Source organism: Lethenteron reissneri, chromosome 52, assembly GCF_015708825.2.
Source record: "Lethenteron reissneri isolate LAM-NWPU_2019-01 chromosome 52, ASM1570882v1, whole genome shotgun sequence".
Classification (NCBI taxonomy): Eukaryota; Metazoa; Chordata; class Hyperoartia; order Petromyzontiformes; family Petromyzontidae; genus Lethenteron; species Lethenteron reissneri.
Genome location: NC_083830.1, coordinates 11,416,611 through 11,702,106, shown reverse-complemented (window position 1 = coordinate 11,702,106; position 285,496 = coordinate 11,416,611). Strand labels below are relative to the sequence as shown.

The window sequence follows — 285,496 nt, the reverse complement described above, 5'->3', positions numbered from 1 at the left end:
ATCTAAACCAAAAGGATGGTTTTAATGTGCTCGAGGCAAGTGCTCTGGTTTCAAAGTTTTCCATGTACAAATTTGCTATAGCAGGAGATAAAGGAGAGCCCATTGCTGCTCCCTCCCTTTGTTTAAAGAATTCGCCTCTCCATAAGAAGTAAGTGTTATTTAAACAATGGTCTGCGAGTTTCGGAATATCTTTTGGTAAACCTGTATTCTTTACCAGTGTATCAAGTAATTTAAGCGACTCGCTCACTGGAACCTTAGTGAATAGCGAAATCACATCAAAACTCACCAAAATATCATTAGGGTTAAGTTTAATATCTTTGATCATATTCACAGGATGTTCTGAATTTCTTATGAATGATGATGTCCTACCGATGTAAGGCTGAATTTGTTTAGTTACATATTTTGCTAATTTATAGGTGGCAGAGCCAATTGTACTGACTATAGGTCATAAAGGGATGCCGACTTTATGGATCTTTGGTAGCCCATACAGTCTAGGTGGTTTTGAAGCCTTTGGCTTCATTAGGAATTGCTCATTTTTTGGGATTAATGAATTTGCAATGATTGCAGTAGTCTTACGTTCCAAAGTATTAGTTGGATCTCGTTTAATTTTAATGTAGGTACTATCCTCTAATAAATCTTTAATTTTATTATCATAATCGGCTCGTGACATCACTACTGTAGTGCGGCCCTTGTCAGCTGCTAGGATTTGAATATCTTTGTTTAGACGAAGCTCTCTTAAGGCTTTTGCCTCGTTCGAGCTAATATTTACTTTAGGTACTTTACTATTCTCAATAATTTTGGCAACCTCGTGTCTAGTCATCTCTGCCTCATTATGTGGAAGGAGTCTTACTGCTGATTCTACCTCAGCAATTATCTCATCCACTGGAATTGTGCGTGGGGTAACGGCAAAGTTAAGGCCTTTAGAAAGGACAGAAATCATGTCAGTGGTTAAATCAGTGTTAGTCAAGTTCATTACGGTTTTGTTTTTAAATTGTTCGTTTTTAATAGGGATTTGTTTATTGTAAAGTCTAGAAAATTTGTTAATTTGGTTAGCATTTGTTAGATTAAATACATTATCAGCCGATTGTTGTGTTATAGTATCGATTATATTCCAATCATGCATGGACACACTATTGCTTATATTTAAATGTAAATGCTTTAGCGATTCAGAAATGTTGGATAATTCACTCCTGTTGTGTTGTATTCTCTCTATTAATAATAATTCGCTAGCTTTGTGTAGTATTTTGTTAGCCTTAGAAGACTTTATGTGATGTGTTATTTTAACTGCGTTTGGTATTACCTTCGAATCTCTGCACCTTTTGAGGAACGCCAATGAAGATATCAATTTCATCTGCTTAATGCGGAGCTTCTCCAATTGTCTGGTTTTAAGAAAAGTATCCTCCCCATAGAGGTTAGTCAGTTTAACACGTAGGCTTTCGCGACCAATGTTATTCATAATCAACGTTTTTGGGTTTAGATCGCGTTTATTTATAAATGTGTCGTAACCCTCCACCACCCGACACGGCCAATCAGTAAAAATGTGTCACGTTGACAAAGACAAATAGTTCACTGCTTTAGCCCACCGGTGTGTTGAAGCCACAACATTTACAATTTGAGTACGACGTTTCGCTGGTAATTGCAACCAGCATCATCGGGCAATTCGCCAGAATGGTGAGGCTCTCCTGTGTCTCCCGTTCTTATATAGAGCAGCAGCAGGGTGACGTCATCATTAACTCATTAACTCATCAGGTGCCAAGATTCAAGGGGGGAGTGATTGTAATTATATACTAGATTAGTAATCAGGCTATTGTTACGATGCGAGTTGTAGATTAGTAATCATTTGGAATGTGTTTTATTGTGATTATGCTACATTAGTAATCAGTTAGTGGTTGTTTCCCTTATAAGCGAAACGTCGTACTCAAATTGTAAATGTTGTGGCTTCAACACACCGGTGGGCTAAAGCAGTGAACTATTTGTCTTTGTCAACGTGACACATTTTTACTGATTGGCCGTGTCGGGTGGTGGAGGGTTACGACACATTTATAAATAAACGCGATCTAAACCCAAAAACGTTGATTATGAATAACATTGGTCGCGAAAGCCTACGTGTTAAACTGACTAACCTCTATGGGGAGGATACTTTTCTTAAAACCAGACAATTGGAGAAGCTCCGCATTAAGCGGATGAAATTGATATCTTCATTGGCGTTCCTCAAAAGGTGCAGAGATTCGAAGGTAATACCAAACGCAGTTAAAATAACACATCACATAAAGTCTTCTAAGGCTAACAAAATACTACACAAAGCTAGCGAATTATTATTAATAGAGAGAATACAACACAACAGGAGTGAATTATCCAACATTTCTGAATCGCTAAAGCATTTACATTTAAATATAAGCAATAGTGTGTCCATGCATGATTGGAATATAATCGATACTATAACACAACAATCGGCTGATAATGTATTTAATCTAACAAATGCTAACCAAATTAACAAATTTTCTAGACTTTACAATAAACAAATCCCTATTAAAAACGAACAATTTAAAAACAAAACCGTAATGAACTTGACTAACACTGATTTAACCACTGACATGATTTCTGTCCTTTCTAAAGGCCTTAACTTTGCCGTTACCCCACGCACAATTCCAGTGGATGAGATAATTGCTGAGGTAGAATCAGCAGTAAGACTCCTTCCACATAATGAGGCAGAGATGACTAGACACGAGGTTGCCAAAATTATTGAGAATAGTAAAGTACCTAAAGTAAATATTAGCTCGAACGAGGCAAAAGCCTTAAGAGAGCTTCGTCTAAACAAAGATATTCAAATCCTAGCAGCTGACAAGGGCCGCACTACAGTAGTGATGTCACGAGCCGATTATGATAATAAAATTAAAGATTTATTAGAGGATAGTACCTACATTAAAATTAAACGAGATCCAACTAATACTTTGGAACGTAAGACTACTGCAATCATTGCAAATTCATTAATCCCAAAAAATGAGCAATTCCTAATGAAGCCAAAGGCTTCAAAACCACCTAGACTGTATGGGCTACCAAAGATCCATAAAGTCGGCATCCCTTTACGACCTATAGTCAGTACAATTGGCTCTGCCACCTATAAATTAGCAAAATATGTAACTAAACAAATTCAGCCTTACATCGGTAGGACATCATCATTCATAAGAAATTCAGAACATCCTGTGAATATGATCAAAGATATTAAACTTAACCCTAATGATATTTTGGTGAGTTTTGATGTGATTTCGCTATTCACTAAGGTTCCAGTGAGCGAGTCGCTTAAATTACTTGATACACTGGTAAAGAATACAGGTTTACCAAAAGATATTCCGAAACTCGCAGACCATTGTTTAAATAACACTTACTTCTTATGGAGAGGCGAATTCTTTAAACAAAGGGAGGGAGCAGCAATGGGCTCTCCTTTATCTCCTGCTATAGCAAATTTGTACATGGAAAACTTTGAAACCAGAGCACTTGCCTCGAGCACATTAAAACCATCCTTTTGGTTTAGATATGTGGATGACACTTTGGTTGTCTGGCCACATGGTAAAGATACACCTAACGATTTTCTAAATCATCTCAATGCACAAAACCCGGCCATTCAGTTCACCATGGAAATGGAGGTGAATAACACACTCCCGTTCCTGGATATTTTACTTGGGCATGGCCCAAACGGTAAAATAACACACAGCGTTTACAGAAAGCCAACGCACACTGATGCCTATCTGAATGCAGATTCGCATCATCACCCAGCTCAGAAATCCTCTCTTATCAAGACGCTCATACATCGGGCTAAAACAGTGTCAGATGGTGAAAGTCTAGTGAGAGAGATTAAACATGTTAAAGAAGCACTAAGACAGAATGGCTACAATAATGCTCAAATTAACAGAGCACTAAAAGCCAAATCACGACCGCAAAGCAACACTGCTGAAAGCGATCAGATTATTAAAACAATAAAAATACCATTTATCTCAGGAGTAACTGATAAATTAGCCCGTGTTTTGCAAAAGCAAAACATTACAGTAAGATTTGGTACAGTACACAAAATTCAACAACTAGTAACGTGCACTAAAGACGAATTACCTAAATTATCAACAGAAGGTGTATATCGGATTAATTGTGTATGTGGCAGATGCTATATTGGACAGACAGGGCGTAACGTTAGTGTAAGACTAAAAGAACACCAGAGAAATATTAAACTATCACAAACACAACTGTCGGCAGTAGCAGAACATGCATGCCAACAGGGACACTCAATTGATTTTGACAACGTGGAAGTGTTGTGTAAAACTAGTTACTACTGGCAAAGACTAATTAGAGAATCGATTGAAATTGAGAGAAACAGAAATAACTTTAATCGCTCAGACAGCTACAGGCTTAGTGCGGCCTGGAAGCGTATTATTAAATAAGATACATTACAATTACTTATAAGGGAAACAACCACTAACTGATTACTAATGTAGCATAATCACAATAAAACACATTCCAAATGATTACTAATCTACAACTCGCATCGTAACAATAGCCTGATTACTAATCTAGTATATAATTACAATCACTCCCCCCTTGAATCTTGGCACCTGATGAGTTAATGAGTTAATGATGACGTCACCTTGCTGCTGCTCTATATAAGAACGGGAGACACAGGAGAGCCTCACCATTCTGGCGAATTGCCCGATGATGCTGGTTGCAATTACCAGCGAAACGTCGTACTCAAATTGTAAATGTTGTGGCTTCAACACACCGGTGGGCTAAAGCAGTGAACTATTTGTCTTTGTCAACGTGACACATTTTTACTGATTGGCCGTGTCGGGTGGTGGAGGGTTACGACACATTTATAAATAAACGCGATCTAAACCCAAAAACGTTGATTATGAATATATAAATGTGTCATTACAACCCGCCACCACCCGACAGAGACAATTAGTAAGGTTTGTCATGTAAACAGAACATGCCAATTCGTTACTAGTACGACATTTTGCCAGAAAATTACAACGAGCTTCATCAGGTGACAGCTAGATTTGTGGAGAAATACTGTTTAGTTCCTTAAATAGTGTGGTAGATGAAAGGAACGAAACAGGACATTGAAAGAGAAATTATTTTTACCATGACAACAAAAGTTGGTCTTCACACAAAAGGTACCTGACTGGCTTCTGGTTACACATTGGTCCTGAGTACCAAGATGGCCTAGTGTATCTGTGGCTACGGCCTAGTGTATCTGTGTCTATGGCCTAGTGTATCTGTGTCTATGGCCTAGTGTATCTGTGTCTATGACCTAGTGTATCTGTGTCTATGACCTAGTGTATCTGTGTCTATGACCTAGTGTATCTGTGTCTATGGCCTAGTGTATCTGTGTCTATGGCCTAGTGTATCTGTGTCTATGGCCTAGTGTATCTGTGTCTATGGCCTAGTGTATCTGTGTCTATGGCCTAGTGTATCTGTGTCTATGACCTAGTGTATCTGTGTCTATGACCTAGTGTATCTGTGTCTATGGCCTAGTGTATCTGTGTCTATGGCCTAGTGTATCTGTGTCTATGGCCTAGTGTATCTGTGTCTATGGCCTGGTGTATGTGTCTACGGCCTAGTGTATCTGTGTCTACGGCCTAGTGTATGTGTCTATGGCCTAGTCTATCTGTGTCTATGGCCTGGTGTATCTGTGTCTACGGCCTAGTGTATCTGTGTCTACGGCCTAGTGTATCTGTGTCTACGGCCTAGTGTATCTGTGTCTACGGCCTAGTGTATCTGTGTCTACGGCCTAGTGTATCCGTGGCTATGGCCTAGTGTATCTGTGTCTATGGCCTAGTGTATCTGTGTCTACGGCCTAGTGTATCTGTGTCTATGGCCTAGTGTATCTGTGTCTACGGCCTAGTATATCTGTGGCTATGGCCTAGTGTATCTGTGTCTATGGCCTAGTGTATCTGTGTCTATGACCTAGTGTATCTGTGTCTACGGCCAAGTGTATCTGTGGCTATGGCCTAGTGTATCCGTGGCTATGGCCTAGTGTATCTGTGTCTATGGCCTAGTGTATCTGTGTCTACGGCCTAGTGTATCTGTGTCTATGGCCTAGTGTATCTGTGTCTACGGCCTAGTGTATCTGTGTCTATGGCCTAGTGTATCTGTGGCTATGGCCTAGTGTATCTGTGTCTACGGCCTAGTGTATCTGTGTCTATGGCCTAGTGTATCTGTGTCTACGGCCTAGTGTATCTGTGTCTATGGCCTAGTGTATCTGTGTCTATGGCCTAGTGTATCTGTGTCTACGGCCTAGTGTATCCGTGTCTATGGCCTAGTGTATCTGTGTCTATGGCCTAGTGTATCTGTGTCTATGGCCTAGTGTATCCGTGTCTATGGCCTAGTGTATCCGTGTCTATGGCCTAGTGTATCTGTGTCTATGGCCTAGTGTATCTGTGTCTATGGCCTAGTGTATCTGTGTCTACGGCCTGGTGTATCTGTGTCTATGGCCTAGTGTATCTGTGTCTACGGCCTAGTGTATCCGTGGCTATGGCCTAGTGTATCTGTGTCTATGGCCTAGTGTATCTGTGTCTATGGCCTAGTGTATCCGTGTCTATGGCCTAGTGTATCTGTGTCTATGGCCTAGTGTATCTGTGTCTATGGCCTAGTGTATCTGTGTCTATGGCCTAGTGTATCTGTGTCTATGGCCTAGTGTATCTGTGTCTACGGCCTAGTGTATCCGTGGCTACGGCCTAGTGTATCTGTGTCTACGGCCTAGTGTATCTGTGTCTATGGCCTAGTGTATCTGTGTCTATGGCCTTGTGTATCCGTGGCTACGGCCTAGTGTATCCGTGTCTATGGCCTAGTGTATCTGTGTCTACGGCCTAGTGTATCTGTGTCTATGGCCTAGTGTATCTGTGTCTACGGCCTAGTGTATCTGTGTCTATGGCCTAGTGTATCTGTGTCTACGGCCTAGTGTATCTGTGGCTATGGCCTAGTGTATCTGTGTCTATGGCCTAGTGTATCTGTGTCTATGGCCTAGTGTATCTGTCTCTACGGCCTAGTGTATCTGTGGCTATGGCCTTGTGTATCCATGGTTATGGCCTAGTGTATCCGTGGCTATGGCCTTGTGTATCCGTGGTTATGGCCTAGTGAATCCATAGCTACGGACCGAGTGGGCCAGGTGTACTGATTGGGTGTCTGTGGGCCCATTACCCTCGATGGCCAAAGCAGCCACCTGTGTGAGGAATGTGCGGGTGGTGAATGGCCCACACCGCTGCCTCAGGCTGAGGAAGATGGAGGTGGAGAAGAAGGTGGAGATCAGGGCCAGCTCAGAGGTTGGAAGCCATGACCTGAAACACAAACAAGGTGAAGGTCAAGGGCAGAGATTGAGGTTTATTCTGTGTGACTCAAGAGGCCACAATAGGAGCCTCATCTTCAACAGAGACTTGGGTTGTCACCAGAAAGGCTAAAGTCAAACAAACACACAAACCACATAATGAAAGGCACGGGGTGGCGGGTTCACAATGGCCAGTTCCGAAACATTAAGAAATTTTGGTTTGGGATTCAAGCCATGGGTTTGGGTCTGTGTGTGGGTCTATGTGGGTTCACAATGGCTGTGGCCAATTCACAATGGCCATGTCAGTTACTGTAGATTAGCACACTGCCAATGAACCCGGTGACCTGAGTTGCACTGGAGAGACAAAGGCGGTTAGGATAATGTGAACATATGGACAGAGGGACAGACAGACAGATAGATGGACAGACATATGGTTGGACGGATGGGCAGAGAGATATGAAGGGATAGAGAGATGGAGAGAGACAGAGAGATGGAGAGAGAGGCGGACGGACAGGGAGATGGAGCTACCTGTCAGTGAGCGGCAGGGAGAAGATGACGAAGAAGACGGCGAGGATGAAGTGGAGGTATGGCTCCAGGTGGGTCCAGCCGAACTCGCTCTCTGCCTCCTCTATGCTCAGGGCCGGCTCGAAGCGCCGCAGCAGCTCCGTCCATGTGCGGAAGTCGTCCCACGCTCGGCCGCTCTGAAACACCTGGGGGTTGTCACGGGGACATCACGGGGTCATGGTAGGTTTCACGGGATCATCACGAGGTCATGTTGGGGGATGCGGTGTAACGGCGAGGAGGGCCCGGGTCTAACTCTTTCTCTCTGCGTAAGTCTCTGCGTCTACGTGTCTCTAGGTGAGTCTCTCTGCATCTCTGTACGAGTCTCTCTGAGTCTCCGTGTGTCTAGGCGAGTCTCTCCACGTCTCTGTGCAAGTCTCTTTGCCTCTCCGTGTCTCGGCGTGAGTCCGTCCCCCTATGCGAGTCTCTCCGCGCGATAGCCACCTTGAGCGTGCACACGACCATTGTGGCGAACGCGAGTGCAAAGACGGCGAGCGGCACAGCGAGTGCGAAGAAGTCCAGGGTGAGGCGGCTGACGACGAGGAACACGAGCAGCGCATTGAGCTGCTGCGTGGGCAGCGCCGCCTGCAGCCAGTGCAGCCCCGCACGCGATGCCGCCTCCAGTGCTTGCTCCTTGGCGTCCAGCAGCGCGCCCAGCGGGTAGCGCAGCAGCTGCACACGCGCCAATGACGGGGGATGGCGTTAACTACCTCGCCTCGTATACAGGAGGGCGTGGGTTAGATCCCGACCCTGACGTCTGTACATTGGGAGTTTGCATGTTCTCCCCGTGGTTGTGTGGATTTTTCTCCGTGCCCTACGGTTTTTCCCTCCACATTTAGAAACATGTGTTTAGAGTCTTTGACTGCTATAAGTGTCCACACGATAAGCCACTTCGTTGAGCTCTCACTTGTGGCCAGGTCACTTCTGAAAAAAAGCTATGTAGCTCAGTGGGCCTTAACTGGTAAAATAAAAAATAGTTAGTCAGTAATGGGCAGTTTAGCACGTAGGCTTTTGCGACCAATATTATTCATAATATAAGTTTTTTGGGTCAGATTGCGCTATTTATAAATGTGTCGTAACCCTCCACCACTCGACACGGCCAAACAGTAAAAAATGTGTCACCTTTTTCAAAGGACAAAATAATTCAACAGCATTTTAAAATTTGAGTACGATGTTTCGCTGGTAATTACAATCAGCTTCATCGGGCAAGAATGGTGAAGCTCTCCTGTTGCTCCCGGTCTTAAATAGAGCAGCAGTAGGGCGACGTCATCATTTAATTCAATCTGGTGCAGTGATTCGAGGCAAAGAGGGTTAGGGTTCTTCCTCGACGCCCACCCATGGGGAAGGGAGATGGAACCGATGGAAAGTGGTGCACCTTGTCGCGCAGGGCCATGCCGGATGGCGCTGAGCGTCCACTACCGTGATTGCCGTCCGGGAGGACAGTGGAGGTGGCGGCCATGGCGGCGCGGCCTGCGGGGGGCAGGCCGCGAGCGTAGCCCCCCGTGAGCTGCAGGAAGTCGGCCTCCGAGAGGCTGTGCGAGGCTGCTGCCCAGGAGGGAGAGAACACATGCAGCTCAAACCCAGAAGGCCACCCTACAAGCAGACAGAATCAACTTGTCTCTATGTGAATCTATGGGTCTCTATAAACATCTATGGACCACTGTGTTAGTCTAAGGGTCTCTATGCAAGTCTGTGGGTCTCTATGTGAGTCTATCGGTCTTTATGTGAGTCTATGGATCTCTATGTGATTCTGTGGGTCTCTGTGTTAGACTATGGGTCTCTGTGTGAGTCTATGGGTGTCTGTAGCTGGCCATGCCACCCCACTTGCCCCCTCTGTCCCTGCCTGTTCAGACCCGCCCACCCCCGTGTCCCACCCCTGTGCCCCCCACCATTGGAGTTGAGCAGCCGCGTGACCACCTCGCTCTGCTGGCGCAGCAGCTTGGGCAGCGGAGTCCGGCTTGCAGCCTCTAAGGGTGGGGGTGGGAAGCAACGGGATAGTCACCCCAAGTCACGTGTTCGCTTTCTCGTCCTCACAGCCATGCAGCCGCTGACTGCGTGCATCGTTGTAAGTTTGAATCAATGTTGCCGAGCGCCTGCCCCCGAGGCCTGCTGGAGGCCCCAAGAGACCTCAGAGGCTCCTGGAAGCCACCTGGAGGCCCCTCGAGGCCCTGGAGGTCCCCTGGAGGCTCCCGGAGGCCCTGTGTGACGGCCTCCGGGGACGCGCATGGCCCACGGTGGTGGCGGTGGGGGTGGTGGCACCGTGGGCGTTGATGGAGGGGACGTTCTCCAGCAGCTCGCTGGGCGCCACGCGGGCCTTGCGCTGAGGATTGAGGCGCCAGTAGAGCAGCAGTGAAGCCCTGCGCACCGAGCGCTCAAACGCAGACTCCTGCGCCAGCTCCCGCACGCGCTCACGGTTCTCCTCCGTCAGCCCTGAGGGGCGGGGTGGAGAGAGTGGGGGGGCCATCAAATAAATGAAATAAGTATAACCCGTAAAAACAAAGTTTTTCACTATAAATCTTTTATATGCGTGGCAGCGAACTTAATATAAAGGATTTAAAAATATATTCGCCTGTGGAGGACGCGGGGATCGATCCCGCGACCTTTGGCATGGGAAGCGAGGGCGCTACCAACTGCACTACTCCGCCACGGCCTGTGGAGGGGTTACGCTCTGGGCTCTTATACTGTGACGTTCAGCCAAAGCCAAGAATTAGTTTCTATTTGAATATATGTAAAATAAATTTTTTTTGCCAAAAAAGTGTAAAATTTTGGGAATTTTTTTTCACGAACAATAATTGTCTGGTACAACGAGTCTGTGTGGAAAATGTCAGCTCGATTGGATCACGGGAAGTGGGGTAAAAAATGACCGAAAGATTTGCACGGTCGTAAGCAAGCAAGCACGCAAGCAAGCAAGTGAACTTAATATAAAGGATTTAAAAATAGTGGTCCTGTCGAGACACTGGGATCATGGCTTCCAACCCTGGGTCTGAGTCTCTCTCTCTCTTAGAAGGTTCATAATGGCCAGGTAGGAGACACTGAAATCCTGGGTTCAAGCCCTGGGTCTGAGTCTCACTCAGCTATTCTTCAGTGGAGATGTTGGATTGAGAAACTATAATGGTGGTGGTTGTTGTGGTGATCGTGTTGGCGGTGGTGGTTGTTGTGGTTGAGATGGTGGTGATTGCGATGGTAATTTTGGTTGCGGGGTTTGTGTTGGTGGTGGCGGTGGTTGTGTTGGTGGTGGCTGTGTTGGCCGTGGTGGTTGTGATGGTGGTTGTTGTGGTTGAGATGGTGGTGGTATTGGTGGTAGTTGTGGTCATGTTGGTGGTTGTTGTTGGTGGCCGTGGTGGCCGTGGTGGTGGTTGTTGTGGTTGAGATGGTGGTGGTATTGGTGGTAGTTGTGGTCATGTTGGTGGTTGTTGTTGGTGGCCGTGGTGGCTGTGGTGGCTGTGGTGGTGTGGGTCGCACCTCGCCCCTCGCGCTGGCACCTGCGCAGGAGGCGCGTGGCCAGCGCGTGGCCCTGGGCGGCAGCGCGCAGCAGCCAGCCCACCCCCTCCGTGCTGTGCAACTCCTCCTCCCCCTCCTCCCCCTCTTCTGCTTGCGCAAAGTAGTGCCTTGCCAGCTGCTCCACCACGGGGCATGGGAGGTGTGGAGGGGGCCACGGAGGGGGGTTGGTGGGGACGCAGGGGGGGGAGAGGGAGAGGGGGGTAGGGGAGAAGAGGGGGGGGTGACGCAGGGGGTGTGGGGGGCACGGGGGTGGGCACAGAGGAGTTGGGGGGGAGTGGGGCACGGGGGGGGGGGGGCCCGGGGTTGGTTTGGGGCCATGGGCACCGCACAGCGAGACGTGCCCTGGGTTCGACTCCCGACTCAGGTGCCACTCAGCGTGTACTTCATAATTAACTGTGTAACAAAACACTTTTTTTTTGTTCCTGGGTAGTAAGTGTTATTTCCTAATTGCTTATGCCTCAAAAGTACAGAAAATGGCTATTATTCCCCCCAAACTGTCCTTTTGTGACCAGGACAGTGATATTTAGAAATTTACCTATTTTCAATGAGAAAACGTGTGCATTTGTGTCTTTCCTAGGACATAAAGTCCTATGAAGGCCAACACCATAACTGGTCCTGGGCCTCCCCTAGGTCGACTTAGCCTCAAATTAGTACCTGGTGCGGTGTGTAAACATTGTCACTGGGGAGACAAAGGCGGTCGGGCGTGGTGCTGGCCACCCACCCCCTCGTGTACCGTTCCGGCCTTCATAGGTGCTCGCTAAGGCACTTGCCCCTACAGTCTGTTAAGGCTATATGGAGAATCTTTGTCTTTTTTGAATGACAGTGAGCGAGAGAGAAGTTTGAACGAGTTTCCCCTGGGTTCTCTAGTTTCCTCCTCCCATAGCTAAACCCACACCCACAGTGGAACTAACATCGACCCAACACCCCCGCTCCCGCCCCCCAATGCTGAACCCTTGCAGCAGTGAACTCCTCAACAGTAACCTCAAAACAGCCCGGCAGCACCCTCCTTGCAGGTGCCACGCAAACGCACTCGCCCCCATCACCTCTACCACCACCATGATCTTCACCACCATCACCATCATCTCCAACACTGTCACCTCCATCACTACCCCATCACCTCTAATAATAATACAATTTATATCGCACGCAATGTTGCGGACCGAAGACGCAATTATAAGGTGCGGAGCCGAGCAGTGTCAGATCGCGTCGCGTGGTTCCAGGGAGACGCGGTTAAATGTCGAGCTGAAGAGATGCACCTTTAGATTATTTTTTTATGAAGAAAATGATGGATCGTTACGGATGTTAATAAGAATGGCATTCCAGATGACGGGGGCTGCGATGGAGAAACAACAGTCCTTGTCCTGGGAGTTTCAATAAGGTTCTGTGATGCACTACGAAGGTTTCTACGATTAATTGAAGTGTAAGGCATCAGCAGAGAACTTAGGTACGTAGGTAACTGGATTTTAGGGCACGGTAGCAGAGGCAAGCGATCTTGAAGGTATATTCTGGTCGAAATAAGCAGCCAATAAAGGGCCCGAAGGATGGACAGGGAGTCAGGGCCAGGATTGCGGGGGCCATGGACAACTCGGGCAATGTGGTTTTGGAGGCGTTGTAGCTTATTTTGGTTGTCTGGAGAGGACTGAACGAGGACTGAGTTACAATAGTCGAGCTGCGACTCAACGATGCTGCAGGCAAGAGTATTTGCGATGTCAGAGGTGATGAGCGGATGTAGATGGCAGAGGGCCCTGAGATGGTAGTTGCAGGACTTGAGAACGAGATTGACAAGGGTGTCGAAGGAGAGAGTGGGATCCAGAGTGACGCGAGAAATGTCAGATGGTCGGAGAATGGAACAAAGGAACCAGCAATTGAGATTCCCGAGGGGAGTGGGAGTGAAACCAGTCTTTGCCGAGTGCCAATTAAGATGGTCTTGGATTTGGTCGGGTTTAGGGAGAGGTCATGATCTTGAAACCAGTGCTGTAATGCGGTCAGGCAAGCAAGTCAGAGCAGCCTCGAGAGTCTATAGTTAGATCAAGTTCTAGAGCTACCATCACCATCATCTCCATCACCTCCACCAGCATCACGTCCACTACCACCACTGTCAATCACCACCTACACCATCACCATAACCACCACCTCCACCATCACCACCACTCACCTCCACCTGGGCATCAGCAGATCCATCCCTCGCCCTCTGCTTGAGGTCGTTAAGGTCAGTGGCGGATGTTGTCCCCACATCGCCACTACTGCCACCACCGCCATCGCCACCTTCAAAACAACATCGCACTGCCATCAACACCTTCAAAATAAAATCGCACCACCATCACCACCTTCAAAACAACATTACCACAACCGTCACCAGCACCACCATCACCACCTTCAAAACAACATCGCTATCACCATCACCGCCATCACTATCACCACCATCAAAACATTGCTATCAACATCATCACCATCAAAACAATTACTCTCACCATCACCATCACCACCTTCACCACCATCACCACTGCATTCAAAAGCCATAGCAATCTCACCACCATCACTACCAATCAAAGACAAAGATCTCCCCCTGTCACCTCTTAACACATTGTTGGGGCAAGTGGTGTTAATGAATAGCACCTATGAAGGCCGGCACGGGGTAGGTAGGTAGCCAGCACCATGCCTGGTCGCCTTTATCTACCTAGTGGCGATGTTTATACACTGCACCAGGTACTCATTTAAGGCTGAGTCGACCTAGGGGATGACCAGGACCGGTTCAGATAATCGTCAATGGTGTTGACCATGAGCGGGAATCGAACCCAGGTTTCCGAATTCGTAGCACAGTGCGCTAGCCGCTACACTGCCACCATCATCACCCCTGCTTTCAAACCAGCATCTGCACTGAACTGTAACTGAGAGAGACCCAGACTCAGGGATTGAACCCAGGCTCTCGGTATTTCCCACACGGCCATAATGAAGCCCTAAGAGAGACAGAGAGGTTTAGATGTGAAACCCACCTTGGTGCAGATACCACATCACAGTCCCCTCTCCGTGCTGCTCCTCCATTCCCGCAAAGCCCTTGGAGCAACTCAACTAAAACCTCGTAACCAGGGATTTTCTAGAACCTCAAGTCTGGACCACGGTCTAGAGAGACAAAGGAGGAGAGAGGGACAGGGGAGATAGAAAGTGACCAGAGACAGAGGAGAGACAGATGAGACAGAGAGTAGCAGAGAAGACAGAGGAAAGAGACAGGAAATAGATAGAAGAGAGAGACAGAGGAGAGAAAGAGGAGACAGAGGAGAGAGGCACAGGGAAACAGGAGAGAGAGGGAAACAGGAAAGAGACAGAGGAAAGAGGCAGAGGGAGACAGGAGAGAGACAGAGGTAGACATGAGAGAGACGAGACTGAGTCGAGGTTGCAACATTGCGAGCCTGGGTTAGGGATAGGACAGAGGGCAAGTTCCATCGGGTGACAGGTTTAAAGTTCTAGAGTCCATGTCATGCAATTTTAGGAAGGTGAGGTTCTACATGGACAAGGTCTTGGAGAATCAACATAGACGTGGATTTCCAGTTGAGAAAAAGTTCTAGAGAGAGCAAGAGAGAAGAATGTATGGGTTGGTTCCAGAGAGAAGGAAAATCCGAATCTATAGTGACTCATGTCTTGAGATATGATATTCTATAGACTAGGATATAAAGATGTCATAATCTACAGACTGTGTTTAGAGATATTAGAATATAGACTAAACTAGGTGTTTGAGTCGATATATGGATCCGTTTCCAGAATCTATGGTCAGACCATGTTCCGGAGTCTATAGATATACTAGTTTCTGAAGTCTATAGACAGACCAGGTTATCAAGTGGAAAGTCATAGCAGGCTCTAGAGCCTATAGTTAAACCAAGTTCTAGAGCCTATAGTCAGATCGAGTTCTAGAGTCTATAGTTAGACCGAGTTCTAGTCTATAGTTATACCAAGCTCTAGAGTCTATAGTTAGACCAAGTTCTAGAGCCTATAGTTAGACCGAGTTCTAGAGTCTATAGTTAGACCGAGTTCTAGAGTCTATAGTTAGACCGAGTTCTAGAGTCTATAGTTAGACCAGGCTCTAGAGTCTATAGTCAGACCAAGTTCTAGAGCCTATAGTCAGATCGAGTTCTAGAGTCTATAGTTAGACCAGGCTCTAGAGTCTATAGTCAGACCACGCTCTAGAGTCTATAGTTAGACCGAGTTCTAGAGACTATAGTCAGACCAGGCTCTAGAGTCTATAGTCAGACCAAGTTCTAGAGTCTATAGTCAGACCAAGTTCTAGAGACTATAGTCAGACCAAGTTCTAGAGTCTATAGTCAGACCAAGTTCTAGAGTCTATAGTCAGACCAAGTTCTAGAGTCTATAGTCAGACCAAGTTCTAGAGACTATAGTCAGACCAGGCTCTAGAGTCTGTAGTCAGACCAAGTTCTATAGTCTATAGTCAGACCAAGCTCTAGAGTCGACAGTTAGACCAAGTTCTAGAGTCTATAGTCAGACCAAGTTCTAGAGACTATAGTCAGACCAGGCTCTAGAGTCTATAGTCCGACCAAGTTCTAGAGTCTATAGTCAGATCAAGTTCTAGAGTCTATAGTTATACCGAGTTCTAGAGTCTATAGTTAGACCGAGTTCTAGAGTCTATAGTCAGACCAAGTTCTAGAGACTATAGTCAGACCGAGTTCTAGAGTCTATAGGTAGACCAAGTTCTAGAGCCTATAGTTAGACCAAGTTCTAGAGCCTATAGTCAGGTCATAACAGGCTCTAAAGTCTATAGTTAGACCAAGCTCTAGAGACTATAGTTATACCAAGTTCTAGAGACTATAGTTAGACCGAGTTCTAGAGCCTATAGTCAGATAAAGTTCTAGAGCCTATAGCTAGACCAACTTCTAGAGACTATAGTTAGACCGAGTTCTAGAGTCTATACTTAGACCAAGTTCTAGAGTCTATAGTTAGACCGAGTTCTAGAGTCTATAGTTAGACCGAGTTCTAGAGTCTATAGTCAGACCGAGTTCTAGAGTCGATAGTCAGACCAGGCTCTAGAGTCTATAGTCAGACCGAGTTCTATAGAGCCTATAGTCAGACTGAGTTCTAGAGTTTATAGTTAGACCAAGTTCTAGAGCCTATAGTTAGACCAAGTTCTAGAGTCTATAGTTAGACCAAGTTCTATAGTCTATAGTCAGACCAAGTTCTATAGTCTATAGTCAGACCAAGTTCTAGAGTCTATAGTCAGACTGAGTTCTATAGTCTATAGTTAGACCAAGTTCTATAGTCTATAGTTAGACCAAGTTCTATAGTCTATAGTTAGACCAAGTTCTATAGTCTATAGTTAGACCAAGTTCTATAGTCTATAGTCAGACTGAGTTCTATAGTCTATAGTTAGACCAAGTTCTAGAGTCTATAGTTAGACCAAGTTCAAGAGCCTATAGTCAGACCAAGTTCTAGAGTCTATAGTTATACCAACTTCTAGAGACTATAGTCAGACCGAGTTCTAGAGTCTATACTTAGACCAAGTTCTAGAGCCTATAGTTAGACCAAGTTCTAGAGTCTATAGTTATACCAAGTTCTAGAGTCTATAGTTATACCAAGTTCTAGAGTCTATAATCAAACCGAGTTCTAGAGTCTATAGTTAGACCAAGTTCAAGAACCGATAGTTAGACCAAATTCTAGAGTCTATAGTTAGACCGAGTTCTAGCGCCGATAGTCAGATCAAGTTCTAGAGTCCATAGTTCACTCAGACCACCAAAGAGACAAACCAGGTCCCAGGATGTGGAGAGCGCAGCTCCTGACTCCTGTGGGGACGTGAACGCACGGCGCGTGAGCCCGTGTGCGGCACTATTAATACCCACGGTGAATACCGCATCAGCACCGCCGCAGTGCAACCTGCAGGCTGGCTCCCAGCCCACCCGCCATCCACACCACCACTACACTCACGGACGAACGATGTCCTTTACTTAGCCAGGCGAGAGCCCCCATTTAAATTCACCGTCTCAAGTGACTGACGTCCTTTATTTGACGAGGTGAGAGTCCCATTGATGTTTACCATTTCTTGTGATGTTCTTTATTAACCAGGCACCACCGCCACCACCAAAGACTGTTGGGCCAAGTACATTTAGCAAGCACCTATGAAGACTGGCACGGCACGAGGGGGTGGGTGGCCAACACCACACCCGACGGCCTGTCTCCCCAGTGGCGACGTTTTTGCACACCGCACCCGGTACTTATTTGAGGCTGAGTAGACCTAGGGGAGCCCCAGGACCGGTTAAGATAATCGCAATCACTGGTGTTGGCCGTGAATGGGAATTGAACTCGGGTCGCCGGGTTCGAAGCACATTGCACTACTGCTCCCATCACCACGACTACCACCAATGACACCTCCCGCATCATCACAAGTCGTCCCCAAACCCACAAATGAACCTTATGGCGGGACCCCGGGGTCCCGAATAAACGGAAGTCAAAATCGTAATTTATTCATTTATTTTTGCCGACTCCGTCCCACCGCGCACATAAACGCCGCGACCCGCCTGGCGCGGATCGTTCCGTTGTCGTGTCCAAGCGCAGCGGCGGCGAGGACGAATGCGCAGAAGAGCTGAACAAGCGAATGCTGCACTCCACGCTCGGGTACGGGCAGGATCATGAGTCTTGTCCAAAGCTGCTCAAACTGCCTACACCACTTAAGTCCTTTGTCATAACGGTTTGCATAATACAGTGAAACTGCTCTCTTATCTTCATTAGTATATGTGACCTACCAATGTTTGCAGCCAGGATCAATCGATGACAATCCTATTACCTGCAGATATTTAACAGATGAGATGCGTTGCACCGTAAATTCCTCCTGTTTGATACTTCTCTTGAACGTATATATGCATCTGTGCAGATAGTTTTTTTTTGCGGTGAAGCCATAGTCCCCAACGCTCGTATCAATGTGAATAAGAGGACATTGGTATAAACGCTTGTTACAATATGAACAGCGCATTGAAAACGTGTACTATTTTATGTACTGTTTACAGAATGTGTTCACAAATCCACACTGAGAACCCCGATGATTGAAAGAGGGGTGTACATTTTTTAGTGAATTTAAATAGAGGTACTGCAGGTAAGCAGTTTTCAGTTTTAAAGGCATAGTTTAAAAAGAGAACACTTGCCACCATCCTTCAAATCCATTGGTGAAAAAGAGCAAAGTTTTTGTTGACATATGTTTATGCGAGAGCCGGGGGCTTATGGGACCCCGGGGTCCCGCCATAAAAGGTCTAAATGTCAACAGCTGGAATGTCCTTGCAGGAACAGCGCCACCAGCCATGCGGAGAGCAGCAGCCGTGTGCGAGTCTGGAGGAGAGAGACTGGAGACCCCGGACAGCCTCCCCACGGGCGGCGCGAGCCGGCACCCCGTGTGGTCGCGAGGGAGCGACGCGACACGTGGCGGCGGTGGCGGCGGCGACGGGGCGAGTGGACGACTCCGGGTGCGAGCGAGCGAGCGCGGGGCAGGCAACACACGGAGCGCTCCAGGTGGACTTGGCACCCAGGTGGGGAGCTCCTGCCTGGCCACGTGGCAGAGCTCCGCACTGACACACGACGACCGTGTGGCTGAGAGGTGGCCATGCCACAGCGCTGCCTCTGGCAACACCACTCCCTCGTGTGCCTTGCCGACCTGGATAGGCGCCACCCGCTAACAGCACTTGCCGCAACAGCCGGTTAGAGGCGACTTGGGGGTCATTATCTGTGTCTGGTTGAAGTGGAGTTTCTGGGTGTGGTGAGCTGTTTATGGAAGTGATTGGTAGCAAAAGTCTACAGTTCCCTTTACTTAAACCAGCAGTGACGCCCAGTCACCCACCCTCGCCGTTATTCTGGCTCTGTGAGCCCCAGTGATTAACACCGGCCCCTCTGGGAGCCTTAGTCTGGCTCTGTGAGCCCCAGTGATTAACACCGGCCCCTCTGGGAGCCTTAGTCTGGCTCTGTGAGCCCCAGTGATTAACACCGGCCCCTATGGGAGCCTTAGTCTGGCTCTGTGAGCCCCAGTGATTAACACCGGCCCCTCTGGGAGCCTTAGTCTGGCTCTGTGAGCCCCAGTGATTAACACCGGCCCCTCTGGGAGCCTTAGTCTGGCTCTGTGAGCCCCAGTGATTAACACCGGCCCCTATGGGAGCCTTAGTCTGGCTCTATGAGCCCCAGTGATTAACACCGGCCCCTATGGGAGCCTTAGTCTGGCTCTGTGAGCCCCAGTGATTAACACCGGCCCCTCTGGGAGCCTTAGTCTGGCTCTGTGAGCCCCAGTGATTAACACCGGCCCCTATGGGAGCCTTAGTCTGGCTCTGTGAGCCCCAGTGATTAACACCGGCCCCTCTGGGAGCCTTAGTCTGGCTCTGTGAGCCCCGGTGATTAACACCGGCCCCTATGGGAGCCTTAGTCTGGCTCTGTGAGCCCCAGTGATTAACACCGGCCCCTCTGGGAGCCTTAGTCTGGCTCTGTGAGCCCCAGTGATTAACACCGGCCCCTCTGGGAGCCTTAGTCTGGCTCTGTGAGCCCCAGTGATTAACACCGGCCCCTATGGGAGCCTTAGTCTGGCTCTATGAGCCCCGGTGATTAACACCGGCCCCTACGGGAGCCTTAGTCTGGCTCTGTGAGCCCCAGTGATTAACACCGGCCCCTCTGGGAGCCTTAGTCTGGCTCTGTGAGCCCCAGTGATTAACACCGGCCCCTATGGGAGCCTTAGTCTGGCTCTGTGAGCCCCAGTGATTAACACCGGCCCCTATGGGAGCCTTAGTCTGGCTCTGTGAGCCCCAGTGATTAACACCGGCCCCTATGGGAGCCTTAGTCTGGCTCTGTGAGCCCCAGTGATTAACACCGGCCCCTATGGGAGCCTTAGTCTGGCTCTGTGAGCCCCAGTGATTAACACCGGCCCCTATGGGAGCCTTAGTCTGGCTCTGTGAGCCCCAGTGATTAACACCGGCCCCTATGGGAGCCTTAGTCTGGCTCTGTGAGCCCCAGTGATTAACACCGGCCCCTCTGGGAGCCTTAGTCTGGCTCTGTGAGCCCCAGTGATTAACACCGGCCCCTATGGGAGCCTTAGTCTGGCTCTGTGAGCCCCAGTGATTAACACCGGCCCCTATGGGAGCCTTAGTCTGGCTCTATGAGCCCCGGTGATTAACACCGGCCCCTATGGGAGCCTTAGTCTGGCTCTGTGAGCCCCAGTGATTAACACCGGCCCCTCTGGGAGCCTTAGTCTGGCTCTGTGAGCCCCAGTGATTAACACCGGCCCCTCTGGGAGCCTTAGTCTGGCTCTGTGAGCCCCAGTGATTAACACCGGCCCCTATGGGAGCCTTAGTCTGGCTCTGTGAGCACCAGTGATTAACACCGGCCCCTCTGGGAGCCTTAGTCTGGCTCTGTGAGCCCCAGTGATTAACACCGGCCCCTCTGGGAGCCTTAGTCTGGCTCTGTGAGCCCCAGTGATTAACACCGGCCCCTATGGGAGCCTTAGTCTGGCTCTATGAGCCCCAGTGATTAACACCGGCCCCTATGGGAGCCTTAGTCTGGCTCTGTGAGCCCCAGTGATTAACACCGGCCCCTCTGGGAGCCTTAGTCTGGCTCTGTGAGCCCCAGTGATTAACACCGGCCCCTATGGGAGCCTTAGTCTGGCTCTGTGAGCCCCAGTGATTAACACCGGCCCCTCTGGGAGCCTTAGTCTGGCTCTGTGAGCCCCGGTGATTAACACCGGCCCCTATGGGAGCCTTAGTCTGGCTCTGTGAGCCCCAGTGATTAACACCGGCCCCTCTGGGAGCCTTAGTCTGGCTCTGTGAGCCCCCGTGATTAACACCGGCCCCTCTGGGAGCCTTAGTCTGGCTCTGTGAGCCCCAGTGATTAACACCGGCCCCTATGGGAGCCTTAGTCTGGCTCTATGAGCCCCGGTGATTAACACCGGCCCCTACGGGAGCCTTAGTCTGGCTCTGTGAGCCCCAGTGATTAACACCGGCCCCTCTGGGAGCCTTAGTCTGGCTCTGTGAGCCCCAGTGATTAACACCGGCCCCTATGGGAGCCTTAGTCTGGCTCTGTGAGCCCCAGTGATTAACACCGGCCCCTATGGGAGCCTTAGTCTGGCTCTGTGAGCCCCAGTGATTAACACCGGCCCCTATGGGAGCCTTAGTCTGGCTCTGTGAGCCCCAGTGATTAACACCGGCCCCTATGGGAGCCTTAGTCTGGCTCTATGAGCCCCGGTGATTAACACCGGCCCCTATGGGAGCCTTAGTCTGGCTCTGTGAGCCCCAGTGATTAACACCGGCCCCTCTGGGAGCCTTAGTCTGGCTCTGTGAGCCCCAGTGATTAACACCGGCCCCTATAGGAGCCTTAGTCTGGCTCTGTGAGCCCCAGTGATTAACACCGGCCCCTATGGGAGCCTTAGTCTGGCTCTGTGAGCCCCAGTGATTAACACCGGCCCCTCTGGGAGCCTTAGTCTGGCTCTGTGAGCCCCAGTGATTAACACCGGCCCCTATGGGAGCCTTAGTCTGGCTCTATGAGCCCCAGTGATTAACACCGGCCCCTATGGGAGCCTTAGTCTGGCTCTGTGAGCCCCAGTGATTAACACCGGCCCCTCTGGGAGCCTTAGTCTGGCTCTGTGAGCCCCAGTGATTAACACCGGCCCCTATGGGAGCCTTAGTCTGGCTCTATGAGCCCCAGTGATTAACACCGGCCCCTCTGGGAGCCTTAGTCTGGCTCTATGAGCCCCAGTGATTAACACCGGCCCCTATGGGAGCCTTAGTCTGGCTCTATGAGCCCCAGTGATTAACACCGGCCCCTATGGGAGCCTTAGTCTGGCTCTGTGAGCCCCAGTGATTAACACCGGCCCCTCTGGGAGCCTTAGTCTGGCTCTATGAGCCCCGGTGATTAACACAGCGAACTGATGGTGGCAGGCTCGGGGCAGGAAGACAGAACAGAGCCAGGAGCTCTGGGTGGACCGGGATGACTGACAGATGCAACACCTGGAAACACAAAAAAAGTTCATCCGTATAGCGTGTAACACTGTTGGGGCAAGTGCTGTTAGCGAGAAGCAGCACCTGTGAAGGCCGGCACGGCACGCGAGGGGGTGGGGGCCCAGCCCCGCGCCCGGCCACCTTTGTCTCTCCAGTGCTGCCGCTTTACACACAGCCCACAAGGTGCCCACACGAGGCCGAGTCGACCTAGGCAACCCCCAGTACCGGCTCAGATACAGCACTCCCCATCACCGCTGTTGGTGGTGGCCGCGAACTCGATACGTCCAGGTTCGCACCGCGACGTGCTAACCGACTACGCTCACCTCTAGCCCACCGCTAGCCCACCCGCTCACTCACAGACTCACTCGCAGACTCACTCACAGACTCACTCACTCACAGACTCACTCGCGGCAGCTGCCACCCTCGCCCACCTTCACTGTCGGCTCGCTCCACGCTCGCCATGGGACTCCGCCGACTTCCCCCTCCCACCACCCCTTGCCAAGATGGCGGCGCGGTTGTTGCCGTCTCGTGCTTGAGACCTCACGCCTACAAGGAACAGCCCGTGCCAAGATGGCGGCGCGGTTGTTGCGGTCTCGTGCTTGAGACCTCACGCCTACAAGGAACAGCCCGTACCAAGATGGCGGCGCGGTTGTTGCGGTCTCGTGCTTGAGACCTCACGCCTACAAGGAACAGCCCGTACCAAGATGGCGACGCGGTTGTTGCGGTCTCGTGCTTGAGACCTCACGCCTACAAGGAACAGCCCGTGCCAAGATGGCGGCGCGATCCGCTGGTCGCTTGTGAGCAACGTCACAGGAAGTCAATAAAGCAAATTCAATCTATTTTCGAATTCACATTTAAAGTTCATTGTTGCCGCTACGTTGGCAGTGGTGCACAAAAAAAAGTCAACGCGATTCCGACGTTTCGGGAAATGACCCTTCTCAATTCATGTGCTCTGACAAAAGGCAATTTCTAAAACGTCGTCGCCTAAGTGTTGCCGAGGTCCGCGGTTCAATCCCGCGGCTGCCCTGGTTAATAACACTGCGGTGTTGGAGATCGGCAGCCAACCTGGTTCGTCTTGCGATATTGTATTACCACAACACCAAGATCCCCTTATAGCCTTATAATTTTGGGACAAGTGCTGTTAGCGAGGACCTATGAAGGCCTGCGCAGCTCATTAGGCGTGTGGCCAACACCACGCCCGGTCGCCTTTGTCTCCCTCGTGGCGATGTTTACACACCGCACCAGGTTCTCATTTGAGGCTGAGTCGACCTAGGGGAGGCCCAGAACCGGTTCAAATTATCGTCACTTTGTGTTGTCCATGAGCGGGAAAACTCGGGTCATCGTGTTTGTATGCCTCACACACACGATTATCCACAGCCTGCAGTACAACGGGGAGAATATAGACATTTCACCTAAAAAGGGAACCTGGGTTGGCAATCGAACCCAGGTCCTTTCGCGTTGTGAGGTACAAGTGGAACCACAGTGCTACGCGGCCACCCAAATTACATCTGACACTTAAAACAAAGAGAAGCGTGGAGTCTCATTGTCATTATTGATCAGACTCGACGAAGCGCGGCTTATTCTGTCACTGGCGCTCTGGTCACAGCACTAATTCGGCCGCTGTTACTTTTGTCCCATTTGCATTGAATTATAATGTGTAACAATTATTCTTTTTTTTGTTCCTGGGTAGTAAGTGTTATTTCCTAATTGCTTATGCCTCAAAAGTACAGAAAATGGCTATTAATCCCCACAAACTTTGCTTTTGTGACCAGGACAGTGATATTTTGAAATGTAACTATTTTCCAGAACATTCCAGATAGATTCAGTGCTGAGTAAACTTGGAGTAACTTCTAGAACACTATAGAACGTTCCAGTAATATACATTGCAGTGTAAATATTAATATTAAGTCCATCAGTTTAGTTCCAGCTGCCTAAGTGGATACATATCTGCATTTTTCTGAGATGGCATCAAGAGGCTGCAAGCATCCGGCAGACGCATTTTGCTTTGTCTGCAGCCAATTTATCAAGACAAGAGCAAAAACGCACTCTGTGGAAGCATCTGCTAAGATGTGTGAGGCCTACAAGGCATATTTCGGCATGCCCGTTAGGGATCAAGACAAACCTTGCGCACCTCATTTCATCTGCGAGCAATGCAAAAAAACTCTGGAAGGTAAGATGGCCAATTGTTGCTCGGAATTTTATGTTATTAAATTTGTAAAAATTTAACAATGTAATCATTGATGGTTAAAGGTACGGATCAATGAGGGGAACTTCCCTAGTGGGACTGTGGATAATTCCAAGCATGAGAGTTCGCATATTAGAGTGTTATGTTTTTGTTTAGAATTAAAATTGCTTAAAGAGTCTGAGTGGTTTTTTCCTGAGTTCATGCATAATAATCTTATTTATAAGAACTGTATCCTGCGTTGAGAGTTGAATTCGGAGACCTGACATAAACACACTAAGACATAATCAGTAAATGTTAAAGTGAGAATAATTGTATTATCCCGACTGATAACACTGGTCAACAAAAAAAACACATTTTTTTCTGGCCTGGACTTTTGCAGCTGTTTTAGACTAATTTCAGGGTGCTGATTCCAAATCTGATCTCAGATTTGCTCTATCACATCTATCGGCATACCCCATTTTCATTGATTTTACCCGAAATTAACTCTGTCACTTATGATTGCAAGTTGTTGCGAGTCAGTGACTGCTTTAGTGTTAAAATATGGTGCTGTATTTTTAGGATAGTGTGTTTATAATATAATTTTATGTAGATATCCACATTTATTAAATATTTTTCTTCTGCAGTTTTTATTGAAAATGCAATATTTGATATCTCAAAAACCTGATGTGATAGACAAAAACTGATGCCAGATTTGGAATGAGCACCCCCAAATTACCTTAAAGCCAGAAAAAGTGTGTTGACCAGTGTAATACAAACCTAGACAACGAAGCTAAGCCTAATTATCATAACTGCCCACATTTGCACAATCACATACATTAGCATACATTGAAACGACTATATCCATAATTAGCATAATTTAAGTACATAATTACATACATTTGCATAATCTCCGAAAATTTACGCATTTTTCCAATCTTCATTTAATTTCTATTTTTTAAAATTAATTTTTCAAGACCCGACATACAACAGTCTCCAAGGCGGTTTTACCACGTTTCCCTGCTATCTTTGCCTTTGGGACAGCGGGGACACCAAGGCGCACTTACCACAGGCGGGACTGGCCACAGTGGACCGAGTTTTCTGTGGGGAGGAACAAAGTCAAGCGGGAACCACTGGGGGACCTCCGGAAGGTGCTGATGCCCCCACTACACATCAAATTGGGCCTTATGAAACAATTTGTCAGATCTGTAGATGAGTCAGCAGCATTTAAGTACCTTCAAGACTTCTTCCCTAAGCTGTCTGAGGCAAAGGTCAAAGCCGGTGTCTTCGTCGGACCACAGATACTAAAAAGATCGTGGAGTGCAATGAATTCCCCAAGAAGCTCACAAGTAAGGAGAAAGCAGCTTGGAACAGCTTTGTCGCAGTGATTCGTGGCTTCCTGGGCATCCACAAGGTCGAAAACTACGTGGAGCTGGTTGAAACTGGTGAAGAACTACGGCACGATGGGCTGTAGGATGCCCCTCAAAGTCCATATCCTTGATGCTCATCTTGATATATTCAAGGAGAACATGGGAGTGTACTCGGAGGAGCAAGGCGAGCGCATCCACCAGGATATACTGGACTTTGAACGCTGCTACCAAGGACAGTATAACAAGAACATGATGGGAGACTACATTTGGGGGTCGATTTACAGTATGATCGTAAATCTCGAGAAACTACTCACTTATAAATCTTTTGTAGTTATTTTTTAATTACTTTAGTAGAAATACATATACATTTTGATTCATATGGTTTTTTGCTGACTTGTGAACGAAAAGACACAAATTCGCCCGTTTTCTCATTGAAAATAGGTAAATTTCAAAATATCACTGTCCTGGTCACCAAAGCAAAGTTTGTGGGGAATAATATCCATTTTCTATACTTTTTAGGCGTAAGCAATTACGAAATAACACTTTCTACCCAGGAAAAAAAATTGTGTTACATAGTGTTATCGGCGGTGATTTAGTCGGCGCTATAATTGCTCTGTGATTGTTGTGGGGGTCGAACACGAGCACCCCGACTCAGACACGAGGTGCTGAAGGGGATTAGATCTGGAGGTCAAGGCCAGGTTGTCCAGTGCCCGGGGCCACAAGACGATCACTTGTGTGGCAGTGCAGGTGGCAGAAAATTAATGCTGGCGAGTCTCTACAATAGCACACGCCGCACGTTATTCATATTATTATTGTCGGCCAGCATAATAACATGTTTATTTTATCAGGTAAAGTCCACTGACCTATATAGCTCTTTTCAGAAGCGACCTGGCTATCACAAATTATAGTTCAACGAAGTGGCTAGTCATCATGTGGAAATTGGTAGCAGATATATAATTAATCTAAACGCACGATGTTGATTCAATGTGGAGGGAAAAACCGGAGGACCCGGAGAAAAATCCAAGCGACCGCGGGGTGAACATGCAGACTCCAAATATACAGCAGCAGGCGTCAGGGTCGGGATCGAACCCACGACCTCCTGTATATCAGGCGAGGTAGTTAACATCTCACCACTACAGCAATTGGAGCTGGAGGTCAAGGCCAGGTCATCCAGTGCCCGGGGCCACAAGACGGCCACTCGTGTGGCAGTGGAGGGTGCAATCCAAAGGATTGCACTCTCATGCCTTTGGATTGCACCACTCTTCGATTTTCCATGAACATGCTAATCTCTCACATTAAAATAGCCACTTCTGTGCCCTCGTCGAGGAGGCTGCTCTCCGATCTTACATTTACATGCTATTTCTCACATTAACATAACTAGCCCCGCCCACTTCTTTATGACCCTTGGGCTACACCGATTTCAAACAATTTAAAACATTCTGCCTCAGCAGCAGATCAGGCTTCCCACCTGATGATGGACGCTTGAGTTGCGCCCGAAACGTCGTGATTTATTTTATTTTATACCTACGTGACTTTACTGAAAGAACCAAAGAGTATGGATTCCTGCAGTCACGAAAGCTTCAAATCAAGATTTATTGTACTAACATTGGCTATGCATCCTCAAGCTGACACTCTTCTGCAAATTACTCAATTTGGGGTTACACATAGCAACATCGTCCCTGCTGCCAAACTACTGCAGACTGTCTGTGACACATAACCCCTTACTTGGTGATGATAGTCTTGCGCAGAGCTGTATTTATTTGTCACAGTTCAGCTTTGGCTTGGACTGTAGCACTCAGTTGCTTTTACAAATGCATGAGTGGCTCAGCCATGGCTTGGCTCAGGCTCAGCTCTATTAAAATCCTGAGCATGGCTGTGGGACCGTGCTCAGAGCCGGCTCAAGTTAAGCATGGCTTTGAGCCGGCTCACTTGTGCCAGAGCCAAACCTAAGCCTAGCCCTCAACTTCGAATAGCCTAAGAATGTGTGACTACCAAAAGTACTGCGTTCACATTCACGGAGAGAGCAGAGCGAGACTCACTATGCCCGGTGGTGATGGCACACGTGACCTATAACCCAGTACTGTGGAGGCAGCGAGGGTTAGTGGATCACGTCGATGTCGGCAAACTGCATTCCCCTCTTCCTCAAGGTCTCCATGCCCTGGCTTGCCAGGAGAAGGCAGTCGGCGTGTGTATTCATCATCATCCGTTTTAACTGTACGGGGATGGAGTGTTGCCCGCCTCGTACCTTTGCGTTTTCTCTTGGTGCTCCAGTTTGGACCCACATGTGTAAAGGAGAGCCGACACAAGATTGCAGGGGTTTCGTCTTTTAATCCTTTTCTCCCATCCACACCTGTCCCCCGCCGTCCCAATTTCGTTCCCGCCAAAGGCCCCCTCTTCCCGCCCGTTCTCCCCTTATATCTCCTCGGTCACCCCTCCCACGAACCCTCCTGTTGGTGGGAATCCTTCCCCTGACACCCCTACATCACCCCCCCCCCCCCCCCCCGGAGGAAAAAAAACGTCCTCGGTTCTGCCTCCCCCATGGACCATTTAAGTCTTCCCATGCCTCCCACCACTGACAGTGACGACAGCCCTTAACCCCCCCACAACCATACAATGCAATATAACACAACAAAATCAATTGCGCGGCCTGCCCAGGTCTCCAGCCAGCGTCCCGGAACAGCCCGGACATCCACAGGCAGCAGATGACCGTGGCGGCCCCCTCCTTCGAAGGCCCTCTCGTCGCGGTCCCTGGTTCGGTGGTGCCGGTGTCGCCTTGCCTGGCGCCGCTGTCTCTCCGGCCCCCGCTCGTGCCGCCGCTCCGTCAGGCCTCACATGGGGTGCTGTAGGTGACAAGGGAACACAGGGCACCGAACCCCCTGCCGGTCGGCGCGTGGTGGTTGGCGACCTTGGCCTGGGTAGGGATGATGATGATGTTGGCAGTGATGTTGGTGGTGATGTTGGTGAAGATGACGGTGGAGAGATGTATGGCTTAAGGCGGGTGGGGTGTACAAACCATCGTCGCTTACCCAGTTGGACCTGGACGCACTGCGGTCGGAGTGCTTTAATGACCTCGACTGGCCCTTTCCAGGGTCGGTGCAGCTTTGGTGAGAGGCCAACCGGCACCTGAGGACAGTGTAGCCATGCCTGGTCCCCGACTTTAAAGGGCTTGGCTGTCACTGTCCTCTCCCGTATCCGTACATTACTCTCTTGGCTCGTGGCCGATGCGGCCTCGGCTGCTTGACAGGCCTCTCTCAAATAAATGAGGGAGGTCTTTAGTGCCTTCGGCCATGCGTCAGCTCTTGCGGGAATGTCCGTCAGCTGCACCTCAATAGGCGGAACGGGATCCCGTCCGTACATCAGGAAAAACGGCGAGAACCCCGTTTTTGCCTCGTGCGGGGCCACCCTGTACGCCGCTAAGACCGATGGAATGTGGAGGTCCCAGTCGGAATGGTTTTCGTCCACCACGTGGGACAGCATGGCCGCTATGGTGCGGTTAAGCCGCTCTACCATCCCATCGGTCTGGGGATGATACGGAGATGTTCGGACCTTTTTAGTGCCCAGGATAGAGCAGACGTCCTTCAATAGCCGTGAGGAGAAATTCCTGCCCTGATCCGTGAGCAACTGCTCCGGTGCCCCCTTATCAAGGACATAGCCCCCCACGAAGGCATCGGCGATAGTCTGTGCCGTTTGGTCCAGGAGGGCCCACACCATCGGCCACCTCGTGCAGTACTCGACTCCGACCAACAGGTATTTATTTCCCCGTGGCGTGACCGGCAGTGGTCCCAGGATGTCCAACGCAATCAATTTGTTGACCCTGGTCACCGTGATGGGCTGTAGGGGCGCCCGGCTTACCCGAGGTGGCGGCTTTCGCCGCGCACATTCGACGCAGGTAGCGACCCATCGATGCACGTCAGCGGTCATACCTGGCCAAAAGTACCGACGCTGTAATGTGTACAGTGTCTTCCGCCCCGCCAGGTGCAGCAGCTGGCGGCCGTGTACGTCCATAACCAATTGTTGACGCAGCGACTCCGGAACTACCAGGCATCGCCGGTGCCCTGTCGGGTCCCATCGCATGAGGAGGTCCTCCCATACGATGTACTCCTCCCCCCCTGCCTCTGCTGAGGCGCGTAGCGTTCGCAGTGGGGCTTCCTCCAGCTGTAGCCATCTCCAATCATCCAAGGTCAGCCCCAGGTCGTGGTCGGTCAGCTGGACCTCACCCTGTGCGCCCTCCGCCGTGCGTACGGGAGCGATGACCGTCCCCTCCGGCCTCGCCTCCTTGCAGCGTGCCCCGCCTGTGGTGCATGCACAAGGGCCCTGGGGCGCCAGTCGGGACAATGCGTCTGCGTTGGCGTGTCTGGTCCCTTTGCGATGCACCACTTGGTACCTGTACTCCTGCAGGCGCTCTATCCATCTGGCCAGCTGGCCCGAAGGCTGGTCGATGCGGAGCGAATACTGCAAGGCCGCGTGGTCAGTGCGGACCGTAAATTTGCGACCATACAGGTAGGGTCGGAATTGCTGCACGAAGTGAATGACTGCCAGGAGTTCCCTACGTGTGACGTAGTAGCGCTGCTCCGCTGATGAAAGCACGCGACTACCGTAGGCGATAACCACCTCCCGACCCTGAGGCACGTTTCCCATTGGAGGCCTGCTAAGGCCAACTCCATTATGCGTTGGAACGTCGCCGGCGCAGTCTGAAGGCCCATAGGCAGGCAGTTGAACTCAAACAGGCCCTGTGGTGTCCGGAACGCTCTTTTAGGCCGGGAGTCCGCGTCTAGTGGGACCTGCCAGAACCCGGACAATAAATTCAGCGTACTGAAAAATGTAGCTCCCGCCAGTGCATCCAATGAGTCGTCGATACGTGGTAGGGGATATGTGTCGGCCAGCGTGACGGCATTGAGGCGTCGGAATTCCACACAGAATCTCAGTGACCCGTCTGACTTCTTGACTAGGACCACCGGTGCCCCCCAGGGACTCGAGGATGGAGAAATTATGTCGGCCCGCAGCATCTCCTGCACCGCTTGTTGAATGTGCCCTTTTTCCATTGGGCTCATTCTATATGTGTTTTGGCGCAGGGGTGCGGCATCTCCCGTGTTGATGTGGTGCTGCGACAGATTTGTGCGCCCTAGGTCGAACGGTCCCCGGCTGAACACGTCCGAGAACTCATGCAATAACGAGTGCAGCTGGTGTTTCTGGTCGGGCGGCAATCCCGGCTCCGGCCCCGCCAGCTGGTCCATCCACGATTCGGCCCATCTGTCCTCGTACTGGCTGATGCTGCCTACAAGCTCGGGCTCCGTCCTGGGGGCTCCTAGTGACAAGGGACTAACGTGGGCCAGAACTGTTCCCTCCTGCACCGTTGCTGTTCTATCGGAGGTGTTCAGCACCTGAATGAACAGATGCTGGTTCCTCTGGACAATAGTTTCGGCTCCCACCAGCGCATGGCGATCCGTGGCAGATGACGCCGGAGACACCAGGATGGGTGAGTCCGGTCGGGCTGTCACGAGGGCGGACCGATATCGCAGCGGAATCAGCATCTGGGCTGCCGGGGGAATGGAGACAGACTTACTGACCAGAGCCTGCATGTAGGGTACACCCCGGCCGGCCCCCTGCGCCTTTAGGAAATGGAGATGCGTTCCCTGGACTTCCACTCGCCCATTGGCCAGATCGATTTTCATTGGCATCCGCCTCAGAAAGTCCGTCCCCAACAGGCAGGGTATGGGCAATGTTGCTGAGACAAGGATGGGTCCTGCTACCGAAATCTGCCCAATCTGTATCGGGGCTTCAACCTGGCCCAGGAAGCCCATGCTGCCTCCATTTGCTGCATTGAACCTCGTCTTGACGGGGACTAAAGGTCGGTTTTAATCCGGCAGCATCTCGTGCATGGTGCTCGAGATGATCGTGGCTGATGCCCCCGTGTCAACCAAGATACGTGCTGACACTCCCGCGATTTCACCGACCAGGACCGAGGTTCCTGACGTGGCCACTACCACCCGCCTTGCCAGCTTCCTCCATTGTGTGGCTGAGTCCGGCTACTGACCAGGTGGTGAGATGATGGGGGATGGATGTGAATGGACCAAAGATGGGGTTTCCCCCTTTGGAGTGCGTCGCAGCAGGGTGAACGCGCCCTTGTTACATAGTGTGGGCTTCCCCCTGGGTTGCGGGCTGGGCTCTTTATATGTGGTGCAAATTGCCCCCCCTTGGAGACGTAGGATGGGCCCCCCTTGTGGTGTGGGGGGGGGGGGGCCCATTGTAGGGGGCGGTGGGGATTGGGGGTTGGGCCTTTCCGTGAGCCCCTCCCTTCCTGGCAACTCGCCGGCGTCGCAGGTAACTGGTGACGACACTTCCGGTTGTGACGTCACGTTCGCCCGCGGAACCATGCCCGCCCCCGACGCCACACCCGGCCGCGACGTCACTCCAGCCCGCGACGTCACTCCCGCCCGCGACGTCACTCCCGCCCGCGACGTCACTCCCGCCCGCGACGTCACTCCCGCCCGCGACGTCACTCCCGCCCGCGACGTCACTCCCGCCCGCGACGTCACTCCCGCCCGCGACGTCACTCCCGCCCGCGACGTCACTCCCGCCCGCGACGTCACTCCCGCCCGCGACGTCACTCCCGCCCGCGACGTCACTCCCGCCCGCGACCTTACTTCCGCCCGTGACCTCACGCCCGCGACGCCACGTCCGGTCGCGCCGACACGTCCGGTCGCGACGTCCCTCTCGGCCTCGGCGCGATTCCCGGCGCGGTCCTCAGCCCCGGCGCAATTCTCGGCGCGATCCGCGACACCACTTTCGGCCGCGACGTCACTTCCGGATGCAACGTCACGTCCGTTCGCGACGCCACTTCTGGTTGCGACGCCACTTCTGGTCGCGACGCGATCACCGGCCCCGGCGCTATCCTCGGCGCGATCCCCTTCCCCCGACCAGGACAGTGGGGACCGGGGAACGACACCGATGGCGCCCACCCCGAGGAGACTCCTGGTGAGTTCGCGGCGTCGAGGTTGTAATTGCTCGGCCCGACCGAGAGGCCGGGCGGGACGGCGTCACTCGCCTGGATCCTGTCGGCGTTCGGCCCCGGCGGGTTCCAGGTGGCGTTGGCGGCCTCCGGCTCCATGCGGCACCCCCTCGCCACATGCCCCTCTCGACCACAACGGTGGCAAACCCACGGGGCGTTCCGTCGGGGTGGCTCGGCGCGATGTTGTAGAGGCGGCTGCCAGCGACGCGGCGGCTGGTCGCGCCCCTGGTCCCTCTGCTCCGCAAGTCCCCGGATCGCCGCGTACACCTCCCACAGCGATGGCTCCAGCTCAGACGTCAGGGGTCCGTTCCCAGCTGCCCCACAGGCAGCCTGTGGCGACGGTGCAGGTTCGGCGGTTGGTGTCGCTGGACCCAGTAGTGCCGCGGCAACGGCTCGGCTGTTCCCCCCCGCCGCGCCAGCCACCCGGCCCACGGGTGGCACCCAGCCCATGACCTACTCGTGGGCTTGGATGGTCCGGGCAGCCCACAGCGAGGTGCGTTCCTCCAGCGTCACCACGGGCATTATAACGCCGGCGCGGCAAGCGTAGGCGATGAGGTGCTCGACCACGAGGTCCTCGAGCGCTTCTTCAGCCAGGCGAGGGAAAGCCCTCCTCGCCAACACGAGCAGCGCACCCCTGTAGGCTAAAGGGGAAGGGAGATGTAAGAGGAGAATGCCTCTTCGCCCAGAACGGATGGCAAAGCTCGTAGTGCCTCTTCATCTGTCCACTCGAGAGCGTGGAAGGGAGCCTCGAATCGGCGGACAAACCCCTCCCAATCTTCTTCCTCGGCCACGAACTTGTCGACGGGCCCCAGCCGACGCGGCCGTCCTGCCACCTGCAGGTGTGACGAGGTTGGTTGCGGCTCCTGCCCGGCCGGCTGGTCGGCCTCCGGGTCCCGTGGCCTCTCCTCCCGTAGTACGCGTGGGGGTCCTGGTGCTGGCGGGCCCCCCATAGGGAGCCTCTGCAGTAACTCCTGGAGTGCCCTCTCCACGCGGGCCATGCGGTCCTCCATGGGGTCCTCCAGGCGATCCAGGCTCCCTGCTGCTGCTTCTGGTAGCAGGCCCCCTTGTTGCCCGGGATAGGAAGGATCCCCGGCCCCTGCTTCCTCTTCTCTTGGCTCTTTTCCGCGGGGATTCTTCTTCGTAGTCATTGTTCATCCCACCGCTGCCACCAGATGTAAAGGAGAGCCGACACAAGATTGCAGGGGTTTCGTCTTTTAATCCTTTTCTACCATCCACACCTGTCCCCCGCCGTCCCAATCTCGTTCCCGCCAATGGCCCCCTCTTCCCGCCCGTTCTCCCCTTATATCTCCTCGATCACCCCTCCCACTAACCCTCCTATTGGTGGGAATCCTTCCCCTGACACCCCTACACATGTATGAACACTTAATCATTGGCTGGAAACTTGGAGGACCACGGATATTAGGCAATTGTTTGCCCCGACTCAAGGCCCGGAATTTGCCTTCCCACTTGTCTGTGGTTACTCGTGCTTCTGCGTGTGAGTCTATAAGACTGTGAGTCTCTGTGTTTGTGTGTGTCTGGGGAACTGCGAGTCTGTGGGTCTCTGGCTTCACTACTTTCACACGCACGCGGCTGCACACACAAATACTCACTCTCAGCGCAAGGCTGACTGATTACATCTCACGGATGATTGCTCCACTGAACAAAATAGTTACGCGGTTGAGTTTCCAAGTGCGAGTTAAATTAAATAAATGTCAAAAATCTATCATATAAGTCGAGGACTGCATGTTTACGTGGTAATACAGCACCGAGTTATTGTTAGGGTTCCGCATTCGACTTAAAATTATTTTATCGATAGACAATTTTCAAGGATGTTGGTGATTTTTGGGGGTAAAAAAAGATGACGAGACGCTCCCGCTTTAATGTATGTCTGCGATACAGGGCGCGGTGACGTGATGCCTGCCCTCTTGTGGACACGGACTTCCACTGCGTTGATAAAAATGTAACCAGACTAAGCCGTCACTCCTTTTTTAACGTCGGCCCGTTGAACGTTGTTTTTCTACAAAGTCAGTGATGAACTACGACCCATCTCTGCACTTAACGTCGCGCGGTATCCGATCTATAACGTCGCTACGAACGGGCAGCTACTGTACTTTCCACTGCGGAGAGCGAGGCGGCTGTGCGGCACAGTGAGTGGCTCGGCAACGCCCCCGGATGACAGAGCGACGCACAGCGGGCCCAAAGCGAAACCCCTCCGCACAGTTTCAAAAGTGTTTAGGTCGTGTTGCGTTCTCTTGTTTAAATCCCTTGATATATTTATCAACATTTATCTCTCATCACCGTGATTCAAGAACGCCCATACAGTGTTAGTGCAGCTCATGCAAAATAAGAAAACTAATAAGATAACGTTGGAAACTAAATTAGGCGGGTTAAGTCGTTTTGATGAAGGGGAATGCGCAATAGGTTATTTGGCATCGCTCGAAGCCTCACGCCAACGACAGTGAGATTAAGAGCACCGCACCGACCGAGCGGGCAGTACATGTGGGGGGAGAGCTCCGCAACAGCAACGAGAGCAGCGGCCGGACGATCCACCACGTTCACTCTCTGACTCCACCGTTCACTCATGCATCGCATTCCACCAAGCTTCTGCATCATCTTCTTTGGGTCTTTCAGTAAAGCCACGGAGATATCTGCAGTCACGAAAGCTTTAAGTCAAGATTCCGTATCATCGTTAGCGAGTACAGAAAACTATTTTTTTCATGAAATGTCTTAAAACTCACTCTTCTATCAAATTGTGTGTTTAATATCTTTTTAAATGGTACTGCATTTGTAATGGTTTTCAGCTGGTGAATAAAATATCTCCCTGGAACCTGGTTTCGCTTGAAGTCGTTTAACTTCAAGTCGCCACAACATTAACCGAGCAAGTCTACTCTTACCACCATTACCATTCGTCCTGTTCGTGTGACTTGCTCTGTGGCCCCTTGGAAATCCTTCCTTATTCTCGAGCATCGCTCTTTGCAAGCAAACAGTTTGTTTTCTCTTGCCCTTGATACTTACTCTGGAATTAGTTTTTTGAGGTCCATTGTTTGAAACAAAAGCAACCTAGACTTTTGCGTAAGTTGTACATAGTTCCCGACTTATGAATACCCGCACTCGCGATAAAAACTGTAGCAGTCTTGTATGGAGACAGAGTCGTCGTAGGAGGCAACACGTTTTATTTATAACTATCACAGTAACACAACTAGATCCCTAACACGAAGGGGTAACGGCCCCTTCCACCCACGACCTAGGGAGGTACAGCCTCCGGGCTAATGTATCCTAGCCACCGGGCTAATGGCTCCTATGGCCCTCCGGCTAGCTGGACCTAGGGGAGGCTGACCCACCACTGGCTCGGTGGGTCCCCGACCACTGGCCCATCCAGACCCGGCCCTTAAAATGACGTCGGGCTGAGGGATCCTCAGGGTCCTAGCCTCCTGACCACTGGCACCGCACTGAGAAGGACGTCGGTGCTTGGGGTCCAGGGTCTTGTCTTCAGGCGGCTTCTTTGCTTTGGCTTGAGGCGAACTGCCCTCTGCTCTCAAGATCCCGCCTTTTATACCATTCCCCACCGAGGGGCGGGGTTCTGTGGGATCGTACGCATCCCCCAGCCCCCTCCCCTCGAAGGGGTTCTGGCCATGGGTAACCCAACCGGTCCGCACCGGTTTATACCGCTCCCCACCGAGAGGCGGGGTTCTGTGGGATCACACACACACCCCACAGCCCCCTCCCCTTGGCGGATTCCGGACGGGGGGTAACACAAGCACCCCGCACCAGTAAGTACTGTGGCTTGGCGCTCGCGTGTCCCAGCATGACCACCACACAACTTCCATGAAAACGCGAACTCTAGCTCGCATATTAAACCGCGGCACTATTTTGTTCAGCTGAGCGATTCTCCGCGAGATGTAACGAGTCGGCCTCGCGCTGGGAGTGAGTGTGGGCGTTTAAATTCAGTACATGAGCCCGTTTCGACTTACGAACAGTGCTACTTATGAGCGCGTCGCGGGAACGAATTATGTTCGTAGGTAGAGGACTGTGCTACTCTTATTTACTTGTGCTTTATATTAGACCGTGACCAATTCAGGAGGAGAGGTTGAGGCGACTAAATGTGGAGAACCCCAAGCTGGAGCGGACTCGTGGCTCGTGTTCAGTGGCAGCCGTGTGGCTCTCCGGGGTCACGGACATTCTTCAGAGGAGGTTCGAGTTTTTGGCAAAATCAGGAGTTTCTGCAATGTCGCGTTTGGGGGGCGATGATCCCGACCCTCACAGCACACGACACAGACTCGCGGGACAAGCAATCCAGGTCGCTTTTAATTTACAATTCAACAGAAGCCACCATTTGCTGGCTACATCATTTCCCAGCAAACGGTCCCACCCGCATCTAAGGCACCGTGCGCAGCCCTGGGCTGAGTGAGTCGCGATGATTCTGAAGTTTTTGGAAATGGACTTTCGCAAAAAAAAAGTCAAAGTGGTGTCCTGCTGCTCACGTGAATTGAGGCAGCGCTCATCTCCTATTCACAGCCCTGAGCCGTGGTGGAAATCCACATTCAGAGTCTCTCGTAGGACAATCATTGTTAACTTCCTTCCACACAAAGTGTGGCATCTCATTTTCTCGACCCTGGAAGGATTGTGGGCTGAGTCAACCCCCGCCCCCCCCAACCAACCGGATGTTTAATTCGCGACTTTCTGGCTGAGAGCTGCTTGCCCTGCCGCTGAGCCACTCGGCAGGGGTCACCCTCTCTCCGTTCTCCTGGAGCTTTGGAAACGGCCAAGCGGCAAGAGTGAGATCTCCAGAACAACTTTGCCAAAGTGGGGAGACGGAGCTGTCCGCATTTATGCATGCCTATTGTCTACTGTTTTGACCCATGCGTATCTCCTGGGGAGATAAGTGGTTTAAACATTCCAAATACGGCATATAACCTTTGTGTATTAAAAAAAACTTCACTATTTTGTACAAATGAATTCCATAAGCCACTTTGTGAAATTTCTTTAGGTTATGAAAAATGAACGCGTTTCATTTGAAACAAATGCAGTCATCCGAGCCATCAGCTGATGGAAATTGCACATTTGTTTGACGGGGATCCATATAATCACAGATATTAGAAATAAATTAACGTGAAAATATGTAATGGTGCAAAGCAACAACGTAAAGATTGCACTTTTGCTAATACTCCTGTCCATATCATCAACAAGTACAGCTACAGGCTGGTGTAAATGTATATGTGTGTGAGCAAAATCACCTGTTGTCCGTGTGTAAGCGTGTTAGCATGTGTGAAACAGTAGTTGCTTGAGATTTGCCAACTTTCTATTCGCCTGCATCAGGGGTGGGCAACCTGTGGCTCCGGAGCCGCGTGCGGCGGCTCTTTGAGGACTACTTCGTGGCTCTCGACACAATAATGCAAAGTAAAAACACCCTCCTAATTCTTTTCGATAAATGGTGAACGTCTAAAAGCCCAACAATTATTTGAAATGCGACAAGTTATTGTGCGTGTGCTGTTCTTAAAATAGTGATTAATAAAAAATACATGGTTTGACGTGATTCATTCAGGGCCGTCTTTGTATTCACATGCATTGCGGCTCTTTAAATATTGAGCTTGTTTTACCGACCCCTGGCCAGTATACATCACATTGTTCAAACGAATATCCAAAAACTCACAAAGACCAGAACTAACAGAGGACCCTTGCCCATAAACTGAATATGAAAAATCGGTCTAAATTTTGCTTGTGTTGAACCAATGCTGCTCAAATGATGGACTTCCATTGGATCGTGTGGCTGATGGGATGTGTACATTTTTTGTATTTTGTTACTTATAAACTCTCCAGCATTATGATTTTGTGTCATGTATTACATTAGCATCAGTTACCACTCATGACCTCCGATACAAGTGCATGTACGTATGCGGTGCGTGTGCATAAGGTGGACATGTTGATGCACATATGTATGCGTTCATGTGTACGGTTTGTAAATAGCATTCAGAATTGTTTGATTAAAAACCTTCACAGAAGGAAAACTTGAAACAAAAAATCAACCAAATTCAATAAAATAGCACGCAAAATATGACATCTATAGAATTCGGGGCATGCAAATCGACACAGCCACACGGCACGACACCAACAGGGAAACTCGCACACTGGCCCACAACAGGGACCCCACACTACCCCAGCGTTATCGTGATAAATAACTCCCCTTGACAATGTTGACGTGAACATCTGTATAACTATGCTTAAATAAGACACAACTCAAAAAAACACAAGCAGGACGCTTGTGGACACGCGGCCTCGCACGAGTTGTGAAACTCGGTAAACGAGAGAACAGGACCATGAGAACACTGTTTCTGTTAAAGATGCGCCTCTACAGGACACGCATGAAGCGTTGCCTCGAGTGGCCACGATGTTGGTGCCTAGAGCCACGTCCATTCCACGTTCTACAGGGTACTAAGTTCCGTGCACAGACGCACTCGTGATCCAGTGAACGATCTCACCAACACAAGCAAATCCTTCACCAGGGGGGATTTCTTTATACAACAATCATGATATGTTACCCAGGAAAGCCACTTGGTTCACAATTGGAAGATAAATTAATTCAATTTTGTCAATAACATTGTATCCTTATGATTCATGGAGAGGTGGCTACCTCGGTTTGACTGCCAGCCACGGCTAACATGTGATGAGTGATATCTGAAGCTGCCCTGGACTCCTATTTTCAATCTGCACTGACCACTGTGGTGATGTATGGTCAAACCACCCCTATGAGCAACACAGAGTGGGGAGCCTTCATCCAGCGGTGGATTGGCAAAAGGGCTGCAGCTGTAGTCTACTGACACGAGTGCTGCATGAGTGGGCTTATTATGAACACATCATGACCTGATCTTGAGATGCTTCGGAAAAGGGTTTATATTGCTTAGCTCTCCTATTTATTTGTTCGTTTGAGTCAAGACCACTTGAATAACAGTACTGTCTACTGCTATTTCAATCCACTGCTGTATGAAGCCCTCCCCATGGTGTCAGCCATGGAGCCTATTCAAGTACAATACAAGTCGTTCCTGGATGAACCAAGGACATCGTCATCATCAGTATTATTATTGACAACCACAGAAGGCGGTGTTTGTAGTTCGGCTCCCTGCCCAATCACATTTCATGCATAAACACAATTACAACACAATCACAGCAACACATTGGCACATACAATGAATAAAACACATATCAGGGCTGCAATGACAACAAATCCCAACTTGCTAAATAAGCAGAGCAAGAAACTGGGTTTCTGATAAAGGGGCTAGACCGGTGTTCTTCATTGCAAGGCCCGTGGGCCACTGGCGATCCCTGGTGGCCTTTAGTGCGGCCCCCAACAAGACACAACACGTGACAACACCCCCCGTCATCGTGCTGCTGGCAAACCCCCAATGGTTTCAAATGTGGCGGCCCTCTCACTGATGATGTCTTATTGGCAAAAGTGGCCCCCCCTCTGAAAACTAGTCGAAAACACTGGACTAGATGGTCACAGCCCAAACATTTTGAACTCGCAACCTTCTGACCCGAGCCGCTCGGTCGACCGCTGAGCTGCCATTGTTACACGACGACGAACTACGGTACGATGGTGCAGATACAGAAAATAACACGAAACCGGTCTGAACGAGCCAGCAGCCGCAACCCACACATCTTACGATTCGCCTCGAACACGGCAACACTTGCGGACGTGTTCTCGTGAACAGGGGAGTGTGCAGTCACCAACACCGCGTCGCGCACGCGGTCACCGCACACCGCAAGTGGTTTGAGTGGAGAGGGCTTGAAGGCCACTTTGACCAAGGCTGTCCAGGGATGTAACGGCAATGGTGACGTACGGGGATCCTGACCCATACGGCGCTTTGCTGCCATCGGTGTACAACATTCAAACACACGCAAATCATCGACAGCCTACTGGCTGTACCACCTTGCTCCTCTCACATGGAATTATATTGCATTTGTTTTACATTACAAAACACATTCTGACCCAGACATTGGATGCTGAAGAGACGTGAAGGCAGGCCCATGGGTCTCTGTGTAAGTCTATGAGGTCTCGCCAGTCTACAGGTTTCTTCTGAGTCTGTGGATATCTATGAAGTCTATCGGTATCTCTGTATGTCTATGTCTTTTTAATATCGGTAATATCAGATTTTCATCCCTCTTATGTATTGTAATTTTAATTAATCAATAATGTGTTTATATTATGTTACCACTGATGTTAGTCATAGTTGTAAATCGAACTGAATTTGCTAGGTCCATAGTGCAGTGAGCTAATCACTCTGCCACCAATCCATCTATGGTTATCTATGTAAGTTTTATGGGTCTCTATATAAATCTATGGGTCTATATGTCAATCTATGGGTCCGTGTAAATTTATGCAAGTTTCCGGGTCGTGATGCAAGTCCTCGGGTCTCGGTGAATCCGAGGCTTGCGTGATGCTACACAGGCCGTCCTCCACGCGACTCTTTGGCTGGAAGGCACAAGGAACGGAGAAGCCGCATGAGAGAGCCACATGGACACATACGCACCTCGGCTCCGGAGAGACAGACCCCTCCCGTTCACTGTTAATTATATAGTCTAGAGGGAAATTGCAAGATCCATGCGAAAGATGTGCTTGTTTCGATTTAAAACTTTCGTGACTGCAGGGATTCATCTTCTTGGTTCTTTCAGAGAACCTCTGTCTTGGAGAAGTCAATGTCATGTGAGCCCACTGAATTGTAATCCTGCATACTGCATAATGCACGGGCATAATATGACTTTGAAACCCCCCCCCACCCACCTCCTACACATTCCACAAGTAGTGACTAATCCCATATCTGCATTTCCCATAAATATGCTAAATTCCTCTTGATATGCAAATTCCTTTGTCAAGGCGCCCCTTCCCCCCTCCAACCCAGCTTAAATATACGTTGCCAAGCCTGGTGGTGCCCATTCAGACGCTGTCTTTCCGACAGACCTGTTCTTCACCTGAGGACGGCTGCTTGCGTTGTGGCCGAAACGTCGTGAGAATTATTTTATTTAGTTTTATTTTTATTATTTTATTATTTCCCTTCTACGTGACTTTACCGAAAAAACCAAGAAGATGTGCTTGTGTTGCTGATGAGAGCAAGGACCTGAGCAGATGGTTGTGTTAAGGGGTCAGGCTTCTGGGAAACACCGGCAATGTGGCTTGAGTCAGAGACCCCCTCTTCCCTTGCAGCTGAAATGACAAACGTGAACGAAGACAGTGTATAGGAGAGCATCAACGTACTTTTAAGTTTAAAAAATAAAAACAACAAAAAACATCGAACGAAAATGTAAAAGTGTGCAAAGAATCAAAATGGGGAGATTCGTGCTTGGAACTTACACCGAGAGACAGAGAGAGGAGCACGTGGATTAGAGAACGCAGGCAGGTTAGAGACATCGTCCCACCGAGGAGACCGGTCATGGCGAGAAGGTACGATGGCCGAACAATCCGGAATAGTAACAGAGGAGCCGCCAGGAGCTGAGCGCGCCCGAGAGGACACTTGCCGAGGAGATGGTGCTATGAAATCAGTTCATGTGCCGGTGTTGGGATGGATCGTTACATCGAAGTGTCGTGAAAGGTTGTAGCGGTTAGGGGAAGAGTTCATCCAACAGTGGATTGACCATGGCTGAGGTATTTTCTGGGTGTGTCCGAGTGTATTCTGGTGTACCCAGGTGTATCCGGGTACACTCAGGTGTACCCAGGTGTACCCAGGTGTATCTAGGTTTTACCCAGGTGTACCCAGTTGTCTCCAGGCATTACCCAAGTGGATCCAGGTGTTACCTGGGTGTCTCTTGGTGTTATACAGGTGTGTCAGGGTGTTACCAAAGTGTATCTAGGTGTGTCCACGTGTGCTCAGATGTACCCAAGTGTGTCCGGGTGTGCCCAGGCATAACCTGGGTGTGCCCAGGTATACCCATGTGTACCTAGGTGTTACTCAGGTGTGTCCGGGTGTTACCCGGGTGTCTCTGGGCAGGCACACCTGTTTGGTGAGGCGGCTGTGCAGGTTGCTCTTCAGAAGCCATTGGTGTTGCAAGGCCCCCTTGGCACTCAGCCGCCACCTGATAAAGAGAGTGGTAGTGCAGCAGTTAGCGCAAATAGTTCAATTCCTCATCACTTCCATCATCAGTGCCGATTGTTATCTTATGGTGATTAGGATGTCTAAACTCTTCCTACCTCTCTCGATTTTTAAGCTGAGAGCTGGCATGGTTTTGTGAATTTATGAAAAATCCAGATACATGTGTAGTGACATCGCGGGATGTCACTGTGCAGTGCCGGCCCTGGAGAGGCACGGCGTGCGGTGTAAGGACATCGTGGACACCACAATGGTGTGGGTGTAGTACCAGCCCTAGAGGAACCTGGTGAGCGCTGATTGATAGCGCTGGATGGCACCACGCTTGGCATGCAGTGCCAGCCCTACAGGACAGGGTGTGGGAGTGCTGGCCGTAAGAATGAGGTTACTAAAGGCCATGGCACTCTGGTTGACCCGAGAGGACACGTGACCAGTTAAGTCTACAAAGGGGCCCAAGTGGGGGCTAGGGGTGGTCACGTGGTTGGGACCCAGATTCTTCCCGAGGATTCTGGAAGGTGGTCGTGGCAAAGGGCGGAGGCAGACACACCGCAGAGAATAGAAGTCGGGTCCCCAGAGGGACAGGCATTGTTGTTCATCCTGAAAAAACCTTCGTCTACGTTCTCCGCTCAACGAGTCTCCAACACGTGGACCCGGACCCGAGCTGCGGTCTCGGTCCGTAGTAGCTAGTGATGTTGTAATTAGTGTAGTTAGCCTGGTGGTCACCACCATAGGTTGTTATTTTGTTAAGGGGAAGTTACCCCGTGTGTTGGAGTTAAATAAATGTGTTGCCTCCAAGTCTACGTCTGCGACTCAGTTGAACTCACTACACATGTAATGTGGTGGGTTAAACCACGAGGTTATATGGGCATGTATTGCACCACACACCAGCTGTCAGCGTTCACCTCTTGAATTCCTATGGCAGGCACGAGTCTATCCATAGAACAATCACTGGTGACTTATCCACAAAGCGGTTCCCCATTTAGAGTATTGACCCCAAAGTATAATGGCCTGAGTCAACCCCCTCGCTCAAGCACTAAGCCACCCGGCCGGACAACACTGCCTCAACTCAAACACACGCACACACACATGCCCACGACCATGCAGACGAGCACGCACACCCACGCACACGTGCACAGGCACACTCGATTGCACACGCTCATGCACGTATAAGCGCACAAGTGTGCATGCGCACACATGGACACGCATACAACGTGCACATACAGACACGCGTAAACGCACGGACATGCATACACGCACACACTCAAAACGCACATATGCACGCGAATACGTGCACAGGCACACTGGAACGCACACATGCATGCACGCATACGCCCACACGCCTGCACGCGCACACACGGACACATGGACACACACACGGACACGCATACATGCACACACTCAAACGCGCACATGCACGCACACACGTGCACACGAGCACGTGCACACTCACCCCTTCCCCTTGACAAGGAGGTTCGTAATGAAGTCCTTTGCGTCTTCAGACACCTCGCTAAACACCTCCCCATCAAACTCCCAGTTGGAGGTAACGATGTTGTTCAGTGTCTCACTCTCATCTTCGCCCAGGAATGGAGAGAGGCCACTGAGGCTGGGACACATGGAGACAAGGGGGAAGTGGAGACAGCAACGCAGGACATGGGAGTCATGGGCAACACGGGGACGTGGCGACACAGAAACAGTGATATGTAATTTTCAAATAATCTTTAAATTAAATCTTGACTTAAAGCTTTCGTGACTGCAGGAATTCATACTCTTTGGGTCTTTCGGTTCTGTTGTGATCGAAACGTCGCAGCTTTTTGTTATTTTCTTTGAACCATCTATGTGACTCTACCGAAAGACCTAAAGAATATCAATTCCTGCAGTCACGACAGCTTTAACTAAAGATTGATATTCTTAGGTTTTTTCGGTAAAGTCACGTAGGTAAAACATTTAAATTAATAAAAGTAAAATAAAACAAATTAAAAATTTTGTTTTGACAGACAACTATTACAGGTTATTGATAGACAGCCAGTTTGTTGTTTTACCAGTTTTAGTTTTTACTTGCTTTCTTTTTTCACACTTTTGTTATGTATGCTAGGTGTTAGTTACAAACCGCACCTCTCCATAACAAAGGCTCAGTCCTTTGTTATGCAGTCTACTCTTGGTCTTAAGCCTCACCTTACCATATTAATAAAAAAGTGTGCCGTTCCTGGCCCTTCCCCCCTCAACCATTATATATACGGGGTAGTATTTCTTGTGATCTCTCATTTACTTGATACAGCTGTCGTGGCTGTGACGGTTCCACCTGAAGACGGAGGCTTGTGTTGCTTCCGAAACGTCGTGAATTTTTTTATGTTTTATTTTACTTTTATTAATTTAAATGTTTTACCTACGTGACTTTACCGAAAAAACCTAAGAATATGAATATTTAACTAAAGATTTAACCGCCTCAACGTGGAGGGTTTTCACAAAACTATTAGACCTTTTAACAAACTTCGAGACAAGAAGGCTCATCTGATCGAGTCGCTCACATTTCTGAACAGATGCCGCGACACAAAGGTAATACCGATCGCCTTTACACTGACATCTGCTGCTATCACATCTCCTAATGCTAAACGGATCTTGTTCAGGGCCGGCTTAGCCCTGATCTCAGAGAGAATAAGATTGCTCCGATTTGAACTAGATATTTTAGACAAGACTCTCTTGAAATCACACTTAACATTGACAGAAAAAATGTCTACATCTGAATGGGAACATGTAGGTTACATGTTAGCCTCTTCAGCTGCCTCAATGTCAGCTAAATGCAAAGATAACCTGATTTACAAGTTCAACCTCATTTCCAAGAAGAAGCCAGATTCACACGTAAAGAAAATAGACATTGACAAGATTGATATCAACCAGAGTAACAGTCTAGTTTCTGGCAGCCTAAAATCGGTTCTAGCTAAAGGGTTGAATTTCGCAGCCATCCCAGTGGTTGATATCATTGCCCAGGTCGATGTAGCCCTTAAGGGTTTGGGACACATCACTGCAGACGTGGCCGGATCAGAAATCGCAGCAATCCTCAACAACGCTAAGACACCTATCAGCAACGTCAGTAACGAAGAACGCTTTGAGCTGTCTCAAATAAAAAAAGAGAGATGACATCGTCATCCTCTCAGCCGAAAAGGGCAATGCCACAGTTATCATGGACAAAGCCACACACAATAACAGCATTCAGGACCTACTTAATGATGGTAGCTATACAAAAATTAAAAGAGATACCACCAATAGCCTCGTTACGAATACCAACAATATCATCACCGATTCGACATTTAATCGAACCAACCACGCGGTTTTCCTTAAAACCTTCTGCTGTTAGACCACCCAGATTGTATGGCTTACCAAAAATCCATAAAGAAGGTACACCCCTTCGTCCTATCGTCTTCACCATTGACTCACCCACCTACAAACTGGCCTGATTTCTGTCTGAAACCTTACAACCATTCACTGGTAAGACCACCTCAGCTGTACTTACCTCAGCTCACTTGGTATCGTTAATTAAGGACATATCACTATCTCCAGGTAATTTGCTCGTGAGTTTCGATGTATTCTCTTTGTTTACCAAAGTTACTGTGCTTGACACCGTTGCAATCATTGAAGATTTGGTCCAACAAAGACTGAATGCTGATGTACCGACCCGGGTGAGACACTGCCTCACCAACACTTACTTCACCTGGAATGTAACATTCTACAAACAAGTTGAAGGTACCCCAATGGGTTCTCCCTTATATCCAGTTGTAGCCAATGTTTTCATGGAAAAGTTTGAGACAGGTGCCATCCAGGCATCCACTCTACGTCCGTCCTTGTGGAAGAGGTACATAGATGACACATTCGTCATCTGGCCACATGGCCGACCAGCTCTGAACCAATCCTCAACCACATCAATTCCATACACCCAGCCATCAAATTCACCATGGAAGTGGAAAAGGATGGTAAGCTACCATTCTTGGATGTTTTAATCGAAAAGAGACCAGATGGCTCAATGGGACACTCTGTCGACAGGAAAGCCACCCATATGGATGCCTACATAAAACCGGACTCCCACCACCATCCATCTCAGAAGAATTCCCTCATGAAATCTCTACACCATAGAGCTCGATGCATGTTCGACCATCATCACCTAGCCAGTGAGCTGGAGCACATACACCAAGCTCTCAAGATGAATGGATATTCAGACTACACAATCCGTAAAGCTATCACCCCAACTTATTGGGAAATAACCATATGAGGACCACATCAAAACCATCACCTTGCCATACATATCAGGGGTCACCAAAAAGATTTCCAAAATCATGAACAAACACAAGATCCAGGTTCAATTTAACACAGCACGTAAAATTCGTGATCTGATCCCATCTGTGAAGGATGTGATCCCTGATATGCAATACCCCGGCGTCTACAAATAAGCTGTGTCTGTGGCAGTAGTTACATTGGGGAAACTAAGCGACATGTATCAGACCGTGTTCGTGAACATAAGGCAGATCTGAAACACTGTAGGACCAATACCTTAGCCGTGGCTGATCATTGTTTTAATGCGGTGGGCTCACACGAAATTGATTTCTCTAAGACGAAGGTACTTTGCAAACCCACTGACTATCAACAAAGATTCGTTCATGAAGCCATCCATATGTAGTGACATCGCGGATGTCACTGTATGGTGCAGGCCGTGCTATGTACTCACATCGCAGACACCACATATGTAGTAGCATCGTGCATGTCACCAAGTAATGCCAGCTCTAGCAAGGCACGGCGTGGATGCACCGTCATCGCGGACACCCCATAGGTGGGTGTAGTACCAGCCCTAGTGAGGGCTTGGTGGCACCACGCATGGCGTGCAGTGCTGTCTCCCACCGGAGGGAGTGGGAGAGTGTCAGCCCAGGGACAGGGTTACACTGGGCCATGGCAATCTGGTTGACCCCAAAGGCACGTGACCGGTAAAGTCTACAGCGGGCCCCCAAGTGGGGACTAAGGGGTGGTCACGTGTCCGGGGAAAGTTGTCTCGAGAAGAGTCGAGAGAGAGCCAGAGCTCTCTCGAAGGTGGGCGGGGCCAAGGGCGGAGCCGGCCCCGGCCCGGGAGCATGTAAGCCGGGTCACCGCAGGGACCGGGGTTCGTTGCTGCTACCGTCATCTGAAGATCTACGTTCTACATCCAGAAGAGTCTCTAACACTTGGTCCGGAACCCGAGCCGGGGTCCGGTCCATTGTAGCTAACTCCCAGTGTGTTAGTGTAGTTAGCCAGGTGGTGCACCACCCTAGGCTGTTATCTGGTAAAGGGGCAGCTACCCCTTTGTGTATTCGTGTTGGTGTAATAAATGTGTTGACTCTAAGACGTACGTCTGCGACTCAGTTGGGCCCATTACACATAAATACAGACACAGACACAATTGAAACTTAGAAGGTGGGTTCAAACGTGGCAATAATTGGAAGGACGTTATCAGCTAGTTTAAGTCATAACTGGCTGTGATGTTCCCCGTGGCTTCGGCTCTCCAATTTCACATCAACAAGTTGAATTTCTTGCGCCAACGTGGCCACCTACGGACGCTGACCTCTATGTCGTGGTGGCTCTGCGATCTCACATTAACATGCTCATCTCTCCCATTAACATGCTAATCTCTCACATTAACATGCTCATCTCTCACATTAACATGCTCATCTCTCACATTAACATGCTAATCTCTCACATTAACATGCTGATCTCTCACATTAACATGCTAATCTCTCACATTAACATGCTAATCTCACATTAACATGCTCATCTCACATTAACATGCTAATCTCTCACATTAACACGCTAATCTCTCACATTAACATGCTCATCTCACATTAACATGCTAATCTCTCACATTAACACGCTAATCTCTCACATTAACATGCTCATCTCACATTAACATGCTAATCTCTCACATTAACATGCTAATCTCTCACATTAACATGCTATTTCTCACATTAACATCACTAGCCCCGCCCACTTTGTTTATGACCCGAGGACTACACCCTATAAAACAGTCAGGAGCTTTCCTTCCTCTGATGATAATCACCTGTGTTGTGATCGAAATGTTCTAGTTTAGTTTTTTCTTTGAGCCATCTACGTGACTGTATCGAAAGACCCAAAGAATAATAATCTTTAAATTCTGACGGTGATTCCGGCAAACAATGGCCTAGGTTATTGAACGGTCTTCAAATGACGTTACGGGATCTTTAACGTCCACTGTGAAGTGGACATCGAGGAGCATTTTGCGGTCGATATGCACCGCGGTATTGACCGTGGTGGCCGGCCAGCTTGAAATTGCAACCCTCTGTAACGAGCAGTGAGCGGGGTGACTGCTCGTGCTGCATCAACCAGGGCCGTGGTGTCACCACTGCACGTTTAAAAAGCGTCCTGCTCGAGTTTTGTTACACAGTCGCCGGAGCAAAATGGGCCTTAAGGAGTAAAACGTTAAGCGGCCAGCATCAAAGAGACTCACAAAGTTGTAATGGATAAAGAGTGGTGGAAGAGGTTTCTTGAAGTGAGCAAAGCCATTGGCAACCGAGAGAGCGGGAAGAGCTTTCGTGACTGCAGGAATTCATATTCTTTGGCTCTTTCGGTAAAGTCACGTAGATAGGTTGAAAGAAAAAACTATGACGTTTCGATCACAACACAAGCGATCATCATCAGGAGGAAAAAAGAGTAAAGCTGCTGAGGAAGACTATTTTAAAGGTTTAGAATGGGTGTAGCCCAAGGGTCATAAACAAAGTGGGCAGGGCTAGTGATGTTAATGTGAGAGATTAGCATGTTCATGTAAGATCGGAGGACGCCGTCCAAGACGGCACATAGGTGGCTATGTTAATGTGAGAGATGAGCAAACTACCTCAAGAAAGCCACCGTGGAAGGAATGGCCACAGCCAAGAACCACAAGATGGGCTGGTGGGAATGCAGTGGATCCAGCACCGGGGGTGAGATGAGAGCGTGCTCGAGAACGTTGTGGAAACGCCGCACAGCGGTCGCACACAAGAATGAGCTCTTATGCTTCAATAACCTTGCTCAACCCAGGACACGCATTCACTTATCCATTACAGCTCCGATAGTGCTGTGTGCTTGCTGGCCACTTGCGCTTGGTTATTTCGACAAACGGAGATGTTTTTTCTAGTTTGAAGCGAATGCTTGTGTAGCGTCATTGACAAGCATTATATATAGCGTCATCGTTAGGCATTGTATATACTCACCTGTAGTAGCAGACATGCGTCCATAGGGGGTGGTAACTCAGGATGGGTAGGATGAGTCGGGCCGTTGGGACACTAGGTTCTCCCAGCCCCAACAGAGGAGTTGGGGGATATTCCAGAGCCCCCTAAAGAGTTCCAGAAGGAGGGCCATGGCCAGGGGCGGAGAGACCCTGGCACGAGTATAAAAGCCGGACCTCTGGACGAGTCCGGCAGTCTTCGTCAAGCTGAAGAAAGAAGACCAGCTCGGCGAGGACCCTGGAAACCCCCAGACCCGACGTCCTTCTAAGGGCCGGGGCTGTAGTGGGCCAGTGGTCGGGACCCATGGACCTTGGCTGGGTCGGGTCAGATAGCCTCCCCTTAGGTCCCCTTAGCCGGAGAGTGGAGAGTACTAGCCCCAGTGACAGGACACGCTAGCCCGGAGGGTTGAGAGTACTAGCCCCAGTGACAGGACACGCTAGCCCGGAGGGTTGAGAGTACTAGCCCCAGTGACAGGACACGCTAGCCCGGAGAGTTGAGAGTACTAGCCCCAGTGACAGGACACGCTAGCCCGGAGGGTTGAGAGTACTAGCCCCAGTGACAGGACACACTAGCCCGGAGGGTTGAGAGTACTAGCCCCAGTGACAGGACACACTAGCCCGGAGGGTTGAGAGTACTAGCCCCAGTGACAGGACACACTAGCCCGGAGGTTGAGAGTACTAGCCCAGTGACAGACACTAGCCCGGAGGGTTGAGAGTACTAGCCCCAGTGACAGGACACGCTAGCCCGGAGAGTTGAGAGTACTAGACCCAGTGACAGGACACGCTAGCCCGGAGGGTTGAGAGTACTAGCCCCAGTGACAGGACACGCTAGCCCAGAGGGTTGAGAGTACTAGCCCCAGTGACAGGACACGCTAGCCCAGAGGGTTGAGAGTACTAGCCCCAGTGACAGGACACGCTAGCCCGGAGGGTTGAGAGTACTAGCCCCAGTGACAGGACACGCTGGCCCGGAGGGTTGAGAGTACTAGCCCCAGTGACAGGACACGCTAGCCCAGAGGGTTGAGAGTACTAGCCCCAGTGGTAGGACACGCTGGCCCGGAGGGTTGAGAGTACTAGCCCCAGTGATAGGACACGCTAGCCCAGAGGGTTGAGAGTACTAGCCCCAGTGACAGGACACGCTGGCCCGGAGGGTTGAGAGTACTAGCCCCAGTGACAGGACACGCTGGCCCGGAGGGTTGAGAGTACTAGCCCCAGTGGTAGGACACGCTGGCCCGGAGGGTTGAGAGTACTAGCCCCAGTGACAGGACACGCTAGCCCGGAGAGTTGAGAGTACTAGCCCCAGTGACAGGACACGCTAGCCCGGAGGGTTGAGAGTACTAGCCCCAGTGACAGGACACGCTGGCCCGGAGGGTTGAGAGTACTAGCCCCAGTGACAGGACACGCTAGCCCAGAGGGTTGAGAGTACTAGCCCCAGTGACAGGACACGCTAGCCCGGAGGGTTGAGAGTACTAGCCCCAGTGACAGGACACGCTAGCCCGGAGAGTTGAGAGTACTAGCCCCAGTGACAGGACACGCTAGCCCGGAGAGTTGAGAGTACTAGCCCCAGTGACAGGACACGCTAGCCCGGAGGGTTGAGAGTACTAGCCCCAGTGACAGGACACGCTAGCCCGGAGAGTTGAGAGTACTAGCCCCAGTGACAGGACACGCTAGCCCGGAGAGTTGAGAGTACTAGCCCCAGTGACAGGACACGCTAGCCCGGAGGGTTGAGAGTACTAGCCCCAGTGACAGGACACGCTGGCCCGGAGGGTTGAGAGTACTAGCCCCAGTGACAGGACACGCTAGCCCAGAGGGTTGAGAGTACTAGCCCCAGTGACAGGACACGCTAGCCCGGAGGGTTGAGAGTACTAGCCCCAGTGACAGGACACGCTGGCCCGGAGGGTTGAGAGTACTAGCCCCAGTGACAGGACACGCTAGCCCAGAGGGTTGAGAGTACTAGCCCCAGTGGTAGGACACGCTGGCCCGGAGGGTTGAGAGTACTAGCCCCAGTGATAGGACACGCTAGCCCAGAGGGTTGAGAGTACTAGCCCCAGTGACAGGACACGCTGGCCCGGAGGGTTGAGAGTACTAGCCCCAGTGACAGGACACGCTGGCCCGGAGGGTTGAGAGTACTAGCCCCAGTGGTAGGACACGCTGGCCCGGAGGGTTGAGAGTACTAGCCCCAGTGACAGGACACGCTGGCCCGGAGGGTTGAGAGTACTAGCCCCAGTGATAGGACACGCTGGCCCGGAGGGTTGAGAGTACTAGCCCCAGTGACAGGACACGCTGGCCCGGAGGGTTGAGAGTACTAGCCCCAGTGGTAGGACACGCTAGCCCGGAGGCTATACCTCCCCAGGTATCGGGTAGAGGGGCCACTACCCCTCTGTGTCAGGGACCCGTGTATCACGCAGTTGTATTAAATAAACGTGTTGCCTCAAGTGATCCGTCTCCAGTCTTCTTGGACCCACTACACTTGTATAAAGTATAATATAATAATAGCCTCTATTTGATACAAGTACCTCAAAGTGCTGTACGTAAAAATGTAACGACACTCTAAATCCCGAATGGACCAAAGAAGGGGATTCCACAATCGCGGAGAGTCTCTCTAAGCAGATAAAAGACTTCCACAGACAAGCACAAATCATCATAAATCATAAACCAATCCACTGTTTGTTTGTGTTGAGCCAATGCTGCTGAAATGATGCCTTCCCAGAAGAGATGCATATAGAATGGCTTGCCTTTGGCGATGTTACCCTCGCTGAGGGTCGGACGCTTAGCAGGAAGCGAATTGTCAAGAAAACGGCTTCAACATCACTGTTTAGAAACACGATCGTTGACAAGAAAGAATTTATAAAAACTGAAGAGTGCACAATTGGGGGAGGGAAATATGTGTGCTCAGAATGACATTGCGAGGTAGGAAGAGGAGCACACGAATCATAGAACACACTTAGGCTCAGGACTTCGTCAAAACGTCCGAGAAAAGTGAGCCGGCTTGGGCGGAACACGCCATGGGCTACAAGGTATTATGGCCGACACTGAATAATAATGGGGCAGTGGTGGCCAAGGACCTGCATTGCCAGGGGTTTTAATGCCAATTTCTGCTCTCACGCTCCCGCTTGTGCCACCTTTGTCCCCCGAGCTCTGCATGACGTGGCAATCATTCTCCAAAGCGCCCCACGTGATGCTCGTGTGCGCTCACAGCATGTAGGTGATGACTCCCACGCTCCACATGTCGGTCGGGAAAGACACAAACTCATAGTTGACGACTTCAGGTGCCAGGAATTCAGACGTCCCAAAGCTGACCTTCAGCTTCTCCCGTGGCTTGTACCTTTATACACGCGCATGCACGCACACACGTAGTCTTACAGTCTGATGGGGCAAACACTGGCACTGCACACATACGCATGCAACACAACTTCGAAGCCACTGTGAGCGAGAGAATGCGAGTTAGCGACCAAGAGGGTTCACGTGTCAAGAGGTTTCACATAATCGTGGATAAGTAATCGTGATTTAGTGATCACAAGCGATTGTCAGCAAGCAATCAAGGGTGGGGGGGGAGGGGATGGGCTGACTTACCTGCGTGCAAGTCCAAAGTCAATTATCTTAATCTGGTAGCCCCATCTACTCAAGCACAAGATGTTTTCTGGCTGGAAAAGACAGAGAAGATGGGTAATGGGTGTGAGAGTGTGTGGGGTGGCAAGGGGGGAAGTTGCACACCCTACTGCCCCCCCCCCCCCCCCCCCACACAATGTCTCTCCTGGGCTCCAAAGCTCTCAAGGTCCCCTTGGTTACTCCAGCCACAGGTCCAACCTTGGCTACCTTGCCTTTGTTCCTACGCACTTGAAGCATTCAGGATAAACGCGTGGGAATGAGGGGGCATCACTTGTATGATGGGGCTACTTAAGCACTCTGAACGTGCTGGGAAGGTAATGGAGAGGCAAGGTAAGTCATATCAGCCTCAGGAAGGCCTGAAAGATTAGGGATGGCCAGGGATGTCAAGAAAAGCCTTGGGAAAGCCAGAAAAACCCAGAAAATACCAGTATTTTGGAGATGGACAAACATGCCTGGCAAGATTCAATGAGCATCAGTGAAGGCCTGGGAAAGCCAAAAAGAGGTGAGAGATGTTTAAGAATTGCAAACAAGATGCAGGGAATGGCAGGGAACATGCCCCAAGATGATCTTGGAAGCTAGATACATACAAACATCGCAAGTAAGTTTACAGTTGGCAAGGGAAGGTCAGGGAAATTGCAAAAGGTCAGGAAGTCACAGAGAGGCCTAAAAGATGCCCATGAATGCCAGGGAAGAACCAGGAAAACTCATGGAAGGTTAAAACAGATCTCAAGATGGCCTGCGAGACAACAAAAAGGTCAGGGAATGCTAGGAAAGTACAGTGTAGGTCAAATACATCAAGACCGTACTGTGCCAGATTTCGATACAAAAACATCTTCTGCCACCCGGACACAGATCATGCCACTTCGCAGGACCGTCCAGGTCAAATGCGACACGAAAACAAAAACCAAACAAGGTGAGTGTCGTCCAGAGGAGGCCGCGGGAGGCCCGGCACCTTGAGGTCGAGGTGCAGGATATACTGCTGGTGCATGTAGTGCACTCCCTCGCAGATCTGCCGCACGAACAGCACGGTGTCGAGCTCGGAGAGCCCGCTCTGGTCGATGATGCGGTTGAAGAGCTCTCCGCCCTCCACACTGCACGAGAGCGAGCGCCGTCATGAGTACGACTGGTGAGCGATACCCTGGCTCGGCGGTAGCAGCTGTGTGGTTATGGTCGACTGCTCACATTTCAACATCAATCGACATTTTCTGATAAGGCGTAACAAAGACAATGGTCGGCAACCTGTGGCTCCGGAGCCACGTGTGGCTCTTTAAGGACTGCTTCGTGACGTTATTTTTTAAGGACCGCTATCTGGTATTCACATGCATTGCAACTCTTGAAATATTTCGTTTTTTTTACCGAACTTGAAAAAATATTATCTTGCTATTTTGGTTTCCGACCCCAGCACCATGCACGCCTGGCCACCTTTGTTTCCCCAGTGCTAACGTTGAACACACTGCATCGGGTGCTCAATTCAGTTAGAGTTAGTAGGTAGCCATCTTGGCCACTGCCAATGATGTCACCGATCCTGCCCATCACCTCCTTCCCTTTGCCAGAATCTGCAGACGTCGCGCAATGGACGCCTGACCTTTTATTTCATCAGAGTATTTCACCTGGACGATCCCTTGAGATGGGACCAGGGAGTGCAGAGTTTGAATGACACACAGGAAAACAAAGACAAAGATCCCCCCGTATAAGGTGAACATACGATTGGGGCAAGTGCTGCTCGCGAGCACCTATGAAGGCCGGCAAGGCACACGAGGGGGTTGGTGGCCGTCACCACGCCCGGCTGCCTTTGTCTCCACAATGGCGATATTTACACACCATACCAGGTATTCATTTTAGGCTGAGTCGACCTCGGGGAGGACACAGAACCGGTTTAGATAATCGTCACTGGTGGTGGCCGTGAGCGCGAATCGAATTCGGGTCGCCGGGTTTGTAGCACAGCGCACTAACCACTACACTACCGCTCTCCATACATCACAAATACGTAATGACATGCACACACACACATTTCATATATACTGTATACCCTGTTGTAACTCTACCCTCTTGTAGTCTCATGTAGCTACACGCCGACAGTGTCACCCAGAATGGCTCGGAAGTTCAGTTCACTCCTGGTACTCACTACTCCATGATGAGGGTGATGTCCGAGCGAGACTCGTAGGCATCGAAGAGCTGCACGAGGTTGACGTGGTTCAGTTGGTTCATGATGTTGATCTCATTCTTTACCTCCTCCTGCGGAAACACGCGGAGACAATGTGTATGTATGTTGAACTTATTTTGCTCCGCAAGCAGACGGCTGTACTGATTGGAGGTGCAACATCAAATCCACGTGTGAGCGTGCGCGGTGCGATAACGGGTTCTCGCTCACAGCACTCGCCCCAACGGTCGGGCGGCGAGCGCGAGGATGGGCGTGGTTCACGTTCCCCGCGAGGCTGCGAGTGGTACCTTCTCCTTGGGGCTTTTCACGCGGATGACCTTGGCTGCCAGCGTCAGTCCCGACGACTTCTCCTGGCACCTCATCACCCGGCCAAAGCGGCCTCTGCGCACACACACGGCAGTAGTTCTATGGATAGACCCGCCCTCGCCGTAGGAATGTGGATTTCCACCACTGGCTCAGAGCTGTAAATGAGAGATCAGCGCCATTACAATGCTCATTTGTGCAGGAAACCGCTTTGGTGCATTGTGAGGAATGGAGTTAGGAATAAGCTAGATAATATTATCTCGTCAAATAAAGAAGCCAACTCACCCTCCCAGGACGTCCGAGTGGCTGAGGGAGAAGTAGGTTCCCACGGTGATGGAACGGGGAGACACGATGCGGTGATCGAAGGGAGCAGGGGGGGGTGGAGAGTCTTCTGTGGAAGTCACAACATGTTGGCAAATCAGCCAATGATATGAACCTTAGAATATTTAGCAATTATCTTTCAATCAATGGTCTTCACCTTTCCCACAGAGCAAACCTGGTCATATTCTCAGTCAGCCTAGGTCTGTAAAACCTGTACAGTGTAATGCAGAATAGGTATCAGATATCGGCACAAATCAATCCCTGTCACGTGAACACAGATACTCGTTCCAAGACTGTCCAAATGGAATTTTTTTTTATTCAAAACTCTCACAGCAAACAGTGCAACAGCAGGTGTCAATGAATGGGCCCACAGTATGATGCTCCGGAACTAGTTTTGAAATCCCTTCAGATTGAACCCCAATACCCCCACTGAGCGTCGTGAAGTAACCGGTGACCGGAACGAAACCAACTCGCTACCAGTGGAGAACCCGGTTTGATTCCGGGCATCTATAGCCTGGATGCAGAACCTGGGAAACTCATCGACGCTGGTTCCATGGGCATTGCTGACACGGCCATTTTACGAGCTGCCCGATTCACATGGCTATTTTCACCACTGCTATTCGATTTCACGCGCAGGAACTCGGGGGTAATATTATTCGTCATTGAATCTCAGGTTCGGCCACACGTCGACCTGGCCACGTTTGTGTCATAAGACCCTCCTCCACCCCCCGACACAGCCAAACTAACTTCGTGGATTGTGATTCCGACTTCCTGCATCTCGTCCTGATGATGCTTGGTGCTGTTTCAAGCAAAACGTCGCCAATATGACCGCTGCTGAATCTCGCTGTGAGAATCCTAACCGTGAGGTAAAACAACATCGATTGGCACCTTGTTAAACACCTGTACACCGCTTGGCTATTTAATTATTTTGGTTGTGTCAGGTGGTGGACTGTCTCATGACACCAATTTTGGCAAATCATTAAGTAGCCAAACCCAAACATCTATTGTGAATAATGTTCACATCAATTACCGTAACCACTCACCGCAAAGAGGACATCACAAACTTACCGATGATGGCTGGTACAGGCGGCTCTGCTGGAACCTCCTCCTCATCCTCCTCTTCACCCCCTGCCGGTCCCTCTGCTCCCTCCTCCTCCTTCTCCACCCTCGCTTTCTTCGCCTCCACCTCCCTCCCCCCCACGGCACCGTGTTTCTTGCTGGCAGATCCCTGGATCTCTCCTCCACTCTCCTCCTCCATGTCCTCTTCGTTCAAAGCGCTCTCTCCTCCAGCACCCTCTTCATCTTCAGCTGCCACGGCAACCCCAATTTCTTCAGTTTCCGTGTTTACATCCATCTCCGCATTGCTCTCCTCGGCCGTCTTGCCATCCTCCGATGACCTAGTTACCTTGGTTACCTCTGTCACCTCCGTTTCCTCGGTTACTTCTGGCATTATCTTTGCTTCAGCAACCTCGGTCACCAGCTTAGCCATGGTTACGCCCGGTGCCTTGGTTACCTTATTTACTTCTAGAACATGGGTCACCTCGCCTTTTTTCACTTTAGTTACCTTCACTGCCACATTGACGGCTATTTGCTTAGTTACCTTGGAGACCAGAGCTGCATTATCCTTCGCCTCAGTTTTCACGATAACCTCAGTTGCCTCAGTTACCTCTATCACCTTGATGACCTTTGTTTCCAAAGTTACGCCACATGCCTCGCTTGCCTTGGCGACATTACCCTTCCGAGCAACCACAGCTGTCACGGTTACCCCCTCCGGCCTGGCGCTGTCAGATGAGGCATCCACCCTGGCGCTGTCACTGGAGGAATTCTCACGCTCATCGTCAGAGTCGTCGCCTTTCTCTGTCCCAGACTCCTCATCCACAGACCCTTCTCCCTCCTCATCCTCCTCTTCAGTCACTGCCTCTTCCTCATCATCTTCTTCTGTCACCGCCTCTTCACCATCGTCCTCCTCTTCTGTCACTACATCTTCATCCACCTCCTCTTCTTCCCCCTCCTCTTGCTCCTCACTCTCCGAGCTAGCAATGGTCACTCCCATCTCCTGGTCATGCTTTACCCAACCACTATTGTCACAACCACCACCATCGTCGTCACCATTGCTGCCTCTCTTCCCCATGTCTTCTGACACTGCCTCACCAGACACGCTCTTTGCTTGTCTTCTCTGTCCCGCCTCCTCCTCCTTCTTCTCCTCATCACTGCTTCCTTTCCTCCCGGTCTCTTCCTCCCCTGCTGTCGACTCTTCATCCTGCAGAATAAAGTCACACGAGCACCCCACTGCAGCGACTCTGAGCATCCTGTATCTCGGCTCACTCATCTCAGTCTAGTCAAGGGGTCCTCTTGCAGTGCAAGACGAGCGAAGGCCTCAAAGAAAAGACTAATTCGAGAGAATATTCAGAAGAGGGCTCTTGAGAAACGTACGTGTGGTGGTGCATTGCCGCATGCAGCCCCTACAGGATTATTGGCAGGCCGAGTGGTTATATTGGCAGTGTGTCGACCACTCACCTGCCCTCGCTCCATGGTGACACTTTTGTCCGTCGTTTTCCTCCCCATGCCTTGTGCAGGAGCAGGCTTCCACAAAGAAGCCTCGGATACATTAAAGCTGCCTTCTGCCAACACCACCTCCTCAATCCTGCCGCTGCTGATCCTGCTACTACTGCTGATGCTGGTAGAACTATTGGCAGCACTACTGATAACTTTGCTGGTACTGCTGGCAGTGCTACTAAGAACGTTGCTGGTGCTGCTGGTGCTACTGCCAGCGCTACTGGGAACTTTTCTGGTGCTGCTGGTGCTGGTAGTAGTACTGGCAGCACTAGTGAGACCATTGCTGGTGCTACTGGTGCTACTGGTAGCGCTACTGGGAACTTTTCTGGTGCTGCTGGCGCTAAGGGCAGTGCTATTGGGAACTTTGCTGGTGCCGTTGGTGCTACTTGCAGCGCTATTGGGAACTTTGCTGGTGCTGGCAGTAGTACTGGCAGTAGTACTGGCAGCGCTACTGAGAATCTTGCTGGTGCTGCTGGCGCTACTGGCAGCGCTATTAGGAACTTTGCTGGTGCTGTTAGTAGTAATGGCAGTACTATTGGGAACTTTGCTGGTGCTGCTGGCACTATTGGCAGCGCTATTAGGAACTTTGCTGGTGCTGGCAGTAGTACTGGCAGTAGTACTGGCAGCGCTACTGAGAACCTTGCTGGTGCTGCTGGCGCTACTGGCAGCGCTATTGGGAACTTTGCTGGTGCTGCTGGTGCTATTAGTAGTAATGGCAGTACTATTGGGAACTTTGCTGGTGTTGCTGGTGCTACTAGAAGCGCTACTTGGAACTTTGCCGGTGCTGCTGGTGCTACTGGCAGTGCTATTGGGAATTTTGCTGGTGCTACTGGAAGTGCTACCGGGAACTTTGCTGGTGCTGCTGGTGCTGCTGGTGCTACTGGTAGCGCTATTGGGAACTTTGCCGGTGCTGCTGGTGCTACTGGCAGTGCTATTGGGAATTTTGCTGGTTCTGCTGGTAGTAGCACTTGCAGCACTAGTGAGACCCTTGCTGGTGCTGCTGGTGCTACTGGCAGCACAACTGGGAACTATGCTGGTGCTGCTGGTGCTACTGGAAGCGCTACCAGGAACTTTGCTGGTGATGTTGGTGCTACTGGTAGTGCTACTGGGAACTTTGATGATGCTACTGGCAGCACTACCACCGTTAATGCCACCGGTGCCGGCTGTTGAGACCACGGCAGTCAGTGGTCCATCGTCGCGTCTAGGCCCCGCGATGGCCGGGTGAGCGGCCTCGCTGCATCTCTCCGGGGCTTTCCTGGCGAGGGAAAACCTCTCTGGGGGTTTCCTGCAGCCTGCACGGCACCACAGGTGGAGGGGGGGGGGGTGTCGAGAGGTGGGGGGTTCAGGTTGAAATTATGCGGCCCGAGTTTGAGACGCGGCGGCGGCGCGATTGTGGTTCGTGCCGGCCGAGCGTCGCTCTGCCATGCCGGCGGGGGGTCAGAGCGGTGGAGGGGGGGGGGGGGGCTCACCATCGGGGCTGAGGGTGCTGCGTCTCTGCAGGTCGGTCCCGTCACCCGGTCGGTACGCGTCGTTCCCGATGTCTCCAGTGCGGTTCGTCTGCAAGGGAGCGCAGACGAGGGTACGGGGCGTTAAGCGAGCGCTGCCTTAAGGCCGGATCGGCGGGACGCATGTGGCGGTGGTGGGCACCCCAGATGCGTTGCGCTCGTCTTTACTGCACCACCTGAAAGACGCATCTTAGTAGAATGTCTCTGCTGGAAGATCCCTGAGGTAGAGGCGTCTCGTGTGCAGAGTGTTCCAGGTGTCAAGTGACAAACGTAGCAAACACGTCGAGTATTTCTGTTTGGTGTTTTAACCTCTTAACGCCTCTTTTATTACCAGAAAGGGTCAAACCTATTCTTACACGTAGAGTGTTTGGCTGCTATAAATGTCTATGTAGTGATAGGCCACTTCGTTGAGCTATCATTTGTGATAGCCAGGTCGCTTCTGAATAAGAGTTGTATCGTAGCTCAGTGGTCCTTTACCTGGTCAATAAAAAAAAGTTGTATTATTCGTTGTAACGTACCAACACGTGTACAAAGACACCCACATACAGAGCAAATACGCGTGTACACTACTCACCCGTATACAAGTGTAGTGGATCCATATTCTTTGGTATGGATTCAACTGAGTCGCAGACGTACTTCTTGGAGGCAACACATTTATTTACACCAACATATTAACACAAAGGGGTTACTGCCCCTTTACCAGATAACCTATGGTGGTGGACCACCAGGCTAACTACGCTAGTTACTGGGAGTAGCTACAACGGACAGGACCCTGACTTGGGTCCTTGTACACGTGTTGGTGACTTATTCTCTTCTCTTGGACATAGAATGTAGATAGATCTTCAGATGACAACAGCAACGCAGCGCCCCAGTCCCTGTGGGGACCCGGTTTATATGCTCCTGGGACGTGGCTGGCCCCGCCCTTGGCCACAACCACCTTCGAGAAACCTCATGGAGTTTCTCGACCCTTCCCGTAGGATCTCACCCTGACACGTGACCACCCCCTAGCCCCCGCCGGGGGCCCTTGTGTAGATATTACTAGTCACGTGCCTTCCAGGGTCAACCAGAGTGCCATGGCCCAGGGTAACCTCATCCCATGGCTGACACTCTCACACTCCCGCCACGTGTGGTGCCACTGAGTGCTATCCCAGCGCACACCGAGCCCCCTCTAGGGCTGGTACTGCACCCACCCACGGGGTGTCTGCGATGACAATGCATCGCACGCCGTTCCTCGCTAGAGCCGGTATTATTCAGTGACATTCATGATGTCACTACATACCAGTGACGTGCGGTGAGGTCAATGGCTGGGGAGGCACTGGCTCGTGTCAGAGCCAGATTCACACACTAAGGGGGCGTGGCCTCACTGAGGGGGGCGTGTTAGACACGTCCCCCTCAGTGAGGCAGATGTGATAGCTGCCTCCCCTGGTGCTTTTTTATTGCAGTTTCATGACAAGACCAGCGAGCCTAAATATCTTTATACACATACGTGAAATAAGTTACCTGGAATATGGAAGGCGAGGACATTAAATGAAGGGGTCTACAAATATTACTTTGGAAACATACTGAGATAGTAACAGGCACGCGCTTATTGCCCGCGCTCCATCCAGTTACTGAGGGGTTGCGCAATCAGAGGGGAGGCTGAGCTCGTCGCTGCCTCACCTCTCGTCTCTTCATGTATTTGCAGCGGAGCTCCACAAATTCGGCGATTTTGACTATAAAAATTATTGGAATCGTACAGAAATGACATTTATAACACAGATCAGTGGAAAATCTTAATATTTATTTTATTTGATTATTCTTTTTTTTCTACTTTTCGTAACAGCTATTTTCATTGGAGTATGACAGGTGAGGCTCTGCCTCCTCTGCCTCACCTGACCGCACGTCCCTGCTACATAGGTGATGTCAGCGATGTGAGTACATCGCACGCCGTGCCTTTCTAGGGCCGGCACCACACAGTGACATCTGGGATGTCACTACACGTACACACACACTTTAATTAATTAATTACCATGTTCCTTTTAAATTGAATTGACCTCAGCAAATACGAAACCTTGTTTGTATTATTTACTTGTTTGTATTGTGCCCGGCTGACAGCTCAAATTAAGCCCGAGGTAGTGGGAGTGCTGATCTCCTGTTTACAGCCCCAAGCCAATGGTGGAAATTCCACATTGCTGTGATACGGATGAGTATATCCGGAACACAACCCCCACCCAGAAGTCGACCTCGCAACCTATGTTTCCACGGTGGCTAGGAGATGTTAACGATCTCGCCTGATATACAGGAGGTCGTGGGTTCGATCCCGACACTGACGCCTGCTGCTGTATAATTGGACTTTGTGTTTCTCTCTCTCCCCGTGGTCGCGCGGATTTTCATCAGGGTCCACCGGGTTTTCCCTTCACATTTAGAATGAACATCACGAGTTTAGAGCTATGTGGCTGCTATAAATGTCCACGCAAGAAGCTACTTCGTTGAGCTTTCATTTGTGGTGGCCGCGTCGCTTCTCAAAAAAAAATGTCCAGGTTTAGTTTGAAGCTTTCACCCGCGAGCCACTCTCCCTGACGCGTGGCGGCGACGAAAGCGCCGCGGGATTTTGGTGAGGCAACGCGAGGCCGAGCGGCGGGCAGCCCCCGCGTGTCTCTCGCTTCTCCCCGAGCCCCGAGGGCACAGACGCGGCTGGCACGGACGACGGCAGCCGTGGCAGGAGGCTGCCACCCAACCCGACCTTCTCGGGTGCCCGCTCCGTGTGCCGCCGCCGCCGCCGCCACGGGAGACGGCCGAGTGGACGGTGGCCGCTGCCCGCACCGCGAGTCCCCGCAGGCTGCGACCTGCCCGGCGATTCAATCGAGAAAACGTGAAGTGTGAATCCATAAACAGATGGGCAGAGGTCACCGTGGAGGCCACCACAAAGGCAAAGCTCTCCCGTGTAGCCTCAACAGACTGTTGTGGCATGTGTTGTTAGCGAGTAGCACCTGCCACGGCCGGCACAAAGTGGGTGGCCAACATCACGCCCGGCCGCCTTTGTCTCCCCAGTGGCGATATTTACACACCGCACCAGGTACTCATTTGAGGCCGAGTCGACCTAGCGGAGGCCCATGACTGGTACAGATAATCGTCATCGGTGTTGGCCGTGAGGGGTATCAAACTCCGGTCGCCGGGTCCGTAGTGCAGCGCGCGAACGGCTGCACCACCGCCACCACGGACCCCACGCCACCCGCATGTCGAGACCCGCGTGACCAGCGTGACATGTCGTTCACCGCTTTGCCGCACGCGCACAAATATCCCGAGCAAGAGACGTGGCACGGACCTGCAATCCAGAGATCGCCTGATCGATGCCATCTTCCCTGCATCATTTACCCTTCGGCCTGCCGCCGTGCCGTTTGTACTTAGGTTCGTTCGTGCGAGGCCAAGCATGGCATCCGCACTCACATTCCATCGGAGTCGATTGGGCGGTTCGTGATTTTTCGGGTCCAATAAATCGATTCTGAAAAGCGTTACCGAATAACAACTCCCCCAATGTCTATGCAACAAGAAGGCGATTCGCCTCCTTCATACGTCCGTCCGTCCACATACAAAGTCAAAACATGTTTTACCCATCCCATCATGGGACACGCTGGCCATCTGGGAGTGGCAATGGCTCAATCCAAGCAGACGTTGTTCTCCCGGTCTCTTCAACAGAGCCAGGTCTGCTCGGGGATCGACGCTTCACGGAACCCCGTGGACATCGCTTCGTTCGTGATATTTGCTTCGCGCTGGAGACTCGTAAAGGACGCCTTGGATCTCACGAAACCCCGCGGAGGGGCCCGCTCAGGTGGCAGGACGAGGCCCTGAACACCGAGCGGGGGAGTCTGGGTGGAGGGTCACCCACAGAATGTGAAACACCCCCACCCCCTCCCTCCCTCCCACCGCGATATCCCCGAGGTGTCCTGAGACGAGAAACAGAGATCCTGCCGTGGACTGGCTTGCCAGCACCTCGTGGCGGGGGGGGGGGGGCGAGTGCCGCGTGGGGTTTGCAATAGGTGGGGGGGGGGGGCGCAAATGACTTGCGGCGCGGTGATAATGGTGGTGATGGTGATCAAGATCGCTAGCAGTAGCGCCACCACCGCCATCACAATCACCACGACCATCAAATAATAATAGTACCTTGAGTGTAATGGGACAAACCAGAAAATGAATATCAACAAGACAGGCAGAACGGACGACACAAACGAGAGAGCAATTACAAAAGAGATGACACCACACAACAACAACACAAATACACAACAAGACTTGCTGAACGGATCCAAGACTGATCCACGAGCCGAATCATTAATCGCGCAGAGACAAATGCAGCTCTGGTCACACGGCGAGGAGAGAGACGTGAGGGGAGAGACGGGTGGCGATGTGTAAAGGAGAGAGACGCGAGGAGACACGAAGGCAGAGAGACGAGGGGAGATACACAAGAAGGATACGCGAGGGGAGCAGTGGGGAACATTCCTTCGTTGGAAACGCGACGCGGAATTGAGGTCAAAGGATTGCAATCACGAAAGCTTCATATCTAAAATTAAAGGATTTAAAGTTTATTTTTTCTGCAAACTCTGAGAGCAGCCACCACGACCGCGCCAGAGCCGCGTTCTCCAACTCCCAGCAACAACAACCACCACCACCACTCACCGCTGCTGCTGCACTCCAAGTGGAGCAGCAGCAGGCGGGGTGAATGCTCACCCAGCCTCACCGCTACTCAGTCGCCTCCCTGTCACTCTTCTGTCGCTACTACTGCCGTGGTCACCGTTCACGTGAACTTCACTCCGCTGGTTCCTCCTCCCGTGTTGAGGACTCGGTCCGTACGGACGTTGACCGAGTCGTTTCATCCATCATGCGGTATTCTACCACCACACTATAGGCCACAACAACTCACCCAACCATCCACCACTCACACCCACATACTCGCGCCCGTGAGTGAACCGGGTTCAAGCCTGGAGAGTTGATGGTCTCAGACCACCACCAATAATGATTCCATGTTCGTAAAGAGTTTCTGAGCACTAGCCCAAAACGTCAAGCGGTCCGCAACAATTCAGCAATCTCAAAGTTGTAAGAGATAAGTGTCAACACGTTTCCTAAAGAGAGCGTGGCTATTATTCTAAGAGCTTGGGGAATGAGACGATGGGAGGGAGTCCACGATGGAGCAGTCTCCTCCTCCTTCTGCTCGCGTCCGGATGGATTTTGAGTCACATGGCTGCTTGGGGTGCTGGTGCCATCGATACAGAGACGATGACGACACTGCAACATCGTTTGGTTGCCAATCTCCGCAGTCTCATCGTGGACAATCCGTCATCATCCGCTTGCCAATAAGCCATGGGGCACAGGGTCTGCTTGCGTCTCACGGACTCGATGCGAGGGTCGGTTCAACTCAATTGCTTCGAAAACAAAAACATGGAACTTACCACCTTGTCTGGGACTGCACGCCGGTGTCCTGTGTGCGGCAAGGTTAGTGCCCCCGCTGTGGCGGAGTTGGCGTGCGAGCTGTGCGGCTCGAGTTGCGAGGCCACCCACACCTTCCTCCTGCTGCTCCTGCTGCTCCTGCTGCTCCTCTCTGTGCGGGGCGGAGTGCAGCGGAGTCCCGAGAACTCGGCTGCATCGCCGGTGGCCACCAGGGGCTGGGCTGGCTGCGCTATGCGTGGGGGGTGCTGCTCCTGGCTGCGAAGTTCAGTCGATTTCGACGAAGCTGTTGCAGTTTCCTACCACTGGATCGACTTGAGCGTTTTATCCGTGTCTGCCCTCTGGAATTAGCGGCAAGAAAATATATTTGACGAGATCATTGGGATCTCGATAGCATTGTGATTTCAATCTCGGTATGCGTGACGCTTCATCCTGGGTTTAACCAGACTGGATTACAGTGCGAGGAGCTCACAGATCCTTGAAAAGATGCGGACACAGTCCCGTTATCAGTGAGCTGCGTTGGCTGGGTCATGTAGCCCGCAAGCCCAGCCACCGCATGCCCAAGCAGCTTCTGTTCGGCCGGATACAGGGGGCTAAGCGGGCGTGGCACGGGCCAGAGTGGAGATGGAGTGATGTGGTACAGGAGGATGTGGAGCTGAGTGGACTTGCCGATGACTGGTACCAGCGGTGTCAAGATCGGCCTCTGTGGAGGAGGCTCGTGAAGGACGCTGCTGAGCAGTTGGAGGCAGTCGCCCTCCAACAACAACAGAGGGCGGAGGAGCGACGCTCACAACAACGAGCGGAGCGCCGGGTGGCTAAAGCACAGCAAGTTAGCACGGGTGGTGCATCAGCCAGTCATCTCAGTCATCTCAGTTAGTCGACCCGTGGCTCCTGGGTCTGCCCCGTGACCTCCTGCCAGTGGGCGTTCGACACTTCACGTGGCCTCAAGGTGCACATGGCCTGGCACAAGCGTCGTGGTGACGTCACCGCTACTTAATGGCGAATGGCGGTTGTTGTGTGTGTGTGTATGTGTGTGTGTGTATATGTGTGTGTGTGTGTGTGCGCCCGGTGGGGAGCGGTAGTGTGGTGGCGGTTCGCGCGCTGCGCTACGAACCCGGCAGGCCGAACTTAATTCCCGTTTACAGACTCCATCACCATTCGTGACGATTATCTGAACCGGTCCTGGGCCTCCCCTATATAGACTCCGCCTCAGTTGAGTACCTGGTGCGATGCTGGTAACCCTCCCCTCGTGTGCCCTGCCGGCCTTCGTACTCGCTAACAGCACTTTCCCCAACAGTCTATTCCAAGCGACGCGGGGGATCTTTGTCTGTGTGCGTGTGTGCGCGAGTGTGACAGACAGCGACGCGTATCCGGTGTCTCCCTGGGATCACGGCACGCAATGTCCAAACGGAGCCCCAGGGGCCGGAACCCCCCGCGGCTCCTCTGAGCGCCGTCTCCCTCTCCGCCCTTCGCGGGACCTTGGCGTGGCGGGAGGGTTGTCGAACAGAGTCGCGAACACGAGGCAGGCAGGGACGCGCTCGCCGGTGTCGCGGAATCTCGTCTGCACGACGGTCGTCGTCTTATTGGTGAATCGTTGAGGACCATGACGATCATGAGTCGTCGATGATGGTCGCGATGATTTGACGACGACCACGGTGATTGATTTATCGCTGCCCTCTGACACTGGTCAGGCGGCTTGTCGGCAACGCGAGCGGCTCGCAATGGAAAGGTTACGAGTTCACATCGTGGTCGGGGAGAGATTGACTCTGCCCATCATCTCTCTGGGTTCGATAAAATGAGCACCACTTTGTGAGGAAGTTAACAGTGGTTGTTCTGTGGATAGACTCGCCCCCTGTCATAGGAATGTGGAACTCTCACCCAGTGGCTCAGGGCTGTAACAGGAGACTGGATTTGCAGGAGAACACCCGCGCACATCGTGAAATAACTCCAACAAAACCGTACATACAGGTCAGCAACCTACTTGCCCATATATGGAGTCCTACTTGGTGTACCATTCTACAAGCACGCGAGCGCCCTCTTTGTGTGATCTAACAACCCCCGTTCATCTTGGTCACTTACCATTCGAGCCACTCACGTGTTCGACTATCACCAGCACCATCGTCATCACCACACGATGACCGAATCACTGTGCATGAAAAACATCGAATGAAATATCCGAAGCTAAGCAGATAAAGCCAGGTTAGTACTTTTATGGGAGGCCTCCTGCGAATATCAGGCGCCACAGGCTTGGGCTGCGAGATGGCCACGAGATGGCAGATCACAAATTGATCACTGAATCCATCTGTACAGAGCTTTGAGTGTCACCTGCTCATATACAGCGCGGTGCTGGGTTTTCTCCGGACAGCATTCATCACCAAACATCCCAACGTAGCAGGGCCCTCGTGAAACCCAGCCTGGAGACTCAGTGGGGCTCTGTTGACCCGCCCATACTGTACATCTGTGAAAAATAGCTTTATAGCTCATCGGATTCCTCCAGTATAGATGAAGATTCTGATTCTGAATAGTTGCGACCGTACAAGGAAAGGGAAAAGGGCCATCTTGCCAACGTTCTTCATTTCTCTTTCAACCTTTTGAAAGAAATTACCAGCCGTCATCTTCCACCGCGCCGCGCTCGAAGCGGGGTGGGCGGGGCAAGCGGACGAGTGGGCGGGGACACCACCAACGTCTTACCGCAAAGCACGAATTGAAGATAGCAGGTGACTGGTGACTCAGTGGTCAGTGAGGGTGACCGTTAACCCAGTGATCAGTGAGGGTGACCGTTAACCCAGTGGTCAGTGAGGGTGACCGTTAACCCAGTGGTCAGTGAGGGTGACCGTTAACCCAGTGGTCAGTGAGGGTGACCGTTAACCCAGTGGTCAGTGAGGGTGACCGTTAACCCAGTGGTCAGTGAGGGTGACCGTTAACCCAGTGGTCAGTGAGGGTGACCGTTAACCCAGTGATCAGTGAGGGTGACCGTTAACCCAGTGGTCAGTGAGGGTGACCGTTAACCCAGTGGTCAGTGAGGGTGACCGTTAACCCAGTGGTCAGTGAGGGTGACCGTTAACCCAGTGGTCAGTGAGGGTGACCGTTAACCCAGTGGTCAGTGAGGGTGACCGTTAACCCAGTGGTCAGTGAGGGTGACCGTTAACCCAGTGGTCAGTGAGGGTGACCGTTAACCCAGTGGTCAGTGAGGGTGACCGTTAACCCAGTGGTCAGTGAGGGTGACCGTTAACCCAGTGGTCAGTGAGGGTGACCGTTAACCCAGTGGTCAGTGAGGGTGACCGTTAACCCAGTGGTCAGTGAGGGTGACCGTTAACCCAGTGGTCAGTGAGGGTGACCGTTAACCCAGTGGTCAGTGAGGGTGACCGTTAACCCAGTGGTCAGTGAGGGTGACCGTTAACCCAGTGGTCAGTGAGGGTGACCGTTAACCCAGTGGTCAGTGAGGGTGACCGTTAACCCAGTGGTCAGTGAGGGTGACCATTAACCCAGTGGTCAGTGAGGGTGACCATTAACCCAGTGGTCAGTGAGGGTGACCATTAACCCAGTGGTCAGTGAGGGTGACCATTAACCCAGTGGTCAGTGAGGGTGACCATTAACCCAGTGGTCAGTGAGGGTGACCATTAACCCAGCGGTCAGTGAGGGTGACCATTAACCCAGCGGTCAGTGAGGGTGACCATTAACCCAGCGGTCAGTGAGGGTGACCGGTGACCTAGTGGTCAGTGAGGGTGACCATTAACCCAGTGGTCAGTGAGAGTGACCGGTGACCCAGTGGTCAGTGAGGGTGACCATTAACCCAGTGGTCAGTGAGGGTGACCGTTAACCCAGTGGTCAGTGAGGGTGACCGTTAACCCAGTGGTCAGTGAGGGTGACCGTTAACCCAGTGGTCAGTGAGGGTGACCGTTAACCCAGTGGTCAGTGAGGGTGACCGTTAACCCAGTGGTCAGTGAGGGTGACCGTTAACCCAGTGGTCAGTGAGGGTGACCGTTAACCCAGTGGTCAGTGAGGGTGACCGTTAACCCAGTGGTCAGTGAGGGTGACCGTTAACCCAGTGGTCAGTGAGGGTGACCGTTAACCCAGTGGTCAGTGAGGGTGACCGTTAACCCAGTGGTCAGTGAGGGTGACCGTTAACCCAGTGGTCAGTGAGGGTGACCATTAACCCAGTGGTCAGTGAGGGTGACCATTAACCCAGTGGTCAGTGAGGGTGACCATTAACCCAGTGGTCAGTGAGGGTGACCATTAACCCAGTGGTCAGTGAGGGTGACCATTAACCCAGTGGTCAGTGAGGGTGACCATTAACCCAGCGGTCAGTGAGGGTGACCATTAACCCAGCGGTCAGTGAGGGTGACCATTAACCCAGCGGTCAGTGAGGGTGACCGGTGACCTAGTGGTCAGTGAGGGTGACCATTAACCCAGTGGTCAGTGAGAGTGACCGGTGACCCAGTGGTCAGTGAGGGTGACCATTAACCCAGTGGTCAGTGAGGGTGACCGTTAACCCAGTGGTCAGTAAGGGTGACCGGTGACTCAGTGGTCAGTGAGAGTGACCATTAACCCAGTGGTCAGTGAGGGTGACCGTTAACCCAGTGGTCAGTGAGGGTGACCGTTAACCCAGTGATCAGTGAGGGTGACCGTTAACCCAGTGGTCAGTGAGAGTGACCGGTGACTCAGTGGTCAGTGAGAGTGACCGGTGACCCAGTGGTCAGTGAGGGTGACCGTTAACCCAGTGGTCAATGAGGGTGACCGGTGACCCAGTGGTCAGTGAGGGTGACCGATGACCCAGTGGTCAGTGAGGGTGACCGGTGACCCAGTGGTCAGTGAGGGTGACCGGTGACCCAGTGGTCAGTGAGGGTGACCGTTAACCCAGCGGTCAGTGAGGGTGACCGTTAACCCAGCGGTCAGTGAGGGTGACCATTAACCCAGTGGTCAGTGAGGGTGACCGGTGACCCAGCGGTCAGTGAGGGTGACCGGTGACCCAGCGGTCAGTGAGGGTGACCGTTAACCCAGTGGTCAGTGAGGGTGACCGTTAACCCAGCGGTCAGTGAGGGTGACCGTTAACCCAGCGGTCAGTGAGGGTGACCGTTAACCCAGCGGTCAGTGAGGGTGACCGTTAACCCAGCGGTCAGTGAGGGTGACCATTAACCCAGTTGTCAGTGAGGGTGACCATTAACCCAGTGGTCAGTGAGGGTGACCGATGACCCAGTGGTCAGTGAGGGTGACCGTTAACCCACTGGTCAGTGAGGGTGACCGTTAACCCAGTGGTCAGTGAGGGTGACCGTTAACCCAGTGGTCAGTGAGGGTGACCGTTAACCCAGTGGTCAGTGAGGGTGACCGTTAACCCAGTGGTCAGTGAGGGTGACCGGTGACCCAGCGGTCAGTGAGGGTGACTGGTGACCCAGCGGTCAGTCGCCACCTTATAGCTCTCTATCACTACCGCTGCCCGTGGTTGCTGTTCCCGTGAACTTCACTCGTTATTTCTCGCACCCATCATGCTAAAGACTCGGTCCGCCAAACTGACTCCTCGGTCAAAACAAAACACGTCTACACTCAGCCAGCTCCCTCATAGCATGGACGAGTGTGCACACACTCCTCCTTTCGGCACGCACCTCACCATGTACACTTTTCATCTTAACATAAAGAAAAATCGCGACGTCGCTTTTACCCGATTAGAAGCGCCGCCCCCATCCGCGTCCCCTCCGCCGGGAAGGAAACCGTGCGTGATAAACTCCACCACCTTTGAGTTCTTGAAGGTGTCGCCCAAGAAGCCAATGATCTGCTGGAAGCCCACCATGGCTCTGTCGAGGGCCTCGATCTTCTTGCTCTGAGACTCGGCGCTCGAGACGAGTTTCTCCACCGCGCCGATCATCTGCTCTTGAAACTTCTTCGTCTCCCTGGCGGCGTCCTGGGCGACGTCGGGCGTGGGCAATTTAATTTCCTCCTTGTCCACCTTGAGCCCCTCCACCTCCCGCTCGAGGTCGCTCAGGTCGCGGGCGACCTCCTCCAGCTTGAGCAGCACCTTGTCCTGGCCGCTCACGAGCTTGTCCACGCGGCGACAGAGGCCCTCCAGCTTCACGTTCACCGTGTCGATGTTCTCCACAGAGTTCTGGCGGCTCATGGAGAAGACCTTGCGAGGGCCGTTCCCAACGGGCGTCGGCCGCGCGAGTTGCGCGTTCACCTCGAACACCCGCGCCAGGGAGTTCACCAGGCTGTCCCTGCGCGCCATGCCGCCTGCCGGTTGGACTTCTTTCGCACGGTACGCAGCCAAAAGTGATAGTCGGAGGTTCGGGTGGTGGGGGGAGGTCAATAAAACTCAACGCAAATAGGCAGTTCTACATTAAAATAACTTTGATTGTTATAATTATTACCTTGCAGTTATTAAACGGATACCGCTGATGGAACCCCTCGAGACGCTGGGGCTATCCTTGCCGCGCGAATTGCACCGCGCCAACTCCCGGCAGCCGGGCGAGGCGCGAGGCGGCTGAGCGGAGCTGCGGAAAGTCGCGCGGCTCGGAGCCCAGCGGAGCCCAGCGGAGCCGCGGGCGTCTCTGCTCCTCTCAGGGCGTCGGGCGCAACGGGCGGTCGTGACACCGCGGAGAGGGGGGGAGGCAGAGGGAGTCCGGTGCCGCCGTCCTTGGCCAGTGGACAAATTTAGACGCCGGGAGGCATCTTAATGCCGCCGTGCCCGCGTCCCCGAGAGCCGCGTCACGGGAAGTGGCATCGGAACAATGCGAGAATGTTTGTGCCAGCAGCCACTCAACGTCACGCCGCACTTAGCCGCGCCGCGGCACTACGAGCCCCCCCCCTCGCCCACCCCGCCCACTCTCCTCCCCACCCATCCACCCGCTCGCCCACTCGTCCATCCACCCACACATTCGCCCGATCACCCACTCGCTCGTCCATTCACTGCGCTCACCCATTCACTCACTCGCTCGCTCACCCATCCACCTACCTGCCTACCTACGCACCTATTCGTATGCATGTATGTTGAACTTCTTTCGCACCGTACGTTGCCAACCGTGCTAATTGGAGGTGCGATATTCACCCCACTGACCGACCCACCTGCTCACCCATCCACAAACCCACCAACTCACCTATCCACCCATCTGCTCACCCACCCACCATACTCACCTATCTTTTTGGTATGCTACAATGCATGAAAACTCATATGCGTCGTCACGAAGCATCATCAGTAACCATTAAAATATATGATGACAACCACCACCATAACCACCCCCCCCCCCCCACTGCCATCCTGTCGTGCCACAGTGACAAGCGAGACGATGGGAGGAACGAACCGCTGGCGTAGCTCGGCATGGACCCTTCGTATAGACGGCGGTGGTGACGCAGGTGAAAGTGTACACTGGGCTGGTGGTGCCACACGTCAGCCATAGACGATCTACTGCTCGATGAAGTCCTTCCCAAGTCGCCGCCACAGCTCACCGTCACGTGGTGAGACCAATCCGCCTCGTCCCACCGCTCCCTCCCTGCGGTAGTCGCCCTCTCGACTTCGTGCCACCTTTCCCTGCCACTGGTGTGCCACTGCCCTCCCTCTCGTGCCACCTTTCCCTGCCACCGGTGTGCCACTGCCCTCCCTCTCGTGCCACCTTTCCCTGCCACCGGTGTGCCACTGCCCTCCCTCTCGTGCCACATTTCCCTGCCACTGGTGTGCCACTGCCCTCTCTCTCGTGCCACCTTTCCCTGCCACCGGTGTGCCACTGCCCTCCCTCTCGTGCCACCTTTCCCTGCCACTGGTGTGCCACTGCCCTCTCTCTCGTGCCACCTTTCCCTGCCACTGGTGTGCCACTGCCCTCCCTCTCGTGCCACCTTTCCCTGCCACCGGTGTGCCACTGCCCTCCCTCTCGTGCCACCTTTCCCTGCCACTGGTGTGCCACTGCCCTCTCTCTCGTGCCACCTTTCCCTGCCACTGGTGTGCCACTGCCCTCCCTCTCGTGCCACCTTTCCCTGCCACCGGTGTGCCACTGCCCTCCCTCTCGTGCCACCTTTCCCTGCCACTGGTGTGCCACTGCCCTCCCTCTCGTGCCACCTTTCCCTGCCACTGGTGTGCCACTGCCCTCCCTCTCGTGCCACCTTTCCCTGCCACCGGTGTGCCACTGCCCTCCCTCTCGTGCCACCTTTCCCTGCCACTGGTGTGCCACAGTGGCCTCTCGAGCTCTCGCCTGGCGAAGCCATGACACCCGGCGCCCAGTAGCCAAGCGTGCTGCCCAAGCCCGCAGCGGTTCGTAAGAAGTTTCAAACTCGCGCGGGCCCTCCGACTCCCAAGGAAGTCATCGTGGAGTTGTTTACAGGAGAAGCGCCTTAGCTGGCACGCACGGCAACGCGTGGCATTGACGCGGCTGTCACTTCTCTACAAGACGACGGCGTGGGAGACGCTCATCCAGACGTGGATAGACCATGGCTGCTGCTGATGAAGATGATCCTACTGCTCCTGCTGCTGCTGATGGTTATTCTGCCCACGTGACAATACGAATAATCGATTCGCCTTCTTCCCACACCCATCTCTCTGCAACGGGCGGTATCTTTTGGGTTCTGCCTTCCGGCGGTGGGTGCCACAGGTCCCTCGTGGACTTCAATTCGCGGGTTCCGAAACCAAACCGCAGAGGGTCTCACGGGCGACGACAGCGGGAGGAGGTCGCAGAGCGCCGCCTCTGGCGCTTCGCGAGCGCGTGGAGTCGCACGGCGCTCTCAGTCCCCTCTTGCTCCCCGGGGGTTTGTTTTCACGGGGTCCCCTTACAGGGGCCCAGCCTCACGCGGTCACTCCGTGTACCTCGGGAGATTCCGTCGGCACATTTTCACCGGCGCTGGCGAAATTGGAGAGGTGAAACTTTTCATTTGCGCATTCCGGACACATTTACACGCGCCTTGGCAACAGCCGTCGTCTTTCCGTGCGTTTTACAACTTCGCAACTCGAGCCCGCGGGGGGGGGGGGGGGCTGTGACGGTGCCTCGCCAGCGCTCACGTTGAGATGTGGGGGGGAGTCTGGCCAGGAAGGGGTAAAGTTGCGTTTTTGTGTAAAACACAAACAGCTGAAATTCTCACTCACCCACTCACCCATGCACTCACCCACTCCCTCCCTCGGGATACTGCAGGTCACTCGACACGTCTCGTTGTGCTCCACGTTGCGATCGTCTCTCGCTCTCAAGCTCGCGCAGCAATCAATCGTCTCGCGCTCACGACTCGCGTCAATTGTCAGCACGGGGCCTGCGCTCGGGGACTGGCGTCATCGCACGGCCACGGCCCCACCCACCCCCACCCCCATCCCCGACTCACCTCGACGCACACAGCCACACCCACCCCCATCCCCGACTCACCTCGACGCACGCTCCACACCCACCCCCATCCCCGACTCACCTCGACGCACGCTCCACACCCACCCCCATCCCCGACTCACCTCGACGCACGCTCCACACCCACCCCCATCCCCGACTCACCTCGACGCACGCTCCACACCCACCCCCATCCCCGACTCACCTCGACGCACGCTCCACACCCACCCCCATCCCCGACTCACCTCGACGCACGCTCCACACCCACCCCCATCCCCGACTCACCTCGACGCACGCTCCACACCCACCCCCATCCCCGACTCACCTCGACGCACGCTCCACACCCACCCCCATCCCCGACTCACCTCGACGCACGCTCCACACCCACCCCCATCCCCGACTCACCTCGACGCACGCGTGCGCGGTGGCCCCGTGTCCGCGGCCCCCCGCGGAACGTCGAGTCCCGGGTTCCCGACCCCCCCGCAGACCGCGCTGTTGCCCCCAGCGCCAGCGGGCGGCCCCCAGCGCCACGACACAGCCAGCTGCCAACAACCACCACCACCACCATCCTGCTGCTGCTGCTCCCAGCGGCTCGAGCTGCGGCATCGCGAGGAGCCCCGCCCGGCGACAGCAGCGCGGCCTCCGTGCGCGCCGAGACGACGCGGGCAGCGGCGGTGGTGGTGCCAGCAGGTGGTGGTGGGTGGTAGTGGGAGGTAATTGTGGTGTAGAGTGGTGCTGGGAACTGGGTGGTGGTGTTTGGTGGTGCTGGGTGATAGTGGTGAGTGGTGCTGGGTGGTGCAGTGGCGGCGACGTGGTTTGGGTGGTGGTCGTAGACTTGGGGTCGTGGATGATGGGTTGTAGGAGATGGTGATAGTCGGGTTGGGTGATGGTGGTGATGGTCAGTTTAAACGTCGTGGATGGTGGTGGACTTGACAGGCGGGTAAATTGGGAGGCAGGGGTGCTGATGATGATGTTAACGATGATGGTCAAATAGTGGATGGGGTGATAATAGTCGTGATTGATAAGTGGGAGAGTGGTTGCGATGACTGGATGGTAATAAGTTACAACAGTAACAGTAGTGATGGTGGTAAGTGTAGTGATGTTAATAAACGGTGGTGATGGTGCTGGTCGTGATTTTGGCTATCCACGTGATGGTGGTCGTCACTGTTGACGATGGTGATGGCGATGATTGCGTAATGGCTACGCCTGGAATCAACTCCAAGTGGAGGAGATGCGGGATGATTGAGTTACGCGTGTTGGTGTTGTGTGTGTGTAAGTTTTCTGTGCGGTGTGTGGCTGTTGCGGAAGACGAATCGCGCAGCCTGTAGCTATGCGAATGATGGTGATGGTGCTGGGGAGTGATGGGTGTAGCGAGAGGTGATGGTGCTGGGTAGTGATGGGTGTAGCGAGAGAGGTGATGGTGCTGTGGAGTGATGGGTGTAGCGAGAGAGGTGATGGTGCTGGGTAGTGATGGGTGTAGCGAGAGAGGTGATGGGGAGTGATGGGTGTAGCGAGAGAGGTGATGGTGCTGTGGAGTGGTGGGTGTAGCGAGAGAGGTGATGGTGCTGTGGAGTGATGGGTGTAGCGAGAGAGGTGATGGTGCTGTGGAGTGATGGGTGTAGCGAGAGAGGTGATGGGTAGTGATGGGTGTAGCGAGAGAGGTGATGGTGCTGGGGAGTGATGGGTGTAGCGAGAGAGGTGATGGTGCTGGGGAGTGATGGGTGTAGCGAGAGAGGTGATGGGTAGTGATGGGTGTAGCGAGAGAGGTGATGGGTAGTGATGGGTGTAGCGAGAGAGGTGATGGTGCTGGGGAGTGATAGGTGTAGCGAGAGAGGTGATGGTGCTGGGTAGTGATGGGTGTAGCGAGAGAGGCGATGGGTAGTGATGGGTGTAGCGAGAGAGGTGATTGACGCAGGGAGAGAGGGGGGAGATTGCAGGGGTCAGCCAGCTCCCCGGGCTGGTGCTGGGGCAACATGAGCGGGACAAGAAGGGGGTTGGGGCTGGGATGCTCGAGGGGGGCTGTGATTGGGCCACGAGGCTCGGGCTGAATTAGGAAAGGCGCGTGGCCGACAGGGAACAGGTGGGGCCCCGTGCGTCACAGCCCCCCACTATCCCCCCTCCCGGCCTCTCTTGGTCCAGGGAACCCGAGAGAGTCCTTGGGCCAGCACTAACAGATTCACACGAGCATCAACATCAACAGAATTTCCACTCCTGCGATCGAGCAGCCATCGTCCATCCAAGAGAGCCACGCGGGACAGTCTGTAGAGTGCTTTTCAGGAGGGTCCTGCTATAGCATTGGAATGTCACGTACACTCACATGTGTAGACACACACTCACATGTGTAGACACACACTCACATGTGTAGACACACTCTCACATGTGTAGACACACTCTCACTTGTGTACACAGATCCGCCGTGTAGCCTTTATCAGACTGTTGGGCAAAGTGCTGTTAGCGACTTAAAACTTTCGTGATTGCAGGAATTCATATTCTTCGTTCTTTCGGTAAAGTCACGTAGATAGAAAATTAAATAAGAAAAAATTAAAAATAAAAGCGAAAAACCCACGACGTTTGTGTTGCGATCGAAACGTCGTGGGGTTTTCGATATTATTTTAAGTTTATTTTCTATCTACGTGACTTTACCAAAATAACCAAGGTTATGCTGTTAGCGAGTAGTACACCGATGAAAGCCAGCATGGCACACAAGGGGGTGAGTGACCAGCTGCCTTTGTCTCCCGAGTTCTGATGCTTACTACACACCAAGGCACCAGGTACTCGTTTTGAGGAGCAGTCGACCTCGGGGAGGCCCAGGACTGGGTCCAAGAGTCGTCACTGCTATTGGTCGTGAACGGGAATCCAACTCGGGTCGCCATGCAGTGCAACGACCACTACACTACGGCTCCACACGCATCACACACACATCCAGCAAGCCTCACACACATGTGAAGTGTTCTTGAAGACGCGTGGACAACGGGGTAAGGCACACGTATTTATTTGCACAATGTCTTACAATACTGGAGGGATGTATCGGCCCCCTCACCCGTACAACTGGGAATTCACCCCTAGCTAGCCTTCCTAGCCGAGTCCTCCGCTAACGGGCTAGGGGAGGCTGTCTGGCCCGACACTGGTCAGTCGGGCTACGGTACCCGGAATCCCAGAGGTCTGACTCTGGTTCCGGGACCACGCCACTGGCTCCAGCCTGTACTGCCCTTACAAGGGCGGCGTCCCAGGGGGAGTCCAGGGCCTATCTGGCCGGTCTTCTCTCTTCCCTTAACTACACTAAGACTGAGCCCCGAGCTCCCTGGCTCAACCCTTTTTATACCCCCCTAGAGGATCGAAACCCCCCTCACGCCGTCCAGTACGGACGTCGTTGCGGGCACCACCCCGTGTGCTCACGGAGTCCCCGCCCACTGTGTTTGTTATCCGTTAGCCCCTATGCAAACAGCCCTACACAAACAGCCCCTCTGTAACAGCCCTACATCACCCCCCCCTGTACAGCTCGCAGCCGTCCCGGCTGCAACAACTTTAATAAAGGCTATTTAACCCCTGGATACCCGCGTGTGCCTTAAAAAAACGTTTTTAACGCTAACATGAAGGAACCAACAGCAACAACGACAACAACAACAACAATGACAACAACAAAACCCACAACCCCGAAGGGAACAATCCGACGCACCCCCCCTGAATAAATACGAATACCGTAAGAGCGACGCATATATACAGGTTAAGCAGGGAACTCGCAGCACACATGCAACACAACACAAAAAAAATGTGTTAGGAGCTCCCCACCGACGCAGCACCACGCAACCGTACGTAAGAGAGAAGAAGAAAAAAATGTTCGTCCAATGCATTATAAGAGTCTGCGCATTTTTGCGCGTGTCCTTGCTGCAGGCCCGTCACACGGGGCAATCCCGGGTGGCGAACCCGCCGGTGGCGGTTGTTCGTTTTGTATAGAGTCCGCGTCTGACGTCGCGGGAACCTCGGCGTCCCTTGCAGCAGCAGGTGGGTGCGGGCTCGTCAGTCCCGATGCACCTGGAGGTGGCACGGCCGGCAAGGCATTAGGTGAGCGCGGTGGAGACGGAGCTAGTGAGTCGGTCGACCCCCCACACGTCTGGCCACGCATGTGTGAAGTGGGTTTGTGTACCGCGACGAAAGGTTTCAACCGAGAGGGGTGCACGAACCATCGCCGCTTCCCCCAACGAATGCGCACGCACTGTGGTCGCAAGACCTCGACCACTTCCACGGGGCCCCGCCACGGCCGCGCCAGCTTAGGGGAGGTGGCCAGGGGTACTTGGGGACAGTGCAACCATGCCCTGTCCCCCGGTTTCCACTGTATTACATGCGCCCGACCCAGCCTGAGGCGCTCGTTCGCCTTTTGACGGAGGTCCGAGTTCAACCTCGCAGCATCCCGCGCCTCTGTTAATTTAGCCAGATTAAATTTGACGTGGTCAGCCAATTTAGTTTTTCCTTGCGGGTCGGGGATCTGCAGCTGGGCGCGAACAGGCGGGTCGGGTTCGCGACCGTACATAAGGTAAAAGGGGGAAAATCCCGTAGCTGCATGGGGTGCCATCCGGTATGCCGCCAAGACCCCCTGAATATGCAGGTCCCAATCAGTCTGAGAATCTGAGACCTGCTGTGCCATCATTGACGAAATGGTGCGATGCAGGCGCTCGACCATTCCGTCTGTCTGTGGGTGATACGGGGAGGTCCGAATTTTCTTTGTGCCTAAGAGGTCACAAACTTGTTTAAGTAATTTGCTTGAAAAATTTTTACCCTGGTCGGTCAGCAGCCGTTCCGGAGCACCTTTGTCCAGGACGTATCCCTGAACAAAGGCGTCCACAATGGCTGCTGCCGACTGGTTGGCAAGGGGCCAGGCCATGGGCCAGCGCGTAAAATACTCGACTCCTGTCAGCAAATACCTATTGCCCCTGGGGGTGGCGGGAAATGGGCCCAAGATGTCCAGCGCGACAAGCTCATTTATTCTGGACACCTTGATTGATTGTAAAGGCGGGTTAGACTCCCGTGGCGGCGGTTTCCGTTGCGCACACCGCGGGCATGAATTCAAAAGATCCCCAACATCCTTTGTCATACCAGGCCAAAAAAAATCTAGTTGTATCAGTGCAAGGGTCTTTAGAGTCCCCAGATGTAACAGGCGCTCATGCGCGGCCCACACCACTTTGCCTCGCAACTCCGAAGGGACGACCAGCCGATGTCGCTGTAATTTTGCGTCCCAATGCATGAGCAGACCCTGTACCATTTCCCATGCACCCGAATCACCTTTCACCCGGCCAGCACCCCCGACGCGACGACGCCACCCGAGGAGGGAGGTATCCTCCATTTGGAGGCGCCCCCACTCAGTGACGGGCAACCCCAACAGGGAATCCCTTCCCTGTTGTTTGATCGAATTATCAGGCAGTGGTTCGTCGTCGTCGGTGGCTGCCAGGATCGGAACCGATGCATCCCCTGAAGGTCTGCAACGTCCCGACCCCAGGAGGCATGCACATTCCGAGGTGGTTGGCATGCGTGACAGAGCGTCCGCGTTGGTATGGCGAACGCCCTTACGGTAAGTGGTCTCAAAATCAAAATCCTGGAGAACCTCCAACCATCGAGACAACTGTCCCGATGGTTGTTGAACCCGCAGGGCATACTGTAGTGCCGCATGATCTGTGCGGACGGTGAAATGCCGACCGTACAGATATGGGCGATACTGTTGGATGAAAAAAACAATTGCCAACAGTTCTCTACGGGTGACACAATATCTCTGCTCCGCAGGAGACAACACCCGACTACCGTATGCGACCACCCGTTCAACGCCATCAACCACCTGGGAAAGCACACCCCCAATACCCGTGTTGCTCGCATCGGTGTCGAGCAAAAAGGGCTTCGAAAAATCAGGGTAGATCAAGGGAGGGGCTTTCACCAGGGCGTCCCGAAGGGAGCGGAACGCAGCCTCCTCCTCTTGACCCCAGTGGAACCGAACCCCTTTAGATGTTAAAGCGTGCAGGGGTTTAGCAATTGTCGCAAAATCAGCAACAAACCGTCGATAATACGACGCGAACCCAATGAAACTCCTGACCTCTCCCACCGAGGTGGGAGTCGGCCAGGAGCTGACACACTGCGTTTTGGCGGGATCGGTAGCAATACCTGAGCGTCCCACGATGTGCCCCAAATAACGCACCGAATCACGCAACAAATGGCATTTTTGGGGCTTGAATTTCAAATTAGCAGCCCGCATCTTTAGGAAAACCGCCCGCAACCTCTGGAGATGTTCATCAAAGGTTTTTCCAAAGACGATAACGTCATCCAAATAAATGAGGCACGACTCCCATTGCAGTCCAGCCAAAACCAATTCCATTAAACGCTGGAAAGTTGCCGGCGCTGAGTGTAAGCCCATCGGCAACCGGTTGAATTGAAACAAGCCGTGCGGTGTACGAAAAGCAGTTTTAGGCTTTGACTCATCATCCAGAGGAAGCTGCCAGAATCCCGAAAGTAAATCGAGTGTGGAAAAGAATCGCGCTCCCGCCAAGGCGTCAAGCGATTCATCCATCCGAGGGAGCGGGTATGCGTCGGCAACCGAAATTTTATTAAGACGCCGGAAGTCAACGCAAAACCGCAACGAACCGTCCTGCTTTTTAACCAGGACGATCGGCGCTCCCCAAGGGCTGGTGGAAGGAGAAATGATGTCCGCGGCCAACATGTCATCAACAGCCGATTTGACATGGTCCTTTTCGGCGGGACTCAACCGAAACGGATTTTGGCGAATAGGCGCGCTGTCACCCGTGTCAATATGGTGACGCAGCAAGTGAGTGCAACCCAAATCATATTTATTTCGACTAAAAACGTCGGAAAATTCTCGCAGTAATGTTTTAAGTTGTTGACGCTCTGAATCGGACAGGTCCGTCGATCCCGCACAAAGCGCCTCGAGCCACCCTTCATCGCTGTCCGAATGCGGTCGCGACGCAGGGACAGTGTTGACGCAATTTACGGCGGGTTCCTCACACGGCACCGGCGTTGCGTGAGCAAGCACGGTCCCCTGTGGGATCACCACCGTCCGCGAGCCCACATTTAGGACCGCGATGAAGGGTTCACCATCCCCTCTCACTATGGTCTGGGCCGGTAGTAAGTCAGGTCCACTAACCCCGGCCCTAGACGGTCCCAACAGTACCCCTTGTGCCCCAGCACCCTTAACGAGGGGCCGCCGAAGTTTCAAGGGTACCAGCATTTGCGTCCCCGGAGGAACGCGTACCGTTCTTTCCACGAGCGCCGGCACCGTCGCGAACGCCGTCCGAGTCGCAACCGGCGATGGCAGAAACGCCATGCGTCTGCCCGATGGAAGCTCTATGCACCCCTGGTCGATCAAAATTACAATCGGCATTTTGGCCAGGAAGTCCGTCCCCAGCAGGCACGGAACCGCCAGCGAGGAAGAAACAAAAATCGGCCCAGACAATTTTATTTCCCCGATACAAATTTGGGCACGAATTTGTCCGATGATGCCAAGTGAGCCCCCGTTAGCCGCATAGAATGGTATGTTAACTGGCATCAAGGGACGACTCCGGACGGGGAGAATATTATAAATTAATTCCGAAATAATAGTCGCCGATGCTCCCGTATCGACCAGGATGCGCACTTCAACCCCGTCGATATACCCCACAACGGCTGACGACCCCGACGATGCGGCAACCACACGATCGGCCAGCACGGACCACTGGCCGGGTTCGATATGGGTACCCGGAGTGGTGCGTGATGGTGCGATGGTGCGTGATACCGGCCCCCCTCTCGTCGCGGTGTTTGAGTGCGTGACGGGTGTGTGCGTGGGCCAAACGTGTGGGGTGCCGCGACTCGCCGGTTTTTGATGGTGGAGCTTGGGATGAGGCCCGTCGTCCCGGTGAGGTGTCGTCCCGCGCTGACGAGGAGAGCGGCACCCCGAGGCGACGTGGCCCCGGACGCCGCAGTTAAAGCACCGCGGGAGCGACGTCGGAGGTGACGAATGGTCGGAACGGCCCGACCCGTCCTGGCCCGGCCGTGCACTCGTCGCCTGTTGCCGTCGGTGGTCGACGGCGTAGAGTTCCTCCGTCGGAAGGGTGGCTGCAGCCACCGCACGCCCCGCCGATGCCCTGCTGGCTTTTCGCCGGAGCGACAGGAGGTTTGCGTGGAGGAGCCGCGCCGCCTGGAGCGATGTCATTTCCGCGTCCTCCTGTGCGACGACAGCGATGTCAAGATCGTCAGCCAGGAGGAGTATTTTCTCCGTCACCATAGCGTCGATGCCGTCGTCATCCATACGGGGGAAGGCCGACTTGGCCATCGCCAGGAGGCTCGTTCGGTACGCCAGGGGCGACTCCTTTTCTCCCCGCTTGCGGTCGTAGAACTCCTGTCTGCATTCCGCCGATGGTCCGTAGACCCCTCCCAGCAGCTGCAGCGCCATTGGTAACGTAAAGCGCCTTTCCTTCGGTGCCGATGTTAGGGCGGCAAGCGCGTCGCCGTCCAGGAGCGCCGGCAGGGCGCTGAGAGCTTCTGCGTCTGTCCATTTAGCCATTTCTTGGTGGGCGAGGAAGCGTCTTCGGAAGCCGCTCCAGTCGCCCTCTGCGCCCACGAATTCTTTAAGCGGGGGCAGCCTTTGATGCAGCGCAGCAGTTGCCGTGGAGTCCCGTGGGCTGCTGTCTCCCCGACCCGGCTGCGTCTCGGCGCGAACGGCAGATGGCATCGCCTGTCGCAGCTTTGATGACGCGCCCTCCTCCGTCGTTGATGCGGCAGCCCCAGCGCGGCCGATGTCGGACCCCAGGTTGAGGTTGGCCACGCCCCTAGCGGTCGCCGCGTCGATGGCGGGAAATTCAAAATTTGAATCTTCAGAAATGGCGGGAAGGCGCTCCGGACGCCGGTTCCCCTCGCCCCGCGGTGGACCACCAGCCCCCAGCCGTGTGATGTTCTCCAGCGTAGCGGCAGCGGCGTAGAGCAGTTCCGCCAGCCTCTCGTGAGCCAGCCTCAGGTGGTCTGTCCGCTGCTCCTCTTCATGGCGACGCTCCGGCAAGAACGCGTCCGGCCCCGGCTGCACGTCGTCTTGTTGAGCCATCTCGGGCTCGACAATTTCAGCGGCGTCTTCCGTTTGCTGTTCCCTGGCTCGAGCTGTTTGGCGCGTGTCCATGTTCTTGGTTCTGACGCCAGATGAAGTGTTCTTGAAGACGCGTGGACAACGGGGTAAGGCACACGTATTTATTTGCACAATGTCTTACAATACTGGAGGGATGTATCGGCCCCCTCACCCGTACAACTGGGAATTCACCCCTAGCTAGCCTTCCTAGCCGAGTCCTCCGCTAACGGGCTAGGGGAGGCTGTCTGGCCCGACACTGGTCAGTCGGGCTACGGTACCCGGAATCCCAGAGGTCTGACTCTGGTTCCGGGACCACGCCACTGGCTCCAGCCTGTACTGCCCTTACAAGGGCGGCGTCCCAGGGGGAGTCCAGGGCCTATCTGGCCGGTCTTCTCTCTTCCCTTAACTACACTAAGACTGAGCCCCGAGCTCCCTGGCTCAACCCTTTTTATACCCCCCTAGAGGATCGAAACCCCCCTCACGCCGTCCAGTACGGACGTCGTTGCGGGCACCACCCCGTGTGCTCACGGAGTCCCCGCCCACTGTGTTTGTTATCCGTTAGCCCCTATGCAAACAGCCCTACACAAACAGCCCCTCTGTAACAGCCCTACACATGCATACAACAATCGTTACCGATAGGGAGCGAGGTGGCCGGTGGCTTAGAGGTCAGAGCGCTGAGCCGACACCGCTGACGTTCCTGGGTTCGAATCCGGGTTTCAAGGCGCTGCCTGTGATTAGATCGGGTCCTCAAGTACAGCGGAGTCAGCGGCGTCAGTCTCGGTCATCGGCGTCTGCACTTTTATTTGGCTAAATTCCAGGTCTGAGAATTTAAATATCGGCTGCGACCACTGCTACTCTTGAACGCAGAGCGAGCGGGGAGAGCGCCGCAGCCCACTGCGTGTGGACCGGAGGTCACTTCGAGAAGGTGTCTTAGCGGTAGTTCTGCGATATCCTCTTCCCTGGGGTTTGTTCTCCGACACGGCGGGTCAATGGCGAAATGCTTTCGCATGCAATGGAGGACAACAAAAAGTGAAACCACCGAATGGTTGTTGCCGCTACCACCACTTCTCTCACGGAAATTGAACGAGGGGCCGTGCGCAGTAAATGAACACCGCCGGGAGCGTTCAGCGCCTCCTCCCCTCTCGCCACCGAGTTTCAAATCGCACCTCTCGCACACCACGCGTCCGAACCCAACGCGGCACCACCCCCTCCTCACCTCTGCCCTGCTCTCGCAGCGATAATTATAGCCCCACGCTCGCCCTACCCCTCTTCTCCGTCTCCCCGTCGCCAGCCAAAATCGCAGTGGCCACGATGTCCCCACGTTCAATTTTCATAATTGGCAGGAAATTGATTTCAAGCGGTCGTTGTCTGCGAGCCACAGCAGAGGAAAGTTTCACGCAAGATTGGCAAAACGCGAGTGGATTCTTGAATCCATTCTGTGCGGAGTTTTGAGTTTGCATGGCGGGAGTTTTATGGAAACCTTGGTTCAGAATCAGTCGTGGAATTTGCCCAACACTTCCATAACAATGAACCATGACGCATAAAGGACACGGCTGTTAAACGGCAAAGTCAAAGATTCCCTGCTGCTCAAATAATAATTTAAACGGTGCTCATCTCCTGTTCACGGCCCTGCAATCAGTGGTGGAAATTCCATTTCTTTGGCAGGGGAAAGCCCATCTACAGGAAACTACCGTTAACTTCCCACCCACACACAAAATAGTACTCGTTTTATCGACCCCGCAGAAATTATGGGCCGAGTCAACTCTCCTAACCAGGTTTTGAAGTCGCAACCTTCTGATGCGCGCCGATCGCTCCCGCGAGGAGCCACCAGGGTCGGATCGCGAAAGGAAACCAAGAGCCTGGCAGCTCGCTTGTCACAAAAACTCACTTCAGTCGTACGCCACATGGTGCAACGTGGTGCCGGTTGCAATGGATAAGACAACAGAATCTTCCGTCACATCTTGAAAAGGCTAAAGTGAACTTTATTACACCGTTAAATATAAAAACAAAAAAACACATTGGCAATAAAACAATAACACAGTGTCCTGCAAGAGGCTCTGCCGAGCCAAGGGAGGACCGAGAAGTGTAACAGTGGAAGTGTGCATCGCAAAAGAGAAGGAACGGGGCAAGCGCGGCGGATGGGATGAAGGGTTTAGCAGCTGCCCCGACCGGGAGCCATTGCCCCCCCCCCCACCCCGGGTCGACGGCAATAACAATCCTAGCAATCGTCACGTGACCACAGAACCAGCACGTGACCAAGCAACGGCAATAGTCACGTGACCACCCAAGCGTGGTGGTGAGAGCGTGCTCCCATTCCTATGCCGCGACGTTTCCGCAGAGGGGAAACGGCAGTGAGTGGGAAGGTTGCGGGGGCGAGACTGCGCATGGGTGACTGTGCGTGCGAATCTGAGGGGAGTGTGTGAGGCTGCATGTGTGAATCTGTGTGAGGGTGTATGCGAGGGTGCGTGTGAGAGCGTGCGTGTAACGGAGTGTGCGTGCGAGCGAGTGTGCGAGTGTCTGCGTGAGAGCGAGCGTGTGAGTGTGCGCATGCGAGTCGGTGAACATAAGCTGCTGGATGAACAGCTTCCATACCCAGCAATTCTGCCGTGACACTGACCACCGAATGGAACCAGAACGTCGTAAAAACCCCGTCGGGAATTGTTCTGCCGAGAGAAGAGACTCCCAACGCCGCGGCTCCCTCCACGCTCCACTCTGGGCGATCGCCAAGTGGCACAAACGTGACGTCTATGTGGCAAAATGGCGCCGCGGACGCGTGTCACACCCCACCTGAGACGGCTAGACGCGCAGCAGTCGCGGACACGACCCGAAGGCTGCTCGGCGTGGCGACACCAAAAGTTGCCTGCGAGGAGGGAACCCGGTTGGAAGCGGCGCCCCAGGTTCAGTAAAACAAAATTACTTTAATAAAAATGAGTCTAAGACTTTTGTGCGCGACTCAGAAATCAGGAACCACGCACAAAACGCAATAAAAATGTGAACCAAATAAAAAAGAAATGTTAATAGTCACGCGTGCGTCTTGGCCACCGAAGTCAGAACGCAGGCCGAGGGGGCCCCTGTAACAGCAGCGCACGACAGTGGATTTGTCCGTCGCGTTGTTTCGCCAGCTGCCACGATCTCTCTCTGTGGGAATCGGTAGCGTGTTTATAGTTTCGTGAATTGGTCGATCGTCAATGCGGCTCGGCTCAAGTTCCGCCACTGCGGGTGGCACCGCGAAGCCAACCTGTGAGGGGGAGGCAGCGTGGATACCGTCATGGAGGTGATCTCCTCGCCAGTGATGGAGTGATGAAGTAGAGTCCGCTATCCGTTAATCAAACGAATGACAGAGACGGTCTGGGCAGTGCAGTGCATTGGTTTACAAAAACCCTGATGAGACATTGAATGTTGAAAACGGTGCAGATTATTTAGATTACTTTGCCGCTATAAATTTCCGGATTGATAAGCCACTTGGTTGAGCTATCATTTGTGGCCAGGTCACTTCTGAATAATAGGCTAATAGCTCAGTGGACTTTGCCTGGTAAAATAAAACTAGTTTAGTTGTATTTGTATATTTATTTAAGCGATTTGTTTACCTTTCCTATTCTTTTCACTATTGGTGTTTTTGTATCATTTGTTATTTTAACTTTCTGCCATCTGTGCAAAAGAGCTTTATAGCTCATTGGATTCCTTCAGTATAAATAAATATTCTGATTCTGATACACACAACCAGAAGGAATACCTCGTAGCTGATGGGATGTGTGAAAGCATTTGTATTGCTTGTGGAGAGAGCCGGATACGGGAAGGAGGCGAATTGTCCGGCGATTTATTATTGTTCCTCACGTTCTCCGTGATGATGCGGAAAGATCGTTTTGTATTACACACGGGACGGCCCGGGCACGGACAAACTCGTGATGGGAGGGTGGCTCTGGTAGAGAGAGTGGACGCGACACACCGACAACATCAGCTTCAGAGGGGTTCCCGTCATCTCCTGGACAAGGCCGGTGAAAGCACATCAACTCAGGAAGAACGGAACCAGCGACGGCTCCCGTGTCTCTCTCTGGCGTCTCTTCCCGACGCCTGCTGGTGTGAGACAGCCAGACGCCCAGGTTGAGTATTTCCCACGGTGCCGACGGACGCAAACTGGTGGGAGTTGGGAGGGCACAGGGCCCACTACAAATGGTGCTTTTTCTGGAAGATTTTATTGTTTTTCTAGCGGATGTTTCAATTTGCATACAGTAAATTTTAAATGTATCTTGTAATTTTATTGTTTGTTGCAGTTGCACCCGAGTCAAGAGCCAAATGGCTCACAGAGTTATTCCAAATAAATGAAACTGAACCACGTCAAGGCAAGAAGCGACCATGGATTTTCTCCACACTTATCCCGAACTCTTCCTCTGTCTTCTGCGGCGACTTTTCTCGAGACGTCGCTCGTCAAAACGAAGCGCTCTGACTCTTCGCGGCACTTTGCGCTCGGTCGGTTCGCGCTTGAAAAACGCACTGCGTCAGTTCAAGCTCCTGGGAGGGACGACTGCCGTGACCGCAATGGACGCAAAGGCGGCAGAGTGGCGGGTTCCGTAGCACGACACAACCGCCGCGCCTAGCAGCGGTTTCCCCCGCAAGGCGGCCGCCACCGTCGTCACTGCCGCCAAGTCTCTCGCAAACGCACGGCGACATGCCGCGAGTCCTGGAACCAGCCAGACATGGATGGGGGAGGGGCGTCTCGCCGCGTTGCCCAGGCCACTCTCGCAAACGAGTCTCTCGAGATCTCACCCGGCCAGTCGACGGAGAAGGCCGCGCGGAATTCAGTCGAATAAGAAGTTTTTTAGTTTTCTTTGTTCGACGCAAAGACGTGGAGGAGGTCGAGTCGAGCGGCGAGGGCGAGTGGCGAGGGTGAGCGGTGAGCGCCGAGGGCGAAGGCGTGTGGCGAGGCTACAGCTCGGAGTTGAGGCGTAGAAGCTTGGGACACACCGGCAGGAAGACGTGCTGCACGCGGTCCACATCGCAGCGGCACAAGGGGCAGGCCTGCGGGCAAGACAAAGATCCCCTGTGTAGACTCAGCAGACCGATGGGCAAGTGCTGTTAGCGTGCACCCGGTGCTTGTGTGGGCTAGCTTGCACTCCTGACTCAAGGGTCAGAGGTCAAAGCGCTGCATTGAGTCGGTGCTCATCTCTCGTCTATATCATTGGGCCAGTGGTGGAAATTCCACGTTCCTACAGCGGGAGTGATATCTATCCATAGGACAACTGTCGACTTCCTCGCAAAACGGTGCCAATTTTAGCGATCGCCCAGGGAGGGACGACGGGGCTGCAGTCTGCCCCACGACTCACACGGCCGCAGCTCAACTGGCCGACAGGGCTCTACGGGCTCACAATTGGAGGTCGCGAGTTCAAGCGGCCCATCATCACTCCATCGCGGGGTTCATACAAACGAGCGCCACTTGGCGGGGAAGTCGACGGGGAGGCTGCGCGCTCAATAGAATTCGTCCCCTGCCACAGGAATATGGAATGTCCGCCACTGACTCCGCAGGGCTGCGAACGGGAGATGGATCGCCGATGCCTCGGTGCTCATTTGAGGCATGGGACATTCCCCTCCGACCGTGACGAACGGAAAGGGGGTGGGGGGCGAGAGGCACTGACCCGGAGGCGCGCGGCACAGCCGCGACAGCACACCATGTGGCCGCAGGGGCAGAACGCAGCATCGATGTCCCCGTGGCAGCACGCGCTGCACAGCATCGCCTCCTGCAGCGCACGCAGCTGCTCCTCCAGCTGCACGCACGCACACAAACACGCATGCACACGCACGGGACCACACACGGCGCAAAGGTTACCCAGGTAGTGCTGCACTGTCGGGGTCGGTGGGTGTCGGCGAGCGCCGACTTTCATCCAAAATAGTTTTGCTCGGCCGGTCTTGCCGTGCCGGTGTTTTTGCCATGCGGCTGTCGTTACCATGTGCGGGCGTTGCCATGTGGGTGTGGCCACCGAAGCAATCTCCCACCTGCCGGATGTCGCAGCGGCGCTGGGCGGGCGTGGGGGGCGCAGACAGAGACTCCAGGGGGGAGGGACACGGCTCGCAGGTGCCGGTGTCCTCCACGGTTTTGGCCCCCGGGGAGCACCCTCTCGGTGTGCCCCTCCCCGGTGCGACCCCCCCCGCCGGCCCGGGTGTCCCCTCGTCGCCCACCACGGCAGTGTGGTAGAGCTGGCGCCGGCAATGGTCGTACACCTCCTGGTGACGGTGGTGGGGATCACACGCCGTATTACTACCATCACCACCACCATTATTTTCACCACGATCATCATTATCATCGCAATCACCACCTTCATCATCATCATCACCATGATCACCGCCATCTGAGTGCAGTCCAAAGCGTCAAATGGCCAGCAACACAAAGCACTATCAGAGTTGCAATTGATAAGAGTAGATAACTAATTTCTTGAGGGAAACAAGAGACGATGGAAAGGAATTCCAGAGGTGAGCAGTGTGAGGGAAGATGTACAAAGAGAAGTGGAGTGACCTGCAGCATAGTGAGCAAGTGGGTGAGTGTGTGAACGAGTGGGTATGTAGATGAATGGATGAGTGATTGAGTGGGTGAGTGGTTGAGTGGGCGAGTGTGTGAGCGAGCGGGTGATTGTATATTAATGGGTGGGTAAGTGATTGAGTGGGTGAATGATTGAATGGGTGAGTAAGAATATGAGCGAGAGGGTGGGTATGTGGATGGGTCGGTGCGTGAGCGATTGAGTGAGCGAGCCGATTAATGAGCGAGTTGCGACCTGCAGTATGGCAGTTAAGCACAGATATGTTTTAATCAGACACGATTCGTGAATCACAACCCCTCCCACCCCTCCCCTACCCGCCCCTCCACCCCCCGCAGGGAAAGCAGCCACACCTTGCAGGTTCGCCGGATGTCGAACACGAATCTCTTGCCAAGGTCGATGTCTTCGCTGAGGAGCAGCGAGGCCAGGTGGCCCTTGAAGTCGCGGCTGTACTGCGCTGTGACCGCGTCGTTCACCGTGTCGCACCTGGGGCCGCACACCACGCCGCGGTCACCTCGCGCGTAACCGCATGGCCAGAGACGCGGCCCTGCAACCACTTGCTTTGTTTTAGCCTTGCACGCTGCCCGGATGTCTTGGCAGAGGTGGAAGTACCCACGCTTTACCCCACCACACACGACATACCGACCAACTAACTGCAGTGAACCCATTTACACTCCTTGTTTGGGGGAGATTTGAGAAACGTTCCACGTTTCCACTGCCGAGCCAGAAGATGGTAGTCGAACCGGCAACCTCCGGATCACAAGTCCAGACGACTGGCAGATGCACTACCCGTGCTGCCTACTGTGCCAGCCGGTACACACGCACACACGCACACCTTGCACTTACACACAACGGGCGTCATTCATCACAAAGTGATGGTGAAGTCACCAGTGCTTGTGCTAGGCTAGGTCCACTTTGTCACAAACACAATGGCACTCGCACATCACGCTCACATCTCCCACACACGACACGCACGGGCGTCGCACTCACCGGTAGAAGGCGTGGGCCTCGGTGACGGCCCGGTACAGCCCGTTTGCCGCGTGGCTGCTCACGAGCCGGAACCTCGTCTCCTCTGGCTCGGCACCGTCGCCCAGCACCGAGAACACGACGCGCTTATTGGACTGCGTGGCTGCGTGGATTGTGGGGAACGGAATTCTGCACTGCGGAGAGGCAACCCAGAGTCGCACCGCAGAGTCACAATGCAAAGTGGCACCAGACATGTCTGAAGGTGGCATATCCACACTTTACCCCAGACATTTCTAGATTTGTGCGAATTTTTGACTGGGTGTGGTTCGTAAAAATGCATGCAGTGTGAGTTATGGATGCTAACGTGTGCGTACGCTCGTGTACGCTCGTGTACATGCGTGTGTACATGCGTGTGTACATGCGTGTGTGCGGAGAGCGGTAGCGTTGCGGTGCGGAAACATCGCCAGTTGGAAGACAAAGGCGGTCGGGCATGGTATTGGCCACCCACCCCATCGTGTGCCGTGCCGGCCTGCATTAGGTGCTCGCTCACAGCACGGCGGATCTTTGCGTGTGCATTCGTGCGATTACGTGTTTGACACCGGAGCGAGAAAAATGCCCCCTCCATCTCGAAAGATTTTCCAGCCAAATTATTCGAACCAGGTCAAAACCAACCGGCGTCATCAACGGGTGCCGCGCTGACGATTTTCACCGGGGTCGCTCACCGTCGCAGGGGGATGCGGGTCGCACCGTCGCTGCACAGCGCCACGCCGGCGTCGCACACCGCCACACCGTCGCAGCCCACGCCCAGCAAGCGACGTTGCCCGGCGTCGTCCCACGCAGAGTGCCACTCCACGCCGAACCCCGGCAGGGCGGCCGCTTCCTGCAGAGCGCGGTATTCTGCCGTGGCACGCGAGCACCCGACAAGGGCGCGGTGCGACTCGGACACGCTGCGGGAGAGCGGAGACAGGAAGAGAGAGGGACGCCGAGCGGTGAGCGCCCGGCCAAACCGTCGCGCGAGGGAGGAGAGGGAAGGTTTGGCAAGCTGCGCCGCAGACCGTCGAGCACCCTGTGTCTCACCTGGCAGGATCGGCGCCGCCCAGGCGGTCGTAGACCGCGGCGGCGTTGTCGTTATTACTGCCGCCGTGCGGGGCGCGGTAGTCGCCCAATTCGGCTTGCATAATTAACGCCGCCAGCTTCACGGCGCTATCGTCGCGGCACACCAGCCGGCCTAGCCGCAGCTCCTCTCGCACGTGCAGGTAGAACTGGTGCCTGCGCCGGCGTGGCAGGGAGGAGCGGGGGAGAGGTGGAGAGAGGTCAGAGCGATCGTCGCCAGCAACGGCCGCCGGTCAACATTTTTTACAGACCACGGGTGACCGTGGCAACTCAGCGGGCAACGGAGTGGGGCTAGGGCCGGTGTTAGTCGGCAGCTGACATTAATCTGCTCAAAAAGCTTACAGGCTTATCATGGCCATCACACCGCATGCGATATACGTACGCCGATAAATAATTTGGACGTACATACAGTGAGGGAAAAAAGTATTTGATCCCCTGCTGATTTTGTACGTTTGCCCACTGACAAAGAAATTATCAGTCTATAATTTTAATGGTATGTTTATTTGAACAGTGAGAGACAGAATAACAACAAAATCCAGAAAAATACATGTCAAAAATGTTATAAATGGATTTGCATTTTAATGAGGGAAATAAGTATTTGACCCCTCTGCAAAACATGACTTAGTACTTGGTGGCAAAACCCTTGTTGGCAATCACAGAGGTCAGACGTTTCTTGTAGTTGGCCACCAGGTTTGCACACATCTCAGGAGGGATTTTGTCCCACTCCTCTTTGCAGATCTTCTCCAAGTCATTAAGGTTTTGAGGCTGACGTTTGGCAACTCGAACCTTCAGCTCCCTCCACATAGTTTCTATGGGATTAAGGTCTGGAGACTGGCTAGGCCGCTCCAGGACCTTAATGTGCTTCTTCTTGAGCCACTCCTTTGTTGCCTTGGCCGTGTGTTTTGGGTCATTGTCATGCTGGAATACCCATCCACGACCCATTTTCAATGCCCTGGCTGAGGGAAGGAGGTTCTCACCCAAGATTTGACGGTACATGCCCCGTCCATCGTCCCTTTGTCTTGCCCCCTTAGCAGAAAAACACCCTCAAAGCATAATGTTTCCACCTCCATGTTTGACGGTGGGGATGGTGTTCTAGGGGTCATAGGCAGCATTCCTCCTCCTCCAAACACGGCGAGTTGAGTTGATGCCAAAGAGCTCCATTTTGCTCTCATCTTACCACAACACTTTCACCCAGTTTGTCCTCTGAATCATGTTCATTGGCAAACTTCAGACGGGCATGTATATGTGCTTTCTTGAGCAGGGGGACCTTGCGAGCGCTGCAGGATTTCAGTCCTTCACGGCGTAGTGTGTTACCAACTGTTTTATTGGTTACTATGGTCCCGGCTGCCTTGAGATCATTGACAAGATCCTCCCGTGTAGTTCTGGGCTGATTCCTCACCGTTCTCATGATCATTGCAACTCCACGAGGTGAGATCTTGCATGGAACCCCAGGCCGAAGGAGATTGACAGTTCTTTTGTGTTTCTTCCATTTGCGAATAATCGCACCAACTGTTGTCACCTTCTCACCAAGCTGATTGGCGATGGTCTTGTAGCCCATTCCAGCCTTGTACAGGTCTACAATCTTGTCCCTGACATCCTTGGAGAGCTCTTTGGTCTTGGCCATTGATTGATTGATTCTGCGAACAGGTGTCTTTTATACAGGTAACAAGCTGAGATTAGGAGCACTCCCTTTTAGAGTGTGCTCCTAATCTCAGCTCGTTACCTGTATAAAAGACACCTGGGAGCCTGAAATATTTCTGATTGAGAGGGGGTCAAATAATCTCAGCTCGTTACCTGTATAAAAGACACCTGGGAGCCTGAAATCTTTCTGATTGAGAGGGGGTCAAATACTTATTTCCCTCATTAAAATGCAAATCAATTTATAACATTTTTGACATGCGTTTCTCTGGATTTTGTTGTTGTTATTCTGTCTCACTGTTCAAATAAACCTACCATTAAAATTATAGACTGATAATTTCTTTGTCAGTGGGCAAACGTTCAAAATCAGCAGGGGATCAAATACTTTTTTCCCTCACTGTACATACAATCATATCACCTGATCACACCATCATACCATCTCATCACACCACACAACAGTCAAGCAAGTAGAATTCATAACAACTGCATAATAGCTGATATTGAAAACAGTGCTTACAACCTGACAATAATATTAAACAAAATACATTTCCTGTGACCAAACTTGGCTTGGTGAAATTATTACAGAACCATCACGTCCGCCTTCATGCATCCCAGTCTCCGACTGCTCCAGTTTCACCGAACCCCATGCCGGTTTCGACTTTTCCTGGGGCTTCTTCCGTCCATGGTGAGGGAGGCTCGAGTCCACGAGGCTCGGGGCCGCTCATTGTAAATAAACTCGGCTGCCACCGTGGCGGTGTCACGGTGCGCACGCCGGACAGCCAATCCAGGAGGTCGCCAGTTCGATTCCATCTCCCGGTGCGGCAGTTAAAAAACAGTGGTGCCGGGAACTTACATCCCCCCCCCCCTGCCTCAACGCCTCTGTCCACCCAGAAGAATCAAATCGGTTCTGCTTGACTGCTAAAACGCACGCAAACCCAGTCAAAACTGGTGAGCGATTTGCCACACAAGACAGAACCGGCTCCAGCAATGGACGAGACGTCTCTCTAGCTGAGAGATGCGGGCAGCTGCCCCAGCAGTGGTGTCATGGGCAGCAGTGCATCGGTTCACCGGTTCCATAGCCGGTACGGCAGCCGATACAATGGTGTGCATTATGCACTCCTAGAAATGCCGTGTGTGGCTCACGGGATGTGTTAAAAAATATAACTTTCATTTTCCATGCGGAGGGACCGACGATATGGGAAGGAGGCGAATCCTCCTCCCCATCTACGAAGTTGTTTGTGAACACTCCGCGTAGCGTGTTCAAGCCCGCGCGCACGGCGGTCCGTGCAATGCGCATTCGCCCTCGTTCCTCCCGCGTTCGCCCTCCGGCTACGGAAGTGGCGCCCCCGTGAGACGTGCATAACAGCGTGCATCCACGCTCGAACAAACGCCAAGCGGAGCTCGCGAACAACTGCCAACAACACCCCCGCCCGGCTCCAACAAGACCGTGCGTGTGCCGCGCGTGTCGTATGTGTGCATGTCGTGTGTGTGCGTGCCGTGTTTGTGCCGCGTGGCGCTGGGGCTAACAAACAAGGAAAGACAAAGACGGTGAGGACAAAGGGAGCTCGGCTCTTTGGTGGGGGCAGGTGAGCGGTTGTTTGTAAAATGCCACAGGGGGTAAGAGGCGGGAGAGGCGCACACACGCGCGCACAAATACAAGACAAAGACCTCTCCGCATAGCCTATTAGCAGACTGTTGGGGCAAAGTGCTGTTTGCGAGCACCTATGAAGGCCGGAACGATACACAAAGGCGTGGGTAGCCAGCACCACGCCCGACCGCCTTTGTCTCCCCAGTGGTGATGCTTATTCACCCCACCAGACACACACACATGGCTGTCGGGGTGGAACACAACCACGTGTTTATATTCCCACGTGTTTATATTCACGCGTGTGTCCACGTGTGTGTGTCTGTGCGTGTCGTGTGGTTGTGTGTGTGTTCAGGCGTGTCTTTGTCTGCCTCAATGGCCCGTGATCACAAATCGCTCTTTAATTCCATCAAAAAAGTAACCTGCAGCACCACACCTATTACCATCATTAACGGAAAGAACGAACGGTGATCCAATCTCCAACCCCCAGGAACAGGTTTGCAGATTTGCTGAGCATTTCTGAGGTTCTGGGGGAGTGGAAATCCCTCAGCCTGGAAAACATCGTGGCACAAAGTTGGGATGACCCTGGTGAGGTTGCGATGCCTCAAATACTGTAAGAGGAAGTCACCCCCTGTGAGTGGCTGGCTGAGGTGCCATTTGTTGAGGAAGTACTGAAGGCGATCCAGAGCCTGAGACCAGGAAAGAAACCGGGCAGAGATGATCTCCCAAGCAAAATGCTGAGGGAGGGTGGCGTTTGTGCACAAACTGCCCTACATGACATCATAACAACAGTCTGAACCACTGGACGGGTTCCGCAGAATTGGAAGGATGCCCTGATGGTCCCCCTCTTTAAGAAGGGGGACCGCACAGACTAACAACTACAGGGCCATCTCACTCCTCAGTGTGCCAGGAAAGGTCCTGGCAAAGATTATTCAACATCGCCTTGCCAGGCAGGCTGAGGAGAGGCTTGCGGAGCCCCAATGTGGTTTCAGGAAAGGGCGGTCCTGCACAGATGCCATATTTTCTGTCCGTCTGTTACAGCAGCGGTGTCGGGAATTCCAACAAGACCTACATCTTTGCTTTATTGACCTGGTCAAGGCCTATGATACCATCAGTAGGCCTGGGCTCTGGGTTGCTCTTCGTGCTTTCGGAGTCCCTGACCCACTGCTCACGATCATTAAGGATCTTCATGATGGTGAGAGGGCCTGGATAAAACTATGTGGTTGGGAGTCGGAGCCATTCCCTGTTCACTTTGGGGTGCTACAGCGATGTCCTCTGGCTCCCACATTATTTAACATTTTTTTCGACCACGTAGTTCGTGAAGCCTTCAATAGCCGTACAGGAGGAATTTCCATCTGGTACAGATACAATGGGAGGCTGATCGATGCCCGGGTGCGGTCAAGGGATGCTGATGATCTGGTAATTGCTGCTCACTCTGAGGAGGAGTTGAAGGCGCTGCTGCTGACCCTAGAGCTTGCCACTAAGAGGTGGGGCCTTACCATCAGCTCCACCAAAGCTAAGCACCTGCCTGGGTATTTTGTACCATCGGACACTCCACCCCCACAACTCCCAATTGGTGATAGGGCAGTTGTGGAGAGCGTGGAGAGTTTCCCATACCTGGGCAGTCTGCTCATGACCGGCTCCGGTTTGACAGCAGAGGTCTCACTCCGAATCAGTAGAACGGTAATATCTTTTCATCGGCAGGCAAGGCTGCGGTTGGCAGGGTCATGTAGCCCGCATGCCCAGCCATCGCATGCCTAAACAGCTTCCGTTCAGGCCCGATCGAGGGGGCTAGAGAAGAGATGGAGTGATGTGGTACAGGAGGATGTGGAGCTGCGTGGACTTGCCGATGACTGGTACCAGCGGTGTCAAGATCGGCCTCTGTGGAGGAGACTCGTGAAGGACGCTACCGGGCAGTTGGAGGCAGTCGCCCTCCAACAACAACGGAGGGCGGAGGAGCGACGCTCACAACAATGAGTGGAGCGCCGGGTGACTAAAGCATAGCAAATTGGCACAGTAGGGGGCACAGGTGGTGCATCAGCCAGTCATCTCAGTCAGTCGACCCGTGGCACCTCGGTCTGCCCCGTGACCTCCTGCCAGGGGCGTTCGACACTTCACGTGGCCTCAGCATGCACATAGCCTGGCACAAGCGTCGTGGTGACGTCACCGCCACTTAGTGGCGAATGGCGGTTGTTGTCTTTACGTGCGTGTGGTTGTATGTGTGTGGGTTCTCGTGTGCGATTCTGTGTGTCGTGTTGTGTGTGTTCACGCATGTGTGCCTGTGCGTGTTGTGCGGTTGTGTGTGTGTTCACGCGTGTGTCTTTGTGTTCTTATCGTGTGGTTGAGCGTGTGTGGGAGAGACAGAACACCAGCACAAGCCTGTACTTGATTTTAATTTGATGATGACGATGAGGTTTTCAATCAGTGCGCACTACCGGCTGTGACACATGGTTACAAAACAGCGGTGGTCATGACCCAAAAATATGGAACACTGAACGGTGCACAAAGAAGAGTGGAGAGCTCCCAACTTGTAATTACACCGAGACAGAATGAGGAAGGCGCGGGCGGAGTAGAGAACAGAAGGAGGTTCATGACATATCCAAACTACGACGCAAAGCGAGTGCAGAATAACAGTGGGGTAAAGTGTGCACTAGTGTGTACGAGTGTGTACGAGTGTGCACGAGTGTGTACTGGTGTGTACGAGTGTGCACTAGTGTGCGCAAGTGTGTACTGGTGTGTACGAGTGTGTACGAGCGTGCACGAGTGTGCACTAGTGTGCGCAAGTGTGTACTGGTGTGTACGAGTGTGTACTAGTGTGTACGAGTGTGCACTAGTGTGTACGAGTGTGTACTGGTGTGTACGAGTGTGCACTAGTGTATACTAGTGTGTACTGTACGTATGTTTGGTTGGCTATGTCCGGTGCGAAAAAAGTTCAACAAGACAGTGCACACACACACACGTACGTGTTTTTGTGTGCCATCTGTCACAGAATGGAAGGGTGCATCACGTGCAGCAGCAGCCGTCGACGGGATTGAGTCATCGCTGTGACCGATAGTAACCCCCCCTCCGAGCCACTAGAGTTCACACGCAAGTCCCAACACACAAGCAGCAACAGCAGCTGCGGTGGCGGTGTTTGGGGCTTTCCTTTCATAAAACCCGGGGAAGTGCGGATCCACGGGCTCAAGCCGGGAAGCGGCCAGCAACTAACAGCACCATGCAAGTTGTAAACATGCACAGGGTGCTGCCGCCTTTCTTGACTGAAACAACGGATTATTGTTGTGAGAGGTTGGGATCGGGAAAGAGACGATGATGGAAGAGGGAGTTACAAAGTGGGGCAAGGGAAGTAGACAGATATAAGTGTTGTTGTGACCTGCAGTGTGGAGGATGAGCTGGTGGGGAGGTGAGTGGGTGGGTGAGTGTGTTGTTGTGACCTGCAGTGTGGAGGATGAGTCAGTGGGTAGGTGAGTGGGTGGGTGAGTGTGTTGTTGTGACCTGCAGTGTGGAGGGTGAGTCGGTGGGTAGGTGAGTGGGTGGGTGAGTGTGTTGTTGTGACCTGCAGTGTGGAGGGTGAGCTGGTGGGTAGGTGAGTGGGTGAGCGGGTGAGTGTGTTGTTGTGACCTGCAGTGTGAATGAGGAGTCTGGTGCCCCACGTCCTCAGCAAAGGGTGGTGGCTATACACAACACCCACCAACTGTGTAATCAGGTGTTATCCATTTAGTACGTACGCATGGAGGGGGAGGTTAACCAAAATGCGTACCGCTTGCGTATGGGGGGGGGGGGGGGGGTCTACTGACAATGTACGCATAGGGAATAGGAAACGGGGGGGGGGGTGAAGCCTCGATAATAATTTGTCTACATTGGCCTTCAAATGAGTTAGATAGTCCGGCGGTGGCCTATCTGATTGCTTAAACACGTTAATAATATTAATCCTTGATTGCTTCTGCGTGGATTAAATATCGGCCGTTCTATAGGATTCGGGGGGCGGGGGGGGTCAAGCGTACGCAGGTGGGGGGGGGGGGGGTAAAAAGTACGCATGCGTACAGGGAGGGGGGCATTGGTTAAGTTGACAGATTTTTGCGTACGTACTAAATGGATGGCCCCAAAGTGTCTCACGTTGGCGCTTAGTAACATGTGCAGCCCTTTGTTCATTCTGAACAGGCGTTAAACCGCGTCGTCGTGAACATGCCCAACATGCCCAACCCCCTGAGATCTGGGAAGCTCAGCAGATGTTGCACCTGGTGAGCCCGTAGACAGGAGACTGGGACCATCACGTGATCGTAGGCTTAGGCTACGAGGTAGCCAGAAGAGGGCAGCACAGCCATGGATTGTTGATACTATATGTGCGGAGCCGTGTCACTCATTCACATGTTGATGGGTGTTCTCCTGGTTCTCCTGCCACCGCTGGTGGAGGGGCTCCGCGACGTGAGCTCTGTCCCCTGGCCACACCACTCCGGTGCAACGCGACTACGCAGCGCGCGCGGGGGTTTACCCGCTTTGTGTGGCTGCGCGAAGATCGGGGACTGTGCTAGTGAGTGGTTGGGCTCGTGGTGGAAACAGGAAGCGCGCAGTGAGACTCTTCTGCTTGTCTCCCCACCGCCGCCATGTATTTCCCGTTGTGCGAGTGTAGGGAGCGGGCACCACCGTCGGCTGTGGATGGAAGTGGCCGCGTGGGGCAGCGGCACTCAAAATGGTGGTGCAGTGGTGACGCTCGCAACTCGTCAGCGAGTAGTGCCTGGGTTTGATTCCCGACTCCGTGCCTTTCTGTGTTCAGTTTCTATGTTCTCCCCCGTTCTAAGTGGGTTGCCTCGGGGTCTTCCAGTTTCCTCCCATAACAAATATCTATATATGTCATTGGCCAAACATCCCAAAGCTGAAAAATTACCTGCAGATTTTCAATTGGGATCACATCAGCAGTAGCAGCAACATCACCCGCCCCCCCGACTATAAAACACTTGGCAAGACCCTCCTGAGAAAGTATTTTGAGACTCAGCAGTGATGATTCGGTGGGAGTGAGCATCCCATAAAACTACCACTATTGACTTCCCAACATAAAAGTTGTACTCATTTATCGACCGCAGAGGGATGATGGGCAAAGCCAACCCACTCCAACCGGGATTTGAACTCGCAAACTTCCCAGTGCAAGCCTCCTTGCTCAAGTAGCCAGGTTCTGTGAACCCAACAACGTCCACAAACCCCAGCCACACATCTTCCTCCTGCGGATTTTATTAACACAAGTCGCATAGGCAGACAAGGCAGGCTTAAAGCTACTCTTTTTTTAATAAGTGTTTTCATTGTTGGCTAGTCAGGGGTCGGTGGTGGAGCGGCGTTGGTGGTGGGGCGGGAGAGAGAGGTGGAAGCCGATTGGGCAAGACAGCGGTTGTCTGTGTGTGGCTGTAGCTGGGCAGATTGTGGGGGATGGTGAGCGGCTGTGTGTGGGTGCATGCTGAAGTGTAGTGGTCAGCACGCTGCACTACAAACCCGGCAACCCGAGTTCGATTCTCGCTCTCGGACACCAACACTATCAGTGACGATTATCTGAACCGGTCCAGGGCCTCCACTAGGTCGACTCAGCCACAAATGAGTACCTGGGTATGGTGTGTAAACATCGCTACTGGGGAGACAAAGGTGGTCGGATGTGGTGCTGACCACCCCCTTGTGTACCGTGCCAGCCTTTATAGGTGCTACTCACTAATAGCACTTGCCCCAACAGTACGTCAAGGCTATACAGGGGATCTTTGTCTTTGTGGGTGCAGCCACTCGCAGAGTTGGCGATAGCAGCCGGGCTGCTATCGCCAACTCTGGGTAGATCCACAAAAGTTCAAGGAAACGTGGCCGAGGTCTCTAGGTTTTTTTTCAATAAAAATTCGTGGAAATATTGCAGTGCATTGCAGTCCATGGGAGAGGTGGACTTTACAGCGCGACTCCCAGCGCAAACGAGTCAACCGAGCCAAGCAGTAGTTGAACTCGCAACCTTCCGCTCGCGAGTAGCACGCTCGACCGCAAGGCCACCCTGAATGCATTACTTTCATCCATGGTCAATCCACTGCTGAATCAAGGTCCCCCCCAAGCCTCACAATCCTGCAATGCATCAATCCATCCGATATCCACTATACAGTACAGGGTGATTTGGCCAAACCTGTGGCCAATTACTGCTCATTACTGCTCTTCACTCTTAGATAATAATTCACAGGTTGGGTTTAAACTCAATGAAATAGTTCCTGTAAATAATAAAATAATCTTAACTGTAATCTTGCGGTGGTTAAATGCCTCAGCCACTCCAAGCGCCTTGCACCTCATCTCAAATATTCAAAGGGCACCCTCAGTGGCAGCTGTCCCTGTGTGGCACAAGGTGACTCCGCACCGTTTGCAAGCCGGCATTTAGTCTTGTTTTACACAATTGCTGAGCTCAGGCATAAAGACCCACAACATCAAGCGGCCAGCAACAAATATCACCATCAAAGTTGCAACAGATAAGACTTAACACGACTCTTGAATTGAGAAAGGTTATGAGAGCCTAGGAAAAATACGGTGGGAGGACTAACGAAGTAGAGTAACGTGAGGGGAGACGCAGAGAGAAGTGACCAACAGTGTGGTGGTAGTTAAACACAGTGTGGTGGTGGTTGAACACAGTCTGGTGGTGGTGGTTGAACACAGTGTGGTGGATGAGATAACAGTGTCTGGTCAAGACCAAGGCCTCAACACAGGTGGAGGAGGAATCAACGAGTGAAGTTCACGGGGACAGTAACCACAGTCGTAGTAGCGACAGAAGAGTGATAGGGAGGCGACTGACTGCTGATGAGTGAGTAAGCGAGCGAGTGGCTGGAGTGACTCAGCGAGTACTGGATCACCAATCACCACTGTATGTTGAATTCTGCCGAGTGTAGACATTCACGCACTCTCATACATTGTTTAAACGTCTTTCCCGTAAACAAAGCGGACTGCCCAGGAGACCCACAGGTTAAGAGGTTGTTTGTGTCTCTCTGGTTTCGTTTCACTTATTAAAACCCGCAGCTCATGACATCATCGAGCCTCGCTACACTCGCTCGGACACGCCTTGACACCCGCACGAAAGGCGCCAGCAGGGGGGGGAGGGAGGGGGGTTTCCCAAGAACCACACCAACTTCAAATAATCACTGGCGTCGCTGTGCAAAATACAACAAAATCAATAATCACCACAATCCACCTCCTTCACTCTCCGCTATCTCGACATCCCTCACCACCCACCCCACACGTACAAAATTTAAGTATTTTTACATATCCCATCAGCCACACACACGGCCTTCTGGGATCATAATTTCAGCAGTGTTTGTTCAACAGAAGCAAAACTCTGCACCGGTTTTGATATTTGGTATTTTGTCAGCAGTTAGCATTGGTTGGTTGAAGCAAGTTTGGCAGATGAGTCACCGAATGTCAAAACCGGTCGAGAGTTCGACTGTATTAAACCGCTCGGTGGTAGAGCGAGCGGCTCGCAATCGGAAATTGTGAGTTCAAATCCTGGTTGTGGAATGGCTCAGCCTATCATTCCTCTGGGGTAGATACAACAAGTACAACTGTGTGTGCGGGGAAGTCAACAGTAGTTGTACTATGGAGAGACTTGCACCCTGGAATCTCTGTCGCCGGCAGTATGTATGTACGTGCTAATCGGAGGTGCGGGGGAAGGACAACAAACTAAATACAAAAAGCAGTTCAAGAAAAGTTTTCACTTTCGATTTAAAAAGTGGATAGCTTCAGTGGCTTCCTAATATGGGAAGGAAGAGTGTTCCAGACAGCCTAAAAAGATCATTTGAAAGCCGCTGCTGCGAGGAGACCGAAGTTCGCGTGATGGTTTATGCTCCTGAACGAGATCAGCAAGGTATTGTGGTTCATTTGTGGCAAGTACTTTGTGTGTAACGAGTGCGACCTGATAATGTATTCGTTCGGCAACCAGAAGCCAATGCAGCTCGGTGAGCACCGAACAGACTTGGTCAGATCTTGCAGTACCCGTCAGGACACGTAACAAATAGTTGTGTACATGCTACAGCTTCGTAATTTTTTTGCCTGACGTCCCGTAGAGTAGTGAGTTGCAATAATCAAGCCATATAATGCTACATGCCACCGTGTTGGCTACGGCACGACTCAATAGTGGCCCAATGTATCGTAGAGCCCTGATATTAAAATTTCAGAATCCAACTATATTTTGCATGCGGTAATTAAACATTCTGGTAGAGTATGGACCCGAGGCTCTTTAGATGCAAGTTGAAAACCGAGCCCTGGAGTCTGCGATCGCCACACCTAATCCTCCCACAAATCTTTTTGCCTGAACCCGAGTTGCCAACCACCAGAACCTCCAATTTTTCTGGATTAAGCGCCATTTCGGTTCGTGAAAACCACACTGGCGCCACTCGCGTGCGAACGCCGGGCCGGCGTGCGTCACGGCACGTGGGGGCCTCACCTGGTCTCATCCTGGAGCAGCAGGTGAGGCTCCACGAGGAACTTGACTCGGAGGCGCAGGCGGTGCGGAGCGGCGCCGCTCAACTGCGGGCCGAGGCGGTTTCGCAGGTTGATCCACAGCGTCTCGCCCTTGGTGCCCTCGTACTGGAGGCCGAAGTAGTCGCGCTCGATGATGCGCAGGTGCCTACACACCTGGCGACGGTGGGGGGGGGGTGATCGGGACACCCGCGTAAGAGTTTATTTTGTGTAACCAGGTGAGAGAAGCGTTGCGCCCCCGCAGTGGGGCGAGTGGGAGAATGAGTTGCTGGTGCCTGGGTCTGCTCCGTGACGGCCTGCCAGCGGCCCTTCGACACTTCACGTAGCCTCAAAGTGCACCTAGCATGGCACAGGTGCCTTGGTGACGTCACCACCGCTTAGTGGCGAACAGCGGTTGTTGTTGTTGGGTGGATGAGTGAGTTGTTGTGACCTGCGGTGGATGAGACGACAGTGTCTCAACACGGGGGGAGGAATCAACGAGTGAAGTTCGCGTGAATAGTAACCATGATAGTCGCCATAGAGGAGTGATAGGGGGGCGACGGACCACCAGTAAATTAACGGCTGGAGTTAATGGGCGACAGTGGTGGTTCATAGGAACGTGGGAATTCCACATTCCTATGGACGGGGCGAGGTGTTCCATAGGACTACCACTGCTGGACTGCCACAAGGTGGTATGCATTTACATTAATCTCGGAGAATATCACGGTTGGCTTCGTAAGGTGTGAAAATAGTTAAACATGCATACATGACGTGGTCGACCCTTTAGATTTAAACTACTGTATTAAGCCTTCAACGTTATACCTGTGCCATGGTAACGTTCGAAATTCAACATTCCCATTCTGGGGACAAGTCGTACCATCGTCAAGACGCATGAGCAGCCTCCCGTGTCTCTTGTGCATTGTCGATGAGCAGGCTGAGCGCGACTGCACCAGTACCTGGTACCTGGAGGTGCCTCGCTCGTCAGTCAACGCCGCCGGGTTTATCGGCCACCTCGCACTGAGAAATCTGCGCAGCGCGGACAAGCGCCGCATTTCAATGCACGCTGCCGTTCTACTGCTGGATGGAGGCCTCCGCACGCCGCGTCAGTCTTCGGGATGGCTATGCGACCAAACCTTTACCCGCACCTCCGATTAGCACGGTTGTCTACGTACGGTGTGAAAGAAGTTCAACGTACGTACTGTACATACATCGCGCCGGTAGTGTGCGCGAGTGGTCCGGTTTAGTTCTCTGCTCAGTTATCAGTCGCCACTGACGGTGGCCGTGGTCTGGAACGGAGCACGAGTCGTCGTCGCTGCAGAGATAACCAAGCGGGTCGCCCATTAGACGCCACCATCTCCATCAATCGGACACCCATTGCCACTCGAGTTATATACAGTACTTTGTTTTTATCTGTGCTGTACTTATGTACTGTACTCGTACAGGGAGCGCATCTTCCGAGACGTCTGGTCAGCGTGGAAGAGTAGACCAAATACACTCGCCGCCCCACCCCCTCGAGCAGAGACCCTTTCGTCAGCAGTGGCGCGAGAAAGACATTGCAGGGATGCGCCTTTACCTCTGCGTCCGTACCCAAGTGTGCTACAGGCGTGGAGATGGCGCGACAAGATGAGATGTTGAGACTCGCTTGTACTCCGCTACATGGCGACGCCGCTGTTGTTGGCCCTGCTGCTGCTGCTGATGATGTTTACCTCATTCACGCAATCTTCCCCCTTCGCCTTCGCGTCCAGCTCCACCTCCATCACCACCGAGTCGGGCCGGCTGACGAGACACAGGATGGCCATGGCTGAAGAGGCCCCGGCCTTCACTTCGACAGGAAGCCGTCTCTCTCCGCGGGCTAATTGCCGCTAATGAATCGTCCGCCGCCTTGAAGCGCCGAGGACGTTGCGCAATCACCAGAGCGACGACAAAGTCTCTCGCCCAACGAAATGCGGCCCCGCCCGCGAGGGGCCCCATTTATATAGCGGGCGCAAGTCACGCCCCCTCAGCCGCTCTCAACCAATCGCGCGTCACGAGGGGGGAGGGGCTAGACTCAAGGCAGGTGGGCGGGGAGGCGCAGCTCTTGCGCCACATGAGCTCCAGGTGGTGATCGGGTTCGTAAACATCGCCACTGGGGGAGACAAAGACGGTCGGGCGTGGTGTTGGCCACCCACCCCCTCGTGTGCCGTGCCGGCCTTCATAGGTGCTCGCAAACAGCACTTACCCCAACAGTCTGTTCAGGCTATACGGGGGATCTTTGTCTTCGGAATAAACCTCCGTAAATCGGGGACTGCCCAAATCATTTCGGAAGTTCCCCGGGTCCCTGCTCGTCCAGTCCACGGCTTCTTCTTCTTCTTGTCGTAGTCGTCGTATGGCTGCTGATGTCGATGCAGAGCAACAAACTACGATGTCACACTCCCGTGGTCAAGCCCAGACAACCGCGTCAACAGCAGCAGCAGTAGCGTATCGCTGTTTCCTTAGAATGTTTGTGGATATGGGCATTGCGTCGTTGTTATGTTGCACTGTACGGTCTATGCAGACAAAACAAAATGTAAAGGCGCAGTCCTGCAAATGCTCGCTCACGACACTGCTCACGGAAGGGGCCCTCCCACTGAAGGCCGCTCTCTAGAGGGTATTTTTTGGGCCAACTCTTCCACGATTTTCAAACAGCTTGGAAAAGTTGGTAGGAGAGTACTCACACTTTACCCCACCACACGCGGCCTTGCCACATGTACTAACTGTAGCGGTGACGCCGATTACTTTGCTGGTTGGTCAGCAGTGTAATAAAGTAAAATCTGACAGAGCATAGATCCAAATACAAAGATCCCCCGTGTAGCTACATGACCCAGCCAACGCAGCCTTGCCCGCCGCAGGAGCTCACCGATGGAACTTTGCCCAGATCTTTCAAGAATTTGTGAGCTCCTCACACAATCCAGCCTAGTTAAACCCAGGATGGATCGTAGACAGGCCAGCCTAAATGTTTCTATCCTGGGTCCACGTTTCGCAAGCGTAGAGAAGGGAGGGGATGACCGTGGCCGAGAAGACCCGAAGCTTCCACACAGCGTTACGCAACCGACTAAAATATATTGCCGCTCGACTGATTCGGAGTGACACCTCTGCTGTTAAACAGGAGCCGGTCATGAGCACAGACACACACACACACACGCGCGCACTCATACACACACGTGCTGATATTTACCTTAAACGCGTTCCCGTATCTGCACGCGCCGCCAACAACAACTCGATAAACGTGCTTTGGCAGAAGAAATAGGCAGACATTTGCCTCCTTCCCAAATCCGTCCTTCCGCATTTTTTTACACATTCCATCATCCACGCGGCCCTCTGAGAGTGCACAACGCCAGCCACATTGGTTCAAACAAGCTTCACTGGTCTTCTTGGTTCTTTCGGTAAAGTCACGTAGAAGGGAAGTAATAAAATAATAAAACATAATAAAATAAAGTCACGTAGGTAAAACATTAAAATTAATAAAAGTAAAATAAAATAAAAATCACTTTTTATTAATATGTGCTTTACTTGGCCCTTCCCCTCTCCAACCATTATATATACGGAGTGGTAGCTCTTGTAATCTCTCATTTACTTGATACAGCTGTCGTGGCTGTGACGGTTCCACCTGAAGACGGAAGCTTGTGTTGCCTCCGAAACGTCGTGATTTTTATTTTAATTTTATTTTTATTAATTTTAATGTTTTACCTACGTGACTTTACCGAAAAAAACCTAAGAATATGAATCCTTGCAGTCACGAAAGCTTCAAATCTAGAAATAATAAAATAATTCTCACGACGTTTCGGCCACAACGCAAGTAGCCGTCCTCAGGTGTAGACCAGGTCTGTCGGGGAGACAGCGTCTGAATGAAACACCACCACGCTTGGAGCGTATATTTAAGCTGGGTTGGAAGGGGGGAAGGGCGCCTTGACAAAATAATTTGCATATAAAGAGGAATTTAGCATATTTATGGCAAATGCAGGTATGTGATTAGTACTACTTGTGAAATGCGTAGGAGGTGGGCGGGGGGTTTCAAAGTCATATTATGCCCGTGCATTATGCAGGATTAGCAGCATCAAAGGGAGGGGATAGGGGTAGCATTAATAAAGGGAAGGAATGTTAATAGTATGTAGCTGCAGTAACTAAACAACCACGTAAAAAACTAAAGTATAAACTACATAGTATCATCAGTATACTAAATATACTCTCCAATAAGCTGAGCTACTAACAGTAAGTAATACTTTAGTTTTTTACGTGGTTGTTTAGTTACTGCAGCTACATACTATTAACATTCCTTCCCTTTATTAATGCTACCCCTATCCCCTCCCTTTGATGCTGCTAATCCTGCATAATCAACGGGCATAATATGACTTTGAAACCCCCCGCCCACCTCCTACGCATTTCACAAGTAGTACTAATCACATACCTGCATTTGCCATAAATATGCTAAATTCCTCTTTATATGCAAATTATTTTGTCAAGGCGCCCTTCCCCCCTTCCAACCCAGCTTAAATATACGCTCCAAGCGTGGTGGTGTTTCATTCAGACGCTGTCTCCCCGACAGACCTGGTCTACACCTGAGGACGGCTGCTTGCGTTGTGGCCGAAACTTCGTGAGAATTATTTTATTATGTTTTCTTTTTATTATTTTATTACTTCCCTTCTACGTGACTTTACCGAAATAACCAAGAAGATGAATCCCTGCAGTCACGAAAGCTTTAAATCGAAATTTAAGCCTCACTGGGTCTCCTGATGAGACACTAAAAGTCAAAACCGGTCCAGTGTTCCTTGTGTTGAACCAATGTTGTCACTACGAGTATGCACTCCCAACAGGAAGGCCGTCTGTCTGAGTGTTAAGAAAATACTTTATTTTGTAATGTCGGGGGCAGATTTGGGAAGAGGAGGTTGTGGGACGCTATTGGCAGGAATTACGCTCTATAAAATGAAAGTATTGTTTTTGTCTGCAATTGTCTGCTTAAGCCTACGTGCTGTTATTATTATAGACTGCTTAGTTGTGTCGTCCAAGGATCCCCACTGTAGCAGGACCCTCGTAAACAGCATTAGCCTCCAGACTTCACAACCAACGTGGTCTTGCTTTGAACTGCAGTCACCCCTCTGGTATTGAGCTCGAGGTAAAGTCCTCCTCCTCCACCTCCTCCACCCCTCGAAATGTCGCGCGGCTCCACTGCGCCTCCTCCTCCTCGTCGTCGTTGTTGTCGTTGCGGGCACAGCAGCGTCCGGCCCCGCAGGCGACCGACTCAGGCGGTGTGGGGTTGTGTTGAACTATTTGGTGGCGCTGCAGAGTTGGCACGGAGTGCACGAGAACAAATAACACAACTAAATCCAACAACAACATTGTGGCCTTAAGAGTAAAACAATATACCTCGGCAACGTTTCAGACAACGGCCCTTCTTCATAGTGCAGTGAAAGAAGAGAGGCAGGGTGGCCAGTCAGCGCTGGATATTGCACTTACAACCGTGCGGCCTGATCACAATTACTGTACGTGTTAAATGTCTTTTTTTTAAAAGTATACGAAAAGTTACATTATTCGTAGATATTGAGTAACAGATAAACCCCTTCGACAATCACATCGTCACTACTAAATAAGCGCATATATACTGTACATAAAGTAAAATGGCAATGCTGCTGAAGCAATGCATTGTTGTGAGCAGGCATTGTTGTTGTTGTTGTTGTGAGCAGGCACCCCCCTGGCAGCGCATTCCCCGTGCCCCGCCACCATCTCAAGAGCAGCAGCCCCGGGGGTCCAACAGCCCTTGCGGCGGCCCGACGACATTCCCGAGGCAGAGGAGGCTTAGAAAGCAACGCGAGATGCCGGCGTGAAACTGACGTCTACACACAATGGGAGTGAATCGGGAGAGGGGTTGTAGAGAACTCGAGAAGGCGATGGCGTCGGTTCAATGCTGCCGCCTGAACGGAATCGATGGACACCGGACTTCTTTCCTTTTTGGTTTAGCACGTAATAATACCCATATAATAGAGGTCTTTGGGTTAGATCACGTAAATTGATCAATGTGTCGTTAAACCCGCCACCACCCGACACAGCCAATGAGGTTTATCACGTTAACAGAACATGCCAATTCGTCACTAGTACAGCCCCCCCGGTGTGTTGCAGAGCAAAGCCGCAACATTTCAACCCCATCAGATTTCGAGATCAGAGGCGGAGGTAATTATATAATAGACTAGCTGTACTACCCGGCTTCGCCCGGGACTTGTATCCACCACGGCCGGCCGCCTTTGTCTCCCCAGTGGCGATGTTAATACGCCACACCAGTTACTCGTTTGAGGCTGAGTCGACCTATGTGAGGTTCAAATAATCTTGATCGGTGGTGGCCATGAGCGGGAATCTAACTCGGTTCGCCGGGTTGGTAGCGCAGCGTAGCGTTAACCACTACACCCACCGCTCCTCACACACACAGACGCACACACACACAGACACACGCAGAAACACACAGACAGACACAGACAGACACAAAGACAGCACGCTAACCACTACACTACCGCTCCCCACACACCACACACGCAGACACACACACAGAACACACACACAGACAGACACACACACACAGACACACAGACAGCACGCTAACCACTACACTACCGCTCCCCACACACCACACACGCACACACAGACACACACACAGACACACACACAGACACACACACACAGACACACACACACAGACACACACACACACAGACACACACAGGCAGCACGCTAAGCACTACACTACCGTTCCTCCTACACACCACACACGCACACACACAGACACACACACACAGACACACACACACAGACACACACACACAGACACACACACACAGACACACACACACAGACACACACACACAGACACACACACAGACACATAGACACAGGCAGTACGCTAAGCACTACACTACCGTTCCCCCTACACAACACACGCGCGCGCGTCCATAGGTACACATACACGCGCTTGCTGCAGACACACACATACACACACATACATAACCGCACATACACACAAACACATACACACACATGCATACACACAAACATACACATACATACAAACACACACATACATACACACAAACACATACACAATACACACACACATACATACAGACACACACATACATACACACAAACACATACAGACACATACATACACACATACATACAGACACAGAGACATACACATAAACACATACACACATAGTCATGACCCGGCTTTGCCCGGGACTTGTATCCACCACGCCCGGCCGCCTTTGTCTCCCCAGTGGCGATGTTAATACGCCACACCAGTTACTCGTTTTGAGGCTGAGTCCCTCCCTCGCCACTCTGCCTCCCTCGCCACTCTGCCTCCCTCGCCACTCTGTAGAGGACGTGAAATTTGTATGAATTTACCTCAGAGTGGCGTGTTGGGTGTCGAGGCCTAGCACCGTGCAGAGCCTCCCGCCTTGCCTGATTTTCCCACCCGGCGAACGCTGGGTACGGGTGCCGGTCCCCCCCCCCCCCCCGCGCTATTAAAAATGGCGTCCACCCCGCGGAGAAAAGTTGCTACTCGTTGCCAGGGGCAACCGCCGTCCAATGAAAGCGGCGAAGGCGTGGCTAGCCGTTGCCAGGGGCAACCGCCGTCCAATGAAAGTGCAGTCCACACACACACACACAGACACACAGACATGAACGATTTTATATATATAGATTAGTAATCATCTTCATGGTTCTTTCGGTAAAGTCACGTAGAATGGAAATAATACAATATTAAAATAAAACATAAAATAATTATCACGACGTTTCGGCTACAACGCAAGCAGCCGTCCTCAGGTGAAGACTGCTTGCGTTGTGGCCGAAACGTCGTGAGAATTATTTTATTATGTATTATTTTATTATTTCCATTCTACGTGACTTTGCCGAAAGAACCAAGAAGATGAATCCCTGCAGTCACGAAAGCTTTAAATCGAAAGATTAGTAATCAGTTAATTAGTATGTGATTCCTCTATAATGAATTGTAATATGTATTGTGTACTAGCGGGAAGTACCCGGCGTTGCCCGGGGGGAAATATATATTTAAAAACGTCTCAACTTAAGAACATAACATATACAAATTAAAAAAAACTTTGATCATTGCCTTATCCATTAAAATAAACCCAACGCGCGGTGGAAAAAAAAACTTAGGCTCGCGCGCCAAGATTCGATTCTTTAAATCGCGCAAAAGGAATCGAAGGTTGTAGATTTCTTTAGAATCGAACTATTCTCGTTTAATCGATACCAAAAACGCTCACCAGATATCGATTCTCACCAGTCCTGGATGCGGGTTTTTCTACTTGTTGCATTCTGTACAGTCTGGAAGTTACCCACATGCCAAATTTAAAGTTTGTTGCATGTCGGGAAGTACGCTAAACATTTCGAGCAGACACACATTCACAAATTTCCCTTTTATATATATAAAGATGACTTAATACGCTTCCAGGCGGCGCTAAGTCTGTAGCTATCAGAGCAGTTAAAATTATTGGTATTTCGCTCAATTTCGATGGATTCTCGAATTAGTCTTGGCCAGTAATAATTAGTTTTAAATAACACTTCAATGTTATCAAAATCAATTGAGTGTCCTTCTTGGCAAGCATGTTCTGCCACTGCCGGCAGTTGTGTTTGAGAGAATTTAATGTTCCATTGGTGTTCTTTTAGTCTTATGCTAATGTTACATCCAGTCTGTCCAATATAGCATTACCGCATAAGCAATTGATACGATATACACCTTCTGTTGATAACTGAGGTAATTCATCTTTAGTACAAGACACTAGTTTTTGAATTTTGTGTACCGTACCAAATTTAACTTTCATGTTTTGCAAAACATTGTATAATTACAATGCCCCCCTCCCTCCCACCTCCGCCTCTGATCTTGAAACCTGATGGGCTTCAATGATGACGTCGTCCTGCACTGTTTAACACCGGAAGCAGGTGGGTGGCTTCACTATTCTGGCAAATCGCCGGAAGATGCTGGATGTAAGTTCCAGCGGAACGTCGTATTACTCAAATGCTAAATGTTGTGGATTCACTCTTCAAACACACCGGTGGGTTGAATAAGTAACTAATTGGCATCTTGTTAACGTGACATTTTTTACTGTTTGTCCGTGTCGGGTGGTAGAGGGTTGCGACACATTTATACTTATGCGATCTAACCCAAAAGCCTTTATTATGAATAATACTGGTCGCGAAAGCCTTCGTGTTAAATTGGACAATGGTCAAAATTATTCGGCCCACCCCACCAAGCAGTACACACGTTTACACCACGCGACCTGCCGATCAGTCGATCGGCAGGTCGCGTGCGGTTGGGTCAAGTGTGGGCACTCCCACCTCTTTTAAAGACTTGCATGGAAGTCTGGGCCAAAACTCCCTCTCATCGAGGCATTTTCGCCAGCACAATAGAGCATGAACTTTCTCTATTCGAGACACGTGTTGAACACAATGTTGAGTACAACTTTGATCGTGCTGTTTATAGCTGGCCGCTTTACGTTTGGGTCATTGCTCAGCAAACTGCTAATAAGAAAAAGTCCCACAAAGCCCTTACTTGGCCCATCCTCCTCGCCATCATCAGCCATGATCTATCCACTGCTGGATGAAGGACTGCCGTCACTGTCACTCTTCCTTACGGTCTTGCAATGCCACGATCCATGTCGTTCCTGAACATTAACTAATCTCTTCACTCCATTTCTGTGATGGTCGGACTCAAGGCTGCGTTTCTTCTTTGGCTGACATTCTGTCACCGTCCATCGGCCATCATCTTTCTTGTCGCACACCCAACATATTTCGGGCTCAGGCGGAGTATGCTTCAGTGTGCAAGGGAATGATTTGCAGCTAGAATAACCGCAGTTACTGTCGATTCATTAAACTACTGTGCATGTGAGCGCTGCTTGTCATTTCAATGTCACGAGATGTCCGCATACTGTGCTGTGGATATCACAACATGTTAGTGCACCACACTTTGCATTATTAGAGCGCCGAGCCTGGGTTCCAATCCGGAGTTGATGGTCTCAGCGCCGTTCACCAATGAATGCTAAAAAAAAATCTATCACACTAACTTTGGTTCTGTGATTAATTTGACAATAACTCCAGCTCTCAGAATGAAATATTGGTTTGACTGTCATGTAACGAACGTCACTTTTATGTGCAGAGCGAGTTAGAAAGCTCGACCGTCTTCTGTGTGGGGACCAGAGGTGTCACTTGAACAAGGGTTCTCAGAAGTAGCTCTGTGATATTCTCTTCCGTGGGCTATATTATCCAAAACAAAGCGTTACACTCCTCTGTGAGATGTTTCATAGGATTCTTCGTCTTTTGAATACGACGCCAAAAGGACAATCGCGATCACGTTTGGGAAATTAGCAAAAGGAGGGGGGACATTCAGATGTCAAGTTAAAGTTCTGAGAATACCATTAAGATGGAAATACTCGGCTGTTTCTGACTGTGATAATTTGCAATTGTGGCTGATGAGCGTGAACTTGAAAGTGTCAAAAAGATCTCATGCACAGTGAAGCAGGCCTCATCTCATGTTTACAACCTTAAGTGGTGGAAATTACATGTTCTTATGCCAGGGACTATAGGAAAAACTGCTATTAATTTTCCCACAATACCATGAGTAGAACTCATTTTATCGAACCAGGAGGCAGGGATGATAGGCCGAGTCAACCTACTAACCACGATATGAACTCGTAACCTTGCGATTGTGAGCCGCTCGCTCTACCGCTGAGCCACCCAGCCGCTTCAAGCAATGCCCACCTGCGATGCACTGCACTCTCGGGGGTATTGGGATAAAAGTGAAACTGTCATTGTAGAGCCACTTGGGGCTTCTTACAACCCTGGCTCACATACACGAAGGGAGCCCGCTTGGATGGCTGCAGCGGTCAAGACATTTATTGTACACATGCGTCAACCGCTCAAAATCACATGCGCCACTTTCAAGGCAAGCCCTCCGCTCGTCCATGGATGCAGACCAAAATATCGCTGGACAGTAGCACTTAAGGTGAACACATTCAGTTGTCTTGTATCAAATATATACAAAACAAACAGATGTGAATAATACTAAAAATAACCTTTTCATATGTAAACACAATAGTCGTTCTGGAGAATATCAGTAACAAGATTAGCTCAATAGTGTCTGCTTATTATTTTCTTACTTAAATTCTTCACAATTATGCTAAGGTATTTATAGTTTTGCATCAAACTAGGACCCATATGTAAGAGAGAGTATCCTTGCCTATAAACATCTGGCATTTCACCAGCATTGGTTCACCAGCATTGCCTGGATGCTGATAAGACAATGAATGTCAAAACCGGTCCAGATTTTTGCTCGTGTTAAACCAATGCTGGTGAAATTATGACTTCCCAGAAGGCTGTGCGGCTGATGGAATACAGTATTTAAAAAGTACTTGAATTTGGATGTCGAGGGAAAGATCTGGGAAGGAGGCGTATTGTCTTCTTGTTTATTTTTGCTTGTCATATGAAAAGGTTATCACAGCAGCATTCACTTCTATTGCTCATGAAGAGATCAGTATGATTAAGGCGTCACCATGTTCGGCTCTGACCCAAATATCCCAGTGGTAAAAAAAACATACCTGCAAAGTACTCAGTGGGTTTTACACACAACACAGCAACATCTCCTTCGTCTGTAGAATCTTGACAAGACTCTCCTCAAAACGGTGTTGAAACTCAGTAAGCCTTTCCTGGGAAACAAACGTAACAATAATATTCAAATCTCAATGTTTGGGGTCTCAAGGGGGTGGGGTGGAGGGTGATCAGCCCCCACGAGGGTTCGAGTGCTCAGGTCGGGGCAGACACCAGGCCAGCGGGGCCCCTCCCCAGAGTCTGCCCGGCCACCGACGTCTCCAGCGGCTTGAAGCCCAGCTCCTCCCGCGGGATGCCAAAGGCCTCCAGCTTGGACTCGTAGGTGCGCAAGAGGTCGTTGTGGGCCTGAGGGAATAAAAAATGGACTGTGAGACGTTGTTTACATTTACTTGAGGCATCCATTGTCTGCTAAGTTTCACAATTAAATAGGCATCCCCCCCCTCCTTAACAACATCATCGTTAGCGTCGTTGTGGGGATGATAAGCAACTAACAATGCTTTTGGACAGATGTGAGGAGGCATATTGTCTGCTTATTTATTTTGTACCTCAACAGCTATCAATATCCTCCAGCAATAACTTTGCTCATACAGCAAAGTAATATCCTTAAGCGTAGAAATTAGTAACAGCGTCTCTACAGATCACTGGAATATAATCGACACAATGACACAGCAATCAGCTGATAGAGTATTTAACAAAACTAACACTACCCAAATTAACAAATTTGCAAGACTGACGAACAAACAAAAATTATTTTTTTTAAAACAAAACGGTTATCAACATGACTAACGTTGGATTTTCCAGCGATATGGTTTCAGTCCTGTCTAAAGGTCTTAACTTTGCTGTTTCCCCACGTAGAATCCCTCTCGATTAGATCATTGCTGAAGTGGAATCAGCAGTTAGACATCTCCCCCATAATCAAGCTGAGATGACTAGGCATGAGGTTGCCAAAATTATTGAGAACAGCAAAAAAAAATAACTTCAGTGAAGCAAAAGCCTTACGAGAATTGAGAGCAAATAAAGATATGCAAATTCTTGTTGCTGATAAGGGTCGATCAACTGTTGTGATGCCCCGTGAGAACTATGATAATTAATAAAACAAAGATTTATTGGATGAAGGTACCTACCTTAAAATGAAATGAGACCCAACCAGCACCTTGGAACGTAAAACAATGGCAATCATTGCTAAGTCATCAATTCCCAAGGAAGAGCAATACCTGATCAAACCAAGGGCATCAAAACCACCAATACTTTATGGGCTACCAAAAATTCACAAACCTGATATCCCATTAAATGATTCCAAAGAACACAGGATGAGATGTTACTATCCTTTGTGCAAGCACTTCCAAGAGTTCATAAACAGTGAGACTGGTGAAATTTGGGGAGCGCATCGTCAGTAGTGACCCTTTGGTTCCTAGGGTGTTTCGGCCTTTCATACTATACACCCTCCCCAAAGGCGGCCAGCGACAGGGTGATCAATCCTACGCTTGCGTCCCATTCCCAATTAGTCATAGGAGTTGCCTTGTTGTTGGTAGCCAACATCCCATGGGACTATGCATGGCAGGGGCGTCCTCCTCCCTGAGTCAAGCATTGTTGACTGCATACCTCCTGGCCCTCTCACTTTGGGGCCCAGCTGGGGTCTTTCCTCTTCATCCAGAGCCACTGACTGCTGCCTTCTGCCGCCTCCGATACAGCTTTGATTGCCGAACGCTGGCTCTGGCCCTTAATTCCCAGGTCTCTAAGCAGTCTGGTTGTAGATGTTGCCATAAAACCTCTGCAGCCCACCTCCACTGGTCGGACTTCTGTGTTCCAGCCATGATGCTGTGCTTCGGCAGCTAGATCGGCATAGCGCAGATGTTTTCGCTCATAAGCCTCATCTACTGAGTCCTCCCAGGGTACTGTGAGCTCAATGATGAAGACCTTCTTGAGCGAACGGGACCAGAGCACCACGTCAGGTCTTAGGGTGGTGGTTGCGATCTCCGGAGGAAACACAAGTTGCCGGCCAATGTCAGCTAGCATTTTCCAGTCGCGGGCCAAGCGCAGCTGGTCTCGCTCTATTGGTGTAGAGCCGCTCTTCGGTGGTTTAGCCCCTTCGCGGACAAAGGTCGTCCGTAAGGGGTGTGATGCTGCTGGGGGTGGTAGGGAGTTGGTGGCAGCCTGCTTGTCCTCCAGGGCGGACGCAAGGTTTTTAAGGACTTGGTTGTGACGCCAAGTGTAGCGTCCTTGGGTGAGGCTTGTTTTACACCCTGTGAGAATGTGCCTGAGGTTGGCTGGCATGGAACAGAGGGCACAGTCCGGATCTTCACCATACCATTGGTGAAGATTAACTGGTGTTGGAAGGATGTCATATGTTGCTCTGATGGAGAAGCTCAACCGCCTCGCTTCCGTGGCCCACAGATCCTTCCAACTGATCTTCCTCTTCTCCACACTGTCCCATCGAGTCCACTGTCCTTGTTTGGCAAGAGAGACTGCCTTGGCCCACCTTGCAGCCTCCTCCTGATGGCGTACTTCCTGCACTACCATCTTCCGCCGCTCTGGTGCAGTGGCCTTACTCCAAGCAGCACGGCTAGTTAGCCCAAGGCCTCCTCTCCCTTGCTGAACATGACCCACAATGTCAGCATGTCTGAGGGCTGCTGTTGCCTCCTGGACTGCTTTTCCTGGCCTCCATTTGCGTCCAATTGCCAAGGTCGGCGCGTTGTTGCTCACCACTGGGTCTCGAGATTCATTCAGTGTCATCTGGAGCCTGGTTTTTGCACACTTGAATTCCTCGGTTAGACTGGTGAGGGGCAGCTTGAGGACACCATCTCCATAGAGGCCTATGGTGGTAAGGCATCGTGGAACTCCGAGCCACTTCTTTAAGTAGCTCGTGGCTCCTCTTTCCATCTTCTCCACTGTTGAGATTGGAACCTCATACACTGCTAGGGGCCACAACACCCGGGGTAGGAGACCAAACTGCAGACACCAGGCCTTTAACTTTCCAGGTAGCTGGGTGTTGTCGATGGACTGTAGGCTACTACTGATGTCTTTGCGCAGCTGTTGCACCTGGTCTTTGTCCTTCAGGCTTGCATCATACCACCTTCCAAGGCTTTTTACCGGCTGCTCAGACACTGTTGGGATTTGGTCATCTCCGATGAAGAATTTCAGGTCACAGAGTACTCCCTTCACAATCGAGATGCTGCGTGACTTGGATGGTTTAATCTTCATACGGGCCCAGCTGATGTTCTCCTCGAGTTTTCTGAGCAGTCTCCTGGTGCATGGGACAGTGGTGGTCAATGTTGTAATGTCGTCCATGTAGGCTCTGAGTGGAGGGAGGCGAAAACCAGAGTCGACTCGCTGTCCACCAGCAACCCATTTTGAGGATCTGATGATAACCTCCATTGCCATTATGAATGCCAATGGAGAAATGGTACATCCCGCCATTATACCTACATTCAGGCATTGCCATGAGGTGGTGAACTCTGAGGTGGTGAAGCAGAACTGCAGATCCTGAAAGTACGACTTCACCAGGGTTGTGATGGTGTCCGGTATGTGGAAAAATCTGAAGGCAGACCACAGGAGTTCATGGGGCACAGAGCCAAATGCATTGGCGAGGTCGAGGAAGACTACATGGAGGTCCCTTTTCTCCACCTTGGCCATTTGGATCTGGTGCCAGATCATGCTGGAATGTTCCAAGCAGCCAGAGAACCCTGATATTCCTGCCTTCTGTACAGATGTATCGACGTACGCATTCCTTTGCAGGTACTCGGCCATCCTCTGGGCAATGATCCTAAAGAAGATTTTACCCTCGACATTCAGTAAGGAGATTGGGCGGAATTGGCTGATGTTCACTGCATCCTTCTCCTTAGGGATCAGGACCCCGCCTGCCCTACGCCACACTTTGGGTATTATCTTCTTTTGCCAAGCTGTTCTCATAAGCCTCCAGAGGAACCTCAGGACGTCTGGTGCGTTCTTATACACTTTGTACGGGACTCCATTTGGCCCCGGGGCTGATGCTGTTCTTGCCCTTCGAACTTTGTTTTCCACCTCTTTCCATGTCGGAGGGCTGGTCTCAATATGATGTTCCGGGGGTTCAATGGGTGGGATATCTGATGGGATGGCCAGATGTTCATGTCGCTTTGAGTCAAAGTTTGTTGTTCTCATGTGCTCTTCTAGGTCTTTCTTTGTTGTTTTTAGAACTCCACTTTTTTCCTTCGTGAAGAGACTTTTAAGGAACTTGAAGGGATCTTTATAGAATCGAGTTCTAGTTTGTTCTTTCTTCCTTCTGTGCTTCCGTAGGTTCTCTGCTCTACGGAGGGATGCCAACCGGGTTTTGATGTCAGCCTGAAGTGCCTCTATGCCCTCCTTTTCCACTTCCGAGGCTTTCTTCCACTGTTTCTTAAGCTGTCTCCTTTCTTGAACGAGGCGCTTGATTTCTTGTTGCCTCCTGGAAACTGGTGGGGTTGGAACCTTTCTCCCGCCTTTTGCCTCTTGCACTCCAAAGCTTTCTGCCCCGTACTCATAGATGATGTCCCCCATCCTCTCCAACTTCTTCTCCACAGTGCCTCGAAGTTTCTCGAGGGTCAAGGTAAGGTCAGTATTCACTGTTTCCCACAACTTCTTGTCACTGGCGCCAGGCCACTTCACATACGGTCTGTGCCCTGGTAGTCTCCTCTCGATTGCAGGTCTCGGAGGCTGGGTGAGTTCCACTCCTGTTGTTGGTTCCACCTCAGTTGTTACTTCGGTGCTTGAGTTTACGTCCTCCATGACAGTGGTACTGATGCACTGCAAACTATGGTTTGCGTCCAGTTGCTGTGCTTCATTCGACTGATTTGATCGCTTTTGCAGAAAGTAATCAATGCGAGGCCTCTGTCTCTCTTTACCCAAACACCCCTTCTTCCCCTGGTGGATCCTCAACCCATGGTGTGATGTAACTTTCCTCCAACCACAGACACATACCTGCATCTGTTTGTGGCCTGCTGTTGCAGCGGAACTTGTGACAGTTGCTGTGGTGTTCTCTTGTGCTGTGCTCTCATTACTCGTAGTCGTTTCCGGTCCAGTCGTTACCATGTTGTCAGTCAATGAGTCATCTTCCGCCCCCGCTCTCGCAGACTCTAGGGGTATTCTCGTATGTTGACTTTCTGTAGCTAAATCGGGTGTTTCCAACATACTGCGAAGCATGGGAAACTACAGAAATGGGAAGCTAACCCATGACTGTCCCAGTGGGGTCTATTCCCTCCTGTCAGCCGTCTCTCCGTGCCGCCACAAGGACTTTCCCCTGTTGTCAGCTGATCTTTCTCAGCAGTCACTGGACAAGTCCAGATATTCAGATTCCAAAGAACACAGGATGAGATGTTACTATCCTTTGTGCAAGCACTTTCAAGAGTTCATGAACAGTGAGCCTGGTGAAATTGGGGGAGCGCATCGTCAGTAGTGACCCTTTGGTTCCTAGGGTGTTTCGGCCTTTCATACTATACACCCTCCCCAAAGGCGGCCAGCGACAGGGTGATCAATCCTACGCTTGCGTCCCATTCCCAATTAGTCATAGGAGTTGCCTTGTTGTTGGTAGCCAACATCCCATGGGACTATGCATGGCAGGGGCGTCCTCCTCCCTGAGTCAAGCATTGTTGACTGCATACCTCCTGGCCCTCTCACTTTGGGGCCCAGCTGGGGTCTTTCCTCTTCATCCAGAGCCACTGACTGCTGCCTTCTGCCGCCTCCGATACAGCTTTGATTGCCGAACGCTGGCTCTGGCCCTTAATTCCCAGGTCTCTAGCAGTCTGGTTGTAGATGTTGCCACAAAACCTCTGCAGCCCACCTCCACTGGTCGGACTTCTGTGTTCCAGCCATGATGCCGTGCTTCGGCAGCTAGATCGGCATAGCGCAGATGTTTTCGCTCATAAGCCTCATCTACTGAGTCCTCCCAGGGTACTGTGAGCTCAATGATGAAGACCTTCTTGAGCGAACGGGACCAGAGCACCACGTCAGGTCTTAGGCTCTGCCACGTACAAATTAGCACAATACGTAACGAAACAAATACAGCCCAACATCGGTAGGACTTCTTCATTCATGAAAAACTCTGAACATCTCATAAATATAATGAAAGATATTAAGCTTAACCTAAAGATATTCTAGTAAGTTTTGATGTAACTTCTCTGTTCACGAGGGTTCCGGTCAACCAGTCAATTAAATTACTCGACACTCTCGTAACGAACAAAGGTTTAGCCAAAGATATCCCAAGACTAACTGAACACTGTCTAAAGAACAAAAGGAAGGAGCAGCAATAGGCTCTCCTTTGTCTCCTGTGATAGCCAAGTTGTACATGGAAGATTTTGAAACAAAAGCAATAGCTTCAAGCACGCTAAAACCCTCTGCTTGGTTTAGATATGTGAATGACACATTGGTGGTCTGGCCACACTGCAAAGATACACTGAACGCATTTCGAAATCATCACAACTAGCAAAACCCATCCATCCAGTTCACCATGGAAGTGGAAGCTGACAGAACTCTACCATTTCTGGATATTCTGCTCGGACGGGGTCGAAATGCTAAAATAACACACAGTGTTTACTGAAAGAAAACACATACTGACGCCTATCTGAATGCAGTTACACCATCACCCGCACAGAAATCTGCTCTTATCAAGACGCTCATTCATCGAGCTAAGAAAGTGACAGATGGTGATAGTCTGAGAAGTGAAATTCAAAATGTTAAAGAAGCGCTGCAAATTAACGGTTACAATGATGCACAAATCAACAGGGCATTGAATGCCAAAACCAAATCAAATAACACGAGCATTGAAACTGCCCATGTAATTAAAACGATCAAAATACCGTACATTGCTGGAGTAACTGATAAACTAGCCAGATGTTTGGGGAAAAAAAATCAGTCAGATTTGGCACGGTACATAAAATACAAAAATTTATATCTGGTACAAAAGATGTATTACCGAAGCTATCAACAGAAGGTGTTTACAGGTGTAGTGACATCGCTGGATCTCACTATGCTGTGAGTGCAGTGCCGGCCCTAGAGGGCACGGTGTGTGTGTGCTGACCGAAGGGGAAGGTCGGGTAAGGCCATGACACTCTGGTTGACCTGGGAGGACACGTGACCGGTCTGAATGACAGAGGGGCCCCCAAGAGGGGGCTAGGAGCGTCACGTGATTCGAACCCAGGTTCTTCCTGACGGTTCTGGAAGGGGGTTATGGCCAAGGGCAGAGCCGGCCACGCCAGAGAGAATATAAGCCGAGTCCCGAGAGGGATCTGGGTTCTCAATCCCGGGCAAGAAACCCTTCTACTATGATCTCTGTTCTGCGAGTCTTCCAGCACGTGGACCCAGGCAGTATGTTGTTGTACCCGGGTCCAGAGCTAATAGTTACTCAGTAACCAGTGTAGTGAGCCAGGGTGGTCACCACCCTAGGTTGTTGTCTTGTTAAAGGGTGAAGTCACCCCGTTGCTACATCATGGGACCTCCTTTGCCAGTACCAAAATATGAGAATAGGTTTTCCCCTTTTTTCTGGCAACAAAACAGGTGTTACGATGTTAAAACACCAAACTGAAACCATTTACAAGGAATCATGTCTGGATTAACCACATATACTTGTGGTCAGAATGCAAACAAAAAACACCGTTTGAGACTAGGCTAGAATGAAAGCTGTCTCTGGTGTGGACCAATCAGTTTCTGACCAGAAGTATATGTGGTTAATGCAGACATGATTCCTTGTAAAAGGTTTTAGTTTTGTGTTTTAACACCTGAACACCTGTTTTGTTGCCAGAAAAAAGGGGAAAACTTATTCTCACCCCGTTGTTGGAACTAAATAAATGCGTTGCCTCCAAGTCTAAGAGTGCGACTCAGTTGAACCCACTGCAACTGGCGTCAGAAGTGGCCAAACGTTTTTTTGAGTGAGATAGGCCGAGTTAGGTTTAATGTTTACGGGACGCAAACAACCGACCAGGACGTTGTCGGACAACGAAGACGACGAGGGGATTATTCCCCAGACAGCCCTGGGGATGGCGACCCCGGAAAAAGGGAGTGGGGCGCCGCCGGTGGAGCAGCGTGATGACCATCATAGCGACGGCTTGCCGCCGGCAGGGAGAGAGCACCGATCGTTCCGCGCCCGCCTCGCTGAACTTCTCGAGGCCGTGGCCACGATGGTCGCCGAGCTCGACCATGAGGAGCCGGCGGTGGAGAAGAGAGCGCCGGAGTTGCGCGGAGCTGAGTCCTTCATCGCTGCTTCCCACCAGCGGGAAAGCTCCGTTGCGCAGCCTGCGCACGCGGCCGCAATTTTGTTCATCGAGCGGGACGGAAAGCGCGCCAAATCTGAAAGCCCGCCAAGTTCGCCTGTCGAGATCCCATGTCTCAGGCGCCGTCTACCGTTTGTAAAAGAATTCACGGCTGTGGCAGGCGCCTGAGTGGCCTTCAAGCGTCGCTTCCAGACGAACTGTGATTTGGCGGGATGGACGGAGGTGGAGGCGCTGAGAGCGCTACTCGCTGCTCTTGACAATGACGCCTTAGCGGCGTCCAAGCCTGCGCTTTGGTCCAAGGCTGAGGCTGGCGGGGAGATGGCATGGTGCGACGGGATGGACAACACCGACGGCGGGAGACCTTTCCTCGTCCAGGGAGTGGCCCCGTCATGTGCTACAACTGCGGCCTGCCGGGACACGTCTCGTCGGGTTGGCGCGCCCCGCGACGACGCCTCCCCGGACCGCCGCCGTAATCCGCCCGACCCGTCCTCAACTCCGCTAGGTCCCAAGGTTCCGAGCGTTTAACACCCCCGAACCGCAGACTTTGCCGTCTCCAGGAGCTCAAGGGGCAGAGCGCCTGTCTTCCCTGCCGACTGCTCCTCGTGAGGAGCCATGCTCGTCAGGACATTTTCGAATTCCCCCTGGGACCCCCAGGGAGCTTACGCCCACCTCGCCTGGGGGCCCGGTTACAAGGACTCGTTCCAAAACTGTCTGGTTCTCATGACCCCCACACACACACATTCCCACACCGTCGGTTGGATGTCGCACTCGTCAGTCATATTGGTCATTGGCTGAACCTAGCCGTTATTGTGCTCACGGGAGTTGTTACATGTTGAGGGTGGGTGATGCTGGTGCTGGGTTCCTGAGATTTTGTGTTACCGCCTGTTTTTCTCTTTGTCTATTGTGCTATTGCCCTATTGTTGTGTTCTGTCCCTCTGTTCCCTTCCCCCGTTCGTCACTATATATATGGTGTATATATTGTACATTCCGATTGTTGATTTTTATTTGTTGAGGCGCTAAGGGGCTTTTTTCTGCTTTTAGGGGGGAGTTGACAGACGGGACGGATGGGTTTTACGAAAGGGAGGGGGGGGTGTAGTGATATCCTGGATGTCATCATGCTGTGGGTGCAGTACCGGCCCTAGAGGGGCATCGTGTACGATGTAGCGACATCGCTGGATGTCACCATGCTGTGGGTGCAGTACCGGCACGAGAGAGGCACGGTGTGCAATGAAGCGACATCGCTGGATGTCATCATGCTGTGGGTGCAGTACCGGCACGAGAGAGGATTGGTGTGCGATGAAGCGACATCGCTGGATGTCATCATGCTGTGAGTGCAGTACCGGCACGAGAGAGGCACGGTGTGCGATGAAGCGACATCGCTGGATGTCACCATGTTGTGGGTGCAGTACCGGCCCTAGAGGGGCATGGTGTGCATGGAGTGACATCGCTGGATGGCACCATGCTGTAAATGCTGTGCTGGCTCCAGAGGGCACGGTGTGTGTGTGCTGACCTAAGAGGAAGGTCGTGAAAGGCAATGACACTCTGGTTGACCCGAGAGGACACGTGACCGGTTTGAATGACAGGGGGGCCCCCAAGAGGGGGCTAGGAGGGTCACGTGATTGGAACCCAGGTTCTTCCTGACGGTTCTGGAAGGGGCGCGTGGCCAAGGGCGGAGCCGGTCACACCGGAGAGAATCTGAGCCGAGTCCCGAGAGGGATCGGGGTTGTCCGTCCTGGGGAAGAAACCCTTCGTCTACGATCTCCGTTCTGCGAGTCTTCCAGAATGTGACCCGGGCAGTATGTTGTTGGTCCCAGGTCCGGAGCTAATAGTTACTCAGTAACCAGTGTAATTAGCCAGGGTGGTCACCACCCTAGGTCGTTGTCTTGTTAAAGGGTGAAGTCACCCTGTTGTGTTGGAGCTATATAAATGCGCTGCCTTCATGTCTAAGAGTGCGACTCAGTTGAACCCACTACACAAGATTAACTGCACGTGTGGCAAATGGGCAAACGGGACGAATGATAAGCACGAAACTAAATATTAAATACACCCAAATACAACTGTCAGCAGTAGCAGAACACGCGTGCCAACAAGGAAACTCAATTGATTTTGATAATGTTGAAGTTACGTGCAAAACTAGCTACGACTGGCCAAGACTAATTAGATAATCTATCGAAATTGAAAGAAATATAAATAATTTTAACCGCGTGGAAGAGAATCATCAAATAGTACATTATTTAAATGCATGCCAATAAAGGGCACCGTACTTCAATGAGGATTACCATTGGTACGGCTATTTTAATACACACAATGGACAGAAAGGACAAGATCAAAGGGCTCGCATAATGCACATGCATAATGTATGTTGACTCATAAATCCCCCCCCCCTGCTGCGCAAGAGCGCAGAAGTGTAGTCACCACATTTATGCCACTATATAAGGAACAAAAAAGTTAGACTTCTCCACAAATCTGGCTGTCGCCTGATGAAGCTAGTTGTAATTACTGGCGAAATGTCGTACTCAGATCGTAAATGTTGTAGCTTGGCTCTGCAACACACCGGTGTGCTGTACTAGTGGTGAATTGACATGTTCTGTTTAATCTTGATTTGAAGCTTTCGTGACTGCAGGAATCCATACTCTTTGATTCTTTCGGTAAAGTCACGTAGGTATAAAATAAAAGAAATCACGACGTTTCGATCGCAACACAAGCAGTCGTTCGCAGGCGGAAAAAAATATATAATCCAGCAGTAGAACTGCTGAACTAGCGAGAGAGCAGTGACAACAAGGTTATATATGTGGCGATGGGCCAACAAGCGGGGTCTGAGCTGGAAAGAAATTCCACCTCTGGACGCAAGCACGTCAGTTGTGTTAATGGGGGAGATTAGGGAGAGAGGGATTAGGGAGGGATATTAGCATGAATGAGCTTAGGTCACCGCATAAGAGTATCATGCCCGCATATGCGCAGAACAGCAGGGTTAATGAGCGATTAGCACCATGAGAGTGCAATCCAAACAAACACAGGATCCAGGTTCGTTTCAACACAGTACACAAAGGATGTGATTCCTGACATGCAATACCCTGGTGTCTACAAAGTGAGTTGTGGTTGTGACAGCAGTTACATTGGGGAAACGAAACGACATGTCTCGGACTGTGTTCGTGAACACAAGGTGGATCTGAAACACGGTAGGACCAAATACCTCTGCCGTTGCTGATCATTGTTTTAACGCTGTGGGCTCAGATTAAATTGATTTTTCCAAGATGGAGGTACTCTGCAAACCTACAGGCTACCTTCAGAAATTTGTTCATGAAGTCATCCAGATATATAAACACAGACACAACTTCAACCGAGAAGATGGGTACAAACTGAGCAATCATTGGAAGGACGTTATTAACCAGGTAAAGTCGTAACTGACTGTGATGTTTCCATCCTACCTGCCTATGTCAGCTGTTATTTCCGACTCTCTGTGTGTCTCTCTCTATGCCTCTCTATTATATCTCTCACATGTCCTTTGGATTGCATTCTCATGGTGCTAATCTCTCATTAACACTGCTGTTGTGCGCATATGCGGGTATGATACTCTTATTCGGCGATGGAAGCTCATTCATGCTAATCTCCCTCCCTAATCCCTCTCTCCCTAATCTCCCCCATTAACACAACTGACGTGCTTGCGTCCGGGGGTGGAATTCCTTTCCAGCTCAGACCCCGCTTGCTTGCCCATCGCAAGCAAGCGGGGGTCTGATTTCCGCCTGAGAACGACTGCTTGTGTTGCGATGGAAACGTGATTTATTTTATTTTATACCTACGTGACTTTACCGAAAGAACCAAAGAGTATGTTCTGTTTACGTGACAAACCTTACTAGTTGTCTGTGTCCAGTGGTGGCGGGTTTTAACGACACATTTATATATTTACACGATCTAACCCAAAAAAAACCTCTATTATGCACACATATTTGTGGTGAACATGAAAACAAACACATGCTCTGGTAATATATGCATTGTCTTTGAAACTGATTGGTCCACACCGGAGAACGCCAAAAGGCGAAGGGCACAAAGACAATGCACTATCAGGGCATTTATAGCTCGGGGTGAGCAGCTACATCATGGTACCTTTCTTTCCAGTATCAATAAAAACGGGTTTTAGGATGTTCAAACACCAAATAGATCGTCCTCGTCTCTAATTAAACTGCACGCGCACAACACGCGCCACTGATTCAGCTGTCGGCACATTGTGTACAAACTGGCGCTGTGCACCATCTAGAACTGTATGTGTTCATTCATTTATTTATTTGCATCGGATCGCTAAAACTGGCTGTGAGAATGGTTCAACTCACTGGTGAGGCTGAAACAATAACACTTGGCGCGTTAAACGCTTGTATATCTCATAATTTTATTTGCTTGGTTGAGAGGGTCACACGACGATAATTTGGTCAGATCATTACATGGTCTAACCAAAACATAAATAATGAATAATAATTAAATAAGTAAGTGTTCTGGCTTTCTCCGAATATGGATACCACGGAATTTGGAACCAGACCCACTCAGCCAGTTCAGAAGCCAAAGCCAGCGGGCTTCCTAGTGGTTGTGAAGACAGCAGCTGCTTTGGCCATGCATGTGTTACGGTTGACATAATTCACAGCAACAGCCCTGTTGGCAACACTCATCGCTCCTCCAGTTGTTTTGAAATAATTTCATGTCCAGGAAGGGCTTTTGGGGCTCAAAGGCACAAAACTTCAAGAGGTCGGGAGATTAAATCGAAGCAGTGACCTCTGGATTTAATTTTACCATGGCAGCTCCCGGTGTCGTTTTGTCAAAAATATTAAATGCAGAGGGACCGAGCATGCTGGCTGGACGGGTCACAATAACTTTCCAATAGATTTTGTTTTTATGCAAGGCAGATTGCCTGATAGGTATGCGCCAGCCTTATTTCATATTGATGTATGTTTGTGCAGTTAAAAAAATGGCTTTTGCTCCGATTAATATTTGCTTCCTTGCTGGACTTTGTTTTCACGTTATTGCTTTTGTCATGTTGGTGACCCAGGCCACTCTTGCAAATTAGCCTAATTTCTGGTCTCTGGAGTTCTCACCCAGTCACACAAATAAATTTGAAGCCTGAACACTGGCAGAAACACTGATGAAATAATGACAAAACACAGAGTATTGCCTTCTCACCTTGCACACACGCGCCAGCTCATACTGCAAGTCTTTTATGGCGTTGTTCTTTGAGTCCAGGACATCCTGCATGAAAAAAAACCAGCGCGACAATCGAGACGTGTACGTTGAGACAAGTCACTCACTGCCTTGGCTGCCACTGCTGTTGCGTCAACACCTGCACCACATTGCTAACACGTGAGAGCGTCTGCAGTGGCACGCAGCCAATGTCAATCACAACAACACTTATTTTATGAGATAATAAGTGAGCAAGTCTCCACTAAACATTCGACCTAGACACAAAATTTGCAGCTCAATAAGGTGTGTTTATTGGTGTTCTCATGTTGCGTTGTAAAACATCAAGATAGTAGTCTACTCAAAATTACTGATATAGAGTTTGTAAATGCATGAACACATATTGGACCATAAATAAATATTGGGACCATTCCTGCATTTCACATCTGGCAGTTCACCAGAATTGGTTCAAGCAAGCCTTATGTTAAACTCATTGCAGCTGAAACTATGCACTCCCAGAAGGAAGGCTGTGTGGCTAATGGGATGTGTAAATAAAGTAGGGAGCGGTAGTGTAGAGGTTAGCACACTGCGCGACAAAGCCGGTGACCTGAGTTCGATTCCTGCTCATAGCGAACACCGGTGAAGATTATCTGAACCGGTCCTAGGCAATATTGGCATGCTGAACAGGAGCCATGCAAGAGAGTTAATCATTCATGACAGCGCTGAACAAAATGCGAAGCTGGCCATCACGTGGCAACAGCATGAGGACAGACGTTTCCCTTAGCCGTGCTGCGTCCCAAACGCTGGCCCGCTTCATCACAGTGATGATAATGGTGATAATGCCGTTTCAGCAAGTTTTCTAGACAAACAACATCTAAAGATTGAGTTTTAGCTGACTGACAAATATTGCTCAATCCTTCAAACACATTTTAATCCGGAACATTAGCTCTGTATTTTTTGTCTGTTAGAAAGGAATGTAAATTAGGGTGGCAGGGTGATGCAATGGTAAGCAAGAAGGACCTGGGTTCAATTCCCGACTTGGGTGCTTTTCTCTGTTGAGTTTGTATGTCCTCCCCCTATTATGCATGGGATTCCTCTGAGTTCTCTGGCCTCCTCCCATAGCTAAAACAACACACAATGTTATTTGTACTGGCCAATCATCCCAATGCTGAAAAATTACCTGCAAATTACTCAAATTAGGATTACACACAGCAACAACATTGCCCCCTACTGCGAAAAACTCTAAACTAAAACTTGTTTTAATTTTACCAGGTAAAGCCCACTGAGCCATTACGAATTTCATGGCAGCCAAATAATCTAAACGTGTGATGTTGATTCTAAATGTGGAGGAAAAAACCAGAGGACCAGGAAAAAAATCCACACAAACTCCAAATATACAGGTGTCAGGGTCGGGATCGAACCCACGCTCTCCTTCATACTAGGCGAAGGAGATAACATCTCACCACCGCATCAGGACCTCCCTGAAAAAGAGTCTTGAAACTCGGCGAGGCTTTTCTGGGTAAACGAGCATAATTTAAACAATAATAATTTGACGGAGATGCGGCGGAGAGCCTGTTGTTACCTCCAGCTTGCGGGTGACAATGCTGAGTGCCGTCGGGTCGAGGCTGGAGGCAGACAGCACCTCATTGAGCTGCGCTTCCTTCTTCTCCATGGCGTCCGCGAGCGCCACCAGCTTCCGCTCCAGCAGCAGGCTCTTGAAGCCGCTCTTCTGCTGCACCTCGTGGACGGCCGTCACAAACTTGCGGTACAGCTCGTCCCGCTCGCTTTCCACCTGCAACACACGGTGGTGGCAACGACGTCTCCATTAAAGGTCATGACTGGTGGTTGCGGCATCGTAGAGACTGTAAGTAACAAAATAAACACCATACAATGCGCCTCCTTCACATATCGGTCCATCCGCATAAACAATAAAATAATTTAATTTGTTATATTCTGGACAACGACGATCATGATTATTTTGCGTTTTGCATTGTAGGGTTTCGTGTCAAACTAGGACCCATAACTAATAAGGATCTTGCATATAAACATCAGGCAGTTCACCAGTATTGGTTCAAGCGAGCCAGACTGATGAGACACTGAATGCGGAAAACGGTCCAGAGTTTTGCTTGTGTTGAATCAATGCTGCTATTATGCATTTCCAGAAGGGTAAAAGAGGGACTGATATAGGAAGGGGCAAATTGGCTGTTTCGTTATTTTATCAAGGGGCAGGACAACTTCACACACAGAATAGCTCCACGAGTTACCCCGAGATTAGTGGCTCTATTTTTTTTCTGCACCAGTTTTTTTTAAAACTGGTCAAGTCAGATTACCGTATCAGGAGCAGCGGAGTGTATCATCGCTGTAATGATGTCTCCTTTGTATTTGTGGTTCGGGGCATTGCGTCGTTATACGTTGTTCTGACAAGTTACATACTACTGGAGAGTTTTTAATATCCATTTGTGCATCAGGTATCCACATCTGATGCACAAATGGAAAATTAAACTCTTCAGCCTTCACGTGGCTCACTGTTAAGTGAGAAATCACGACGAATGCTATCAATCTGGTGACAACAAATATCATCGATCTCCCAGTCTCCAGAACGACAACACAATATGATGATGCAGCACTACTTGTGAATCCACTTGAATTCACTAGAGGCACGACCTGTACATGCCCTGCATGCATTGCCGATAACCAAACTATTCAAGTCTCACAACTGGAATAAGCCAAATGAAGGTGAAAACCTCTATGAATATAATTATCTTTTTGTTCAGCGATTGATGTCCGGGCTGACATCCAAACCCAGAAACACAGTTTCATTTCCGAATTTACACCCATGACCGAGCGTGTCGTGTGGCTGGCCCAGTGCTCTGACCTTTGCGCCACCTGGCCATCGCATAATCGCCACCCTTATCTATGCCCTTGCACCAGCGTGGATACCAGGGCCAACATCCTGTCAGAATTAAGAGATTCACCAGCATCTTTCCGCACATTACAACAGCGTCGTGTACAAAGGAGTCGTTACAACACCAGTGCCGCCCACCTAGGGCATCGACGATTCGTTTCCACATGACGTGTCAGGCATTATTGCATTTCACAGGGCTGAAGAAATTAAAATAGGAATTAAAATCTGCATTCTTTTAAAAATTAAAAGAATAAAATAATTGACAGATGACCAAGAACTTTAACTTTGCTTGAATTTAAATTAATTTTGGCTTAACTACTACGTAAGTATGTTGAACTTATTTCGCACCATACGTCGCCAACCATGCTAATTGGAGGTGTGGGGGAAGGACAGCAAATTCAATACATTTTATTGATTGTACTTTTGGAAATGGATGTATTCATCATTGATAATGAGAGATGAGAGTTCCAAATCTAGGTTATGCACTGGATGGGGCAACACAGCTCACCCGAACAATAGCCTCCGATGTTCTGAGGTTCACGTGTAGTCTGGTATTGTCATCGTCTGGCTTTGTCGTGTTGTGGAAGCTCTTCTGCCATCTGATAAATGCTTAATGCAATATATTGAATTATTGCAATTTCAATATATTGCGTGAATTATTAAATAACATTTCAACAAAATATATGAGCAAACAATACTTCACCTTCTCATATCTGTCCCTCCACATAAAAATATGAAAGCATTTCCTTCACATTCCATCGGCCACGAGGGGCGTACATCCTTTCAGTGGCCTTGGTTTATTACAAACAAAACTTTGGACTGGTTTCGACATTCAGTGTCTCATTAGCAGTCAGGCTTTGTTTGAAGCAATGCTGCAGGTGAACTGCTAGATGTTGATAGGCAAGATCCCTATTAGTTATGGGTTATAGCTTGATGCAATCTGATATAATACACAACACAAAATAATAATTAGTGGAAAATCTCTCACTCACCCCCAACCTTATCCCGTATAGTCTCCTTACCCCTCTCCCATTCTCTCTCTCCACCACCGCCCGATACTATTTGTTTTAATGTGTACTATTAACCACAAACATTGTTTCTCCATACAAAAGGTCACCACCTCGTGTGGTTAGAGGAAGCTCCAACCCAAAAAGCAAACAGCTCTTATCGTGTGCTATGTATCTAGCAGGGCATGCAAACATTCACTGTCAAAATTCAGGGTCATGATTCCATTCAATAATCTATTCTTGCTTAACTCCGTCCAACCGAAGTTGGAGGCATTCGTGCATGAGGACCGGGCATCTGTTGGTCCATACCGCGGGTGCTCGTGATGGTGCTCGTAAAGGTGAGCCCCCGTACAAACACGAGAAGGAGTCGTCGGCACACGCTGGGAATTAGCGTTGTGCTATTGGCAGCAGCAGCTGATGTTTTAAAACGTATATTTTTATTATATTTTTGCTGTACACAAGAACAAAGGCCCACTGCAGAACGTTGGGCAAAAAAACCAACCGCACGCACGAATATCCACCAGGCGCATGTACCCAACGCATCCTGGTTGATGAGGGGGGGACAGATAATCCGCGGAAGGGGTGGCGAGATAAACTATTGTCTCATTTAAATGGGAAATTTGCGCCGGTAGAACATCTGATGTAAAATTCGTGTAAGTCTTCCAAATTATGCAGAAATTGCACTGTCACCATAATGATGCAAATAATTCAAATAATTCCTGGTCAGAACTTTCACCACCAGCGGTGTACAACCCTGCATCAAAGAACATCCGTGGAAGATGACACTACAGAACTACATATTGACTTTTCTTGGTTCTTTCGGTAAAGTCACGTAGAAGGGAAATAATAAAATAATAAAAATAAAACATAATCAAATAATTCTCACGACGTTTCAGCCACAACGCAAGCAGTCGTCCTCAGGTGAAGAACAGGTCTGTCAGAATATTCTTTCTATTGAAAGATGTTTGGCCAATTCCTCAATTAGTATTTTGAGTACACAGAGAAAATCCATGATGACAATTGAAAATTACGTTGACTGGTCAGATGCTTGGTTTAGCAAAGAGTCAGTAATATAATTTTTTAACACAGTTGCTGAGCACAGGCCCCTTCTGCTGGGTGGACAGAGGAGGGCAGAGAGGGATTTGAGAAACTTGCACCATCGTTTCAACTGCCGCGCTGAGAACTGGAATCTATCTGGGGACATTTGCATGGCAAGTCCAGCATGCTAGTAACCACTACACCACGGTGGCAGCTCTCATCGTTTCTCAGTTAAAAAGCCAAACACGTTGTGTGTATCGCTCTCGAAGTGTCTACGTGTGCGGCAAAACCGGCAACTGTTTCCTTACATACTCTTTGGGTCTTTCGGTAAAGTCACGTAGATAGAAAAATAATAAAATTGTAAAAAATCATGACGTTTCGATCGCAACACAAGCAATCGTCTTTAGGTGAAAAAATACAGCAGGCGGACTGCTGAGGCAGGAAGAAATATAGCGAGAGAGCTACTGCAGCCAAAGGTTATAAAGGTTTTAGATGGGTACAACCCAAGGGTAAGTGGGTGGGGCTAGAGATGGAATTTGCAAGGAAATGTAAGATCGCAGAGCTAGGTATACCTCGGCTATTGTGTTGCTAGAGATGAGCATGTCAATCTGTTAATGTAACCCCACGGCTACGGTGCTGAAGAAGCCATTGCATTGCTCGAGATTAGAGATTAGCATGTTTGATGTGAGACGGCTCCCGAGCAGCGGCTGTGTTAATGAGAGACATTCAGCCTATTAAACAACGAGCGCCACCGCCGCATCGAGGAAAAGGGAGCAACAGCTATGTTAGTGAGACATTTAGCCTGTTAATGTGAAGACATTTAACAAGGTAATGTAACTCAGAGAGTCGGAAATAACTGCTAACACAGGCAGGTAGAATGGAAGCATCACAGCCAGTTATGACTTTACCTGATTAATAACGTCCTTCCAATGATTGCTCAGTTTGTACCGATCTTCTCTGTTGAAATTGTGTTTATGTTTATATATCTGGATGGCTTCATGACCAAATCTTTGTTGATAGCCAGTGGGTTTGCATAGTACCTTCGTCTTGGAGAAATTAATTTCATGTGTGCCCACAGCGTTAAAACAATGATCAGCCATGGCAGAGGTGTTGGTCCTACCGTGTTTCAGATCTGCCTTGTGTTCGCGAACACGGTCTGAGACATGTCACTTAGTTTCCCCAATGTAACTACTGCCGCAGGCACAGCTTCGTTTGTAGACGAGTTTATCTACGTGACTTTACCGAAAGACCCAAAGAGTATGAATTCCTGCAGTCACAAAAGCTTTAAGTCAATGTTTTCTTACAATTTATTTTATTTTTCCGTTTATTTAGCTGAGTGTGAGAGCTCACCTTGGCAAAGCGCTGAATCAGCACCTCGTGCTCCCACTTCAACTCCTGCATCTCCTGGTCCATCACCTTCAGTCTGGCCTTCGCACTCTGCAAAGTTTAGTCAGGATAAGGAGGTCAGGAGAGGTGGCATTTTATTCAAATATTTAACATGGAAAAATCCTAAAAGCTATTTGTAAGAGCATTCAAATTGTCAATTGACGCACACATAGAAAACATGTATTTATACTATGCAATTTAAAACTTATACACTGTGAATTTATATAATGAACATCACAGCCAGTCAAACACATGAATACTTGAGTTAAATAATTATGATTTTATGACCACAAAGGGCAGAGATATTGTTGGAATAACACGATAGTTGTCGATGTGAGGAAAGGGAGCGGCATGTTGATATACACGTGTCGAGAGGACGGATTCCCAGTGAGGTTATCTTCTTTTGGGAACCTGGTGACCTGAGCTCAATTACCACTCACGACCAACATCAGTGACGAAAATTTGAACCGGTGGTGAGTTTCTCCTAGGTCAACTCAGCCTTAAATGGGTACCTGGTTTAGTATGTAAACATCAGCCTTGGGGAGGAAGATGAAGGTGACTGGGCAGGAATGACGCTGCCCCCACCGCCCCCTCGTAGGTGCGCCGTGCCAGCCTTCATAGGTCCTCGATAACGGCACTTGCCCCAACAGCCTGCATGGGCTACACAGAGGACCTTTGTCTCTGAATACAAGGGGGGCTCACCGCGAGCAGCGTCTTGTCCTTGGTGTAGTTGGCGAGCTGCCGGTTAAGCTCGGCGACCTCCTCTCGCGCCCTCTGTAGAGGCTCCGTCAGACGCTTGTTCTGCTGCGCCGTCTCTGCCATCTCCTTCTCCAGACGCTCCTCCTTCTTCTTCATGTCCTCCACTTGCTCCTACGTGAGCGTGCATACATACGTGCTTGAGATGTGTGCGTGCGTGTGCGTGCGTGTGCGTGCGTGTGCGTACGCGCGAAGGGTTTGCCGACGACCGGTACCAGCGGTGTTTAGATTGACTTCTGTGGAGGAGGAGACTTATAAAGGATACTACTGGGCAGTCGGAGGCAGACGCCCTCCAGCAATAACGAAAGGCAGAGGAGCGACGCTTACAACAATGAGCGGCACGCCGGGTGGCTAGGATGCAGCAAGTTGGCACAGTAGGGGGCACAGGTGGCGCATGTGCCGATCATCTCGGTCAGTCAACCCATAGAACCTGAGACTGTCCCTTGATCTGCTGCCAGTGAACCTTCCACACTTCACGGGATCGCTTCAAAGTGCACCTAGCCTTGCACAAGCACTGTGGTGATGTTATTGCAACTTAGTGGCAAATGGCTGCTTTTGTTGTGTTTTAGGGGCTTGATTCTCCCTGAATATTTCCAATGGCACCAGCAGCAGCAGGCCTGGAGACAGCAGTAGGTTGGTGGGGGGGATTGTGCCTAAATTAGGGTGTCAAGGTAAAAAGTGCCGACTCGGTAATATAAGCGAGGCTTTCCTGGTTAATTTAAATACTCGGCAGTCAAAACAATTTCCTCTATAAATGAGCACTGAGGAAGTGCTCATTTTCCGTTTACAGCTCTTTAAAGCCAGCGGTCGAAATTTTGTGTGACTATGGCAGGGGCTCTCTCTCGAAATGACAATCGTTGTTAATTTCCTTCCCATTGTGCTCATTGTGTAGCTGCTAGGTGGATTGTAGCATCGCAGAGGAGAGATTTTAATATTTAATAGATATACTTATATTGGTGGGAGATGTATAGAAGCTTTAAAGCGTAATGCTTCCCCTGTTGCAACGACCCCAAAGCATAGATCGCTTATAATATTGTTAGTCAAATGAACCTATTCATCATTTAAAATCTGTTTGCATCTTATCTTAGCGTGCGGTGCGCGCAGCTCACCTTGAGCGAGTTGATGAGCGCCAGGTTGTTCAGCGTGATGTCGTTATAGTAGTTCTTGATGTCACTGAACGCCTTCTCGTGGTTGCGCATGAGGGCGTTGATCTGCCCGTTCTTCCGCTCCTCCACCTCATGAATCTCCGTCTTCCGGCGGAGGTCCAGTTCGTCGCGCAACGCTCGCATCTTCTTCTCATACTTGGCCTCCATCTCTGCAGGAAACACGGATGGGTGAACTCGCTTACCCGCACGTGCTAGGGTTGCTACCTTTTCCACTGTAGACCAAATGTAGACAGATTTCTCAGTAGGGCCCTAGGTCTATCGGAGCTGTGCAGTCTATTGTAATAAAGTTCAACACAATACCGGTGCCAGATCTCGGCACAGATCAATTCCTGCCACCCGACTACAGATGCCATTCCCTAGACTCTCTTCTAAGTGTAGTGACATCGCGGGATGTCACTGGTAATGCCGGTCCTAGCCTGGCACGGCGTGCGGTGTAACGACATCGCGGACACCTCTAGGATATGGGTGCAGTACCGGCCCTAGAGGGGCTCGGTGAGCGCTGATAAATAGCGCTGGATGGCACCACGCTTGGCGTACAGTGCCGGCCCCTACATGATAGGGTGTGGGAGTGCCGGCCATGGAAATGGGGTTACTAAGGGCCGTGGCACTCTGGTTGACCCCAGAGGACACGTGACCGGTTAAGTCTACACAGGGGCCCCAAGTGGGGGCTTAGGGGTGATCATGTGTCAGGGTCGAGATCCTGCTCGAGGATTCTGGAAGGTGGTCGTGGCCAAGGGCGGAGCCAGCCACGCCACAGAGAATATAAGCCGGGTCCCCCAGAGGGACTGGCGCTGTTGTTCATCCTGAAGAAACCTTCTTCTGCATCCTACAGAGTCTCCAACACGTGGACCTGGACTCAAGCTGTGGTCCGGTCCGTTGTAGCTAGTTACGGTGTTATTAGTGTAGTTAGCCTGGTGATCACCACCATAGGTTGTTATTCTGTTCAGGGGCAGTTACCCCTTGTGTTGGTGTTAATAAAAGTGTTGCCTCCAAGAGTACGTCTACGACTAAGTTGAACTCACTACATAAGTGATAGATATATGCATATATTTATTTTAACACAGGTGTTAAGCACATACCTGAAAGCTCAAAACGTCAGGTGGCCAACAACACACAGCACTATGAGAGTTGTAATAGATAAGAGATAGATAAGAGTAGATAACACATTTATTGAATTGAGCAGGGTATATAGCATCTTGGTGATATCTGTCTGCTTATATGTCTGTCTATAGTTTTCTGGTTAGATTTTTGTTGCTATTTCATTTATACCTGATGATGATTGCTTGTGTTGCAATCTAAACGTCGTATGCTATTATTTATTTTATTATTTTATCTTTATACGTGACTTTACCGAAAGAACCAAAGAGTTATTGAAAAAGCTTTAGGAAAAAGGGACGATGGGAGGGAAGAAGTATAGCAGTATGAGGTAAGAAGTACAAAGAGAAGTGGAGTGACATGCAGCGTGGTGAGCAAGTGGGTGTGTCAGTGAGAGAGTGGCTGGGTGTGTGGGTGAGTGTTTGTGGGTAAATGTAGAAGTGGAGAATGGTAGTGCAGTGAATAGCGCGCTATACTATGAACCCGGCGACTCGAGTTCGATTCCCGCTCATGGCCAACAACAGTGACGATTATCTGAACCTGTCGTGGGCCTCCCCTAGGTCGACACAACCTCAAATGAGTACCTGGTGCGGAGTGTAAACATTACTACTAGGAGAGAAAGGTGGTGGGGCTTGGTGCTGGCCACCCACACCCTTACAGTGAGAGAAACAAGTATTTCATCCCCTGCTGATTTTGTACGTTTGCCCACTGACAGAGAAATGATCAGTCTATACTTTTAATGGTAGGTGTATTTGAACAGTGAGAGACAGAATAACAACAAAACAATCCAGAAAAACGCATGTCAAAAATGTTATACATTGATTTGCATTTTAATGAGGGAAATAAGTATGACCCCTCTGCAAAACATGACTTAGTACTTGGTGGCAAAACCCTTGTTGGCAACAGGGTTGCGATTTCCGCATGGAAAATGCGGAAGGAGGGTTCAAATTTTCCCGCATTTTTGCTAAAGTCAACCGCAAACGGTGGAAAGACTACTCCTATGACCGCGCGCTTTTAACAACACGGTAATGCGTTCTATTGGAAAGGATACATGCAAGGCCCAGCATCACGTAGGGCTTTGAGTTACTGATTGGAATGAATATATGATTTCCGCATTTCCGCACAAGAACCACATACTTTATTCAAAAGCGGAGCCGTGATTACGAGCACATGTACATGATGTATCCTTTCCAATAGAACGCATTAACGTGTTGTTAAAAGCGCGCGGTCATAGGAGTAGTCTTTCCACCGTTTGCGGTTGACTTTAGCAAAAATGCGGGAAAATTTGAACCCTCCTTCCGCATTTTCCATGCGGAAATCGCAACCCTGGTTGGCAATCACAGAGGTCAGACGTTTCTTGTAGTTGGCCACCAGGTTTGCACACATCTCAGGAGGGAATTTGTCCCACTCCTCTTTGCAGATCTTCTCCAAGTCATTAAGGTTTCGAGGCTGACGTTTGGCAACTCGAACCTTCAGCTCCCTCCACAGATTTTCTATGGGATTAAGGTCTGGAGACTGGCTAGGCCACTCCAGGACCTTAATGTGCTTCTTCTTGAGCCACTTCTTTGTTGCCTTGGCCGTGTGTTTTGGGTCATTGTCATGCTGGAATACCCATCCACGACCCATTTTCAATGCCCTGGCTGAGGGAAGGAGGTTCTCACCCAAGATTTGACGGTACATGGCCCCGTCCATCGTCCCTTTGATGCGGTGAAGTTGTCCTGTCCCACTTAGCAGAAAAACACCCCCAAAGCATTATGTTTCCACCTCCATGTTTGACGGTGGGGATGGTGTTCTTGGGGTCATAGGCAGCATTCCTCCTCCAAACACGGCGAGTTGAATTGATGCCAAAGAGCTCCATTTTGGTCTCATCTGACCACAACACTTTCACCCAGTTGTCCTCTGAATCATTCAGATGTTCATTGGAAAACTTCAGACGGGCATGTATATGTGCTTTCTTGAGCAGGGGGACCTTGCGGGCGCTGCAGCTTTTCAGTCCTTCACGGCGTAGTGTGTTACCAACTGTTTTCTTGGTGACTATGGTCCCAGTTGCTTTGAGATCATTGACAAGATCCTCCCGTGTAGTTCTGGGCTGATTCCTCACCGTTCTCATGATCATTGCAACTCCACGAGGTGAGATCTTGCATGGAGCCCCAGGCCGAGGGAGATTGACAGTTCTTTTGTGTTTCTTCCATTTGCGAATAATCGCACCAACTGTTGTCACCTTCTCACCAAGCTGCTTGGCGATGATCTTGTAGCCCATTCCAGCCTTGTACAGGTCTACAATCTTGTCCCTGACACCCTTGGAGAGCTCTTTGGTCGTGGCCATGGTGGAGAGTTTGGAATCTGATTGATTGATTGCTTCTGTGAACAGGTGTCTTTTATACAGGTAACAAAGCACTCCCTTTAAGAGTGTGCTCCTAATCTCAGCTCGTTACCTGTATAAAAGACACCTGGGAGCCAGAAATCTTTCTGATTGAGAGAGGGTCAAATACTTATTTCGCTCATTAAAATGCAAATCAATCTATAAAGTTTTTGACATGCGTTTTTCTGGATTTTGTTGTTGTTGTTAAAGAGTGATAATATGCTAGACGAGTGCAATAATCACCCTAATTCCATTCTGATGTTTCTGTTTTACTATGAGCGGTTATCTGCCAGTAATTTGTCTAAAATTGTAAACAAATTTTCATTATAATATCGATTTATATTTCTGCGCCGTTTTAGATTTCTTATGTAACGCGGTTAATCTGTGGGAAAACCACAGTAGGCGGCAACCCTGCCAACACGAACAAACAAAGCCGGAGTTCACAGACGGAGCCAACACATCTTGCCCGACCGGTCAAACGCATACGCGACGTCACGCTCGTGGCGGCTTGTGCATTACGTGCACATGAATGCACAGTCGTAGGCACAGCAATAAAACACGATAAGCGGCTCGCAATCAAGAAGGTTCCAAGCTCAAATCTTGGTTGTGGAGTGGGGGGTTAACTCTGCCCATCATCCCCCAGTGGTTGATGAGCACCGCTTTGTAGGTGAGTCAACAGTTGGTTGTAATATGGAGAGACTTGCCCCGCGATATGAATATGGATCTCCACCACTGGCTCAGCGCTGTAAACAGATGAGCACAGCCTAAATACTCATTATAGAAAGAACTTCAACTCTGTTGAGTTTTTTTTAACACTATGGGTTTAGTTTCCTACACAAAGGGCAGGGAATAAGACACATTCTTGCAGAATGGTGAACGATGATAAAACGACTTCACCATCCGCCGTGGTATGTTGTGGAACGCCTATCAATCTAGTTTCCATGCTTCCCTCCAACGCCTCGCGTCATGCGCACAAGACGGACACATTTACGGCCAGCGCATGGCGCAGCCCACGCACAGAGTGGCGTGGAAGTAGCGGCAGGGAGCAGGCATGCTCACAAAAAACGCTGTCCACGTGGCGTGCGGTGGGGGGGCCGGGTACTTTTGTGGGGGTTTTATTTTTGGTACCTCGAACTTGTGTTTCGAAATCATCCCGCAGCTTAGTTATCATTTCATCGTTTTTCTGAAAAGGGAAAACGCAGACCACATCCCCACACATGAATTTCCCCAACAAGACACAATACCATAAGACGTTGCAAAGCAAAACTGCAGCCCTGATGTTGCTTGCTCGTGCCACTGCTGGTGGAAGGGCTTACCTGAGGGCAAACTCTAGAGGGTGTTTTATCCACTATTCCATGCTGATCAGATGTGTTAACATTCACCATAATGGCTAAGTGAAGAGCTTTATACACTCAACAGCAATGGCATCAAGAGCCATATAAACATTTTGTCTCTCACGTTGATGAACGGTTTGTACATTTTTGCTTGATTTTGATCACTTACTTTGGCTCAAATTTCATCTTTTAGAATTAAATGTATCAGATTGCTTGCCATGTGAAAAACATTTTTCTGTAAGAGGGAATGAATAAACCTCCTCGTGGTGTGATAATTTTTGTATTATTATTCCAACTGTTTCAAACATTATTTTCAGGAGGGTCCTGCTAAGGTTTCACAGGCGAGGACGGCGATTTTCTACGTTTTTCCCAGTTAATTAATTTGATTAAAAAAAAAATTACCATGATACTGGCACGCAATGGCCTACTCTTCTTCTAATGAAGTGGAAGGATGTGGCAAGACAGACATAGAGACACAGACAGACACTGAGACAAAGACACAACAACAAACGCCATTCGCCACTAAGTGGCGGTGGCGTCACCACGACGCTTGTGCCAAGCTATGCGCATGTGGAGGCCACGTGAAGTGTCGAACACCCACTGGCTGGAGGTCACGGGGCAGACCCAGGTGCCACGGGTCGACTGAGATGACTGGCTGATGCACCACCTGTGCCCACTATGCCGACTTGCTGTGCTTTAGCCACCCGGCACTCCGCTCGTTGTTGTGAGCATCGCTCCTACCCCCTCCATTGTTGTTGGGAGGGCGACTACCTCCAACTGCCAAATAACGTCCTTCACGAGCCTCCTCCACAGAGGCCGATCTTGACACCACTCGTACCAGTCATCGGCAAGTCCACTCAGCTCCACATTCTCCTGGACTCCATCTCTTCTCTAGCCTGTGCCGCGCCCGTTTAGCCCCCTCGATCTGGCCGAACAAAAGCTGTTTAGGCATGCGGTGGCTGGGCATGCGGGCTACATGACCCAGCCAACGCAGCCTTGCCTGCCGGAGGAGCTCACCGATGGGGCTTTGTCCGGATCTTTCAAGGATATGTGAGCTCCTCACACAATACAGCCTGGTTAAGGCCAGGATGTATCATAGGGAGGCTAGCCTAAATGTTTCTAACCGGCGAAGATGTTCCATTAGGGGGGGTCCACATTTCGCAAGCGTAGAGAAGGGAGGGAATGACTGTGGCGGAGAAGACCTAAAGCTTCATGTGGATTCGCAGACCAGGTAGTTTCCACACAGCGTTATGCAACCGATGAAAAGATAATGCCACTCGACTGATTCGGAGTGAAACCTCTGCTGTCAAACCGGAGCCGATCATGAGCACACTGCCTAGGTATGGGAAACTCTCCACTCTTTCCACAACTGCCCTATCACCAATTGGGAGTTGTGGGGGTGGAGTGTCCGATGGTACAAAATAACCAGGCAGGTGCTTAGTTTTGGTAGGGCTCATGGTAAGTCCCCACCTCTTAGTGGCAAGCTCCAGGTTCAGCAGCAGCACCTCCAACTCCTCCTCTGAGTGAGCAGCAATTACCAGATCATCGGCATACATAACATGGTTGAGCAATAGGGAGCCATGCCTTGACCGCACCCGGGCATCGATCAGCCTCCCATTGTATCTGTACCAGATGGAAATTCCTCCGGTACAGCTATTGAAGGCTTCACGAGCTACATGATCGAAATAGATGGTAAATAATGTGGGAGCCAGAGGACATCCCTGTCACACCCCAAGGTGAACAAGGATCCCGGCCACGCAGTTTTACCCGGGCCTGCTCACCATCATGAAGGTCCTTAATGATCGTGAGTAGCGGGTCAGGGACTCCGAAAACACGAAGAATAACCCAGAGCCCAGGCCTACTGATGGTATCATAGGCTTTGACCAGGTCAATAAAGCAGAGATGTAGGTCTTGTTGGAATTCCCTACACCTCTGCTGTAGCAGACGGACAGAAAATATGGCATCTGTGCAGGACCACCCTTTCCTGAAACCAAATTGGGGCTTCGCAAGCCTCTCCTCAGCGTGCCTGGCAAGGTGATGTTGAATAATCCTTGCCAGGACCTTTACCGGCACACTGAGGAGTGAGATGCCCCTGTAGTTGTTACAGTCTGTTGTTACAGTCTGTAACAACTAAAGAGCGGGACCACCAGGGCATCCTTCCAATCCTGCGGAACCCGTCCAGTGGTCCAGACTGTTGTTATGTCATGTAGGCCAGGCTGTGCACAAACGTCACCCTCCAACAGCATTTTGCTTGGGACATAATCTCTGCCTTTCCTGGTCTCAGGCTCTGAATCGCCTTCAGTACTTCCTCAGCAGATGGCACCTCGGGCAGCAACTCACAGGGGGTGACTTCATCTTCCAATATTTGAGGCACCGCAGCCTCAGCAGGGTCATCCCCACTTTGTCCCACAATGTTTTCCAGGCTGAGGGATTTCCCCTCCCCCTGTTCCTGGGGGTCGGAGATTGGATCACCATTTTTTCACCTAATGATGGTAATAGATGTGGCGCTGCAGGTTACTTTTTTATGGAATTAAAGAGTGATTTGTGATTGCGGGCCATTGAGGCAGACTCGATCTCCTCAGCAACCTGCATCCACCAACCATCCTTACAGTGTCTCACGGCTCTCTGAACCTCTGAGCGAAGGCTGTGGTAAGCCTCCTCATTCTTTGATGTGGGATGCTGTAGACAATGAGAGTGGGCTTGTCGCTTTTTCTCAGCCAGCCTGAACACCTCTTCTGTCAGCCAGGGTCTCTGAGGAGGTCTGAACCGTGTGCCCAAAGCAGCCATTGCAGCTGCATGAGCCACAGTCCTAAACCTCGCCCATTTCCCCTCGACATCAGGAGGAGTGGGGGACGATTGCAACCCCAGCTGCAAGCGATGATGAAATTCTCGCTTGCAACTTTTATCAGTGAGCTGAGACCATGCCACTATGGGTTTGAATTGGGTCCTGGGTGTACACTCACCACCGGAGTCGAAGAATGGTAGGCACATCTTACAGATGAAAAGTCTATGGTCAGTGGACAGATCAGCTCCACTGTAGGTCCTGGTGTCAAGGACATGGGCCCACATCCGCTGTTCCGTCACTATGTAGTCTAGCAGATATTCTTGCTTGGATCCCGGAATGCATCCATGATGTTGTGTGGATGTGCCGATGCCAGAACAGCGTGTTGGTAATTACAAGCCCATGGGCTGCACAAAAATCTAGCAGTCTCCTACCATTGTTATTGAGCTGATCTGGCCCATGTCTTCCAATCACTCCAGACCAGGTGCTCGCATCATGACCAACTCGGGCATTCAAGTCACCCAACAAGATTACTCTATCCCGAGGGGTCACTTTAGCCAGCACCTGTGACAGGAGGTCATAGAAGGCCTTGCCTGCATCCCTCCATGGATGTTTGTCTTCGGTCAGGGCATAAGTAACCACGACACCACTCCTCGCCTCTGGTTGATGGGAAGGCAAGCCCAAAGTAGCCTGGGGCTTACAGCTTCCCACACCTCACCGCCACACTCCTACACCCCCTTTATTCTTTTGTTCAGAGAAGAGCCACTCCCTGTTGTTTGGCAAGTCTCCTGCCCCGAGTAGAGGACTGTCCACCCCTCATGGTGGCAGGAGCCAGAGCCGGTTCACCGGACCTCCTGAATACCACAGAGATCCAGGCGGTACCGGTCCAGCTCCTGACAAAGGAGTGGCAGCCTCTCCTCCGCAGTAAGCATTCGAACATTCCACGTGGCCATCCGAAGTGGCTTTTTGTTGTTTCTGGAGGAGCCCCGAGGGTAAGGATTTAGTCTCCTGGCTCCACCAAATGGGGTTTGGCCAGGAGATGTCATAGACGTCTGTCCCCCCGGGCCTTCGGCACAAGCTTAATACGTTTTTTACATCGTAGTTTAGTGGTAGTTAATTGAAGGTGAAGGGTTTACCAGCCCTCACACTCGTTCAGAGCCCCCATTTGGCCGCTGTGGTGGTTACAAACGCCATGAGGGGAATGGACAATTTAATTCGGCCCTCCCCCCATGGCACTGCCCACCACAGCATTGCCGTCCGGCACCACGAGGAGGTAGGGGGTTGTTTTCATGTACAGGTGCTGGATGGATTGTTGTGTCGCAGTAACGTCACAGGTGGCAGTGGCTTGGGGAGGCCTTCATCGAGCAGTGGAGAGACCACGGTTGATGATAATGATGACTAACAGATGTTGGGGGTGCGCAGGCTGTGAGCGCACCAGCGTGAGGTTTCTGATGACGTCCTCGCTGGACAGCTCGTGCTCCTTCATATCGACGAGCAGCGAGCGCAAGCCTTGGCGCAGGCCGCTCTCCTTCTCACGCTGCTCGCGATGTGCCAGCGTTGTAGCCACCGTGCCCTCGGTGCGCAGCTCAGCCACTTTGTTCTGATGCTCGTAGAGCAGGTGCTTCACCTTCTGCTTGTACACCTGCACAAGATCAAGATCCAGATGTCATCGCGCCAAAAGACATTGATGCCACCACCATACCTTCTCCATCACACCTCCACCACCACACCTCCTCTATCACACCTCCACCACCACACCACCACACCTCCTCCATCACGACACCTCCATCACACCTCCTCCATCACACCCCCACCATCACAACAACTCCATCATACCTCCACCACCACACCTCCTCCACCACACCTCCTCCATCACACATCCACCATCACACCTCCACCACCACACCTCTTCCATCACGACACCTCCATCACACCTCCACCATCACACTTCCTCCATCACATCTCCACCACCACACCTCCTCCATCACACCTCCACCACCACACCTCCTCCATCACACCTCCACCACGCCTCCACCACCACGCCTCCTCCACCACGCCTCCTCCACCACGCCTCCACCACCACACCTCCACCACCACACCTCCTCCATCATGCCTCCACCACCACGCCTCCACCACCACATCTCCAGCACACCTCCTCCATCACACTTCCACCACCTCGCCTCCTTGCTGCCAACGCGTTCTCTCCCCTCTGCCAGATCACCAAGCTGCTGCACAGTCGACACGCGAACTTTAAGATCTGTATAAATCTTGACTTAAAGCTTTCGTGACTGCAGGAATTCATATTCGTTGGGTCTTTTGGTAAAGTTACGTAGATAGGTTCAAAGAAAATAACAACATAACAAAAAAAACTACGACATTCGATGGCAACACAAGCGGCCATCATCAGGAAAAGGGGGGTTAGCTTCTAACGACAACTGTTTATAAAGGTTTGAAATGGGCGTAGCCTGAATGTCAGCAGCCAATGTTAATGTAAGAGGTGGGCAAGCGACTGCGGCGGTGGTGGGTTTCCACTAATCAAAGGGCTGCCAGGTAAAAATTAGCATGTTAATGGGAGATCGCCAAACATCCTCCATGGCGAGCGTGCCAAGGTGGCTATGTTAATGTAAGAGATGAGCATGTTAATGTGAGAGATGAGCATGTTAATGTGAGAGATTGGCATGTTAATGTGAGAGATTAGCATGTTAACGTGAGAGATTAGCATGTTAATGTGAGAGATGAGCATGTTAATGTGAGAGACTAGCATGTTAATGAGAGATTGGCATGTTAATGTGAGAGATGAGCATGTTAATGTGAGATGAGCATGTTAATGTGAGAGATGAGCATGTTAATGTGAGAGATGAGCATGTTAATGTGAGAGATGAGCATGTTAATGTGAGAGATTAGCATGTTAATGTGAGAGATGAGCATGTTAATGTGAGATGAGCATGTTAATGTGAGAGATTAGCATGTTAATGTGAGAGATTAGCATGTTAATGTGAGAGATGAGCGTGTTAATGTGAGAGATGAGCATGTTAATGTGAGAGATGAGCATGTTAATGTGAGAGATTAGCATGTTAATGTGAGAGATTAGCATGTTAATGTGAGAGATTAGCATGTTAATGTGAGAGATTAGCATGTTAATGAGAGATTAGCGTGTTAATGTGAGATATGAGCATGTTAATGTGAGAGATTAGCATGTTAATGAGAGATTAGCGTGTTAATGTGAGAGATGAGCATGTTAATGTGAGAGATTAGCATGTTAATGTGAGAGATTAGCATGTTAATGTAAGAGATCAGCATGTTAATGTGAGAGATGAGCATGTTAATGTGAGAGATTGGCATGTTAATGTGAGAGATGAGCGTGTTAATGTGAGAGATGAGCATGTTAATGTGAGAGATTGGCATGTTAATGTGAGAGATTAGCATGTTAACGTGAGAGATTAGCATGTTAATGTGAGAGATGAGCATGTTAATGTGAGAGACTAGCATGTTAATGTGAGATTGGCATGTTAATGTAAGAGATGAGCATGTTAATGTGAGAGATGAGCATGTTAATGTGAGAGATGAGCGTGTTAATGTGAGAGATGAGCATGTTAATGTGAGAGATTAGCATGTTAATGTGAGAGATGAGCATGTTAATGTGAGAGATGAGCATGTTAATGTGAGAGATGAGCATGTTAATGTGAGAGATGAGCATGTTAATGTGAGAGATTAGCATGTTAATGTGAGAGATGAGCATGTTAATGTGAGATGAGCATGTTAATGTGAGAGATTAGCATGTTAATGTGAGAGATTAGCATGTTAATGTGAGAGATGAGCGTGTTAATGTGAGAGATGAGCATGTTAATGTGAGAGATTAGCATGTTAATGTGAGAGATGAGCATGTTAATGTGAGAGATTGGCATGTTAATGAGAGATGAGCATGTTAATGTGAGAGATTGGCATGTTAATGTGAGAGATTGGCATGTTAATGGAAGATCGCCGAGCAGCAACCTCGAGGATGGCGTGTGAGGTAGCTGTGTTAGTGTGAGAAATTAAATCTGTTAATGTAAAACATCAGAGAGCCCAAAATAACAACTAACATCGGAAGGTGGTAGGATGGGAACATCACAGCCAGCTATGACTTAAACTGGTTAATAACGTCCTTCCAATGATTGCTCAGTTTGTACCCATCTTCTCAGTTGAAATTAGCAATAGCAATAATTAACATGTTAAATGCTTGTAGACATGACAATTACATGTGTTGGGCTATGTCAGGTGGTGGAGGGTTTCATGACAAAAATGTAACCAGATCATTGCATGGTCTAACCCAAAAAATATATATTTAATGACTCAAAAATATTGGCTGCAAAATTCTACGTGGTAAGTATTCAAGTATTCGTGTATGTAAACATACACATATACTGTTATGACAGGAAAACTGCATGTGTATTAACCAAAATTGACTATGCGCCGCCTGCTTCACTCCCGTAGATGTTATTTAAATTGCAGCAAGCGGACTTTCCAGCTCACGGAGACCAGGGCTGGCCCTATTAGTCTGGCTAGCCGCGGTGGTTTCACTGCATCGCTTCTCAAACCCCGCGCCGCTGCCGTTCACGCACAGTCCCGTAGCAGCTCCGACCATCCTCGGGGAAGCACCCACCTTGATCTCCACCTGGTGTCTCTCCTCTGCGTCTTCCATCTCTCGGTCCTTGTTGCGGAGCTCGGCACGCCGTTCGTCAAGCTGCCTGCGCGTGATCTCCCAGAAGGTGTGGATCTTGTCGCGCTCCAGCTGGAAGTAGTTTCGCTCCTCGCGCTCACGGTCCAGCTCCTCGCGAAGGCGCACAATGTGCTCCTCCAGCTGCGGTTAAGCGCGCCATCGCACGCCCCACACACACCATGAGCGCGCCGGTGGATTCACACAATTTTGTTAAACTTCAAAAACTGGTGTCCTGCAAGGTGGGTGGGGTCATTATCTGTTATTACGTTTCGAACCTGTGTAATTTGCGGCTTATTATTTAATTAATGGGATGTTTGGCCAATAGCAGTTACATTTTTTTTCGCAATGGGGAAACAGGGGAACATTCAAACTCTATGCAAAAAGGCACCCGAGTTTTGAACCGAACCTCGGTACTTTTTCCTGTAAGGCACAGATGTTACTACTGTGCCACCCTACTGTCACGAGATGGCAGTACAGCAAGATGGCTCCTGCCCGATCTTTGTGGACCTTTCAGTGTGTCTTTTCTCACTTACTTTCCTTATTGAGAAAAAGCGACTTCAAAATCACTGTAAGGCAATTCACCACGGCGCTCTATTCATGACAAAGCATTGGGCGGCGAGTCTGGGTGATCGTTCTGTGTGAAGCAGTTCTGTACCTGAATGAGAGTTGCGCCTGGTCAGGTTTTTATTCTCGGGACGGTTACAACTTTGGGACCAAAGAGCATTGTTGGAGTAAATCGATAGTTGAGTTTAGGGGTGGCAAATACATGTATACCTCATGGAACCTCCTTTGCCAGTACTAAAATGTGATAATAGGGTTTTCCCATTTTTTCTGGCAACAAAACAGGTGTTAAGATGTTAAGATGTTATAACACCAAACTGAAACCTTTTACAAGGAATCATGTCTGCTTTAACCACAATGCTTGTGGTCAGAATGCAAACAAAAAACAGAGTAAAAGGTTTCAGTTTGGTGTTTTAACATCTTAACACCTGTTTTGTTGCCAGAAAAAAGGGGAAACCCTATTATCAAATGTATACCTTTAAAGATATGGATGCCCAGTGAGCCAGGCTTCTTTTGTCACCCTATGTCAACCAAAGCAAGATAAAGGCATCCCTATACCTTAAGTTCAAGGGAGTTGTTTGACTGAACTTCACCATGCTGGTAAGTGTGAGTGGGTGATGTGTGTGGTGGTGGGCACAGGAACGGTTCAAATATCACTCGCTACTGATATTAGTCGTGACCGGGACTCGAGCTCAGGTCGCCAGGAAACATGAGCCGGGCAGATTGAGTGGCGGTATCGAAGCCATCTCAAACACGGTGAGCCCCCGTGCTAAGGAGCAATGTACTATGTAATGCATAATAATAATAATAACGTGAAACAGAAACCACGGGGAGAGTGGGAAGGTGGAAGGGCAAAGTAGTGGGGAAATTGGAGAGTGTTCTCGGAGAAATAGTCAATGACAGAAGAGAGAAGGAAGGTCTTGAGTCTGTACACAAAGCGAGGGAGGGAATCGGCAGTGTGGAAGAGTGTAAAGAAAATTACAAACATCAGAGACGGAGCAGATGGTGGTCATTCACAAGAGTAGGGGGGCAAAATTGGCTTTTTAAACACAGCAGCCTGTTAGCTAGGCATGTAAACAAAAAGATGAAGATGCAGCCCTGCGATTGCTTGCTCACGCCTCTACTGACGGAAGCGCCTTCACAAGAGGGAACTCGAGAGGGTATTTGGTCTACTCTTCACCACTCACCTCTGCAGTGGGTGAGAAAAGATGGTAAAAATTGCTCGACACATATCGGACAGGGCCCAAATACAGGCTTATCGGTCGATGTCAGGAGCTGAGACCCCCTGAATGCATGGCGTCTTAAAGTGTTTTCTCAAGTTGAAAGTCGTTGGCGAACCCACACTTTACCCCCCACCATGTGCTACCTGCCAATCGAGTGTGAGACTGCGGCGTACCTAATTATATTGCTGGGTGGACAGTGGCGGCAGTGGGGGGGAATTTAGTAAACTTCACCATTGTTTCAACTTCTATGCCAGAAGATGGATTTGAATGGGTGACCTTTGCCTCCCAGGTCCAGTGTGCTAAACCATTACACCACGGAAGCTTTCTTGGCATATAACAATATATTTTTAGATTAAATTGTATTATGTCCACATAAGCCTATTAAATTTTGTGTTTAAGAATGAATAATTTCCATTTAAATGGAATATAGATAATACTGTTGTTATTTCTGTTACTTAAAAAGTACGCGCAAATTACTAAATTGGGATTTAAACGGAGGAACATCACCCCTACTGTAAAACTCATACCACTGACCATGTATGTGATATGCTGCAGCACCTTCCTTGCGCTATAAGAATGGCAAAAGTACCAAATGTACTGAATTCATGATCACGAATTCACGATCATATCTCAGCTACGTGATGTGGGGTGTCCCTGTCCCCCGCTGCTCGCCTGCTCCTTGCTCATCTCCTCCGTGGAGATCCCGTCCACCACCGTGGGGGTTTTTTTCGCCTTGGCCGAGCCCTTTTTCTTCTTCCCTCCTTTCTTCTTTCCCTTGGGAGGCTGCGAGATGCCGAGAAGGCACGCAGGCACGAGCAACATTCAAACATCGAACACCACACTTACACGTTGAATGAGCCGGACGTGGGGAATCACACTCAGGGTTGGTAGCTCACACAAATTTATAAGACTCCCAAAATCGGTGGCCTGTGAGGTAGGTGGACCATGAGAAAGTGGGTTCCTGCATAATCTGTGCAGACCTTTGCGTGTTATCCCCTCGTATGGATGACTTTCTTCGGGTTCCCCCTCCCCCCCCACACGCAAAACATTCCTGGCAGCAAATCTCACTCTCGAAATCAGCTCGTACATCATCTCTCAAGCTGTACTCGGCGAGTGTGACGATTTTTAACATCTCACTTCCTTTCCTAAATAACAAAACACAATTTTTAAGATCACGGTGAGGCGCTCCACCAGAGCCCTCTCTTGACGGTCCAGCACTGGGCGGTGACATGGCCCCAGGGTAGCGCCCGATGCAGAGGTTCGCAAATGACACCGGCGGACCACTGGTTAACACTACTACCAGTAAAGTAACTGTCCTCTGGTTCTTCCCTCGACATTTAGAAAGATGCGTTTATATTACTTAAAGTATTTGCTGCTATAAATTCCCACACTTCGTTGAGCTATCATTTGTGGCCATGTCGCTTCTGAAAAATAATCAAATATCTCAGTGAGCTTTACCTGGCAAAATAAAAAAAAATTGTTTAGCATCATTAGAATGTTGCACTCCTATCTATCGTGTTTTTGTACTGTTTGTTGTTGTAACGTCCCAACGGGACATTTGAACCTTATGGCAGGACCCCGGGGTTCCGAATAAACGGAAGTAAAAATCGCGTCCCACCTGGCGCGGATCATTCTGTTGTCATGTCGTTCAAGTGCAGCAGCGAGGACGAATGCGCAGAAAAACACTAAACTTTGAAACTTTGATTAGCGCATCGTGGAGAGCTCGTCGAGAGTAATAGATGCCGTACCGTTCGCCTTCAACAGACAGACATTAAATGACGTCGCAACGCAGTTTATGCGAGAGCCGGGGGCTTATGAGACGCCGGGGTCCCGTCAGAAGGTGCATTTGTAAAAGAGCTTCATAGCTCATCGGATTCCTCCAGTATAAATATTCTGATGCTGATCACTCCGCTTGTGAACACAGTATATTCGTGCCACTGAGTGCCACAATACTTTCAGCAACATTGACCCGAGATGCTATAGAACGTATATTACAATTAAATGAAACTGTACTTTATTAATATTTCCCTGGACACAGGAGGCGTCCGCTTAACTTTACGCGCCCGTAACCGGGGACGGAGCGTTCAGGAAATCCGCAAGGCTTTGAGGCCTAATGGCCCAAATTGCATTAAACACGTTAAACGAAAATCTAATGGGAACACTTCACGAGCCGATTGTTACTCGTGCATGTGCGTCGCGTTGTGAAGTACTTAGAGATAAACTCACCATCGCGTCGTGTGGATATTAAAGTCTTCGCTTGACGCCTTTAGAGACAGTGGCGACTGCTCGGAGTCGCTATGGTCGTTGCCGGGGCAACGCGCGCTGTGATGGCAACGCGAGATCTCGCGAGATCTCGCGAGAGCACGGCCGCTCGCGAGATCTCGTCTGGAGGTTGAAGCAAGAGGCGCAGCGCTGCAGTGTCTGACTGACGCCACTGCCAGAGCCTCCCGGGAACTCCCTCTCGGTATTTGGCCTACTCTTCCACGCTGGCCAAACCTTCCATTTTTACGAACAACACACTTTAAAATGTCCTGTTGTCCATCCTACTGCATTTGTGTCCAGATCGTGCCGTCCTTCTCATCACTGCCCGGTCGTCTTCTTCCACTTTGGGTCCGAGTTAGATGCTGCAGAATCCTCTGTAGCAACACATTCAGAGTGCCAGTAGCTTATCCCGATCGGTCTTCTTTTCACGTCCAAGTCTCACAGGCACACAAAGTTGTCCCTGAACCCGCATGCTTTCCTCATGTCCACTTTGGTCTTGTGGCCGATTTTCTTCCTTCTCCAGACGTGATCGAATCCTGCCATTCCTCCTTTCGCCTTCGCCAATCTCGCTCTTCTGTCCGCACACGCCAGCTCACCGCACGCGACCTGCCTGCCCATCACGGACCACCCGCCACGGACGCATTGACGCTGCTGGCAGGACAGCGGCGGATGGGGTCACATTCGGCATCGTCAGACAGGGCCTCTCTCCACTGGTGGATCAAGGCCCTCCAGACATCATCACAAGTTTCATAAGTCCTGCTATGGCAATCCATCTCGCGTCTTGCATGAGAGCCGGTGTCAGACTCATCCCGCCACAGCAAAGTGGAAATTCCGCCACAATGACTTGGCGCGCGTGAGGGGACTGTTGTACGTACGAGGGTTGCTTTGTAAGTGGATTATCGCATTGGTTTTGTCTAGAGTCCCCTAAGACTGAACAGCACTACTAACTCTGATCCTAATACAACTCCTACCCATCGCCTTATAGCATGAGGCGTCTACATTTTAGGACAGATTCAGAATAAGAATATTTATTTATACTGGCGGAATGCGATTAACTTTTAAACTATTTCTAGAGATGTATATCAGGGGCGGGTAAGAAAGTCACAACAAACAATACAAAACACGATAGTCGTGCAAAATACAGGCAAAGTAAACAAATAAATACAATTGAACCATCCCCATCCTACCAGGGAAAGTCCACTGACAGGCATATCCTGCACCCGGCGGTCAGTCGCATCCTTATCACTCATCTATCGCTGCTGCCGCTACCACCGTGGTCCCTGTGAACTCCACTCATTGATTCATCCACCCACGCTGAGGACTCCGCTCTACCAGGCCGTCGCTGTGTCGTCTCATCCACCAGACCAGGGGTCAGCAACCAAAATAACAACAAAAGTCCTTTTTTCTTTCCGAAATCGGTAAAAAGTTCAATGCATGTGAACACGAGACGGTCCTTAATAAATAACGTCAAGAAGCAGTCGTTAAAGAGCCGCATGCGGCTTCGGAGCCGCAGGTTGCCAACACCTGCGCCAGACTGTTCGGCAACGGTGTTGTGACCTACAGACACGAAGTCAGAACAACTCACCCACGCAACCACCCACCCACGCAACCACCCACCCACTCACCCACCCATTCAATCACTGACCCAACCACTCGGCCACTCGCCCAACCACCCACTCACCCACCCACTCACCCACCCACTCACCCACCCACTCACCCACTCACCCACTCACCCACCCACTCACCCACCCACCCACTCACCCACCCACCCACTCACCCACTCACCACCCACCCATTCACACACTCACACACTCACCCACCCACTCACCCACTCACCCACTCACCCCCCCTCCCGCTTATCCTCTCACCCACCCACTCACGCAACCACCCACCCACCCACTCACTCACTGACCCCCCCCCCCCCGCCCACACACCCACTCACCCACTCACCCACCCACTCACACACTCACCCACTCATCCACTCACCCCCCCCCCTCCCGCTTACCCACTCACCCACCCACTCACCCACTCTGGAATTCCCGTCCCCTATCTTCATGACCATCGTCTCTTTTCCCGGGCTCGTCAATTGTAATCTCACCGCTCAAATCAAGAAACATGTTGACGCCGAGCAATTACAACTATTGATGGTGCTGTTTGTTGCTGGCCGGTTCGTATTTTTTTTAGGACTTTGGGCCTGTACTCAGCAAGTGTGGTGAATATAAGGTGCTGTCCGTGGTGCTGAAGTGAACCCAGCTCTCCTCTCTCCACGCGTAGCGCGATACTCGGCAGCCTCGGAGTAATCAATCCATAGGACATTCACAATTGATTATACACAAAGTGGTTCGTGTTCCCACTTTATCGACCCTGGAGGGAGGGATGATGGGCTGAGTCAACCACCCCCCGCCTGCCCAACCAGGATTTGAACTCGCAACCTTCCGCTCGCTCTGCCGAGGGGTCACCAGACCGGTGAAATGGGCTCCACGTGGGGTAGTATCACAGACGATACCACAGCCGTCGTTTACCACGAAGTGGCGGTGACGTTACAACGGCGCTTGTGCCAGGCTAGGTCCACTGTGAGACCACATAAAGTGTTGAAAGCCCACGTAAAGTGTTGAAAGCCCGCTGGCAGGAGGCCACGGAACAGACCCAGGTGCCATGGGTTGACCGACTGAGATGCACCACCTCCGCTCCCCACTGTGCCAACTTTATGCGTTTTAGTCGCCCCGGCACTCCGCTCGTTGTTGCAAGCGTCGCTCCTCTGCCCCCTCGCTGTTGCTGGGGGCGACTGTCACGGCCACACACAGACAGACGCGCGCGTGGCATCGGCTCGCCAGCCGCCGTGGCCACACCACGTGCACCCCCCACAATATCACCATCGCCGTCCTTGTGGAGAACGCAGCGAACATTGTTGGGGAACTCGGCTCCGTCGCACATCTGCCCCTCCACAGGAGAGGACAAATTTATTTACACATCCCATTTTGTATTTTTGTATGTCGAGGGATAGGTATGGTAATCATGCGTATTGCTTGATTATGAACACGGAGGTATTGAGCTGCCACGCGCGTCCCTGTCACCGCTCCCTTAGCACGCCGTGCACAGCTGACTATCGCACTGCCCCTCCGCGCAAAACGGAGGTGCGAATGGTCGGGTCCGGATCATAGGGTGATGCGACTGATTGGACGAGTCCATGGCACTTTGTTGGGGGGTACACATATTGTGTACAGCCTTATAGATTAGCGACAACAGTAGCATTCATAAGGGGCGCTTGTATGTGCACTTTCGTGCGTGCATGTGTGTGTGTGTACTGGGGAGACAACGATGGCCATGCGTGGTACAAAGACGGTCAGACGTGCATCGTTCCGGCCTTCATAGGTGCTCGCTAACAGCACTTGCTCTAACAGCCCCATGTGTGCTGTACGAGCGATCTTTGTCTTTGTGCTCGCGCGTGTTTGTGTGTTCTGGGGAGACAGAGGCGGCCGGGCGTGATGCTGCACGTGTCTGTGTGCGTGTGATGCCCGATTATAGTTATTGGTTTAATGGGAGAGCGCTCTCACACACGCACACGCGTGTGTGTGTGTGTGTGATTCGCCGTGCATAGATCGACTTAGCTTCCAATGAGTACCTGGTGCGGTGTATAGTAAACATCGCCACTCGGGAAACAAAGGCGGCCGGGCGTGGTCCTGACCACCCACTCTCTCGTGTACTGTGCCGGCCTTCATAGGTGCTTCTCGCTCGCAGCACCTGCCCCAACAGTTTGTTGAGGCTATACGGGGACTATTTGTCTCTTGGTGCACCGTGCATAGCGCACGCACACGCGTGTGTGCATGGGGGCGTCATCGAAGCGAGGCACGGGCCAGTGAAGCTCTGGGCCGCGAGGTGACGAGGATATGACGGGGAGGAGGAGGCGACCATACGGGACTGGGTGTGAGCGCAGCGCAGCGCAGCCTCCCGGGACCACTGAGCGGACCTGGTGACCGGGGGACCTGGGACTGCGGACACGTGGCCACCTGGCGACATGGATGAGGCTCTTAGCCCAGGTAACACGTAGCTGTGTGTGTGTCTTTGTTTCGTGTCTGTGTGTGTGTGTGTGTCGTTGTATACATAGGTGCTCCCTAACGGCACTTGCCCCAACAGTCTGTTAAGGCTATACGGGGGATCTTTGTCTTTGTAGATATGTCGTGGTTGGCACGCTGCGCTCCGAACTCGGCGACCCCAGTTCGATTCCTGCTTACGGACACTGACGGAATCTCAACAGCTTCTGGATCCTCCCTTAGGTCGACTCATACTTAAAATGAGTACCTGGTGCGGTGTGTAGATATCAGCATTGGGGATACAAAGGCGGCCGGGCGAGGTTTAAGCGACATACCCCTTTGTGTACCGTAGCGGCCTTGACACTTGCCAACAGCACTTGCTTCCACAGTCTTTTGAAGGCCAGACGGGTTTTATTTGTCTCTGTCTCTCTCATAGCGGTTCGCGCGCTGCGCTACGAAACCGGCGACCCGATTTCTATTCCCGCACACGGCCAACAACACAAGTGACGATTATTTGAACCGGTCCTAGGCGCTCCCTTCGGTTGATTCAGCAGTGTTTAGGCATCGTCACTGGCGAGACAAAGGTGATCGGGAGTAGTGATGGCCACCCACACCCTCGTGTGCGTTGCCAGCCTTCATAGGTGCATGTGGACAGCACTTGCCCCAAAAGTCTGTTGAGCTATTCGGAGATCTTCGTTTGGTCTGTGCGTGTGCCCTGTGCTCTGTTATATCCTGATATTCAAATTCGCATGGAAATATCGCCGCGCAGAGACTGCGGTGGAAATTCCACATTCCTACAACGGGGTTGAGTTTCTCCATCATAGGACAACCGCTGTTGGCTTCCCTCGCAAAAGCGGCACTCGATTTGTATCGACCCTGGAGGGACGATGGGGTCGAGTTATACTGCCGGTCAAGCAGGGAACTCGCCACCTTACCGACTGACCCACGGGGTTGACCCACGGGCCGCTCGGAAGCTGACGGGATGGAGGAGGAGCCGGGGGTGGCGCCGCGGGGGGAGCCTGGCTCGTGGCGTGAACCGGACCGGTCCTCGAGGTGATGGTCGCGTGCGTGGTGTGAATCGCGGCTTCCAGACGAACTCCTCACCAATGCCGACAATTAACCACGGCTTTTCTGTCTGGTGACGCTGGTGCGCACGCACACTCTACAAACAAAAACCCAACGCGATCGTTAATGCCATCACCCCGTGTGTGTGGCTTCAGAAGGTAACATGCAATGGGCGACGTATCGGGCAATGGCCCCTTCTTCATAGCAAATACACGAAGGGCCATTGCCCGAAACGTCGGTGTTCTTGACGAATGTGAGTGGAGTTGAATGAGGACTGCTTGCGCAGTGCCGGTCACTCGCTCATCACGAATCGTTCGCTGCCCTCTGGCTGTGTTCGTGAAGCAGCGGCGACTACCGTAGTCATCAGCACTGCGAGCCACGGTCACTCCACGGCTGAAAGAAGGCCTCCCCGCTACTTCCTACGACCCCCTACGGTGCAACAATCCACTGAGCACCTGCTCGGCACACGAGCTGGTTTCATCACTCCGTCTCCTGGGTGGACGCCCTTGACTCTATTTGAGGACATCACCGATGAATTATCGTTTACGAAATCACATTTGTAATTAAATAATAGTTTACGTTTGGTTGGATTCATACAACCCGCCGTGCTTGATTGGAGAGCTGAGCATCGTCGCTTTACTCGAGAACGAAGTGGATATCACGTAACTATTTCTGAGATCCATTCAGCTGTCTAATTACCCAGACCAAACCCTGCGTCTTCTCGCGTTTTGAACACGAATGATGCTGTGTGATGATAATCGCGTGTTGGTGTGGGGAGAGAGAGAGGGACGGGGGGGGGGGGGATAATAGCGCGGTGCTCGTGTCACAGCGCCGGACTTTCACGGAGCTTTAGGAACAGAAGCTTCCGTGTGACCTTGAGTTCATATTGTGCGTGCAGAGGATGCGCGAGTAATCGTACAGACGTAGAGAGAGAGGGCCGCAGAGACACAGGAAGACAAACAGACACGGAGACAGACAGGGAGACACAAACGCAGAGAGGGATGCGATGAGAGACAGACACACAGACACACGCACAGCTCTGCCCCTGACTCCCCGCAATTCCCGTCGATCTGAGCCTCCACTCGGAGAGACGGGAGACGCGGATAAAAGAGGAAGCGCCCGGGGGGAGAGACGCGGGCAGACGCGGGGGAGGGTAGCAAGAGAGCGAGAGAGAGCGAGAGCGAAAGAGAGGAGACAGCGAGAGGAGAGCAAGAGAGGAGAAAGCGAGAGAGATAGTTTGAGTTTAAACTACTTTTATTGCTGCCAGCAGCAAAAGCATTGGAGCCGATTTCGATACAAGTCCTATCGAATACAGCATCACGTGTGTACGTCACAAACACTACCCGTGGCACATGCGCTGCACGTGCCACGCGCAACACAAATAGCACGTCGCTACACACGCCACGCGGAACAAATAAGCTCATTAAAAGTAAAATTTAGAATGACGTTTGCACTGGTGCAGAGGGCTTGACCGGCTCACCGCCATCCAAAAAACACGTGGGTGTCCCCGGCATTGGAGTGGTACGCGTGCTCCAGCTGGAGCCATGCATTGAGCAGGCCTCTAAACATTGGCACCACAGAGCAGCCGTCAGTGCCGCCTTGCAGAATATATTTTCCCTGGTCTTGTAAACTGCCATCTTTGCTTGGGCACAGATGGAGTTTTCAAGATCATGGCGCTTATTTGGCAGGTAAGTCGCCCCTCATGTGAAACTGCTTTTGTAAAAAGGCACCTCCAGTCTCCTGAAAATGGACCACAAAAACCGTAACATTGGGGTTGAGCCGCGGACACCCAAGTACTGGTGGGGCAGATCTTCCCTGGTTCTTATCAGAATGTACAAGAGTCTGATGCCCCTGGTGAGATTCGGCTGAGCCACCTCGGGAGGCTTGTACATCTGCGGCCACTGGGAGGACGGGGCTTAATTATGGGAGATAATGTTTCTCTCCATGTTGTGTCTGGTAGGTTCGCCACGTCCTAAAAACGCGGCACCTTCACGCGGCACGTTTAGAGCGCTTTCTTCACGATGCTCTTCAGGCACATGTCCCTGCAGCCTCCGAGCTGCAATCGCTTCCCAGAGTGATTGCGCCCAGGAGGTTGAGGGCAGGAGAAGCGCAACTCCGGGAAGAAGGAGAGGCGCCCGCCACTGTCCTCCAGCGCCTCTTGCATGGCTCTGGGCACGTCCCGCAGCAGCTTCTCCCCGGCAAGAAGCATGGAGCAGAGTCCTGCAGTGCTGGCGATCTCAGCTGACGAGTGGCCCTTCACTCGTCTAAGTGGAGAGGCCATTGTAGAACAAGGGCTCATTTAAGGAATGTTTGAGGTCATAGTGCATGCACGCCCTGCTCCAATCAAAGTTCCGCAACGCGTCCAAAAGGCTCTGGTCATAACTTGGCAGCCTCGTGTAGTTAATTTTAATGAGACTGGATGTGCCTGTGTACTGGAGCCTGTTAGAGATAAATGCCTGACCGAAGCCAACTGATGCCAGCAGTTTACCCAGGAACTCATGGCTCATTCTATCAAAGACCTTCTCTTGATTCAAGAAGAGGTGGCCTGAGTTCATGTCGTGCCTTTCTGCAAGCGGAATTATATCTCTGACCATATTGATGTTATCATGTATGCACTGGGCAACAATACAATAACTATTCAGGCTGGATCAGCTGACTCAACACCATCTTGGGACGGTTGGCCAGCACCTTGGAGAATATTTTGTAATTGGCGCACAAGAGGGACACGGGCTGCCAGTTTTCAATGAGGCGCAGATCCCCCCTCTTCGGCAGCAGGGTAACCGCCGCTCCCCGACAGCTCTGTGGGGGTTGACCTTTCGACAGGCTCTCTGTCAACAAGTCGAGTAGGCAGGCGCCCCGCGCTTCCTGAAGGTGGACTGCAGAACATGGTGGATCTCCTCGGGTGAATATTCACGATCGCCCTTGATTTGTGAGAAATGCTTCTTACTCACGTTGCCGTCTACATCGGATTTTGACAACTCGTCATCAGAGTCCTCGTGCACAATCGCTCGTGGCTCCGTAGACTCATCTTCTGCCGACACAAACGCCAAGGCCTTATCCGAATCGGGGTGCGTCTCCTCTACCGAAGCTCTATAGCTACCTGCTCGGGTGAGGTGAACTGGCTGGCACCCTCCAGCACCGTGGCACCGTCAGACGCTGCGCTGGCCTGTCGCCCCTCTGGCTCGGAGGCAACCGATGCAGCACCTGCTGGTCGTGCATCTCCCACCACGCCTACCCCCCCGAGGCCGCCATCAACTGCACTTGCTTGCATCGCTTCCCCCTCAGAGCCGTCTAAGATAGCGTCCCACTGGGGGTCGTTCCTCGGCCTGCACTGCGTCTGGTGGGTCGGGCTCATCGTCCGCGGTGGCTGCACTCTCGGGCCTCGTGGCAGCGTGCCCTCCTCCGGCAGGGCCACCCTTTGCCCGACGTTCTCGCGACTCGAGGGTGGTTGGTGGTTAAACCGTCCTCGCTTTCGGTAGACGGCTTGGCGCGGATGGCCACCGAGTCAGCGGCCTGCTGCTGCTTTTGCACCGTGTCTGGGACAGGCTTTTCAGCTTTATCTTTTGCCTTGGCCGGGCGGTTTCTCCGGGAATGGCCGACACGACCGCACCTGAAGCACCGCTGCACCGCGGCCGACGCGCGCACTACGTGGACGTGCCCGTCGACCGCGTATTTGAGGTTCGCGTCCAGTTCGACATTGTGGTCAATCAAAATCATGAACGTTTAGCGCTGAAAAGACGTTACGTGCGCTAACTTCTGCTACCGTCCCTGCAAGGGCACCATGATGATGTGGAAGACGATCTTCCCAAACCGCTGGAGATCTCGTTGCACATCGGCGTTTTTGAGGTAGGGTGTCGCGTTTGAGATGAGGACTTTAACAGCGGGGGAAGCCAGAGGAGTGCACCAGGGACTTGCGGTCAGGGGAGGCAGGGGAGGCAGAGCCTCACCTTTGTTATAAATGTCATTTCTGTACGATTCCAATCATTTTTTCTAGTCAAAATCGCCAAATTTGCGGAGCTTCGCTGCGCGTGCCTGTTACTACCTCTCTGTATGTCACCAATGTAATGTTTGTAGACCCCTTCATTACATGTCCCCGCCTTCCATAGTCCAGGTAACTTATTTCACGAATGTGTATAAAGATATTTAGGCTCGCTGGTCTCGTCATAAAACTGCAATGAAAAAGCACCAGGGGAGGCAGCTATCACATCTGCCTCACTCAGGGGGCGTGTCTTGAGCCCACGTAATTGACTCTCGCTCTCCCTCCACGTTAGCCAGCTCTCGCAAAAAAAATTGAGCAGCTGCAAAAATGGAAAACGTTATATCTAACCTTGAAAATGTCTTTAAATTGGACTTTCAATGAAAACAGGGTGTGAGCTTAAGGACCTACAACAAACGAAGGGACAGAAAATAACACGGTCGTTTCAAATGGAGTGGTACCAACGAAAAGACTGGCTGTGTGGCAGTGCTACGAAATAAATTGTCTTTGCTGCTTTCCCTGCCTTGTGTTCTCCACTACCGAGAACGTTTGGACTAACGCGGGATTTTGTGACTTCAAAAATCTACCAAGGAACTTCAACAAACATGAAAAATCGACAACTCACATTCAAAGCCAAATTTCTTTAAAAACTTTTGGAGCTTCAATGATAGCTCAGACTTTGAATGAACAGCGGAGATTAAATATCAGCATCCACAATGCTAAGGTAAAGGAAAACCGTGAGGTTTTAAAAGACCTTATTAATGCGACGTGCTTCCTAGCCAAACAGAAATCAGCATTTCGTGGTAACGATGAGAGTGCAAGCTCTTCTAATCGTGGCAACTATGTGGAGCTATTACAGTACATGCTTTTGCTGAGAAAGATGAAAAGTTATCTAGACATTTAGAGACATCCACTGTGTTTTCTGGCTTATCAAACAGAATACAGAACGATTTAATCGAAGCAGTCGATGATGTAATTAGAAATTATATCAAAGAGGAGATTAATGCAGCCCCATTTGTTGCAGTCGAAGTAGACGAGACAGCGGATGTCACAAACAAAGCCCAGGTCTCTGTAATTTTGCGTTATGTGACGAAAAGTGAGGTGACTTGTGAGGTGAGGGAGGCGTTCTTGGGATTTGATGATGTCATTGATGACAGACAAGCACCGGCTATTGCTGATGATGTTTTGGGAGTGTTGGGGAAATACAATTGCGTTGAAAAGCTGGTAGCTCAGACTTATGAACGGGGCCTCTGTGATGGCATCAGATCTTAATGGGGTGCAGGCCAATATTAAATAAAAGGAACCTGAAGCCACGTTTAGCCATTGTTATGCACACAAATTGAACCTGGTGCTCTCGCATTCAGCAAAATGTATGCCTGAGTGTAAAGCGATTTTTAAAACAGTTGAGGGACTTGCGACGTTTTTCAATAAGTCGACCAAGCGCATTCACCTCCTGGACGATGTGGTGAAGCGACGTTTACCGAGAGCAGCGCCCACGAGATGGAGCTCAAATTCTAGACGAGTTCAGACGATCAGCATGCACCAATCTGATCTGCGTGCTGTGTTCCGGATTATGAGCGAAAATCCCGATGGTTGGGACAATGATACCCTGATGATGGCCGTCGGATATGATCTCTGGCTGTCAAAAGCATCAACCTGCTTCTTCATAATGGCATATGAGGGCATTTTCAATGAAACCGATGCACTCTTTCGTGTGCTGCAGAATAAATGGACAGATTCTGCTGTGCGCGAATCCGCGACACAATGGGAGTTGTGGGACGTCAGAGACAAGAGTTTGACAGTTTCAGTGATCGATTTGAGCAGAAATGCGTCACACTTGGCCTGACAGACAATGCCCGAAGTAAACAGCCGATCGGAGAAGAGAGGAAAATAATGTTTTATAACATTCTGGACAACATCAGTGTTGAAATAAAAGCTAGGTTTGATCATTTCGGTGAGCTAACGTTCCTTGGTTTGGTTGATTGCACGAAATTTTATGAAATGTCACAACATTTTATGAAATGTCACAACATTTTATGAAATGTCACAACATTTCGATGACACCAAACTGCAGAGCCTATCACAATATGCAAGGTACTTTGACTTTGTTAGACTCAAGGCTGACCTCATCGGATTGTATAGTTCACAAATGGTGAGGAACGAATGCAAATGACCCGGACAGCTCCTCAGCTTTGTGGCCCGAGGCGACAAAGTCCCCCCAGCTGGTGGCGCTCACTGTGCCAGCTACAACAGCGTCCGTTGAAAGGTCGTGGTTCTCTTCTTTGAAACGACTCAAAAAAATAGTCGGAATCGGACTGACCAAGGACGACTTTCATCCCTGGCAATCATCTATTGAGACGGAGAGACTTTTAAAACTAAAATAGAATAGAGGACTTCAACAGAGTCACTGACATATTTGTCCAGAAGGATAAGCGAATGGACTTCATTTACAAGTAAAGGTAAGACCATGCAATATATATTTTCTCATTTGTGTTGAATGAGTATGAATAGTGGAACTGCATTCGCCTATAAAACGTGAATCGAATACGTAACTTACCTGTCTGTATTCGTGTGTTGTAAAGAATGCTGATATGAAATATGAAACATACGGCCGCCTAACCAATAATCATTGTGCAACCTGCCAAATTGAATGGTGAATTTAAGCTACCTCTATCGGGTTCATACGTGTGTAAATCTGGCTCTGATACTAGCCAGTGCCTCCCCAGCCATTCACCTCACGTCACTGGAGTGCACAAACAGCTCTCCCTTGATGCTTAAAGACCGTCTCCACGACGCGCGCCACCAAATCTTGTTGAGCCCAGAACAAGGCCACGTCAGGGTTCGTGCGTAAGGCGGGGAGACCGCTTGCCAGAACCCACACAGCCCTCAGCAGCCACAGCCACGGACTCCACACTGACCTCCACTGGGGGGAAGCACGTGAGGCCATTCTTCCAAGTGTAGAGGTGTTACGGGAGGGCGAACAAACACACCGGGGGTGGTTATGCCCGCACGCGGAAGGATGCTTACTTCCACGTCCGCACCGTTTAGCCTGGGGGGCTAAAACGGCGCTGGGATCCCCCACGGCCCCACCCCTCCGTGGGGGAGTTGCTATATAAGGCGGTGAGCCGGTGGGCTCGGGGTTCAGTGTTTAGCTTAAACCTGCAAAGAAAGAAGACTGGCTAGATAGGCCCTGGGACTCCCCTGGATCGCCGTCCTTCTAAGGACCGACCAGGGCAAGCCAGTGGCGTGGCCCCGAGAGCCCAGAGCCGATGTTCTTGTAAGAGCCGGTCTGGGGACTCAGGGTGCCGTAATCCCAGCTTGACCAGAGCTGGGTCAGCTAGCCTCCCCTAGCTCTGTAGTGGAGGACCTGGGAGTAGACTAGCCGGGAGAGAGATTGTGGGATCTCCCTGTTAGACGGGTGAAGGGGCCGATACCCCTTCGAGTGTTGTATATCTCGGCCTGTGCCGTTATTGATAGAGGAACAGCACCAGTCAAACAAAGTGATTAGAAAAATAGATGGAAAAAAAAGTTACATTTGTTTTGAAGGGGGGGGGGGGGGATAGTTGCTGGAGTGGAGTGTTGCTGGAGTGGAGTGTTACTGGAGTGGAGTGTTGCTGGAGTGGAGTGTTGCTGGAGTGGAGTGCTGCTGGAGTGTTGCTGGAGTGGAGTGTTGCTGGAGTGGAGTGTTGCTGGAGTGGAGTGTTACTGGAGTGGAGTGTTACTGGAGTGGAGTGTTGCTGGAGTGGAGTGTTGCTGGAGTGGAGTGTTGTTGGAGTGGAGTGTTACTGGAGTGGAGTGTTACTGGAGTGGAGTGTTGCTGGAGTGTTGCTGGAGTGGAGTGTTACTGGAGTGGAGTGTTGCTGGAGTGGAGTGTTACTGGAGTGTTGCTGGAGTGGAGTGTTACTGGAGTGGAGTGTTACTGGAGTGGAGTGTTGCTGGAGTGGAGTGTTGCTGGAGTGGAGTGTTGCTGGAGTGGAGTGTTACTGGAGTGGAGTGTTGCTGGAGTGGAGTGTTGCTGGAGTGGAGTGTTGCTGGAGTGGAGTGTTGCTGGAGTGGAGTGTTACTGGAGTGGAGTGTTGCTGGAGTGGAGTGTTGTTGGAGTGGAGTGTTACTGGAGTGGAGTGTTGCTGGAGTGTTGCTGGAGTGGAGTGTTACTGGAGTGGAGTGTTGCTGGAGTGGAGTGTTACTGGAGTGGAGTGTTGCTGGAGTGTTGCTGGAGTGGAGTGTTACTGGAGTGGAGTGTTACTGGAGTGGAGTGTTACTGGAGTGGAGTGTTGTTGGAGTGGAGTGTTGCTGGAGTGGAGTGTTGCTGGAGTGGAGTGTTACTGGAGTGGAGTGTTGCTGGAGTGGAGTGTTGCTGGAGTGGAGTGTTGCTGGAGTGGAGTGTTACTGGAGTGGAGTGTTGCTGGAGTGGAGTGTTGCTGGAGTGAAGTGTTGCTGGAGTGGAGTGTTGCTGGAGTGGAGTGTTGCTGGAGTGGAGTGTTGCTGGAGTGGAGTGTTACTGGAGTGGAGTGTTGCTGGAGTGGAGTGTTGCTGGAGTGGAGTGTTACTCGAGTGGAGTGTTACTGGAGTGGAGTGTTGCTGGAGTGGAGTGTTACTGGAGTGGAGTGTTGCTGGAGTGGAGTGTTACTGGAGTGGAGTGTTGCTGGAGTGGAGTGTTGCTGGAGTGGAGTGTTGCTGGAGTGGAGTGTTGTTGGAGTGGAGTGTTGTTGGAGTGGAGTGTTGCTGGAGTGGAGTGTTACTGGAGTGGAGTGTTGCTGGAGTGGAGTGTTGCTGGAGTGGAGTGTTGCTGGAGTGGAGTGTTACTGGAGTGGAGTGTTGCTGGAGTGGAGTGTTGCTGGAGTGGAGTGTTACTGGAGTGGAGTGTTGCTGGAGTGGAGTGTTGTTGGAGTGGAGTGTTGCTGGAGTGGAGTGTTGCTGGAGTGGAGTGTTACTGGAGTGGAGTGTTGCTGGAGTGGAGTGTTACTGGAGTGGAGTGTTGTTGGAGTGGAGTGTTACTGGAGTGGAGTGTTGCTGGAGTGGAGTGTTGCTGGAGTGGAGTGTTGCTGGAGTGGAGTGTTGCTGGAGTGGAGTGTTGCTGGAGTGGAGTGTTGCTGGAGTGGAGTGTTGTTGGAGTGGAGTGTTACTGGAGTGGAGTGTTGCTGGAGTGGAGTGTTGCTGGAGTGTTGTTGGAGTGGAGTGTTACTGGAGTGTTGCTGGAGTGGAGTGTTGCTGGAGTGGAGTGTTGCTGGAGTGGAGTGTTGTTGGAGTGGAGTGTTGCTGGAGTGGAGTTTTACTGGAGTGGAGTGTTACTGGAGTGGAGTGTTGCTGGAGTGGAGTGTTGCTGGAGTGGAGTGTTGCTGGAGTGGAGTGCTGCTGGAGTGGATTGCTGCTGGAGTGGAGTGTTGCTGGAGTGGAGTGTTACTGGAGTGGAGTGTTGCTGGAGTGGAGTGTTGCCGGAGTGGAGTGTTGCTGGAGTGGAGTGTTTCTGGAGTGGAGTGTTGCTGGAGTGGAGTGTTGCTGGAGTGGAGTGTTGCTGGAGTGGAGTGTTGTTGGAGTGGAGTGTTGCTGGAGTGGAGTCTTACTGGAGTGGAGTGCTGCTGGAGTGGAGTGTTGCTGGAGTGGAGTGTTGCTGGAGTAGAGTGTTGCTGGAGTGGAGTGTTGTTGGAGTGGAGTGTTGCTGGAGTGGAGTGTTGCTGGAGTGGAGTGTTACTGGAGTGGAGTGCTGCTGGAGTGGAGTGTTGCTGGAGCGGAGTGTTGCTGGAGTGGAGTGTTACTGGAGTGGAGTGTTGCTGGAGTGGAGTGTTACTGGAGTGGAGTGTTACTGGAGTGGAGTGTTGCTGGAGTGGAGTGTTGCTGGAGTGGAGTGTTACCGGAGTGGAGTGTTGTTGGAGTGGAGTGTTGCTGGAGTGGAGTGTTACTGGAGTGGAGTGTTGTTGGAGTGGAGTGTTGCTGGAGTGGAGTGTTACTGGAGTGGAGTGTTGCTGGAGTGGAGTGTAACTGGAGTGGAGTGTTGCTGGAGTGGAGTGCTGCTGGAGTGGAGTGTTGTTGGAGTGGAGTGTTGCTGGAGTGGAGTGTTGCTGGAGTGTTGCTGGAGTGGAGTGTTGCTGGAGTGGAGTGTTGCTGGAGTGGAGTGTTTTTGGAGTGGAGTGCTGTTGGAGTGGAGTGCTGTTGGAGTGGAGTGTTGCTGGAGTGGAGTGTTGCTGGAGTGGAGTGTTGCTGGAGTGGAGTGTTGCTGGAGCAGAGTGTTGCTGGAGTGGAGTGTTGGTGGAGTGGAGTGTTACTGGAGTGGAGTGTTACTGGAGTGGAGTGTTGCTGGAGTGGAGTGTTGCTGGAGTGGAGTGTTACTGGAGTGGAGTGTTACTGGAGTGGAGTGTTGCTGGAGTGGAGTGTTGCTGGAGTGGAGTGTTACTGGAGTGGAGTGTTACTGGAGTGGAGTGTTGTTGGAGTGGAGTGTTGCTGGAGTGGAGTGTTACTGGAGTGGAGTGCTGCTGGAGTGGAGTGTTGCTGGAGTGGAGTGTTGCTGGAGTAGAGTGTTGCTGGAGTGGAGTGTTGTTGGAGTGGAGTGTTGCTGGAGTGGAGTGTTGCTGGAGTGGAGTGTTACTGGAGTGGAGTGCTGCTGGAGTGGAGTGTTGCTGGAGTGGAGTGTTACTGGAGTGGAGTGTTGTTGGAGTGGAGTGTTGCTGGAGTGGAGTGTTACTGGAGTGGAGTGTTACTGGAGTGGAGTGTTGCTGGAGTGGAGTGTTGCTGGAGTGGAGTGTTACCGAAGTGGAGTGTTGTTGGAGTGGAGTGTTGCTGGAGTGGAGTGTTACTGGAGTGGAGTGTTGTTGGAGTGGAGTGTTGCTGGAGTGGAGTGTTACTGGAGTGGAGTGTTGCTGGAGTGGAGTGTAACTGGAGTGGAGTGTTGCTGGAGTGGAGTGTTGCTGGAGTGGAGTGCTGCTGGAGTGGAGTGTTGTTGGAGTGGAGTGTTGCTGGAGTGGAGTGTTGCTGGAGTGTTGCTGGAGTGGAGTGTTGCTGGAGTGGAGTGTTGCTGGAGTGGAGTGTTTTTGGAGTGGAGTGCTGTTGGAGTGGAGTGTTGCTGGAGTGGAGTGTTGCTGGAGTGGAGTGTTGCTGGAGTGGAGTGTTGCTGGAGTGGAGTGTTGCTGGAGTAGTGTGTTGCTGGAGTGGAGTGTTGCTGGAGTGGAGTGTTGCTGGAGTGGAGTGTTGCTGGAGTGGAGTGTTACTGGAGTGGAGTGTTGCTGGAGTGGAGTGTTGCTGGAGTGGAGTGTTACTGGAGTGGAGTGTTACTGGAGTGGAGTGTTGCTGGAGTGGAGTGTTGCTGGAGTGGAGTGTTACTGGAGTGGAGTGTTACTGGAGTGGAGTGTTGTTGGAGTGGAGTGTTGCTGGAGTGGAGTGTTACTGGAGTGGAGTGTTGCTGGAGTGGAGTGTTGCTGGAGTGGAGTGTTGTTGGAGTGGAGTGTTGCTGGAGTGGAGTGTTACTGGAGTGGAGTGTTGCTGGAGTGGAGTGTTGCTGGAGTAGAGTGTTGCTGGAGTGGAGTGTTGTTGGAGTGGAGTGTTGCTGGAGTGGAGTGTTGCTGGAGTGGAGTGTTACTGGAGTGGAGTGCTGCTGGAGTGGAGTGTTGCTGGAGTGGAGTGTTACTGGAGTGGAGTGTTGTTGGAGTGGAGTGTTGCTGGAGTGGAGTGTTACTGGAGTGGTGTGTTACTGGAGTGGAGTGTTGCTGGAGTGGAGTGTTGCTGGAGTGGAGTGTTACCGGAGTGGAGTGTTGCTGGAGTGGAGTGTTACTGGAGTGGAGTGTTGTTGGAGTGGAGTGTTGCTGGAGTGGAGTGTTACTGGTGTGGAGTGTTGCTGGAGTGGAGTGTAACTGGAGTGGAGTGTTGCTGGAGTGGAGTGTTACTGGAGTGGAGTGCTGCTGGAGTGGAGTGTTGCTGGAGTGGAGTGTTACTGGAGTGGAGTGTTGTTGGAGTGGAGTGTTGCTGGAGTGGAGTGTTACTGGAGTGGAGTGTTACTGGAGTGGAGTGTTGCTGGAGTGGAGTGTTGCTGGAGTGGAGTGTTACCGAAGTGGAGTGTTGTTGGAGTGGAGTGTTGCTGGAGTGGAGTGTTACTGGAGTGGAGTGTTGTTGGAGTGGAGTGTTGCTGGAGTGGAGTGTTACTGGAGTGGAGTGTTGCTGGAGTGGAGTGTAACTGGAGTGGAGTGTTGCTGGAGTGGAGTGTTGCTGGAGTGGAGTGCTGCTGGAGTGGAGTGTTGTTGGAGTGGAGTGTTGCTGGAGTGGAGTGTTGCTGGAGTGTTGCTGGAGTGGAGTGTTGCTGGAGTGGAGTGTTGCTGGAGTGGAGTGTTTTTGGAGTGGAGTGCTGTTGGAGTGTTGCTGGAGTGGAGTGTTGCTGGAGTGGAGTGTTGCTGGAGTGGAGTGTTGCTGGAGTGGAGTGTTGCTGGAGTGGAGTGTTGCTGGAGTGGAGTGTTGCTGGAGTGGAGTGTTGCTGGAGTGGAGTGTTACTGGAGTGGAGTGTTGCTGGAGTGGAGTGTTGCTGGAGTGGAGTGTTACTGGAGTGGAGTGTTACTGGAGTGGAGTGTTGCTGGAGTGGAGTGTTGCTGGAGTGGAGTGTTACTGGAGTGGAGTGTTACTGGAGTGGAGTGTTGTTGGAGTGGAGTGTTGCTGGAGTGGAGTGTTACTGGAGTGGAGTGTTGCTGGAGTGGAGTGTTGCTGGAGTGGAGTGTTGTTGGAGTGGAGTGTTGCTGGAGTGGAGTGTTACTGGAGTGGAGTGTTGCTGGAGTGGAGTGTTGCTGGAGTAGAGTGTTGCTGGAGTGGAGTGTTGTTGGAGTGGAGTGTTGCTGGAGTGGAGTGTTGCTGGAGTGGAGTGTTACTGGAGTGGAGTGCTGCTGGAGTGGAGTGTTGCTGGAGTGGAGTGTTACTGGAGTGGAGTGTTGTTGGAGTGGAGTGTTGCTGGAGTGGAGTGTTACTGGAGTGGTGTGTTACTGGAGTGGAGTGTTGCTGGAGTGGAGTGTTGCTGGAGTGGAGTGTTACCGGAGTGGAGTGTTGCTGGAGTGGAGTGTTACTGGAGTGGAGTGTTGTTGGAGTGGAGTGTTGCTGGAGTGGAGTGTTACTGGAGTGGAGTGTTGCTGGAGTGGAGTGTAACTGGAGTGGAGTGTTGCTGGAGTGGAGTGTTGCTGCAGTGGAGTGCTGCTGGAGTGGAGTGTTGTTGGAGTGGAGTGTTGCTGGAGTGGAGTGTTGCTGGAGTGTTGCTGGAGTGGAGTGTTGCTGGAGTGGAGTGTTGCTGGAGTGGAGTGTTTTTGGAGTGGAGTGTTGCTGGAGTGGAGTGTTGCTGGAGTGGAGTGTTGCTGGAGTGGAGTGTTGCTGGAGTGGAGTGTTGCTGGAGTAGAGTGTTGCTGGAGTGGAGTGTTGCTGGAGTGGAGTGTTACTGGAGTGGAGTGTTGCTGGAGTGGAGTGTTACTGGAGTGGAGTGTTGCTGGAGTGGAGTGTTGCTGGAGTGGAGTGTTACTGGAGTGGAGTGTTACTGGAGTGGAGTGTTGCTGGAGTGGAGTGTTGCTGGAGTGGAGTGTTACTGGAGTGGAGTGTTGCTGGAGTGGAGTGTTGCTGGAGTGGAGTGTTACTGGAGTGGAGTGTTGTTGGAGTGGAGTGTTGTTGGAGTGGAGTGTTGTTGGAGTGGAGTGTTGCTGGAGTGGAGTGTTGCTGGAGTGGAGTGTTGCTGGAGTGGAGTGTTGCTGGAGTGGAGTGTTGCTGGAGTGGAGTGTTACTGAAGTGGAGTGTTACTGGAGTGGAGTGTTGCTGGAGTGGAGTGTTACTGGAGTGGAGTGTTGCTGGAGTGGAGTGTTGCTGGAGTGTTGCTGGAGTGGAGTGCTGCTGGAGTGTTGCTGGAGTGGAGTGTTGCTGGAGTGGAGTGTTGCTGGAGTGTTGCTGGAGTGGAGTGCTGCTGGAGTGTTGCTGGAGCGGAGTGTTGCTGGAGTGTTGCTGGAGTGGAGTGCTGCTGGAGTGTTGCTGGAGTGGAGTGTTGCTGAAGTGGAGTGTTGCTGGAGTGGAGTGTTACTGGAGTGGAGTGTTGTTGGAGTGGAGTGTTCCTGGAGTGGAGTGTTACTGGAGTGGAGTGTTGCTGGAGTGGAGTGTTGCTGGAGTGGAGTGTTGCTGGAGCAGAGTGTTGCTGGAGTGGAGTGTTGGTGGAGTGGAGTGTTACTGGAGTGGAGTGTTACTGGAGTGGAGTGTTGCTGGAGTGGAGTGTTGCTGGAGTGGAGTGTTACTGGAGTGGAGTGTTACTGGAGTGGAGTGTTGCTGGAGTGGAGTGTTGCTGGAGTGGAGTGTTACTGGAGTGGAGTGTTACTGGAGTGGAGTGTTGTTGGAGTGGAGTGTTGCTGGAGTGGAGTGTTACTGGAGTGGAGTGCTGCTGGAGTGGAGTGTTGCTGGAGTGGAGTGTTGCTGGAGTAGAGTGTTGCTGGAGTGGAGTGTTGTTGGAGTGGAGTGTTGCTGGAGTGGAGTGTTGCTGGAGTGGAGTGTTACTGGAGTGGAGTGCTGCTGGAGTGGAGTGTTGCTGGAGTGGAGTGTTACTGGAGTGGAGTGTTGTTGGAGTGGAGTGTTGCTGGAGTGGAGTGTCACTGGAGTGGAGTGTTACTGGAGTGGAGTGTTGCTGGAGTGGAGTGTTGCTGGAGTGGAGTGTTACCGAAGTGGAGTGTTGTTGGAGTGGAGTGTTGCTGGAGTGGAGTGTTACTGGAGTGGAGTGTTGTTGGAGTGGAGTGTTGCTGGAGTGGAGTGTTACTGGAGTGGAGTGTTGCTGGAGTGGAGTGTAACTGGAGTGGAGTGTTGCTGGAGTGGAGTGTTGCTGGAGTGGAGTGCTGCTGGAGTGGAGTGTTGTTGGAGTGGAGTGTTGCTGGAGTGGAGTGTTGCTGGAGTGGAGTGTTGCTGGAGTGTTGCTGGAGTGGAGTGTTGCTGGAGTGGAGTGTTGCTGGAGTGGAGTGTTTTTGGAGTGGAGTGCTGTTGGAGTGGAGTGTTGCTGGAGTGGAGTGTTGCTGGAGTGGAGTGTTGCTGGAGTAGAGTATTGCTGGAGTGGAGTGTTGCTGGAGTGGAGTGTTGCTGGAGTGGAGTGTTGCTGGAGTGGAGTGTTACTGGAGTGGAGTGTTGCTGGAGTGGAGTGTTGCTGGAGTGGAGTGTTGCTGGAGTGGAGTGTTGCTGGAGTGGAGTGTTACTGGAGTGGAGTGTTACTGGAGTGGAGTGTTGTTGGAGTGGAGTGTTGCTGGAGTGGAGTGTTACTGGAGTGGAGTGTTGCTGGAGTGGAGTGTTGCTGGAGCAGAGTGTTGCTGGAGCAGAGTGTTGCTGGAGTGGAGTGTTGCTGGAGTGGAGTGTTACCGAAGTGGAGTGTTGTTGGAGTGGAGTGTTGCTGGAGTGGAGTGTTACTGGAGTGGAGTGTTGTTGGAGTGGAGTGTTGCTGGAGTGGAGTGTTACTGGAGTGGAGTGTTGCTGGAGTGGAGTGTAACTGGAGTGGAGTGTTGTTGGAGTGGAGTGTTACTGGAGTGGAGTGTTGCTGGAGTGGAGTGTAACTGGAGTGGAGTGTTACTGGAGTGGAGTGTTACTGGAGTGGAGTGTTGTTGGAGTGGAGTGTTGCTGGAGTGGAGTGTTACTGGAGTGGAGTGTTGCTGGAGTGGAGTGTTACTGGAGTGGAGTGTTGCTGGAGTGGAGTGTAACTGGAGTGGAGTGTTGTTGGAGTGGAGTGTTGCTGGAGTGGAGTGTTACTGGAGTGGAGTGTTGCTGGAGTGGAGTGTTACTGGAGTGGAGTGTTGCTGGAGTGGAGTGTTGCTGGAGCAGAGTGTTGCTGGAGCAGAGTGTTGCTGGAGTGGAGTGTTGCTGGAGTGGAGTGTTACCGAAGTGGAGTGTTGCTGGAGTGGAGTGTTACTGGAGTGGAGTGTTGCTGGAGTGGAGTGTTGCTGGAGTGGAGTGCTGCTGGAGTGGAGTGTTGTTGGAGTGGAGTGTTGCTGGAGTGGAGTGTTGCTGGAGTGTTGCTGGAGTGGAGTGTTGCTGGAGTGGAGTGTTGCTGGAGTGGAGTGTTTTTGGAGTGGAGTGCTGTTGGAGTGGAGTGTTGCTGGAGTGGAGTGTTGCTGGAGTGGAGTGTTGCTGGAGTGGAGTGTTGCTGGAGTAGAGTGTTGCTGGAGTGGAGTGTTGCTGGAGTGGAGTGTTGCTGGAGTGGAGTGTTGCTGGAGTGGAGTGTTGCTGGAGTGGAGTGTTACTGGAGTGGAGTGTTGCTGGAGTGGAGTGTTGCTGGAGTGGAGTGTTACTGGAGTGGAGTGTTACTGGAGTGGAGTGTTGCTGGAGTGGAGTGTTGCTGGAGTGGAGTGTTACTGGAGTGGAGTGTTACTGGAGTGGAGTGTTGTTGGAGTGGAGTGTTGCTGGAGTGGAGTGTTACTGGAGTGGAGTGTTGCTGGAGTGGAGTGTTGCTGGAGTGGAGTGTTGTTGGAGTGGAGTGTTGCTGGAGTGGAGTGTTACTGGAGTGGAGTGTTGCTGGAGTGGAGTGTTGCTGGAGTAGAGTGTTGCTGGAGTGGAGTGTTGTTGGAGTGGAGTGTTGCTGGAGTGGAGTGTTGCTGGAGTGGAGTGTTACTGGAGTGGAGTGCTGCTGGAGTGGAGTGTTGCTGGAGTGGAGTGTTACTGGAGTGGAGTGTTGTTGGAGTGGAGTGTTGCTGGAGTGGAGTGTTACTGGAGTGGTGTGTTACTGGAGTGGAGTGTTGCTGGAGTGGAGTGTTGCTGGAGTGGAGTGTTACCGGAGTGGAGTGTTGCTGGAGTGGAGTGTTACTGGAGTGGAGTGTTGTTGGAGTGGAGTGTTGCTGGAGTGGAGTGTTACTGGAGTGGAGTGTTGCTGGAGTGGAGTGTAACTGGAGTGGAGTGTTGCTGGAGTGGAGTGTTGCTGCAGTGGAGTGCTGCTGGAGTGGAGTGTTGTTGGAGTGGAGTGTTGCTGGAGTGGAGTGTTGCTGGAGTGGAGTGTTGCTGGAGTGTTGCTGGAGTGGAGTGTTGCTGGAGTGGAGTGTTGCTGGAGTGGAGTGTTTTTGGAGTGGAGTGTTGCTGGAGTGGAGTGTTGCTGGAGTGGAGTGTTGCTGGAGTGGAGTGTTGCTGGAGTGGAGTGTTGCTGGAGTGGAGTGTTGCTGGAGTGGAGTGTTGCTGGAGTGGAGTGTTGCTGGAGTGGAGTGTTACTGGAGTGGAGTGTTGCTGGAGTGGAGTGTTGCTGGAGTGGAGTGTTACTGGAGTGGAGTGTTGCTGGAGTGGAGTGTTACTGGAGTGGAGTGTTACTGGAGTGGAGTGTTGCTGGAGTGGAGTGTTGCTGGAGTGGAGTGTTACTGGAGTGGAGTGTTGCTGGAGTGGAGTGTTGCTGGAGTGGAGTGTTACTGGAGTGGAGTGTTGTTGGAGTGGAGTGTTGTTGGAGTGGAGTGTTGTTGGAGTGGAGTGTTGCTGGAGTGGAGTGTTGCTGGAGTGGAGTGTTGCTGGAGTGGAGTGTTGCTGGAGTGGAGTGTTGCTGAAGTGGAGTGTTACTGGAGTGGAGTGTTGCTGGAGTGGAGTGTTACTGGAGTGGAGTGTTGCTGGAGTGGAGTGTTGCTGGAGTGTTGCTGGAGTGGAGTGCTGCTGGAGTGTTGCTGGAGTGGAGTGTTGCTGGAGTGGAGTGTTGCTGGAGTGTTGCTGGAGTGGAGTGCTGCTGGAGTGTTGCTGGAGCGGAGTGTTGCTGGAGCGGAGTGTTGCTGGAGTGTTGTGCTGCTGGAGTGTTGCTGGAGTGGAGTGTTGCTGAAGTGGAGTGTTGCTGGAGTGGAGTGTTACTGGAGTGGAGTGTTGTTGGAGTGGAGTGTTCCTGGAGTGGAGTGTTACTGGAGTGGAGTGTTGCTGGAGTGGAGTGTTGCTGGAGTGGAGTGTTGCTGGAGCAGAGTGTTGCTGGAGTGGAGTGTTGGTGGAGTGGAGTGTTACTGGAGTGGAGTGTTACTGGAGTGGAGTGTTGCTGGAGTGGAGTGTTGCTGGAGTGGAGTGTTACTGGAGTGGAGTGTTACTGGAGTGGAGTGTTGCTGGAGTGGAGTGTTGCTGGAGTGGAGTGTTACTGGAGTGGAGTGTTACTGGAGTGGAGTGTTGTTGGAGTGGAGTGTTGCTGGAGTGGAGTGTTACTGGAGTGGAGTGCTGCTGGAGTGGAGTGTTGCTGGAGTGGAGTGTTGCTGGAGTAGAGTGTTGCTGGAGTGGAGTGTTGTTGGAGTGGAGTGTTACTGGAGTGGAGTGTTGCTGGAGTGGAGTGTTGCTGGAGTGGAGTGTTACTGGAGTGGAGTGTTACTGGAGTGGAGTGTTGCTGGAGTGGAGTGTTGCTGGAGTGGAGTGTTACTGGAGTGGAGTGTTACTGGAGTGGAGTGTTGCTGGAGTGGAGTGTTGCTGGAGTGGAGTGTTGTTGGAGTGGAGTGTTGCTGGAGTGGAGTGTTACTGGAGTGGAGTGTTGCTGGAGTGGAGTGTTGCTGGAGTAGAGTGTTGCTGGAGTGGAGTGTTGTTGGAGTGGAGTGTTGCTGGAGTGGAGTGTTGCTGGAGTGGAGTGTTACTGGAGTGGAGTGCTGCTGGAGTGGAGTGTTGCTGGAGTGGAGTGTTACTGGAGTGGAGTGTTGTTGGAGTGGAGTGTTGCTGGAGTGGAGTGTTACTGGAGTGGAGTGTTACCGGAGTGGAGTGTTGCTGGAGTGGAGTGTTACTGGAGTGGAGTGTTGAGTGGAGTGGAGTGTTACTGGAGTGAGTGTAATGGAGTGGAGTGTTGCTGGAGTGGAGTGTTGCTGCCGTGGAGTGCTGCTGGAGTGGAGTGTTGTTGGAGTGGAGTGTTGCTGGAGTGGAGTGTTGCTGGAGTGTTGCTGGAGTGGAGTGTTGCTGGAGTGGAGTGTTGCTGGAGTGGAGTGTTGTTGGAGTGGAGTGTTGCTGGAGTGGAGTGTTGCTGGAGTGTTGCTGGAGTGGAGTGTTGCTGGAGTGGAGTGTTGCTGGAGTGGAGTGTTTTTGGAGTGGAGTGTTGCTGGAGTGGAGTGTTGATGGAGTGGAGTGTTGCTGGAGTGGAGTGTTGCTGGAGTGGAGTGTTGCTGGAGTGGAGTGTTGCTGGAGTAGAGTGTTGCTGGAGTGGAGTGTTTGCTGGAGTGGAGTGTTACTGGAGTGGAGTGTTGCTGGAGTGGAGTGTTACTGGAGTGGAGTGTGCTGGAGTGGAGTGTTGCTGGAGTGGAGTGTTACTGGAGTGGAGTGTTACTGGAGTGGAGTGTTGCTGGAGTGGAGTGTTGCTGGAGTGGAGTGTTACTGGAGTGGAGTGTTGCTGGAGTGGAGTGTTGCTGGAGTGGAGTGTTACTGGAGTGGAGTGTTGTTGGAGTGGAGTGTTGTTGGAGTGGAGTGTTGTTGGAGTGGAGTGTTGCTGGAGTGGAGTGTTGCTGGAGTGGAGTGTTGCTGGAGTGGAGTGTTGCTGGAGTGGAGTGTTGCTGGAGTGGAGTGTTACTGAAGTGGAGTGTTACTGGAGTGGAGTGTTGCTGGAGTGGAGTGTTACTGGAGTGGAGTGTTGCTGGAGTGGAGTGTTGCTGGAGTGTTGCTGGAGTGGAGTGCTGCTGGAGTGTTGCTGGAGTGGAGTGTTGCTGGAGTGGAGTGTTGCTGGAGTGTTGCTGGAGTGGAGTGCTGCTGGAGTGTTGCTGGAGCGGAGTGTTGCTGGAGTGTTGCTGGAGTGAAGTGCTGCTGGAGTGTTGCTGGAGTGGAGTGTTGCTGAAGTGGAGTGTTGCTGGAGTGGAGTGTTACTGGAGTGGAGTGTTGTTGGAGTGGAGTGTTCCTGGAGTGGAGTGTTACTGGAGTGGAGTGTTGCTGGAGTGGAGTGTTGCTGGAGTGGAGTGTTGCTGGAGCAAAGTGTTGCTGGAGTGGAGTGTTGGTGGAGTGGAGTGTTACTGGAGTGCAGTGTTACTGGAGTGGAGTGTTGCTGGAGTGGAGTGTTGCTGGAGTGGAGTGTTACTGGAGTGGAGTGTTACTGGAGTGGAGTGTTGCTGGAGTGGAGTGTTGCTGGAGTGGAGTGTTACTGGAGTGGAGTGTTACTGGAGTGGAGTGTTGTTGGAGTGGAGTGTTGCTGGAGTGGAGTGTTACTGGAGTGGAGTGCTGCTGGAGTGGAGTGTTGCTGGAGTGGAGTGTTGCTGGAGTAGAGTGTTGCTGGAGTGGAGTGTTGTTGGAGTGGAGTGTTGCTGGAGTGGAGTGTTGCTGGAGTGGAGTGTTACTGGAGTGGAGTGCTGCTGGAGTGGAGTGTTGCTGGAGTGGAGTGTTACTGGAGTGGAGTGTTGTTGGAGTGGAGTGTTGCTGGAGTGGAGTGTCACTGGAGTGGAGTGTTACTGGAGTGGAGTGTTGCTGGAGTGGAGTGTTGCTGGAGTGGAGTGTTACCGAAGTGGAGTGTTGTTGGAGTGGAGTGTTGCTGGAGTGGAGTGTTACTGGAGTGGAGTGTTGTTGGAGTGGAGTGTTGCTGGAGTGGAGTGTTACTGGAGTGGAGTGTTGCTGGAGTGGAGTGTAACTGGAGTGGAGTGTTGCTGGAGTGGAGTGTTGCTGGAGTGGAGTGCTGCTGGAGTGGAGTGTTGTTGGAGTGGAGTGTTGCTGGAGTGGAGTGTTGCTGGAGTGTTGCTGGAGTGGAGTGTTGCTGGAGTGGAGTGTTGCTGGAGTGGAGTGTTTTTGGAGTGGAGTGCTGTTGGAGTGGAGTGTTGCTGGAGTGGAGTGTTGCTGGAGTGGAGTGTTGCTGGAGTAGAGTATTGCTGGAGTGGAGTGTTGCTGGAGTGGAGTGTTTCTGGAGTGGAGTGTTGCTGGAGTGGAGTGTTACTGGAGTGGAGTGTTGCTGGAGTGGAGTGTTGCTGGAGTGGAGTGTTACTGGAGTGGAGTGTTACTGGAGTGGAGTGTTGCTGGAGTGGAGTGTTGCTGGAGTGGAGTGTTACTGGAGTGGAGTGTTACTGGAGTGGAGTGTTGTTGGAGTGGAGTGTTGCTGGAGTGGAGTGTTACTGGAGTGGAGTGTTGCTGGAGTGGAGTGTTGCTGGAGCAGAGTGTTGCTGGAGCAGAGTGTTGCTGGAGTGGAGTGTTGCTGGAGTGGAGTGTTACCGAAGTGGAGTGTTGTTGGAGTGGAGTGTTGCTGGAGTGGAGTGTTACTGGAGTGGAGTGTTGTTGGAGTGGAGTGTTGCTGGAGTGGAGTGTTACTGGAGTGGAGTGTTGCTGGAGTGGAGTGTAACTGGAGTGGAGTGTTGCTGGAGTGGAGTGTTGCTGGAGTGGAGTGCTGCTGGAGTGGAGTGTTGTTGGAGTGGAGTGTTGCTGGAGTGGAGTGTTGCTGGAGTGTTGCTGGAGTGGAGTGTTGCTGGAGTGGAGTGTTGCTGGAGTGGAGTGTTTTTGGAGTGGAGTGCTGTTGGAGTGGAGTGTTGCTGGAGTGGAGTGTTGCTGGAGTGGAGTGTTGCTGGAGTGGAGTGTTGCTGGAGTGGAGTGTTGCTGGAGTGGAGTGTTGCTGGAGTGGAGTGTTGCTGGAGTGGAGTGTTGCTGGAGTGGAGTGTTACTGGAGTGGAGTGTTGCTGGAGTGGAGTGTTGCTGGAGTGGAGTGTTACTGGAGTGTTACTGGAGTGGAGTGTTGCTGGAGTGGAGTGTTGCTGGAGTGGAGTGTTACTGGAGTGGAGTGTTACTGGAGTGGAGTGTTGTTGGAGTGGAGTGTTGCTGGAGTGGAGTGTTACTGGAGTGGAGTGTTGCTGGAGTGGAGTGTTGCTGGAGTGGAGTGTTGTTGGAGTGGAGTGTTGCTGGAGTGGAGTGTTACTGGAGTGGAGTGTTGCTGGAGTGGAGTGTTGCTGGAGTAGAGTGTTGCTGGAGTGGAGTGTTGCTGGAGTGGAGTGTTGCTGGAGTGGAGTGTTGCTGGAGTGGAGTGTTGCTGGAGTGGAGTGTTACTGGAGTGGAGTGCTGCTGGAGTGGAGTGTTGCTGGAGTGGAGTGTTACTGGAGTGGAGTGTTGTTGGAGTGGAGTGTTGTTGGAGTGGAGTGTTGCTGGAGTGGAGTGTTACTGGAGTGGTGTGTTACTGGAGTGGAGTGTTGCTGGAGTGGAGTGTTGCTGGAGTGGAGTGTTACCGGAGTGGAGTGTTGCTGGAGTGGAGTGTTACTGGAGTGGAGTGTTGTTGGAGTGGAGTGTTGCTGGAGTGGAGTGTTACTGGAGTGGAGTGTTGCTGGAGTGGAGTGTAACTGGAGTGGAGTGTTGCTGGAGTGGAGTGTTGCTGCAGTGGAGTGCTGCTGGAGTGGAGTGTTGTTGGAGTGGAGTGTTGCTGGAGTGGAGTGTTGCTGGAGTGTTGCTGGAGTGGAGTGTTGCTGGAGTGGAGTGTTGCTGGAGTGGAGTGTTTTTGGAGTGGAGTGTTGCTGGAGTGGAGTGTTGCTGGAGTGGAGTGTTGCTGGAGTGGAGTGTTGCTGGAGTGGAGTGTTGCTGGAGTGGAGTGTTGCTGGAGTAGAGTGTTGCTGGAGTGGAGTGTTGCTGGAGTGGAGTGTTACTGGAGTGGAGTGTTGCTGGAGTGGAGTGTTACTGGAGTGGAGTGTTGCTGGAGTGGAGTGTTGCTGGAGTGGAGTGTTACTGGAGTGGAGTGTTACTGGAGTGGAGTGTTGCTGGAGTGGAGTGTTGCTGGAGTGGAGTGTTACTGGAGTGGAGTGTTGCTGGAGTGGAGTGTTGCTGGAGTGGAGTGTTACTGGAGTGGAGTGTTGTTGGAGTGGAGTGTTGATGGAGTGGAGTGTTGTTGGAGTGGAGTGTTGCTGGAGTGGAGTGTTGCTGGAGGGTGTTGCTGGAGTGGAGTGTTGCTGGAGTGGAGTGTTACTGAAGTGGAGTGTTACTGGAGTGGAGTGTTGCTGGAGTGGAGTGTTACTGGAGTGGAGTGTTGCTGGAGTGGAGTGTTGCTGGAGTGTTGCTGGAGTGGAGTGCTGCTGGAGTGTTGCTGGAGTGGAGTGTTGCTGGAGTGGAGTGTTGCTGGAGTGTTGCTGGAGTGGAGTGCTGCTGGAGTGTTGCTGGAGCGGAGTGTTGCTGGAGTGTTGCTGGAGTGGAGTGCTGCTGGAGTGTTGCTGGAGTGGAGTGTTGCTGAAGTGGAGTGTTGCTGGAGTGGAGTGTTACTGGAGTGGAGTGTTGTTGGAGTGGAGTGTTCCTGGAGTGGAGTGTTACTGGAGTGGAGTGTTGCTGGAGTGGAGTGTTGCTGGAGTGGAGTGTTGCTGGAGCAGAGTGTTGCTGGAGTGGAGTGTTGGTGGAGTGGAGTGTTACTGGAGTGGAGTGTTACTGGAGTGGAGTGTTGCTGGAGTGGAGTGTTGCTGGAGTGGAGTGTTACTGGAGTGGAGTGTTACTGGAGTGGAGTGTTGCTGGAGTGGAGTGTTGCTGGAGTGGAGTGTTACTGGAGTGGAGTGTTACTGGAGTGGAGTGTTGTTGGAGTGGAGTGTTGCTGGAGTGGAGTGTTACTGGAGTGGAGTGCTGCTGGAGTGGAGTGTTGCTGGAGTGGAGTGTTACTGAAGTGGAGTGTTACTGGAGTGGAGTGTTGCTGGAGTGGAGTGTTACTGGAGTGGAGTGTTGCTGGAGTGGAGTGTTGCTGGAGTGTTGCTGGAGTGGAGTGCTGCTGGAGTGTTGCTGGAGTGGAGTGTTGCTGGAGTGGAGTGCTGCTGGAGTGTTGCTGGAGTGGAGTGTTGCTGAAGTGGAGTGTTGCTGGAGTGGAGTGTTACTGGAGTGGAGTGTTGTTGGAGTGGAGTGTTCCTGGAGTGGAGTGTTACTGGAGTGGAGTGTTGCTGGAGTGGAGTGTTGCTGGAGTGGAGTGTTGCTGGAGCAGAGTGTTGCTGGAGTGGAGTGTTGGTGGAGTGGAGTGTTACTGGAGTGGAGTGTTACTGGAGTGGAGTGTTGCTGGAGTGGAGTGTTGCTGGAGTGGAGTGTTACTGGAGTGGAGTGTTACTGGAGTGGAGTGTTGCTGGATTGGAGTGTTGCTGGAGTGGAGTGTTACTGGAGTGGAGTGTTACTGGAGTGGAGTGTTGTTGGAGTGGAGTGTTGCTGGAGTGGAGTGTTACTGGAGTGGAGTGCTGCTGGAGTGGAGTGTTGCTGGAGTGGAGTGTTGCTGGAGTAGAGTGTTGCTGGAGTGGAGTGTTGTTGGAGTGGAGTGTTGCTGGAGTGGAGTGTTGCTGGAGTGGAGTGTTACTGGAGTGGAGTGCTGCTGGAGTGGAGTGTTGCTGGAGTGGAGTGTTACTGGAGTGGAGTGTTGTTGGAGTGGAGTGTTGCTGGAGTGGAGTGTCACTGGAGTGGAGTGTTACTGGAGTGGAGTGTTGCTGGAGTGGAGTGTTGCTGGAGTGGAGTGTTACCGAAGTGGAGTGTTGTTGGAGTGGAGTGTTGCTGGAGTGGAGTGTTACTGGAGTGGAGTGTTGTTGGAGTGGAGTGTTGCTGGAGTGGAGTGTTACTGGAGTGGAGTGTTGCTGGAGTGGAGTGTAACTGGAGTGGAGTGTTGCTGGAGTGGAGTGTTGCTGGAGTGGAGTGCTGCTGGAGTGGAGTGTTGTTGGAGTGGAGTGTTGCTGGAGTGGAGTGTTGCTGGAGTGTTGCTGGAGTGGAGTGTTGCTGGAGTGGAGTGTTGCTGGAGTGGAGTGTTTTGGAGTGGAGTGCTGTTGGAGTGGAGTGTTGCTGGAGTGGAGTGTTGCTGGAGTGGAGTGTTGCTGGAGTAGAGTATTGCTGGAGTGGAGTGTTGCTGGAGTGGAGTGTTGCTGGAGTGGAGTGTTGCTGGAGTGGAGTGTTACTGGAGTGGAGTGTTGCTGGAGTGGAGTGTTGCTGGAGTGGAGTGTTACTGGAGTGGAGTGTTACTGGAGTGGAGTGTTGCTGGAGTGGAGTGTTGCTGGAGTGGAGTGTTACTGGAGTGGAGTGTTACTGGAGTGGAGTGTTGTTGGAGTGGAGTGTTGCTGGAGTGGAGTGTTACTGGAGTGGAGTGTTGCTGGAGTAGAGTGTTGCTGGAGTGGAGTGTTGTTGGAGTGGAGTGTTGCTGGAGTGGAGTGTTACTGGAGTGGAGTGTTGCTGGAGTGGAGTGTTGCTGGAGTAGAGTGTTGCTGGAGTGGAGTGTTGTTGGAGTGGAGTGTTGCTGGAGTGGAGTGTTGCTGGAGTGGAGTGTTACTGGAGTGGAGTGCTGCTGGAGTGGAGTGTTGCTGGAGTGGAGTGTTACTGGAGTGGAGTGTTGTTGGAGTGGAGTGTTGCTGGAGTGGTGTGTTACTGGAGTGGAGTGTTGCTGGAGTGGAGTGTTGCTGGAGTGGAGTGTTACCGGAGTGGAGTGTTGCTGGAGTGGAGTGTTACTGGAGTGGAGTGTTGTTGGAGTGGAGTGTTGCTGGAGTGGAGTGTTACTGGAGTGGAGTGTTGCTGGAGTGGAGTGTAACTGGAGTGGAGTGTTGCTGGAGTGGAGTGTTGCTGCAGTGGAGTGCTGCTGGAGTGGAGTGTTGTTGGAGTGGAGTGTTGCTGGAGTGGAGTGTTGCTGGAGTGTTGCTGGAGTGGAGTGTTGCTGGAGTGGAGTGTTGCTGGAGTGGAGTGTTTTTGGAGTGGAGTGTTGCTGGAGTGGAGTGTTGCTGGAGTGGAGTGTTTGCTGGAGTGGAGTGTTGCTGGAGTGGAGTGTTGCTGGAGTAGAGTGTTGCTGGAGTGGAGTGTTGCTGGAGTGGAGTGTTACTGGAGTGGAGTGTTGCTGGAGTGGAGTGTTACTGGAGTGGAGTGTTGCTGGAGTGGAGTGTTGCTGGAGTGGAGTGTTACTGGAGTGGAGTGTTACTGGAGTGGAGTGTTGCTGGAGTGGAGTGTTGCTGGAGTGGAGTGTTACTGGAGTGGAGTGTTGCTGGAGTGGAGTGTTGCTGGAGTGGAGTGTTACTGGAGTGGAGTGTTGCTGGAGTGGAGTGTTGTGGAGTGGAGTGTTGTTGGAGTGGAGTGTTGCTGGAGTGGAGTGTTGCTGGAGTGGAGTGTTGCTGGAGTGGAGTGTTGCTGGAGTGGAGTGTTGCTGGAGTGGAGTGTTACTGAAGTGGAGTGTTACTGGAGTGGAGTGTTGCTGGAGTGGAGTGTTACTGGAGTGGAGTGTTGCTGGAGTGGAGTGTTGCTGGAGTGTTGCTGGAGTGGAGTGCTGCTGGAGTGTTGCTGGAGTGGAGTGTTGCTGGAGTGGAGTGTTGCTGGAGTGTTGCTGGAGTGGAGTGCTGCTGGAGTGTTGCTGGAGCGGAGTGTTGCTGGAGTGTTGCTGGAGTGAAGTGCTGCTGGAGTGTTGCTGGAGTGGAGTGTTGCTGAAGTGGAGTGTTGCTGGAGTGGAGTGTTACTGGAGTGGAGTGTTACTGGAGTGGAGTGTTGTTGGAGTGGAGTGTTCCTGGAGTGGAGTGTTACTGGAGTGGAGTGTTGCTGGAGTGGAGTGTTGTTGGAGTGGAGTGTTGCTGGAGTGGAGTGTTACTGGAGTGGAGTGTTGCTGGAGTGGAGTGTTGCTGGAGTAGAGTGTTGCTGGAGTGGAGTGTTGTTGGAGTGGAGTGTTGCTGGAGTGGAGTGTTGCTGGAGTGGAGTGTTACTGGAGTGGAGTGCTGCTGGAGTGGAGTGTTGCTGGAGTGGAGTGTTACTGGAGTGGAGTGTTGTTGGAGTGGAGTGTTGCTGGAGTGGAGTGTTACTGGAGTGGAGTGTTGCTGGAGTGGAGTGTTGCTGGAGTGGAGTGTTACCGGAGTGATGTGTTGTTGGAGTGGAGTGTTGCTGGAGTGGAGTGTTACTGGAGTGGAGTGTTGTTGGAGTGGAGTGTTGCTGGAGTGGAGTGTTACTGGAGTGGAGTGTTGCTGGAGTCGAGTGTAACTGGAGTGGAGTGTTGCTGGAGTGGAGTGTTGCTGGAGTGGAGTGCTGCTGGAGTGGAGTGTTGTTGGAGTGGAGTGTTGCTGGAGTGGAGTGTTGCTGGAGTGTTGCTGGAGTGGAGTGTTGCTGGAGTGGAGTGTTGCTGGAGTGGAGTGTTTTTGGAGTGGAGTGCTGTTGGAGTGGAGTGTTGCTGGAGTGGAGTGTTGCTGGAGTGGAGTGTTGCTGGAGTGGAGTGTTGCTGGAGTGGAGTGTTGCTGGAGTGGAGTGTTGCTGGAGTGGAGTGTTGCTGGAGTAGAGTGTTGCTGGAGTGGAGTGTTGCTGGAGTGGAGTGTTACTGGAGTGGAGTGTTGCTGGAGTGGAGTGTAACTGGAGTGGAGTGTTGCTGGAGTGGAGTGTTGCTGGAGTGGAGTGTTACTGGAGTGGAGTGTTACTGGAGTGGAGTGTTGCTGGAGTGGAGTGTTGCTGGAGTGGAGTGTTACTGGAGTGGAGTGTTGCTGGAGTGGAGTGTTGCTGGAGTGGAGTGTTACTGGAGTGGAGTGTTGTTGGAGTGGAGTGTTGTTGGAGTGGAGTGTTGTTGGAGTGGAGTGTTGCTGGAGTGGAGTGTTGCTGGAGTGGAGTGTTGCTGGAGTGGAGTGTTACTGAAGTGGAGTGTTACTGGAGTGGAGTGTTGCTGGAGTGGAGTGTTACTGGAGTGGAGTGTTGCTGGAGTGGAGTGTTGCTGGAGTGTTGCTGGAGTGGAGTGCTGCTGGAGTGTTGCTGGAGTGGAGTGTTGCTGGAGTGGAGTGTTGCTGGAGTGTTGCTGGAGTGGAGTGCTGCTGGAGTGTTGCTGGAGCGGAGTGTTGCTGGAGTGTTGCTGGAGTGGAGTGCTGCTGGAGTGTTGCTGGAGTGGAGTGTTGCTGAAGTGGAGTGTTGCTGGAGTGGAGTGTTACTGGAGTGGAGTGTTACTGGAGTGGAGTGTTGTTGGAGTGGAGTGTTCCTGGAGTGGAGTGTTGCTGGAGTGGAGTGTTGCTGGAGTGGAGTGTTGCTGGAGTGGAGTGTTGTTGGAGTGGAGTGTTGCTGGAGTGGAGTGTTACTGGAGTGGAGTGTTGCTGGAGTGGAGTGTTGCTGGAGTAGAGTGTTGCTGGAGTGGAGTGTTGTTGGAGTGGAGTGTTGCTGGAGTGGAGTGTTGCTGGAGTGGAGTGTTACTGGAGTGGAGTGCTGCTGGAGTGGAGTGTTGCTGGAGTGGAGTGTTACTGGAGTGGAGTGTTGTTGGAGTGGAGTGTTGCTGGAGTGGAGTGTTACTGGAGTGGAGTGTTGCTGGAGTGGAGTGTTGCTGGAGTGGAGTGTTACCGGAGTGATGTGTTGTTGGAGTGGAGTGTTGCTGGAGTGGAGTGTTACTGGAGTGGAGTGTTGTTGGAGTGGAGTGTTGCTGGAGTGGAGTGTTACTGGAGTGGAGTGTTGCTGGAGTCGAGTGTAACTGGAGTGGAGTGTTGCTGGAGTGGAGTGTTGCTGGAGTGGAGTGCTGCTGGAGTGGAGTGTTGTTGGAGTGGAGTGTTGCTGGAGTGGAGTGTTGCTGGAGTGTTGCTGGAGTGGAGTGTTGCTGGAGTGGAGTGTTGCTGGAGTGGAGTGTTTTTGGAGTGGAGTGCTGTTGGAGTGGAGTGTTGCTGGAGTGGAGTGTTGCTGGAGTGGAGTGTTGCTGGAGTGGAGTGTTGCTGGAGTGGAGTGTTGCTGGAGTGGAGTGTTGCTGGAGTAGAGTGTTGCTGGAGTGGAGTGTTGCTGGAGTGGAGTGTTACTGGAGTGGAGTGTTGCTGGAGTGGAGTGTAACTGGAGTGGAGTGTTGCTGGAGTGGAGTGTTGCTGGAGTGGAGTGTTACTGGAGTGGAGTGTTACTGGAGTGGAGTGTTGCTGGAGTGGAGTGTTGCTGGAGTGGAGTGTTACTGGAGTGGAGTGTTGCTGGAGTGGAGTGTTGCTGGAGTGGAGTGTTACTGGAGTGGAGTGTTGTTGGAGTGGAGTGTTGTTGGAGTGGAGTGTTGTTGGAGTGGAGTGTTGCTGGAGTGGAGTGTTGCTGGAGTGGAGTGTTGCTGGAGTGGAGTGTTACTGAAGTGGAGTGTTACTGGAGTGGAGTGTTGCTGGAGTGGAGTGTTACTGGAGTGGAGTGTTGCTGGAGTGGAGTGTTGCTGGAGTGTTGCTGGAGTGGAGTGCTGCTGGAGTGTTGCTGGAGTGGAGTGTTGCTGGAGTGGAGTGTTGCTGGAGTGTTGCTGGAGTGGAGTGCTGCTGGAGTGTTGCTGGAGCGGAGTGTTGCTGGAGTGTTGCTGGAGTGGAGTGCTGCTGGAGTGTTGCTGGAGTGGAGTGTTGCTGAAGTGGAGTGTTGCTGCTGGAGTGTTGCTGAAGTGGAGTGTTGCTGCTGGAGTGGAGTGCTGACGTTTTGGGGTCTTCGGCGACATTCTGAGTGGAGGTTGTAGGTTCTCTCTCCCCATGTTCTCCAAGGGTTTCCTCCCGGACCTTCCATTTCCTCCTCCCATAGCTAAACCAACATACACTGTGGAACTGGTATCGGCCAAACCCACATCTCAGTGCTGAGAAATCACCGGCTCAGTACTCAATTGGGATCACAGAGGAGCAGCAACATCGCCTCCTGCTGAGAAAACTCCTGAAAATGAGCCAAGAGACTCGGTTGGCGATCCTGATCAAAACAAGCGGCATGTTGATGCTTCTACTGCAATAGTGAATCACTATGGACGAGAGTCGGATGCGTGAGTGGCTGCGCAACTTCCGTGCCGAGGTTTCCTCGCCCGTGCTGGGGAGACCTTCTTTAACCTCTGCCAGCAGGTGACCGTGACCTCGACGTGGCGGCCGCCGCGGTCACCTGCGAGTCGAAGGCCACCAAGGCGCAGGAGCGGCAGCGATTCCTCTTCTTCGAGGAGTCTTGCCACCAGCCGCACGAGGCGGACAACTTCCCCTCTCCGGGGCTGCTGCAAGTTGTCGGACGAAGAGGTGCGAGCGGTGGGGGTGGTGCGAGCGGTGGGGGTGGTGCGAGCGGTGGGGGTGGTGCGAGCGGTGGGGGTGGTGCGAGCGGTGGGGGTGGTGCGAGCGGAGGGGGTGGTGCGAGCGGTGGGGGTGGTGCGAGCGGTGGGGGTGGTGCGAGCGGTGGGGGTGGTGCGAGCGGTGGGGGTGGTGCGAGCGGTGGGGGTGGTGCGAGCGGTGGGGGTGGTGCGAGCGGTGGGGGTGGTGCGAGCGGTGGGGGTGGTGCGAGCGGTGGGGGTGGTGCGAGCGGAGGGGGTGGTGCGAGCGGTGGGGGTGGTGCGAGCGGTGGGGGTGGTGCGAGCGGTGGGGGTGGTGCGAGCGGTGGGGGTGGTGCGAGCGGAGGGGGTGGTGCGAGCGGTGGGGGTGGTGCGAGCGGTGGGGGTGGTGCGAGCGGTGGGGGTGGTGCGAGCGGTGGGGGTGGTGCGAGCGGTGGGGGTGGTGCGAGCGGTGGGGGGGGTGCGAGCGGTGGGGGTGGTGCGAGCGGTGGGGGTGGTGCGAGCGGTGGGGGTGGTGCGAGCGGTGGGGGTGGTGCGAGCGGTGGGGGTGGTGCGAGCGGTGGGGGTGGTGCGGCATTCAGTTGGGTGGGGTCCCCCCGGTATTGCGAGCGGCCTCTCGCACGGTGGCACCTCGAGGCTATTGTTGTAAACCGCGGCCTCCTCTCTGCCCTCGTCGCATCACGTCGTTACGAACATTTAAGGCTGTAGGGGGCGCGCCTTCTCGGCTAAATTCAGCCACTGCAGCGCTGCTCGTCTTACCTGGTTACACCGTGACGATGACGATGCTGGAGTGTTGCCGAGTCCGAGCGAGGGCGAAACCGGTAGTGGGCGATGGAGGCGGTCTGGTGTCGGGAAGCCGTTGTTAGTGCGGGTGGCAATAGGCGCTCGCAAACCTCGCTCTCAAGCTCCGGGCGTGGGAAACACCAACACGGCAGTCAGTGGGCATCATCAACACCGGCACAACTTGTGACCGTGATGTCGAGTTATCATTCGGGCATTATGATCATTCATTTCAAGTGCATTCTCCAACTCTACCGCACTCCATCTTTGTTGGCTTCTCGATTTACCGGTCCTGGAGGAGGACCATTGCCCGCAACGTCGCCCGTTGTGAATGGTTCCTGTTCGGGCAGCAGCGTGAGCGCCGCGCGATGAACCAGCCACCCGAGTTCGATTCCTGCTCAGGGCCACCAACACCATCACTCAAGACGGCTCGAGAGGAGCTGAGCACCCCGAGCTGCCACTGCTATTCAGTGGCCTGAAATCAAATGTATCATTCCGGATGACCGCTGCAAATTAGGATCTTGAGTTTTGATGATTGTGCTGATCTTTAAAGGTGTATTGAAAAATGTTGATACTCCTGCTATTATGGAGTGACTCATGCTGCCATCTATGACTGCAAAGTTTGGTCGTACATGTTATGTATATCGTTTGTTAACTTTTAATCACAGTTCCTGTGATCACTGTTACATTTTTCATGGCTTTATTTTGGAGATTTCGAAAACGTTTTGGTTTAGCCATATTTGTTTGTTGTAGTACAGAGTTAGACTGATAACTTTAATCTACATTGTCTTATGGTTGTTATTGTTTGACTTGCATCCCACTGGGATGTTTGCACACAGCGTTGATATACGGTGCTTCTTCTGGAAGACTGCTGTTTTTTCCTGAAATTTTCTGTTGCGCGTAGTCACTTTAAGATGTTCTTTGTTCATGTTTTTGTTTGTTGCGGTTGCACCTGAGTCAAGAGCCGCATAGCTCACAGGGATATACCTAATAAATCAAACAGAGAAAAAAACAATGACGATTATCCGAATCGGTCCTGGGCCTTGCCCTGGTCGGCTCAGCCTCAAATGAGTACCTAGGGCCACGTGTAAAACATCGCCACTGGGGAGACAAAGGCGGCCGGGGCGTAATGCTGGCAACGGACCCCTCGTGTGCCGTGGCTACGTTTCATCGTTGCTGCTCGCTAACAGCACTTGCCTCAACAGTCCGTTAAAGGCCACACGGGGGACCTGTGTGTGCGTGTCGCGCAGAGCCCATCGGCAGCATGTCCTCCATGGAGGTGAACGTGGATGCGCTGGAGCTGCTCGACGTCTCCGACCACGAGGTGTTCGCCGGCTCGGGCGGAGAAGACAACACCGAGGCCTCGCCCGTGCCCGGTGGGGAGGCGCTCGTTGCGTGACGCGGCGTATGCGGGCTGGGCGCAGTGCGGAGTTCATTGTATGACTGTGGCGTCGTGTGGTACGGTGTGGCCATGCCGTGTGCCCGTGCCGTGTGCCGGGCTGCGACCACGCCACCCGCAGAGGAGGAGCTGTGCCTGGCGGTGCCCGCGCTCCCCGGAGCGGCCACGCGCTCCCCGGGCCCAGCGGTGTCCGGGCCCAGCGGCGGCCATGCGGCCACCGAGGGGGCGCAGCCGCCCCGCGCGGCCGCTGGCAGCGAGGAGGGCGACGCCGGCAAGGGGCAGCGGGCGGACTAGCTGCGGAGAAAATCCAGAAACTGCGGCCCCCTCCTCCCTGCCAGACTCCCCGAGTTCCTATATCGGGGCTCATCTCCTGTTTTCCAGCCCTGCAGAGCCAGTGCAAATATTCCACATTAGCATGACGGGGGCGAGTCGTTCCAAAGGACACAAGCACTTGCTGCCGGCTTCCCGCCACGTAAAGTCGCGCTCAATTTCAATGCGACGTGAATTTACGAACCGGAATCTGGCGGCCTTAGCCGTACGCACGGAACCACCACCACCACCCAGCACCACCACGTCTTCAGGCGTGGACTGCCAAGTGGGCAGGGCGATGGCAATGACCTCTCGACTCCCGTCTGTGCGGAGCTGCCAGCGGTGTTCACGCGTGGTGTGGGTGGGGTCCCTCCCGGGGGGGGGGTCCCTCCCGGGGGGGGGGGGGGTCCCCCCCGGGGGGGGGGGGGGCCCCCCCCAGGGGGGGGGGGGGGGTCCCTCCCGGGGGGGGGAGTCCCTCCCAGGGGGGGTGGGGTCCCTCCCGGGGAGGGGGGGGTCCCTCCCGCACGCCGCTCGGCCACGGAGCGAGACGACCCCCCCCCCCTGACACCCACGTGGGACTCAAGACGGCTCACGCCTCCTCCGTCCTTCTGTACACATCGCATCTGATCAGGCTCAAGGTCTTACGCATCACGTGAGCGGCGTTGGTTGAGTACAAGCAACAAGTCAGTGTCCCGTGAGCACTCGGACGTGGAGAGCCGTGCGTAGCGCGGGACCCCTCTAGACCATGAGCCTCGAGACTGGGCGAGGCTGCCGAGGTACACCACGGGGCACGCGGAGGGGGGCGAGGGGGGTTAGAGGGGGTGGGGGATTGGGGGGGTGGATTTTAATGGGTGGGGGGGGGGGGGCCGCAGCAATGATCAGGAGGCGCCCAGAGTAAAAAAAAAAACCCAAAAACTTTATTTGGAAAATTCAATTGAACGCAACTCTCGCGGTTAAAATGCACGAAAAAAAATTACTTAAAACGTCTACTTAATAAAAAAAAAACTTCATCATCATCGTCACCATCGTCGTCGTCACCATCATCCGAAAAAAACACAAATCAGAAAATAAATAAATAAAACCGGCGTAGCCACTTCTTAAAACAGAGAGCAGGAACAGAGAGCTGGGAAGAGGCACAGCGAGCGGGGAGCAGGCACAGCGAGCGGGGAGCAGGCACAGCGAGCGGGGAGCAGGCACAGCGAGCGGGGAGCAGGCACAGCGAGCGGGAGCAGGAACAGCGAGCGGGGAGCAGGCACAGCGAGCGGGGAGCAGGAACAGCGAGCGGGGAGCAGGAACAGCGAGCGGGGAGCAGGAACAGCGAGCAGGGAGCAGGAACAGCGAGCGGGGAGCAGGAACAGCGAGCAGGGAGCAGGCACAGCGAGCGGGGAGCAGGAACAGCGAGCGGGGAGCAGGAACAGCGAGCGGGGAGCAGGAACAGCGAGCGGGGAGCAGGAACAGCGAGCAGGGAGCAGGCACAGCGAGCGGGGAGCAGGAACAGCGAGCGGGGAGCAGGCACAGCGAGCGGGGAGCAGGAACAGCGAGCGGGGAGCAGGCACAGCGAGCGGGGAGCAGGAACAGCGAGCGGGGAGCAGGAACAGCGAGCGGGGAGCAGGCACAGCGAGCGGGGAGCAGGAACAGCGAGCGGGGAGCAGGCACAGCGAGCGGGGAGCAGGAACAGCGAGCGGGGAGCAGGAACAGCGAGCGGGGAGCAGGCACAGCGAGCAGGGAGCAGGAACAGCGAGCGGGGAGCAGGCACAGCGAGCGGGGAGCAGGAACAGCGAGCGGGGAGCAGGAACAGCGAGCGGGGAGCAGGCACAGCGAGCGGGGAGCAGGAACAGCGAGCGGGGAGCAGGCACAGCGAGCGGGGAGCAGGAACAGCGAGCGGGGAGCAGGCACAGCGAGCGGGGAGCAGGAACGCAGTGGGAGTTGGTGCGGGGGGCGAGGGGAATGTAACGCAGCGACTGAAGCGAGCCTCCCAGACGGGGAAAGCACGTGACTCTCGCGCGACTTTCCCCCCCCCCGACCCCCCAAAATCCGTCGCGCCTGTTGCGCTATCGGCGCCGCGTCACGGAGGATCCCTCGGGAACTCTCGCGGTTTGGAGAGCGCCCCCCTGGGAAGCGGACATGAGAGAGCGGCCCCTTCCGAGCGCGTGCGCAGGGGCCGGGCTGCTGCCGTGGTGAGCGATGTTCGTCACGCTGCGCCTCGAGTGGCAGAATTGTGTCAGAAAGGCGCCTCTTGTTTCAGCAAAACAAAAATAAAATTGACGTGACAAGAGACCAAGCCAATTGCACAGATTCATTGAAGAGGCGACTTTCGAGAGCGACTTAAGCAAACGAAGCATCATGCCCTGTCGACTTTTAAACGAACCCCCCCCCCCCCCCCCCTTGTAACCCTGACGTCGGCTTCCACAGAGATAATCCGACTTTCAACAAACGTCAAGGAAAAGTAGTCCGACTGTTTTAAAGGAATGTTTTGGTTTTGCGAATCGGAGCGCGGTGGGGGGGGGAAAGAGGTTTTCGTTTAAACTCGGCACCATTTCCAACGTCCCCTAGAAATTCACGGCGTGCAGCCGCGCGGGACTCAGGGTCGCGTTTCTCGAGCCGCGTCTCTTCGTCACCACGGCGTCGCAACAGGGGAGAGCATCACGTCCACCCATCATCACGGCCATCAATCGGCGGTGAGTAAAATGGGTACACGCCCGAGAGATAGAAAAGGCTGTTCGTGTTGGTGCAGTGACACGCTCGTGGAAAGACTGGTCTCCGCCATGGGAATGTGGAGTTCCCACCACTGCCTCAGAGATGGGTACACATTTAATACCATCGTGTTTGCTACAACTAAGCTGACATTACCGAATCTTCGCCGAGGGTGCTTCACCGTGACGCGTCCACATCCACCATGTCTCATTCGGGTGAAGGAAAAAGGATCTCACTCATTCATCCGCTCTCTCAAACATGCAATCCAGTCTGGTTAAGCCCAGGATGGATCGTAGGCAGGCCAGCCTGAATGGTTTTCTAACCAGCAAATGTTCCATGGGGGGAGGGGGGGGCATGACTGTCAAGACCGAGAGGTTCGTGTGGAGCGACAGACCAGGTCGCTTCCACACAGCAGCGTTACACAGCCGATGAAAAGATAATGCCGCTCGACTGATTCGGAGCGAGACCTCCACTGCGAAACCGGAGATGGTCAAAAACACACTGCCCAGGTACGGACACTTCTCTACTCTCTCGACAACTGCCCCATCACTTATGGGATATTTAGGGGGGCAGAGTACAGGCAGACCTCGCTTAGCACTCAAGATACACTCCTGGAGAGGTGAGCGCTAATCGAATCAGCGTTAAAGGGGGTCGTTTTACCATTGTATGTATGGGGATGCATTCCCGACGGTGTCGTTTTCTATAAGCAATACACGAGGGCTTCATTGGGGTATTGAAAATAGCGCTAATAATAGCACAGGTGTTAAGACATTTCATAAGTATTTTTGTAAGTCCGTAAAGTCGTGTACTCACGAGTGCCTTCTACTGTCCTCCGCTCGGGCAGCGGAGACGAGGCGCGAGCTGCTGCACTCCCAGGCTGGAGACGAGCTCCAGGAAGTCTGTGATCTCAGCGATGCCCTCACTTAAAATTATTGTAGTGGGGGTTATTTTAGGCGGAGCCGAAGACCCCATCCTAATCGCACGAGATCTCACCTGGCAAAACTGTTACGTCGATTATTTTGTGAATGTAATCGCGGCCATGATAATGGCTCGCAGGGGGTGAGGTCTGGTTGGTCGAGGGCGTCGCTCTCATTCGCTGAGAGTCATGGGGGGCGGGTACGTTTCTTCGGCCATTCCTGCTGGGTCTTCTCTCGCTTGTCAGCAATTTACTTGTCGATTTTATGTATTCTTAGATCTTTAGAAGAAAAAATATCTCCAGGACAAAGAGCGCTGTAGCGAATCGGCGTTCTACGGGGTCGTGCTAAACGAGGTCTGTCTGTATTTGATAACACAAAATACCCAGGCAGGTGCTTAGTTGTGGTGGGGGTAATGGTGAGGCCCCACCTTTTAGTGACACACTCCAGGTTCAAAAGTCGTGCCTCCAACTACTCCTCCTCTGAGTGAGCAGCAACCACAAGATCAGTGTAAATAACATGGTTGACCGATACGGAGCCATCCCTCGACTGCACACGGGCATCGATCAGCCTCCCATTGTATCTGTACCAGATGGAATTCATCAAGTGCAACCATGGAAGTCTTCACGAACTACGTGGTCGAAATAGATGTTAAATAATGTGGGAGCCAGAGGACATCCCTGTCGCATACAGGGAATGGCTCCGACTCCCGGCCACGTAGTTTTACCCAGGCCCGCTCACCATCATGAAGGTCCTTAATGATTGCAAGCAGAGTCAGACTCCAAAAGCACGAAAAACAGCAAAGAGCCCTGGCATATTGATGGTATTATAGGCCTTGACCAGGTCAATAAAGCAAAGTTGTAGGTCTCGTTGAAATTTCCTACACCTCTGCTGTAGAAGGCGAACAGAGAATATGGTATCTGTGCAGGAAACCACAATGGGGCTCCGCAAGCCTCTACTCAGCACACTGCCTGGCCATGTGGAATAATCATTTCTAGGACCTTTCCTGGCCTCATTACTGAAGAGGAAGATTATCCGGCAGTTGTTACAATCAGTGCGGTCCCCTCTTCCTAAAGTGGGGGACATCACCAGGGCATCCTTCCAATCCACACACTCATTCACACTCTCACCCACCCGCTCTCAAGGCATGCGAGGATCTCTGCGCACAGCGTAAACCCAGCCCCATGTAGCACCACATCGTCTTGGGGGAGGAAGCAGGGGGGGCGGGGGCAAAGGCAGGCAACCCCCAACCCCTCAACCGATAAGTCGTTGTCGTCATCGTCGTCGTCTTCCTGAGTTAACAGAACGGACTCCTTCGCTCAGTGGCTTTGTAGCGTCTCGCGACTCGCTGTAGCTGCCTCCGGAGAACACTCGCACAGTGCACGCACAGGGTGCGACTCACAAGCAGGGCACGAGTTCAAATCCTGACCGGGGTTCGTCACCGTCATCGCATCCCCTTGAGGATGGAAAGCGCAAGACAACATTGGTTGACCTCATGCTCCACGGGGGAAAAAAACGAGTTCCCCGCCATGGGAATGTGGAATATGTAATTGCTTGGCGAGGATTTGCCCTGAACGGAGACGTTTGGAGTTGAGGGCGCGTTGGAGGTCAGGGAGTGGTGGACGCCATCAGGGCAAAAACAAGGAATGAGGAATCGGGGGAGAAGGTGGAGGGAAGGAGGACACGAGAGCAGCAGGGAGGGGAGGAGAGTGGATAATGATGGAGAGAGGAAGGTTGGGGGGGGGAGTGGTGATGGAAGGCTGAGGGAGGTGAGGGAGGGAGGGAGGAAGGTGAATGAGAACGGAGAGGGAGGTTGGGAGAGAAGTTGTCGAAAGATGGTGTAGTGTTTCATGTAGATGGGTCCTCGCAGTATCTCCCAGGACTTCAAGGTATCTCAGGCTATGGCCATGTGTGGAGCAACTTCTAAATCACCACAGTGAGAATATGACGGCCGAATGAAAGCTGCGTACGTATCAACATCACCAGCACCGCCGTCATCGTCATCGTCGTAATCATCACCGTTGTCATTGTGTCGGCGAAACGTCTCAATCTTAAGGCTTTGTTTTCACTTACAGAGAAATTCAAAAAGAAGGCATCGAGCGCGGGCTCTCCCGCAAGGCGCAGCGTCGCGCGGGCCACGCTGGTCACGAGAGGCGATCGCTGGCGCGAGAGGAGACAGCCGCCACCGCCGCCACTACCGCCGGAGGAGGCGCCGGCGGAGGCGGGATTCTCACCAAGCGGCGGTGCGGGAAGACGGCGGCTCGGTGCGCTGGGGGGCGCGTGAGTGGACGTTCGTCCGGCCCGGCGATTCTTCTTTGGGAAAAAAAACCACGGAAGAGTTCATTTTTGTTGTTTTGTTTCGAGCGTCCGTCGATTCGTGAACGTCCGTAAACTGACTCCTCGCCGAGCGAGCATAGTGCATTTCCCCAAGTCTGTGATTCTTGGATTTGCATTTTCACCACCGTCCACGTATCAGCGACAACGAAAACCTCAACGGCATTCCGCGCTCTGTCGCTTCTGTTTAACGCAAAAAAACCACAAAACCGAAACATTTTACAAATGAAAAAAATTAACCACAGACGAAGGGGGGGGGGGTGTTAACAGCGCAAGGCCCACACGTGCTGTTAACTCCCTGGGAGTGCACGGCAACCGCCACCACCGCTCTGCCGCATCCTCTTGCCTCTCCGACTTTCCCCAAAACCCAGTCACCGCAGCTGCTTTAAGGGACACGCTCTGCACACAGCTCCTCATGGCACGGGTGGCCCAGCGCACCCCATCGCTGGCGCTGCCCCCCAAAACCAAACCGCGGGGGCTCACCCCCACCCCCCTCGCTTTCCGTGCGCAGCGACCGCGCTCATGGTACCCGGCCGCTCCACCTAGCGGGGGGGGGGGGGCGCCACGCGGATTTGGAGTCCCGGTGCGAGACCGAGTCGTCCTACAGAGGCTGCCCCCCATTCACTGCCCCCCCACCCTCCCCCAATCCCTGCGGAGACATCGCGTTACTGCATAGGAACAGGAACCGTTTGGGAAAGTGCCCGTGTGACCAGGATTCACGATTGATGTTGTGGTTGGGCCCGGCGGCAAAAGCGCGTCATGGCCCACCAGCCGTGCGCCAGCGTGTCCCCCCCCCCCCCGTTGGCCGTGAGTGGCGCCTCCCGGACCCCCGATGGACTCGGCGGACAGCCGCCCTCCAGCGTGCCACACTGAAGGGCGGCTGCACGGAGACCTCGCCCTTGGTCGGAAACCCGTTCGGCGGGGCCCAGTGATGGCATGGCAAGTCAGAGCCGGCCAAGACAGACTGTGGGATCCGTGATAAGAAACTGGTTTGGTGTGGATTTTTTTCCCTCCGTTCCTCCTCGCCAGTTGGTCCCCCGCCAAACCAGTGCTGGCACGGCCGATCGCTCCGCAGCGGGCGTCGTGATGATGATGGAAGACGTGCGGCAGGCGGATTTTGGAGATGACCCTGAAAGACGCTGGACGCACTTCTCAGTTTCATCGCTGTTAAATTTGGTTGTTTGGCTGCGCCGGGTGGTGGAGAGTTACGAGACGAAAAGTTTGGCCAGATAGCTACGTGGGCCCAACCCAAAAAAATCAATCGTGAAAAATAAGCTTGGCTGTAAAAAAACCTAGGCGGTTAAGTTAGCCGGTATACTTGGTGTTTGAGAGGTGTCGGTACGTACGGCTACACCGGCACAAGTCACACCGCCTAACACCCGCAAAACACTAATGCTGATGAGGCTCAATAGCTCAACACGATGGCAACGTGTCGACGCAAACAGTAAACTGCCTTCTCCCATCACTCGAGAGGCGAGGAAGGCTTTTAAACAGTCACACAAAGGAATCACTCACAACAACAACGAGGAGGAGACGGGGTTAGGGTGGTTGTTGTTGTCTGTGCAGCTGCCAGAGGAATGGGGAAACAGGCTGCACGGGAGGCCGTGGCCACCCTGAGCAGCTCAACAAAGGCACTGGCTTGGGTCGGCGGTGCCCTCCGCCCACCGTCGCCCATCGGCAAAAACAGAACCCGAGGGCACGAGCGCGCCGCACCGGCTGGGTCGCGCACCACGCAGCGGCAGAGAAACGCGACATTCTGGTGGAAAAGGCGCCGGCACAGCGGGAATTGTGGGTAATTCTCATCCAGTTTTCAGCCGCCCCGATTGTCCCAGCGGGCACTGCGGCGTCACCAAGAACCCGTTCAGAAATCTCGACCCCCTTTCCGTGCCGGAGAACGGCACGCGGAAGCACATATCGCAGAGCTACCTCCGAGATCGTCTTCAAGCGACACCTCCGTTCCGCACAGAGGCCACACGGAACTAATGCTCCTCGCGTGACAGCCCAACTGGTATTTGATTCTGAAGAGCTGAATCTGGCCAATGTTGCTGGCAAACCAAATAAAGTACATGCCGCGTCTCCTCCGTGCGGTCGCTGGCAGCGCTTTAATCCCGGGCCGCGTTTTTACCAAACTGGGGCCGGTGATCGTCCCCCCTCCCCCTCTCCGCCGATTCGTAAACCCTCCCCCCCTCCCCCCGCCCCTGTCGAGCATGTCTGAATCGCCGACCGCTGAGGACGCGTCGGCAGATCTAGCGGCGAGCGCCGCTTCGTTGCTCTGCACGGCGGCTTTGACTTTGAATGAAAATTGGAAAAAATATTTCAATATACAACAGAAGGGCGAGGCGAAGAGTCGGCGGCATGGGCTAGACACACGGGAACGCCGCCGCCGCGTCTGGAGTCATGTCAACCCGACGTATCCCAGCCAAGGGCGATTCCAAGTCATTCGATTACATCGTGAGGATGCCGAGCAGAGGATCAACTCATTAAGTAACTTCTGAAATGTCAAGTAATCAGTAATCACACCGATTCATTTTTCACTCCCCACGCACGGGGACAATCGCAGATCCTCACCGTTCCAGTCGGCAAAACTAAAACGACGCTAATCGGCGAACGTGCGACGTACGTGGAGCCTACAAATGTCGCGAGCATGTCGGTGCATCACCAGGAAATAAATAAAGCATTTCAGCAAAAACACTTCAGAGTTAATTCCATAAATAAAAGCGAAGAGAGATAAAATCGCAACGCGCACACCGCCACCCACTCCACCCCCTCCACCCCCCTTCCCCACCACCGCAGGGAATCTAACTCCGGTCAAGTTCACGTCGACACAACCCCCAGGGAGACTTGAAGCTAACGAGGAGTTGACGTGGACACGGGGAGCTCCGCTTCACACCTCCGAGGACTCGAGTGCAACGCCCCCGCAGTGCGGCACAACGGCGAGACGGCGGCGCACCGCACTGCCGTCGCACGGCACCACCCCCCTGCCCGCACGCACACGGACACACGCATACACGCACGTGGACGCACGTACACACGCACACGGACGCAAGCACACGGACGCACGCACAGGTCGACTAACAAATGACCAATCATTGTCAGCGACTTGCGACCAGCCTCGCGGTGGAGAAGGCCAGACGCACAGAGTGCCCCAACCCACGGGCTGCCAGGGCGGCTCGCGGGCAGCGCCTGCGAAGGTCGCCGCGGCACGTGTGGGCGCCGAGCGCCCGAGCGCCACGCCTGCTGCCCGCCTCCGTCTCGCTGGTGCCGATGTCTGCATGCTCACCGCACCGGGTAATCGTTTAAGGCCGAGTCAACCCTACGGGAGGGCCCAGGGCCTGTTTAGATGTTAGTCACCGGTATTGGCCGCGAGCGGGGAACTGAACTCGGGGTGGCCGGGGCTCACGACGCGCTGACCACCGCTCCCCACGCGCACGCACGTGAACGCACGCACGTGAACGCACGCACGTGAACGCACGCACGTGAACGCACGCACGTCAACATGTGCGCGAGCCCAAGGCATACGTGAGCATTGCAGCTCGTGCGTTTCTGCTGTTCCGTGACCGTGGCATTGTCCTGGTTTAAGGGCAAGCACCATGTTTGTTTCTCAAGCCCAACAGTGGCATGAAGCCATCACACGTCGCAAGCACCATTGTGAATCGTGACGTCACCGCCGCTCAGCGTGACGTCATCGCCATCATCATCACCACGACTACTGGGGAACTGCGTCGTTCTCACCTTGAATGGCTTTCAATTTTAAACAAAACACAATATCAATGTAATCAAGAAAGCAAAAACAACCATTGCCTAGACCTGAAATACTTTCACACTCACTAGGTAATTGTCTACAACATCTCAAGAAACGTCCCTCCAGGGGAACATGACACCTTAAAGACCCAGAGAAGAATGAGGATTATCCAGAGAAATGCGCAGCTCCGAGATCACCCGTGGAGACATTGTCGTGGCCAGAGCCACTGCTGATGCCACCGCCACGCCGCCTTCTCCACCACCACCACGATCGCCACGATCGCACCTCCTCACTACCAACGCATTCTGCGCCTACAGTCACCCACTGTCCACTCTTAGACTTGCACCGAGACCCGTACACTCGCACCGAGACCTACAGAGTCACAGAGAAACCTACGGACCCGCACAGAGACCCGTAGATCCGCACCAAGACCCGTAAACCCACACCGAGACCCGTGGACTCGCACGGCACCTGTCTCGGCGACTGCGGCCCGAACCGCCAACACGGTCGCGGTCAACGGCGCCCGAACCACGTGGGGCAGAACAGCCGACATTAGGACTTCCGCCTCAACCGCTCCTCACGATGAGATCGGCATGGCGGCCCTAACGCTCTCCTCCCGCTGCTGCTCCTCGTGCGGTCGTCGTGCAGCGGCGGCGGCCTGGCTCAGGAGAGGCCCTGGAGGCGCTTTGAGGTGGCAAGCGGCGGCGGCGGCGGAGACGGTGCCGGCGTCGCGAGCTCGGGGGAGTCCCGCGTACGAGTCAGCGGCGCCGGCGGCGTCGTCGTTGCGTTGCCGTGGCGAGTGCGGCGCGAGCTTCTCTTGGGCCGCGATGGCGACGCGGTGGTGGCGGTGCCGTCGCCGTGCCGTGCGGCGCCCGACGCCACCGCCGTGGTCACCCGGTACACCAGGCTGTTGATCTGCTCCTGCCGAGAGAGAGAGCAGGGGGAGAGTGTCAGAGTGACAGCGTGGGGAGAAAGATGGGGGCGGCATTGCAAAACACCGGCCCTCACCGCGCGCCTCACCTCAAAGTACGGGGGGGGGGGGGGTGGGGGGCGCGGTGATAATGGTGGTGGCGCACTGTGCTACGAACCTGGTGACCTGAGTTCGATTCCCACTCATGGTCAACACAAGTGACGAATATCTGAACTGGTACTGGGCCTCCAACTAGTTCGACTCAGCCTCAAATGAGTACCTGATGGGGTGTGTAAACATCGCCACTGGGGAGACAAAGGAGGCCGGGCGTGGTAATGACCACCCACCCCCTCGTGTGTCGTGCCAGCCATCATAGATGCTCGCTAACAGCACTTGCCCCAACGGTCTGTTAAGGTTACATTAGGGATCTTTGTCTTCGTCTTTTGGTGGTGGTGGTGGTGGTGATGACGGTGGTGTTGATGGTTGTGGTGATGCTGTGTTGATGGTGGTGATGGTGGTTAGTTTGTTGTCCTTTCGCTCGCACCTTCAATTCGCACATTTGGCTACATACGGCGGAAATTAATTAAACGTACACACACACACACGTGCCTCGTCGTAGCGGTACATCATCTTCAGACCACGGCACGTCTTCTTTTCCTTGACGTGGGCCAGCACGCACTCCAGACAGAACACGGTGCCGTCGCTCTCCTGCACCACCTGACACATGGTCGTCGTCAACACCATCATCGTCAACACCATCATCGTCAACACCATCATCGTCAACACCATCATCGTCAACACCATCATCGTCAACACCATCATCGTCAACACCATCATCGTCAACACCATCATCGTCAACACCATCATCGTCAACACCATCATCGTCAACGTCGTCGTCATCAACATTGTCAATATGGTCGTCGCCAACATCGTCAACATCGACGTCATCAACATCGTCAACATCAACGCCATCAACATCAACGTCGTCATCAACATCCTCGTAGTCATCATCATCGTCATCGTCACCACGATGGTACTCGTGAGGATTGGTGCAGGCTGCTGCTGGGTGGCGCTATGAGCGTTGCTCCTGACCACAGCAACAAGAACCATGGTGGTGCTACAAACACAGGTGATAGTAACGATGGTATCAACAAAATGATTATGGTGATGATTATGAACACGATAATGACGATGATATATATACTATTTTATGTAGATGCTGAAAAAAGGCCCCATGAGATAAAAAATAATAAAGTTTGGTGAGTAGGCGAGTGAATGAGTGGGTGAGGGGGATTGAGTGTGGGTGGGTGAGGGGGGTGAGTCCTCTGGCTCCCACATTATATAACATCTATTTAGACCAGGTAGTTCGTGAAGCCTTCGATGCCTGTACTGGGGGAATTTCCATCTGGTACAGATACAATGGGTGGCTGAACGATGCCCGAGGGCAGTCAAGGGATGGCTCCCTATTGGTCAACCATGTTATGTATTCGGATGATCTGGCAATTGCTGCTTACTCAGAGGAGGAGTTGGAGGTGCTGCTGCTGAACCTGGAGTGTGCCACTCAGGGGTAGGGTTCTACCATCAGCCCCACCAAAACTAAGCACTTGCCTGGGTATTTTGTGCCATCAGGCACTCCACCCCCACAACTCCCAATTGGTGATGGTGTAGTTGTGGAGAGAGTGGAGAGTTTTCCATGCCTGGGCAGTGTGCTCATGACCAGCTCCGGTTTGAGAGCAGAGGTCTCACTCCGAATCAGTTGAGCGGCATTATCTTTTCATCAGCTGCGTAACGCTGTGTGGAGGCGAGCTTGTCGGTTGCACCACACGAAGCTTCGGATCTTCTCGGCCACGGTCATGACCTCCGTTCTCTACGCTTGCGAAACTTGGACCCCCCTAATGGAACATCTTCGCCAGTTAGAACCATTTAGGCGGGACTGCCTATGCGCGATCCTTGGTTTAACCAGGCTGGATTGTGAGGAGTTCACAAATCCTTGAAAGATCTGGACAAAGCCCCATCGGTGAGCTCCTCCGACAGGCAACGCTGGGTTGGCTAGGTCATGTAGGCCGCATGCCCAGCCACTGGATAGAGGGAGCAAAACGGGCGCGGCAGGGGCGAGAGAAGAGATGGAGTGATGTGGTACAGGAAATTGTGGAGAAGGGTTGTGAAGGAAGCTACTGGGCATCGCTCTTCTGGAGGCAGTGGCCATCCAGAAGAGCGACGCTCACAACGAGTGGAGCGCCAGGTGGCTAAAACACAGCAAGTTGGCAGAGTAGAGAGCACAGCTGGTGCATCGGCCAGTCATCTCAGTCAGTCAACCCATGGCACCTAGGTCTGTCCCGAGACCCCTGCCAGCGGGCGTTCGACACTTTACATTGTCTTAATGTGCATATAGCCTGGCACAAGCGCCGTGGTGACGTCACCGCCACTTAGTGGCGAATGGCGGTTGTTGTTGTTGTTGTTGTGTGGGTGAGTCAATGTGCGGTGTGGTGAACACCGTGTGCATGAGCTGTCACAGTATGCAGAGCGATGGCGACAAGGACGGTAAAAACTCAAACTAAACAATTTTTTTATATTTGACCAGGTATTGCCCACTACTGAGCTATGTAGCTCTTTATCAGAAGCGACATGGCTATCAAAAATAATAGTTCAACGAAGTGACTTATCGTGTGGAAATTCATATCAGCTAAATACTATAAAATGCTTGATGTTGATTCTAAATGTCGAAGGAAAAACCAGAGGACCCATAGAAAAATCCACGCAACCACGGGGAGAGACACATCCAAACTCCAAATATACAGCAGCAGGCGTCAGGGTCGGGATCTAATCCACGATCTCCTGCATACCAGGCGAGCTAGTTAACATCTCCTAGCCACCGTGGCACCTCAAGCCGTACCATGGAGAGGTAGCAGAGCTGCCGGCACGTCTGGCAGCGTCTCTCTGGTGACTCGGGCTCGCCGGGGGAGCGCCGCACGCGCTTACGCACCACCATGGGGCTGCCCGGCGCGTGGGGACCCTCCGGGGCGGCGCCGTGCCGCGCCGAGAGTCGCAGGCCGGCTTCAAAGAGACGGCGTCGCCGCCGCAGCTCCACGTCCCTGCGGCCGCACGCACCGAGATCCAGACGTCACGTTGGACGTTGTGATGCCACCACCACGCAGACTCACACAGAGATCCAAAGACTCACACAGAGATCCACACACACACAGTGACCCAGACTCACACAGAGATCCAGACTCACAGAGACCCATAGACTCACACAGAGATCCAGACTCACACAGACCCATAGACTCACACAGACCCATAGACTCACACAGACATCTATAGACTCACACAGAGATCCACACACACACAGTGACCCAGACTCACACAGAGATCCAGACTCACAGAGACCCATAGACTCACACAGAGATCCAGACTCACACAGAGATCCAGACTCACACAGAGATCCAGACTCACACAGAGATCCAGACTCACACAGACCCATAGACTCACACAGAAATCTATAGACTCACACAGAGATCCACACACACACAGTGACCCAGACTCACACAGAGATCCAGACTCACAGAGACCCATAGACTCACACAGAGATCCAGACTCACACAGAGATCCAGACTCACACAGAGATCCAGACTCACACAGAGATCCAGACTCACACAGGGATCCAGACTCACACAGACCCATAGACTCACACAGACCCATAGACTCACACAGAAATCTATAGACTCAAACTGAGGGAAGGAGGGTGGGAGCAGAGGCAGGGAAGGAGACAGGGAGGGTGGGGGAGGGTGGGAGGGAGGGGGAGGAGGGGGGAGGGGGCACCGGAGGGTCTGCAGGAGCGGGGCGACGTGTCTGAGTGCCGCTGCGTTCTCCCTCTCCAGCTCCGCTACGGCTGCCAGGTAGAGGAGCTTTTCCACCGCAAACAGGTTGGGGGAGCGCCGCTCCCTCAGCGTCTACACGGGAGACACAGGGGGACATGGGGGATACAGGGGAGACACACGGGGAGACACACAGGGAGAGTGAAGGCGTTGCACGTTACAAGCGTTTAATTTGCCGTGGCAAGGCACCTAATCAGCGCGCCGCAGTGCAGTGAGTGTCGCGCGTGGTGGTGGTGAGTGTTGTGCGTGGTGGTGGTGAGTGCCGGTGAGTGGCGGTGGCTAGCGGTGAGTGGTGGTGAGTGGCGGCGAGTGCCGATGAGTGGCGGTGACTAGCGGTGAGTGGTGGTGACTGCTGGCGAGTGGTGGTGAGTGGTGGTGAATAGCGGTGAGTGGTGGTGAGTGGCGGCGAGTGCCGGTGAGTCGCGGTGACTAGTGGTGAGTGGTGGTGAGTGACGGTGAGTGACGACGAGTGGTGGTGAGTGGTGGTGAGTGACAGCGAGTGGTGGTGAGTGGTGGTGAGTGGTGGTGAGTGACAGCGAGTGGTGGTGAGTGGTGGTGAGTGGTGGTGAGTGGTGGTGAGTGGTGGCGAGTGGTGGTGAGTGGTGGTGAGTGGTGGTGAGTGACAGCGAGTGGTGGTGAGTGGTGGTGAGTGGTGGTGAGTGGTGGTGAGTGGTGGTGAGTGGTTGTGAGTGACAGCGAGTGGTGGTGAGTGGTGGTGAGTGGTGGTGAGTGGTGGCGAGTGGTGGTGAGTGGTGGTGAGTGGTTGTGAGTGACAGCGAGTGGTGGTGAGTGGTGGTGAGTGGTGGTGAGTGGTGGCGAGTGGTGGTGAGTGGTGGTGAGTGGTGGCGAGTGGTGGTGAGTGGTGGTGAGTGGTTGTGAGTGACAGCGAGTGGTGGTGAGTGGTGGTGAGTGGTGGTGAGTGGTGGTGAGTGATGGTGAGTGGTGGTGAGTGGTGGCGAGTGGTGGTGAGTGGTGGCGAGTGGTGGTGAGTGGTGGCGAGTGGTGGTGAGTGGTGGTGAGTGGTGGCGAGTGGTGGTGAGTGGTGGCGAGTGGTGGTGAGTGGTGGTGAGTGGTGGTGAGTGGTGGCGAGTGGTGGTGAGTGGTGGCGAGTGGTGGTGAGTGGTGGTGAGTGGTGGTGAGTGGTGGTGAGTGGTGGCGAGTGGTGGCGAGTGGTGGCGAGTGGTGGCGAGTGGTGGCGAGTGGTGGCGAGTGGTGGTGAGTGGTGGTGAGTGGTGGTGAGTGGTGGTGAGTGGTGGTGAGTGGTGGTGAGTGGTGGTGAGTGGTGGCGAGTGGTGGTGAGTGGTGGTGAGTGGTGGCGAGTGGTGGTGAGTGGTGGTGAGTGGTGGTGAGTGGTGGTGAGTGGTGGCGAGTGGTGGTGAGTGGTGGTGAGTGGTGGTGAGTGGTGGCGAGTGGTGGTGAGTGGTGGCGAGTGGTGGCGAGTGGTGGTGAGTGGTGGTGAGTGGCGACGAGTGGTGGTGAGTGGTGGCGAGTGGTGGTGAGTGGTGGTGAGTGGAGGCGAGTGGTGGTGAGTGGTGGTGAGTGGTGGTGAGTGGTGGTGAGTGGTGGTGAGTGATGGTGAGTGGTGGCGAGTGGTGGCGAGTGGTGGCGAGTGGTGGTGAGTGGTGGCGAGTGGTGGCGAGTGGCGGTGAGTGGTGGTGAGTGGTGGCGAGTGGCGGTGAGTGGTGGTGAGTGGTGGTGAGTGGTGGTGAGTGGCGGTGAGTGGTGGTGAGTGGTGGCGAGTGGCGGTGAGTGGTGGTGAGTGGTGGTGAGTGGTGGTGAGTGGTGGTGAGTGGTGGTGAGTGGCGGTGAGTGGTGGCGAGTGGCGGTGAGTGGTGGTGAGTGGTGGTGAGTGGTGGTGAGTGGCGGCGAGTGGCGGTGAGTGGTGGTGAGTGGTGGTGAGTGGCGGTGAGTGGTGGTGAGTGGTGGCGAGTGGCGGCGAGTGGTGGTGAGTGGTGGTGAGTGGTGGTGAGTGGTGGTGAGTGGTGGTGAGTGGTGGCGAGTGGCGGTGAGTGGTGGTGAGTGGTGGTGAGTGGTGGCGAGTGGTGGTGAGTGGTGGCGAGTGGTGGCGAGTGGTGGTGAGTGGTGGCGAGTGGCGGTGAGTGGTGGTGAGTGGTGGCGAGTGGTGGTGAGTGGTGGTGAGTGGTGGTGAGTGGTGGTGAGTGGTGGTGAGTGGTGGTGAGTGGTGGTGAGTGGTGGTGAGTGGTGGTGAGTGGTGGCGAGTGGTGGTGAGTGATGGCGAGTGGTGGCGAGTGATGGTGAGTGGTGGTGAGTGATGGTGAGTGGTGGTGAGTGGTGGTGAGTGGTGGCGAGTGGTGGCGAGTGATGGTGAGTGGTGGTGAGTGGTGGTGAGTGGTGGCGAGTGGCGGTGAGTGGTGGTGAGTGGTGGCGAGTGGTGGCGAGTGGTGGTGAGTGGTGGTGAGTGGTGGTGAGTGATGGTGAGTGACGGTGAGTGGTGGCGAGTGGTGGTGAGTGGTGGTGATTGGTGGCGAGTGGTGGTGAGTGGTGGTGAGTGATGGTGAGTGGTGGTGAGTGGTGGTGAGTGATGGTGAGTGGTGGTGAGTGGTGGTGAGTGATGGTGAGTGATGGTGAGTGGTGGTGAGTGATGGTGAGTGGTGGTGAGTGATGGTGAGTGGTGGTGAGTGGTGGTGAGTGATGGTGAGTGGTGGTGAGTGATGGTGAGTGATGGTGAGTGATGGTGAGTGGTGGTGAGTGGTGGTGAGTGATGGTGACTGGTGGTGAGTGATGGTGAGTGATGGTGAGTGGTGGTGAGTGATGGTGAGTGGTGGTGAGTGATGGTGAGTGGTGGTGAGTGATGGTGAGTGGTGGTGAGTGATGGTGAGTGATGGTGAGTGGTGGTGAGTGGTGGCGAGTGGCGGCACACCTGCGCGGCGCGCCACGCCGTGGGCAGCCACCCGGTGGTGGCGAAGGGCACGGCCTCGGAGACGCTGTAGCCGCAGGAGACGTTGGCCGTGCAGGCGCCGGGGAAGACCACGAGGAACTCGCCGCTGCGCTGGACGGCGCGGTGCACGCGCACGCCGGCGCGGCGCAGCGCCTCTGGGGAGACCTGCCAGGGCCCTCGTCGTGAGACACGCGGCACCCACCCCCCCCCAACAACCATCACCACCCCCCCCCACCCACCCCCCCCCCCCCCCCCCCCCCCGAGTCCCGCCGACAAACCCCGACACACCGGAACCAGAAGCCGTGACCGGGAGCGACGTGCGCACTCACGATGTTCTGCTGCAGCAACTCGAGCGCCGGCTTCCCGTTGGCCGGTGACAGCGAGAGCACCGCTCTCTCCAGCGCCTCCTGCTGCCCCGCCGGGATGCTGTACCTGCAGCCCACGGCACAGCGCGGCACGCCGTCGCAAAACCTCCGGCATTCTCGCTGCGAGTGCGGCCATCGCACCGCAGCCATCGAACCTCGCCCCTCTCACCACACTCCTCGCCCAGCTCTCACCCCCTGCATCATGGAGGACGACTCACCATATTTTGTCGGCGCCCGTGTGCAGGAAGTCGATGGAGGGGAGGAGGTGGGGGTCCTGGGCCCACGACGAGGTGGAGTAGATCATGCCGATGTTCAGCCATGGCACAGTCACTCCTGCACGCAAATGCACGGGCAAAGGTGCCCCGTGTAGCCACACGCTGCTGAGGCAAGTGCTGTTAGCGAGCACCTATTAAGCACGGGCCTAGGTGCCCAAAATGTGTAGCGACCAGCAACAAATAGCACTAATGCAGAAGTTGTGACAGGAAGAGTGAATGGGCTTTGTGGAGCGAGTGTGGTGATTGTCGAAAGACCTCGGGGGGGAACGGGACGATGGTGGTGGTGACGAGATGGTGAGTGGTGATGATGATGGTGAGTGGTGATGATGGTGAGTGGGTGAGGAGATGGTGAGTGGTGATGATGATGGCGAGTGGTGATGATGGTGAGTGGGTGAGGAGATGGTGAGTGGTGATGATGATGGCGAGTGGTGATGATGGTGAGTGGTGATGATGATGGTGGTGATGATGGTGGTGAGTGGTGATGATGGTGAGTGGGTGAGGAGATGGTGAGTGGTGACGAGATGGTGAGTGGTGACGAGATGGTGAGTGGTGATGATGGTGAGTGGGTGAGGAGATGGTGAGTGGTGATGATGATGGTGAGTGGTGGTGATGGTGAGTGGGTGAGGAGATGGTGAGTGGTGATGATGATGGCGAGTTGTGATGATGGTGAGTGGGTGAGGAGATGGTGAGTGGTGATGATGATGGCGAGTGGTGGTGATGGTGAGTGGTGATAATGATGGTGGTGATGATGGTGAGTGGGTGAGGAGATGGTGAGTGGTGATGATGATGGTGAGTGGTGATGATGGTGAGTGGGTGAGGAGATGGTGATTGGTGATGAGATGGCGAGTGGTGATGATGGTGAGTGGGTGAGGAGATGGTGATTGGTGATGAGATGGTGAGTGGTGGTGATGGTGAGTGGGTGAGGAGATGGTGAGTGGTGATGATGATGGCGAGTGGTGGTGATGGTGAGTGGGTGAGGAGATGGTGAGTGGTGATGATGATGGCGAGTGGTGGTGATGGTGTGTGGGTGAGGAGATGGTGAGTGGTGATGATGATGGTGAGTGGTGGTGATGGTGAGTGGGTGAGGAGATGGTGAGTGGTGACGAGATGGTGAGTGATGATGATGGTGAGTGGGTGAGGAGATGGTGAGTGGTGATGATGATGGCGAGTGGTGATGATGGTGAGTGGTGATGATGATGGTGAGTGGTGGTGATGGTGAGTGGGTGAGGAGATGGTGAGTGGTGACGAGATGGTGAGTGATGATGATGGTGAGTGGGTGAGGAGATGGTGAGTGGTGATGATGATGGCGAGTGGTGATGATGGTGAGTGGTGATGATGATGGTGAGTGGTGGTGATGGTGAGTGGGTGAGGAGATGGTGAGTGGTGATGATGGTGGTGAGTGGTGATGATGGTGAGTGGGTGAGGAGATGGTGAGTGGTGATGATGATGGTGAGTGGTGGTGATGGTGAGTGGGTGAGGAGATGGTGAGTGGTGATGATGATGGTGAGTGGTGGTGATGGTGAGTGGGTGAGGAGATGGTGAGTGGTGATGATGGTGGTGAGTGGTGATGATGGTGAGTGGGTGAGGAGTGCAGCAGTGCAAGGGAAGAGAAGCGATGTGACCTGCAGTGTGGCGAGTGGACGGGTGAGCGAGTGCGGGTGAGCGAGAGGGTGAGTGTGTCGTGGTGACACTGCAGTGTGGTGAGTGGGCGGGTGAGCGAGAGGGTGAGTGTGTCGTGGTGACACTGCAGTGTGGTGAGTGGGCGGGTGAGCGAGAGGGTGAGTGTGTCGTGGTGACACTGCAGTGTGGTGAGTGGGCGGGTGAGCGAGAGGGTGAGTGTGTCGTGGTGACACTGCAGTGTGGTGAGTGGGCGGGTGAGCGAGAGGGTGAGTGTCGTGGTGATACTGCAGTGTGGTGAGTGGGCGGGTGAGCGAGAGGGTGAGTGTGTCGTGGTGACACTGCAGTGTGGTGAGTGGGCGGGTGAGCGAGAGGGTGAGTGTGTCGTGGTGACACTGCAGTGTGGTGAGTGGGCGGGTGAGCGAGAGGGTGTGTCGTGGTGGTTGTAAAGAAGCCATATCACCAGCCGCCTCTGCCCAAATAGTCCACACTGAGCCCAGCCAATCGGAGGGCTCTGGCGCTAGCGCGGGCTCGCCACCAGGGGGCGGCCGGGACCCACACCACCCCGCCGCCGCTCACGGCACAGTCGCGTTCTCGTCGACAAGGCCAACGACGATGTTGGGTCACCTTCAATGGCGCAGCTATCGAGTACGCAGGGGGTGCAACTGCACCGGGCCCCTCGGGATATGTAGAGGGGTGGGGGGCAGGGGGGAGACATTGGACGAGGGCCAATCCCCTCCGATTCATCCCGTGCACCAGGGCCCACAGCGGCCTCGCGGGGTTGGGAGGCGATCAAAGTAACGCTGGTGACGAGTGGTGATGATGAGCGATGATGAATCTAAGACGACGATGACGTCGATGACGTACCAGACACGGTGCCCAGGTGACGCAGCACCGAGGCCGGGTTGCTGGGGAGAACAGTCAAGTTCCAGCCGTGCCTGACGACGCACAGCGACGCAGCACCACCACCATTATCATCAATCAGCACCGCCAACAGCACCACCAACGTCATCAGAAACTTCAGGAATATCACCATCACTACGACCATAATCGGCACCACCACAATCATAATCACCACAACCACCAAAACCATAATCACCACCACCACTCACCTGGAGAAAGAATCCGATTTGGAGACTGGAAATCCACTCCCAGAAGTCTTTGTGTCGACCTTCCCACAGTGCACTGCGACGTGCGCATCGCGTTCCTCCACGAGCTGCCAGAACCGTTGCTGCAACGCCACCACACAAATAAAGCACCACGCTCAGCTGCCTTGTTCTCCCGAGTGGCAATGTTTACACACCGCACCCATACACCTCAACCCCTTTTTTCAGTGCCCTACCTTATTACAGACCAATTCAGACCTTATTGGGCACCCTGCGACCTTATAAATCTCAACGTTCATCCTCCAAAGTCCCATCACAAGGGAGAAACACAAACAAATAGACAATTTAAAAAAAAATTGTATCCGTATTGAAACGGCTGTACGCCGTATAGACCTGAAAACTCAATTCCCCCATGCAAGAATATGGGTAAACCATATGGGTTCATAGAGGCATGCGCACCGTGTACTCATTTAAGGCTGAGTAAATCTAGGGGAGGCCCCAGGTTGGTTCAGATGTCTGCCGCTGATGTTGCTGCGAGCGGAAATCATACTCGGGTCGCCGGGTTCGTAGCGCGGTGCGCTAACCACTGCGTCACCACTCCCCCGCCACATATGTGTGCACACCCACCCACACACTGCCCAGAAATAGTAGCTACGTTTAGTTCAAAGACAGCCAATGGATCGTAGCTCTCTATGTGAGTCCATGGCTCTCTGTGCGAGTTTATTGGTGCCTGTGTGTCCATGGGTCTGGGTCTGTGTCCATGGATCTGGGCGTGAGTCTGCAGATGTCTGTGCGAGTCTATGGGTCTCTGTGCGAGTCTACGGGTCTCTGTGTGAGTCTATGGGTCTCTGAGCTGGGGAGGGAGAACACAGCGGCACTCTGACTCGTCGCCCCGCTCCTGCAGACCCTACGGTGCCCCCTCCCCCCCTTCCTCTCCCCCCTCCCCCTAACTCCCTGCCTCCTTCTCTGCCTTCCTGCCTCTGCTCCTACCATTCCCCCACCCTCCTTCCATCATGAGTCTTTAGTTTTCTGTGTGAGTCTATACATCTATGTGTGAGTCTATACATCTATGTGTGAGTCTATACATCTATGTGTGAGTCTATAGGTCTATGGGTCTCTGCGCGGGTCTATGGGTCTCTGCGCGAGTCTACGGGTCTCTGCGCGGGTCTACGGGTCTCTGCGCGAGTCTACGGGTCTCTGCGCGAGTCTACGGGTCTCTGCGCGAGTCTACGGGTTTCTGCGCGAGTCTACGGGTCTCTGCGTGAGTCTATGGGTCTCTGCGTGAGTCTACGGGTCTCTGCGCGAGTCTACGGGTCTCTTTGCGAGTCTACGGGTCTCTGTGTGAGTCTACGGGTCTCTGCGCGAGTCTACGGGTCTCTGCGCGAGTCTACGGGTCTCTGCGTTAGTCTATGGGTCTCTGCGTGAGTCTACAGGTCTCTGTGTGAGTCTACGGGTCTCTGCGTGAGTCTACGGGTCTCTGTGTGAGTCTACGTGTCTCTGCGCGAGTCTACGGGTCTCTGCGTTAGTCTATGGGTCTCTGCGTGAGTCTACAGGTCTCTGTGTGAGTCTACGGGTCTCTGCGTGAGTCTACGGGTCTCTGCGTGAGTCTACGGGTCTCTGCGTGAGTCTACGGGTCTCTGTGTGAGTCTACGGGTCTCTGCGTCAGTCTACGGGTCTCTGTGTGAGTCTACGGGTCTCTGCGTGAGTCTACAGGTCTCTGTGTGAGTCTACGGGTCTCTGCGTGAGTCTACGGGTCTCTGCGCGAGTCTACGAGTCTCTGCGTTAGTCTATGGGTCTCTGTGTGAGTCTACGGGTCTCTGCGTGAGTCTACGGGTCTCTGCGCGAGTCTACGGGTCTCTGCGCGAGTCTACGGGTCTCTGCGCGAGTCTACGGGTCTCTGCGCGAGTCTACGGGTCTCTGCGCGAGTCTACGGGTCTCTGCGCGAGTCTACGGGTCTCTGCGCGAGTCTACGGGTCTCTGCGTGAGTCTACGGATCTCTGCGTGAGTCTACGGGTCTCTGCGTGAGTCTACGGGTCTCTGCGCAAGTCTACGGGTCTCTGCGCGAGTCTACGGGTCTCTGCGTGAGTCTACGGGTCTCTGCGTGAGTCTATGGGTCTCTGCGTGAGTCTATGGGTCTCTGTGTGAGTCTATGGCTCGCTGTGTGAGTCTAGGAATAAAAGCACTGAGTGCATAACAGCAGGGAGTCATCATTTTGGCAACAGCAAAAATTAAATAAATTTTCATTTTCCACTGAGTGGGAATGACCGGCCAACTCTTCCTCTCTGGCACGAACCAACGACCTGGGTCACGGAGTCTCAAATTTAATTTTGCGCAGCACCGGGAAGAGAACGGAGAAATAACAACATCCAAAACCACAACACCGCCCCGACACAGGCGACCCACCAGCCAACCGCGCCGGCCAACTCGCCGCTCGCACGTCAGCATCGGCTCGCATCATTGGCTGGTGCAGTGCCGCACCCCCCGCCCGGCCCCCTCCCCCCCAGTCTGGGCACGGCGCCAGCCTTCACCACCCATCCCCACCCCCCCACAAACGCAGAAGTGATGAAACGCGCAACGGCACAGGATTAATCGCGCCAGTTCCGAGCCGGTGCTCGCCAACCGAGGGGGAGGGGAATGCCGCGCACGCCAGCGGCTGCCGGGTCGCAGTGCCCCAAGCCCCGACAAATTCACAAATTCCACCCCCTCACCGCCTACTCCGAGCTGCACGCTCCGGGGGCCGAGAGAGTGCCGCTATTCGAAGCCGGTGTCAGCAATGCCGCCGGTGCCGTCACTCGTATCACCGCCGACGGTGCTCGCGTCAACGGCAGCGTTAATGACAACGGCGCCGCTTCTGCCGGCGTTTCCTCACCTCGACCTCGCAGGCAGCAGGCTCCTCAGTGCTGAAGCACATGGCGACGGTGTTGCGCGCCATGCGGTAGAACGCCGTCAGAGTCACCGACTTCCCCTGGAGGAGCACAGAGGGAGAGCGGTGTTCACTCCGTGCCCACCGGCGTTGCGAGCCGCACTCTATCCGCTACTGGATCGAGCGCCCCCTTCCCAGGCCGCGCCCGCCACCGCTCACAATCCCACGGTGCCCACGGTGCCGCGTGGGCAGATTCCGCTGCGTGTCACTCCTGCCACCCGATGTTTACACTTCGGGTTCGACGCTCGGAGCCTCATCACCGCGACGGCCGCACGGTCCCCGTTGTTTACTCTACTGCTTGTAATCTCTATGACAACAGAAATCACGATTCTTGCGCTGTGCGCAACTCGCTGTTGTCGTTCTACGGTGTTTATCCAGGAAAGCCTTGCTGCTACTGCTGCTGCTGCTGTGTGATATCAACCGAGTGACTTGCAAGTAAATTTGTCAGCAATTGGGATGTGAGTTTGGCTGATGTCAGTTCCACTGTGGGTGTGGGTTTAGCTATGGGAGAAGGAAACCAGACAACCCAGAGGAATCCCGCGTAGCGTAGCGGTTAGCACGCTGCACTGTGAACCCGGCGACCTGAGTTCGATTCCTGCTCACGGCCCACACCAGTGGCGATTATCTGAATCGGTCCTGGGCCTTCCCTAGGTCGACTCAGCCTCAAATGAGTACCTGGTGCAGTATATATATATCACCACTGGGGAGACAAAGGTGGCTGGGCGTGGTGCTAGCAACCCACTCCCTCATGTGCCGTGCCGGCCTTCATAGGTGCTCGCTAACAGCACTTACCTCAACAGTCCGTTAAGGCTATACAGGGGATCTTTGGTAAGGTGGATGGTGATGTGGGTGGCGAGGTGGGTGGTGAAGATGACGGCACCTTGAGCACACAGTCTTGCAGGCCGTGCAGGAATGCCGCCTCCCCGCCTGGCATCGTCTCCTCGCCTCTGCCGGTGTCCACGCTGCGCCTCCGTGTGCTGCTGGTGGTGCTGCTGCTGGTGCTGCTGGCGGTGCTGCTGGCGGTGGTGCTGGCGGTGCCGTTGACGCTGACAGAAGGGGAGGAGGTGTTGAGGCCGGTGTCGCCGTCACCGCCGCCGTGGCCAGCCTGGTGTCCCCGCGAGCGAGCGCCGGCTGCTGCCGCTGCGGTAGCGCCGCGGCGTAGCGCCGCGCCGTTGATGTGGCCATTGCGCAGTTCAGCGATCGGTTTCCCGGCCGAACGACCTCTCCTCCACGGCCCGGGCGCCGGCTGCTGCTGGTTCTGCAGATGATACCGGCACCAACTGGTCAGCAGGGAATGGCGTTTTGCCCATTAAACTGACCAATCGTTGCGTTGTGATTGTTTAAAAATGTTCATTACTTTCTTCGCTATTTTATTCCGCCACTGCAGTCACCATCGCTGCCACCTGCTGCTCCGCACCGCCACCAGCGCAACGCATCACTGTCTCACAGCAACGCCGGCGCCACTCCAACTACCACCTCCACAATCACTACCACCACTGCCTCCTTTGTGACCACCACCACCACAAGCACCCCAACCACGACCACCTCCACAATCACGACCACCACCACCTCCACAATCACCACCACTACCTTCTTTGTGACCACCACCACCACAACCACCACCAAGACCACCACCACCACAACCACCACCAAGACCACCACCTCGCTTGATGGCGCTTCTCCCTCCCCCGCTCACCGCGGCGGCTGCTGCGCCCTCCTCCTCCTGCTGCTCCTGCTCCAGGCGCCGCTTCTCCGCCAGCACGTCGCGCAGCAGCTGCTGTCGGTCGGCGGGCGCCAGGCAATCGTACGCCAGCAGGTACTTGCAGTAGGCCTCCTGCAACTTGGCGAGGCGGTCCTGGGCGCCGCGCGGTACGCGCAGCTGGTCCGCCAGGCGGCTCCACGGACGCGTGCCCACCACGCGGTGCACGCCGCCCATCCCGCCCATCAGCTGGGAGAAGCGCGCCAGGTCCAGCTCACAGCCACCTGCGGGGGGGCGGGGAGGGATTGGTGAGGAGGGGGAGGGAGGGGAGATGAGAGGGAGAGGAGGTGAAGCGAGGAGCGAGGGGAGCAAGGGGAGGGGAGGGAAGAGAGGGAGGGCGGAGAGGAGGAGAGGAGAGGGACGGAGAGGGGGGGAGGGAGGGATTGGGGAGGGGGGAGCACCTATGAAAGCCGGAATGGCACACAAGGGGATGGATGGCCAACAGCACACCCGGACACACAAAGACACGCACACACACACACACGCACGTGCGTGCATGCATGCCGGTCGACAAGCCAGTCCTTTTACGGAGCCACTGTTTCGTTGAGGGCCATGACGCAGCCCTGCGATAGAGAATTTTCTGCTCGTTGCAGAAGTTTGTGGTTCCAACCCGGCAGGGCACGCTAGCGAACACTGCGGAGTAGAACCCATTCAATACTCAGGACCGTCCACTTCAGACCGGATATTAAAGATCCCGTGGCAATATTCGAGAAGCATGGCCCATTGTGTGCTGGTATTATAGTCAAAGTTGTAAATTACACCGCAAAATTGCTCAAATGGGATTTACAGAGCAAAAATCACCCCCCTACTGTGAAACACTGCGGCGCCTTCCTTCGTGATAGCCTTGCGCTGTGGGGGCGATAGCTAAATTTTCAATTATTATCATTATTAGGAGCTTCAGCTGTTACACAGCGCTGTGTGCACAGAAATACAAAGATCCCCTGTATAGCCTTGACTGTTCGGGCAAGTGCTGTTTTGCGAGCTTGTCTCCCGAGGGGTGATGTTTAACACACCGCAAAAGGTACGACTCATTTAAGGTCGAGTTGACCTACAGAAGACCGAGGACCGGTTTAAATATCCGCCACCGGTGTTGGTCGTGACTCGAATTGAATTCGGGTCGACGGTAGTGCAGCGGCCTCACCGCTGTACCACCGCTCCCTCCCCCCACACGCACACAGGCACTAGCGGCCACTACCACTGGCCGCGAGTGTCACACCACCGACTGTGCCAGCTCCTCCCTGTACCAATCCAGAGACATCATCACGGGCGCCACGACGGGAGTTGCTTCGAGTTTGCGAGCGTGTCTGTCCATGGGTGTGCGCACTCGTCTGTGTGTGCGGGGAGAAGGTAATGGGTTGGGGGGGGTGAGAGGTGGTGATTGGGGGGGTTGTGGTTGCGAGGGTAAGGACCGCGGCTCCCCGGGATGCGTCAATTGCTGACCACCAGGGACCGGCGGAACTGTGAGAACGGAACTGGTCGAGCCGGAGCGTCGCGGAGGAGGATTGGGCACTCGACTCCATCAGTCCTAAACCACAGAGCCCTAGCCCTGGCCCGAACCCTACTCTGGCCCGAGCTCTAGCTCTAACCCTGGTCCCAGCCCTAGCCCTAACCCTTAATCCTGGCCCTAGCTCTAACTATGGCCCTAACTCTAAATCCTGGCCCTAGCCCTGGCCCTAACCTTCAGGCCTGGCCCGAACCCATAGGCCTGGCACTGCCCCTTAGGCCTAGCTCTAACCCTTAGGCCTGGCTCTTAATCCTTCGGCCTGGCTCTAAACCCTCGTCCTGGAAATAAACCTTAGGCCTAGCTCTAACCCTAGCCCTGGCTTCTAACCCATAGACCTGGCTCTAACCTTGGCCCTGGCTCTAACCCTAAGCCCTGGCTCTAATCTGTAGTCTGGCCCCTAACCCTGACAAATTCACAGAGAGTACCCTAGTACTTGCGTTCACCCTGCCCCTAGCGCTATCCTTTAAACCAAATCCACAGCTCAAATTACACGCCCAATTCCAACCACAAATACAGCCATAACCCAAACTCAACAGCAGCAACCTTCAGGCTAGCCTGAGCCCAGCCCTAAGCCTAAACCCTACAATGAAAGCAGTACTATCACGATAACTATTCTACCGATAAACTCTAGCACACAGCAATGCGTCGGGTATCACCACCTCCCCACCACCGCCCCTGAAGAAATAAATATTTTCTGTTAATCGGTTAATCCTGGGTGTGGTGTGCTGTAGATGGCGACGCAGACATGAGTGCACGCACGCACAGACAAGACAGAGTTTCCCCGTATAGCCTTAACAGACTGTAGAGGCAAGTGCTGTTAGCGAGCACCTATGAAGGCTGGAACGGTACACGAGGGGGTGGGTGGCCAGCACCACGCCCGACCGCCTTTGTCTCCCCAGTGGCAATGTATACACACCGTACCCAGGTACTCATTTGTGGCTGAGTCGACCTAGAGGAGGCCCTGGACCGGTTCAGATAATCGTCACCGGTGTTGGCCGTGAGCGGGAATCGAACCCGGGTCGCTTGGGCTCATAGCGGAGCGCGCTAACCGCTACACTACCGCTCCCCATAAGGCATACACACACGTACGCACACACTGATACGCACAGTACACCAACACCACACACACGGGTACCGACAACGACCTAAGGGGGGTGGGTGAGGGGTGGGGGGACATCAGTGACGCTATCATGACGTTAGTGTGTCTGCGTCGTGTCTGTGTCGTGTCTATGTCGTGACGCTATCGTGATTCAAGGGCCTTTGGGCCTACGCTCAAGTCATCTCAGTACTGGTGCAATGTGTAAACATCAACACGTGGGAAACAGAGGCAGCCGGGCATGGTGGTGCTGGCCACCCACCCCCTCTGTTAAGGCTACACGGGGGATCTTTGGGCCTGTGCTCAGCAACTCTTTTAAAAAAACAGCCACGAGTGTAAGCACAAGAGAGAGTGGGGGAGAGAGAGAGTAAAGGAGAGAGAGGGAGAAAAAGGGAGCGAGAGGGTAAGGGAGAGTGTGAGGGAGAGAGGGAGGTGGATTTGCGTGGATGGAACGCAGCCTGAGAGCAGCAGCAGCAGGAGGAGGAGGTGGGGGGGCGGCCGCACGGACATCCCGCTGGGACGACGCGGGGTGAAAGGTTAAATCCCGCGGCACGCACGCACGAACGAAACCACGTCCAGTCGCAGTCGGCAGCGACTCCCAAACACGACGTAGCCGCTCCACGTCCCCCCTCTCCCTCACGGGCAGAGAGGGGGAGGGAGAGAGGGAGACGGCATCGCCATCCACCGTCAAATGACTCCGAGTGGCAGGCGCAGAGAGTCGCTCGCGCGGCGCTGCTGGCTGGGCACGCGCCTTTCCACTCCCTCCCACAACGCAGTGGCGCTCATTTGATTGACCCCGCAGGGAGGGATGATGCATTGAGACAACACCCCACACCCACCCCCCACCACTCGTCACCGACCAAGATTTTAACTCGCGAGCTGTAGATTGTGAGCTGCCCGCTCTCCCACCTGACCGGATCTGCTGCCGCTGCTGCCAATGGCATCGTGGTTGGTACCGGATTTGCTGACGACAGGTACCAATGGTGTCAAGATCGGTCTCTGTGGAGGAGGAGGCTCGTGAATGACGCGACTGGGCAATTGGAGGCAGTCGCCCTCCAGCAACAGCGAAGGGCAAAGGAGCGATGCTCACAACAACGAGCGGAGCGCCGGGCGGATAAAGTGAGTAAATTTGCGCAGTAGGGGGCACAGGTGGTGCATCTGCCAGTCATCTCAGTCAGGCAACCCGTGTCACCTGGGTCTGTCTCATGGCCTGCCAGCAGTGAGCCTTCGACACTTCACGCAATGGCCTCAAAGTGCACCTAGCCTGGCACAAGCGCCGTGGAGACGTCACCGCCACTTAGTGGTGAATGGTGGCTGTTGTAGTTGCGAATGTGTGCGTGCACGCGGGCGAGCGAGGGAGGGGAGAGGAGGTGTGAAGAGCCGAGAGAAAAAAAATCCGCGCACGTGACCGCACGGCTGTCAAAACAACGGTGACGTAACATCGCTCACCGCAGGTGCAGCAGTAGCAGCAACTCACGCTACCTGCCCTGGGGCATCGGCAGTGGGGGGGGCACGGTGGGGGGGAGCCGGAGAGGGGGTAACTAACAATTCACCCCCCCCTCCCCCCAAATGGGTATTATGTAGATAGCATGGAGCTACAGCACGGTCACTGTATGTAGATAAAAATATAGACCTAACCCATCATCCCTTGGGGTCAATAAAATACGTACGACTTTGCTGGGGAAGGAAGTCAACAATGATGGAGAAACTCACCCCAGCCATGGGAATAAGGAATGTCCACCACTTGCTCAGGGATGTAGACAAGAGCTATGTAATAGGTGCAACAGACTGCTGGGGCTCGTGCTGTGAGCGAGTTGCACATTTAAAGGACGGCACGGGACCTGAAGGGGTGGGCGGCCAACCCCACACCCGACCGTCTTTGTCTCCCTGGTGGCGTTGTTTACACATCGCACCAGCTACTCATTTGAGGCTAAGAGAGGCCCAGGACTGGTTCAGCTCGAGTTCGGGCATCGAACTTGAGTTGCCGGGTTTGCAGCACAGCAATAACCACTTTGCCACCGCTCCCCACATACACAGGCATACAATACACACTCGCTCGCTCACCACACACTCATGCAAACTACGCTGGCTTGCGCTTGTTACCGATGACAGGCGGCTCATGCAGCGCGATGCCCTGTGCCAGGAGGTGCTTGCGGATGCAGGCGAGGCGCTGAGCGTTGGGGCCCCAGCGCCGGCCCAGCTTGTGCACGTGCTGCACGCGCGTCACGAAGCGCATGTCCTCGTGCAACTTGCACTCGGGACGCCAGTCGGCGGGAGGCACCACGCGGCACGCGCCGAATGCCTCCGCGTGCCCGCGCACGCTCTCCACGTACGCCACGGGGTCCTGGAACTCCCGGCTGCTCGGGCGCAGCGTGGGGATCTCGGAGAGGTCTGATGGCGGGGCAGCCGGCGGCACTGCCGACCGCGCCGATCTGCTGCCCGGCGAATCGGCCGAGGCCCTGGTCCTGCCGCAGGCCGGGGCGGACGGTTGCGGCGGCGCGGGAGCGGCCGGTCTCGCTCCGCCGGTTTCCCCGGCGCCCGGCTCGTCTTCGGCCGCCGTTTCTGCGCAGCCGGCGCCGCCTGCCGTTGCGCCGGGCGGTTCTGCGGTCGTGGGCTTCGCCCTCTTGTTGTTGTCGTTGCCATTATTGTTTTTTGGCTTCTCGCTCCGAGCGAGACAGGCAGTCGTCGTGGTCCCTAGCCGTGGCCGGACGATCTCGGCTGCATTGCCGTTCGCACCGTGCGTCGCTGCCTCCGCCCCGTCCCGCTCGCTCCGCGCCCTCGGCCTCTCCACCGGCGTCTTCACCAGCGTCACGGTCACCGTCGTTGTCGTCGCTGCCGCCGCCGCCGGCTTCTCGTCGTGGTCTCCGTTGGCCGCCCGCCGGACAGAGCTCGACCGCAGCGCTGGTCCCGCGCTGGCCCCGCGGTCGCCGCCGTCGTTTCTCGCCCTCTCTGCTTCCGCCGCCCTCTCCGCCGCCATCGCCTTCCTGTGCAGCTGCTCGCTCACCGAGCGCGTCAGCTTTGCCTCCCCCGCGGTGGGGCGTGAATGGCGCCGCGCCACCGCCGTCCCTGCAGCCTGCGCTCCCCTCGCCGGCCTTCGCTCCCCGTCGTCCCCGCTCCGTCCGAGCAACCTTACGGCCGCTCCCTTTCTCAGACAGCCGTTAATTTTTGTGGCGTAGCTGGTCTCGCCGCTCCGCTTCCCGGCGAGAGACGGCGATGGCGCCGGCGGCGCCGGCTGCGTACGCGAGATGATGCGGCCGCCGGACTTTCCGGCTGCGTCGGATCCGGTCGCCCCGAGCTTCGGCGTTGCACTGTCTGCGCCGCCCAACTTTTCTGCGCGGCTGGCGCCGTGCGCCAGCAGCCCATTGACTTGCAGCGTCGGTCGGCACGAACTGCGGCTGCCGTTCTGCTGTCGCGTGACTGGTGCGTCAGCGTGGCCCTGGCGAGGGGGCGGCCGTGGGGAAGAGCCGCTCCGTAGTGCGGCGCCATCACCGCCATCACCGCCGCCATCATCGCCGGCGCTGCTTCCGCCGTTGCTGGCGCTGCGGAGGGAGTGGCGCCGGCCCTTAGCACAGTAAACGTGGCCGTTGCGGATGGTGACGGCGCAGCGCGAAGACCGTGGCTGCATGCGGGCGTCCGCCACGGCGCGCGCCGCCGCTGCCGCCGCAGCCCGGACCTTGCCGGCCGAGTTGGCGCATGGAGAATCGTTCGGGAGTTTAGAATCCTGCGGGAGGAGGGTAAAGATGGGGGAGGAGGAGAATTTATCATAATCGATCATAATAAGCGAGTACACGTGGTAGTGGTGCTGCTGTTCCTGCAGCGCAGGGTGATCGTCAGCGAGTGGAGGGCGATGTTCCCCTCGAGTAACCCCGGTAACTTGTGGTGTAATTTTTTATGCCGGCAAACGATGGCCGACCATTCTCTTCAAATGATGTCATGGGGATCTTTATCGTCCCCTGAGAGCGGAGCAGAAGGCACGCGGTGTTTTACGGTCGGAACGTGCGCCACCGCGGTGTTAACCAGGGCGGCCTGCCAAATTGAGAACCGCAAAAAACTCTGCAGCGAGTAGCGCAGGCCACTGCCGGTGGCAGGGCCTCTTCTGGAGCCAACTCGAGAGGCCATTTGGTCTCTTTTTACCGCGTCTCGATCGGAGGCGTACCCACGATTGCCCCACAAGTGAACGGCTCACGCGGGCTCACGTGGGCAGTCCGCCGCCAGCGTGTGGAGCTGTGCCTGAGCGTGAACCGGGAGAGGCGATGAGAGCGGGGAATGAGAAGAGGTAGGAGGGGGTGGGGGGAGTAAGAGAGGAGAAGGGGAGGAGGAGCGGGGAGAGGAGGGTGGAATGAAGAGGCAGGATGAGGAGGGATGAGGAGGAGGCATTGTGTTTTGCTCCAGGGTGCCGAGGGGCACGCTTGCTGCTAATCCGCGACACCGCCACGGAGGAGGCCCGAGGCGGCGGCGTTGAGCCGGATTACCACGCCGGGACAACGCACCCCGGCACTCGGGCGATCGTGCCAACACGTGTGTGTGTGCGCGCGTCTTTCAGCGTGCGTGTCTGTGCATCCCTTGGTGCCGTTGTGTAAACATCGCCACTCAGGAGATAAAGGTGGCCGGGCGTGGTGCTGGCCATCCGCACCCTCGATGTGCCTGTGCTGGTCTTAATGCTACTCACTAACAGCACTTGCCCCAACAGTCTATTACAGGCTATACAGGGGACCTTTTTCTTGTGTTTATGTGCGTGCGTGTGTCAGTATGTGTGCGTTAGTGTGCGTGTGTGTCGGGGAGCGGTGGTGTAGTGGTTAGCACACTGCGTTACAAACCCGGCAACCAGAGTTCGATTCCCGCTCACGGCCAATACCAGTGGTGATATATCTGTGCCGGTAACGGTGTTGCTCAGTGCCAGCTGCGTAGCTGGTGCGGTGCGGCGACACGGCCGGTTCGTCCGCCTGTACCCAGCCAGGCGGGTCGCTTACAGACAAATGCGTGCACGTTTGTTTCGGCGAGTGTTGACGTGTCTACACGTGCGTGTGTGTTGGTGTCTGCAACGCTCTTTCTTCCGATGTTATGAAGCCACTGGAACCATACACTTTTAAATCATCAAGATTGAAAACCGAATGCAGTTTTGTAAAAAATTAGCAACCGGCACTAGCAGGTTCGTACCTTTGGTGCCAGCGCGGTGGCGGTGGTCGTGGTGACCGGGCGACGCTGGGCCAGCGAAGGGGGTGCCGGTCTGCCCACCACCACCACTACGGGCACAATCGCGGTGCCGCCAAGGCACTCCGGGAAGGGCCTTACAGTGCCAGCGCGCACCGCCACCGCCCTCCTCAGCCTCCGCTGCGCCTGCTGCTGCTGCTGCTGCTGCTGCTGCTGCGCCTGCTGCTGCTGCTGCTGCTGCTGCTGCTGCTGCTGCGCCTGCGGCTGCTGCTGCCGCTGCTGCTGCGCCTGCTGTGGTGGCCGGCACGGCCTGGTCGGCGTCGACCAAACTGGAAGAGAGAAAGCGAGAGAGGGAGACTCAAACACGATGATCATATTAAAAGATCCCCCGTATAACCTTAGCAGACTGTAGGGGCAAGCGCTGTTAGCGAATAGCACCTATGAAGGCTGGTACAGAACATGAGGAGATAGGTGGCCAACACCACGCCTGGCCGCCTTTGTCTCCCTACACATCGCACCAGGTACTCATTTGAGGCTGAGTCGACCTATGGGAGGCCCAGGACTGGTTCAGAAAATCGTCATTTGGTGTTGGCCGTGAGCGGGAATCTAAACCGGGTCGCCAGGTTCGTAACGCAGCACGCTAACTGCTACACTACCGCTCCCCACCACCACTCACTCGCACATTAACACTTCTCTCACACTCGCAAACACTCTGCTCTCTCTCATACACTCTTCTCTCTCTCTCAAACAGTCTTCTCGAACGTTCACACACTCACACTTTTTTCGCACACACACACTCTTCTCACAAACACTCACACTCTTCTCTCGCACACACACACACACTCGCACACACTCTCTCACTTACACACACACACATACTCACACACTCTTCTCTCACACACTCTCTAACTCGCACATACTCTTCTCTCAAACACACTCACACTCTCACTTACACACACACTCACACACACTTTCACTCGCACACACACACTCACATACACTCTTCTCTCACAATCATGCCCGCTCCCTTGCTTGGTGAATAATGCCCAGGCACTGATGCATCTCTCCACGCGGTGCACCGCTATTTTTGGGCCGGCTTCAAGCCTCAATGCGGGGGCGGCTTATCAGGTCAAAGGTCACCCTCCCTCACCGCGGGGGGCGACCCCGGTGCGGCCGAGCGTCTCCGCGCCCATTGTGCCGCTCGGCGGGTCCACAAAACCGCCGCGCATTTCTGGAGTGTGGGAAAAAATCTCGTCCATCCATTACGACGAACGAGGGTGGGTGGGGGGGTAGTGGTGGGCGGGCAGTTGTGGGGGGCACGGTTGGTGGGGTGGGGGGCAGCATTTGCTCTGCTTAGCCGATGGCGTGGACAGAATCGACACGATCGGAGTTCGCGATCAGCCTTTCCGGTGCCGAGGAGGTCCGGCTCGACCCTCCCGGGGAGGGGGGTTCCTCCGACTCTCCAGGCCTCGTCCCGACGACGCTCGGCGCGCTCCTTGGGCGCAACCGCCGGCATCTCGGTTTCCAACGAGTGACGCGGCGCCGTGAGCCAAAGCCCACGCACCGCGTGGCAACTCAACGTGCCTCTGCCGGGTGACGGAGGGGTTTCTGACGACGCGGACCGGGATCCCCGTCAAGTCGCGACGCTGGCAGGGAACACCGACAGCACCCCCGGGGGGCGCGGTGCCACGCGTCTCGTCTCACCGTGCCCGTTGCTGGCCGGGGGGTGCGTGCCGGGGCGGTTGCGACGAGGTGTGGACGGACACGATGAGGTGGGGGAGGCGGGGAGGGCCGACTCCTCCATCGCCATCGTCGTCGCTCCTCCACCTTCCCCGTCCACTGCCGCCGCCGCCACCGACGACGACGACGCCGCCGAGGAGGTGGAGGACGATGAGGAGGACGCCTCTTCAGCCGCCGTCTCCTCCTCTTCGTCCCACTCGTCGGAGGCCCTGCCGAACAGCTCCATGCTCCGGGGCAGGGCACGGGTGCCTGCGCCAACGCAACCCACACATGCACGCCGTCCATCGGCATCAACGGCAATGCTCTGCATCGAGCTGTCAAGACTCCTTTTCAGGAAAATCCTGCCGAGTTTTGACAACAGCGGAGCGATGCTGCTGCTGTGTGATCCCTACAGAGTACTTTTCCGGTGATTTCTGAGCACTGCGTTTGCCCAATACCGCTGCCACCGCGCGTGAGGGTTTAGTTCAGGCGTGGTGCTGGCCACCCACCCCCTCGTGTGCCGTGTCGGCGCTGCTCGCTAACAGCACTTGCTCCAACAGAATGAAAAAAGCTACGGGGGGAATATTTGTGGTATTAGCTTAGGGAGGAGGAAAGCTGAGGTTCGGGAAGAAACCCGCGCAACGTTCATCCTCCCCTAAGAATGCCAGCACGAGTCGGGAATCGAACCCAGGCGCTTCTGGCCGTGAGGAGCAAGTGTCACCACTGAGCCGCCCTGCGTTGCCCTGCACCACCCGCAAATAAAAAATGAAATCCACCCCAGGGGCTGAGGGCGACGCCACTTGTCTCGGAGGCAGATGTTGGGTTGCGGTTGCCCGGTAACTTCGCTGCCACAGACCCCCCTAGGGGGGGCCTGCGGGGGGGGGCCTGCGGGGGGGGGGCACAGGGCAAAGAGGTGCCCAGCGGCATTCACGAGAATAACAACAGTGCGGCGAGTGTGGAGGATGCCGAGCCGGGTGCGGTGAGGGTTGTGGCGATGGTGAGTGTTTCAGTGTGGGTGGGTGAGGCTTGTGGTGAGGGTTGTGGGTGAGGGTTGCTGCAGTGGTTTCGGTGAGCACCTCGAAGGCAGAGGAAGGTGAGGAAGTCCTCCGTCTTGGGCCGCTTGGGACACACATCCATCATGTGGCTGGCGGGGGCGGAGGGGGGCGGCTCGGGCGCCTTCACAGGAGTGCCGCCCGGGCTGCCCGGCTGAGACTGTGCAAACTTGCGCTGGGCCCGCAGTCTGGCACGCACAAAGACAAAAATCCCCCCCCCCCGCCCGTGTAGCTTCAACAGACTGTTGGGGTAAGTGCTGTTAGCGAGCAGCACCTATGAAGGCCAGAACGGCACCACGAGGGGGTGGGTGGCCAGCACCACGAACGGTGGCCCTTTGTCTCCCAAGTGATGTTTTCGCGTCGCACCAGGTACTCATTTGAGGCCGAGTCGACCTAGGGGAGGCCCAGGACCAGTTGCAATATTCGTCATTGCTGTTGGCCGTGAGCGGAAATCGAACTCGGGTCGCTGGGTTCGTAGCGCAGCGCGGTAACCACTGCGCCACCGCTCCCCACATACGCACATAACAACAACCGCCATTCGCCACTAAGTGGCGGTGGACGCCACCAGGGCGCTTGTGCCAGGCAATGTGCACGTTAAGGCCACGTAAAGTGTCGAACGCCCGCTGCCAGGAGGTCACGGAACAGACCCAGCAGGTGCCAGGGGTTGACCGTCCGAGATGACTGCAGATGCACCACCTGTGTCCCCTACTGTGCCAACCCGCTACATTTAATCTGCCTGGCGATCCACTCATTGCTTCGTCGCTCCTCTGCCCTCCGTTGTGTCTGGAGGGCGACTGCCTCTAACTGCCCAGAAGCGTCTTTCACGAACATCCTCCACAGAGGCCGATCTTGAATCTTGACACCGCTGGTACCAGTCGTTGGTATGTCCACTCAGCTTTGCATCCTTTTCTACCACAGTTCATCTCTTCTCTAGCCCATGCGAAGCCCGTTTAGCCCCCTATATCTTGCCAAACAGAAGCTGGTTGGGCATGTGGTGGCTGGGCATGCGGACCATATGACCCAGCCATATGCAGCCTTGCCTGCCAGAGGAGCTCAAGGATAATAGGACTGTGTCCAGATCTTTCAAGGATGTGTAAGATCCTTACACAATCCAGTGGTTAAACCCAAGATGGATCTTAGACAGTGCCAGGTGAATTGCTTCAAACCGGCGCAGATGTTTCTTCGAAGGCGTCCATGTTTCGCAAGCATAGAGAAGGGAGAGCCTAACTGTGGCCGAGAAGACCCAAAGCTTCGTATGGAGTGACAGTGGAGTGACAGGCCATATAGCTTCCACCCAGCATTACACAGGTGATGAAACGATAATGCTGCTCGACTAATTCAGTGAGACCTCTGCTGCCAAACCGACGCTGGCCATGAGCACAGTGCCGCATCATTCAGTTGAGGGGTTGAGTGTCATGGCAGATATACCCAGGCAGGTGCTTAGTTGTGGTGGGGCTGATGGTAAGGCCCCACACCTCTTAGTAGCACATTCCAGCTTCAGCAGCAGAGCCTCTCAAAGTGAGCAGTAATTACCAGATCATCAGCATACATCACATGGTTGACCAATAGGGATCCATCCCTTGACCGCACCCGGGCATCGATCAGCCTCATTTGTATTTATACCAGACGGAAATACCTCCGGTACAGGCATGAAAAGTGTCTAAGAAGATGATAAAATATGTATAAGCCAGAGGATATCCATGTTGCACCCCAAGGTAAAAGGAAATGGCTCTCCTTCCCAGCCAAGCAGCTTTATCCGGGCCTGCCCACCATAATGAAGGTCCTTAATGATTATAAGCAGAGGGTCAGGGACCCTGAAATCACAAATAAGAACTCAGAGCCCTGGCCTGTTGATGGTATCGTAGGCCTTGCACACACACACACACAAGCACACACACAAACACGTGAAGAAAAAGACAAAGACACCCCTGATATAAAGCTTTCGTGACTGCAGGGATTCATCTTCTTGTTTCTTTCGGTAAAGTCACGTAGAAGGGAAGTAATAAAATAATATTATTTTATTACTTCCCTTCTACGTGACTTTACCGAAAGAAACAAGAAGATGACACCCCTGATAGCTTTAACAGACTGTTGTTAGGGTAAGTGTTGAGGCTATTATTTAGTTAGCTAGTGTGATGAGGGTTAGTGTCTGGTTGGCTAGCTTGGTGAGCTAGCGGTCAGCCCACTGCCCTCTGCTCTCCCCCTTCCCCCTCCTCTTCCTCCGCCTGGTCTCCCACATCCTCATCACTCTCCCTCCTCCTCCCACCATCGCACTCACTTCTTGCGAAGATTTCCCTCCTCGCTTGCTGCCCCTGCCCCGGCGGTGGGGGCAGGGCTGCCCTCCCTGCCCTTGTCGCGCTTGCGTTTGCAGGGCAGGACTGCGGGGAGGCCGCTCCGAGTCAGTCTAGAGAGGGACCCGGCCTTCAACTGCGGCCCCTTTCCACGGCCTGTCAGAGACACAGACACCATTATCGCCATCATCAATCATCATCGCCATCGTTGACACGGTCCGGCGGCACGTGTAGCGGATGCATGCACGGGCGAGCAGAGAGCGTTTACCCATCGCGGTGTTGGCGGCGTGGGGGGCGCGCGTGGGCAGCGGGGGGGCGCTCCCCTTCTTGGCGCCCCTCTCGTCGCGAAGGGAGCGGTAGAGCGCCTTCTGGATGTAGCGCTCCTCCCACCACAGGATTCCATGGTTGTACTCCTGGCCAGGGTGAGGAGACGCAAGGCGTATTACCACACAGCGGCGACGCAATACAACCGTGGCACGCTATGACACGTTACTAAAGAGGACACCCCAATACAACGTGGCATACCATGATACGTTACTATACAATAGGTTAACATCTTACGATAGAAGACATAGAAATTAAATGCTCAAGATCAATGTCATCGTGGGCAAAACTGCCGATGCCGCCACCACCACCACACCACATCCTCCACCACCACACCTCCTCCACCACGAGCACCACACCTCCTCACTCTCAATGCTCCCCATCCTCCCCCTGACCCCACAGCTGCTGCAGGGACCTCCACGGTGAGCCCCGACGGTCTCCTCCTCCGTCTGGCCACGCGCTCTCTCGCTCTCTCGCGCTCACGTAGATTCAGCGCACATTAACGTGGTTAATGTCTAATTCCACTTGCCGTGCCAGATGATCGCTCAAGCATGGCGCGCTCCCTGTCCACGCGCCTCGTTAACAGCAAATTAATTAATCACCACCACTCTCTCGCGCAACGTGCGCGAGTGTGTGTGAGCATCGGTGCGCGCATGTGAGTGTGTGTAGGGGAGCCGCGCTTTGAACCTGCCGAACTGCTCACGGTCGATAACAGTGGTGCTGAATCGGTCCTGGGCCACCCTTAGGTAGACTCAGCCTCAAACAAGTGCCTGGCACGGTATGTAAACATCACCACTGGGGAGACAAGGGTGACCAGGGGCGGTGCTGGCCACCCATCCCCTCATTTGCCGTGCCGGCCTTCAGAGGTACAACTAGCTAAAGGCACTTGCCTTAACAGTCTGTTTGGCTACACAGGGGAATCTTTGTCTTTGGAGGGGAGTGGTATTGTAGTAGCGGTTCGTGCGCTATGAACCCAGCAACCCACAGCCACCACCAGCCGTTGTTGTCCGAACTGGTCTTTGGCATCGATGGCTGTCTTCTACTGACGAACCCTAGCGAGCATGAACACCGGTCTCCTCGCCTCACCGCTTCCCGTTAGGATGGCCAAGCATTCAGCTCCACGGGTTGGCGGTCTGGCCAAGGCCAAGGAGGTCACGTGACAGCACGCGTGTCGTGGCTCACGCTCCGCCGCGCTCCCCCCGAGGTACACATCCATTAATTGTTCACCGCTGGTGGCAACGCCGGATACCGGGAATCAAACCCGTCCTGGTTCCATTAGAAAGAAGTTAAATTAGTGTTCTTACATCTTTCGGTGAAGTCACGTAGAAGGGATATAATAACATAATAAAAATCAAACAATACAATTCTCACAACGTTTCGGCCACAACACAAGCAGCTGTCCTCAGAACAGAGCTGTCGGAAAGACAGCGTCCTAATGTTAGGACTGTTGTGGCCGAAACGTTCTGAGAATCTTATTGTTTGATTTTTATTATTTTATTATTTCCCTTCTACGTGACTTTACCGAAAGATCCAAGAATATTAATCCCTGCAGTCACGAAAGCTTTAAAACGAAATTTAAATTAGCGTATTGGCGGTCCTCCAGTCGTGGTGCGCGGGTATCATTATTTTAATTTTTTTGCAAATATTATTTATTTACCCACGATTCGCAACCCCGGTCAGAAAATCTTGCGGGATGGTGGTGGTGATGCATCAAAATCAGTCCTCATGATGTGGAAGCAATCAGAAGATGAACGTTACGAGCAGCCGAACACGAAGCTTCACAGTCTGTTGTCGTATAGCAGCACCCAGCCTGATGACGATTGGCTGCTCCGTGTTCCAAAGGCAGATTTAACTCCTCGTGACCTAGACTTGGTCGGATGGTTCTTCAGATTAATGTCAGAAATAATTTCTTGGCGGATGGTGGCATCAAAAGATGACGACTCGTGGTGTCACCACCGCACGTTCGAATGGGAAAGTGGCTGCTGAATCTAAGGAAACTTCGAATGGAGAGTCTGCAGCTCACTCAAGGGGGCAACAGGTGTGTCGTCGTGCTCCACCGTTGTACCGCCAAAACGTCCAAATACATCCCCCCGCCCTCCCTTCCCGCCTCTCTCTGCAGCGAGCGAGCCACGCGTCGGTGCGGCCAATACGTGGGAACTCTAACCCCGTGACCTTTAGCCCCGACTCACGGCAGTCGAGCGACAGGTTCACAACGACACTAATCATTATTAGTTACCCAGGAGAGCCGCACTGGGCACCACGGTGGCGACAAGTTAATGCCCTCGCTTGGTCGGTAGGTCGTGAGTACGAACCCGACCCTGACGCCTGCTGTTTATTTGGAGTTTGCGTGTCTATCTTCCCGTGGTCGAGTGGATTTTTCTCCGGGTCCTCTGGTTTTTCCCTCCACATTTAGTATTTGGCTGCTGCTATAAATGTCCACACGATGATGATAAGCAACTTCGTTGAGTGATCATTTGTGACGGCCACGTCGCTTCTGAAAAAGAGCTACATAGGTCAGTGGGGCCTTATCTGGTAAAATAAAAAAATAGTTTAATCGTTTAACGACTCTTTCTCATGGGTGTCCTGTGTTGGCGATGTTTGGCCAATGTCAGCTACGCTCAGTGTGGGTTGTAGCCGCTGAGTGTGAATTATCGCTGTGGGAGGACACTGGAGGACCTGAAGGAAACCCATGCTGGACACGGGGGGGAGAGAGAACGTGCAATCTCCACTCACTCAGCCTCAAATGAGTACCTGGTACGGGTGTGTAAACAACATACACTCGGGAAACAAAGGCAGCGGGGTGTGTTGCTGGTGGCCCACCCATTCACTCGCCGTGCCGGCCTTCATAGGTGCTACTTGCTAATAGCACTTGCCCCAACAGTCTGTGAAGGCTACATGGGGGATCTTTGTCTTTGTTGCTCCCTCTGTCTGATCCCTTTATCCCTGTCTCTCTCTCTCTCTCCAGCCACATTCCATCCTCCTCCTTCTACTCACAAGACAAAGATCCCCAGTGTAACCCATACAAGCTGTTGGGGCAAGTGCTGTTTGTGAGAAGCACCTACAAATGAATGCCAGGACGGTGCAACTCGGAGGGGGGTGATGGTATGGTCTGCCGCACCATGGCCCGGCCACCTTTGTCTCCCCCGAGCGCCAATGTTTATTACGCAGCTTGCCGAGCACATATCCAAAGGTCCAAAGGGTCAGCAACAAACAGCACCACCAAAGTTTGTAATAGATAATAATACAATTTTGCATCCCACGACGCTGCAGCACAATTCTCGGATTGAGCAAGGTTGTTGGGAAAGGGCAAAGGCAGATGGGGAAGTGCGACACACACCGCACCAGCTACTAATTAAAGCTGAGTTAACTTAGGAGAGGAGCCAGGACCGATTCAGACGTTCGCTGCTCTTATTGGTCGCGAGCGGGAATCGAACTCGGATTTGTGGTGCAGTGCGCTAAACACTGCGGCGCCGCTCCACACACACAAAAGACAAAGATCACCCGTAGAGCCTTAACAGACTGTAGGAGCAAGTGCTATTAGTGAGCACCTATGAAGGCCGGCACAACAAACGAAAGGGTGGGTGGCCAGCACCACTCCCGGCTACCTTTGTCTCCCCAGTGGTGATGTTTAAACACCGCACCAGGTATTAATTTGAGGCTGAGTCGACCTAGGAGAGGCCCAGTACCGGTTCAAATAATTGTCACCGGTGTTGGCCATGAGCGGGACTCGAACCCAGGTTGCCGGGTTTGTAGGGCAGCACGCTAACCGCTACACTACCGCACCCCGGCCGACTACACACACACAGACACACACACACAAAGATACACACACACAAAGATACACACAAAGACACACAGGCAATTAATCCTAAGTGTTTAGATGTGGACTGGGGGAGGGGAGGACGGAAACATTGAGGAGGAGGAGACTGCAGCGTGGTGAGTCTGAGTGGAGGAGGATTCATTGCCGTTCTGGAGCTGAGTAAATAAACCGGGGCCCCACGTTCACAAAGGAACGAATTTTTGTTGCTGTTGTTTTAAAAGCACAGTTGCAGAGCGCAGGGGGCCCAAAGGCCTAAAACGCTCAGCGGCCAGCGACAAAGAGCACCACCAAAGTTTGTAATCGGCGAGAGTAATGCCTGTGCTGAGCAGCGCAGAGCAGGGCGAGGGGACGAGGCAGAGAAAGAAGTGAGGTGGACTTGCGGTGTGGTGAGTGGGTGGGTGAGTAGGTGGGTGAGTGGGTGGGTGAGTGGGTGAGTGAATGGGTGCGCGAGTGGGTGAGTGGTAAAGTTAGTGGGTGATTAGGTGAGTGAGTGAGTGAGGGTGTGTGCAGGCGATGGGGGAGTGAGCCGGTTGTGATCGATGAGGTAGAGAAGCGAGTGTGATACGAGTGATTGAATTAATCCGGCAACCCCACCACCTCCTCCACCACCAGCAACACCATCATCACCACGCACACCACCTCCCCAACCTCTACCACCACCACATACGCGGTGTGCGTGCTTGACAGGGGTTTGACGAAGTGCGTTCACCACTTGTAGCAGTGGTTTGCTGTTCTAACCCAGTAGGTTACCCTGGTTAATTTGGCAGTGCGGATTAACCGTAAACACTGCACTCCGTCTGCTTCACTCACACAGCTAAGATCCTGTGACGTCAAACGTCAGAGCAGGCCACTGTGTGCTGGGGTAACGGAACCAAATTTGCTCAATTTGAAAAATTACACCGCAAAACTACTCAATTTGGATCAAATGCAACAGCACCGTCACCCTAACTACTCCAGCCTGGGTCGGTGAAACAGCGCCGTCTTCCTTCACGATAGCGCCACAACAACGATAGTGGCAATACCCCACACGGACCGAGTCATCACCGCTGCCATCGTGATCGTCGGCGAGAGGCGCTCGCCTACCCTGCTCTATGGCGAGGATGTGCGACGTGGGCAGCAGGCGGGAGAGAGGAGCACCACACCGGCACCACGTGGTCGCACCACGCCGGCACCACGTGGTCGCACCACGCCGGCACCACGTGGTCGCACCACGCCGGCACCACCGCAACAGGAGGAGGCGCGTCGCGTTTGTTTTCGGCTTGCACGCAAGAACACTGCGCGCGTGCACTGGGGCTACGCGCATGAACAGAAGACGCAAGCAGATGCCGCATCTCTTTCACAAACCCGCGTTTCTCCGCACGAAACTCACAAGGCATTTCTGACGGAAGCCCTGGGCCGAGCGGCCTTCTGAGGAGTGCATCAGTTCAGCTCCATCAATTAAGTTCAAGCTAACCCTGCGCGGGACCGGTTTTCGCACGCGTATCTCTCTCTCTGTGTTTGCGCGGTCGCTCCTCCGTTGGACTCCACGGGACTCCGCAGAGCTGCAGAGACGTGGCCTCGTCACTTCACGTTGACGGCACACCCGGAGTAGAAGCGCTAAATCCAGATGAAAAACGAAACGGGTGACTCGCAAAGCAAGCGCGGTGGTCAGCGTCACAGAGGCACAGCGCCCCGCACCCTCCCCGCCCTCCCCGCGCGTTGCCAGACGCTCCCAGTAGTGGCCAGGGCCGTCTCGCGTTACAAAACATCAGCTGCGAGCGGAATCCGCGGACTCGGCACTGCTGCTCGACACCCAGCACCCCGCGGCCCCCTCCGAAGCGTCCCGCACGCTCCGCTCACCTTCCGGCGCGACTCACTCTCCCCGCTCACTGAAAAACAGCTTCATACCTCATTGGATTTTTCCACTCTAAATAAAGATTCTGATTCTGGGATCTCAGGATTCTGATACCCCCCATGCCCCAACATCCCTCACTTCCCCACATCCCCACAATCAGCCACACACACAGCCTTCTGGGAGTGCATAATGTCAGCAACATTGGGTTCTACACATGCAAAGATTTGGACCGGTTTCGACACTCAGCGTCCTATCAGCAGATCCAAGCTTGCCGATGCTGGTGGCAAGCTGCCAGAAGGATGCGTCACGGCTTCGAGTCTCAGCACCGCCGCGGGAACGATCGCCAGCGGTGGAGGAGCCCGGAGCGTCTCCTCCACCGCTCCCGGCCACCCCCGTCTCCCCAGGCGCCGTCTGCGCTTCCCGCGCCTCCGTGCGGGAACTGCAGACGGTAAGCTGGGGACCAACACGGGCACTACCATGGCGGCGTGCACGAGGGCGACCCGGAGAGAAACGTGGCCATGGTGTGCCACGGGTGGTGGTGGTGCCGTGTGATGGTGGCACTAACTCACGCGTATGCGTGTGTGCGTGTGTGCGTGTGGGGAGCGGTAGCGCAGCGGTTAGCGTGCTGCGCCATGAAGCCGGCGACCCGAGTCCGATTCCCGCTCACGGTCAACACCTGTGACGATTATCTGAATCGGTCCTGGGCCTCCCCTAGGTCGACTCGGCCTCAAATGAGTACCTGGTGCGGTGTGTAAACATCACCACTAGGGAGACAAAGGCAGGTCGGGCGTGGTGCTGGCCACCCACCCCGTGCCAGCCTTAAAAGGTGCTCGTTAACAGCACTTGTCCCAACAGCCTCTTAAGGCCATCTTTGTCTTTGTACATGTATGCGTGTGTACGTGCATGTGTACGTGAGTGTGTACGTACATGTATGTCCGTGCACGTGCGTGTAAGTGTGAATGCTTGTAAGTGCATGTGCATATGTGCGTGCGCGTACATGCATATCATGTGCGTGAGTGGTAATTTTCTCCGAGGTGGTGTGGTGGAGTTGGGTGCGGTTTTGGGAACCGCGTCACGCTGCCCGAAACGCAACGCCAAGGTCAGAAGAGAGAAACACTGAGGTGGACTTCTCTCCAAGTGACTCATTACCTCTGAACCCTGACGTGCACACACGCACGCACACACACGCATCCACGCGCATACACGCATCCACATGCACGCATCCACGTGCGCACATGCGCACACACACACGCACGCAAACACACACACATGCACGCACGCATCCACGCGTCCAGACATACACATGCATGCACGCAAACACGCGCATGCATGCGCATGCACGCAAACACGCACGTGTCTAGGTGTGTACGTGTGTGCTGCGCATTTTAAACCACGGCGCACATTTGCATTTCAAAACTCTGCTCGGCTCTCCCCCCCTCTCTTTCTGCTCCTCAAGTGACCGAAATTATTCAGAAACAGGAAACTCAGGAGCGCGTACAGTACGGGCATTCACCCGGCCGCAGCCACGGCGGCGGCGGCAGCGGTGGCCGCAAACCCCCCACCCCCGCAACGCACACGGTCCAACAGTTGGGTTCCAGCCGGCAGCCCTGGTCAGTATCAGCACGAGCACACTAGTGTGGCGCCGCTCGTGTGCTCGTCCTTGTCCGTGTCTTCCACGGGACGGGCCGTCCCAGTAGAGTCGGCTGCCCCACGTCGCTCGACGGCTCGGCGTGGCTCGACGGCTCGCAGCGCCCGCGCTCCGTTCCCTGTCACTCGGCGCTCCGTTTCCCCGTCACTCGGCGCTCCGTTCCCCGTCACTCGGCGCTCCGTTCCCCGGCCACTCGGCGCTCCGTTCCCCGGCCACTCGGCGCTCCGTTCCCCGGCCACTCGGCGCTCCGTTCCCCGGCCACTCGGCGCTCCGTTCCCCGGCCACTCGGCGCTCCGTTCCCCGGCCACTCGGCGCTCCGTTCCCCGGCCACTCGGCGCTCCGTTCCCCGGCCACTCGGCGCTCCGTTCCCCGGCCACTCGGCGCTCCGTTCCCCGGCCACTCGGCGCTCCGTTCCCCGGCCACTCGGCGCTCCGTCCCCGCCACTCGGCGCTCCGTTCCCCGCCACTCGGCGCTCCGTTCCCCGGTCACTCGGCGCTCCGTTCCCAGGCCACTCGGCGCTCCGTTCCCCGCCACTCGGCGCTCCGTTCCCCCGCCACTCGGCGCTCCGTTCCCCGGTCACTCGGCGCTCCGTTCCCCGGCCACTCGGCGCTCCGTTCCCCGCCACTCGGCGCTCCGTTCCCCGGTCACTCGGCGCTCCGTTCCCAGGCCACTCGGCGCTCCGTTCCCCCGCCACTCGGCGCTCCGTTCCCCGCCACTCGGCGCTCCGTTCCCCCGCCACTCGGCGCTCCGTTCCCCGTCACTCGGCGCTCCGTTCCCCGGTCACTCGGCGCTCCGTTCCCCGGCCACTCGGCGCTCCGTTCCCCGGCCACTCGGCGCTCCGTTCCCCGTCACTCGGCGCTCCGTTCCCCGGTCACTCGGCGCTCCGTTCCCAGGCCACTCGGCGCTCCGTTCCCCCGCCACTCGGCGCTCCGTTCCCCGTCACTCGGCGCTCCGTTCCCCGGTCACTCGGCGCTCCGTTCCCCGGCCACTCGGCGCTCCGTTCCCCGCCACTCGGCGCTCCGTTCCCCTGCCACTCGGCGCTCCGTTTCCCGTCACTCGGCGCTCCGTTCCCCGGTCACTCGGCGCTCCGTTCCCCGTCACTCGGCGCTCCGTTCCCCGTCACTCGGCGCTCCGTTCCCCGTCACTCGGCGCTCCGTTCCCTGGCCACTCGGCGCTCCGTTCCCCGTCACGCGGCGCTCCGTTCCCCGTCACTCGGCGCTCCGTTCCCCGTCACTCGGCGCTCCTTTCCCCGTCACTCGGCGCTCCGTTCCCCGCCACTCGGCGCTCCGTTCCCCGTCACTCGGCGCTGGCGACAGGGCGAGCTACCGGCGCAGCTGGCGAAGGCGACATGCCTCGTCCAAGACAAAGACCCCCGTGTAGTCCACGCCGGCTGTTGGGACGAGCGCTGCGAGCGAGCGGCAGCGCCTGTGAATGCCGGCACACGGCTACACAAGGGGGCGGTGTAGGCCATCGCTGCGTGCGCCCGGCCGCCTTTGTTTCCCCAGTACTGATGTTTACACGGTACTAATTTAAAGCAGAGTAAATTTAGGCGAGGTCAAATATTCGTCAATGGCCGTGAAAGGGAATCGCTGGGTTTGTAATTTAATGCACTAACCACCGCACACAAACACAGACACATCACACACAGACACACTCACTCTGCCTGTTACAACACACACGCATTGCACACGCAGACGAACACGCATAAACATTTCAGCCGTGTTGACGCTCCCTCATACAAACGTTCATACCAAACGCACGCTAAAATTCACTGTGTGTGCGCATGTGTACGTCTGTGGAGGAGGCTCGTGAATGAAACTACTGGGTAGTTGGAGGCAGTCGCCCTCCAGCAAAAACGGAGGGCAGAGGAGTGACACTCACAACAACAGGTGCAGCGCCGGGCGGCTAAAGCACAGCGAGTTGGCACAGGAAGGGGCACAGGTGGTGCATCTGCCAGTAATCTCAGTCAGCCAACCCATGGCACCTGGGTCTGTCTGTCCCATCATCTCCTGCCAGCGTGTGTTGGACACTAAACGTGGCCTCAAAGTGCACCTGGCCTGGCACAAGTGCAGTGGTGACATCACCGCCACTTAGTGGTGAACGGTGGCTGTTGACAATTAGCGGTTTGCGCACGGCGCTACGAATCCAGTGACCCAAGTTCAATTTCCATTCACAGATAATCAACATCAGTGGTAAATACTACACCAGTCACTGGGGAGACAAAGGTGGCCGGGCGTGGTGCTGGTTACACCATGCCCTCGTGCGCAGTGTCGGCCTTCATTAGGTGCTTGCTAACTGCAATTGACCAAACAGCCTGTAAAGGCTATAAAGGGGATCTTTGTCTTCATTTTTTCTGTGTGCGTGTGTACGTGTGCGCGTGTGTACGTGTGCGCGTGTGTACGTGTGCGCGTGTGTACGTGTGCGCGTGTGTACGTGTGCGCGTGTGTACATGTGTGCATGTGTGCATGCGTGCATGCGTGCGTACGTGTATTTTGCCCACAGCGCCATTCCGTGAGGGATGCGTTTGGACAGAACTGGGGGAAGCCGATTTGAATTCAGCGTGGAGCTGGCCGCCCCACCAAGTCGCACGGCACGGAGATCCACGCGCTCATCCACAACAACACCGGCAACCACACGGGCACAAACTACTACCGCACTGCTGCGTTACACCGCTACGGCCACGCCGAGTCTCCTCAACGAACGCCCTCAGGAGGTTGCAGCTACGTTGTGGCCATGATCTTCGTGAGCAGTGGGAGTTCGGCTTGCACAGCACCGCTGTACGGGAGGGGGAGGGGGGGGAAACTCAGCAGCGTCATATCCTGGCCACACTGCGCAACCCCGTGCCTACAACACCTGGCAAGCCCCGGTGCCGACGGTTGGCACCGCCGAGTGCTGGCCAGGGGTGATTTGTCATCGCCTGACGAGTGGACGGGGAGTGGCGGGGGTCAAAACAAAGGGTCAGAGGTTGTGACCCACGCAGCCCCCGTGACCCTGCACGGGTCAAGACGATTCTCGTGCGCGGGAGCTCAAGACCAGACGTCCAGATTTACGATAGGTTGATACACGGGTTCGATCGTCGTGTAGGTTACAAGGTGGATTGTATAACCGTGGCTCTCCACGACCCAGCGACAAATCGAGTTGTCACATCGTGGGTAAACGTGCGCCGACTGTGGCTGCTGCTACTGGCTCAGAGCTCAAATTGGCACGGTCGGCGAGGTATAGTGGCGCAAGAAGTTGTACGCAATCTCAATTTTGGAGCTTTCGTGACTGCAGGAATTATTCTTTGTATTCTTAGGTTTTTTCGGTAAAGTCACGTAGGTAAAAAACATTAAAAAGTAAAATAAAATAAAAATCACGACGTTTTGGAGGCAACACAAGCTTCCGTCTTCAGGTGGTACCGTCACAGCCACGACAGCCTCGTCACAGAAACGACCTCTCTCTTTCTGCCGATACGTGTTCTCTCTCTGTGTGTCTTTGTGATGTCTGTCTGCTTGTGTGTCTGTCTATAGTTTTCTGGTTAGATTTTTGTTGCTATTTCTTTTATACCTGATGATGATTGCTTGTGTTGCAATCGAAACGTCGTAGTATGCTATTATTTAATTTATTCTTTTATCTTTATACGTGACTTAACCGAAAGAACCAAAGAATAAGTTGTATGCACGTACGGAGCAGCAACGATCACAATCTGGTGCTAAACGTTCCGGCGCCGTGCCACCTTTTATAGTTTGTCGGGTGGCGGAGGGCCTTACGGCACAGATTTAGTCAGATCATTACGAAGTGGCCTCAACCAAACATCAATTGTGAACAATAATGATGTGGCCAGTCTCAAGAAACAAACTCACTCAGTCGACAATTCGCCTCCTTCCCTTATTTGTATTTTGCACTATCGTGTTGTTGTACTGTTTGTTGCTGTAACGTTCTCTCCCACCCCTACTGGACATCTATGAAAAAGAGCTTGAGAGCTCATCGGATTCCTCCAGTATAAATAAAAACAAGGCGTTTCAAACAAATGTACCCGATTTGAAATCGCTATAGCTCTGCAACCATGAACAGCCCATGAATAAAACTCCTACCACTTGTGGGGATACGTCAAAGACCGTGTTTTTGTGCCACCACTAGCGACTAATCTAGAGGACCTCAAAAACAGAATCACAGCAGCGGTGACTTCAGTGGAAGAAGACACTTTGAGAGGCGTTTGGGACGAATTCAACTATCACCTCGATGTTGTCCGTACAGCAGGTGGAGGGCACAGAGCATTTATAAAATGGTTAGTAAAACTTAATAACAAATTAAACCGTTTGTAACTTTTTGTGTAATTGTAATATGTAGCCATCGTGAAATATACTGCTTTGAAATTGGGTCCATATCTTTTTGAAACACCCTGTATTCTGACTTGTACATCCCATCAGCCACACACTCTAACCTCTTTTTGTAGTGCGTAGTTTCAGCAGCATTGGTTTAACAATACAAGCAAAACTCTGGTCCAGTTTCGACATTCAGTTTCTCATCAGCAGCAGTCAGATTCTGCTTGAACCAATGCTGCAGATGAACTGCCAGGTGCCAAATGTTTATTGGCAAGGGCTCTCTCTGCGAGATACGGGTCCCAGTTCCACGCAAAACTCTTCTTGACAACAACCAACACAGAATCATCACGACCCTCACTGTGCCTCCCACTGGAGATAATTTGGCATACTCTGTCACTCTGGCCAGACGTGTTGGGAAATGTAGGCGTAACCCACACTTTACCCCACCGTCACGGGCGACCTGCTGCCAATCTCAGACCGAATGTGGCGGTGGTGAACTCACTGACGCTGCACTGCCAGGACAATATATTTTATTTTACCAGGTAAGGCCCCACTGAGCTACTTTATTGCTCTTTTTTAGAAGCGACCTGGCTGCCACGAATTTAAGCTCAACTAAGTGGCTTATCGTCGCGTGGAACTTTATAGCAGCCAAAAAGTCTAAACGCACGGTAATTATAAATGAGGGAGTAAAATCCACGCGACTATGGGGAGTAAGACATACAAACTCCATATACACAGGTGTCAGGGTCCAGATTTAACCCACGACCTCCTGCATACCAGGCGAGGGAGTTAACATCTCCTAGCCACCGCCAGGAGCCAGAACCGAGACGGTGGCCCACTGCACCCCGGCCACTGCACCGCAGCCGCAGCTCGTCTTCCCTTTGACGTAGACGTCAACGGCGCCATCGCAGACGCGACGAGAGCTGGCAGAGCCGCGAATCGTACCATCGCAGGACAACAAATCACTATCGCCACGACGCCACCCGCCCCATCCCAACCATACATCCCACCAATCCCCCACCACCCACCCATCCCCCATGCGACTTCTGTCAAGAACCCCCTCCCACCGCCATCTCCTGTCTGTCTTCACAGTGCCAGCCCCAGGCTGTGTCCGTGCGTCTGTATGGTGATTAGTTTGTACATTCCAACAATGACTATGTTTGTACATCCGTCCGTTTGTACGCCATTCTGTCCGTGTGTCCGTTTAGATGTCTGTCCGTGTGTGTCCGTGTGTGTGTGTGGTTCTGCCTGACCGTGTGGTTCTGTCTGTGTGTGGTCCTTGTTGTCCAGTTGAGTGAAATGAGTGGATGGTCTCAGAGCGGACACTCTTCAATATACATTTGAGTTCCGTTTGTTTAGCCAAATTCTAGCTCTGTGAATGATAAAATTCGTCACGTGAGAAACCCTCTTGACAAGACATATAAAACCGATGTTTACAGGCAAGGACCCTCTCCAGCTAAGTGAGCCCACGTGCGATTGCCGACAGCACTTGCCCCAACAGCCTGTTAAAAGGCTACACGGGGGACCTTTGGCTTTGTTTGCGCGGCACGGGATTACGATCACGTGTGGTCATCGCCGGCGTGGCGGCGGCAGTGGCTGGGCAGGAACTGGCTTCACGAGGAGCGGAAGGGCCGCGCGGTGGGGAGGGGGAGCACAGCAGCAGCAGCAGCGGCAGGGAGCCCAGCACCGGCGTTGCCACCATGTTCCTCGACAGCGCACGCACGCACACACTCACGCGCGTACACGCGCACACACGGTCACGTATGCACACACTAACACGCGCGCATGCACACACACGGTCACGCACGCATATGCACTCACATGCACGAACACAAAGATCCCTGTGCAGCCTTAACAGAGGGTTGGGGTAAGAGTTGTTAGCGAGCACCTATGAAGACTGGCACGGCACTCCAGGGTGAGAAGCTAATGCCACGCCCGGCCGCCTTTGTCTCTCCAGTGGCGATGTTTACACACCGCACCAGGTACTCATTTAGGCCGAGTCGACCTAGGGGAGGTCCAAGATCAATTCAAATAATAGCGCATTGTGCGGATCACTGTCTTTGTCTACACCGAGTCACGTACACACAGCGAAACGCACACCCAATGACACGCACAAACATACAGGCAGGTAGGTGGTGCAGTGGTGACACTCGTGGCATCGCAGCAAGATGGACCTGGGTTCGATTCCCGACCCAGGTGCCTTTGTGTGCGGAGTTTGTGTGTCTCCCCCTGTACTGCAAGAGTGGCGAGTAGTTTGTGCGTCTCCCCCTCCCCCTGTTCTACAGAGTGGAGTTTGTGTCTCCCCCCGTTCTACAGAGTGAGTGGAGTCTGTGTGTCTCCCCCCGTTCTACAGAGTGAGTGGAGTTTGTGTGTCTCCCCCCGTTCTACAGAGTGAGTGGAGTTTGTGTCTCCCCCCGTTCTACAGAGTGAGTGGAGTTTGTGTGTCTCCCCCCGTTCTACAGAGTGAGTGGAGTTTGTGTGTCTCCCCCCGTTCTACAGAGTGAGTGGAGTCTGTGTGTCTCCCCCCGTTCTACAGAGTGAGTGGAGTTTGTGTGTCTCCCCCCGTTCTACAGAGTGAGTGGAGTCTGTGTGTCTCCCCCCGTTCTACAGAGTGAGTGGAGTTTGTGTGTCTCCCCCCGTTCTACAGAGTGAGTGAGTGGAGTCTGTGTGTCTCCCCCCGTTCTACAGAGTGAGTGGAGTTTGTGTGTCTCCCCCCGTTCTACAGAGTGAGTGGAGTCTGTGTGTCTCCCCCCGTTCAACAGAGTGAGTGGAGTCTGTGTCTCCCCCCGTTCTACAGAGTGAGTGGAGTCTGTGTCTCCCCCCGTTCTACAGAGTGAGTGGAGTTTGTGTGTCTCCCCCCGTTCTACAGAGTGAGTGGAGTTTGTGTGTCTCCCCCCGTTCTACAGAGTGAGTGGAGTCTGTGTCTCCCCCCGTTCTACAGAGTGAGTGGAGTCTGTGTCTCCCCCCGTTCTACAGAGTGAGTGGAGTTTGTGTGTCTCCCCCCGTTCTACAGAGTGAGTGGAGTCTGTGTGTCTCCCCCCGTTCTACAGAGTGAGTGGAGTTTGTGTGTCTCCCCCCGTTCTACAGAGTGAGTGGAGTCTGTATCTCCCCCCGTTCTACAGAGTGAGTGGAGTTTGTGTGTCTCCCCCCGTTCTACAGAGTGAGTGGAGTTTGTGCGTCTCCCCCCGTTCTACAGAGTGAGTGAGTGGAGTCTGTGTATCTCCCCCCGTTCTACAGAGTGAGTGGAGTTTGTGTGTCTCCCCCCGTTCTACAGAGTGAGTGAGTGGAGTCTGTGTATCTCCCCCCGTTCTACAGAGTGAGTGGAGTTTGTGTGTCTCCCCCCGTTCTACAGAGTGAGTGGAGTTTGTGTGTCTCCCCCCGTTCTACAGAGTGAGTGGAGTTTGTGTGTCTCCCCCCGTTCTACAGAGTGAGTGAGTGGAGTTTGTGTGTCTCCCCCCGTTCTACAGAGTGAGTGGAGTTTGTGTGTCTCCCCCCGTTCTACAGAGTGAGTGGAGTCTGTGTATCTCCCCCCGTTCTACAGAGTGAGTGGAGTCTGTGTGTCTCCCCCCGTTCTACAGAGTGAGTGGAGTTTGTGTGTCTCCCCCCGTTCTACAGAGTGAGTGGAGTCTGTGTCTCCCCCCGTTCTACAGAGTGAGTGGAGTTTGTGTGTCTCCACCCGTTCTACAGAGTGAGTGGAGTCTGTGTGTCTCCCCCCGTTCTACAGAGTGAGTGGAGTTTGTGTGTCTCCCCCCGTTCTACAGAGTGAGTGGAGTTTGTGCGTCTCCCCCCGTTCTACAGAGTGAGTGAGTGGAGTCTGTGTATCTCCCCCCGTTCTACAGAGTGAGTGGAGTTTGTGTGTCTCCCCCCGTTCTACAGAGGGAGTGAGTGGAGTCTGTGTATCTCCCCCCGTTCTACAGAGTGAGTGGAGTTTGTGTGTCTCCCCCCGTTCTACAGAGTGAGTGGAGTTTGTGTGTCTCCCCCCGTTCTACAGAGTGAGTGGAGTTTGTGTGTCTCCCCCCGTTCTACAGAGTGAGTGAGTGGAGTTTGTGTGTCTCCCCCCGTTCTACAGAGTGAGTGGAGTTTGTGTGTCTCCCCCCGTTCTACAGAGTGAGTGGAGTTTGTGTGTCTCCCCCCGTTCTACAGAGTGAGTGGAGTCTGTGTATCTCCCCCCGTTCTACAGAGTGAGTGGAGTCTGTGTGTCTCCCCCCGTTCTACAGAGTGAGTGGAGTTTGTGTGTCTCCCCCCGTTCTACAGAGTGAGTGGAGTCTGTGTCTCCCCCCGTTCTACAGAGTGAGTGGAGTTTGTGTGTCTCCACCCGTTCTACAGAGTGAGTGGAGTCTGTGTGTCTCCCCCCGTTCTACAGAGTGAGTGGAGTCTGTATCTCCCCCCGTTCTACAGAGTGAGTGGAGTTTGTGTGTCTCCCCCCGTTCTACAGAGTGAGTGGAGTCTGTATCTCCCCCCGTTCTACAGAGTGAGTGGAGTTTGTGTGTCTCCCCCCGTTCTACAGAGTGAGTGGAGTTTGTGTGTCTCCCCCCGTTCTACAGAGTGAGTGGAGTTTGTGTGTCTCCCCCCGTTCTACAGAGTGAGTGAGTGGAGTTTGTGTGTCTCCCCCCGTTCTACAGAGTGAGTGGAGTTTGTGTGTCTCCCCCCGTTCTACAGAGTGAGTGGAGTTTGTGTGTCTCCCCCCGTTCTACAGAGTGAGTGGAGTCTGTATCTCCCCCCGTTCTACAGAGTGAGTGGAGTCTGTGTGTCTCCCCCCGTTCTACAGAGTGAGTGGAGTTTGTGTGTCTCCCCCCGTTCTACAGAGTGAGTGGAGTCTGTGTCTCCCCCCGTTCTACAGAGTGGAGTTTGTGTGTCTCCACCCGTTCTACAGAGTGAGTGGAGTCTGTGTGTCTCCCCCCGTTCTACAGAGTGAGTGGAGTCTGTATCTCCCCCCGTTCTACAGAGTGAGTGGAGTTTGTGTGTCTCCCCCCGTTCTACAGAGTGAGTGGAGTCTATCTCCCCCCGTTCTACAGAGTGAGTGGAGTTTGTGTGTCTCCCCCCGTTCTACAGAGTGAGTGGAGTTTGTGTGTCTCCCCCCGTTCTACAGAGTGAGTGGAGTTTGTGTGTCTCCCCCCGTTCTACAGAGTGAGTGGAGTCTGTGTGTCTCCCTCCGTTCTACAGAGTGAGTGGAGTTTGTGTGTCTCCCCCCGTTCTACAGAGTGAGTGGAGTCTGTGTCTCCCCCCGTTCTACAGAGTGAGTGGAGTTTGTGTGTCTCCCCCCGTTCTACAGAGTGAGTGGAGTCTGTGTCTCCCCCCGTTCTACAGAGTGAGTGGAGTTTGTGTGTCTCCCCCCGTTCTACAGAGTGAGTGGAGTCTGTGTGTCTCCCCCCGTTCTACAGAGTGAGTGGAGTTTGTGTGTCTCCCCCCGTTCTACAGAGTGAGTGGAGTCTGTGTCTCCCCCCGTTCTACAGAGTGAGTGGAGTTTGTGTGTCTCCCCCCGTTCTACAGAGTGAGTGGAGTCTGTGTGTCTCCCCCCCGTTCTACAGAGTGAGTGGAGTTTGTGTGTCTCCCCCCGTTCTACAGAGTGAGTGGAGTTTGTGTGTCTCCCCCCGTTCTACAGAGTGAGTGGAGTTTGTGTGTCTCCCCCCGTTCTACAGAGTGAGTGGAGTCTGTGTGTCTCCCCCCGTTCTACAGAGTGAGTGGAGTCTGTGTCTCCCCCCGTTCTACAGAGTGAGTGAGTCTGTGTGTCTCCCCCCGTTCTACAGAGTGAGTGGAGTCTGTGTGTCTCCCCCCGTTCTACAGAGTGAGTGGAGTCTGTGTGTCTCCCCCCGTTCTACAGAGTGAGTGGAGTTTGTGTCTCCCCCCGTTCTACAGAGTGAGTGAGTCTGTGTGTCTCCCCCCGTTCTACAGAGTGAGTGGAGTCTGTGTGTCTCCCCCCGTTCTACAGAGTGAGTGAGTCTGTGTGTCTCCCCCCGTTCTACAGAGTGAGCGGAGTCTGTGTCTCCCCCCGTTCTACAGAGTGAGTGGAGTTTGTGTGTCTCCCCCCGTTCTACAGAGTGAGTGGAGTTTGTGTATCTCCCCCCGTTCTACAGAGTGAGTGGAGTTTGTGTGTCTCCCCCCGTTCTACAGAGTGAGTGGAGTCTGTGTGTCTCCCCCCGTTCTACAGAGTGAGTGGAGTTTGTGTGTCTCCCCCCGTTCTACAGAGTGAGTGGAGTTTGTGTGTCTCCCCCCGTTCTACAGAGTGAGTGGAGTTTGTGTGTCTCCCCCCGTTCTACAGAGTGAGTGGAGTCTGTGTATCTCCCCCCGTTCTACAGAGTGAGTGGAGTTTGTGTGTCTCCCCCCGTTCTACAGAGTGAGTGGAGTCTGTGTATCTCCCCCCGTTCTACAGAGTGAATGGAGTCTGTGTGTCTCCCCCCGTTCTACAGAGTGAGTGGAGTCTGTGTGTCTCCCCCCGTTCTACAGAGTGAGTGGAGTCTGTGTATCTCCCCCCGTTCTACAGAGTGAGTGGAGTTTGTGTGTCTCCCCCCGTTCTACAGAGTGAGTGGAGTTTGTGTGTCTCCCCCCGTTCTACAGAGTGAGTGGAGTTTGTGTGTCTCCCCCCGTTCTACAGAGTGAGTGGAGTTTGTGTGTCTCCCCCCGTTCTACAGAGTGAGTGGAGTTTGTGTGTCTCCCCCCGTTCTACAGAGTGAGTGGAGTTTGTGTGTCTCCCCCCGTTCTACAGAGTGAGTGGAGTTTGTGTGTCTCCCCCCGTTCTACAGAGTGAGTGGAGTTTGTGTGTCTCCCCCCGTTCTACAGAGTGAGTGGAGTTTGTGTGTCTCCCCCCGTTCTACAGAGTGAGTGGAGTTTGTGCGTCTCCCCCCGTTCTACAGAGTGAGTGGAGTCTGTGTGTCTCCCCCCGTTCTACAGAGTGAGTGGAGTTTGTGTGTCTCCCCCCGTTCTACAGAGTGAGTGAGTGGAGTTGGTGTGTCTCCCCCCGTTCTACAGAGTGAGTGGAGTTTGTGTATCTCCCCCCGTTCTACAGAGTGAGTGGAGTTTGTGTGTCTCCCCCCGTTCTACAGAGTGAGTGGAGTCTGTGTCTCCCCCCGTTCTACAGAGTGAGTGGAGTTTGTGTCTCCCCCCGTTCTACAGAGTGAGTGGAGTTTGTGTATCTCCCCCCGTTCTACAGAGTGAGTGGAGTTTGTGTATCTCCCCCCGTTCTACAGAGTGAGTGGAGTTTGTGTGTCTCCCCCCGTTCTACAGAGTGAGTGGAGTTTGTGTATCTCCCCCCGTTCTACAGAGTGAGTGGAGTTTGTGTATCTCCCCCCGTTCTACAGAGTGAGTGGAGTTTGTGTGTCTCCCCCCGTTCTACAGAGTGAGTGGAGTCTGTGTCTCCCCCCGTTCTACAGAGTGAGTGGAGTCTGTGTCTCCCCCCGTTCTACAGAGTGAGTGGAGTCTGTATCTCCCCCCGTTCTACAGAGTGAGTGGAGTCTGTGTCTCCCCCCGTTCTACAGAGTGAGTGGAGTCTGTGTCTCCCCCCGTTCTACAGAGTGAGTGGAGTTTGTAAGTCTCCAATGGGGAGACAAATGCGGCCGGGCGTGGCATTGGCTACTCACACCCTAATGTGCCGTGCCAGCCTTCTTAGGTGCTCACTAACAGTAGTTGCCCCAGCAGTCTGTTAAGGCTATATGGGGGAGCTTTGTCTTTGGGTGGGTGCTTGTGAGCGAGTGCATGGGTGGGTGAGTGGGTGAATGAGTGGGTGAATGAGTGGGTGCATGAGTGGGTGAGTGAGTCATTGTATGGGTGATTGAGTGTATGTATGGGTGGGTGAGTGCGTGGATGAGTGTGTGAGTGAGTGCGTGCGAGTGAGTGAGTTGTGCCCTATCAGTGTGGTGGTGGTTGAATACCATGTGGTGTGTGAGAAGACACATTGTGTCCGGTATGGACCGAGTCTTCAGCGTGGGCAGAGTAACTGAGCGAAGTTACACCGACTACGAGGATAATAGTGCCGTTTGTTGATGGCCGCTTGACGTTTTGGGCTTTTGGGCAATTGTGTAAACAAAAAAGTCTGTTTGGCTCTATGGGGCAGCTCTGTCTTGCTGTTTGTGCGACTGGGGCACGCGCCGCACGGCCAGTTTAACCGGAGCGGCGACATTGGCCGGCAGCAGCGGGCAGCAACTGAACCGGCGAGGCGCCACACAGAAAGCCCTCACCTAGCCCTGCACAGGGCCCACTCGACGCTAGCGGGACCCGCCATCACCACCGCATCCTGGCAGACCAAGCAGCGCAGAGCCCGGTTAAAGCACTTTGTATTTGGTGTTCCGCATTGTAACATGGGCTGCGTTGGCGGCTTTGGGGTGCGAGATGCGATCCAGGAGATTACAGTGCAGCAGTGGATTCTGGAATCCATCTGTGCAGATATTGGAGTGTTTAGCCCGAAGTGCAGTGGTGGTTTTCCCCGGGTTCTACGGTTTCCTCTCACGTGAAGCCAAACTCTCATCACTAATGGGAGTCATAGAGACCCCACAGACTCACGCAGACACCCACAGACTTGCAGAGATGTGTAGGCTCACGCAGGGAGCGATCGATTCATATGGAGACCCAAATAAGCACGAACCTCATTCACACATATCTCCTCACACACATGCCCGGCAAAGATCCTCCGTATAGTCTTTAACAGACTTTTTGGGCAAGTGCCATCAGCGAGCACCTGTGAAGGCCGGCATGGCATACGAGAGTGTGGGTGGCCAGCACCACGACTGGCCGCCTTTATCTTCCTAGTGGCGATGTTTACTACACACCACACCAGGTTCTCATTTGAGGCTGAGTCGACCTAGGGGAGGGCCAAGACTGGTTCAGATAATCGTCACTGGTGTTGACCGTGAGTGGGAATCGAATCCGGGTCGCCAGGTTTGTAGCACAGCGCACTAACCGCTACGCTACCGCTCCCCACACACCGACAAACACACACTCACCTGTGCACACATGTACAACACACACAAAACACTATACCTGCAAAACACCTGTTCAAACACATACTTTTCCCACAAGTACACACATGCACAAAGACAAAGATCCCCAATGTAGCCTCCACAGGCTCTTTGCAGCAAGTGCTGTAGCACGGGACGTGAGCCACTGCACTACCACTCCCCACCACGCATACAGTCTGTTCCCCTAGAGCGCCGCGTGTTGTTTCAAATAACGCGATGAACATATTTAGGGAACAGATTTTTTTAAAATGCGGATGCGAATTGAATGAAATGCAATCTAGCGAACGGAACTATGTCACAGCGCGAGGAGGAACACGCGGCCGTGCGGCTGCTTCGGTGTAGCAGCATCGCCACACACGGCACTGGGATGCTGCTGGATGCTGCTGCTAGCTGCTACCCACATGCCTCAGTCTTTGTTTGGCCTGCGTACGCATCTCGTGTGTTATCGGGGATGGTGCTTTATCCTATATTATATATTATTCATGAAAACACAATTTTCTCATAACGCGGTGTTGTTTATAAAACGGAACTACCGTCGGATTAAAGAACAGACTGTAGGCACACAAAAAGAGACTCATCGACTCAAACAGTTACTCAGACTCACATAGAGACCCAGAGACATATGCATAGATTCACAGACTCACACAGACCGAGTACACACACGCGTACGTGCGAGTAATCCCGTCATTATCTCAGACTAACGCCCACGTCGCGGTTCCCGTAAATCTCCGGAACTTTCTTCGAGAGTCTTTCTCCGCCGCCTGTGCCAGAACGAGTGACGCTCTCCGCTCGTTTACGTCGCCCAGCGAGGAGCGCGATGCTGGGACGACGTCGCCGGCAGCACCGTCGACGTCGCCATTCGCCGGGAACACGCTGCGCGGGCAGGAGACATCGCCGAGTCTCCTGCCCGCGCAGCCTCCCGGACAAACACCAACAAGAGCCGCTGCCGTTCACCGCTCGGTGGCGGTGACGTCACCACGATGCTCGTGCCATGCTAGGTGCTTGCGGGAAGTGGACCCCCTCCTAACGGGACATCTGCGCAGGTTTGAAAGGTTCAGGCCGGCCCTGCCCTGGAGTCCATCCGGGGTTTAACCTGCAGGCTGGATCACAGTGTGAGGAGCTCACAGATCCTTGAAAGATCTAGACAGTCTCATCGGTGAGCTCCTCCGGCACACAAAAGACAAAGATCCCCAATATAGCCTTAACAGCCTATTGGGGAAAGCACCTTTGAGCGCACGCATGCACGTACCCACTGACATTCACAAAAGCAGACGCATGCAGGCACACGTCACAGATACCCACCGACGCACGGACACGCGCCGATTCACGGATTTATACGCGCATGGACACACATCAACCCCTAACGCATTACACGCACACAGTGACACTCACCCACCCGCACAGCTATTCACATACACATTCTCCACACACTCATAAAACCACGGTGACTTCCTGCCGCTCAAATAAGAATAGAGGCATTGGTGCTCATCCGCTGTTTACAGCCCTTCAGAGCCAGTGGTGGAAAGTCCAACTCCGTATAGCAGGAGGGGCGAGTCTATCCATAGGACAACCACTGGGGAAGGATGGCAATGATGACGACGACGGGCCGCGTCGACTCTTGCGACCGTGAGCCGCTCACTGCCGGCACCGCCGCCAAGCCACATGGCCAGGGATTTAAAAGAAGGGCGGCGCCACAACGTCGCCAACGCGACGCGGCTCACATGGCCAGCGGCGCTCGTACGGCCCACACCACCACCGCCAGCACCACGGACCACCACGACCAGCACCACCACCACAACCAGTACCACCACGACCAGCACCACCACCGACCCGCACCACCACCACCAGTACCACCACGACCACTGTGGCTCACCGGCTAGAGCAGGGCTCGGCAACCTTTTCAAAGCAGAAGAGAGACTTTTTTTGTCTTTGACCAAACTAGTTTGAGAGCCGCAGAGCGAGCTGCTGGTACACAAAGACAGCAGTGGGTACACAGCGGGATGACAACACATTCTGACTTGAATAAACAAAAACAGTGAGGGAATAAAGGGCCTTCATTTCGTTTCTTCCCCCCCCCCCCCCCCCCCCCGAGTGATTCTTTAACAACACAGATTGACTATTGTGCAGGCTGTCGTCACTAAGACATTGCATAGTGACGCCCCATTTCCTGATATATATTTTATCGATTCTATTTGCGTTAAATTACGTTTTAAGATTTCATGATGTTTTTTTTTAAAGGCTGCCCACAAGGGGAAGCCAAAAAGCCGCAGCACACGGCTCGCGAGACGCAGGCTGCTGACCCCTGGTCTAGAGGGGTCACAGCTCAGCGGGCATCAGCTCGTGCGTTACGGCCTGCAGGGTAATACGCTGAAGGGTTATACGCTACACTAAAGTGATATAAACTAGAGTGATATAAACTAGTGATATAAACTAGAGTGATATAAACTAGTGTGATATAAACTAGTGATATAAACTAGTGTGATATAAACTAGTGTGATATAAACTAGTGTGATATAAACTAGTGTGATATAAACTAGAGTGATATAAACTAGAGTGATATAAACTAGAGTGATATAAACTAGAGTGATATAAACTAGAGTGATATAAACTAGAGTGATATAAACTAGTGATATAAATTAGTGATATAAACTAGTGATATAAACTAGTGATATAAACTAGTGTGATATAAACTAGTGTGATATAAACTAGAGTGATATAAACTAGAGTGATATAAACTAGAGTGATATAAACTAGAGTGATATAAACTAGAGTGATATAAACTAGTGATATAAACTAGAGATATAAACTAGTGTGATATAAACTAGTGATATAAACTAGTGATATAAACTAGAGTGATATAAACTAGAGTGATATAAACTAGAGTGATATAAACTAGAGTGATATAAACTAGTGATATAAACTAGAGTGATATAAACTAGTGATATAAACTAGAGATATAAACTAGTGTGATATAAACTAGTGTGATATAAACTAGTGATATAAACTAGTGATATAAACTAGTGATATAAACTAGTGTGATATAAACTAGTGTGATATAAACTAGTGTGATATAAACTAGAGTGATATAAACTAGAGTGATATAAACTAGTGTGATATAAACTAGTGATATAAACTAGTGATATAAACTAGTGATATAAACTAGTGTGATATAAACTAGTGTGATATAAACTAGTGTGATATAAACTAGTGTGATATAAACTAGAGTGATATAAACTAGAGTGATATAAACTAGTGATATAAACTAGAGATATAAACTAGTGTGATATAAACTAGTGTGATAAAAACTAGTGATATAAACTAGTGATATAAACTAGTGTGATATAAACTAGTGTGATATAAACTAGTGTGATATAAACTAGTGTGATATAAACTAGTGTGATATAAACTAGAGTGATATAAACTGGAGTGATATAAACTAGAGTGATATAAACTAGTGATATAAACTAGTGTGATATAAACTAGTGTGATATAAACTAGAGTGATATAAACTAGTGTGATATAAACTAGAGTGATATAAACTAGAGATATAAACTAGTGATATAAACTAGTGATATAAACTAGTGTGATATAAACTAGTGATATAAACTAGAGATATAAACTAGTGTGATATAAACTAGTGTGATATAAACTAGTGTGATATAAACTAGTGATATAAACTAGAGATATAAACTAGTGTGATATAAACTAGTGTGATATAAACTAAAGTGATATAAACTAGAGTGATATAAACTAGAGATATAAACTAGAGATATAAACTAGTGATATAAACTAGTGTGATATAAACTAGAGTGATATAAACTAGTGATATAAACTAGAGTGATATAAACTAGAGTGATATAAACTAGTGATATAAACTAGTGATATAAACTAGAGTGATATAAACTAGAGTGATATAAACTAGAGTGATATAAACTAGAGTGATATAAACTAGTGATATAAACTAGTGATATAAACTAGTGATATAAACTAGTGATATAAACTAGTGATATAAACTAGTGATATAAACTAGTGTGATATAAACTAGAGTGATATAAACTAGAGTGATATAAACTAGTGATATAAACTAGTGATATAAACTAGTGATATAAACTAGTGTGATATAAACTAGAGATATAAACTAGTGATATAAACTAGTGACATAAACTAGTGATATAAACTAAAGTGATATAAACTAGTGTGATATAAACTAGAGTGATATAAACTAGAGTGATATAAACTAGTGTGATATAAACTAGAGATATAAACTAGTGATATAAACTAGTGTGATATAAACTAGTGATATAAACTAGTGATATAAACTAGTGTGATATAAACTAGAGTGATATAAACTAGAGATATAAACTAGTGTGATATAAACTAGTGTGATATAAACTAGAGTGATATAAACTAGTGATATAAACTAGTGTGATATAAACTAGAGTGATATAAACTAGAGATATAAACTAGAGTGATATAAACTAGAGTGATATAAACTAGTGATATAAACTAGTGTGATATAAACTAGAGTGATATAAACTAGTGATATAAACTAGTGATATAAACTAGAGTGATATAAACTAGAGTGATATAAACTAGTCATATAAACTAGTGATATAAACTAGTGATATAAACTAGTGATATAAACTAGTGATATAAACTAGAGTGATATAAACTAGAGTGATATAAACTAGTGATATAAACTAGTGATATAAACTAGTGATATAAACTAGTGATATAAACTAGTGATATAAACTAGTGTGATATAAACTAGAGATATAAACTAGTGACATAAACTAGTGATATAAACTAAAGTGATATAAACTAGTGTGATATAAACTAGAGTGATATAAACTAGAGTGATATAAACTAGTGTGATATAAACTAGAGATATAAACTAGTGATATAAACTAGTGTGATATAAACTAGTGATATAAACTAGTGATATAAACTAGTGATATAAACTAGTGTGATATAAACTAGAGTGATATAAACTAGAGTGATATAAACTAGAGATATAAACTAGTGTGATATAAACTAGAGTGATATAAACTAGTGATATAAACTAGTGATATAAACTAGAGTGATATAAACTAGAGTGATATAAACTAGAGTGATATAAACTAGAGTGATATAAACTAGTGTGATATAAACTAGTGATATAAACTAGTGTGATATAAACTAGTGTGATAAACTAGTGTGATATAAACTAGTGATATAAACTAGTGATATAAACTAGAGATATAAACTAGAGTGATATAAACTAGTGATATAAACTAGAGATATAAACTAGTGATATAAACTAGAGTGATATAAACTAGTGTGATATAAACTAGTGTGATATAAACTAGAGATATAAACTAGTGATATAAACTAGAGATATAAACTAGTGATATAAACTAGTTTGATATAAACTAGTGATATAAACTAGTTTGATATAAACTAGTGATATAAACTAGTTTGATATAAACTAGTGATATAAACTAGTGATATAAACTAGTGATATAAACTAGTTTGATATAAACTAGTGATATAAACTAGAGATATAAACTAGTGTGATATAAACTAGTGACATAAACTAGTGATATAAACTAAAGTGATATAAACTAGAGTGATATAAACTAGAGTGATATAAACTAGAGATATAAACTAAAGTGATATAAACTAGAGTGATATAAACTAGTGATATAAACTAGTGTGATATAAACTAGAGTGATATAAACTAGTGATATAAACTAGTGATATAAACTAGAGTGATATAAACTAGAGTGATATAAACTAGAGTGATATAAACTAGAGTGATATAAACTAGTGATATAAACTAGTGATATAAACTAGTGATATAAACTAGTGTGATATAAACTAGAGTGATATAAACTAGAGTGATATAAACTAGTGATATAAACTAGTGATATAAACTAGTGATATAAACTAGTGATATAAACTAGTGTGATATAAACTAGAGATATAAACTAGTGATATAAACTAGTGACATAAACTAGTGATATAAACTAAAGTGATATAAACTAGTGTGATATAAACTAGAGTGATATAAACTAGTGTGATATAAACTAGAGATATAAACTAGTGATATAAACTAGTGTGATATAAACTAGTGATATAAACTAGTGATATAAACTAGTGATATAAACTAGAGATATAAACTAGTGATATAAACTAGAGATATAAACTAGTGATATAAACTAGTTTGATATAAACTAGTGATATAAACTAGTTTGATATAAACTAGTGATATAAACTAGTGATATAAACTAGTTTGATATAAACTAGTTTGATATAAACTAGTGATATAAACTAGAGATATAAACTAGTGTGATATAAACTAGTGATATAAACTAGAGATATAAACTAGTGACATAAACTAGTGATATAAACTAGAGATATAAATTAGTGATATAAACTAGTGATATAAACTAGTGATATAAACTAGAGTGATATAAACTAGAGTGATATAAACTAGAGTGATATAAACTAGTGTGATATAAACTAGTGTGATATAAACTAGTGATATAAACTAGTGATATAAACTAGAGTGATATAAACTAGTGTGATATAAACTAGTGTGATATAAACTAGAGATATAAACTAGTGATATAAACTAGTGATATAAACTAGAGATATAAACTAGTGTGATATAAACTAGTGTGATATAAACTAGAGTTATAAACTAGAGATATAAACTAGAGATATAAACGAGTGATATAAACGAGTGATATAAACGAGTGATATAAACTAGTGATATAAACTAGTGATATAAACTAGTGTGATATAAACGTGTGATATAAACGAGTGATATAAACTAGAGTGATATAAACTAGTGATATAAACTAGAGATATAAACTAGAGATATAAACTAGTGTGATATAAACTAGTGTGATATAAACTAGTGTGATATAAACTAGAGTGATATAAACTAGTGATATAAACTAGAGTGATATAAACTAGTGTGATATAAACTAGTGTGATATAAACTAGTGATATAAACTAGAGATATAAACTAGTGTGATATAAACTAGTGTGATATAAACTAGTGTGATATAAACTAGAGTGATATAAACTAGCGTGATATAAACTAGAGTGATATAAACTAGAGATATAAACTAGTGATATAAACTAGCGTGATATAAACTAGTGTGATATAAACTAGAGTGATATAAACTAGAGTGATATAAACTAGAGTGATATAAACTAGTGATATAAACTAGTGATATAAACTAGTGATATAAACTAGAGATATAAACTAGTGTGATATAAACTAGTGATATAAACTAGAGTGATATAAACTAGTGATATAAACTAGTGATATAAACTAGTGATATAAACTAGAGTGATATAAACTAGAGTGATATAAACTAGAGTGATATAAACTAGTGATATAAACTAGAGATATAAACTAGTGTGATATAAACTAGTGATATAAACTAGTGATATAAACTAGTGATATAAACTAGTGATATAAACTAGTGTGATATAAACTAGTGTGATATAAACTAGAGTGATATAAACTAGAGTGATATAAACTAGTGATATAAACTAGTGTGATATAAACTAGTGATATAAACTAGTGATATAAACTAGTGATATAAACTAGTGATATAAACTAGTGTGATATAAACTAGTGTGATATAAACTAGTGTGATATAAACTAGAGTGATATAAACTAGAGTGATATAAACTAGAGTGATATAAACTAGAGTGATATAAACTAGTGATATAAACTAGAGATATAAACTAGTGATATAAACTAGTGTGAAATAAACTAGTGATATAAACTAGTGTGATATAAACTAGTGATATAAACTAGTGTGATATAAACTAGTATGATATAAACTAGTGTGATATAAACTAGTGTGATATAAACTAGAGTGATATAAACTAGAGTGATATAAACTAGAGTGATATAAACTAGTGATATAAACTAGTGATATAAACTAGTGTGATATAAACTAGTGTGATATAAACTAGTGTGATATAAACTAGAGTGATATAAACTAGAGTGATATAAACTAGAGATATAAACTAGTGATATAAACTAGTGATATAAACTAGTGTGATATAAACTAGTGATATAAACTAGAGATATAAACTAGTGTGATATAAACTAGTGTGATATAAACTAGTGTGATATAAACTAGTGATATAAACTAGAGATATAAACTAGAGATATAAACTAGTGTGATATAAACTAGTGTGATATAAACTAAAGTGATATAAACTAGAGTGATATAAACTAGTGTGATATAAACTAGAGTGATATAAACTAGAGATATAAACTAGTGATATAAACTAGTGTGATATAAACTAGTGTGATATAAACTAGAGTGATATAAACTAGTGTTATAAACTAGTGTGATATAAACTAGTGATATAAACTAGTGATATAAACTAGAGTGATATAAACTAGTGATATAAACTAGTGATATAAACTAGAGTGATATAAACTAGTGATATAAACTAGTGATATAAACTAGTGTGATATAAACTAGAGTGATATAAACTAGAGTGATATAAACTAGTGTGATATAAACTAGTGTGATATAAACTAGAGTGATATAAACTAGAGTGATATAAACTAGTGATATAAACTAGTGATATAAACTAGTGATATAAACTAGTGATATAAACTAGAGATATAAACTAGTGACATAAACTAGTGATATAAACTAAAGTGATATAAACTAGTGTGATATAAACTAGTGATATAAACTAGAGTGGTATAAACTAGAGTGATATAAACTAGTGTGATATAAACTAGAGATATAAACTAGTGATATAAACTAGTGTGATATAAACTAGTGATATAAACTAGTGATATAAACTAGTGATATAAACTAGAGATATAAACTAGAGATATAAACTAGTGATATAAACTAGAGTGATATAAACTAGTGATATAAACTAGTGATATAAACTAGAGTGATATAAACTAGTGTGATATAAACTAGTGATATAAACTAGTGATATAAACTAGTGATATAAACTAGTGATATAAACTAGAGATATAAACTAGTGATATAAACTAGAGATATAAACTAGTGATATAAACTAGTTTGATATAAACTAGTGATATAAACTAGTTTGATATAAACTAGTGATATAAACTAGTGAGATATAAACTAGTGATATAAACTAGAGATATAAACTAGTGTGATATAAACTAGTGATATAAACTAGTGACATAAACTAGTGATATAAACTAGAGATATAAACTAGTGATATAAACTAGTGATATAAACTAGTGATATAAACTAGAGTGATATAAACTAGAGTGATATAAACTAGTGATTTAAACTAGTGTGATATAAACTAGTGTGATATAAACTAGAGTGATATAAACTAGTGATATAAACTAGTGATATAAACTAGAGTGATATAAACTAGTGTGATATAAACTAGTGTGATATAAACTAGAGATATAAACTAGTGATATAAACTAGTGATATAAACTAGAGATATAAACTAGAGATATAAACGAGTGATATAAACGAGTGATATAAACTAGTGATATAAACTAGTGATATAAACTAGTGTGATATAAACTAGTGTGATATAAACGAGTGATATAAACTAGTGATATAAACTAGAGTGATATAAACTAGTGATATAAACTAGAGATATAAACTAGTGTGATATAAACTAGTGTGATATAAACTAGTGTGATATAAACTAGAGTGATATAAACTAGAGATATAAACTAGAGTGATATAAACTAGTGTGATATAAACTAGTGTGATATAAACTAGTGTGATATAAACTAGTGATATAAACTAGAGATATAAACTAGTGTGATATAAACTAGTGTGATATAAACTAGAGTGATATAAACTAGCGTGATATAAACTAGAGTGATATAAACTAGAGATATAAACTAGTGATATAAACTAGCGTGATATAAACTAGAGTGATATAAACTAGCGTGATATAAACTAGAGTGATATAAACTAGAGATATAAACTAGTGTGATATAAACTAGTGTGATATAAACTAGTGTGATATAAACTAGTGTGATATAAACTAGAGTGATATAAACTAGAGTGATATAAACTAGAGTGATATAAACTAGTGATATAAACTAGAGTGATATAAGCTAAGGAATCTAAGCTGTTGTTTTGGCCCCGCTTTCCAACTGCTTCACCCACCTTACTTTATTTATCTTTTGCTTTCATCACGGCTGTGACCGAGTTCCATCACCGGGCCAGAAACGCAACCAGCCTGATGCAGCATCGCTCCCACAGGGACCGCATTCCCCCACCTCCCCTCTCTCTATCACGCTCTGGCAGTCGCAGGAGTTGATGCAATCAGCATCTCTGTGCAACTCCTGCGATAAGCAACTCCTACGATAAGCAACTCCGACAACCGCGACAGCTTCGCAACCAACGCAAGCGTTAGAAGATGCAAGATAGCGAGTGTGGAGATGGCCACATTCACTGTCGTCAATTCGCACGCACTTCACAGGCACTTCACATGCACACACATCACATGCACATCACATGCACACACTTCACAGGCACTTCGCACATGCACGCACATCACATGCACGCACATCACATGCACTTCCATGGAGACATGCCATGTACCAGCCTGTCTCAAGTCCTCCATCATCATTCCAGTGCCCAAAAAGCCAAGGCCAACAGGACTAAATGATTACAGACCCATCGCCCTTACCTCCATAGTAATGAAGTCTTTTGAGCACCTGGTCCTGGCACACCTCAAATCCATCACAGACCCTCTCCTGGACCCCCTTCAGTTTGCCTACAGAGCCAACAGGTCTGTGGATGACGCAGTTAACATGGCTCTCCACTTCACCCTACAGCATCTGGACTCCACAGCATCCTACACCATCATCCCTGCCCTGCTTCAGGACAAGCTCTCCCTGCTGAACGTGCCAGACTCCACCTGCAGATGGATCACAGACTTCCTGTCTGAAAAGGAAGCAGTGCGTTAAGCTGGGATCACAAGTTTCTGCCTCCAGGTCAATCAGCACCGGATCTCCTCAGGGCTGCGTCCTTTCCCCTCTGCTCTTCACCCTGTACACCAACAGCTGCACCTCCAGTCACCCGTCCGTCAAACTCTTGAAGTTTGCGGACGACACCACCCTAATTGGGCTCATCTCTAATGGGGATGAGACTGATTATAGGAGGGAAGCTGACAACCTGGTGACCTGGTGTAGTCAGAACAACCTGGAGCTTAATGCTCTTAAGACCGTGGAGATGGTTGTGGACTTCAGGAAGAATACAGCCCCACTCACCCCCATCACCCTGTGCGACTCCCCAGTGAACAATGTGGCGTCCTTCCGCTTCCTGGGCACTATTTTTTCCCAGGACCTCAAGTGGGAACTGAACATCAGCTCCCTTATCAAGAGAGCTCAACAGAGGATGTACTTCCTACGGCAGCTGAAGAAATTTAATCTGCCAAAGACCATGATGGTGCGCTTCTATACAGCCATCATTGAGTCCATCCTCACCTCCTCCATCACCATCTGGTACGCTGCTGCCACTGCCAAGGACAAGAGCAGACTGCAGCGTATCATCCGCACTGCTGAGAAGGTGATTGGCTGTAATCTACCAACCCTTGAGGACTTGCACACCTTGAGGACCCTGAGGCGAGCGAGGAAGATTGTGGACGATTCCTCTCATTTCTAGATTTGAAGCTTTCGTGACTGCAAGGATTCATATTCTTAGGTTTTTTTTCGATAAAGTCACATAGGTAAAAAATTCAAATTAATAAAAGTAAAAAAAAAATCACGACGTTTCGGAGGCAACACAAGCTTCCGTCTTCAGGTGGAACCGTCACAGCCACGACAGCTGTATCAAGTAAATGAGAGATTACAAGAGCTACCACTCCGTATATATAATGGTTGAAGAGGGTAAGGGCCAAGTACGGCACACTTTTTATTAATATGGTAAGGTGAGGCTGAAGACTAAGAATAGACTGCATAACAAAAGACTGAGCCTTTATTATGGAGATGTACGGTTTGTGACTACGCCTAGTCTACAAAACAAAAGTGTGAAAAAAGAAAAAACTAAACCTGGTAAAACAAAACTGGCTGTCTATCAATAACCTGTAATAGTTGTCTGTCAAATAAGATGGTCCAACTAAGTGTAGTTAAATCTTTTTTTTGCATGGTTAATCACATTTTTCCAATGAATACTCAGTTTGTAACCATCATCACGGTTGAAATTATGTCGTGTTTTTATATTTGTATGGCTTCGTGTACAGACCTTTGATGGTAGCCAGGAAGTTTGCAGAGCACCTTGGTCTCGGAAAGACAATTTCATGAGAGCCCACAGAGTTGTAGCAATGATCGGCAACGGCCGACGAATCAGATCTGAAACACGGCAGAACTGATTCTTCGGCCGTTGCCGATTATTGCTACAACTCTGTGGGCTCTCATGAAATTGTCTTTTCCGAGACCAAGGTGCTCTGCAAACCTCCTGGCTACCAAAGGTTTGTACACGAAGCCATACAAATATACAAACACAGACATAATTTCAACCGTGATGATGGCTACAAACTGAGTAATCATTGGAAAGATATGATGAACCATGCAAAAAAGATTTAACTACACTTATTTGGACCATCTTATTTGACAGACAACTATTACAGGTTATTGATAGACAGCCAGTTTTGTTTTACCAGGTTTAGTTTTTTTTCTCACACTTTTGTTATGTAGGCTAGGCGTAGTCACAAACCGTACCTCTCCATAACAAAGGCTCAGTCTTTTGTTATTCAGTCTATTCTTAGTCTTAAGCCTCACCTTACCATATTAATAAAAAGTGTGCCGTACTTGGCCCTTCCCCTCTTCAACCATTATATATGCGGAGTGGTAGCTCTTGTAATCTCTCATTTACTTGATACAGCTGTCGTGGCTGTGACGGTTCCACCTGAAGACGGAAGCTTGTGTTGCCTCCGAAACGTTGTGATTTTTTTTTTACTTTTATTAATTTTTATTTTTTTTACCTACGTGACTTCACCGAAAAAACCTAAGAATATGATTCCTCTCACCCTGGATACTCTCTGTTCCAGATACTACCCTCCGGCAGAAGGCTGCGGTCCATCAGGACCAAAACCTCACGTCATAAAAACAGTTTCTTCCCATCTGCTGTTGGCCTCTTCAACAAGGCCAAGGGCTTAAAATGACTTTTACACTTACTATAACATTTTATCTACATGATTACACCTAGTCATACTTACAACGTGTTATCTTATTTGTATTTTTGTATTCTAAGATTGTATATTATGGCTAATTCACATTTTACATTTCACATTTTATATGGTCTACTTATTTATAATTTTAAATACTTTAGCCCGTTAGTATTAGTTATACTTTGTAACGTTAATATAGTTAGACTGTATATCACCTATTCGAGTTTTTAAGATTTCTCAATGTTGAATGTATGCACCTTCCAGCCATAGTAAATTCCGTGTATGTGTAAACTTTCATGGCGATTAAAACCGTTTCTGATTCTGACATGCACGCACATCACATGCACTTCACATGCACGCACATCACATGCACGCACATCACATGCACGCACATCACATGCACGCACTTTACATGCACGGAATTCACAGGCACTTCACACACGCACAAGCTCCCGTGAAACAAGAGGCAGCGGGGAGACTCCCTCCGAGATAGGACCCCCTCGTGAGTCACGTGACACACGACCCCCTCGTGAGCCACGTGACACACGACCCCCTCGTGAGCCACGTGACACGCGACCCCCTCGTGAGCCACGTGACACGCGACCCCCTCGTGAGCCACGTGACACGCGACCCCCTCGTGAGCCACGTGACACGCGACCCCCTCGTGAGCCACGTGACACGCGACCCCCTCGTGAGCCACGTGACACGCGACCCCCTCGTGAGCCACGTGACACACGACCCCCTCGTGAGCCACGTGACACACGACCCCCTCGTGAGCCACGTGACACACGACCCCCTCGTGAGCCACGTGACACACGACCCCCTCGTGAGCCACGTGACACACGACCCCCTCGTGAGCCACGTGACACACGACCCCCTCGTGAGCCACGTGACACACGACCCCCTCGTGAGCCACGTGACACACGACCCCCTCGTGAGCCACGTGACACACGACCCCCTCGTGAGCCACGTGACACACGACCCCCTCGTGAGCCACGTGACACACGACCCCCTCGTGAGCCACGTGACACACGACCCCCTCGTGAGCCACGTGACACACGACCCCCTCGTGAGCCACGTGACACACGACCCCCTCGTGAGCCACGTGACACACGACCCCCTCGTGAGCCACGTGACACACGACCCCCTCGTGAGCCACGTGACACACGACCCCCTCGTGAGCCACGTGACACGACCCCCTCGTGAGCCACGTGACACACGACCCCCTCGTGAGCCACGTGACACACGACCCCCTCGTGAGCCCCGTGACACACGACCCCTCGTGAGCCACGTGACACACGACCCCCTCGTGAGCCACGTGACACACGACCCCCTCGTGAGCCACGTGACACACGACCCCCTCGTGAGCCACGTGACACACGACCCCCTCGTGAGCCACGTGACACACGACCCCCTCGTGAGCCACGTGACACACGACCCCCTCGTGAGCCACGTGACACACGACCCCCTCGTGAGCCACGTGACACACGACCCCCTCGTGAGCCACGTGACACACGACCCCCTCGTGAGCCGCGTGACACACGACCCCCTCGTGAGCCGCGTGACACGCGACCCCCTCGTGAGCCGCGTGACACGCGACCCCCTCGTGAGCCGCGTGACACGCGACCCCCTCGTGAGCCGCGTGACACGCGACCCCCTCGTGAGCCGCGTGACACGCGACCCCCTCGTGAGCCGCGTGACACGCGACCCCCTCGTGAGCCGCGTGACACGCGACCCCCTCGTGAGCCGCGTGACACGCGACCCCCTCGTGAGCCGCGTGACACGCGACCCCCTCGTGAGCCGCGTGACACGCGACCCCCTCGTGAGCCGCGTGACACGCGACCCCCTCGTGAGCCGCGTGACACGCGACCCCCTCGTGAGCCGCGTGACACGCGACCCCCTCGTGAGCCGCGTGACACGCGACCCCCTCGTGAGCCGCGTGACACGCGACCCCCTCGTGAGCCGCGTGACACGCGACCCCCTCGTGAGCCGCGTGACACGCGACCCCCTCGTGAGCCGCGTGACACGCGACCCCCTCGTGAGCCGCGTGACACGCGACCCCCTCGTGAGCCGCGTGACACGCGACCCCCTCGTGAGCCGCGTGACACGCGACCCCCTCGTGAGCCGCGTGACACGCGACCCCCTCGTGAGCCGCGTGACACGCGACCCCCTCGTGAGCCGCGTGACACGCGACCCCCTCGTGAGCCGCGTGACACGCGACCCCCTCGTGAGCCGCGTGACACGCGACCCCCTCGTGAGCCGCGTGACACGCGACCCCCTCGTGAGCCAAGTGACACACGACACGACCCCCTCGTGAGCCACGTGACACACGACCCTCTCGTGAGTCACGTGACACACGACACGACCCCCTCGTGAGCCACGTGACACACGACACGACCCCCTCGTGAGCCACGTGACACACGACACGACCCCCTCGTGAGTCACGTGACACGACCCCCTCGTGAGCCACGTGACACACGACCCTCTCGTGAGTCACGTGACACACGACACGACCCCCTCGTGAGCCACGTGACACACGACACGACCCCCTCGTGAGCCACGTGACACACGACACGACCCCCTCGTGAGTCACGTGACACGACCCCCTCGTGAGCCACGTGACACACTACCCCTCGTGAGCCGCGTGACACGCGACCCCCTCGTGAGCCGCGTGACACGCGACCCCTCGTGAGCCGCGTGACACGCGACCCCTCGTGAGCCGCGTGACACGCGACCCCTCGTGAGCCGCGTGACACGCGACCCCTCGTGAGCCGCGTGACACGCGACCCCTCGTGAGCCGCGTGACACGCGACCCCTCGTGAGCCGCGTGACACGCGACCCCTCGTGAGCCGCGTGACACGCGACCCCTCGTGAGCCGCGTGACACGCGACCCCTCGTGAGCCGCGTGACACGCGACCCCTCGTGAGCCGCGTGACACGCGACCCCTCGTGAGCCGCGTGACACGCGACCCCTCGTGAGCCGCGTGACACGCGACCCCTCGTGAGCCGCGTGACACGCGACCCCTCGTGAGCCGCGTGACACGCGACCCCTCGTGAGCCGCGTGACACGCGACCCCTCGTGAGCCGCGTGACACGCGACCCCTCGTGAGCCGCGTGACACGCGACCCCTCGTGAGCCGCGTGACACGCGACCCCTCGTGAGCCGCGTGACACGCGACCCCCTCGTGAGCCGCGTGACACGCGACCCCCTCGTGAGCCGCGTGACACGCGACCCCCTCGTGAGCCGCGTGACACGCGACCCCCTCGTGAGCCGCGTGACACGCGACCCCTCGTGAGCCGCGTGACACGCGACCCCCTCGTGAGCCGCGTGACACGCGACCCCCTCGTGAGCCGCGTGACACGCGACCCCCTCGTGAGCCGCGTGACACGCGACCCCCTCGTGAGTCGCGTGGCACGCGACCCCCTCGTGGGCCGCGTGACACGCGACCCCCTCGTGAGCCGCGTGACACGCGACCCCCTCGTGAGCCGCGTGTCACGCGACCCCCTCGTGAGTCGCGTGTCACGCGACCCCCTCGTGAGTCGCGTGACACGCGACCCCCTCGTGAGCCGCGTGACACACGACCCCCTCGTGAGCCGCGTGACACACGACCCCCTCGTGAGCCGCGTGACACACGACCCCCTCGTGAGCCGCGTGACACACGACCCCCTCGTGAGCCGCGTGACACACGACCCCCTCGTGAGCCACGTGACACACGACCCCTCGTGAGTCACGTGACACACGACCCCCTCGTGAGCCACGTGACACACGACCCCCTCGTGAGCCACGTGACACGACCCCCTCGTGAGCCACGTGACACACGACCCCCTCGTGAGTCACGTGACACGACCCCCTCGTGAGTCACGTGACACGACCCCCTCGTGAGCCACGTGACACACGACCCCCTCGTGAGCCACGTGACACACGACCCCCTCGTGAGCCACGTGACACGACCCCCTCGTGAGCCACGTGACACGACCCCCTCGTGAGTCACGTGACACGACCCCCTCGTGAGCCACGTGACACACGACCCCCTCGTGAGCCACGTGACACGACCCCCTCGTGAGCCACGTGACACACGACCCCCTCGTGAGTCACGTGACACGACCCCCTCGTGAGTCACGTGACACACGACCCTCTCATTGCGCCCACCACTCCCCACACACACACGAAGCTGAACAAGCACACAAGTAGACACACGTACCTAGGAACGTGCACACACGGGTCACGGAGAAGCCATCGGATACGGGTCGTGTTTATCAGCAGAGGGCACGAGGAAGTGAGAGAGGGGCCAGCGCCGGGGCTGGCGGCACAGGGGCGAGGGGGTCACTGCGATGATTGCAGGGCTGGGACGTCGATCGTCGACTCATAAAACACCCGACGCTCCATTCACGGCTGCTTAAGCACAGACCCACAACATCATGCGGGCAGCAACAATTAACACCATTGGAGGTGTGTATTGGGTAAGAGTAATATGGTAACAAGACGTCTATTGAATTCAGCAAGGTGATCATTGCATTCGGGAAGAGGAGATGATTGTGGTGATGATGGTGATGGGAGGAGGGGATTCCAGAGTGGAGCAGTCCGAGTGTGGTGAGTGGGTGGGTGGGTAGATAAGTGAATACGTGATTGGGGAAGTAAGTAGGTTAGTTGTTGTGATCTGCAGTGTGATGGTGTCGGTGACTGAACACCGTGTGGTAGTGGTGACTGAACACCGCGTGGTAGTGGTGATTGAACACCGTGTGGTAGTGGTGACTGAACACCGCGTGGTAGTGGTGATTGAACACCGTGTGGTAGTGGTGAGTGAACATCGTGTGGTAGTGGTGACTGAACACCGTGTGGTAGTGGTGACTGAACACCGTGTGGTAGTGGTGACTGAACATCGTGTGGTAGTGGTGATTGAACACCGTGTGGTAGTGGTGAGTGAACATCGTGTGGTAGTGGTGACTGAACACCGTGTGGTAGTGGTGATTGAACACCGTGTGGTAGTGGTGAGTGAACACCGTGTGGTAGTGGTGACTGAACATCGTGTGGTAGTGGTGACTGAACATGGTGTGGTAGTGGTGACTGAACACCGTGTGGTAGTGGTGACTGAACACCGTGTGGTAGTGGTGATTGAACACCGTGTGGTAGTGGTGAGTGAACATCGTGTGGTAGTGGTGACTGAACACCGTGTGGTAGTGGTGACTGAACATCGTGTGGTAGTGGTGACTGAACACCGTGTGGTAGTGGTGACTGAACACCGTGTGGTAGTGGTGACTGAACACCGTGTGGTAGTGGTGATTGAACACCGTGTGGTAGTGGTGACTGAACAACGTGTGGTAGTGGTGACTGAACATCGTGTGGTAGTGGTGAGTGAACACCGTGTGGTAGTGGTGACTGAACACCGTGTGGTAGTGGTGATTGAACATCGTGTGGTAGTGGTGATTGAACACCGTGTGGTAGTGGTGAGTGAACACCGTGTGGTAGTGGTGACTGAACAACGTGTGGTAGTGGTGACTGAACATCGTGTGGTAGTGGTGAGTGAACACCGTGTGGTAGTGGTGACTGAACACCGTGTGGTAGTGGTGACTGAACAACGTGTGGTAGTGGTGATTGAACACCGTGTGGTAGTAGTGGTGATTGAACACCGTGTGGTAGTGGTGATTGAACACCGTGTGGTAGTGGTGATTGAACACCGTGTGGTAGTGGTGACTGAACAACGTGTGGTAGTGGTGATTGAACACCGTGTGGTAGTGGTGATTGAACACCGTGTGGTAGGTGACTGAACACCGTGTGGTAGTGGTGACTGAACACCGTGTGGTAGTGGTGATTGAACACCGTGTGGTAGTGGTGACTGAACACCGTGTGGTAGTGGTGACTGAACACCGCGTGGTAGTGGTGATTGAACACCGTGTGGTAGTGGTGACTGAACACCGTGTGGTAGTGGTGACTGAACACCGTGTGGTAGTGGTGAGTGAACACCGCGTGGTAGTGGTGATTGAACACCGTGTGGTAGTGGTGATTGAACACCGTGTGGTAGTGGTGACTGAACATCGTGTGGTAGTGGTGAGTGAACATCGTGTGGTAGTGGTGACTGAACACCGTGTGGTAGTGGTGACTGAACACCGTGTGGTAGTGGTGACTGAACACCGTGTGGTAGTGGTGACTGAACACCGTGTGGTAGTGGTGACTGAACACCGTGTGGTAGTGGTGACTGAACATCGTGTGGTAGTGGTGAGTGAACACCGTGTGGTAGTGGTGACTGAACACCGTGTGGTAGTGGTGACTGAACACCGTGTGGTAGTGGTGACTGAACACCGTGTGGTAGTGTTGGTCGAACGCCGTGTGCTGGATGAGACGTCTATACAGACCGAGTCCTCAAAATGGGAGGAGGAACCAGCAAGTGCCCATGGCAATTGTAGTGAAGGCAGAGTAACAGGGAGGCGACTGACCACCCACAACGCCGACCCCTCATCTACTCTTCCACCTCACCTCATCGATAGCCCCACCCACCACCCCCTCTTTCTTAGTCATACTTCGCTATGCTTTGTCTCTGTGAAACAGAGAGAGAGTGAGGGGGGATGGGGATGCCCCGGGGGCTGTCGTGATGAAGGGAAGAGAAAGAGAGGATTCACCAGGCGATGAGTCTGATGATGTGCAAAGGCGGTTTGTATACCACCACAGAGAGGAGATGGAGGCGATAGCGCGATGTGTGCATTCACACGCATTCTACACATCCCGTCAGCATGTGCTGCACATCCCATCAGCCACTCATTAGGAGTGCATCATTGATTGGTTCAAGCAAGCCTGGCTGCTGATGGGACACTGAATGTTAAAGGAGTTTGTACGTGCTGAGCCAATGCTGTTGACATTACACCATCCACCCATTCACAACCTCCACCACCAACACCTACCAACAACCACTCAAAAACAGCCACCACCGTTCACAACTTCCACAACAACGAACCACAACAACTGCCATTTGCCACTAAGTGGTAACATCACCACGGTGCCTGTGCCAGGCCAGGTACATTTTGAGGCACCATGAAGAATTAAAGGCTCGCTGATAGGAGGTCATGGGACAGACCTAAGTCCCATGGGTTGACTGACTGAGATGACTGGTAGATCCACCAACTGTGCCAACTTGCTGTGTTTTAGCCACCCGATGCACCGCTTTTTTTGTGAGCATCGCTCCTCTGCCCTCCGTTGTTGTTGGAGGGCGACTGCTTCCAACTGCCCAGTAGCAGCGTCCTTCACGAGCTTCCTCCTCCAGAGGACGATCTTTACACTGCTGTTACTGGGTATTGGCAAGTCCACTCAGCTCCACATCCTCCTGTACCACATCACTCCATCTCTTCTCCAGCCCATGTCGTGCCCATTTAGCCCCCTCTACCCGGCCAAACAAAAGCTGCTTGGGCATGCGGTGGCTTGGCATGCGGGCTACATAACCCAGCCAACGCAACTTTGCTTGCCGGAAGAGCTCGCTGAAGGGACTGTGAGCTCGGCACACAATCCAGCCTTAAGAACCACCATCACACAACCAACGACCAGAATTTCTACTGACCAGTAAACAACATTCACCATCACCAACCAGAACGATAAACATTCACCACCACCACTAAACCACTGTACAACCACCACAACCACCACCACAATTACTGTAAAAGCACAACTACTCACAACCTACTCCACAACCACTGTACAACCACTCACAACCTCCGGCGCTTCCCCACTCCCCCCCAGAGGCGCCCCCTTTGTCCCTGGCTCCCTAGGGGGTCCCTTTGTGTGCCCAGGTGCGGCTTTTCACGCAGGCAGCAGCGGAGATGGTGGAAAGCATTACGGGAGAAACGCGGGGGGCCGCCCCCCCCCCGGGGTGCTCCGTGCCCCCCCCCCTGCCCAACCCATGCACTGTAGGCCATCTATGTGGAAGGCCAGATGTGTGAATGAGACGGCCGCGGTGCCCGCTTGTGAACGCTCTTTAATTGGCTGAGAACACCTCAATACATAGAGGCCCGTAGAGCTGGGGCAAGTGTTGGTAACACTGGCACGTGGCTGCTGCTGCCTTCTCGCTCCTCATCTGTGGTTCCTCCTCCTGGTGCCTCCGAGTCGTCCTCTCTCTTGGAGTCATCCCCCTCTCTCTCAGTCGTCCCCTCCCTCTACGAGCGTGAGAAGTGGTCACTGTGCGGTGGTGGCGCAGCATTACGAGTCGACTCCCCCTCTCCCCACCCCAACGTGTGACTCTTGTGTCGGGTGGTGGAGCGACTCGCGACACGAGTGCGCCCGGATCAACACCACGCGGCCACCCAAACATTGATGATGAACTCAGACCGAGACGGTGGCGACGCTTTGCTGCTCAAACCGCCGCTGGGGCTGCAACTGGGGCCGCTGGGGCAACCGCTGGGGCCGTTCGTCCATGGCATCCGTTTCACGAGAATCACCGTTGGTCGGCCTCCCCCATGTCACCGCCACCAGATTTGTGTAGAGCCAAGGTCTCACTGCTTGGTTTTGTTGGTGGCGAGTGCCCTGGTGGCGAATGTGGTGGTGGTGAGCATGGTGGTGGTGGCGAGGGTGGTGGTGGTGACCGCGGTGGTGGTGAGCGCGGTGGTGGTGACCACCAAGCCACGCGTGTTACCAATTTGTTGGCGTAATTCAAAACGTGCAGCGCCGCGCTGGCACAGATCTCGCCGACCTCGCAGCCAGAATCCCTGGGTTCAACTCCAGACTCGGGAACTTTCTGAGTAGAGTTTGTGTGTTCACTCTCCTCCTCTATAGTGTCAGGGTGAAAGTGAGTGAGTTGAGTTTGTAGGTTCTCTCTCCCCCTGTTCTGCATCGGTTTCCTCTGGGTTCTCCGGTTTTCTCCCATAACTAAATCCACACACACAGTATCGGCCAAATAAACCACAAGCCAATGCCGAACAGTTTCACCGGACATTTACGAACTGGGATCACACAGCAGCAGCATCACCTCTTGGCTGCATGAACGCGGCAGGACTCTCGTGAACAAGTCTCAAGACTCCAGGTAAGGCCCAACGAAGTGGCTTATCATGTGGAAATTTACAGCAACCAAATACTCTATAAACACATGTTGATTTTAAATGTGGAAGGAAAAACTGGAGGACCCGGAGAAAAATGCACGCGACCAGGGGGAGAATATGCAATGCAAACTCCAAGTATACAGGCGTCAGGGCTGGGATTGAACCGACTCCCTCCTGTACACTAGGCGAGGGAGTTAACATCTTGTCAAAGTGGCGCCACATCTATGAAGACAGGTACGGCACACGAATGGGTGGGTGGCCAGCACCACACCTTTGCCGCCTTTGTCTCCCCAGAGGTGATGTTTACACACTGCACCAGGTACCCATTTGAGGCTGAATCAACCTAGGTGAGGCCCAGGACCGGTTCAGATAATCGTGACTCATGTTGGCCATGAATGTGAATCGAACTCAGGTCGCCAGAGTCATAGTGCAGCGTGCCAACTGTTGCACCACTGCTCCCCACTCGTACTCACGCTCATGCGCATGATCCCGATAAAGATTTACAGTCTGTCAGCATCCGTACACGCAGAGCTGACTGCTGATGGGACGCTGAATGTCGAAAACCGGTCTGGAGTTTTGCTTGGAAGGCCATGGGTGTGGCTGATGTGATGTGTAAAACCATGCTCGCTTTTGAGCGTAGAGCGTCAGCAACGGGAAAGAGTCCAAAGCATCTGCTGGTTATTTGGCATTGCGTGTAATTAGCAGGAGAGGATCCTGGGGTCACCGAAATTACAATAAGTAATATTTAAAAATACTTATTTTTTAAACACGCTTTAATGAAATGTACCGTACTCATAATGGCAGAACTCCACGACTCCAGGAAGTGGCCCTGAAGCTTGCCATAACGTAAGTGACCGTGGTCATTTACAGCCAACGTCAGTTGAGCATGGACAATTAGAGCCAAGGCGAAACATAACATATAAAAAAGATGGTTTAAAAATATATTTTTTAGTTTTAATGATAGAATATAGTATTGTCATCAGTATGACATAAATATACCAAGTTTGCAGTCGATACCTCATTGGGAAGTAGGTTAAAATTTAGTTATAAGATTTGAGGATACAACAACAGACAGAGTGAGTTAAATAAAAACGTGTATAATTTTTTGTATCAAATCCTCAACAACTCAGACAGCCTCTCATTAACTCACAAAGTTCATGACTGCACCGCCAATGCTGGCACTTTGCTGGCACTTTAACCGACTCCTACCAGCTCAACTTAGAGGCTGTGTGCGCACGTTACATAAAAGGCAAGTTTACACAAAACACACGCACAATGATAACTCAGCGATACAACCAGCCCAGCAAGTAACTGACAAACACTGCAGCAGAATCATTATTCCTGGAATTTCGACCACTCAGTCGATGATGATGATATCACGTAAGACTGACTAGGCCACAGTACCACCTCCCATGAATGTAAAGTTTAAAGAAAGCCACAGTAGGGCGACTGTAACCATGCAACCCAAAACGACAGTGGACCGCACAGTGAACCCATTGTGGTAGTCTGGGTTCCTTCAACGGGAGAAGGCACGGCGACACGACGCGAGCTCGCTCACTGCTGAAGTCCTCTCATCGTGGCCAGCAGAAGCAGCAGTAGGACCTCCACATTGGGACGTGGCTTCTGAACAACAACATTGTTGCTGCTGCTGCCATCATGTGCAAGAAAGGAACAGACCTCCGATCACATTTTCTGTACATTCATTTCACCAAACGGTTTTTCAAAGTAATTTGACCGAGCTAACTTTGGTGACAGGAAATGTCTTTAATTGAACGCCGATTGTAAGCGAGCGTGTGTGCACGGTTTTGTATTTCCTCTAACGCAGTTGCTTTGATCCACCTTTCTATTTGCTTCACCGCCATCCTACGTTATTTACAAGTTAATTTCGTTGAACCAGGCCACTCGGCAAATGAAACCTCATCGTGGCCTCGAGTTCTCACACGTGGCCAAACAAGATCAACGTGGGACACGGTGAACGACGTATTTAACAGCGAGGTTCTCATCTGTAGTCGAGACATCCATCTCCCGGTTCACCGCCATCTGTTGCGAGCGCCGTGACGGAACGGCGGCATCGCTCATTTGGCTACGGAGGCTTCGAGGACACGTACTTCATTATCAGCGCGAAAGCCATGCTCTGTGACGCCAGCAACCACCGACGCTGCTGCCGCCACAGCACACATTGCACAGTGCCGAGTGTAGGGTGCCGGTCGGCAACAATCCAAGCACGACGACTACCATCAAGCGCAGCCAAACCAGCCCCCCCCCACTCCCCACGCGCCCCTCCTCCTCCCCACCCCCCAATTTGCAGAACTCGAGACAGGGGATGAGAGTAATGCAATTAGAGCAAGAGGGGGCCAGAGTACGGCCTGAGAACACTCGCACTGCATCACAGATAAAGATCCCCTGTATAGCCTCAACGCACTGTAGGGGCAAGTGCTGTGAGTGAGTAGCAGCACCTATGAAGGTCAGCATGGCACATGAGGAGGTGGGTAACCAGCACCACGCTATCACACACACACGGCCAGCTTATGTGTATATATACACAAACACATTGTGCATGTATACAACAACCGCCATTCGCCACCAAGTGCCGGTGACGTCACCACGGCGCTTGTGCCAGGCTATGTGCACCTTGAGGCCACGTGAAGTGTCGAACGCCCGCTGGCAGAAGGTCACGGGGCAGACCCAGGGTGCCACGGGTCGACAGACTGAGATGACTGGCCGATGCACCACCTGTGTCCCCTACTGTGCCAACTCGCTGTGCTTTAGCCATCCGGCGCTCCGCTCGTTGTTGTGAGCGTCACTCCTCCCGCCCTCCGTTGTTGTTGGAGGGCGACTGCCTCCAACTGCCCATTACCGTCATTCACAAGCCTCCTCCACTGAGGCCGATCCTTACACCGCTGGTACCAGTCATCGGCAAGTCCACTCAGCTCCACATCCTCCTGTACCACATCACTCCATCTCTTCTCTAGCCTGTGCCGCGCCCGTTTAGCTCCCTCTATGTGCCCAAACAGAAGCTGTTTAGGCATGCGGTGGCTGGGCATGCGGGCTACATGACCCAGCCAATGCAGCTTTGCCTGCCGGAGGAGCTCACCGATGGGACTTGTCCAGATCTTTCAAGGATTTGTGAGCTCACACAATCCAGCCTGGTTAAACCCAGGATGGATCGTAGGCAGGCCAGCCTAAATGTTTCCATTAGGGGGGTCCATGTTTCGCAAGCGTAGAGAAGGGAGGGAATGACCGTGGCCGAGAAGACCTAAAGCTTCGCGCGGAGCGACAGATCAGGAAGCTTCCACACAGCGTTACACAACAGATGAAAAGATAATGCCGCTCGACTGATTCGGAGTGAGCCGGTCATGAGCACACTGCCCAGGTATGGAAAAGCTCTCCACTCTCTCCACAACTACCCCATCACCAATGGGGAGTTGTGGGGGTGGAGTGTCCGATGGTACAAAATACCCAGGCAGGTGCTTAGTTTTGGTGGGGCTGATGGTAAGGCCCCACCTCTTAGTGGCACGCTCCAGGTTCAGCAGCAGCTCCTCCAACTCCTCTGAGTGAGCGGCAATTACCATATCGGCATACATAACGTGGTTGACAAATAGAGAGCCATCCCTTGACCGCACCCGGGCATCGATCAGCCTCCCATTGTGTCTGTACCAGATGTAAATTCCTTCGGTACAGCCATCGAAGGCTTCACGAATTACGTGATCGAAAAATATGCTAAATAATGTGGGAACCATAGGACATCCCTGTAGCACCCCAAGGTGAACAGGGAATGGCTCAGACTCCCGGCCACGTAGTTTTACCCGGGCCCGATCACCATCATGAAAGTCCATAATGATTGTGAGCAGAGGGTCAGGGACTCCAAAAGCACGAAGAATGTATATGCACACACACGTTATTCATAAACACAAACGTGTATACAAATGTACACACATGAGCGTATGTATACAACTGCTGTTCGCCACTAAGTAGCGGTGACGTCACCATGGCGCTTGTGCCAGGTTAGGTGCACCTTAAGGCCGTCACGTGAAGGCTGCAAGTCACGCTGCCAGGTAACGGGATAGACCCAGTTGCCATGGATTGACGACTGGAAGATGCACCACCTCTACTCCAACCACTGTGTGTATATATAGAATTGCGCCAACCACTGTGCCACCACTCCCCACAAAGACAAACACAGAAATTACGACTGCAGTCATCCGTGATGCTGTTTAATCCACGTCTCTGCCAGCCGTTTAACCCACGTCTCTGCCAATCGTTTAACCCACGTCTCTGCCACCTGTTTAACCCACGTCTCTGCCAGCCGTTTAACCCACGTCTCTGCCAGCCGTTTAACCCACGTCTCTGCCACCTGTTTAACCCACGTCTCTGCCACCTGTTTAACCCACGTCTCTGCCAGCCGTTTAACCCACGTCTCTGCCAGCCGTTTAACCCACGTCTCTGCCAGCTGTTTAACCCACGTCTCTGCCACCTGTTTAACCCACGTCTCTGCCAGCCGTTTAACCCACGTCTCTGCCACCTGTTTAACCCACGTCTCTGCCAGCCGTTTAACCCACGTCTCTGCCAGCTGTTTAACCCACGTCTCTGCCACCTGTTTAACCCACGTCTCTGCCAGCTGTTTAACCCACGTCTCTGCCAGCTGTTTAACCCACGTCTCTGCCACCTGTTTAACCCACGTCTCTGCCAGCTGTTTAACCCACGTCTCTGCCAGCTGTTTAACCCACGTCTCTGCCACCTGTTTAACCCACGTCTCTGCCACCTGTTTAACCCACGTCTCTGCCAGCTGTTTAACCCACGTCTCTGCCAGCTGTTTAACCCACGTCTCTGCCAACTGTTTAACCCACGTCTCTACCACCTGTTTAACCCACGTCTCTGCCACCTGTTTAACCCACGTCTCTGCCACCTGTTTAACCCACGTCTCTGCCACCTGTTTAACCCACGTCTCTGCCAGCTGTTTAACCCACGTCTCTGCCAGCTGTTTAACCCACGTCTCTGCCAGCCGTTTAACCCACGTCTCTGCCAGCCGTTTAACCCACGTCTCTGCCAGCCGTTTAACCCACGTCTCTGCCAGCTGTTTAACCCACGTCTCTGCTAGCTGTTTAACCCACGTCTCTGCCAGCTGTTTAACCCACGTCTCTGCCAGCTGTTTAACCCAGGTCTCTGCCAGCTGTTTAACCCACGTCTCTGCCAGCTGTTTAACCCACGTCTCTGCCAGCTGTTTAACCCACGTCTCTGCCAGCTGCTTATTCTACATATCGGCTAGCTGTTTAACCCACAGAATATGAGCTGGGATGCACACGCGTGTGTACGAGTGTCGCACACGCCTGTGTGCGAATGTCGCATGCGCGTGTGTACGCATGTCTCGCGCGCGTGTGTGTATTATTGTGTGTCTGAATGGGAAGCAGTGTAGTGAATAGCGCGCTGCGCTACGGACCTAGGTACCGGAGCTCAATTCCTGCTCATGGCCAACACCAGTGACGATGATCTGAAATGGTCCTGAACCTCCCCTACGTCGACTCAGCCTCAATTGAGTATCTAGTGCGATGCATAAACATCGCCAATCGGGAGATAAATGCAGCCGAGCGTGGTGCTGGTCACTATCCCCCTGCGTGTGTGCCATGTATAGGTGCTCCTAATAGCACTTGCCCCAACAGTGTTAAAACTATACGGGGGATCTTTTTTGTCCTTGTATGTGGGACTGTGAGAGAGACTGCGTGAGTGTGACTGAAGTTGTGAGTGTGTGTGTGCAACTGGCGGATTGTGTGTGTGTGACTGTGCGTGTGAGAAGCAGTGGTTACTACACCACACTACAAACCCAGCGACCCAAGTTTGACTCCCGGCCAAGACCAACAACACCAGTGACGAATATATGAATCAGTTGCGGGCCTCTCTGCTAGCGCCAAACTTAGCCTTAAATTATGACCTACTGCTGCGCGTGTAAACATCAGCAGTGGCGAGACAAAGACAGCCGGGCGTGGTGCCGGCCACACCACCTACACCACCCACCCCCTTTAGCTCCTGCCATGCCGTGGGCATTCCTAGCTGCCGGCTAACAGCACTTTCCCCAGGGGCGTTTGCAGGCAGCACGAGCCACCTTTGCGCGAGATGAAACAGTCTGGCAGACCGAGTCCTCAACATGGGTGGAGGAATCAACGAGTGAATTTCACAGGAACCACGCTCGTCGTAGGAGTAGCAGTGACAGAAGAGTGATAAGAAGGCGACTGGAGTCATCGTCTGTTCTGCGTGTGGTTGTGCTGTGGGTTATATTTACTCTATCGACCCCCCACCCAGCCTCCCCCACCCCCCTAATATTTGCCTTCGGGGCTGAGCATTTAAAACCAGATGCCAGCAGATAACAAAGTCGAGGAAGGGAGTCACGTAGCTAGCAGCAGATGTTTCGGGTATTGTGTCCGGGCAGCTCGTGACTACACAGCACTGCCTGGCGTGATCCATGGTCTATCCACTGCTGCACCAAGGCCTGCCGCTTCCTCCCAGAGCAGCCACCACCCTCTCACGACAACGGTCAACCCAGCAGCTGCTGCTCTACGCACGACGAGGAGATTTCATCCCCACTCCATCTCCTCCCCGGATCATCTGCTCCTCCCTAATCAACTACCAAATCAATTACCGGCATTGTGAGATTACCCACTTGAAAGGCGCATTAAAAGGCGTTTTAAAAAACTGAGTTTATTATATTATTATAATTCTCTCGGACGGCTGCGGATCCGTGATCAGTCTCGACCATAGCCCATCATCGTCCCTTCCGGCCGTGACGTGTCCTACACCCCAGCCCCACTCACCAGTCTGGAGGATGATGATCTTGGTCTATCAACTGCTGCATGAAGGTACAACGATGGTGTGATGTTAACCAACTCGCCTGGTCGTGGGTTTGATCTCAACCCTGAGGCCTGTATATCGGAGTTTGCATGTCTGTCTCCCCGTGGTCATGTGGATTTTTCTCCAGGTCATCCGGTTTTTCCCTCCACATTTATAATCAACATGCTTTTAAGATTTGGCTGCTATAAATTTCCACAGGATAACCCAATTTTTGTTGAGCTATCATTTGTGGCCAGGTCGTTTCTGAAAAAGAGCTACAAAACTCAGTGGGCCTTACCTGGTAGAATAAAAAGTTTATAGTTTGGAGTTTGATGATGGTGATGTCCCTCCCCTGCTGCGCGTGTTCTTTAATCCACGTACTCTTCTTCCTGTCTCTCAGCGTGTGTTTTCCTGTGCGCACTTTCAATGCGTTCTCGATTTGTTTCCACTAACGACCATCGTGAAAACATCACAGTTACGTTGACAAGCACGCACCCTTCCCATACTTGTCTCTCCACATAAAACAAAACCTAAAAAAAGATTTAATTGTACACATTCCATCAGCCAAGATGGTAGTATCATTCTGATGAAGCAGCCAAAGTTCAACACCCGAGCATTGGCGCCATGGTGGCGAGATGTGAACTACTTCGCTTGGTATGTAGGAAGGTCTTGGGTTCGATCCCGACCCTGACACCTGTATATTTAGAGTTTGTATGTTCTCTCCGTGGTCGCGTGCATTTTTCTCTGGGTCCTCCAATGTTTCCCTCCACATTTAGAATCAACATCACGCGATTAGAGGATTTGGCTGCTATACATTTCCACACGAGAAGCCACTTTGTGGAGTATCCATTTAAGGCCAGGTCGTTTATTAAAAAAAAGAGCTATGTAGGTCAGTGGGCCTGACCTGGTAAAAAAACGTTTATAGTTAGTTAAAGTGCTCCTGCCTAGCGTGGAAACGTCACGAGTGGCGGGCGGGCGAAGGCACCGGACTTGGGAATAATTTTCTGAAATGTGCGCCGGAATTTCTTTCAGAATCGTTCCAGGAAACTATGAAAAAAAAGTTTAAAGAGACCCCCCCCAAAAAAATAAAATAAACTCCCACGCATTCCAGACTCTCCAAGAATCCCAGCTGATGCGGCAGGGCCACGTGGTGGAGTCACACAGCAGGGAAACATTTCTCCACCAGCCAAGAGGGTAACAAAAAAAACCCCTCATTGTATCGTCCATGGTGGTGATGCAACTTATTATTACTGTGATCACTGCCTCTGGTCAACTCAGGGAAGCCTCATGGAGTCTCAAGACCCCTTGCCAGGAGGGTCCTACCAGGTTTCCGCGATAGGGGAGCGGTATTGCTGCGGCCTCTGCGCTGTGGTAGCGAGATGTTAACTCCCTCGCCCGAGGTCGTGGGTTCGATCCCGACGCTGACGCCTGTACAGTACATGTAGAGTTTGCATGTCTCTCTCCCCGTGGTTACATCACTGTGTGATCCACAATTGAGTAATTTGCAGGGAATTTATAAACAGCATTAGCATGTGAGTTTGGCCAATATCGGGTCCACTGTGTACGCCAGTTTAGCTGTGACAGGAAAATGGAGAACCCGGAGGAACCCCATGCCGAAGGGAAGAGAATGAACCGAGCCCAGGAGCTCCTGGCTACTGCCCCACTGAGATAGCAGCGACAACATCGACGCCGCACTCAATGGCGCCTGCTACCCGCTGGATCAACCACCAACCACGGGGAGCAGGAGGAAGCGTGGACACAATCATACGTGGGTGACCTTAATTCATTACTCTGCAATGTGCCTGCCCTTTAAACTCCCAGCCATTGCATTAAACTCCCAACCCGCCCGTTCAAACTCCGAGCCCTTCAGAAGTCCCAGCAATTTAGAGCTCCCAGCCTTCTAAACCGCATTCCCCGAAAACCGCGTGCCCTTTAAACACCGCGGTGATGGCGGAGGCATTTTACCGGGGACGCGTGGCCCTTTTGTCTCGCGGACTCAACTCCCATCCTCCGTCCACATCATCGTCATCATCGGCAACATCAACCACCATCAACAATACCAAGCGATATCAAGGACAGCTCTGCCAGCACAGCACTGTGCCGCAACCAGCAGCAACATCAACCTGCACCATCAACGTTAGTCGGCCACATTACGACAAACATCAATAGGCAAGGTACCAAGAACAAATAATGTATCACACGACCATCATTACAGATCAACAAGCAACATCTACCATACTCAAGTATCAACAAGCATCAATATTAACCACCAACTCCCACCAAAAGTCCCTGCAACTTCCACCACCATCATCACGACCACCGTCATCAGCAGCAGCAGCAACTTTGTCCCGTCAACTCTCATCAGGCCCCATCGCCACTCGCCATCAACCACCACCAGTCCCATCAAGCCACACTTAGACAACCTCCTCCTTCACTCCTTCGTCACCCTCTCACTCACCCTCAACCCACCTCCACCCCCATTCACCCACTCACTCACCCATCCACTCTCCCGCCCGCTCACCGTTCACTCACCCGCTCACCCACCCATCTACTCACCCGCTCACTCACCCACCCATCTACTCACCCGCTCACTCACCCACCTACTCACCCACCTACTCACCCGCTCACTCACCCACCTACTCACCCGCTCACTCACCCACCCATCTACTCACCCGCTCACTCACCAGTCTTTTCTTGCTGATGTGCCTCTTGGGCCGTTCCTTGCTCATCTTCGTGTCTCCGCCGTGGTTCCTCCCCTCAGCTACCGAGAGAGTGCTCTTTGTTGCTGGCCGCTTGGCTTTTAAACTAAAACTCCTGAGACAACGCCGAGACGATGATGGTGACGAGGCGGCGGTGGTGGTATTGTTAATGGCCGAGTAGGTTGACGGAAGAACCGAGAGGAAACTAACAAGTCAACAAATATGACGAGGTAGATGATGAGGATGATAGTGACGAGGGTGTAAGGGCGCGCAAGAACTCGCGAGTGAAGTTCGAGGCGTCTCTTGTCGAGGAGTCTCCCAAAGCCGCCGACCACCACCGCCGCCGCCGCGTCTTCTTCGGTCAGCCGAGGCGAGTCGCGCAGCGCTGCGAGGCGAGGAGACGGCGCCAGGCAGGCGGCCTGCTGCTGCTGCTGCTGCTCTCCATCCCCTGCCCCTCCTCACTCCCCTTGCCCTCCTGGGGCGGCCGTCTTCGTCAAAGAGGCGGCGGCGGCATGAGCCGAGATGGTCTCCCTCCGCCTCAACCCTCTCTCCGCACTCGTCCCCGTGCTCGCTCGCTCGCTCGCGTCTCCCCCTTCACAACTTGACAGCTTCTCTCTCTCTCTCCGCCACTTTCTGAACCCTCCTCTCCCTTCTATCGTCAACTTCACTCGCTCTTGCTCGCTCCGTCTCCCCTCTGCTCTCCGCAACCTCGTCTTCTCGCGCGGCGCCACTCCACCACCGGCTTCAGGTTGTAGACGTGGGGTTACCCAACCACCCTGATTGTTGCTGCTGCTGGTTGTTGTTGCTGCTGCTGGTTGTTGCCGATCGCAAACTGCTGGCGATGTTGTGTATGCAGCAATGGCTGTTTAAATGTCCAACAGCTGACACAAGCAGCTCCCCGCCTCTTCCTCCTCCTCCTGGCAAAACTTTCTAGAGCACAATCCGAGAAACAACAACCACCACTCTACAACCACCACCACAACAACCAAGTCTGCTCTGTCGAGTTGTTGTTGGCCCTTGCACTGCTGCCCGTTCCCGAGATTGTTGATGCCGTTGCCGCCGCCGCCGTTGCCCTCGCATCAATAACAACAAACATCACAACAACCAAAAACAACAACAAAAAGAACAAGAGACCACGCTTCCGCCGCCATCTTCTCGGCGCACATGGGGTGCCCGGTAGCTCATTAACATATGCTAATGATGCGGCGGGCTAAGCCCCGCCCATAGGCTGCAGAGCCAATGAACAACGAGGTTCACCGCCCCGACTAACACAACCACACCCCCATGCTATAATTAGACCACGCCCACTAGAGAGACCACGCCCCACCACAAGTGAGACCACGCCCCCATGCTATAATTAGACCACGCCCACTAGTGAGACCACGCCCCACCACAAGTGAGACCACGCCCCACCACAAGTGAGACCACGCCCCCATGCTATAATTAGACCACGCCCACTAGTGAGACCACGCCCCACCACAAGTGAGACCACGCCCCCATGCTATAATTAGACCACGCCCACTAGTGAGACCACGCCCCACCACAAGTGAGACCACGCCCCTGGTGGAGTCCGGAGCCACCCCACAGACCACGTGTGCGCACGGGCCCGCCCACTTATGCAAAGTGCTCAGCGGATTTAGAATGATAATTATCTTTATTGATTTAGACTGCTGCAGGAGGAATCTGATGAGCTATAAAGCTCTTTTTCACAGATGTCTTCAGTGGGGGCGCGGGGTCGTACCATTACAACAGCAAAAAATACGAAACACGATAGAATCATAAGCGGAATATTTATTGACACTGGAGGAATCCGATGAGCTATGAAGCTATTTTTCACACACGTCCAGTAGGGGCCCAGGGCGTCACAACAACAAACAATACGAAAAACGCGACAGGAGTGCAAAGTATAGGAAAGGTAAGCAAATCACTAAATATACAAATACATCTAAACTATGTTTATTTTATTTTACCAGCTAAAGCCCACTGAGCTACACGCGCACTTATTAAGACGCGACCTGGCCACAGACGATAGCTCAACGATGTGGCGGCTCATCATCACGTGGACATTTATAGCAGCGGCCAAGTACTGCTGAGTCACACCCACCGCCACGTGGCTCACGGTGCTGACTCTGCGACTCCTTCTGAGAACCCGGCCAACGCAGGTGACGATGATCAAAATCGGTCCTGGGCCTCCCCTTAGGTTGACTCAAACGAGTACCTGGTGCGGTGTGTAAACATCGCCACTGGGGGAGACAAAGGCGGTCGGGTGTGGTGCTGGCCACCCCACTCCCTCGTGTGCCGTGCCGGCCCTTCGCAGGTGCAGCGCTTGTCCCAACAGGCTGTTGAGGCTATACTGCGGTGGGGGGGTCTTTATCTTCTTCCGAGTGCGGTCTTCGTTGAGCGTTGGACCAGGGCTCGCGTCTCGCAGGCAGGAGCAGCACGCCCTTATCTGCAGACCCTCACCTGCAGACCCTCACCTGCGCAGACACTCACATGTACACGCCCTCACCTGCAGACCCTCACCTGCACAGACCCTCACCTGCACAGACACATGTACAGACACTCACCTGTACACGCCCTCACCTGCAGACCCTCACCTGCACAGACCCTCACCTGCACAGACCCTCACATTCACAGACACTCACCTGCACAGTCCCTCACATGCACAGACCCTCACCTGCACAGACCCTCACATGCACAGACCCTCACATTCACAGACACTCACATGCACAGACACTCACCTGCACAGTCCCTCACATGCACAGACACTCACCTGCACAGTCCCTCACATGCACAGACCCTCACCTGCACAGACCCTCACATTCACAGACACTCACATGCACAGACACTCACCTGCACAGTCCCTCACATGCACAGACCTTCACCTGCACAGACCCTCACATGCACAGACCCTCACATTCACAGACACTCACATGCACAGACACTCACCTGCACAGTCCCTCACATGCACAGATACTCACCTGCACAGTCCCTCACATGCACAGACCCTCACCTGCACAGACCCTCACCTGCACAGACCCTCACATTCACAGACACTCACCTGCACAGTCCCTCACATGCACAGACCCTCACCTGCACAGACCCTCACCTGCACAGACCCTCACCT

General features: G+C 52.4%; 6 protein-coding genes across 15 annotated transcripts in view; 1 reads left to right on the top strand and 5 right to left on the bottom strand.

Moving 5' to 3' along the window:
• LOC133355756 (wolframin-like) overlaps positions 1–22,841 on the bottom strand; it is a 39,083-nt gene extending 16,242 nt beyond the window's left edge. Inside the window, exons 1-9 of one of the 3 annotated variants that reach the window (XM_061573083.1) lie at positions 22,755–22,841; positions 13,527–13,636; positions 11,333–11,486; positions 10,130–10,300; positions 9,760–9,837; positions 9,246–9,415; positions 8,315–8,542; positions 7,838–8,019; positions 7,186–7,322 (exon numbers count right to left, since the gene is read on the bottom strand). In XM_061573083.1, coding sequence (XP_061429067.1) covers positions 7,186–7,322; positions 7,838–8,019; positions 8,315–8,542; positions 9,246–9,415; positions 9,760–9,837; positions 10,130–10,300; positions 11,333–11,486; positions 13,527–13,636; positions 22,755–22,785 — 1,261 coding nt within the window. In that variant the 5' untranslated portion in view covers positions 22,786–22,841. Of the gene's footprint in view, positions 1–7,185; positions 7,323–7,837; positions 8,020–8,314; positions 8,543–9,245; positions 9,416–9,759; positions 9,838–10,129; positions 10,301–11,332; positions 11,487–13,526; positions 13,637–14,364; positions 14,492–22,754 lie in introns of those variants that run through there. The other 2 variants (XM_061573081.1, XM_061573082.1) reach the window with 2 other exon arrangements.
• Positions 22,842–37,149: 14,308 nt separating this feature from the next.
• On the bottom strand, positions 37,150–77,053 carry LOC133356005 (serine-rich adhesin for platelets-like). Of its 4 annotated transcripts, XM_061573487.1 has the most exons (15): positions 63,942–64,144; positions 63,360–63,462; positions 60,602–60,689; positions 59,094–60,424; positions 57,645–58,836; positions 56,541–56,646; positions 56,240–56,333; positions 55,917–56,026; positions 54,744–54,882; positions 53,756–53,826; positions 53,379–53,507; positions 44,387–44,539; positions 42,847–42,925; positions 41,974–42,059; positions 37,150–41,330 (listed from the first exon to the last, which is right to left on the bottom strand). In XM_061573487.1, exons 1-14 carry the CDS (start codon positions 64,046–64,048, stop codon positions 41,991–41,993), a joined length of 3,771 nt encoding a protein of 1,256 aa, XP_061429471.1. In that variant the 5' UTR covers positions 64,049–64,144; the 3' UTR covers positions 37,150–41,330; positions 41,974–41,990. The 4 variants fall into 4 exon arrangements, with proteins under 4 accessions (XP_061429471.1, XP_061429473.1, XP_061429469.1 ...); XM_061573489.1 differs by lacking the exons at positions 63,360–63,462; positions 63,942–64,144 and adding an exon at positions 75,736–77,053; XM_061573485.1 differs by lacking the exons at positions 63,360–63,462; positions 63,942–64,144 and adding an exon at positions 71,709–72,805.
• A 9,316-nt stretch (positions 77,054–86,369) lies between these two features.
• MYLIP (myosin regulatory light chain interacting protein) lies at positions 86,370–108,111 on the bottom strand. Of its 3 annotated transcripts, none has more exons than XM_061573494.1 (9): positions 107,880–108,111; positions 104,673–104,863; positions 92,983–93,174; positions 92,628–92,852; positions 91,930–92,094; positions 91,293–91,425; positions 90,404–90,631; positions 90,046–90,174; positions 86,370–89,431 (listed from the first exon to the last, which is right to left on the bottom strand). In XM_061573494.1, the coding sequence occupies exons 1-9, from the start codon at positions 108,000–108,002 to the stop codon at positions 89,339–89,341; spliced, it is 1,479 nt and encodes a 492-aa protein (XP_061429478.1). In that variant the 5' UTR covers positions 108,003–108,111; the 3' UTR covers positions 86,370–89,338. The 3 variants fall into 3 exon arrangements, with proteins under 3 accessions (XP_061429478.1, XP_061429479.1, XP_061429481.1); XM_061573495.1 differs by lacking the exon at positions 107,880–108,111 and adding an exon at positions 106,393–107,852; XM_061573497.1 differs by lacking the exon at positions 107,880–108,111 and adding an exon at positions 105,564–105,862.
• A 7,465-nt stretch (positions 108,112–115,576) lies between these two features.
• GAS8 (growth arrest specific 8) lies at positions 115,577–154,333 on the bottom strand. Its single transcript, XM_061573263.1, has 11 exons — positions 154,222–154,333; positions 152,668–152,778; positions 150,155–150,352; positions 146,948–147,154; positions 142,525–142,579; positions 137,883–138,088; positions 136,720–136,887; positions 135,982–136,068; positions 131,264–131,473; positions 129,688–129,753; positions 115,577–116,650 (listed from the first exon to the last, which is right to left on the bottom strand). Exons 1-11 carry the CDS (start codon positions 154,222–154,224, stop codon positions 116,501–116,503), a joined length of 1,461 nt encoding a protein of 486 aa, XP_061429247.1. The 5' UTR covers positions 154,225–154,333; the 3' UTR covers positions 115,577–116,500.
• Positions 154,334–157,785: 3,452 nt separating this feature from the next.
• LOC133355999 (dysbindin-like) lies at positions 157,786–197,615 on the top strand. 2 transcript variants are annotated; one of them, XM_061573474.1, is made up of 4 exons: positions 157,786–158,294; positions 188,892–189,056; positions 191,113–191,238; positions 197,254–197,615. In XM_061573474.1, the coding sequence occupies exons 1-4, from the start codon at positions 158,273–158,275 to the stop codon at positions 197,460–197,462; spliced, it is 522 nt and encodes a 173-aa protein (XP_061429458.1). In that variant the 5' UTR covers positions 157,786–158,272; the 3' UTR covers positions 197,463–197,615. The 2 variants fall into 2 exon arrangements, with proteins under 2 accessions (XP_061429458.1, XP_061429457.1); XM_061573473.1 differs by having other exon boundaries at positions 188,889–189,056.
• A 132-nt stretch (positions 197,616–197,747) lies between these two features.
• JARID2 (jumonji and AT-rich interaction domain containing 2) lies at positions 197,748–283,533 on the bottom strand. Of its 2 annotated transcripts, none has more exons than XM_061573471.1 (19): positions 282,343–283,533; positions 230,065–230,209; positions 229,784–229,952; positions 227,530–227,693; positions 226,439–226,723; positions 224,741–225,063; positions 221,687–223,304; positions 216,921–217,207; positions 216,105–216,482; positions 215,171–215,266; positions 212,308–212,426; positions 212,063–212,133; positions 209,522–209,636; positions 209,268–209,370; positions 208,921–209,103; positions 205,984–206,114; positions 205,058–205,256; positions 202,774–202,881; positions 197,748–202,175 (listed from the first exon to the last, which is right to left on the bottom strand). In XM_061573471.1, exons 1-19 carry the CDS (start codon positions 282,397–282,399, stop codon positions 201,918–201,920), a joined length of 4,809 nt encoding a protein of 1,602 aa, XP_061429455.1. In that variant the 5' UTR covers positions 282,400–283,533; the 3' UTR covers positions 197,748–201,917. The 2 variants fall into 2 exon arrangements, with proteins under 2 accessions (XP_061429455.1, XP_061429456.1); XM_061573472.1 differs by having other exon boundaries at positions 282,355–283,533.
• Positions 283,534–285,496: the final 1,963 nt, after the last annotated feature.

What these genes read in the sequence shown, in the direction of transcription:
- GAS8 (XM_061573263.1), bottom strand. An exon ending in TCATCAGAAACCTCACGCTG is followed by an intron (nt 142,580 to 146,947) that starts GTGCGCTCACAG and finishes TTCCCTTTTCAG; the next exon opens with AAAAACGATGAAATGATAAC. An exon ending in AGCTGGCGCGTGTGTGCAAG is followed by an intron (nt 116,651 to 129,687) that starts GTGAGAAGGCAA and finishes TTATTCCCTCAG; the next exon opens with GCCCACAACGACCTCTTGCG.
- LOC133356005 (XM_061573485.1), bottom strand. Translation starts at nt 72,269, where the DNA reads ATGGCGCGCAGGGACAGCCTGGTGAACTCCCTGGCGCGGGTGTTCGAG. An exon ending in TCACCATGGAGCGAGGGCAG is followed by an intron (nt 58,837 to 59,093) that starts GTGAGTGGTCGA and finishes TTTATTCTGCAG; the next exon opens with GATGAAGAGTCGACAGCAGG. An exon ending in CACTCGGACGTCCTGGGAGG is followed by an intron (nt 56,334 to 56,540) that starts GTGAGTTGGCTT and finishes GTGTGTGCGCAG; the next exon opens with AGGCCGCTTTGGCCGGGTGA.
- LOC133355999 (XM_061573473.1), top strand. Translation starts at nt 158,273, where the DNA reads ATGGATGAGGCTCTTAGCCCAG. An exon ending in GCAAGTTGTCGGACGAAGAG is followed by an intron (nt 189,057 to 191,112) that starts GTGCGAGCGGTG and finishes CGTGTCGCGCAG; the next exon opens with AGCCCATCGGCAGCATGTCC. An exon ending in CGAGGCCTCGCCCGTGCCCG is followed by an intron (nt 191,239 to 197,253) that starts GTGGGGAGGCGC and finishes TTTCACTTACAG; the next exon opens with AGAAATTCAAAAAGAAGGCA.
- JARID2 (XM_061573471.1), bottom strand. Translation starts at nt 282,399, where the DNA reads ATGAGCAAGGAACGGCCCAAGAGGCACATCAGCAAGAAAAGACTGGTG. An exon ending in AAAGACTGGTGAGTGAGCGG is followed by an intron (nt 230,210 to 282,342) that starts GTGAGTAGATGG and finishes CACCCTGGCCAG; the next exon opens with GAGTACAACCATGGAATCCT. An exon ending in CCACCGCGCTGGCACCAAAG is followed by an intron (nt 223,305 to 224,740) that starts GTACGAACCTGC and finishes CTCCTCCCGCAG; the next exon opens with GATTCTAAACTCCCGAACGA.
- MYLIP (XM_061573494.1), bottom strand. Translation starts at nt 108,002, where the DNA reads ATGTGTAAAAAAATGCGGAAGGACGGATTTGGGAAGGAGGCAAATGTC. An exon ending in ACCCGCATCCCCCTGCGACG is followed by an intron (nt 92,095 to 92,627) that starts GTGAGCGACCCC and finishes TCCGCAGTGCAG; the next exon opens with AATTCCGTTCCCCACAATCC. An exon ending in GCCGCTGCGACATCCGGCAG is followed by an intron (nt 90,175 to 90,403) that starts GTGGGAGATTGC and finishes GCGTGCGTGCAG; the next exon opens with CTGGAGGAGCAGCTGCGTGC.